The sequence below is a fragment of the Gymnogyps californianus genome, chromosome 5 (genome assembly GCF_018139145.2).
Source record: "Gymnogyps californianus isolate 813 chromosome 5, ASM1813914v2, whole genome shotgun sequence".
NCBI lineage: Eukaryota > Metazoa > Chordata > Aves > Accipitriformes > Cathartidae > Gymnogyps > Gymnogyps californianus.
The window spans coordinates 256,072-501,197 of record NC_059475.1 but is presented as its reverse complement, the minus strand read 5'-3'; the positions used below and the strand labels follow the sequence as shown (position 1 = coordinate 501,197).

Sequence of the window (245,126 nt, the reverse complement as noted above, 5' to 3'; positions counted from 1 at the left end):
GATTCATGGTAGATGCTCTCAGCACGGAGAAGGCATCTTTCAGCTCGGGGGTGACCTTACGCAACGTCCATCAAGCTCAAGAAACAGAGCCCGATCTTTTGTCCTTTGACCCTCACTGACCTCCTTCTCTAAACCTCTAAAGGCTCTTGCTGGAGAACACCACGGCACACCCAGACACGTGGCCGCGCACCCAAGGGCAGCTCTCGCCAAACCAGCCCTGCCACGTACAAGCGTTACTGAAACACAGAGCGCTGCTCTTGCAGCAGAGCCCACAGAGCAGGCGTGGGAGAGGTGGTATTTCCATTAAGATGATCTCCTACACTTCTTTAGCCTTCAGGACAGAATACAAGCATTCAGCAGAGTCCACCCAAAACTCTTTTTGGTGGTAAGTGTTTAAATCCCGCCAAGCATAGAGTGAGGATATGCTTAGATAGCCCACGGCAGAGCTTTGAAGGAGAAACATCTCTGGCCAGCTTGCATCCAACTTCCTTCGCTCCCTCCAAAACACCGTGTTGTTTCATGTGTCTCAAAAACAGAGATAGGAGTAGACTGACCCAGACCACAACTTGTGTTTCTTTTTCATCCTTGATTTAAGTCAACAAACCTCAGAGTGCCGCAATTCCCAGCGTTATGCTCACCTCCAGCCCGGTGAAGTGCTGGCCTTGGGGATCACTAGATAACCGCGTGCTGCTGCAGACCCTCCTGCCGAGATGAGGAGCTGAAAGCACCGCTCGGAGAGAAAACCCCTCTACACCCTTCAAAGCCATCTCCCGTGACCAGGCTGGATCAGACGGCTGTGACCCTCCAATCCAACACCAACCGCTTCAGAGACGACGCAGAAAAACATATCCTTGACTTCTTTAGGAAAAGGCTGGCTTGGGCCCCGGAGCTGGTGGGTTTATATCCCTGACAGCACATCTGGGGACTACCCGGAGAAACTCCTACTCACCTCACGCGCAGATCTCCTTGGCATGGTGGGAAGCCACGTGTGTCCTCCCCTACGTGCATTCAGCACCGGTGCCTACGTGGTCCCACGTTTGCTGGGGACCTTTCAGCTGGGCGACAATGGAAACACGACTTTATCATCTGCCATCGCTGAATAAGCCACCTCCAGCCCAACAAAGCACCTGTGGCGGAGCCAGATGAAAGTAGGTGGAGTGGATATTGTTTTCTGTTGAAATATTTGTGGTCAGGCTATTCCATACTTGCCGTTTTTTAAAGATGTGGAGTCTGCACTGGGAAAGAGGCCAAAGGCACCCATGAATCACGTCCCTGCAAACAAAAATCCAGCAGAAATAAAAAGCCATCCTAAAGCAGACAAAGAACCAAATCACCTCAGGCCGTAGCCTCCGATCATGGGAGTCCCATACCGTGGTCCAAACTAAATCCCTGCCGGATCATCGGCTACTTTGAGACCTCCCCAAAAAATTGAACTTTGCTGCTTCTGAAAGAAAGAGAAGTATGCTTGATTTTGTTTAGAAAAGGAAGATAACGTAAAAGCTGGTCCCTTTTCTCTCCATTAGGTGATCTGAAGGTGCGGGATGCCAGAAGATCTATGCAGAAACCAACTCAATTTCAAGCCGACTTTGGAGCCTGCACCCTGTTTTCAAAAATGACCAAGGTATTTCAAAGCTTTGGTCCCACAACGTTTAGCTCACCCCCTGAGCATCCACTCGAAGGGCTCAAACCCCATGTTTCCGACTCACGTATCACGTTTAATTGTCACTCGTTAATGACTGTACAAACATTGTTCCTACTGAGACGATACTGCGTGCGGCAAGCTTTGCTGCTAGCATGCCTCTTGAGAGTTAACGTGGGACGGGGCCGTCGGGGAATGCTCTCCAAGAACATAACTGAAGCCACGCCGCCCTGTCAATAAACATATTTTTGGTTGCCATAGCAAAGCCAGCATGCAATTAAAAAGTGCTCTCAGACTTCAGGGCCCTCTCCTTTCTCAGCGGCTTTGCAGAGTCGCTCCGTTCCTACCGAAATCAAAGCCTGACTTCGCTTCAGCCGCGCGAATGCTGCGTTAGCAGCCCGGCAGAGACGCGGCAGGAGCAGGGACCCAGATCCCAATCTTCTCCCATGTTCTATAAAGAGAGAGAGAGAAAATAGATGGAAGGCACCTAACCCCAGTGCTTGCTCATGCCCAGGCTTGCTGGCCGCTGTCTGACTTCTCCGTAAGGGCTTCGTATCAGCCTGGACCCGGTGGTGAAGCATTCCCTTTCTCTTCTTAATGAAGGGGCTATGTTTTTCATCACAAGAGACAAGAAAACCTCTAGTGCAAGAGGAATCAAACCAGCGCAGTTTCCTGGTGTTACATTCTGTCTGTTGCTGATTTCTAAAGTGTATTTCGACGTGCAGCCAAAACATGGCCAGATCTTGCTGAGAAAATAAATCTGGCTCCACGTAAGAGTTCAAAGATGCCTTCGCAAAGCTGACAGGGAAAAAAAACACACCAAAGGGGCATATTAACAGCATTTCCCTTCCACCCCGGGGGCCCGAACGACATGTCCTAAGAACTTTTCAAGCTGCTTTGCCACTTCAGCTGGATAAACGCCTGCAGCTCAGGACATGGTAGAGCGCGTGAACGTTAAGCGGATCCAAATATCATGACCGAGTTGCTAAATCCCTTTGCTGGCCCTTGGGTCCCGAAGAGAGAGTTTCACGCGCTTTTGTTTTTCCGCAGAAGCTGGCCGTCGGGAAGAAAGGACGCTGACGCTTACCACGTCTATCACACTTCATTAGGCTGCACAAATAATGGATCCTCACAACGGGAAGCCTTCACGCTGTGAGAAATGGCTTTGCTTGTGAAGCTTATTTTAGAACACAGAACAACTTGCCAAGGGAAGGACGAGGAACCCCATCATGTAGGTAATTTAAAACTCGTCCAGACAGAGCTCTGGAGATACGCCGCAGAAAGCTATCCTGTAGGATGACCAGCATGGGCCGTTTCCCCTTCTATCACGATGATGATCTTACTGTTGTCGGGATGCGAAACCCAAATCCAAGCACCTCGAAGCTGCAGACTTCACATCCGAGCAGCCGTGACCATTGCATCCCGTTGGAGGGTTTAGAGCAGCATTAGCCTTTTAAATGATTGAAACCTCGCTCCAAACCGACTCTTGAAAGCATCTGTATCTGAGGGGGGAGGGAAGAAAAACAAAACACGCAGCCACAAATGAATTAAGGTGCCACGGTCCATTGCTCTTAAAAAGGGCGAAGGATGAGGTCACGGCTGGGCTGACATTCAGCCAGGCCTGCAGTTCATTGATCTCCTGTGCAACAGCGCGTACCGGTTGCTGCCACGGCGCACACTTAATTAGGGCTCGGCTAAACATCTCCCATCGCTCCTCCAGAGAGGTAACAGAAAGGGGGAGCGAGGGGTGCCCTGGGGGGGACCGCACATCTGGGATGCGGAGAGCAGCACAGCCGGGAATCCCGTCCGCTGCACCCAGGCGTTCATGCTCAAAACGGGGGGGACGCGAGAGCGATGCGAGGCCAAAGCGGAGCTGGCAGAGAAGCAAAGGCACCTCCCGACAACTCTTTCCAAGCAAGTCCCTCGGCAGCCCGGCTGGCGAGAAAACAACGCTTCCTTATTGTGGAAAAATGTCAGCGTTGCAAATCCTGCTGTCCTTCTGCCGGGGAACGAAGCGGAGTCCTACCGACATTCTTCGAAAGCACGAGAGAGAAACCAGAACAGCCAGCGGCTTTGTGGCCAGCGGGCAGGGAGCACGCACTGGAATTCGGGTCTGACTCAGAGCAGACAGATGCCCTCTGCTCCGGCTCTCCAGCCTCCCTCCGGGCAGCGAATCCTTATTTACACGAAGTCAAACAGCACGGAGGGGAGGCTGCGGGGGACAAACGCCGCAGCTTTGCTTTAGAGGCGCTGGACGGCAGGAGCTCAGGCCTGCTTCTTGTCTAACCCGCGTGGATGCCTAATCTTTAGAGACTCTGGGCAAAGCATCTCTCAAATTCCACCCTGATCTGACGTGCTGCCCAACTAGATGTTTTGTCCTAACAGATAAATTTCCACTATGAATCAGTGCTTGGGGGGGGGGAAGCAGACTTTGTTGAGAAATTTCTGCTCTTAAGCTATTTAAGTGTAGCAAACCACATTCAGCAGCCAGAAAGAGGACCGCAAGCGGCCACCCCCCAACATGTGAAGCCAAATGGAGACTTGCAGCTTCACTCCAGAGAAGAACTGGGGATTTCTGCTTCCACTGGGAACGGCAAAAAGCTTTTTCTTTAAATTCCCCTGAAGAAAATGTCAAAAATAATCCCCTTTTGCCTCAGTCTGAATGCATAACTTCAATAAAACCTGAATGTTTTGCTCTAATTTTATAAATTTTCAAAACAAAAACCAGGACTTCCTGATACTGGTTGAGTTTTCCCTTCCTGCGTTTTTCTCCCCCCAAAACACCATGAAGCCACCCTAATTTCATATAGTATCTCATTTGGATGAGAATTACATTTCCCAAGGGCTTTTTTGGGGGGACCAGTTTTACAGATCATGTTAAGACATTTGCTTTTTCTTTTGAATCGACACTGGGCTCTTCCTATTTCTGAGCCTTGAAGCCGCTCTTGTTATTTTCAAGTGTTTCTCCATAACCAGGAAGGACAGAAAATTCCCCCTACATCCTCTTAAAGCCAAGACGTGCATGCTGTTCCTTAGCCCCAGCACTCGCATGCCTTAAGGAACACAGAAGGACTGTGAGGTTTCCAGTAAAATCGCTTCGGCTGGCAATGCTGCTTCCGCCGTGGACTGCGAGCAGCCTGTAACTGGAAGGCAGGCACCGCGATAGTCTTCGTGCCAGCCCGCAACGTAGCGCGACTCACTGCTGCTGCTGGGATCTGCGGTCCCGCCGCAGAACTGGAGCCACCTTTGGGAGAAGGGGGAAAGAGGCGGGAGATGATTTTTGGAGGAGAGGTCCCCCCACTGCCTTCCATTTGTAAGAGCTTGGAAACAAGCATGCAACAATCAAAGCTGGTCGCAGAAAAGGTCCCTGCTGTCATATTACCATTAGCTGTTTAAAATCTAGGTGCCAAACCTCCTGGTACAGTCAGTAGAGAAGGAACAGCATCTCCCAAGGGCTGATCGTGCCAGACGATCCTAAAGGGGAAGAGATGAGTCAGCCTCTGCAGATGACCATCTTTCTCCAGCAACTAGAGAACTAGCTTAACCCAAGCATGCCTGGAGCTTTCTCTAGCTGAAGTCAGGCGAGATGAAATGCAGCCTGAGCCATTAAGCTTGCCGTTTATGGCACCTAAAGTGATCTCCTGAAGGTTTATACAGACTTGGGAGATTTGAAAGACAGGACAAGACCCAGATATAGTTATGTTCCAAACTAGCATTTCCTTCAGTACAGGGTTGTGGGCAACCTCGGTCCTCTGAAGGAGTCACGGAGGGGGTCCATAAGGACACCCATATGTGGACTTTGCTCCCGACTCATTTGAAGCAAAAGTATTCCCTAGAGAAGTGACAAGGTGAGCAGGGCCCACTTATCGCTTCTTATGGTAGCTGCAGGGAGTCCGACAGCGACCCCGAGGGCCTGCTGAATGCTCTAGGAAACTCCTCCTGGTTGTTATTACAGCCCAGAAACACATGCAGACCTTGGCTGAATAAGCCTGCTGAATCTGGCCGCGCACATGCTGCTCAGTTAAGTGACACTGCTTGACTTGCAGACAAAGCACAGAGAAAATACTGAGATCTAGACACGAAAATATACTCAACAGGTCAAGCACCAAGTCTGTGAAACAGGCATGAAATCACTCCTGAGCCACTGGTATCTGTTATTTTGATGGTATTACACACACAGACAATTTATTGCTATGCAATAGACTCTTTGGCTCACCTTTAAGAGGGTAATTTCTCAGCTGCATCTCCTGTTGCCATTCTTTAAGAAGGATTTTCACCACTTGGCATGATCTGGGAGTAGATTTGGGATCCCGCAGTCATCTTGTTTCACTGCTCTCTTCAGTCCCACGTTTGCTGTGGGCCACACTGTACCCCGGGAATTGTACGAACAGAGCAGTGGGGCTTTTGTCAGGAGAGGAAAAGGGGCGGGGGGCAAAATTGCACCTAGCACTTTTAAAAGCACCTCACCTATTTACAGCGATGTAACTGGAGTCTGTGGGGAGCAATGAGCGTTTCCAGAGGGCAAACCGGCTCACCCAAACACGCCTGCCTCTCCGCTAGCCTTAAGTGCACTCACAGTCCCAGGGTAGGGAAGCTTGCAAGGACACGAATAACTACACACAGCAACAGGCTCTTTAAATTGGCTAATTATACACATAGATTCTGCCTTCCAGGCTCAGAGCCTCACCTCTGGGACGGGGGAGGCAGATGGCCCTTTTCTTCCACAACCAGTGAAGCCCAAGGTTTTTTTAAGACACAGCTGAGAGCCTGAATTCTTAAAGTACATAGAGAGGTGTGCAGGCAAACGTACACCCAGTTGGCATGAAACAGCTTGACAGCTAGCAATGGATCCTGGGTTGTTTAAAACTCCTGACAAATAAACACCATCAAGGCTGAAATAATAGTTTAAAAAAATATTTCATTTTGTTTTTTTTAAAAAGAAAGTACATATAGATTTCCATTTCTGACAACAGCAAGAAGTCCAGAACTTTCCAATGACAAGGCAGTTTTATTTCCATAATTGCCTAAAGCAATAATAAACCTAAGCCACACAAAACCCGATCAATCAATCATGACAAACAGGGGAAAATTTCTATGGTGTTTATCCGAAGGACAGTCTGTGGGTTCACGATGACTGAAAAAGAATGAAAAGAGAGGAAAAAAAAGATCAGATGACAGCACAAAACTTGCGTACCTTTTGGAAGGCTCCTTAGCTACATTAGTGTAAGGCATGCCAAGGCGTGACGGTTTGCAGGAGGGGGTGCGCTGGCAGATGCTGCCACGTTGGCAGGACAGCTGCATACCACTGGTACGGCATGAACAAGAGGTCTAGGCAGAGCTCCCATGGGACTGTGTCAGGCTGGTCAAGGTTTTAGCATCCGTTCCATAAAAAAAAGGGTCATAACTTTTCTCTCTCTGAGTCCTAATCTGAGAAGGGACAGTCATTTGGTAATCAAAAAGCCTGCCACAGGATACTGTTAAGACCTGCTAATATCTGTGATTACCTATCCAATATTTAAGGCTTTGGAAAGAGAACAAGATTGCCTTTCTGCCCAGGATATTTTTTTTCCAGCAAGGTCTTTTGCAAGGCTATCTAACAAAGGGTGCTGGACCAAGGGAACATTAAGTCCCCGTGCTCTGAATACAGTGGGCACACCTGGGGCAGCGGGCTGGGAAAGAGGTGCTGTGCCATGAGGGGTCCTGGGGATACGGTGAATGAGGCTCCTTCCCCAGGCACTGCTCTTGTGTCACGATACCTCCCCCTCCCGGATCCAGCAACAAAACAGCAGGGAAGGAAGCTCTGTATTCTTTTCATCTTACTTTTCTTCCTTTGATAGTTGTGTCTCTTCCAAAAGCGCATGTTAATTTTTGGCCACGACTCCGTCTTTTCAATCACGGTAGCCTCCACACGGACGACATCTTTCCTTAAAAATAAATATTAAAAGTATCACTTTTTAATTATTTACATTCCCCTCCTATCAGTGAGCAGGTTTCTGGGGAAAAGCAACACACAGATAACACATCCTGCCTTACAGAGCCCAGATCCACAGGAACTACAAAGTCACCGTGGAAGGAGGGAAATCTGTCAGGTTGTTGGCTTCACGGTGCAAACAAAAGCCTCAAGGTGCTGTATGTGGATCAGCCAGGCGGTGTGATAGTTTGCAGGGCAGCACCTCTCTGCCACGTGAGGGATAAGATCAGAAACAGCTACAGAAGCAGTAGTAAGACAAACCTGCAGGGACTTGTAGGATTACAGTAAGATAAATTCCCCTGGCACGTTCACATAATCTTATGTGTCCTCCTTCGCTTACGGTACAGGTTAAACCCACCCGTGGCCCCTTCTCCTGTGCTATGCTCGTCAACACAGAAGTCCTTCCTCCTTCTATAAAGCATCACAGACAGCTGGAAGAAAGTCTTCTCACCTTGCTCACCTGAATAAGTCCTGACAAAGGCTCAGCAAAAAGATTTGGCCCACTGTTTCTAGCAGGAAGCACAGCTAATTGGCTGCTGGAGCAAGTCACTTCTCCTCCCACGTGCCTCTCTTCTGCCTCCCACTCTTGGTCTGTCATGCTTGTTTACCCCATATGGGAAGAGAAGACAGGGACTCACTGAGGATTGCACGTACTGCTCCCCACCCTGCAGCTGGGGGAGTTCAGGTTGAGCGGTGAGAACACTCAAAGACTCAAATTATTTCTAGATCTCATTACTACACATGGAAACTCTCAGCAAGTAAACATCCTCCCTCCCTGAGGACGGAGATGAAGAGTATGGCCCGTACTTCCTTCACAGGTGAGTAAAATCACAGAGTAATTCGTCCCGCCGCGCTACCTTACCACCACACGCAAACACACCTCCTGCCCACCCAGGGATTCTGCACAGCTCCGAGAGAAGAAGTCCCGCTGAAGTTAGAAACGGAGTGCTGGGATTTCTAGCTGCTATCTGAAAAATGCCAGAGCTGGAAAACAAGGTGGTCTGAATTACGCGCTGGAGGACCAGCTACCTGTCTGCACCACAGCTCCTCTCTGGGAAGATAAGTGCCTCCAGACAAGAGCCAGACTGAAGCTTTGGAAAGCGTGGTTTTAATCAACAGCCACAACGGAGGAGGAAGAGACACTCTTTCATGCAGCATCACTGCAGAATACCATTAAAAACTCATTAGCATGCTCACTTCACTGCCAGAAGACATTTAAAGAACATTTTCCTGACAAACGACTCTTGTCTGCACTTAAGGGGGGTAGAGCGGGGAAGCCCATCTAGCCTAACTGTTCCAGCAAAGTCACTAGGAGGCTGAAGGCTTTGAGACATTTACCACCTCTCTTAACATTTTACCCTCTGGGGTGTAATATATATCAGAGTCTGAATCCTTGAGGGAGGAGGGAAGGACAGCCAGAGGAGAAAACAGATATATCTGCATTTAGTGACTAGCCCAGAAGAAAATAGACATAAGATAATCTAGATTTTAAGAGATCACTGGGTGACCCTGACATCCCAGCTAAAGGATGTTAGCCAGATTCAGCCCAGTGATAGGACCCAACAGCACTACTGAAATACACAGCAAGCTTTGCAACGCTAGGAAAGAAACCCAAAAATGAACTGCACTCCAGGGGCTGGCCATGTTTTACCACTATAATTAGGGAGCTAGACTTTCTGGGTCTAATTCCTGCCCACTGAAGGCAAAGGGAAAGCTAAACTCCCACTGACTTCTCACAGGCTTGGACTGTAAAGGCACATAAGAAACTCACTAACGGTGATCACATGGGAAAACTGGAAAGCGGCCAGGCCAGATAAAGTGACCCAGTCACTGAAATCTCTGTGCTGCTCTCAGGAGAGCACAGGGCTTGCAGTAGCACAGCCAAACTATCCCTGATACAGCTCTCACCACTGGACCGCACTAGCTGTCCTAGGCTTTGGGTAGTATCCAGCCAAAGGGAGAAACATTGACACAGATCTGTAGATAAGTGTACCCCCCACATTGCTCATAGATGTTGACATGCTTTCAAGCATGTCTTTAAGGGTATTGTTGAGACAGTTGAATATCCAAGCGTGGCTTCACTCTGCAAGTCAAAGTTCAAGGCCAACAGGCCCCGGTGAGTCCTTCTCTGTTGGACAAAGCACTAGGACCTGCTGGTTGAAAGGCTGAAGCACAGCAGAAAACAACTTGCTGGTGAAGTGCATATGAACAGAAAAGTTCTCAGCAAAATAGAGCCCAAGAAAAAAAAAAAATCTTTATCAAATGTTTTAGGTATGACTGGAATGTCCATAAAAATAAAAAGGGGGTCACACATTTCCCAGAGTCTGACACAGACAGTCAGGCCTGCTGCTTTCAGCAGCAAAATGTTTCATGACAAAGCACATCTATCAGATTTTTGCAGGAGGCAAGAAAAATTCACACTGAAATCCCATAGATCTAAGTTGGGCTGAAAGCTATTGTCATTAAGCAGTGAAAAAGATCCAGGCAACCTACAACCCCAAAGGATCATAACTCTTAGAGGTAATAATTTCAACTGACAAGCTCGCTTGCTCCCTGCAGAAGGTACCCGAATCCCAGCCTGGCTGGCTGGCATAAGAACAGGTCCAAGGCCCTTTGTCTTTTCCACTGAAGCCACTGCAAAAATGGGCAGGTAGCAGGAGAAGGAGCCAGGTTCATCAAGAGGAAAAAATTCCCACCAGCTGTACTTTGTCTAGAAATAAGCTAAAATTTCTCATAGAGGCACCATTCATTTCACTCGGGTCTACAACAGCTAAGGACACTCAGCTGACAGCCTGAAATGCAAACCTGCCCCAGGTTACGCTCACTTCTAATCACAGCTTTAGAAGTGCACAACAATTTCTGCATTACACAGCTAAACAAAGTACAGCTGCATACTGCTTGATGCCCTTGTGCCAATCGACCAGACAGCAAGTTACTTGAACAAACACAAACCCCAACAGATTCCAGAGCAGAAGCCAGCTAGAAGTTCCCAGAATAGCCTCTGCCACGCAGATATGTTTTGTTGCACTGTTGTTTTTTTAAGGCTTTAGAGGAGTGTCATCTTGGGAGGTATCTGACTGCTACAGAAAATTAAAACATGACTATCTGCCCAAAACAGGACAAGTTCCTACCCGCCTCCAAGTTTGAACAGGGAGTGCAGCTGTAATGAACTGTCTTACGCAGACACTGGTGCAAGCATTCACTGATGTGTTTATTTTTAAAACAACAACAAAACAAAACCGCCTTTGTTTGCATCCAACCTCTTATCTCCCCTCCAAAATGTCTGTGGTTTAGGCACAACTGGGACCTATGTGAAAGAACTGCAGCCCATGTTGCTCATGACACACTGGGTTCTGCTTTCCTTTCCTCAGCTCTTATCGGAGAGCTGGGAACTCGGGAGGTTTCCCTACAGCTCGGAGGGAGGATGGCACCTCCTCACCAGGCTTTCATTCTGCCTGGTCAGCCTCCTCCTCCTCCCACTGATCTTCCTCTGCCAAAGGTACTGGAGTTCAAGCTAACACTGGCAGACGTGCAGTTTGGTCTGCTTTAAGCAACGGACAATGCTTTCCACACACTTACAGCCCCTGCAGGAACCAAACCGCCGTTTTTCTTCCTGTCCCAGAGCTCCTGGGTCTGGGGCCACATGCCAAGTCCAGCACACAAACTGAGAGCTGCAAAGAACCACCCCAGGACCACTGGTTAAGAGAGCCAGGTGAAGGACGGTGCTCCTAAACTGCCTGACATGGCATATCCCTGTCTGCAGAACTTGGGCTCGTATTTGAATTCCTGCAAGATGACATTTCTTGTCCTAACAATGAGATTCTCCCTCACTAAAATCTTCCACAAGCGCAGTATCTGGCAATAATTCAAAGACTCCTGACAGTCTGCTATTCCAGATCTATTTGCAGTACTGTTAAAAGGACTGGCAGCCCTCAAAATCCTGCCTAACACAGGGAACCCGAGGCAGCTACCACCAGCACAACTGAAGTCACGTTATCAACTGTACAAACACGTTACAAGTACCTCTTAAATACCAACAGCCCCCTGGTACCCCAGAAAGCACTCAGAAGTGAAACCAATCTGAAACTATGTGGTATTTCTAACCTGAATCTACAAGTCACCAAGAAACAATTCTCAGATGTACAAGTTCCTCCTTATCTGACTATCCTCTGCCAAAGTTGCTGCAGTTCAAGCTAAGACTGAAATGCGCGGTTTAGCCTGCAACCAGACCACAGCCAGGGCTTCCAGATACTTTGAGCACTTGCAACCCACCTTATCTCGACTTGCGTTTTACCACTAAAACCTCTTGTCCTGGGGAAAACAACAGTTCATGGCTCTGCTTCTGGCTAGCGCTAAGAGCTGAGCAGTAACACCTGGTCCACACACCACGTCCTTTCGGTACAGAAAAGGCTGAAGAACCAGCCGTCCTGCCAGTTTGTATAGCACGGCCTACAGCACTGGGATGGAGATGGCGCCAAGGGGGTAAACTCCTCCTCCCCAGTTCTGCGATTGCTGGACTATGGGACTAGGAGGAATGGAAAATTAGGAACTCTAAAATTAAGATTAAGGCCTGCTGGGTTAAGACAAGAGCAAAAGGAAATGGGTTAAAAAACCCAAATCAAATTAAGGGATGGGAAAGGATTTCTAGGTTATTCCAAGATGACTATCACTGAAATTAGGGTAAGGGAGTAAAGATGTTGAAGAGCTAGTTTACTCCTAGTTTGTGCAAGGCTTATACCATGAGAAAAACATCCAACCCAACAGAGGTGAATATCCTACAGTTACCTTCGAAATGGGTACTGCTGCTCTATCCTGGCACTGTGGCAACGGTTAGAGTCAGCAGAGGCTGATGAGCTTGTTTTATTGGTGATCCTTTCAAAAGCCATGGGGCTGGGAAAAAAGCTAGCGCTGATAAATCCAGGTTTCTCTTCAGTTTCAGGGACTGTAGGAGCCCTGAAGCTACAATTAAGCACAAGAATTGTCTTGAAGATAATTCTCGTATGAGACATCTTACCCCAGGAGTGGCCTTCCAATAAGCGTGAAGTCATCAGCACCAACCAGCAAAACCTATGGAAAATAAATCAGGTATATATCACTGGTTCATTGTCCCAGTAGAAATGTAAACAGTATCTTCCAAATTCTACAGTCACCATAAAGGAGTCAAACTGCTTAAAAATAGGCCTTGACACATTTCAAACCTGACACCGTTACTAGAGAGGGACAGTGGGAAAAGGCAGCTAACAGGCAAGAAACAGATTAAACAGACAGTCTTCCAGGAGAGCTTATCCTACTAAAACATACTTTAGAAGTATCTTTCACGTTGATCAGAACACAGTGAACCCTTCTGTTCTGGCTCACCAACAGTTGTAAAAGATACGAAAAGCAATACAGGGACGCAGAATAATATGCCTTGCATGGGATCTGAATGAATGGCAGCTCTTAAAATCATTGGATTTTTATAGCAATTGCTACGTATCCCAGTAGAGAAATGCTTTCCTCATTCTCCTCCATAAGGCCTCAAGATGGGCAATAAAGAAATGAACACCTCGGGGGGATTCACCATCCCTGGGACTAGCCCTTTTGTTTCAGGGCATTTCAACCACCTGCCTACCTAAAGGACCCAGCAGGATAATAGAGAGGATATCATGAGAAGAGGCAGCATTTCTTACAGGCTGCCTCCTTCCCCACACTAATTGTATGGCAGCAGTTAAAAGCAACATATAAATGGTCATGAGATGTTCTGACTTTTGTTTTAGACAGATACTTGCCAGTAAAATCCCAAAAGGGTTATGGTGGTTAGGCAAGTTTTTCACCTTCTTCACTCCCATCTAGACCTCTGCATTTCTAGCTGGCTACTCCATGCAAATCACTCCTCTCTCTGTGGTATACAAGGACGCAGGACACAGCTGAAGGCATGCCTAAAAAGGTGCCACAAAACTGGACTTCAAAGCAATGGATGAGTAGCAAAACTGCCCAGCTCTCCTTAACTGCTTGCTTGGCTCTACCCACCAACGTTAAGATTAAGCCAAGAGAATCCCACTTCATAATCTTTCATTTAAGTGTTGGATTAATGAGCCTCTACAAGTTCCTGCTAGTTAACCAAGACTAAGGATAAAGATATTGAATTGCATCTTGGCAATTCTCCCCTAGACACGCCATCCCTCTCCCTCCACCCAACATACTCAGCGTGATAAGGATCTTGCAAATGACTGAGCAGTGACAGTCTCTCTGGGAGTACCGCAAGTATTTTGGGTGTTGGAGTCTTAAGGTAAACACAGTCTTTAGCTGCCGTCTCTAGAAACAACAACTGTAATTTTCTTTTTTTGGATGAAGTTAGTACAACAAAAATCTGTCTCCTAACAGAGTCTGGCACGACTCATTCCAACCCTGTTCAACAGAAATCACAATAATATTATCACTAACAGAGTAACTGAAATTGGAACAAAAAATAAGGCAAAGCAAATAGCTGGAGTAAGAACGGGAGATCCGACAGGAGCTCTTCAGGATGTATTTTTAAAAACTGGTTATGGGTTTTGCCTCAGGGAACATTTGCAGGCAATTTGCTCCGGCCCCATACACAGTATGGCATCACAGGCACTGTGGAAGCATGGCACATCACCTTTTCCATCCGGATTCGGTCTCCGCATTCAGCCTCCAGTACATTGTCCATCATAATTAAATCTTCACTGGTTATTTTCCACTGCTTGCTGGCAAAGTGGACCACAGCAAAAAGCCTTCCGTACTGCCCCGTTGCGATCATCTTGTTCACCTTTTGTACCACTTCTGTTGGCAAACAGCAGGGAAGGAATCAGTGTAGAAAACCCAGCAAGGTGTGAAGAGCTGTTCAAAACTAATTCAGCCGCACTGCTCTCCCACCAAAACTCTTATCTTCTGGGAATCCTTAAGCAAGGATCAACAGCAACGTTGTTCCCTACGACTTGTGAGCCTCCCTTTTGTAAACTTAATCACCTATTTGTATTTTAGTTGCTGGCAAACCCATGCATAAGTAAACACCTAGTATATATACTGTGCAGCTAATCTAGGACTGTTGAATTCTCAGCCTATTTCTTAGGCATCCTAAAATGCACTGTATTCAGATATAAAGCGTTCCAGAAAAGAGCGCTTGTCCATGCATCCTACATCTGGAGGGGAGCTCCTCTCAATTTCCAAGTCACGTGGAGAAGGCCCAGGACTCTGAATACTGCGTAAGGCATGCAGGAACATCAGGAAGGGTTTGGCAAAGTACACAGGAAAAAGGGCTCCAGCATACTAACAAAGCCTGGCCTGAGAACTTGAACCTGCAGCAAAGACAAGAGACCTTTCCCTCACACTTTTCCAGAAAATCTCTTCCCATATGCACATGCAGGCAGAGCAGGTGCCAGGAGCAGGACAAATCCCAGGGATGAGGTCCTGCACATGAACAAACTCCATTTTCTGTGATCACCTTCTTGAGCAGTGAAGCCAAAACCAATTTTTATGGGAACATCAAAAGGTATTGCTTAATGAGTGCCATTCCACTGCCAAATAGTAGATTTCCACCCTCTTGAGCTGTTCAGAAAAAGAGCAACTTTTCTGTAACTGGAAAAATAGATTTTCTTCATTGTCCTCAAAAGTGGCTGAATCATTTTTTCTTGGAATGTAAACGAAACAACTTCCATTTGGGACAGACAAGAATTTAGCAGCCAGTCAAACCAAACCCAGCCTTTACAGGAACAGTCTGAAAGTGTCCAAGTTTCAACCCAGCAGACGCAAACTATTAAAGGCAGAGGTAAGAACAGAAATTATTTGCAAGGCAGTAGTTGCTGCAGTTCCCACTATGATGAAGAGTTTAGCTTCTGTGTTGCTGTAATTGCTGTCCCAGAAGAAAAATCCACTGTGTGTTCTTTTCTCCAATTCACAGTGGTCCACTACAAAAAGTCCACAGAAAAAACACAACCCCCTTCTCTTTGTTATGCCCTCAGCTGCACAACGGGTACAATAAATTTCTTCCAGCTCTAAACTGCCCATCTAGGTATATCAGTAGTCCTGTGGTCAACATTTCAAACCCAAAATTTCAAAATGCTGGCCTACAATTTTCTCTTAGCAAAAACCATGTAGAGTCATGCTCTAACAAGGGTTATTTCCTTGTCAAAAATCAACTTTCTACCCACGGGGCTTTCTCATCTTTTTGTAACCAAAAAATGTACATTTTCTCCACTGTACTTGGGCTCTGAAGTTGTTGATAACTCTTCCAAACACCTCTAGTGACAGGAAACATCAAGTGATGTTACCATTTGATTGCTACTATGGCTTGTATCTCAGCACCATGTGGAGCGACCCCTCCTAAAATATCCATGGCTGTTTCCATAGCCAGCAGGAAAACAGAAGGCGGAACTCAAATGCTCTCGCTGTTGTTTGCTTTGGACAAGCACAGCCAGGAGATAATGATGCAAGCTCATAAACAGTAGGAGGTTACAAGGCATGGAAATCACAGCGGCCCTGAGGATCCCACGTGAATCAATCAGGGGAACGTGGGACCCTGTTCACCACAGGGCTTCAGCAAATCAAACCGAGCAGTTTATGGTTCACTACGGGGCCAAACCATGCTCAGGGACAGAACACTCATCTGTCACTTGAGCAATCCCAGGAGCACAAAGGATAAAAAGCAGGATGCAAAACAGCCAGAGAGGAGACCTGGAGCAGGAGGCTCTCTCCAGAGCACACCACTCACACAGTTACTAACACACTTCAGCCAGATGATAGGGGACTATCTGCAAAAAGGTGGACACAACTCAGCTTTTCTCCTCTCACTCTCTCCTTGTAAAAGAACTCCTCTCCTTTACTTCCCGGGTCTCTCCCATCTAAAGCAGAGAAGTCAGGTGCCTTTCAGAGATGTCCCAGAGGATAACGCAATGAGACAGTAAGACTACCTGTTAACAAACACAGGAGGTCACTGCCTGCATGAAGCACACAGCTGCTAATTGCCACCACCACAGCAACTGTAAAAGAAATTCACCTGCTGGGGCTTATTACTGCGTAGTTCTCAGAAACAGCCTGTACAAGCGTTGGCTTCCCCACTACCATCCCTAGCACGGTCTAGGATGACAACAGCCCCACCTGGGCAACATGAGATGACACATATGCCTTCTCCGTATTGGATTTTCACATCCCCACCTGCCAGGGAAACCCGTGTCTGGTTACAGGTGGAAGACTGACATGTTCTAGTAAGGCTTAGCAATGAGGATGGTTGCTAAACAGCTATGGGCACTTTACTCACTGACTTGTGAGGCTGACCGCTGTACGGTCCACGTGCTCCTTTCAGGAGGACCACTGGTTGCATTCAACGGTCCTGACTAGATGCGGGGACAAGAATGCGTTCACTAACATTACGTCACTTCCCAGCTGCTCATTGCCTTATGTCACACCTCTACAGCTCTGTCGTGTGCCCACCATCCAACTGCTTATGCCAGCTCTAGTGTTCTGTTTTATGCACTAAAATACACCAGCTCTCTGATGTGCCCACCATCCAACTGCTTATGCTGGCTTTAGCTTTTTGATTTATCCATTAAAAGAAAAATAATTGTTTTCTCCTGTCCAAAAGGCTTGTTTCATGCTTTAGAAAGCAACACATCACATCAGGTAAGATGCCTCTGGGAGTGTTACAAACTGTCATAAACTAAGGAGGCCTCATATTCTACCCAAATCTCCAATACCAGCAGCTGGAGCACAAGTCCAGTGACACTAACACATGCCAGAAATGAGACAAAAATGTGAAGAACAAAAACGAGCTCCCATCATTGAAGACATTTATGCTTAATCAGGCCACCAATGGCAATACTGGAGTGCTAGTCTTCACTTGGAGACTTGAGACGTTTACCTGCATGATACTTTGCTTCTTCTACTGGATCTGGAAGCTTCACTTCAGGCCATGGGGGTGAAGTCAGAGATGTTTTGGCAACATGTCTGTGAATGATAAGGTAAGATTCACTTGTAGCAAACAGGTATTGTCAAGAGATGTAAAACATGAAGAGAGGACAAAAGGTAAAAGAAGCTGGAGATGGAGTAGAAAGTAGTTTTCCACTGGGGGAGCAGAAGTTGTACAGGAGACTTAATGATTTGTCAGTGTGAAAGACTCGACCCAAGCCCACTAGGGCCAGAAGGCAATTTCCCACAGATCACATTTTGCTTTGTAGCGGCTCATGAGCAAGGAGAGGTTTTCTGTTCTGGTCTTAAGTGTTACAGACAGAGGGTGGCAGGCAAGGCAAAAGCCATGTTACCTCCCTAGGACTTAATCCAATGGAGGACACTGGATATGGCAAAGTCCCCAGACCTTCCTTCCAACACCTGGCAAAAGCACTCCAGTAGGACAAGAAATGCTGCAACAGTGCTGAAGCTGCAACCCATATCAGAAGGCTGTTCAAAACCATGCAGAAAACGCTTGGTCTCATTTCTGAGTTCAACCTGCAAATGCTCTACCAAACACAGCTGCTGCTCCCAGGGCTTAACGTCATTTAGGTCCACCATGAACTGCAGCAAGCTTTAAGAAAAAGGGAAAAATGCCTCAGTGGTTGGTTTGCTTAATTCCCATCCTAGCATAAAAGTCAGTATGGGGAAATGGATTTTTTTTTCCCCCCCTTTTTTTTTTTTTACTTCCCACTTCAGAATGTTGTTTGAAATAGTTTGAAACAAAGGAAAAGTGTAGAAAGAAACAGATTGAAAATTAACTGAAAATTCACCTAGGCTAGGTTATCACTTGTTCCTGACGTTGAGATCTGCAGCTGGATGTGCTAGTGGTGACCAAGCTCAGCGACCACCGGTGACTTTCCACCGCCTTCTTTTTGCAGACTGGAATTTTGTCACCAACTCCAATGGAAACAGACCTACCTTAAGCCTTGCTTACACCTGAGTTTTAGATAAAAGGCTCTTGTTAAGCTTTTCCAGGTATAGATACAAGTTACCTCCACCACAGCTGAGAGGCTGAACACATTAACGCTCCTGAACCCACTTCAGCACCAAGCAAATCCCTGAAGTTACCCGATAGTGGTGAGCATCCGGGAGGAAGCCACGCGCCTTTGATGAGGAAGAAGGGCTAATGAGCATTCCTAAACCAGCCCTGAGCGCTACACATGCTACGAATGACTCACAGGCATCCTTTTTTCCTCTATTCTTTGAAGCTCTTCTCTGTTAAATAGAGAGTTTAGAGAGGGCCTTAAGATCACAGCTGGGTTCTTTACAGGAGAGTTATGAGGCTGCTCTTCTTTTGTCACTTACAGCTGCATTCCCTGAATGGCGATAATAACGGCTTCTCCCACCCCCAGTGCGATTCAGCATTTAATACCACAAACATTTAGCCCAAAAGCCTCTTCTGTGCCATTACCATGTCTGTCTACAATCGACAACACCACACTGGGGAGGGACTAGCAGCGGCATCTAACAAGACTTCTCAGGCCCATGCCTATCTTGGTTCAGGTTGACCACAGAAGGGAGCGGGAGCGTGCACCGTCCCACATCCATCCAGCCAAGCACAAGCATTGCTCCTCACAATGACTTTCAGCACCAAGATATTTTGCTAAAAGGTGCAAATTAAATCCTTATTCTTCTTGACAGGGTAGCTTCCACTGTTGTGATAGAGAATCGCTTTCATAACCTCTCTTTTCAAACACTCTGCAACTGTACCGCTGAGACAAGAGCCTCTCCATTTCAAGACGTTGCATCAGTCCCTGAAGACCTTCCTGGTGACCAGCCCTGGGGGACTCCCGAGCATCACAGACGCGTCCCTTTAGGATCGTTCAGCACTGATACAATCACGGGAGCAACCACAGCTCAAACTGCACCAGCACCTGAATGACAAATTCTGTGCAGAAGACATCTTACCTGAAGCCTGCTCTACTTTTTACACTTAGATGTTGCTCTCTTACTTACTGAAAATGGTATATGGCTGTCACAACTGACACCTTCCATTTAGTGAATAAACTGGGGGCCTGAAGGCAAGCAGGCTACAGTATGGATACAGAACGAAAGACTGAGAACTGCCAGGGGCGTTTCAGCTAGCAGCCAGCAACATGTTCTCATTAGCTGTCATGGTGGATTCTTTCTGCTTTTCTCAAGATTATCACTGGGAGGGATCCTCTGCCTCAAAACTGAACTAATTCCTGACTGCCTCAAGCCCTGTAGTCAATACTGCAGGTACCTGCATGCACACACCGCCTTTCTTGACAGTGGCGCAGACAGCACTAAATCACGAGAACCCCGTTTAAAACATCAGAGCTGAACAACAATTAACGCTGCTCAAATGTGCCACAGGGTGTTAATTCAAAAATGAAACACTACGTGAAACTCACAGCGTGAGTTTGAGTGGAAAAAATGCAAATACCACTTACTTATAATTCGCTGTTTTTCAAGATCTCTAGGACAAGGAGCAACAACAAGGAGGACCAGAGGCAGCTGTTTTCATCCTGCATAAGAGCCGGTTACAAAAACTATTGATTTGTTCCCAAAGAACTGGAGAGAAAAGCACCACTCTAACCAGGGACAGTACTTTGCACATGCAGTGCTTTCATCAGAACTGTGGTACACGTTTCAGGGGGCAGGGAAAGGAGGCACAAGGCCCATCCTGCAGCACTCAGAGATTATCCTGAGAGGTGCCAAGTGCCTTTACTCAGAAAGAGACACGTGACCAAAAGGCATCACATTATAGTTCCTTATTAAGCAAGAATCTACGATACCACAAAGACAATCTCAGATTTAAAGAGGGGGGAGATTCACTCTGGATCTCAATGAGATGACCAGAAAGGTATTAGTTTCTGAAATCTGAAGAGAAAGGTGCTGCTCAGTAAATACCGTTTCCATCATGAATGGGAAATTCAGGATTTCCTCTCCGCCGAGACCCACACTTTCTATAAATAACACAGCATGTGCAAACGGCACAAAATACTCAGGAAAAAACATTAGATGCTAGTGAAAGAAGGCAAAATTAACACAGCAGCAGTTGCGTTTGATCGGTTTACTCTGTAATGCCCAGCAATGCCTCTCAAAGGGCTTTAATTTAACAGAAACTCGAAGCACTTGCAAGCAAGTATATAACCACAAGCACCAAGGCTTTGTGGGTCTGTTGCGGGGTTTAGTAATAACGTTGGGTGCTGTGTCACAGAGGCAGAGATCCAAACTGTGTTCCCATGCACTTGAGGACCAGCGGGAAGAGGCCACCCCCCTGCACCCTTCAGCAGCACAGAGGGAATGAGCAAATCCTGTCATTTTTCCCCGATTCTGCTCACAGGAGTTCTCTATTTCTGCAGTGTCCCCTTCTGGTTAAAGCAAGCAGCAGCACAGCCTGCAGCTCTGTCTTGCGTGAGATCCCAGCAGAGGAAACAAAATAAAGCCACAAACAAGCAGCTCTCAAAGTGCAGAAACAAATGAAGCCTGAAGTTTCCTGGCTTGGCATCCTGTAGTGCTTGAGCTGTTAATCACATTTTATGAAGACTGCAGTGCAAGTTCAGTATTTATCAGGAGGCTCCAGGCAGGAGATGAACCTTGCCTGAGGAGCAGACTACCTGTACCTAAAAAGATGAGTGGCAGCTGAAGCCCTTTCTGCAGCTGAGGAGTTTGCAATGTCCTGACTTGAGTGGCTTCTCTGCTGTCTACTATGGGCTGAGCCCACACCGCGGCCCTTTTCTCAGTGGAGGATCTAATTATCTGCCCCCAGGCTCAGCTGCTTAATTTCACAAAACCACAGAAGCATCCTTCTGGCAAAGGTGACTGAAGGCGGGCAGAGAGTCCAAAGCTTATTGGGAAGCGACAGCCTGACAAAAGGGTCAGACAAGCCTCCTTTCCAAAGGAAAAACAAACTGCCTTCCTCACCCCCACCAAGGAAGGTCAGCATTTCAAGGGGCAAAAAGCGAAGCAGAAAGTCATTTGACATTACCCTTGCTGCAGTGACGTGCTCTGGGAACTCTGGTGCCGAACCGCAGATGAAAGCAAGAAGGCTAAAAGGGAGAGAGGGAAAAAGAATTAAAAATAAGCAGCGACTGCTGGGTTGTTAGGCCCTGGTGAGGCAGCATTACAGCAATGCTGAAGCGTCACAGCGCTGGTCAGCTTCATGGTACCACTTTTCTGCCTGTAAAAGCTTCGTTCAGTTTTATCATGACAGGCAAAGACCAAGGGGGAAGCAAAACAAGATACGCAATAAGAGAAAGGACCCATCAGTTGTGTGCAGCATTGCAAGAGAGCACGAGAAAGGCCTCCCACCGCAAAAACACTTATTTCAAGTGATACTTCCAGCTAGACACAACAATTTAACATGGTTACACTCAGAGCACCCCACCTCTTTTGGAAAACAATGTGACCGAAAGGCAGAGGGGAGGAACAGGCGGTCTGAAGAACACTGTGGTGCGCTCTCTCAATTCTGAGCACTAACTGATGCTGCTAGAAGGATCCTTTCCAACCCTCCGGGCCCTCCAAAAAGGGGAGAGGAGCTATTACACAACGTTTACCAGGTGATTCTCAGCAACTTCTACTCAGCCTTACAAAGTTTCCACACTGAAAAGAGAGAGGGAAGACAAGGCGTATTGCCAGTAACTCACTGGCCCTGTAGCTCCCAAGCACACACCGCAATGCCAAGCGGAACACAGTGAACTGGAAGAGCGGGGCAGGTTCAGCAGATTTGGTTTTAACACTCCTGTGTCTGGGTTTTCACCATCCCAAACACGCCTTTTCCTTCTAGGCAAGGGGAATGGAGGAACTACGTAGCTAAACAAGTAACAACAACGGAAGATGGGAATTAGAAAAACGTATTCACGCTTTTCAGAGCTACATATACACGAGCTAACGTTCACCAAAACAGTGAAGCTGTGTTACCGTTCCAACACACAGATCTTCAAAGAACGAGTGGTTTACTACAACTTAAATTACACTTTGAGGGTAGCTTCAGCATTTTTTTTGGAAAGGAACTGGGCCCGCACACTCTGTTAATTAGCAGAAAGAGATGAAGGCCTAAAAACACATGCTCAAGAATTTATCCCTATGTTACCTCAGGGATAACAATTTCCTTTCTGGAACAATTTGCTTAATTAAAAGACAGATGGTGCACAGCTTCTTTGCAGGGACATTATCTTTCTCACCCACCAGCCAAAGCACGACCTATACAAGGGGCCGGAAAGACCTCTTAACACCAAATGTACTGAACCACCTCACCCCCAGAAGCTGCAGCTCACCAAGGTCACGCTCACCCGGCACAGAAACCAAACCCAGATGTGAAGCCAGGGCCCCCAAGCCCCCAGTCTGCTCCCACAACAAACACCCTGCCCGCTTCCCAGCCCAGTGAGGAAGGGAGGAGGTTGATGGAGTCCCTACCCTCCCCCCCCCCCCCCCCCCCCCCCCCCCCCCCCCCCCCCCCCCCCCCCCCCAATCCCTGGATTTTGCTGACACGTTCCTACCAGTCTAGGAAAAAAGTGTGCAAAGCTGATTCTCCTTTTTGTTAGCGCTTCTTCCTCCCCTGCCCCCAAACCTCCCGGCTGCTCCAAGGCTGATGCTGGTAAAGACCCGACTCGCTCCTCTTGCTCCCCTTGCACCTCTGCAGCTTCCCCTCACGGGGAGAGCTCCGGGGCTCACCCACCACGTACCTGGCGCGGATAAACCGGGGCCACGAGGCGGCCGGGGGCTGGAGCACCTACCCTGCGTGGGGAGGCCGCGGGGGCTCGCTGGGTGCGCGGAGGGGACGGGGCCCCCGCCCCACGGGGAGGCCGCGGAGGGGCCGGGCCGCGTCGTTCCAACTGCGGGCGGTGGAGACCCTGCCCCGCCACCTCCCTCCTTCCCTCCCTCCCTCCCTCCCCCGGCCGGAGCGGAGCTCGGAGCGTCGCGTCGCACCTCACCTGCAACCCGCCGCCGGGCCCCCGCCACCACCGCCGCCGCCATCGCGGTGACCCCTGACCCCCGCCCCGGAAGCGGAAGAAGTGCCCGGCGGGGCAAAGGGGAGGGGCCATGGCAGCGGGGCCATGGCGGCGGAGGCGGCGGAGCGGCACCTGGAGCTGCTGCGGGAGGAGCGGGAGGCCGAGCTCGCCGAGAGCAGGTACCGCCGGGCCGCCTTGCCCCCACAGAGCCTGCTGTGGCCTGTAGCACCCCTGACGCGCCGACCCCGGCGGGGCCCGCTGTCACCTATGGGAGACGCTGCCGGACTCACCCCTGTAGGGCCTGCTGTCACCTATAGGAAGCCCTGATGGACCCTCCCCCCGGGACCGGCTGTCACGTATGGGAAACGCTGACAGACATACCTCTAAGGGACTTACGGTCATCTATAAGAAACCCTGCTGACTCGCTGCTATAGGACCTCCTGTCACCTGTGGGAAACCTGCTGTCACCTGTAGGAAATGCTGCTGTACTCACTCCTATATAACCAGCGCATCCCAACAGGAAGCCCACCCTATAGGGCCTGCTCTAATCTATGGGAAACCCTGCTGGCCTCACCCCTGTAGGACCAGCTCATCCCTGTAGGAATCCTTCTTAGACTCAGCCTGTAGGGCTTGCTGTCACCTATAGGATCCAAGCTCATGTCAGCAACACCCTGGGGCTCCCCTTCTCCTCCCCCAGGCCCCGGAGGGGGGTGCTGGGACCCTGCAGCCCCAGCGCTCGAGCTGAAACCAAATCCCGCCTGATTCACGTGGATTCGTGGTGCCAGGGAGGGCGAGGGTAGCACCAGGTGCCCCCCCGGTTGCATGGGGCCATGTCGGGGGCGCAGACGCCCCCACTTCTGGTGCCAGTAATGCCTGGCCTTGCCCAGCCCCGAGGACAGAGGGTTCCAGGAGACAGGACAAGGTCATTCCACAGCTGCCTGAAGTTCCCCAACACTCCAGCTCCCTACAAACCAACCTGCAGGAAACAAGCCAAACTGGGGGACTGAAGAGAATAAACCTGGGGGATTGTCTTTTTTGTTTTGATTTATACAAAAATAAAGACACCCCCCCCACCCCACCCCGAGCGAGGCTGTGGGGCAAACGCAGCTCCTGCAGCACACTTTGGCCCCAAAGGACAGCAGTCCGCAAAGCTGCTGCCTGCATTTTGTGCCACAGTCACCTGTAGCCTGCACGTCTGTGCCAGTCACCCGCTCCTCTTCCCTGTGCAGCCGCCTGCGTGGTGTTTGTTGGAGGTTAGCGCAACTTCGTGTAAAAAATGGCAAATCTTCCATTTTAGCGCTTGGATGTGATAGGAGAAAATTCAGGTTACTCTCTCCTGAGTCGTGGGTAACTGGGCAGGTCCTTTCTTTTCACACCCGGACAGCAGAGAGGAAAATGCACATAAACAGATGTTACCTCTTCTCCAGGCTCTGTGAGCATCGCCCTGTTTCCCAAAATAAGCCTGTGGAAGCAAATCTAGTTACATCATTACAAAGTGATTGCATAAGCCAACACTTCAATAAGCTGATGTCCCTTTTGCCATCGTCCTTACCCTTCTTTTCCATCTCCTCCCCTGTCGTCTTCTGTTTTGTCTTCTGAAGCTTTGAATCTCAGCTTCAGTCCAGCAAATGGTTTTCACGCCTCTGTGTGGTTTCCAGGGCATGGCAGGAAAGCATCTCCCTGAAGGAATTACAGCGCAGAGGCGTCTGCTTGCTAAAGCTCCAAGCTGCCAGCCAGAGAACCGGCCTCTTCGGACGGCTGCTCGTGACATTTCAGCCTAGAAAATATGATTCAGATGCCGAGCTGCCCTATAACAGTTTCGGGCCTGGTAAGTGATATTCCAGTCGGTGCAAAGTGGGTAAAGTAAGAGATGACCAATGTCTTCTTCCTAACATCTTTCTAATGTGATATTTGTAAAGACTGAGCAATTCATGCCGCAAAGGAAGGGAGAAAATGTTGTGGCTACAGGATGAATCTAGAGAAAAATAGCCTCTTTTTCCCTTGGCTTGTTACGGACGTGTATGTTGCACCAGGAAATAGTGCTAGTGATTAAAGAGCTGGCTTTCCTCCTTCTGAATCCATAAAAACAAAGCCTTGGTCTCTTGTCATTAAAGATTTTGTGGAATTCTTTGTACAAGCCAAAGCGTTCATGCTTATGTCTTGCGGTAGGTAAGGAGCTTTTGTCGCTTACACTTTACTTGCAAAATGGAAAGTGGATTTTCCTTCCTGAGTTGCCATATTTCCTCCCTTCCCTGTACTGTTATTTTTGGCGAGGAAGAGGAAGTATGTACCGTTATTAGTTGACAGACCTGGATTTCTGTTGGAAATAAAGGTACTAGAGAAATACAGACTCACCAGCACACCAGCCAGTGCTCTTTTCGCTTGTGTCTCACCCTCTGCCATCACTTCCATGAAAACATGACCAGGAGTGTCAGAGCTGAGCTGTTGCCCCCGTTGCTGGTGTCAGAGGACGGCGAGGACGCTGTCTGCCGTGCTGTAACCGGCTGTGCAGCCTTAGCCCTCGGAAGCACTTGGGTTTGACTGTGAAGTAGTTCCAAGTGAGCCTGCAGTACACCCTCTATTTTTTCCCTGCAGAGACCCTTCTTCTCCTTTCCTTAGGCAACGAGGGGATTGCCTTGCACTCTCCAAAACTGGTCCAACAAGAGAGAAGCTGGCTGCACCAGATAATTTTCTGGTTTCGTATAGTAATTTTCTTGGTTTAGTTTGCTAGATCATTGAGCTTGCTAAGCAGGTGCATCGTGGGGAACCAGACTGTTTCTGACCCTGGTCGCACTCTGGTACTGTTTCCAAGTGTGTTGAAGTTCAGTTTGTTGATGCATTCTTTGTCACCCAGGCCTCCAAGCTGCTGACTTTTGAAATGACAATGACTCATTGCAGATTGGGGTCTCAGCCTTGAGAGCATCTGCCAGTGCTCTTCAAAGAGAAATAACATTGCCATAGCAGTAAATTATTCCCGGGACACAAGCATTTTAATGTAAGAGCTGATGGACCTTACGGAGGAAAGCTTCCCATAGTTTGTAAATTTGAAATTTAATCCTCAATGAATGTGAGTCCCAGCTAAGTTACAAACTTAGTCAAACATACTGCTCAAAATCTCCATTTCACCGTTACACTATGTAGTTCGACTCTTTCGTCGTCTCACAGTGACTGTGAAAAGCTGTAGCGAGCCCTTAAAAAGCTCTGGTCTATCTTAGTTCTACTGACTGGCATGTAGCAGTCATCTGGGAGGCACATATTGTCACACAGACTCCTTGGCTATTATTTAAAAATAAAATGAATGTAAAATGATTTGTCTGAGAGTTCAGAGAAATCAGGTTCTCCCAAGGTCTGTGTGAAAGCACGTTGGCTTTCTGAGCAGCTCTGGCTATGGCAAGCACTGCTGGCCTCCACCCCAAGACCTGTGGTGTGGGGGGGTCTGAAGGCAGCTGGTTAGTTGCTGTCTGGTGTCTTCTCACTGCTAATTGTCCTTTTGCTCCCTCTTGCTGTGTGCTCTCTGTCAGCTAAGAAAAGGATATTCTCCTTCGTTATGGGCTGGACACAAATTCTGACCTTGGCAGGAAACACAGTGCTAGAGCTGTGGTTGGTGTAGGTGATCCTGCTGCCTGCATTGGACCGTGCTTGGTTGCTGGTCTCCTCAAAAGAGCCTCTTTTCAAAATGTTTGCCCTGCTTCACGCTCTCTCTTCAAACTTGTCTTTGCAGGGGACATTGTGGGCCTTTACGATTCAGCTGGCCAGCGCGATCCACTCTCCACCGGCATCGTAACACGTGTCACCGCCAAAGCAGTGACTGTTGCCTTTGAGGAATCTCGAGATGGCATGCTGAGCTTGGAGCGAGAGAGCTCTTACCGCCTGCTGAAATTAGCCAACGACGTCACCTACAACAGGCTGAAAAAGTAAGGGCCATGGGGTTGCAGCTCACCTACGGTCACTCTGCTCAGGAGTGCAAAAGCCAACTGAAAATTGCCAAGTTTGTTCTGGAAAAGCTCTTCTGAGACAGTTCTCAGTTTACTTCACTAGGCTTGGTTTCTCTCCTTTCCTATCTTATTCCTCTTACTCCGGTAGCAGCTCCACTTAGGGGAGGTATCCACCTTTTGGATGTGCCTTTCTTTTTCTGCTAACTACTGAGGGAACCCACACTGAGATAACTCAATTGGTTATGTTATGCTACAGTGGCACAACAGCCTAAATTTATCTACCTGCTGGCTGGTATGGTCCTGCTCTTCCCTCTTCCTCCCCTCATCCCACACTCAGCTACGTATTTTGGTCCCGTGTTGTATCACCTCTGGTACTCACTGGATTCTGTGTAGAGCCTTTTCCATCCTGGCAGAAGTGAATAGCTCTTTGCTGAATTAATGTGCTGAAAAGGCTCAGCACAGCGTCTGACTGTATCAGGCTGGAGTAATAGTAGAAAGTGGAAGTCTGACCAGCATAAGGGATGTGTCTGTGAGGGCTGGGGGATGCAGCAATTAGATAGGATTAGTCTGTTGTGGAATAACATTTTTCAGCTTGGGAACGGTTGAATCTGTGCCCGCAGTCTTCTGTCACTGGGCCCTAAGGTGCAAAGGAATTCATGCTGTACGTGTAACCTGGCTATTTTCTTCTTTGACAGAGCTTTAAATGCACTAAAGCAGTATCACGGTGGTCCAGCTTCTGATCTGATCCACGTCCTCTTCTTTTCTTCTGATCCGAGCGCATTCAGTGAAACAAGTAAGGATGCTTCTTTATAAGATTTTATACCAGACTGATGGCAGGTGCTGGGCTGATCTTTCTAGGGAAATTTTCTGCACCCTTAGGGTCAGAGCCCCTGGAGCTTCACAGCCAAGCACATGCACTGAGACTGCTACTGGTTTTAGTCTGCCTTGGTTTGTGAAGCTGAGAGTTATGCAGGTGGAGAGCTCTTTTGGATGGACCAGTGAGAGCAGTGATGTTGCTGCTCTCATGCCAGTTTTAAGCAAAGATATGGAAAGTTATTGTGGGGAAAGGGGGGGGGGGAAATCATCACTCTCTAGAGCAATCAGTGAAGCCTGAAGTTCCCTGCCCAGAGGATAAGGGCTCTGCACTCTGTCCCTGCCCAGTTAGGAGGATGCTTCCCTCTGCAGATGTCACATCTGACGGAGGCAAAGAGCCAGAGCCCTAAGTGATGACTGTGCTGCCATTACTCCTCTTCCAGTCCTCCAAGTCCTGTCTCTGGGGCCGACCAGCTGAGAAGGGTGCTTGTGGTCTCTCAGTCCAAGACCCATTCTTTGAAATTGCCCATGGGAACACAAATAACGCTGAAGTTTTTATCCACACCAAACATGCAGCTTGCTTTGCTCCAGGAAAGACCTGATTATTGAATGTGAGTAGTAAGTGATGTAGCAACTAGCAGCATTGAACACTTACTTTTTGTACTGGTTTATGGGTCACTGGACACTTCACATGAGCACACACTGGCTCATGTAAAGACCCTTGTCATCACTGGGAGAGAGACTATTCAGCTAGCTAATGCTCACTTTTCTCAGTGTACCAAGTAAAGCTGAATTCTGGCATAAAACAGGCAGGATTTGTGATGGGGGAATTTGTTTGCACACATTCATGAGTCTGAAATTCAGTTTAGTTTGAGGCATTTCTTATTTGCTTCCGGCCCCAATCCCATCCATAAACTTCAAAGATCAGAAATTGCCAGCGCTGCTTCTATATCGCAAATCCAATAACTCTGCCTTCATGGGAATTAAGTGACTGTGGAACTACTGCAGTTTGAAACAGCATGGGAACACTTGTATTTTTACAGCCTTCTGATTGTGTTCAGTCAAGTTGGAGATGTGCAGGCTGCTTTGGTTTCATCAAATACTTAAAACCTCACAACTTGGTTTTACCAACAGCTGTCAAAAAAATTGCATATAAGTAGAATCTCCTTTTCCTCAGATCTTTTTTGATGTGAGTCTTTGGAAAAATGAAAGATGAAATTACACAGCTTACCCTTTCAGAGAAACCATGGGGAAACCGAAGCCTCTAATTAGCAGAATAGCCAAGTGCTCGGCAACTGCTAATGAATATTATCCCTTGACAGAAGGGAAATATCATCTGGGCTGCAGAAATCGGGGAATGAAGGCAGAGGGTGGATTAAGCTGCCTGGCAGGATCAGGCCAGCAGTCTGTATCTAAGCTGTGTAGAGAGCTCAGGTCTCTCGCCACTCAGCAGCATGCCACGGGTGACGCCATCCATCCCTGCCTGGTTCCTTGCTGGCCAGGGTTCTGCTTGGTTTCCTCCCCACCACAGCTCCTTGCGCTCTGTGCTTGCTGTTGCAGCTTTTCTCTTACTTTGATTGCTGTGTTTGGTTGTTCACCTCTTTCACATACACACTCCCATTCCCCTGCAGTATACCTTCAGGCTAGGCTTCTGATATGATATACTAAGGACAAAGAATTAATGTTAGTGTGAGTCATATCTCTGTAGTTCTAAGCGCTGAGCTTAGTCCGAGTCAAACCTCTTAGCCTTTTGGCTACCTAGGGACCTTGGTGCACTCAGGTTTTTAATATTAAATAAAAGAATTAAATTTTAATGAACTAACTTTCTTAGCAGCTTCAACTCCGCTTTTTCTCTTGTGGTAGCAGAACTGCCTCTCTAATGAAGAAAAATTCCTTTTCACCAAATTGTTCAGATGTGCCAAACTAAGCACAGAGATGAATTTTACATCTCCCCAGTACTGAGAATATTGATTGATAGAAACATTCAGCCACATTAGACAGACAGAGGAGATGCAATATGAGAAGGCAGCATATCACCTGAGAACAGCAAAATGCTCTGGCAGGGTGGAAAGGCCTTCCATTTACCTTCTCACTTTATAGTTCCTTTCTCCCCAACTAGAAGGATGTTATACTAGCCAAGAATTAAATAATGACTGTAACTTTAAATAGGTCCTGCAAGGTGCCTTGAACTGCCAGCCTCCACTGAGTTGAAGGGGAGGGCACTCAGCAGCTGGCTGGATAAATCCCGTCTCTCATGCTTATATGATGGCACATGCAGTTCCCCAGGTGTCCCGTACACCATAGGACACAGGGATGTGTCTCTGCAAATAGCACAGAAACTCGCAGATGCGTGGACTGTCTGCAAAAGGCAGCAAGTGTTTCCCAGGTGTGTGCTCTGACAGAGAAGGATAGAAAAGCCTCACAGCATTCAGGCTGCTTCTCCTCCATGACACGGTATTCCCTTTCATGACCGAGCATCTTTTAGCCTGGTTTCTTAGGGAGATGCTTCCCTGTATCTGTCTCATCCCATCCATTATCTGATTTCAAACAAACCCATCAGGAGTCTCAGAGTTAATAAGTTCTGTACATCTCATAAAACTGGCTGTCTGGACACACATCTATATTAACGCCATTCCAGGATGCAATATAAGCTCCACTTCAATCAGAAGCCTAGAAAGCCAGGGGTAGGAGTGAGACCATATAAACACCCACCCAGAGAAAAAGCTAGCACTGATGCTTGTGCAGGAAAAGAATAAGGCGGCCCAGAGTAGATGAGATCTATACCTAGAGGGGGAACATTTGTCACTGTCTTCTGTACAAACGGTGGGGAAGAACCAAATTACAAGGAGATCAAGTAGTAAAAGGGTCAGTGGAAATCATAAGCACCCAGCTTTATGCCTGGATGTTCAAGGGTGTTCTCCCAAAGGCAAAATATGCTCCAGCAGGTGGTATGTGCAGCAGCAGAATCCCAAATCTAATTTTTTTAAGTGTAGGGAAAAAGTTAGAAGCCTCATTTTTCAAGCACGGGATTCTCAGGGCTTTTAGGTGGGTTCTGATACCACTGCGCATTGTCATAAAGTGTGCAGGGACTTGATAGCAAATTAGTTAGAAACTGGTCAGCAGGTTCAAGTGTTACGGGGGTGTGAACTGAAAGGGCAACCGACAGACAGCAAGTCTGTGTGAGCGTCACGTCCTCAAGAAAGCAGGCCGTAGGCACCCAGGCTGCAGCACACAGTGCAGAGCTGAAACACAGAATGCTCACCAGTACCACTGAAAGATGCGAGATGCGGTGGTTCTTTCCAGCAGCAAAGCTAGTGGAGCCTCAATGCCGTCCTCTGCTCCGCTGGTGCTTTCTGCTGGTGGCTGTTTCCCAACATGGAGCCTTGTCACCTGGAGGGAAAAAGGAGAAGCATCTGGTTTTATTTTCCAAAAGGTTGGTTATACAGGCTCTCTTTAGGGCATAGCCAAATAGAGTTACATTAGCCTCGTGGCTTGTCTGGTAAATAGCTTTTAGTTGCTTATTTTTTGCTGTGCTGCTTTGTGATCTTCTCATGACTGGATTGCAGCTGCCTGGATTATCTTGGGAGAGCAGGCTGCCAAATGCTGTGCCTAGAGGATCTGCATTAAAGCCTGTGTCATCCGAGGAGGGTGCCTAAATCCAGTCGCTGACCGATTAGGTTGACAAGGAGTCTGATAAAGCCAACAGAAACATGGTTTTGAAGTAGTTAGCGGCTGCTGGCATCTGACCAACGCATGATATTGGCTTGCTAAAAAACCATCAGTATGCACAGAAGGGTAATAATGACAAAACCAGTTAGTGCCCTTTTACCCAGCTCCTGATGACTGGCAGAGTAGCTGCTGCTATGGTAATTTGCACACAGCTGTTTCCCACAGTGTCAGGAAAATCCTGTTCACTACTGGAGGGATGAATCCCTCCCAGTAGTAACGGGTACAGGCATGACTCCCGCTGGAACAACGTCCTGGGAACACGTTTTTGGGAGTGGGCTTGTGCAAGATGGTTATCAGTAATTTGGGAAAAAAAATGCCAGGCTTTTGACCCTAAGAAGCCTGAAATTAGTTTGTACCAGCCTTCTCATCCCATGGTCTTTACAGGAAACCTCACAGCTAGTGGGTTCTCACACCATTGCTACTGCAAGATGCTTGGGTTGCCCCTCTGGGTCGAGCCAGGAGTATGTTTGGGCTCAGGGTTGAGCAGGGCCAGGCCTGATAAATGTTTTGGGATCTGAACTGTGAGGGACAGCCAGGGGCTTCAGGTTTGATTCAGAAAGCTGGTGGCTCCCCATCAGTTGGGAAGCGACAGGGGTATGTCGGAGGCTGTCTCTCCTACACAAAGGGCATAGCTGAAATGCTGCTGGAGATCATGAAGAATGTCAGTGCACTCTCACAAGCCCACACCCCTTGCATGCCCAGGATTGTTTTTGCTGAAGTCATGCGCTGAATCTGTGCTTTTCATCTCTCCTCCTGAGCTGCTGGGATTGTGCATAGGTTGAGGCATTACCTATAGCACTGCACATCAAAGCCCAAGTCCTTTCAAAATGCTTAAAAATGCAACTCAGAATAAATATCCTTGGCATAACCCAAAAACACTAGACAGGCTGTGGGAAGAATAACCTATGGAGTAGTCAGAAGTATGAAGGTATCACCAGTGGGTAGATGGGATCTGCAGCTAAGAATGGGACTGATCCCCACCACGAAGCACTTCCACCCCTTACATTGCTGCCTCTAGAAAGGTACCAAATGGGAGAATAAGCTTTCTAAAAGGCAAACTCTGAACTGAACAGGATTTCTGCTCTTGTCACACTCTCTGGGAAGTAAAATCCAGAAGCCCATCCATAAGAAATACTCTGCTTGGCTCTCTTCCACTTTAACCTGCGCTCATGGCCCAGAAGCATTTAGAGCTTTTGCACCAGAAATCTCCTACAAGAAATCCTTCCCTGCTCACGGCTGCTGTCTCGCAGCATATATGCAGGGACCTCTGCACTGTGGTGGATGTATAGAGAGGCTTTGCTTGCCAGCAGAGGCCAGCATTGCTCTGCTTGCTATGCACCGCAAGGCCAGCCAAGCTGGATGGACACATTCCCTTTTCTTTCAGAAATAAGGTTATGCTTTATTGTAGGCAGATCACTAATAGCTACCAGCTCTCTTCTGTAGTCCTAGTCTAGAAAAAGCAAGGAGGTGTTTATATTTATGTCCAGAGACTGGCTGGCTCACGTGGAGTGCAAAAGGCATGGCTTATATCTGATTCTGCCCATTGCTCTAAAAAGACCTTTGAAAAGAGAAAGAAGGAAGAAAAAAAGCCTAGTTAAAAGGCAGGGGTATCCCCAGTAAAAGCCAACCCAGCAGGCAGAGCACTGGGGGAGCACCAGGGATTTTGAGCAAAACTTCCTTGGCTTCTTGGCACAAGTCCAGCGCATGTGACAAGTCACTTGCAAAAATCTTAAATGCTGCTTGTCCCTCTGCCATGTGATACCTCTTGTCATCACAGGGGGAAACTGTGATGGGGAAAACTATGGACTCCAGATAACTCAGCTGCCAAATACTTTCATAGGGAGAGCAGAGAAAGTTCCTTTTTTCAGACTTAATTTTGTCCAACAGTGTTTGGCTGCAGTTAGGTTGTACTGTAGAGGAGCTGGTCATGGGGTCTGGTTTGCTCTTGGTGCCCGTACACACTGATGGTGAGGAATATACTTTGGAGGGTACATTGAGAAGTAAGAGGCCTCCAGCTCTGGAGAACTTGAGCTCTTCCTCCCAGGAGGGACTGTTCCCATCCGTGTCTGGTGCAAAGACACCTTTCCTGGACTTCAGTATCACCCTCCAACCACTTCTTCACCTGAACTGTTGGTACTGTACAGAAAAGTGTCTTGGTTCCTCGAAATGTTGTTGGAGGACCAACCTTGATGGCCAAGGTGATTTTTTTTTTCCCAATGCTACCCTCCTAAATCAAGTTGTGCATCAAGGGCTGAATTACCTGACCACCAGCGAGACCCATCCCTGCCAGGCCCAAGGATGCAGATTTGCATTCATCCTCGCCATGGTCTGCAATGGACAGCCTCGGGCGAAGCAGGAGGCAGCAATGCAGAGTTGATGCCACAGGGCTAGAGCTGGATTGACGGGTGTCTTCTGGGAGCATCCGTGCAAATCCTAAACTGATTGATTATAAAGAGCTCTTGGGCCAGCCCTGCTGGAGTGGATAAACTGCATTTCTTCAGGTGACCCTACTTGGAGCCCAGCTAGTAGATGGAGAAGAGTTTAGAGGAGCCACAGCATCCCTTACAAGGGTGCTCTGCTCTCCTCCTCACCACTAATGTGCCCAGCCCAGAAAAGAGGCACATTTCCCAGCCTGCCCACACAGCAACTCTTGACAGCGTGTGATTAAAAGGGAAAAGGGTGTGCATGCGTGTGGAGAAGCCTGTTTCTGATCTCATTCCTCGAGCAAGGAAGTATCAATGACTCCTACGTCCCGGCTGTTCCTCATTGTGGGAAATGCCTTTCACTTTTTAAGCTAGTCTTTCTTTTTCCCCAGCCCATGGGATGCTTCCTAGTCTTCTCTTAGTCATTAGCAGACTAACTCAAAAATGAAGTATAAAGCAAGAGGCAGGTTAACAGGAAAAAGTACCATTAGTCCTGTTTCTCTCTTCCTCACCAAGCATCTTTTTAACACATGCTATTTGTTTAACCCAGACACCTCATTTAGTTGTGGTGCTTCAAAAGTCAGTGCCAGAGGTTACGTGGGAGTTGCACACAAGTTAACCTGCCTAAAACCAGAAGAAACTTTCATGCTTTTAATCAAGCCCTTAATGCAAAGATAGCGATAAAACACATGATACCCAGCAGGGAATGATGCCCAGAGAAATTGTCTTATATAAGCTTTTGTGAGAACATTATTTTCTGTAAACCTCAGTGTAATGAGTCATCTCTGCTGTAATTAACTTCCATAATCCTGCTGCTAATCTCCTGGTTCATTATGGGGGATGAGAATAAATATGGGTTTAAATTAGATAAATCTGGGAGGTAAAAAGCAGCTTGTGAGAATTCACTCTTCTGCAGTGAAACCAATTCTCTTGTAATGCAATTTGCATATTCTTTTCCCTTTTTTCCTTTCTGATCATTAAAGCCCAAACTAATTTTAGTTTTCATCATTTATATTGCCAGTTTGTATCTTTTTCCTGCCTTCCTTTTCAGTCATTGTTGAACAATACAGGACTGCTCTTTTCAGCTCACAGACACTGTAGTTTTTTCTGCTTTTTCACTAGTGCTGTGTTGGGTTTGTTAACTGGAATGGGAGCGATTTGTTTGCAAGATCAACTACTTCCTCCCCTCTTTTTATTGAACATTTACTAAATATGCTGGCTCACCTTTAAAATAGGCCCAGAGCACGCTCCACACCCAGGAGATCCTACATGTTTGATGTTATAGCAAGTGAAAGCCTCTTTAAATGCTGAAAAGTTCCAATACAGACTAGCTGTGTTCACAACTGAATGCTTGCTCCTTCTGCAAAATAGCAGGGTAGGAGAGAGAAGGGGGAAGACACAGGTACAGGGTGGGCAGCCTGTTTGTTTTGAAAGCGTAACAAGCCTTACTTTTACCAGTCTGCGCTCTTTTAGCCACCTAGGTGGTACACAGTATACCTTCCTCCCCAAGAAGGTTATTCTCATTATCAAATTGATTTGGGCCAACTACTGAGAGCTTCTTGTTTGTATTCATGGATTTGTGCTTCTCAGCAAGCACCCAAGTTAGGGCTGAGGTCCAAGTGAATCTCCTGCTGTCTCCCCAGAGCCTCTAAAGCTTTACAATGACTCGCTGGACGCATCGCAGAGGGAGGCTGTCTCCTTCTCGCTGGCCCAGAGGGAGCTTGCCATCGTCCATGGACCACCTGGCACAGGGAAGACCACAACACTAGTAGAAATCATCTTGCAAGCTGTACAGCAAGGCCTGAAAGTGAGTATCAGTGGCAGGACTGTAGTGACAGTGGTCACCTTGGTTTATTTTGCAAACTCATTGGGTTTCATGGCAGCTGGAGCAGATCCAAGAACAGCTGTGCTACACTGCAGAGTCTGGCTTGGCTTGCAAGAACCAGGGAGTTCCCCCTATCAGCTGAAATTAGGTGCAAATAGAGACTTCAAAGCTCAGGTTTGCTATTTATTGAAGACCCTGCACTAATGCTTCAAAGCAAGGTGAGAATTGCCTTTGGTGTCTGGAGGCTGTGGAGATGTCAGTGGTTTATTCCCAATAGATGTGTTGGTCTCCCTCTCTCTACTGAGTGTCTTCCTGCTTGGACACTGTTGCTCCAGCATTTTGCTGTCCTTGGCAGTAACAAGCACTTGGTTTCTCCCCTTGCAGGTCCTGTGTTGTGCCCCTTCCAACGTTGCTGTGGATAATCTGGTGGAAAGGCTGGCTGGCTACAAAGCCCGCATCCTGCGGCTCGGGCACCCTGCTCGCCTGCTGGAGCCCATCCAACAGCATTCCTTGGACGCAGTCTTGGCCCGTGGCGACAATGCCCAGATAGTGATGGATATCAGGAAGGACATCGACCAGGCCTTTGTACGTGTCCCTGCAACACGCCCCGGGTGGGTTACCTGAATGCCGCCTCTCTAGATTTGTAGTACCTGATCTGCTAGCCAGGCAAGCTACTTTGTCTCTAAAACTAAGGAACAACTCTGCCGCTTCTTGGATGTTCTTAGAAGATGAGCACTACAGCCAGGTGCTCTGGGTTGCCCCAAAATCAGTGGCTAGAGGCAAGTCACAGTGACTAGTCCTGATGCAAGCCATAGGCAGCGTGCAGCCAGCCTGCACCCTGGTTGAACCTGGTATTTGTGGGTTCAGGAGAGAGGAAAGAAAAGATAGCATAGTGCAGGGGAGTAAGTGACAGTTGGAGATGTGCGTGGCCTAGATTAATCCCATTTACTCTGATTGGGAGGCATTTAACCTGGCCTTGGAGGAAAGGAACTGGGGTGCAAGCCTGGCAGTTTTAGAAACAGGGAAGGCTTCCAGGCTGACAAGATTACCTCACGGAGAGCCTCTCTACCAGGGGCTGCCTGAGCCGCCTCGGTCACCTGCCACCAGTGCTCATCGTCATCTGCTGTAGAAGGAGCCGAGGGCAAAACTCCTCCTAGCTGAATTCCTCATTGAAGTGGCAAAATCATAGTCATGACTGCCGCGTGGGGAGATGCTGCAGTGCCCTGCTCTCCAGATTATCTCTCTGGCATTGTTCATGCAATCCTCTTCACCAGAGAGCAAGAGAAGCATTCACATCTTTGATTCCCTTCCTAACGAGATGTCTGGCTGTCCTGACACTCCCTCCCACTCTCAGCCACCTCAAGCAGAAAGCAGAGTGCACTATAAAAATGCATCCTTAATTTCTTCTTTCACAACCTAATTTTCCTAAATTTAATTTACAAAGTAGCTCTTTTGCTTGAGATGATAGATTTTGATACTAATTAGATTTTTTTTCCTCTCCTCCTTCTGGTGGCAGCATTGTCCAGAAGCCATTTTGCATATGTATCCAGCTCAAGAGAGATCCTGCCTTGATCAGAGATGCAGGAGGGCATCTTCATACCCCTGCACACATGTTGTGTCATACTTGCCCAAGTATATTACCCTGCCCTTCAGTAAGGCACTGCACATTGACTGTAAGTGATACAGACCAAACATGGCTTTCAGCTCCGTGAACGTTAACCTGCAGCCACCACTATGGCAGCAGCTTCAGTTTTCCCAAATGTGATTATGCATCATCCAGTGTTTCTGTTGCTGAGCAGTTGGGGAAGTCACTTGGCACACATGTTGTTCTTGCAAGTAATGTAAGGGAAGGAGAGGGCATCTGAGGGCTGGGTAAAGTTGTACTTGTAGCTGAGAGGCAAGTTCACAAAGGGGATGTACTTACCTGCCGGGATGGAGACCTGGTTGTAGTCACAGCTCTACACTGAGTCTTTTTTACTTCGTAATTTATTTTGTGTCTTTCTCACTAGTGGTTAATTTTCCCTTTCCTCTCCTTGGGAGGCACTTCAAAAGGTGGGAGGAGGTTTTTTTGCTGTTGATTTTCCATAGTAGAAGGAAAATTAGGGAGAAAGCAGAGCCTTCAGCACTAAGGTCTCCATCTGCTTCCTCCCTAGAACAAAGGGTTCATGGTGATGGGAGACAGGAACTGGCCACCAAGGCTTGTTCCACCCTGAAATACCAAACAAAAACCCAAGAGCTAACATACTGCTGCAATTCAGCTTGCATAGCAATGCTTTGAGCTGCCCATGATCAGGCCTTTCACAGAAGATGCACCTGACTCATTAGCATCTCTTTCTCTCTCTGGGCTGCAGAGAGCTCACCTCTGAGGTCCTGGCCTATCTTTCCCTCATCCTGCCTCAGTTTCTCCCCTGCAACATCCCCTACTTGCCCCCTAATAGTTTCTTCCTTTGTCCCCTCCACATTTTGACTCTTCTCACTCCTTTCCTTCACCGCCACCCCCAACCACAGGAGAACTAGTACTATAAATGAAAACCCATGCTCTCTTTGCACGTTTTCTACCCCTTTGTGTCTCCTTCCCTCACCTGTTCAGGCTTCAAGCTTTCCAGGACATCAGCTTCTGGATACTCTTCGCACCAACAAGGGTGCAGTCCCACAGTACCTGAGCAAGAAAGGCAGCACGGGTCCAGTGATGTTGAGCAGGGTCAGCCAGCAGTCCAGATCACCAGGCAGGCTCAGAGTGATGAGGCAGTCCACCCAGGAAGAGGTCCAGGCTCAGGACACAAGCCCTATAGCCCAGGCAGGGAACAAGGTCTGGCCTTAAATGCAGCTCCCAGACCAATGACTGTGTGGGTGGGGGCCCAAATGAGGCAGGTCAGGCTAATTAGAGCCTGCTGACACCCACAGAGCCCTAACGAGGAGTCAATGGGATCCAGGTTCACAGTGTGCCAAGCACTATCCCTGGGGCTGACTGACAGTGCTCCGTTACCTCTGGACTGGGCTCCCTGCTCCCTCAGCTGCTTTCGGAGCTGAGATTCAGTGGATGTTTGGATCTTAATGTCACCGGCCAACATCAGAGAACAATTGCTGTTGTTAATTTACTAACTAGATCTTTTTTGCAGAACAGCCATTAAACTTGGCCCTACTGGCACCATCAGTTTTGCTCTCTAATCTTCCTCTGTTTCCAGCAGAGAGGAAGTAGACGCTGATCTGCTTTGTCCCTTCAGCTCAATGAATATCAGGACTGGCGCCCACCCTGTCCTTTTAGATCAAGCTAAGGAAAAGATGCTGATGTGATCACGTTATCTGCGTATCTGTCTGCGATCCCTCCCCTGTAACTTCTGAGCCCGTCAGTCAATTTTGACTGCACTTGACAGACATGTAGAGGTTTGACAGGTATTAAATACCTACAAGTTTAACCAAAACAGGTGGCTGAGTAGAGGAACGAGACACATGAATGTCTTTCCTTGGGAAAAGACTGCAATATGAGCTGAACCATGTTAGACACTGGAGAATCCATCCATACAGAGGATGATTATAGGAACCATCAGGTCTTATTGGTTTGGCTGCTTATAAAAGCTTCTGTCTGCAACCTTTTCAGCTTTCTCAAGTCATCAGCCTTACCTCCAAGGAAATAATCCAAATTTGCATCTGAGAGTGCGGGTAGCTTTCTCAAGGTGACTTGTAGTGAACGATAGCTTGGCTGTTGTCTCATAGCTGCTGGTCTGTAGCCGGGGAAGCACAGCAACCAGTGGTGATGATTTGATGTGTTAGATGTATTTAATAGGTGTTGTTAAAAAAAGCCATGAGCCTGTCTAGATATTGCTCTGAATCATTTACAGCAACTCAGAGATGCCTTTTTTAAAAATGCAAAGCTGCTGCTTTGGCTGGACATGGCGCAGTCAACTTGGGGACCCCTCCTGTTTCAAGGTCACTTGGAGCCAGAGGGTCCCTTCTTCCCCTGAGCAACAGAGCAGAATGAGATAGGCAGTCCCGGTTCCTCATCCAGCAAAGGCACAAGACCCTTCTTCCCATTAAGCCTAATCACCATTATACATTACTCCCTGCTTTGCACCCAGATACTTTGACTGGTGCATAGACTCGGCCGTCGGACGGACTGAAACACCCGACTTTCTCCCTGCTGATCTTTGGGGCATTGGGAAAGCACAGGGCAGAGCAGGAAGGGCTGAGCAGAGGGTTTAAGGACAGGGAGTTACTCTTCAACACTTTATGCTCACAGTTCAAGACTATCAAAATGTGCAGCCAGAGGAGTTTAAGCATGGACCAACTAAGCCTGAGAAATCGCTGTCTGGACCCTGAGTGATGGTGTTACTCCTGATGCTCCCGGCTGGTCTGATGGGCAGCGATATTCTCATTTTGCTGCTTCATGCTCAGAGCCTGGGGTTGTATTGATATGGTTCATCTTTTGCATAGACAGAAATACTCTTTGTGCATCAAGCAACACTGATTGTGGAAGGGGCTTTCTGGCAGGGAGAGGGAAGAGAAACCAAGGTTTCATGGGGCTGATTATGATGAGCCAGTGTATCATGGTGGACATAGAGAAGCCATGCTGTATCCAGGTTCTTTGGTTATCTGAGAAGCTGAACATATCCCTAGGACTAGAAACAGTTTGTTCTAGCTTGATTTTTCTATTTTATAGGCAAAAAACAAAAAGGCTCAAGACAAGGGAGAGCGGAGCCATTTTCTGAGTGAGATTAAGGCACTGAGAAAGGAGCTGAAGGAACGAGAAGAAACTGCCATGGCTGCAGCTCTTACCCATGCCAGTGTTGTCCTTGCTACGAATACAGGTGTGAGATCTTCTTTTTCTTTGCAGTATTTTACCTCACTTGCCAGGACTCACGTAAACCATGTGCCCTGCAATGCAGCATCCCGCCAGGATCGGAGGGAGACTTCGTCTTCCTGCTCCAAGCTCCTGGAAGTTCAGTCAAGTTTGCTGCAAGCTCTCAAACTCCTCCACAGCGGGATTCTCCCTGCTTACACTCTGGCACGTGGTGTTGTTGTTTAGCAAAGAATATGGGTCTAGAAGGGCCTTTGGTGTAAGCCAGCGTGGCCCGTCTTTGTTAGTTCTGAGTAGGAGCTGAGCTTTCAGTGAGTAAACAAGTGCTATTGGAGGTGTGCAATCTGCTTATTGATTTCATAAGTCACATGGAATTGCTTTCCTGCTTGGATAATTTCCATGACTGATCAAATACAGCACATGTTACCATAGTCTGGTCTCAGTCTGCATGTATTTGGTTAGTTCTGTAACTACCCAAGTGGTGTAAACGACATGGGATTTAGGGAACAGTTCCAGGTATTGGTCAGGCAGCCCATGTAGGCACATCTGCATCTACAAGTAGGAAAGTAATACTCTTGCAATAGAAGGGGAACATAAGTGCTTGAAGTTTAACACGTGCTAAAGTGCTTTTCTAGATCAGATGTATAATATTCCAGGGCCCACGTATAATCTGCAGATTTGGTTGCTCAGGGATTATTTGCTGAAGGGAAACATTAATAATTTTAGGTCATAAAAAAGAACCTCACGGGGCATTCACAAGTTACTAGTGTGAAGGTTAAAGGAAAGATAAATCCTTCCAGTGCATTATTTGCTGGGAATTGGCCTCTCACTTCTTTTAACTTTGCCTGAAAAAACAGGGAGGTTTCCATTTTTCAGTAAAACTGCTATTTTGTGCTGACCATTGTGTTGATCAGATGTGATTTTCTCCTGGGACTCTGGGGCTTGCTAGCCAGTGTGGAGGTCTGAGCAATTCCGCTTCAGTGAAAGGTGGGGGACAAACAAGGGGTTTGGATTTTGGGTTTTCCTCAGTTAAGCAATCTTGGTATTTGTCTGAAACCACATAGTCTGATGGGAATTATTATTTATGCAAGCCAAACTGCGCTGTTGCTAGGTTCAGCAGAGAGAGAATTTAATCATGGCAACACACAGGGACACCAGTGACCTTTAGTTAATGGGAGTTCGATAAACTCAAGTCGAGCTGCAAGGCTGTAAGGGAAGAAAACCATCTGTGCAGCTGCATGCCACGTTGGTACAGTCTTTTTTAGATAGAGAGAACCTTTCTACTTGTTTATTTTCCTTTCACCTTCAGCGTGGCAAAATTGCAAAAGTCAAGTTCAAACTGTATGCCCTTTGTTACCAGAGTGAATTCATATAGGCTGGAAAAAAATTTTCTAAAGGAAAAGACGATGTCTCAGTTGACAGACTGTAACATCTGAACTGATGCAAAGCTGTAGAGGCAGCAGGATTTACGGTAGCAAAGCAAAATCACCCCTAATCAGAGCTACACTGCAATAGCACAGGAGCTTTTGAAAAAACATTTCTGTGAACGCAGTGAATAAAAATCTCCTTGTCTGGCATGCTGGCTACTTAATCCTGCTCTCCTCCTTTTGCATCCCTTTTTCTTATGAATTGCAGTGATATTTTTGAGGCTTCTGAAATTCACAGTTCTGATCAATGCGTGGATCAATATTGGTTCATATAGTAGGACGTGTGTAAGGGTTATTTGTTTGACATTACAAGTGGACGTCTGACGTAAAAAAATATCCCTTGCCATGGTTGTCTGATTACAGTCTCCTGTGCTTTCCCTTCTCCTGCTGCCGTGAGGAAGGACAGAGTAGCACAGCCGGGGTCAGCAGGGCAGAGGAGTCAGGGTCTCAACTGATCTTTCCCCCTTGGGGTGTCCCTCAGTGTATCAGGCAAGGCAAATCTCAACTCCATCATCCTTTCAGTTTTGGTCGGTGAGAAGTTTTATTTGCATTTGAGGGCAGAAGGAAAGTGGGTGTTCATTAGTGCTTTTGCTCTGCTCCTGCTCTGGGTGAAGTATTTGAGCATATTGTTCTGTTTGTCATCTGGGTTTCACTGTTGTTTTCGAAGATACTTGGAAGCTTTTGGGCCCAGATGCTAGGGCAAAAAAGGACAAACAGAAATTGGCAAAAACAGTTCTGACATATACATAAAAATGTGTATGTATTTGGCATGGACTACAGAGCTGAATTTCTAAAGCTCTGCAGAGAAACATTATTTTACCTGCCTCCCTCAATCACAATTAAAGCGTGTGTGGTTTGTTTTAAAAACAGGTTGCTTGCTCTTCTGTGCTTCCCTGCTAAGCTGTGCACCTTCTCCTTTAATTAGGTGCTTCCTCTGATGGCCCACTGAAGCTGCTTCCTGAAAATCACTTTGATCTGGTGGTGATAGATGAGTGTGCTCAGGCCCTGGAAGCCAGTTGCTGGATACCTCTGCTGAAGGCTCGAAAGTGCATCCTGGCCGGGGATCACAAACAGCTTCCCCCCACCATCATCTCTCACAAGTAAGGAGCGGTTCGCGGTCCCGGGTCCTCCTGTTATTTATGCAGCCAAATGCTTCTGAATGCCCCAAGTATCAAGACATTTCATTAATGTGGATTATTTATTGGTATCCCCCATGAGCTGGGTTTGGTCACACTGTCAGAATTACGTCAGACCTGTTTTACTGATAGCCACTGCTTAAAGTTTAATGCGGCTCCATCTGAGCAGGCTTTCTTATCGCATGAGGACGTGACAGTTGGTCGTTTCACCTGCTGCTGGCCGAGCCACATAATAGCAAAGCGTGTGTAGTCAGCATGGCGCTGGAGAGTCGCCTTTTGTGCCGATGAGTGCCTGCTGGGCAGCTGCTCCAGGGCTTGCAAGGGTTTTGAGTTTACAGACGGAGAGAGCAATCTGACAGGCAGCCTTTGGCCCTGCTCTGGAGTTGCCGGGAATTCGCAAAGGCGTGTGCACCTTGCCTGTGAGGCTCTCATCCGTGCAGGAGCAGAGATGTGGCCTGCAGGAGTCCGTGCATTGGATCGAGATTTGTAGGAAGAACCTTAGGTGGGTTACCTCGGTAGAGCTGCTAAAGCAAACCTCAGAAACAGAAGGTGATTCTGTACCAGATCCTGGCCATTCGCAGCGGGAATACTTGCTCAGACAGTGACAGGGAGCTGTCTGCCTTTGAAACACTGCTGTGCTCATTCTGCAGAGGTCCTTTAAGCTGCAGCAGGGACACGATCCAGCAGCTAGAGTCCCAGCCTTCTCCAAAATTGCCTTTTGCCCTTGTCCCACATTTACTTAGGACTTGTGTGCCCACAATGGAGAGGATCCTCTGCAGAAAAAGCAGGGCAGACAGGGAGGGTGAGTGCAGTGAGGCAGGAAGAATGGGCAGAAACTCATGCCAAACCGTGTTTCAGGGAGATCTGTCACACTGGGAATGTCAGAGGTAGCTCTGCAGCGTCATGGAAACAGCTCTGCTCAAAAAGCCTTTGTAACAGCGTGGGGACCTTCCCACTCTGCCATGGCCTCTGCGCAAGGGGCAGGTACTGCTGACATAAACAGCAGATAAACAGCGTGAAATCAGAGAGTGCTGACCTGGCTGGTACTGCTGTGGGATTGACAGTCGCTTTCTGTGTGCTTGTCTACATCCTTCCATCAGTCACCTGAAACGTGCCCCGGCTCCAAAGAATTCACTGCGTTGAACTTGCGTTGTTTGCTTTGGTTTTTCTCTTTAGTGAGAAGGAGTACTTATGCTATGCACTACTATTGGATTACTCAAAATTGTGTATATTTTGACAGCTGTTTTTCCTGAGAGACGTGTCATCAGCAGAGATATTTTTTCAATTCTGCTTGCTTAGCAGCACCGTGTTTGAATTCTTTGTTTTCTCTCTGTTATGCAAAGTAATTTTCAGAGCGGTTAGAAAAGTTGTTCAAAAAAGAGTTTAAAACAATCACATCAGCCATTCAAACTAGTAAAATGGTAAGCAAACAGAAGGTGAACAGAGACACAAATTCTGGTTTCACTGACCAGTATTTATATATAAACTTTAAAATGTTTTGTTTTAAGAAAGATGATCTGTTTTTCTACATGAGGTTTCCTTGCGCCTGGCAAGAAGGGTGGCCTGGTTTACCTCCTCTTTGGTGACTGCAGGCTCTGTAGAGTGAATTCAGGCTCATACTCAGTTTAATCCAAGTCTTCTCTTCCCTTTATTAAATTCTGCTTCTGTGGTTCCACATTTATTTATTTAACGTATTAATGTGGGAGTTGGCCCACCGAGATGCTGCGTTATCACACACACCACAGTGATTATAAAACCTCACAATACGTACAGCATGCGTATTAAGAACAATTAGCTTGTGGAAAAGATCTGTGGCTAGTGTAAATTGCCTGTGCTTCGAGGGGGATACTCCAAATAGTACTGGGGAGCCTTTGGGTAGTTTAAAATATAAATGTGTGCATGTTTATCTAGCTCTAGATCTGGAATTACTGAACTGTCATTGTGCAGAAGCGGAGAAATAGGGCTGACTTCATAAACTTTCTCTCCTGCTTCCAAAAAATAATGAGCAAGCTACATATCTATAATCTCCCTTGGGTTTTGAACAAGGGAAATGAAAACTCCAAGGGACGCAGCGGCTCCCAGCAGGCAGCTAAGAGATGGTGCAAATAATGTTAAGGTGCTGTATCATCTTCTCATTTTACCATTATCAGATGCACAAATGCTTGTTGTTCCGCAGATCTTGGCAGGTGATAAGCACACTCCTCCACTGTCTGGTGGAGGTATCTAGGCTGGTGAACTGCAGAAAGCCTATCCAGAACCCCCTACCCTTCTTGTCTTGCTGTTTATTTACTGTGAGTTTGCAGGCTGTGTCTCTGTGCCTAGGTTTCCCCCATCTGTAAATTGGGAATAAATAATTTTACCTGCACGCAGAAGCCAAGTGGCTAGCCAAGGCTGGGGAGCTGGAGAGAGGCTGCAATGTGTGCTGAGCTGACAGATGTTAGAAGGGATGGGAAGAAGCAGTCAGGGGCTAGTTGGGGGCTAGAGCCTCACTTGCTTACGTGAGCAGGGAATTGATTTAATCTGGAGTCAGATAACAAAACTAATCCCAGTAGAGAAGAGCTCCTTGCCTGATGTGCAAGGTGCTTTTTGGAGTAAGTATCTGGTTACTAGCAAGAAGAAATTCGCAGTTTGGTCCTTCTAATTTCAGGGTTATCAATTCTTTTCTTTAAGTGATGCGTAAGGCTCGTCTTCTCCACCAGAGAAACTGTGTCGTAGCTGCATAATGCCCCAGTCTTCGTGCTGTCCTCGGCCAGCAGGATTCATCTTGACTGCCGTTCTGAGCAGTGGCACTGGTTTGAGATTTTCACCCCTCTCTCTGCTTATGTAAGTTGTTCCAAATTACGAATAAACGGAGAAGAGGGAGTTGGAAGCCCTTCCGCTGCTTATGCTTCTGGTTGTGGAAGTGCACTTGCTCATATCTCAAGCTCCTGCCACAGCAATGCTGATTTACAAAATCAGAAGCTTTAGGTGGATGAAAATGCTCACCAGTCACTGTGGTCCCAAGAGAGCAGCTACGTGCTAGCGAGGCAGACGGGGCTGCCCAGCCCCAGGAACAGAGACTAGAGACTTACTTTTCCCCAGACTGTTAGATTAAGGGCAAAACATAGTAGAAATACCAACTCTGTTACTATGGGTGAACGGGTCTAATGCTCAACTGATGTCAGTTTTGGCCCCTCTTTGAAATGAAGCAGATTTTCTTCAGAAGAGCTCCACAAACATTATACCACCTGCCCAGCTGCTTTCTTCTGCTCTGTCATGACGGCTGATGCCAGGAGCCTTTGCTGGTGCTGCACCGTGGAGTCAACAGCAAAAAGCTCCTCATTGGCAGGACCCGTCTGCTGCAGATCTCCTGGATCTCCTCCTGGTCCTGCTTGAGGAGTTGTACTTTTCTCTCCCTCAGTTTTGAGTTCATTTGACTTTGCAGTGGAAAGCTGCCACTAGTTTGCATCTCTCCTGTGGTCACAGGTGATCATAATGTCCTCTTTCTCCATCAGAAACACTGTTTGCTCCTTAGATCCTATGGGTATGACTTGGACGAAGCTTTTTGTCCTTGCTCTTCCCGTTGTTTTCCTTCAAAAAGAGCTTGACAGTTTTGTTGTGCACTTTGCATATTTTCTTTGCATGTTTTTAAAATTCCAGCTGCACAAAGAACTGGTCTTTGTAAAATTAAGAGTGAGTGTGAGTAGAAGTCAGATCTTCTGGCTCTTCAACCTTGGCAGGGTTACCAACTGTGCAGGGAAGTCAGTTGTTAGGTCAGCTCCCATCTCTTGTGGGGTAATTGCTTTTGGACGAGAAACCTCAGGGATGTTTAAACACTGTGTCACTCTGTGCCCTTCCTAAAGTTCAACAGATTTAAAATAAAATAGAGCAGAGAGAATGTGTGTCTGAATCAATAGTGTTAACAGATTTATATCTCGGCCTGGCTTACCAGTAAATTATGATCCGAAAAACTTGCTACATTAAACAAAGTTATTGCTCAAGGCATCAGCAGGTCCACGACCCAGGTGCTGGTCAGACAAGACACCAGTCACCAGAGCTCAGCCTCGCAGACAGTTGCCTTTTGGAAGATAAAGTGCAAAAAGCCAAGCTGACTTCAGCTTACTTGGAAGAATTATGGGCTGTGGTCTCAAATGCTGCCGCTCTCCAGGCAAGTCTCTCTGTTTTAGCCTAAAAGGCAAAACTGCTACAATGCTGCTGCCTGTGCCAGCCGGTCTCCTTTCAGTTCCCCGAGTAGCTCTTGAAACCTGTTAGCTAACGTGAAGCAAATCCGTCAAAGTCTGGGAGATCTTCAACTCTCTAAAAACAGGTAACAAAGCCGAGACTTGAGTTTGTTCCTGCACTCAGGGGAAAGCCATCATATGAGCTCAACCAGAGTAGTGGCTACAAGAGAAGCCACACAGGCGGGAACCAGAGAAAACCCAGCTTTCTCTATTTATTATTGAAGTATGTTAGTTTAGCACTGGAAAACTCCAGCTAATATCCTGTTGTGTTAGGCATGGTGTCTATAATGAGAGATGGTCCCTGTTATGATCTGAATAAACAGCTTGAAGGGGGAAGAAGGATTACTCTCCCCATTTCATCCCACGTCACACAGGAAACCTGTGGTGGCTTCTAGGAGTGAGCAAGATGTCTTGAACCCCAGCCTGGTGTTTGTCTGCGAGTCCATCTTTCCTGTCTTTCCCCTCACTTCTAAAGGCTGACATCTTGTCGAGTAAAATTATTCAAAATTGGGTATTTTCAAGCTTTGTCCAATTGCTAAGGTGGCTGACTGTTGGAAGACTGAGAATGCAGGAAAACAAGTGGAAAATAAAGCTTTTGGAGCTATTTATGGCTTTGCCTTTCATCTCAGTGGGAGCCCTTGGTAGCAGCCCCACAGGTATTAATTGCAGATGGGTACAGTGGTCGGTATTAACTGTACATACAGAAATTAGAGTGAGTGCTCATCAGACAGGCGCTGATCTGGAGTCTTCCCCTCTAGTCCTAGCCTCTGCTTGGGAATAGCAAAATTTCCCTCTCCTCTTTCCACATTACCAACACGTCCCTCAACTCTGCTGGCTCAGTGGAGCAGGGGGCTCTTGGAGAGACCGTTTGAATCTGCAAAGGGTTTAACTAGCACAATGCAGAGTATTTGTCCTGTAGGAAATACCTGGGATGACACGTGTTATCCTGGTTGAAAGCAAAACTGCCTAATGCTGAAAGAAAAGAGTTTCTTTCTTTCAAGCTCTGTTGTTGTCTGGTGAAACCCCCCAGGCAGCCTGTGATGGAGAAGATGTGCAGGGAGGTCCGGCTGGAGCAGCTGACAGTTTGGCTCAAGAGCCTTCTAATTAATGCAAAAGCTAATAAGTGTTGATCAATTAGAACAACTTATTTTGAGAAATCCAATTACTTTTCAGATAAATGCCTTTAAAAATTATTAGCTCTTTTCCTTACAGATCTGACCTCTGGCCTTGTTTTTAATTGCTGCCCAAGTAAAAGCATTTGCTGTATCAAACGAGGCACATAACACAGCTTTCCTCTTTACAGCACCGTCCCCCTGCACGATGCAAATAAAGCAGACGCTGGAGAGCACCAATTTGCGCTTTTCACAGTCCCTGCAGGCTGCGAGATGCAACACAAAGGCAGATTCCTTCTGACTCCATCTTGTTAGGTATTTCCAGAGATCTAATTAAGGCACCGAATCACCTGCTGTCTCCTCTTTGGTTAATGGAAAACGATAAGCTATTTCCAGGGATGATTCAGGCAGAGGACTCAAACCCTTCCGCCTACCTTCCCCTTCTCCTCCATTGATGACAGCAGGCCTGAAGTGGGTGGACTCCTATTTTCGGGGCCTCAGTGAAGGCTCTAAAGTTAGCCGGGATGAATCTGGGCTGACAGAAGGATCGTCTGTTACTACGGTATGTGAAGTCAGTCCTGCTTAAGCAGGAAGCCTTAAACAGGAATACTTTGATAGTTTGTGGGAGCCATACTGCAAGTGCGATGGGACAACTAGGCTTCCACACAGCTTGTGCTCAGCTCGGGGAGCTGGATCCTGTCTAGTATAACTACCTTCTTGTTATCTGCTTTTTCCCCCATGGATTCAGCATTTATCAGTTATTATCATCAGGTTTTTCTCCACTTGAGGCTAAGGGAGCTTTGGTGGAGAAGGGTGCTCCTCTTCCTTGCTTTTTGACATACCTGGAGTTACCTCAGGATGCAGAGGGCATCCCCACACACACCTTACAGTACATTCACCTACATCTTGTCCGTGCTGGATGCGTTTCTTCTGAAAGACCTCCCAGCGATGGCAAATGCCAGTCCCCTGCTGTTCCCCCCTCGGCAGCCTGCTCCAAAGCTCACGGACATCAGCTTCAAGCCTCCTGCTGGGTTTTGGCCCGGTCGCAGGGGGCATCTCAATGCCAGGACACTTTCTGCTGTCTGACAGGAACATTTGTTTTCCTTGTTTTCATTTTACGCCTCATTCCATCCTTCTCTGACATCCTAATTAATTTGTCTCCACGTCAGGGCTTTGATTTATTAATTTGTTTTTACACTCTTCAGATATCTGCAGGTACTTATCAGACCTCTTGCTCTCAACTAGTTTCTTAGACAGGCACAGGAATATTTTGCCATCTTGTTTGTTAGCAGTGAGTCTGGATGTCTCGACCATCCCAAATCCATGCGCTAGCCCTCCATGCTCAGTAGTTTGCTGATTTGCATGTGAGGTCCAAATGAATTTGCTTTCGCTTTGTCACTGAAGAGCAAGTGTCAGGCCTTGGTTTTCTTTGGTAGCCTCCACAGCTGGAAAGAACAAGCTACCCTCCTCCATCATGTTTGCAAGGATTAAAAAAAAATCCACAATATGCAAAGAAAGCGGGAGTTCTGCACAGCCTCACTACTGCGTTACCTATTTGTGAAACCTTTTAAACCTATACCGGGATAGAAAAGCCCAGGGCACAAAGCAAAGGACAGCTAATACTTTGCATGTCCACAACAGCCTCAGCCTGTTTTTGCCATCCAAGAGCTTAATGCAGAGTTCTTGAGGTAGGAAAACACAGTGACGTCCTTCTCCAGACTTTGCTGTCCAAATTCGGTGGTGTACAGCGGAGATGAGAGTCACACCAACGTCTCCTGTCTCTTAGGGAGAAGACCAGCTATCCAGAGGATGAGTAAGAAAGGATATAACATGACCGAGGGCACAGCTCCATCCCTCCGTGGGAAACACTTCCCTTTTGTTCCCCCTAGTAATGATCATTCTTGACATCTACGTGGCAGGCTGACTCCTCACACCCAGCCCATAAAGGATATTTCACACCATGGTGGCACAAAAACCTTTGAAATATTTGGTTCCACTTGGCTACAGCTATCACTGTTAATGTGTAGCATTTCTTCCAAGAGCTGGAGGAGGAAGCCTTACCTGTGAAGAGCAGCAGGGCCTCATCCTCCCTCACTGGGATCTATCCTGGTACTCCCACCCTCCCTGGAAAGGTGCGTGCAAGTGAAGTACAGCCTTTTCCTGCGTGTGAAAACCAGGTGAAACCAGGTTAGCAGCAAATACTGACTGCTGTGGGCTTACTTTGGTAATTTTAGCTTTCCTAGCTTTACTTTAGGTACTCTAAAGTAGATACTCCTGAGCATCAGGTGTGTGATTCTGTCTGTCCAACCTCCTATCCCAATTTAATTTCTCTAGAGCAATTGATACTTAAAAAAAACTTCTGCTCAGTGCTCTTATGATTTTGTTGGCATAGAAATCAACCATTGTAGGAATTAATTGAGCAGTAAAATAATAGGAAATTTATTAACAGGTGAAATATTCGCAAGCAGTTTAATACCCTCATTATTAATTCAACATATAACCTCATGTAGATCCCTGCGGTGGAAATTGTGCTGTTAGTGTATAGAAGAGCACTATTTCTAAGGCTTGCTGTGAGCTTTAATGCCTCCCCCATACTTTATTGTATATCATTACAAGAAACACTTCAGAATATTTGTTGTTAAAGAACACCAGGGTTCTCCTGCTAATTCTGCATGAAAATCAGTTTTAGGCTTGCTCTTAGATTTACAAGAATTTGTGAGCCAAGGGAGGGGAGTAAAGGACAAAAGCAAATGGGAGGTTCCTTTGATCGATAAGGCTGCTAAGCCTGCTGCATCCCTTTAAGACTGAGAGCATCTTATTTTGGTGTCCCTCCCTTCTCACCTGAGTTGTCTGATGTGACTTACACAGCCAGCGTCTGGCAGCAGCAAAGGCCAGGAGCAGCAGCAGCAGCATCAACAGGACCCAGTCCCATGGGGTCTGAGCACAGTGGGCTGAGTCAAGGGCTGGTAATGGGGTTCATCAACAGCTCCAGCAAGCTTTGAACCAGGTCTGGGGTCCATCCAGGGGGTCCCATCAGGAGGTGGGCTAGAAACAAAGCCATGACATGGGTTCAGGATCCATCTAGAAGATGCAGCTAAAGACAGGATCAAAGTGACCTGCAACATAGATCCAAGGTCTGTAGAGCTCTCCATCCAGGAGCTAGGACATAACTCAGGCAGGGACTGAAGGGCCAGTGCTGAGCTTAAATGGGGCCCATGGGCAGAGGGTGTGGGTCCCACGTGAGGCTGGTCAGGGCAATTAAAGCCTCATGGTGCCCTCCTGGCCCTGAGAGCCAGATCAGCTGTGGGTGACTCAATGTGATCTGCTTTTTCATCAGCCTCTCAGGAGGAGATGGCTAGGGGAAGGAACCAGAAGCATTTTTATCTTGGTGATAGTGGTCACACTCTAGGCAGAGACCAAGGGAGAGGTGGACTCTGAATCCCCAGATTCCCTGGTCATGCAGGAGGAAGGGCCATTCCTAAGGGAACGGCTATTTCAGGTAGGTGCTTATGCCTGGGTGCAGACAGCTCTCCCTATTAAAACTGCTTCCTTTCCTCCTTGCCTAGGAGATTGAGGCTGCCTTTTAGCACGCCCCGTGGGGCAGAGCAGAGCTGGGAGGATCAGGCTGTCAGCGCCTTCTCATTCAGTTGTGAGCCTGGAAGGAGAAAAGCTAATTCCTAATAACAAAAATGAATTCCCTAGCCCCACATCCTGCTCTTTCCCCTCACCCCGCCTAATCCCCTTCCCCTCCCGAAAACTCAGCCCACCTCTGACAGACTGCTGTTTCACCCACCCCTTGCTTTTCTCCCATGCTCTCAGCTGAGAGCATAAGGACCTCTGTAAGTACATCTGTGCCATGCCAGTAGCTGCAAAGGCTTCATGGCCAACCTCAGTGCGGTTCAGCAGCAGCAGCAAAACGCACAGCACAGCTGGAAACCTCTGTTGCGTAAAGCACAATATCCTTACTGCAAACCTGCCAACGCTCCTCCTGGCTTCTGCGCCTGTATGTGTTGTTCAACGCTCGTTAACGTTACAACAGCCTTTGAAAAAGCAGTGCTGTCTCCAAAGTCCCGCAGTTGCGTCCATTCAGAGTTTATGACCCGTTTTTTCCCTGTGTGCTGCATTCTGTGATTTAGCAAGAAGGAGGGCTAATGAGACTCAACTTCTCGGAAAGATCTACCCTCAATTTTCTCTTCTGCAGTTTTAATGAATTTGCAGTCTCTTATTATATTTACCAAGTGCCCTGTTGTTAACGTGACAGGGCTGGCCAGTACAGCAAACAAGACGCTCGCTGTGGTGCCATGTAGTAATGTAATGCTTCCCACAGCAGTAATTGGGTGCGTGCTGTGCCCCTTAGCCTTGACGGAAATAATTTTCCCGAGCTGTTCTCTGTCATCATTTCAACATCTTTGTGCTTGTTCATTGTGTTCTGGTAGCAACCAGAACCCCTCACCATGAACCACAGTATTGTACAAGGTGCTGGATGCACTGTATGAAAAAACTCTTTATGCTCTGAAATGCTCAAAACACAAAATCAGAGCACAACGATTCTTGTCCTTCTTCCTCAGACAGTACCATTAGGCGATGCTTCTAACAAACCCTTTCTGTACGGCAAAGAGAAAGCTATTAGGCTCCTGAAAGGCTTATTTCATTACGAACTTTATTAATTTGTGTCACAGATATAAGTACAGGACCTTTGCCAGAAGTGATGGAGTGTTGGTTTTCTTAATGGGTAATAAAGCAATAAGCGCTGAAATGCATTAGTGCATTAGTCTGGGGTGAGTGGCCAAGGAGTAATGAGAATGCTTGAGTGGCAAGTGTCTTGATGAAACATTAGCAAGGTCTGGCTGTGTTGACATCAAGTGTTTCAAGATTTGGGGTCGAGCTCTGATACTAATGCATTAGGTGATTCTGAATGCCGTTGCTGAGCTTGCAGTAACGTGAGTGTAATGTTACACTGACAGATGCAGTATCTAGAGCTTGTTATGAGCAGTATGACTAAGGATGTTGACGGGATGAGCTTACAGGTTAAGAGGTTTTTGTTCTGGAGCTGTTGCCTCAAGTAGAGATCTTGGGCATCCTCACTCATCTTATTCCAACCACGCTGAGCGGGTCTGGGTGTGAGCAGTGACTGCTGCAGGCAGGGGCAGCCGATACCATTTGCATCTCTTGCATTACAGTGGCAACACCCGTAGGCATTTCCCCACGGGAAAGGGAAGCAGGCATCTCTCCACCCTGACGTGTTCAAGCTGATCTGATCTCCGTGCAAGGCAGAAGTCTATCCCTGAGGGTCTTCACCCTGTTGGGGAGCCTACGCTTAAAGATAACGCTTGGGACCCTGCAGCCTTCTGCTCCCTTTCCACCGCTTGTTGGTACCCAAGTGAAACAGAGTAGGAAGGCCAGGGAGGTAACGCCATCCCAGCAGAGCTGCACGAGGGTGCTCAGCAGGGTCCAGAGTAGGTATTGCAGGCGTTCCGACGGCATTGCAACTTAACGCCATTAGCAGTGATCAACACTGCATTCAATTCTAGCTGCAGCACCGCTGGGGCTGCATCTGTAGTGAGATGCTGATTGAGTCTTTAGTTCAGAGGAGGTTACATCTGTACCTTTGATCATCACTTCGGAACAGACATCCAGACTCCACCTCTGACTTGCTTTTCCCCTGCAGGGCTGCTGCCAAGGGCCTTTCACTCAGCTTGATGGAGCGTCTCATCGAGAGGTACGGGGAGAAGATTGTGAAGATGCTGACGGTGCAGTACCGAATGCACCAGGCCATCATGCAGTGGGCTTCCTCGGAGATGTACAGCGGCCGGCTCACTGCTCACCCGTCAGTAGCCCAGCATTTGCTCAAGTAAGTGACTTGCTCTTCACTGGTATATGAGCAGAGATGTCTTTTTCATCCCACCACATGCAGGGTTTGTCCCTTCCCTATGAGGAAATTTTCCATTCCTCCTGGCCCTGCGATAGCACTTTTGTTTCATCCTTTATTTCATCGAGGAAACATTAATTGTGGGGGGAGGTGTTGTCCTTTTCCCTATGTAACAAGAAGTCATGCAGAGTTATCTTCTGTTTCCTCCTTTGGTATGAGAAGCAACAAAATAAAATCCCCTTGCATCTGGTGAGAATATATGAAGGCCTGACCTGCAGTGGGCATACCCCAAGCAGTGTTTCTCTATCTCAGGCTCTCATTGAGGGTAGGACCAGACATCAGTCTTTTATTGTGTTTCCACATGTCCACGTGATTGGGAGGGCCAGTGTGTGTCCCATCATGGGTCCCAACATCGACATCAGAAAGATCAGAAAGCAAGATGCCCTTTCCGGCTTGGATAGCTTTACTGCCAGGACAGCACCTGAGGCAGGTTGATGGCATCGGATCCATTCCTTGTCTGCAGCATTTTTCTGTTTCTTTGGTAATTTAAAGGAAGTGACTAGCATTTCATTTCCATTGCATCCTGGGACAGGCAGTTGTTTGCCAACACACACTGTGACTGTCAATAATTGGTGCTTTTTAAAATTGCAGTCAGTGCAGTTCTGGGAGGCGGATGGGAAAACATTAATTCTCTCTGTTGGACTTGGAGAAGCGTAAAATATCACAGTGCTTGTTTGCACGGAGCTATTGTATTTTTAGCAATAGGGGTTTTTTAAATGCAAATATTTAGGAGTCGGAAAAATTGATATTCCCCTAGAATCTCTCAATTTCATAGTAGATCCAGTTTTGGACAGAGAGGCCATTTTATCATACTTGTTTCAAAATAATCTTACTTATGAACAGTGTGAATACTACCTGGATGGGAAGAGCAAGCTTTGTGTTCGAGACAGCCCCGGCACCCTCCTCTACATCCGCTGCAGTCAGCACGGGGATTTCTGCTTGTGTCAGCATGCTCTGTATTAAGGCTTCAGGGCTATCGAGGCTTCAGCTCAACTTACATCAGTGAAGCTATGCTGACTTCTGTCTTGCTTTATATACATTTGTGCATATATATGTAATTTTATGGGTGAGTGTGGTGGGTTCTCCAGGTAAGAGTAGGCAAGGCTGGTTCATCGGTGCCAGGAGGAGCTCAGCTGAGCTGGATGGGACTCATTCAACAATGTTTTAGCCATACAGATCTAATTCCAGGACCGGTACCGTACAAAACCCTCTTTTTGATTGTTCTTGTTCCTTGCCATGCTTATTTTTCCATTTAACTTTGGAAATTAAAAATAGCAACTAGTGAAGAACCCCAGGCAAAATGGCTTGAAACCATTAAAATAGGAAACCAATTGAAAAGCTGAAGTTAGGCGACTTTGTTATTCTGATGAGCTGGTTTATTTTCATAGCTGGTGAAGGCGTGAATGTTTTTCTTTCCAGTCCACAGTGCAGCTTAGTCCCCTGCTCAGGGCCTTTTCCTGCAGACACTGGTTTCTAAACTCATAATCAAACCTGCCAGTCCACAGCCCTCCTGACATATCGCACGAATACAGCAATCCTCGGTTCAGGCACTGGACCGTGTAAAGTTTCTGTGCTTCTGTAGAAGACCAGGTAATGCAGGGGCTTGACACTGGACCATGATCTTCTCATGTTTAGGCTGCTAGTACAAATTCTTTCATGATACTTGTGAGCATCTCACGTGTTTGGTTGGCTTAGGCTAAATGATTTGCTTAACCCCTTACCTGAGCAAGAAATAAGTAGGTTTTATTCTCTGATAGTTCTAGGAAAAGCTCTCTTATACGCGGAAGCGTCCTAGGGCAGTGGAAGGCTGGTGAGTGCTCACAGGAGTTACCTGCTCATACTGGAAAGCGGCCAAAGCCTGGGCTGCAGCTGCAATTGCAGCAGCAGCATTTGACAGGCTCTGGGTCTGTAGCTTTTTGTTACCTCCTTCCTAAGGGCTGGTGGGTGATGAGCGAGGAACCTGAAGAGTCCCAAAGCACAGTGCGAGGAGGGGGATCTCCATCTCTGCTGAAAGCATTTTGAGGTCTTCCTCTGAAGAAAGATCTGACTGGAGTGACCCAGACCGTAGCCCCCACCACACCTCTGGCATTGGCAAAGCCAGCCCGTACGATTGTATTCTAGCCTTGAATTCACAATGACCTCGGTGCCGTTTTGAGAGGTGAAGCTTGAAGAAGCGTGTCCCAGTCTTGAGACGCACGGCTGGGAGGAGGTGCAGGTGCAAACACCTTGTGCTACAAATTGTAGCAGGGAGTTTTTGGTCCAGCTGAACTTGTAAAGCCTGATACCTGTGGGCTTTCATTCAGAACGACTCTCCAGGGTATAATCCCCAATGTCTGATAATAAGGCTGCACTCCCAACACGACCTTTCCCTGAACGGCGTTGCTGATCCAAGTCTCATCTCCTTTACCTGAAGCACAAAGATTGGTCTTTGGAAACAGAAGCGCAGCTCTACTCTGAACAACTTCGTATTTCCTTACCAACTTCTGCTCCGACATTGGAGGCACATGGGAACGCTTGGTCTGTGATCTGTTAGAGATTTCTGCAGCACCATCTTTTCTCAAAAAAGGATACTTTGGTTTCCTGCAGTATCTTTTCAGGGGCAGAGTATTTCCAAGGGAGCAAAACCTTCTTCCCAAATCTCCCTTCCTTCTGAAATGGGTGATGAAGCACATCAGAAACCCCCACACATCTCCAGAATTAAGTCAGGGAGGCTGCAAGCAGTATTTTTCGCATTCAAAATTTGTGACTCAGTCTGTGAGAAGATGGTTTGAAAATCACCAGCTGTTTCTGCTGTCATTTCTTATCCAAGTACAGTGTCACGTGTCCCTTGCCTTAGCACTTTTTTTTGGGCTAACACCCCTCGCTGATGGGGAATATGGGGGAACCCCCCCAGTAGTGTGAGACCTGGAAGATGCTCAGAAGCCAGAATGCCCCTCGGTTGCGATGTGCGACTCACCCAGCTGGGATCACCTCCTCCCAGACAAAGTACAGGGTGCCTGGATGCCCTAGGGCAGTGCGTTGAGCTTGAATCCAGTGTCTGGCTGCAGGGATAACCTGGTTTGTCATTGCAGACCAAGAATCTCTCCAGGAACAAAAATCCATCTCTGCAGCTTGCGCTAGTTTGCAGCCAGTGGGAGAAGTGCCTTTCACCTTCATCCTGAAGGGATAGGAAAGCACTGGACAGCTTTTCTCCAAGGTAACAGCCAGTTCTGCTCCAATCTCACTACCTTACAAGAGCATGAATACTTCTCTCACTGGAAAGATTTATGTAGATAATTACTCCTCTGAAGCGACATTCGCAGGGTCGAGATTTTTCCTGGCATTGAGAGATGCTGCAAGGGCTTTCCGTGGCCACTGCAAGTAAGCAAAGAATCAGGATTATCTACATGGAGAACTTGGCTTTTGCTCAAAGTCTTTTGTCTACACAGACGTGGACAGTGGTAGGAGAGTAAGCAGGGCAGGTAAAAAGGAGATGGGAAGCCTGTTAGGTTTGATGTTACAGAGAGAGGGAGATAAACCTGTTGTACCCTCCACAGGAGAGGAAACACTCTAATGGGGAACTGGAGGTGGCCCCGTTCCGGAGGAGATCATGGAAAGTAAAGTTGGTTGCTGGTCCCTGCGGTCCTTGGAAATGGGGAAGGTACCTTGTGCCCCTCTTTGAATCCAGTCGCTGGGCTGAGGCAGCCAGTCCCCGAAGCCAGGGGAAGAACTCTTCCTTTGGGCTCTGGTTTGCCGTAGGACGGGGGAAGGTGCATCCTGGGCTCTTTTGCAGGGGCTTTGGCCCTCTGTCATAGCTGCACTGATCTCTGTACCTTCCCAGCCGTGCATTACAACAGCAATAGCTTCAGACAGGAGAAAAATCAGTTTCAGTCAAGAGAGAAGACTTTTGTTGTCAATGGAGTGAGTGATGTCCGGAGTCCACGGGAAGCGAGGGTAGTTGGTGGCATACAAATGCAGAGGAACAGACGTGCAGTGCTGGGAGTCCCGGGAAGGAGAGGCTGCAGCTGGGGGCTTGTCTTGAACTGGAAACTGCCTTTACCCTCACTTCCCTGCCTGTCATTTGGATGTAATCCTCCTTTTTGATAGCTTGCAATTTGCCTTGTTTATCTGCAGACTCTCCAGAGTCACAGCTCTCCGTGATTTGTACGTGATGTACAGTAACATGTCGTTGTTTCCGAGCTCTCCTGCCATCTCCAGGCTTTCCGTTCCTGCCCTCCATTGCCTGTCCTCTTCCTAGGCTGTGAATTCAGCTAGCAACTTCCTTGAGTATTAAAATATGGATTGTTAATTTTTTTTTTTTAATGCAGCAGCTTTAGGTGTAGAAGTGATGTGAAACCCCAGTTCCTCTGTGGTTCCTTGTACTGTGCTTTCTTCTCTTGCCCAACAGCACTGCTGTCAAATCTCTGGTAATACTTCAGGCACTCCTTCCTCTCAACACCGTAAAAAACAGAAAGCAGCTGCCACATCTCCCTAGGTCTGCATATCTTTCCTGTTCGAGACCGTTTAAGTGAGACACTAACACCCACACACTGTACCCTTGCCTTGCAATAACTGGGCTGTGTAGCATAGCCGGTGAGAAAGCTCTCAGCACTGCTGGCTGGCCCCTGTGAGACTCTCCGGGGCCCTCTGCTCTTCGTTTGCATTTTGGGAGAGCATTTAAGTGGCAATCCCGTGGCGCAGAGCAATAATGGCTTTTCAGCTATGGCTTTCTGGTGTTGCCAGACTCCCCTGGGCCTCTTGGGACTTGCTGTGCCGTTGGTTGTGGCTGCCGTCCTGGCACTGAACCCCAGAAGCCTGGAGCCGAAAGCCAGAGGACCCCACCAGAGCTAAAGGGCCCTGCTTAGTTATCGCTCTACATGACACGCTCTTCAGTAGCATCACTGCAGATGCAAAGGGGACCAAAGCTTGGTGGAGCAGAAAGGGGGGAACCTCAGTTCTCAGTTTCTGTCATTCTTCACCACCTCCAGAGCCAATCTTCCTGCGTTTTTACCCCACAGGACACCGCTCTGGGTCTGTAGCCTTGTCCCTCAGAAGCAATATCCAGCTATGTTTTCCCTCTGTCCTTGCAGTCTTGTTGGGAGGAGTAAGCAACAACACAACTGATCATCCCTTTGGCGTAATTTCAGAGTTGTTAACTGGCCCTTTCCCAAATACCTTGTGCAGGGACCTGCCGGGCGTCACCTCTACAGAAGAGACCACAATTCCCTTATTGCTTATAGACACTGCTGGCTGTGGCCTGTTTGAGCTGGAAGTGGAAGATGAACAGTCTAAGGGGAATCCAGGTACCGTCGTTCGGAAAATTTTGTTGGCCAGAATTGATTGTCTGAGGTCCTCAGCCTCCCGCGGGCTTGGCCACAGCACCGGCTGAGCCACGTCCCAGAGGTGTCCCCCTCCAGAGCCGGTAGCAGGGAGATGGTGGGGTCCCCAGGGAGCCTTCCTTATTTGAGAGATCATTTCCTCTGTAAATCCTCAAGCTCAAAGGACTCTGAGCCAGAGTGGAGTGGCCACAGGGCCGCGATGACAGCGTGCAGCTTGTAGGTGGCCACGCTGGCTGCCTTGTTTCCTTGCAGAGACATTTCTCCATGCTGTGGACTAGGATAGGGTGGAGGATCCCTGCGACAGATGCTTTGGACAAGTTGGCAGGGCAAATAATATCAGGCAGAGCGCAAGCCTGTTTTAGAGAGGCTGTAGACATGGCTCAGAATTGCCTCCCAGTCCTCTGCTCCTTTCATGAAGTCCTCTATGGCTCTTCTCCATGAATTTTCTTAAGACATTGAGTTTCCTGCTGGTTTTGGACTTAAAAAATAGGTTTCATTACGGAGATTGAGTGTGAAGTCAGGCTCCATAGCCATTCTAATAAAGCGGGAGAACTTTGAAAATGACGATGCTACCTGCTTTGTGTCCTCACTTCCACAGCAGGGCGGGTGGTTGTGATTTGCTGTTCAAGGGTGCTACTCATGCTCCTCTAGATTTAGTCTGGCATCCCCACACCTGCTAGCTGGCTCTTCAGAGGCTCACAAGGGCCTTTGCCAGGAGGTGTTGCACATGGGCTGTCCAAAATCTGGTGCTTCATCTGACAGGCCACACATCCCAACCTTGTTATGGAGACAGCTCTCCTAAAAGCATTAGGGAGAGCTTTTAGCCCAGAAAGCTGTCAGCAAAAGGATTGCTAGGAGGGCATAGTGAGCCTTGGCTTTGGGGAAGGTGGGATTCTTCTTTCAGGGGAACATCTTCCCCTCGATTGTAAATTCACTGCACAGACTGGCTCTGTGGTGCCCGGAGGGAACCGATCTCTGTGTGCGGTGCCTGTGCCTGCCACCTCACCCACGGCCACCCCTGCCTGCCTGGCTGCTGCCTGCGCTTTTCCTGAGGCACTTTTCCCCAGTGGCCGAGCCACAGGCTTTTCTAGCCATTGGCTCTCACGTGGCCAAAGAGCTTATTTGGCAACGTGGCTGCCTGCTTCAGGGATTCATTTGTTTTCCTCTCTGCTCACCAGTGCAGATCTCATGCCAGCAACAGATTTCTGAGGCTTCAAGTCCCTCTCTGGCAAGACGGGGAAAATGGACTGTAAAATACAAGGACAGTTTTTACCAGTTTAAATCTCTTTTGCCTTCTTTTGTTTGAAAACTCACCAGCGTTTAAGTGCCTCTCATTTTCCATACACCAGTCCCCGTGGCCCTGCTGAACAGAGGAAGGCACTTGTCCCCAAATGGAGAGCCAAAAAGCCTTGTCTAAGATAACTCAGGGATTTTGAGCAGGGGATTAAATGCACTTCTCCCAAAATATGGGAAGCAGCCTTTTGGAGCAGCAGACTGCAGATGCTTGATTTTTATACCTGTGTTTTGCTGCAAAACAGAGGGTAAAGTCAGTCCAGCCAGTAAACCAGGAAATAGTTCACATTTGTATTTAACTTGTCCTCATTAGATCTCTCTGAACCAGCCACCATCCTGTATAGCCACTTGTTTGTGGCAGGCTGCCTGCAGCCTCTGGAAGGTCTGAGCACACAGATCTGAGCGTGAAGCTTGTTTATTTGGTCATGGGGGTTTAGAAGTGCGGGGACTTGAAAAAGCAGAATAAAAAGGAAAGGTGGAGTTTTTTCAGTTGCAGCATAGAGAATTGAATTTTGAGTGAGGTCTAGGGTCTCGCTTCAGAGGGAGAATAATCTATTGCCTGGATTATCATGGATCGCTTGGATTAATACGGGAAGGCCAGAGAAAGCCAAGTGCTGTTCAGAAAGCTCTTTTTAAGCTTAAGCGAGCTGGTGACTTGGAAAGGCAAGAAGCAAGCACTGTGCAGTCCTGGGAATGAGGTTGCGCAGCACATCACCGTCTAGCCAAGCAAGCCAGGTTGGGAATCCTTACCCCCGTGCAACGCTGGGCTGCAGGCAGGACTTTCCTTAGCCTTTCCTTGCTGTTTTAGGGGAGGTGGGCAAATTTCTCCGAGCCGCAGCATGTCCAAGCTGGCGGCTTCGGCCTCTGCCTGCCAGCCTGTTCCCATCACCGCCCCTTCTGCTTTCTGCCCTAGGGGAGGTGCAGCTGGCCGGTTTGCACATCCAAGCCTTGGTGGAAGCTGGCGTGAAGGCAAAAGACATCGCTGTTGTAGCCCCCTACAACCTCCAGGTGAGATGACCTTCTCCTGGCATCTCCTCTCTCTTTCTGCATGCACACAGAGCGAATGCAGAGGTGGATTCAAACCTTGACGTCTTCAGCAGTGGCACCAGGACGTCCTCAGAGGGACGAAGGTGGAAGTCAGCAGAGCCAAACTGTATAATCAGCATTTGTGGCCGACTTCGCCACTGTTGTGGTTTAACCACAGCCAGCAACTAGCACCACGCAGCTGCTCACTCCTCCCCACCCTGGTGGGATGGGGAGGAGAATCGGAAACAAGTGAAACTCGTGGGTTGAGATAAGAACAATTTAATAATTGAAATAAAAAAATAAAAGATTATAATCATAATAATGAAAAGGCAGATAACAAAAAGAGAGTGAAATATAACCCAAGAAAAGACAAGTGATGCACAATGCAATTGCTCACCACTTGCCAACGGATGCCCAGTCAGTTCCCGAGCAGCGATCCACCCCTCCTGGCCAACTCCCCCCAGTTTATATATTGGGCATGACGTTCTATGGTATGGAATATCCCTTTGGCCAGTTGGGGTCAGCTTCCCAGGCCATGCTCCCTCCCAGCTTATTGTACCCCTGCTTGCTGGCAGAGCATGGGAACCTGAAAATCCTTAACTTGGGATAAGCGCTACTTAGCAACAACTAAAAACATCAGTGTGTTATCAACATTGTTCTCATACTAAATCCAAAACACAGCTCTGTACCAGCTACTAGGAAGAAAATTGACTCTATCCCAGCTGAAACCAGGACACCCACATTTTAAGCAGCTTGAGGCCGTGGAGGGAAGAGATGTGAGATGGGTATTTTCCACTGCCAGCCTCAGGAGTCAGCACTTGACTATCGGGAGATGTGAGCGCTCATCCTTGTGGGTTTGAGAGGAAGGGACTTTACCAAAAGAGTGCCATTTTAACCCTTTTCACCTTGCACTTTTCTTTAAAAGATATCTCTTGTGTGTTTTTCAGGTGGACATGCTAAGAGAGCACCTTTGCCACAGGTACCCAGAACTAGAAATTAAATCAGTTGATGGTTTCCAAGGAAGAGAGAAAGAGGCAGTGATCCTGTCATTTGTGAGATCCAACAGGAAAGGTGAGAGTTCAGTGCTGGAGAATTACTCCATGGGGAATGGGAAAGAAATGGGAACTGTGTGATTGCTCCAAGGTCGCTCGTCATGTCGCCAAGTGCTGTGGTTTAATTGCAGTTCTGACGGTCTCTAGCACTTTACTCTGAATGAATTTACTAGCAAGAACCTTCCTTTTCAGCCTTTTTTTTTTTTTTTCTTTTGCATGAACGAATATATTTGCTGTCACGGTTGCAGAGGAAGGCTCCCATGCTAGGCAGCAGGTAAAAAGGAAGCAGGACTGTTTAGTTTGAAGGTTTCCTGGCTATTGAGGCCTCAGAAATTATTTAAACCGGGGTCCTAAGAATGGCACATGTCACGTTATCACCACATTTACTGGAGCGCTGAGCACTTCCCGCCAAAGGTGAAAATTTAGGGGGCTTATTCCTTGGATTTGGAGCCTATTTTGGGTCACTTCCCTGAAGAAAGCAAGCAGGAGCTGGTATTACAAGTCATGCACAGAAAATGCTTCTTTTGGGAGCAAAATCTAGAGCGGAAAATCGAGTTCTTTCCTATCAGCAGCTGCAGCAAAAGTTAATAGCTGGAAAAAAAGCTGCTGCCCTGGAGCCATGAGGCTCCTTCGGCAGAGCCATCGGCCCGTGCTGAAGGGTTTTGTGGCAGCCAGCTCGAGCGGAGGGCATGAGCGGGACCGCTCCGTGAACCACCTCTCTCCCGTGCGTGGATCACTGCCCTTTTCAAACCCACAGTGAGACGCATCCCTTGCTGCACTACCTTTGCTGCTAACGCTGCTGAAGATGAAACACTGTGTATGTGCTGGGAGTGCTGTTGTCTAGAAGGTAAAAAAAAAAGGGGGGGAAACGATGCGTGGAAGAGGAGGCTTTTTTTTTTTTTTTTTTTTTTAAGAAAGCCTAGAGCAAGAAAAGCAGCACTGGGGGGAGAATGGAGGTGGGGGACAGGACTAAGAATAGTCCTTATTCATGAGTGACTCACCTCGCCTTTGCTCAGTGGCTCAGTGGGAGCTGGTGTCCTCCGTGAAGGCGTGCGTCCTTTCCCGTGCACACTTAGCAGCCAAAGCTCAGATGCAGTGCAGGAATCACTCGTTTTCCTGGGGACACAAGGCAGCTTCTCATGGTGTCTGGGCACGGCTCTGGTCTGCATGGGGCACAAGAGATGTTGTTAGCACCCTCTGAGACCCTTGGGAGAAAGCCATACCCTTTTTGCAGCTGCGTTTCTCAGTTCAGAGGAGGCCAGGGACCTTGACCAGCAGTGCCTGTCCCTCTGCAGCCATTCCTGATCCAGCAAGAAACCCTCTTGCTGGATCGAGAAGTTGGACTTGCCGCTGCAGTCGGGCGAAACCTCATCAGAGAAACTGGAAATTGTTCTCTAAGCTGCAGAACATGGAGAGGGGATCGCCTACACCCTGTTCCTCAAAGGCAGCACAAACTAGACTGCTCAGCCACGGCAAGGCAGGGCAGAAACAGAGCCAGCCTGGTCACTGCACTGGCGGAGACATTAATTTCTTCCCGACTGGCCTCCTCTTTATCCCCAGAAGCTGGAAACTCAAAAGCCGCCCACACTACCCTTCTTGCTAGCTGATCCTCACTGAGTCATCTTGGCATTTGCTAGCTCTTACTGCTTTCCTTTGAGAAAATAGTCAGAGAGCAGAAGCAAACCTTGCGGGGTTGCCTAAATGGCTGTTACTTTAAACCCGCCGAGAGTTTGGGGGCAAGTGGCGGGGAGTTGTATAGGACCGGGTGTATTTCTTTACCCGTGGTTCCTCTTCTGTCGCAAGGTGATCCTCTTCCACCTTGCTCCCTGTTGCATTTGCTCCCAGGTCCTGGCCTGATCTTGTGTGGTGGGCCACCCAGGAAAATGTTTCTCCTCTCCATGTGCCATCCATCCTCCTCCTGACCCCAGGAGCTAAGTGGGGAGCCCTTGCTCTGGCTTGCAGGTGGTGAAACAGAGGCAGAAAGATGAAGGTAACAGTGTGAGTCAGGGACCAGAGCCCAGTAAACGCTGACTCCCACCCTTCAGCCAAGCAACCCTTCAATTATTTGGGCCAAATCTAGACCTGGAGCCAACCCTGCACCCACTGCCGGTCCTACACCCCTTGGTTTCTTTCTCACAGGTGAGGTGGGCTTTCTTGCGGAAGACCGGCGGATAAACGTAGCGGTGACCCGCGCCCGGCGCCACGTGGCTGTCATCTGCGACACCCGCACCGTCAGCAACCAAGCCTTTCTGAAGCGGCTGGTGGATTATTTCAGCCGGCACGGGGAGGTACGCACAGCCTTCGAGTACCTCGACAACCTCGTGCCCGAAAACTACGCTCAGGAGGGCCGCAGCGAGCGGCAGCAAGGTGCAAAGCTTCCTGCAGCATCTGGCCCCAAACCGCAGCCGCCTCCGGGGAGGAAGCTCAAAGCAGCGGCAACCAAACCAGCGTGTCAGAAGCCAGAAGCACGTTTCTCCCCGAACGCAAGCAGACCTGGGAGCGAGAGCCCAGGGACAAAAGACAGATTCAAGGCCATGCTGGTGGACTTCCTAGAGAGCAGCGAGATGCAGTTGGATTTCCCCACGTCCCTCAATTCTCACGATCGGATGCTGGTTCACCTAATAGCGGAGGAGTACGGGCTGCAGCACGTGAGCACCGGGGAAGGGAGGGACCGGTACATCAGCGTTCGCAAGAAAGAGCCTGCCGAGCCTTCGCTACCCGCAGCCGCCCCCACCAGCAAGCAGCTCCCCCTTCCTCAGCCACAACATCCCAGCGGGGAAACTCCTGTCCCTGCTGAGCCAGGAGGAAGCAGCGAGGGCTCAGGGAAAGTGGACCTGAAAACGCTGCACCTGGAGAGAGTTCAGAGGGAGAAAGCCAGACGGGAGGAGGCAGCGAGGAAGGCTCAGGAGCCCAGTGCCAGCCTTCAGGGCGGCAGCAGGAAAAAAGACAAAAGCGAAGCCAAAGGTAGGTCGCTCTCTTCGTAACCAGCACAATTAATGGTCTTCCTTGAATGGATCGTGCTACTTAATCCCCATGTTTTTGCCTCCAGGCCTTGGGATTTGTCTGCGTGGGTGGAGCACGGGACGTGGCTCTTGGAAAGCTCTCTGATGCATGTCACTGCAGAGATGTGGGAACAGGCAGGAGTGTGCATCAGTTGGCTGCAGCATCTGGGGGAGAGGGGTTTTGGATGCCTGGAGGTGCATTTCTTAAGTCAAAAGAAAAATGTTGGGCACCCTTTCCCAGGAAGAGAGGCTCAGGAGTTCGATTGGAGGCTCCCAAATGCAGGGAGAGGAACTAAGAAGAGTACCTGGCCCACAGTGAAGGATGCGGCTGCCTCCTAAACACAGAGGCAGGGGAAAACAGAGCCAGGAGCTGCCATCCTCCCTGCCAGACATGGTCCCTTCCTCTTCCCCAGCCCCCTTTTAGCAGCGGGAGGCACCCAGGCACGCTGCGGGTGGAAGCCTTGAGCTCCTACTAGTGCCTTTGAACACAGGCCAGAGTTTACTGGCACGATGGGTGTCATGAGGGCTGAAATCCCAGTTGCAGCAAGCGGCGACTCCCCAGACCCGTGCTGCTTCTCACTAGCCCACGCTGTAGCTGCCGGTTGCTTGGGTTTGTTCTCAGCTTCTAAGCAGGTGGTTAAATGGCCAGGTCTCTTCCCCTGTCTCCTCCCCAGGCAAGCCAGCAGTTAAGAGCGGAGCAGACAGCGTGGCAGAAGATGATATCGACGCTCTGATTTCTGCTGCCATTAAAGCGGACAACACCTGCGGCTTCCCCCGCTGCAAAGCCAGCGTTACAACCCTGGGACAGCTTTGCCTCCACTGCAACAGGCGCTACTGCCTCAGCCATCACGTCCCGGAGGTACGCGTGGGGCCGGGCAGCCTGCCCAGGGGTTTGAGCACTGAAGGGGCTGGAAAGGAGTAGGATGTGCCAAGCAGCATGGGTTTAACGTGGGAATTTTCCCTGTCGAGCTCCCCAGGCAGGATTTCCTTGCAAGGAGTTTAAAGCAGAACCCGCTCTGTCAGAGCTTTTGCTGGAGCTGCAGGTAGAAAGGGCTGCCAGGCGTTAACACGTGGGCTGTGCTCGCCTCCTCCTGAGAGCTGCTGCTTTTTTCCCCTCTTGCTTTGTGCCCTTCTTTACCATTCTCTGGCATTTACACTCCAGGTCGTGCAGATAAAGCAAGGCAGAGAGGAGAGATGAAGAGGCATGAGCTTAAGGCAGTGACTTGAGGGAGCCTGGACACTCAATTCCCAGCTCTTTGCAGACTCCCTCTGCAACCTGGGGACAAGTCAAGGCTTGAGCCCTCACAGAGCAGTGCTGTGTGCCTGGTTAGCAATTAAGCATTTCCTTAAGTGCCTTACTGGCTTGGAGCTGAGTTGCTCCACACTGTGCAGCCTCAGCTAGCTCCCATCCATACCTGAGTGACAGCAGTCCCTCAGCCTCCTCTGCTCTGCTTTCTTGCAGTGGAGGACTCTCGAGCAGGCATCTCAGCAGCCCTGTAATGTCCTGCACTGCTGTGGGAGGGGTAGTGTGATGGCCACTGAACCAACAGCTTCTTCCTTCCTGTTCTTCCGTAGCTGCTTGACAGCCCTTTCCTCCCCAGATCTGGGAAGGAAGGAAACTAAGCTTAAACTGGTGTCAGGCTTCATCTTTCTGTTCGGGTGCAGAGGCAGGCAGGTAAGTTTAACCCCTCCAGGGTTGGCAGCGTGATGCTTGACGCTAAGCTGGCCTCGGGGTTTGAGTCCCACAGGCAGAGCTGACGTGGCTGGGTGGTGACTGTGACGAGTACGCGGGCTGAGAGGTGATGATTTTCCATTCAGCCGCAGCCTCCTGTGCCCATCGTCCCTCGTCCTGCATCACCCAGGCATAGCTCTTCGCTGTGTGGAGCCTCCCAGAGCTTAGCAACATTTAGCGAGCTGACCTATAAATCCTCAGCATAGATTTTCCCCTTGTCAAGTACTATCTGTTTCCATGGCAAAGAATAGTTGTATTTATGGTCATTCACAATCCAGTTGGGATATAAATTCATTTCCTGCAGAATCGCCTCTCCCTGCTGAATTGTAATGAGGACTCCAATGAGAAACAATTGGAAGGATAAAAGCCATGTCAACGAGTTTTTCTTGCTTTTTACATTTCAGCCCTTTTTCCAGCTGTTCTCAGGCTTCGATGTGAAATAGCCTGGGACCTCCTACCCATGCCTGGCCCTAAGAGGGGCTAGCACATACCTGGAGCCAGCTCAGAGGGGCTGGAGCCTCTGCGTATGGAGGGTCCCTGTTCAGAAGGAGCTCATGTTCCCCCTGTAGCAGCTCCCAGCTGCTGACTCCCTCCCCATCCAGTACAGCACAGCAGACCCCACTGAATGATGTTCAACCTGCGCTCCAGCACCTACTGACGTGGGAGTCGCTGCCCGTTTTAAAGTTGGTCTGGACGGTCTGTTGGCTACGGCTGGTTTAGATCGGGCAGCAGGCTCAGAAATCCCAGTCCTGGCTGGAGCCGTGTGCCAGGTGCCGTGCACAGCTATTCCTGGCCAGTGACAACCTGCTCCAGCAGCGCTAACAGGGACAGGAAGGTTTGTCACGGCACTGAAAGAACGGGCTGGGATCCTCAGATCAGCTTATGTTCATGAAAACATCAAGTGACTTTGGGGAGACCAAGCAGAAGGGGTAAACTTTTAGGATCTCTAACTTAGACCTGGTGGAGGTGCTTCAGGATGGTGTTGAACTTGACTTAACGCACCTTAAACATGGCCTGGGCTTCAGCACAGACAGGTTTTAGAAAAGGTTTGCCTGCACAAAATTAGCATTATGAAGCTTTTTTTATTCCAGTGCAGAAGACAGATCTAATTACATTAAAGAAGCAGATACATGGCTGAAAAGGTCTCTTATTTCCCAAGTCACCTTTCCTGTTTCACTCCTTTTTTCCCCCAAGTCATACTGTATTAGCAGAGAACATAATCAGGAGCTCAGTTTTATTTCTGGCTCTCATGCGAGAACCATAAAAGATCCAGCTGTTCACATGACGAGTGCGAGTTTTCCCCAGATGTTTAAAGTTTTGGAAGGAGGCACTTAAACCATCCAAAAGGATGATTTACCTGCTATGCAGATTCCAGAAGGAGAAAATTACCTTTATATTTTTTCTGTTAGAGGAGCTATAAATACATGGGAGATGGTTTTAGGGGGGTGTGAAGCAGGTGGAAGAAGAATTCCAGGCTCCGGGAATAAAAATCACCTGACTCCCACATACGTGATCACTGCCCCGTTTCCTGGCTGCCACCAGTGTCGGTTCTCTCTCCGCCAGGTTCACGGCTGCGGGGAGAAGGCCAAGGCCCACGCGCGGCAGAGGATCAGCAGAGAAGGGGTTCTCTATCCCGGGAGCGGCTCCAAAGACAAGTCCCTGGACCCAGCCAAGAGAGCCCATCTCCAGCGGCGCCTAGACAAGAAGCTCAGCGAACTGACCAGCCAGAGAAAGAGCAAAAAGAAAGACAAGGAGAAATGAAGGATCTGAATACTTCTTTTTTTATCCTTGAAGTCCCAGGTCAGACTACGTAAACCAAAGATGCTATTCAAGCTACAGGGCTGTGCTGAGCCCGAGAGGAAAATGGGAGCTCTCGTTTTTGGGTGGTAGACAGCTTGGAGCCATTGTGCCCGAATAAAGAGTCGCTGGGCCTCCCTAAACCGCAGAGCTGAGACAGAGGAAGGAGAGCAGCTTTATTTGTCCCGGTTATCCTTATTGACAAGGTAATGGATGTACACAGAGAGGCAGGAGAATGCCAGTAAAGACCAATATTAAAACACCTAAAGCAATCAGCTGTTGCTCTGACATTTTTCCCTGCTGCAGTAAAAAGATAAATGTGTGTGAGCAGGAACGGGGGGGGGAACTGAAAACCCCGGGTGACCCGCTCCTCCAGGGAGGATGACTAAGAAAATGGATGCCTCCAGCTCCGTTTTCCCGGTCCATCAATCCTCCCAGCACTGCTTGGAGTTAGAGTGGACTGGCGTGTCCACCCAGCAGCCAGCAAGACCCAAAGCCCCGGGGTTGCCCTTCGGGAGCAGGCAGAGCTGGGCTGCGTCCCCCCACCACCACACGAAGGGGCTCAGCCCCACTGCAGGATGTGGCCCATGCAGAGCTCAGCCCCGCTCTGGGGCTGCGTGGGGATGGAGAGGCCTCGAGTCCTTACCTTGCCGGCACCACGGCGAGCTGCTCCGAAACACCCAGCCCGCTGCTCTGGGAGAGCCGCCGTCCCCTGCCTTCGCCCACCATCCCTCTCAGTAGCACTGGTGAGGTTTCTCCCTCTTCACTGCGAGCCGTTCCCTTCCCCGACGCTTCCCAGGCCTGCTGAGGAGATGCGTTTCTTTTCCCTGTCCTGCCCTTCCTGCAAAGCTCCTTGGTGGCCGACGTCCGCTGGGAAAGTCCACAGCGGCGAAGGCAGGGTACGGCCGTGCGAGCTTTGTGCAGCCCTCCCAGGCAGGAGGGAGCCTCGCGTTCAGCGTCGCCTGTCCCTCCCGGACCTGTTCCCCCCCCAAAACGAATCCATCCCCCGTGTTGTTTTCTGCCTGCTGAGCCTCATCTCCAAAGCATGCCTCCATCCACCCGCAGCCCCCTGCCCTATCCCCTCTCCTTGATGGCTCCGAGCGGGTACCGATGCATCGCACAGGGTCCACCACCCCCTGAGGAACAGCTCGTGCAGCCACTTTTTGTCCCCAGGGCGGCACATGCAGGCCCCAGGATGAAGGAAAAGGTGCTGAGATGCCTCCACAGAGGAGTGGCTGGAGAGGCGCACAATAAAAAGCCCCAAACGACGCATGCCCCGTCATTTTGGGGCTGAACATCGCAAATCTCTCCCACCAGTGATTTCAGCACCAGGGGAAGGCACTCATCTCATCCTGACCAAAGGTTCAGCAGTTTGCAGGGGCTGCAACATAGCCAAGCGTTTCTATGTCTGTCTCTCTTCCCAACTACTAGATCAGGTAGCTAATAAGCAAATTTTCCCCCAAATCTCAGTGCCTGTTAGTACAGGCTGTGAACACCTTAAAAAAAAACCCTTCCTCATCCTTCAGTAAACCTCATCCTTCCAAAAAACCCTCCATTTGCAGCCCCAGTCCTGGGCAAACCCGGCCTGCCTGCACCTACCTCGGCTCCGAGCATCGCCTTGGCTCGTGCCTTGGTCCCCGGGGCCGGCTGTGCGTCAGCCCGCGGAGGGATGGCACCGGCTCACACGGCAGCAGATGGGACATCGGGGCTCCTGGAGGGAAAGGTGGGGAGGAGGAAGAGACGGAGCGCGGGAGAAGAAAATCTGCGCCTCGGCGAGCGGTGCTGGGCGTATACGGGGGAAAGAGGCAGAGCGGTGCCTGCGAGGGGCTGCGGAGGGGGAAGGCGCAACAGAGAAATCGCAGCCTCGTCCCAAAATGAAGGTCAGGCAGAGAAGACAGATGAGCAGAAGGGAAAATTGCTGCCAGCTCAGGGTACCACCACAGTGTTATCTTTAATCAGGGATAAGTGGCTCATTCACACTTTGTTTTCCTGCTCAAATCATTCAAGCAACCGCATCCCTGGCCGTGCTCACCCCATGGCACCGGCTTTCTGGCAAACAGCCCCAAACACCCCCAGATTTCCCTGCCTGGCTTTCCGCCAGCATTCTGCAGGCGGAGAAAAGCCGGGGCTCCGGTGCAAGCGAGGGATGCGTCCCCAGGGCATCCTCTGCCCACCAGCCCGTGCCATGGGGCAGCTCCGTCGGAGCCCTCCATCTGTCACCCTCCGCAAAACAGGGTGGGCATCAGCTCCCCCCAGAACCAAACCTTACCCAGGGGCTGGTCCTTGCTTGGGCCAGGAGCCCACGAGCAGACGGGATCCAGATTTTTCCCCCTCCCTTCCCCCTGAAACAGGAGTTGGGCTTAAAAATTACAACATTAGGGGTCTCTCCTGTCTGCCTTCGGTCACAGGGCCAAGACGTTCCTCTCTGCATCCAGATATCGGATAAAATGAGCAAACTTTGGGATGAGCAAGTCAAAGCATGACTCCAGGACTAGGGGCTGTAAGAAATAACCGCCCCCCTGCCCGCCGTTGAGAGATTTGCGTTAAAAGAGCAGGAATTTGCCGTGCTGTTACGCGCAGCCCTGAGGGTTAGTTTAGCTGGGAAAAGGGGCCGGGGTGGGAAAAGCTGACCCGGATCATGTGGGACCTTTGGGGGATGACTCTCAGCCTGGATCTGACCTCAAACCTAAGAGGCTGAAAAACCACTCGTCAAGTCCAGACACCCCTCTGCAGCCAGCGGAGAGATGGGCAGAGATTTACTCTGCTTGAAAAAAGATGGCAGGAAAAACCACATATAGTAACAATTGCTTTTTCTGCTGTTATTTCTCCCCTTTTCCATTCTCACTGGACACGTTTCAGCCCCGGTGCAGCGCACCAAAATCCCTCCGAAACCCAACAGAAAAACCACACGCACCAAGAGAAACCACGCCATGCCGGCACTTTATCAACCCCCTCTCCATTTCCCCCCGCCCCGTTCGACCAAAAACCGCCTTCCAAAGAAATCCCCCCCTCCCCGGCAGCCCTCGGAGCCCACGTTCGAGGGCACCACCGATTTCGGGGGGCCGCTGGGGAGCATGCGGGATGCTCGGGAGCCCGGCCGGTGGCCGGGCAGCGGTTTGGGGAGGTTTTTGCTGGTTTTGGTCCATTTGAAGGGAGCGCTCCTTTCTTGGCAGGTCTGTTCGCAGCCCCCAGCGCATGCGAGGCCGACCCGGATGGGGAGAGACGCAGCCAAGGAGTTGTTCCGTCCTCCGAATATTTCGGCAGCAAGATGCTCCGGCCAAGGTGTGCCGGCAGCTCTGCCTTTGCAGCGCTGCAAAGTCTCGCTCAGCCCCTGCCCGGCTGCAGACACCGTGTTGCGGGGGCTCTCAGCCGAGCCGCCGGCCAGGCAGAGCCCCCCCTCTGCCCGCTGATCCCCGGGGCAGAGCCGGTGTCGGGGTGCAGGACCCCGGGGGTGCGACGGGCTCCCCCCCCCGCCAGCAGCCTAGTTTCGCCGGAGCGGGTGCCACATGGAGACGGGCTTCCTCAGCGTGGCCAGCATCTGGTTCCAGTGCGTGATGCCCATCCCGCTGGCCGCCGGGCCGATGAGGACGTGGCCCGTGTTGTCGGCACGGCCGTCCTCGCCGCACTCGGCCACCGTCACCCGCAGGGACAGGTCCTGCGGGGGAGCACGAGGCCGTCACAGCGGTCACTGCATTGCTAGCACTGACGCCCCCCCATATATACATATCCCCACACCCTCCCCAACCAGATGTGCACACAAACGTAGCCCCCAATGCTAACCCATACATACACATCCCCTGTAACCCCCACCCCATAAATGCACACCCACCAAAACAGCTATACCCCATATATACACACCCCTCTACACCCCCACCCCATTCATACACATCCCCATACCCACCTCCCCATACTTGTAAACTATATATGCCTATCCCCATACACAACCGTACCCCGTATATACACATCCTCCTATACCCCGCTATACTTATACATCCTCCTACTTTCCCCACATCCCCTAAACCCATATATGCACCCGTCCACATACACAACCATACCCTATACATATACATCCTCCTATGTCCCCCAACCCGCACATACACATTCCCCCCCCAACAGCCACACCCCATACATCCATACCCCCATACATACACATCCCCCTACACCCCCTACCCCGTTCATACCTCCCCCCAAACCATATAGGCACATATACGGCCCCCACCCCACAGCTCCTACGACCCCCCCAGAACCCCTCACGCCCCAGAAGCCCTCACTAGCGCAGGGATCTGGGGACCTCGAGGAGCGGTGGGACGTGGCCCCTGAGCCGGGACGGACCTGGAGCACGATGGCCGGCACCGAGAAAATCATGGCCTCGTTGAACACGGGGTTAGTGTCGTCCCTCTTCACCGCCGTCTTCTTCTTGCTGATCTTCCTCCCGTCCTGCAGCAGGTACACCTTGACGAAGGGATCTGCTCGGGGTAGGGGGGAGAGAAAAACCCCGGGGTCAGTCACGCGTTTCCCCTGCGATACGGAGAAAGTGGGGGTCCACCATCTCTGGTGGACCTTCCTGGTAGGGTCTGTCCTCAACAGGAGCCACTCCAATAAATATCCGTGTAGCGTAGCAGGATAAGCCAGGATGAAAGCCCACCTCCAGCCCGCAGAAGACCAAGGGACGCCTGTGTCCACCCGGCATCCCCCGCTCACCTGCGGTCACTTTGCCGTTGGTCCACACGAGGTTCTTGGCTTTGACCACCACCACCGTCAGGCGCTCGGCCGTGGGCAGGTAGCTCAGCGAGAGCAGGATCTCCCCCACCGTGTCCACCGCCTGCGGGACACAACGTCCCATCACCCATCAACATCAGCCCAGCAGGGAGGAGAACCTCACCCCCCCAAAAAGCCCGGGTGGGAGATGTTCCGCACCCCCCCCCCCCGCCCCAGCTCACCTTGTTCATGTCCTGCAGGTAGAGCCAGGCGTTGAAGGGACGCGTGGCCAGGTCCAGGTCGGAGAGCTTGAGCTCGGCCACGCCGGTGCTGACGTTCCTCTCGTCCTCGTCGATGCCGAAGACAGAGAAGCGCAGGCTGTTCTCCTCCAGCGCCGCCGGGTCCAGCGGGATGGAGAAGCGCTCGTCAAAGGCCACGGCGTAGGCGCTCCGCTGAATCTGCCGTGGGGAAGCGGGGGGGGATTGCTTTGATACCCACCGGTTTGGGGCCGCATCAGAGATCTGCCCCGTTTCTCTCGTGGGAATTGCGAGGAGCGCGTGGCTTTGGGGCGGTAAGGGCAGGGCATCGCCCAGCCCAAAGGAGCTGGGGGGTCCCAGCCTCGATGGGGACAAAAAGTTATTTCCCACCTGACCACAGCAGCCGCTCAGCGACTGGGGTAGAAAATAGGGGCCGTGACCTGCCCTGTTACCCGTTGATTCTTTTAATTAAAAATTTAAGGTTGATCTGGTGCTCTCAGATGCAAGAGCCGGGCATCCCTGCGCCCTGGGAGCTTGGATGTGTGGTTGGCTTGGCCACTCCAGGCTACAGGATTTGGCCCAGGGGGTGTAACCCCCAGCCCCGCTCCGAGCCGGAGCCGACAGGCTTCGCAACCCCTAAACGTGCCAAATGGGAGCGATGCTTTTTGCCAGACATCGTCTCTACGTCATGTCATTCACTCAGAGCAAACACAGCAGCAACTCCCCGGAGCCCCATCCTGCAGGGTGCTGGTCACTACCTGGTCCCAAAGCACCGGGGGGGGAACTGCTCTGAAATCATGGCTTTGGAGACTGTTTTTCCCCTACTCCAGCCCTATTTCTTTCAGCATCCAAGGTACCACCCACAAATCAGGGTTCTGTCCTAAAAGGAGGCCCGGTGCTCCCACGGGATGGAAAGCCGCAGCCTTGGACGGCGCGGAGCAAAGCGGAGCCACCAGCTCCCCACTCCCCATCCAAAGCCGGGTGCTGCGGTGGAAAAGGGATCCTGCTGCGGGACTGGGGGGCTCAGCCCTGAACCCATCGGGCTTCATCGCCCCAAGAGGCACCCGGACTCCCCAGCAGCGGCGGGGAGATGGTTCATCTCATCCCCAGGACTTTCTCACGTCTGTCTGTCTTCTCCTAGACGTGCTCCATCCCTGGGATGGAGGACACGAAGCAGCTCACGAGGCCGTGCCGTCCATCAGCCCCTTCCTAGCGCAGCAGTCCCATGCTCTCCCATCGGATACCGCCGACCTCCAGAGTCCCCGGGGGATTAAAGTACCTCTATAGGAAGAGCAGATTTGCAGCGCTCTGCTTTACAGCACTGATGACTATCTGTCTGCAGCCAACATTATATTTTGGGATCTCTGGATGAAAGGTACAACAGAAATGTTAGCTGCTATTTTTAAAGAAAAAAACCCAAACCCGTAAGTACTGTAAAGCATTAAAGGAAAAGAACCGAATGTGTCTTTATGACTTGTCTCAGGACGGCAAAAGAGGGTAAATAGCACTGGTGAATTATAAATAATGATGCTAAATAATAAATATCTCCAGAGCATAAATAAAGAGCCTGATCTTTGGATGGAAAAATGATCTTAAAAGGGCGCTGTGGAAATATTTTAAAGGCAGTGGTTTTGTGCTTGCTGGAACGGTACCTCCACCCCCATGGAAAGGTTTCTTTAGTGAGATGAAGCTTTCTGCTCCTTTCTGGAATATCCTGATTAAATCAAACAGGCTGACCCTGAGCTTTGCAAAAAGCAGCTGCTGAAAGAAAACTGAGGCTCCTGCTTTCCGAGAGCAGCTTTTAAAAAAAGGGAGGTTTTGCCCCCAAACCATCCCTGGTTCTGGCCCTGCCGGTGCAGCCGCCCGGCTCTTCGGCCGCCGCATCCCGCGTGGGGAGGGGAAGCATCGCGGCTGCGGGGCACCGCGCTCGGGCTTCATTCGAGTGAATCGAGCGTACGGGGACAAGGCACGACGCTGGCAGCGCGTGTCCAAAACGCCGCCTCTCCCCAAATCCCGCCCCAGACCGCTTCCTCCACCTTCCGCAGCCATCCCCGGCCCCCGGCGCAGGGAAAGTCGAGCAGGAAAACTTGCCGCCAGCCACGCTCAGAGACAACGAAGTCATCACACATCCCAGTCAAGAGGGAGAAATTTCTGCCTCTGCCGGGTCTCTGATGCACGAACCCATCCGGGACCCCCTGACACTGCAGAACGCTGAAACCTCCCCGCCCTGAGCAGAGCTCCAAAAATCCTGCGCCAACCGCACCCAGCCCCAACGTGCCCGGACCTCCCAGCTCCCAAGGCCCCATCGCTGTCTCGGGGAGCTTGGCCAAGGGACGCTGCGACCCAAAAGCAAAGGCTGCAGCGGGCACGTGGCGAGCGATGCCACGTACACACGGGGGTTTCGTGCAGAGCGGGGCGAGCGGCTCACCCGGGAGATGCCGACGATCTGCTCGGCCGGGAGCAGGCTGATGCGCATGAAGCAGGACTCGAAGCGAGCGTCCTCCTTCTCCAGCAGGTCCTTGCCCTGCAGCAGCGTCACGTGCAAGGCGGCCGCCTTCCCGTCGTACTCCATGGAGACCTCCACCTGCCCCACCGTGAAATCCTGCCCGAAGTTGTTCCCGATGGAGGAGACGGAGCTGAGGGAGTCGGCCGAGATGGATTTCTTCAAGGGGCCGTAGGAGGCCAAGCCCAGGTCTTTGCTCATCAGCTCCAGGCTCCCCAGCTCGTTAATGCTCTCGAAGGTGTCGTCTGCCCGCAGGCTGGTCTTGCGGATGGGTGAGGTCTTATCCAGCGCCCTCTGCGAGCCCGGGGCCATCCCTCGCTGCGGACAGGGAAGGGAAAAACCAGGCGATGCAATCCCATCCCTTCGTACAAAGCCGGGGACAGCTGGGATTCACTGGCGCCTTTTTGGATGCCGTACGGCCCCTGCTTGGCCTCAAGCTGCCGCGCCAGCAAACCCCGCACCTCCTGCAGCTCCCAAGCCCTGCTTCCCAGCTCCGCGCCGACCCCCCCAAACTCTCCAGCAGCACCAGATCGCCGCCCGTGGCTTTTCCCCAGCCGCGAGAGGACGCGGGCGATATTTTTGCCCCTCCAGCAGCTCGCGTATTGCAAAGGGAAAGGAGGCGAGCCAAACCTTCTGCCCTTTTACCTTGTGTTTGATGTCCGAATACACCGCCCCGTACTTTTGTTCCAGGTATCGGTAGTCGTAGTTGGGGAAGGGGGAAGGCGCCGGGTAGCTGCCGGAGCGCCAGAGCTTCCAGAGGTTGACAGCGGCTATCCCCAGCAGCACCAAGGCGCCGGCGGCGTAGATGCCGATCTCCCACCGAGGCGGGCTCGTGGCGACTGCGAGGGGACGAGAGGCACCGTGAGCCAGCCGCAACCCCAGGGCAGAGGCTCCCTCCTCTGCTGCTTCCACACCAGAAACTCAGCTCTAAGCTATGAGGATGGGATCGGCCAAGGGGGAGGATAAACCCCAGCATCTCACTGGGGCCGGCTGCAAAATGGTGTCAGGCAGCAGCTTTGCAAGCCAAAAATAAACAAACGAAAAAAAAAAAAATCACAGTCCTCTCTTTGCTTTCCTGGGAGGGGAGGTGCACACGTGTTTCAGCCCTGTTCCCCAGCAAACAAGGAAAAATCAGGGAATTCCTGCATCACCCCAGGGGCGCGGGGGGGTCCTTTCACCGGCTACGGGTCCGTCCCGCTCACAGATGCGCTCAGTGCACGCCTGCATCGCCCTTTCCACCGCAGGGAAACCCTCACCCCTGCCTGGTTTCCCACGGGCCGGGGATGCCAAGAAAATCCAGAAATAGGAAAAAAAAAAAACCCCAAACCAACCCAAACAAAAAGCTTTTGGAAACAGGGGGGAAAACCCCACAACTGCTGCTGACGGGATCCAGGGAGGAGAAAGCCCAGGCTTGCGGCTGCAAAGCGGGGAGGACACAGCAGCCCTGCGACGGTACACTGAGCAGTTGTTGCTGCATTGCACCAGCCTCCATCACACCAGCGACTGAACCAACACCAATCACTCAGTGTAACACACAAAAAAAAGGGGGGGGGGGGGAAGATTCCCCGTTACAGAGCGCTGCCGGGGAGTCCTCCCGCGTCACGCCGCGGCGCTCCCTCCTTCAGCAGCAGCTTCAGAGCCGGAAAAAGCCCAAGCCAGGCTTTACTCCCACATCACATCCGAGCAGCGGGACTGCTTCCTCCACCCCAAGCCCTTAGGCTCTGCAAAGGGCTGCGATCTATCCCCCGCATCCCTGGCTAAGGATGCCGGGGGAAGCGCCGCAGCTTCCTAGGGCACTCCCGCGCACGGAGGTTTTCGGTGCCGTCCATCTCCAAGGAGTTCACACGCTCCTGCCACGGCAGGGGGGCAAAATTGGGGCAAAATAACCCTTTACTGGCTCCTACTTCAGAATAACTCCAGGTACAAATCCCAGCTGAGCTGGAAACCCACTTCCTGCTCGTACCTGCCCATTTTCTAGGGCTGAGCACCGAATGCTGGAAAGCTTGGGGGTTTTTAAGGGTTTTACCCTTGTGTTGGGAAACTAAAGCCTGTGTGCACGTGCCACAGAGGGGTGCTCCTGCAGAAAGCAGCGAGGATCAGCAATCCGTCCCGAGAGCAGCTCGGCTGCAAGCCCCGGCCAGCTCTGCCCCCAAAACCCTTCCCCGGGGCTCGCTCAGAGGTACTCACTGCTTAAGTGGTATCTGCTTACGTGACCGTTGTCCATGGCAAACGCTCCCCACTAGCGGGACAGCCTGCAACGCGTGAGACAATGAGTTAGGATAAAGGGAAAAAATTAAAACATAGCTGCCTTTTGATCTTTTCAGCAGGGATGCTAAATAGCTGCTCCCCCTCCATCGCTCCGGGCCTTGGCTCCTTTTCCAGGCACAGAGCAAAGGTGTGCTAAAGCATCTCAGCCACTAACAGAGGAGCTAAAGAAGGGACTAAAAAGAAGCTAAAAGAAGGGTTTCAAACCCCACGGGAACCAGGAGAGTGGCCACGCCGAGATGCAGAGACGCATGATTTACCTCGGGAGTATTTAACGGGTGACATTTTCAATCACTCTTTGCATGGACGTCTCCCCTCCAGGAGCCCTTTAAGCCCTTTGCTGCTTTTCTCATCTCTTTTCCAGCTTAAATCTCGCCTTTGCCCTCCGCGGCTTTCCTCTGCCTCACCCGAGGGGCTGCTCTGCGCCTGCGGCTCTGCCGTGGCCACGTGCAAGAGGAGCAGCCCCATTTCTGGGTCGCTGCAGGGTTTACATGATGCCATTCCCCAGGAATCAATTCCTGCAGCGGGAAAGCTCGATTGCTTTCCTCCCCAAAGGGGTTTTGCCCGGTGAGTCGTACGCGAGATCCATCCTAAATGCCAGGAAGCCGCTCATCTGAGAGATCCCAGCGACGGCATCGGGCGATGCCGAAGGGGATTTATCCAAGCCAGGTATTTCCCGCTATGCAGAGGGGGTTTGGGATCCCCTGCAAACACCCAACAAGCAAATCCAACAGGAACCGGGCCAGCACCCGCCTTGCTTCCCGGCATCTGTGCCACGAGATCACGGAGCACGGTGCGCTGGTGCGATCCCACGGACCGCAATCCCCGAACCCCAAGCCCAGGGACACAGCTTCAGCACCGCGCTTAAAATCTCCCCACCGTCCCCCTCGGAGCACCCCCAAACCCTCTGCAAAACTCACACAGCCCCAAAGCCCGCTCGTCACGTGGGAGGAAGAGCTGGATTTGCCTCGGATGGACGGTCGGCTCTATATTGGGGTACCACCTTCCAGCTCACCTCGCGTGCTCACACATTCAGGCACTGTGGGGGTGATCAGCCCCCTCAAAACCATCCAGGCTTGAATCTTAATAGTTAAAGAGGGAAAATGCAGTGTGTTATAGTGTAATATATCAGCCGCGCTGGCCTGATGTGGCTGGGGGACCCCCTCTGCAAGGGCCACACGGTCCACCCTTGAGGTAACAGCAGGAGGAAGGGTTTTTTCTAAATGTAATCGAGCCACTAACCCAAAACGACAGCAAGGCTGGGACAGGGCTGGGAGCTGCCCGTCTCATCCCCCAGCCTCCTTCTCAGGCATAAACCTCTGTGTGCAGCGGATAAACGCAGTAAAATCTTGGCTGAGAACGTGCTACACTCGTGTCACGTATGGACTGAGCTCAGCTTAAGGGACACTTTGCTGTTTAGCGCTGGAAATCCACACTGACATCTTAATAGTGCAACATTACGGAGATTTACCCAAAACAGCCTCTTTATATGTTCTGAAAAACTACCGTGCCTAAGTCAGAGGCTCCATTTCTTTTGATGTTTCCTGGTGGCTTTTTTTTAATACGAAAATACAGAGGTTTTCAGGACCAACTTTCTCTGCAGAAGGGCAAACATCCCTTTTAAAAGCCTTCCATTTCTTTCCAATTTCTTTTGGAGATTAGAAACAACTTCCAATTTTCCATTTCTTTCAAAGCTTTTTTCCCCCAAAACATCCTTTTCTAACGCGCTCTAAGCAGCAACTTAAGCAGATTTCCAAGGCATTACCCAGAGAAACACGAACTGACTGCAGTGTTTAGCACAGGAATTAAGTTAGGTGGTATTTTCCTATTAGCAAAACAACATCAGCCTTTCCTGAGTGAGCAAATGAAGGTGCAAGGCGCTCGGGGAAGGGATTTTTTGCATTTTATGTTAACTAAGCTCTTCCCTGCGAGTGTTTCACCGAGATGCTCTGTCGTCCCCCCCACCTGCCTTTCAAATCCCTTCCTGGGAAATCAAATCCAAGGGATTAGGAGGGGACAGGCACCGCTCTCCCACCGCCGGCAGCACAGGGACGGCTGGTTTTCCCTCCGTGGAGACCTCGAGGCTCGGCAGAGCCCCAGCTCGGAGGGTGCAGAGCCTCCTCCACCCGCTGCAGCATCCCTCTGCTGAGGGACGGGGCAGCTTCATTTTCCTTGCGAGCTGCTGCAGAGCTCGGGATACCTTTTCCTGCTTGGGGGCGATGATAAAATGGCTCAATGCAGGGAGAGAAACAGCAACAAAGCCACGTGTTCCCTCTGGAAGAGGGGGGCCTCCCCCCAGACTTAGGGGGGTTTGACACCTCGCTGCTGTTTTGGCATTGTGACCGTCTGGGGTCCGAAACAGCTCGCACAGAAACCCCAGTTGCTGCTCCCAGAGCAGCTGGACCAACATGGGTACGGCCCCGCGCCATGCAGACACCCTCCGGAGCATGCTGCCATCCCAAAATGTCACAATCCAAGTTCTAAAGCGCAGCAGCGATCTCCGTGTTCATCCTTCCCTTCTTGCCCTAACCCAGACACCAATGCCCGGTTTTGCTGGCTGCCTGAGACCGGGCTAAACTCTTCTCACTGGTGAGCTTGGCTCTCCAGCAACACCCCTCCTCTCTCCCCGCACCGACCCTGCTGCTCGCACGCACCCATCCCGGGCTCTGAGCAAGGCTTTTCCATCCTTCTCCATCCCTCTCCTGCCAGAGGGGGAAAGCCCTGTCTGGCCTCGATCCGCAAGGCAGAAAAGTAGGATCAAGTTTGCTGCTGGCAGGTTTGTCAAAAAAAATAAAGACACATCCAAAACTTGACAAAACACAAAGATTTGGGCTCTGCCCCCCATTCATGCACGACCCCAAACTCGCTCACCTCTTGCCCTCCCCATCCTACCGCTGGAGCCGCAGCAGACGAAGCAGCCACCTCCCCGGCAGACCTACACCTCGGGCAACAAGCGGTGCACCGATCCCACCTGATTTTCACCCAAAGATGACGGCCCCGTGCCACCCTGCACCTCCCACGGCCACGAGGCTCGGCACGGGAAACGCCGGCTTCGCAACCGGCAAGAGTCTGGATCCTTCCCAACGCCTATTGCTGTATTTTACCTGGGCAGGTAAAAAATCCTTGGGGCTCCGCGTAGAAGAGCGGGGACCCTCCTCGCAGCCTCCAGCATCAGCTGAGCGGCGGCAGCAGCGTGTTCGCTCCCCAGCCGTGCCCGAGAGGAGAGAGAAATGCAGCAATTTCTGAGCTAGCCCAGACGGGGAAGCAGCAGAGTGACGGTGCAGCGGCAAGTCTCGGGGAGCCGGCACTCGCGCTGCCCAGCTCCTCGCTTCCCAGAGCTCCCTATGGATTTTGAGTTCAGCGGGGATGGCTCCTGGATGTAAGCAGGCCCCCGCTTCGATGGGGGACAGGCTGGGATGCTTCACTGCAGGAGACTGGAGATTCGGGATCGGCTGCCAGGCTTTTCTTCCTTCCCCTTCGAGCACCGGCTGCAGGGCCGGCCGGCCAAGGGAGGCTGCGGGCTGCACCTCCTGCTCACTAGTGCAATGAGTTGGGCGGTCTCTGCACCCTCCAGGGAGAGGCACGCTCTCCGAGCTGGCCAGACCCTCCTGAAGGTTTTGCTCGAACCCAGCCCAAACCCCTCGGCAAAGCAGGGGAGGAGAAGCAACCCCCCCTGCCACCCGGCTCCCCGCAGGAGCAAGCGAGGTCGGTCTGGAAAGCGTTTCCCACCTGGTTTCTCCCACTCGGGGCTGACGGAGGGACACGACGGCCACTGCTCCTCTGCCCAGAGATGCTCCTAGGCGGCCATATGGATTGCCATAAGCAGGGGCGGCACAAGCAGAGGGAACCGCTGCTCCCCGGGGCTGGCGAGAAGATGGCTCTGCTCTCCCACCGCCGCGCCAGGGCAGCGGGGCGAGGGGCGCCTGGAGACTTGGGGGGGTCTGGGGGGGAGGCGCAGAGGGTCTCTCGCTCTGGTTTGCCTCCCAGGCTCTCAGCACCCAGCTCCGCAGGCTGGCAACTTTCCTTAGGAAGTTGCCGTAAAAAAAAAAAAAAAAAAACCAAAACAAAAACAAAACCCAAACCCAAAAATCCACCCCAAAACCCAGCAAGGAGGGAGCAGGGACGCTGCCAGCCCCCCCCCCCCCCGCACACCGGAGACCCTCCGCTGCGTGCGGGCAGCCCTGGGCGCACAAGGCAAACCCCGGCAGCGTGCACCTACCCCCCCCTCCGCACCCCTCCCCACGCTGTCACCCGTGTCGCATCCCCCCGGGGCTGGACCGCGACCCCCGCGTCCCCGTCCCCCCCGAGGGGCAGAAGCTGCCCACCCTGAGCGCTGGCAGGCAGGGAGCTCCGCGGGCTCCGACTCACCGCTCCTTTGGGGGAAAAAGGTGCATTTTCTGGCCGATGGCGGGGGGGGGGGGGGGGGGGGGGCGGCGGGGGGGGCGCGGCCGCCGGAGCGGGGACTGCGGGCGGTGCCGCCCCGGGCTCCACCGGGGCTTTGGGGGGGGTGGGGTGGGGTGGGTGGGGTGCCGCCCCGCCCCCCCGCCCGCCCCCCGGCACCCCCCCGACGCTGGGGTGAACCGGGGACGGCTTCTGCCTTCCTTCTCCCCCCCCTTCCCTTGAGTTTGGGGCTCCCCAGGCAGAGCATGGCCCCGCTCCGGCTTCACGGCCTCAGCATCCTCCAGCCCGCCCCGGTTGCTGCACCCAGCCCGGGCTGCCCCACACCCCACCTCCTGCTGCCCGGGGGGACCCCCCCTGCACCCATCCGACACCCTCCGCTGCCTCTTGCGGCACCTCTGCGCCTTCAGCTCTGCTTCCCTCACCCCACGGACCCTGCTTAGCATTGCTCTCCATCACGACCTGCGTCCCCTCCTCTTGCCCCCCCCCCGAAGGGTGCTGCTCTCTTCCATAAAGACAGTTGGGGTCTGTGGATCATCACCCGAGAGCCAAACCCTTGGATCCTCACCCGTCCCTAATGCAGGCTTCCAGGCTGCTCTTCTCTCCTGAGGGGATGGAGGAGAGCCTCCCTCCGCCATCCCACCTCTCAGCCGGGCGTGCAGCAACACTTGGGGTCCTGGGCATAACCGGGGTTGTCCAGGAGCAAGGTCTTGGCTCTGCCTGCTCATAAAGAAAATCCCTCCGTTCTCCTCTCCCTCAGCGCAGCCGAAGGTGAAGCCTCTCCTCAAAGCGCCGAGTGGCATTTGCACGGGGCTTGGCACAAAAAGCCCTCTCAGCAGTTTGGAGACCAGAAGCTGAGTGCCCGCCTGTGACAAAGGGATCGTCAGCCAAACTTCCCCTACACGTGCGCTCACGCGACAGGGATGGGGATCTTTCCTTTTCTTACCCTGGCTTCATAACCATGCCTTCAGCCACCTCACCTCAAATGCCAGACCACCGTTCCAGGGGAGCAAGAAGTAATTTCAAAACAGCAAGAGGTTCACTTTGCTTGAATTGGAGAAAAACGGAGTAATTGCAATTTTGTGGGGGGAAAAAACACCCACGCACCCCAAGCAACGACGGTCTCGGCTGGCCACAGAGCAGCGCGACACCCCAGAGGGACTTCAGTCCCCAGTAAAACCCAGCACAGCCAGCGGCAGGGCCAGTTCACCCATCCGCTGCCCAGCCGCAGGGCTCCCCAGCTCCTGCGCCGGGTCAATCCAGGGAGGGCCAGCACTGGGAGACAGTCCCACGATTTTCCTGGCAGGGAATTGATTTTCAGGGAGAAAACAGACCAAGTTTTGACCGTAACCCAAAAACGCTGCCTGCGTGGGAGAGGAGCCTCACCCTGCAGTCAAGGGTCCTTTCTGAGAGCATCGGCCTTCCCAGCCCAGCCAGGACTCAGGCTTCTCCAAAACGCAGCCCTTGCTCTAGGTGTACAAAAACCAGGTGGAAAAAAAGAGCAAGCCACGGCTTCCTTCCCCAATTCCCAAACCTCACCTTCAACAGCGATTAGAAACCCGCTTCCAAGGGACGCGGCAGGCTGTCCCTCTCTGCGGCGCAGCCGGGACACCAGCACCCTCTTGCGGGGCCACCTCAAGGCTCCCCATCGCCCCAGCCTCACGGCGAAGGCAGCCGCAGCGGGCCTACAGAGAGCTGCTTTAGATGGGATGGGGCTTGGCCGAGTTTTGGTAATCTCCAAAGGCCCCGCTTTGGCATCCGAAGACTTATCCCGCCTCGCACAGATGCCAACTAATGCATCAAACATCAGTGTCATCTTGCTAACAGATGGCATGCGTTTGTCATCACCCTCGTGCTTAGGTCAGGCCTCAGATAACTGTGAGGGTAATTAAATCACAGCAGCTCAGTGATGCAGACCGACAAACCAACCCCTCCAACAACCAACAGACAAGCAGTTCAGGTAGTGGCAAGGTGGCCCACGCACCCCTCAGGGGGTTTTTGCTCATTTTTTTCCCCACCACAGGGATGTACCCACAGGGGGACCTCAGCTGGCGTCTACTTCTGGTGGCACATCCAGCCAGGCCACTATGCGGTAAAGCTATTTATTCTTGCTCAAAATACTCCCGGAAAAGCTCCCCAACAATACTCGTGGCAGAAGCTGACGATTCCAAAAGCATCACACAGGCCCTGTAAGGCCAGCAATAGGACCGAAAATTCACAGGGCAAGGAAAAAAAAAAAAAAAAAAAGGCAGCAAAGAAACCCTTCTGCAGCCCTGGCTGCTCTTGCTGCCTCCTCCCAGCACGACAGGCAGCTGGAACAGCGACTGGGGGGGCGCAGGGGCGAGATGGACCCACAAACGGGTGACAATCAGAGCTTTAGAGACTGCAGGGTACAGGCTGCTTGCACTGAGCCGTCTTCTGACCGCCCAAGTTAGCAGACCTCCGCTGTGAGCCCATGCAGTGGGTACTTCGTCTGGAACCATTAAGTAAAGCCGGTTGCTGACTAACTTCAGATGCTCTGAAGCAGCTGTTTCCCCTTGAATCTTCGCCCACAGCGGCATGCCCGCCACCACGCAGGGCCAGCTCCTCCGCTGCGCAACACCAGGGAGGTTCAGGCAGCCCCTCTGCTATTGAACCCGACAGCTACGCTCACTAAAGCTGTGCGTGTTCAGCAAGGGGAAGGGAATAACTGGCTTTTAAGGGCTGTGGAGCACTACCGCATCATGTGCGAGCAGAGACAGAAACGAGGGTGCAGGCAGGTCGTCTCCTCAGAGGCAGTTATCAGATATTAACAACTCGGAACCACCACCTAAAATCTTAACAAATACAACAGTCCGCACAAGCGGGCTTGAGGGACATCAAAACTATGCACCCCAAAGCAGTGTCAAATCCCCTGCCAGCTTGCCTCCAAAACAAAGAGAAACCACTGGCAAGAAAAAAGTCACCCACAACAGCACTAGCGGAGCACATTCTCACCCACCCGACCATTCCCCTGCATTTTTCCTTTTTAAAGCCAACAACTTACCTTTGGTAAATCTCACTACAAATATTAGGGCATACCCACACAACAAAGATATCTTGTTCCAGTTTTCTGGCAAAGAAGGTAAGCTAAGAAAATGCGCAGCAAGATACAGATGTGTATAGAAGCGGGAGACTGCTGCCTCTTTCATCTCCATAGGGGCGGTCTCATTTGATGCCAGCCCAAATGTTACTGAAGTGAGGCTTATCAGCCATCCTTTCATCTTCTCCATATGAGGCTGCTTTTGAGTACTTCTCCGAGAGATGATCACAAAAGGATTCCTAAAACCAGGCAAGATTGCAATGATTAGAGCCCGCCTGCAACGCTAGACGCTGGTCTGTAAGGGAAGCACCGAGACTACAAAGTTACTCAACGCACTGTGCATAGCCCAAGTCCACTTTACAGTGGAAAGATCACCCTTGTAAATGTACTGCAAGAAGCATTTCCGAATTACAACAGCGGACCAAGGGCTTGTAACATCCGTTTCTCTGAAAATCTGGACAAGTTCGTTACCTTGAGGCCCAGCATCCATTACAGACAGCGCCAATGCATTCGACAGCCATTCTGCTGGAGGGGAATTCAGACCAAGCCCCCTTAGCCCCCCAGTTCCACTTGCGAGGCGACAAGAGAGAAACCACGAGTACGCACACATTGTACCAAAGAACACACCAGCAAACATCGCTTTATTACACCGGTTCAGTTATCCAGACTAACCATAAAAGCTGTTTAGATGGATGTAGACAAACAAGTCAGTGTTTTAGGTATTAGGTCAAAGCTCCAGAATCGTTACCAGGGAACATATGTAGAAGAATGCCTAGAATACCAGGTATTCTCCACCAGTTGTTTCAAACGTACCTAAGCGGGTCTTTGGCGGGGAGGAGGCGGCAGGTACAGTGACAGATCCTCCCGAGGTGTGCCTGCTACCACCCGAGCCGCGAGACAGACCCAGGAGCTTGTATTGCAAAGAGATCGGAGCAGGGGCCACAGTGTTCATCAGCACAAACAGAATGGAGATATACTGACCTGAGCCTTGCTCAGCTGGGACTACACAAGCACAACACACTGGTACGAGCTACCAAACAATCAGTTAACAGTTTGTAAGACTGGTCTAAAGCTGGAACTAGAACGACTCCGGGTGGAAAGGCATAGAAATAAATACTTGCTCAACTCAGCACTCTCTGCCCGTTTACAAACTTGTCAGCACCTAGCTACACAGCCATATATTCTTCACTACCTCACAGCAGCAAAATACTATCATTTAAGAGCAGCCGTTGAGCGACTATCCACAGTACATTGTACATACTCGAGAAAGAAGCCTGATGCTACCTCTCATATTGGTCACCCTCCTCTGTGTCTGCTAAGCAACTGGGGCAGCCCCCCCGGCCCATAAACTCCGCTCCATTTGTTGAGCTCTTCAGATGCAACCAAACTGCTCGATTAATTGAAGACTGCCCTACTGCTAAGTGCCCATTCTTTAGGGGTGGAAAGTATTTGGGTCACTCTGTAAACATGGGAGAAATGCAGATTTTGGTTGTCATTCACGTACAAGACCAAAACGGATCAAAAATGCGGATGTTTGCTAGGCAGCAGCTCTGCGAGTCTCCCGCCACTTAAAAAGTTTGGGGTTGCACTCCTGAAATTTTACCGGTGGTGTTTGTGTCGTTTTCTTCTGGATAGACACTTCTCTGAAAAATACCCTTTAACAGCCAGATTAGATCACAGTATTCAAAAAGTGATACGGTCACAGGTACATCAGTGCCTTAGACGCCAATGCAAACGCTTAGAGCAGAGGTTACAAAATTGATGCTTAGTGTAGCACTTGTATTTTGGAATAATGACCCGAAAAAAAAAAAATGCAGCCCAGGTCTCCAGTTTCTTTGCCTAGATGCTGAGTCACCAGCAAAAATGCCGTCTAGCTTAGCCTGCAGACCTCCACTGCTACACAGTGCTCGGGGAAGAACGACGCGCTTTGCCTCAGTTTGTTCTTTTGGCAGGGACGGCGGCACGTTAACAGCTATTTTGTGCGTGACTGCAGAGTACGCCTTTTCCAGCTGGACTCAGGACATTGCTCAGTCTGGAGTTACCTTGGGAGGAACGGGGCAGCTCTGACCTGACATGCCCCGTACAGCAGACACCAAGAATGAAACCCTCTTAGTAAGCAAACTGAAAACGCTGAGAATAAGGCAAATAACTTAAGACCAATGGAGTTACTCCCAGTTTTCGGCTTGTAATACGTTTTACTCCATGAAGCGAAGGAAAGGCAGGTTGACCCTTCTTATTTAACCTTCCCTTACATTTAAGAGATGACCAAGACTAAAAGAAAAATTAAAAAAAAAAAAAAAAAAAGAACTAAGGAGAAGTTGTCTGTCTCCCTAGAGCTGTGACAACATAAAACTATTGTAGGCTATTCCAGGATGTTGCAAGTCAGTTTAGAGAAAGGCAATAGCCCCTGTACTACAGGGGCTGTAACAGTAGTGTACTGTATTACATTCTGTGCAAGTTACGCAACTTGTTCACAAGTTTCAGTTTATCTATGTTTGTCTCGCTGCAGTTCTGTTAATTGGTGGCTGAACGCTTTACACAATCTTATTCCACAGCTCAAGGTAGTTTCAGCAGAAAAAAAATAATTCATTTCCTGTGTCTGGTATCTGTACACTCCAAAACAAGTGTTCCTAATGCCCAAACGTCAAAATTGAAATCTCACAGTTTACTGGAAATAGATCAGCTAGATTCCCTTTGCACTTTGTTTTAAAGCCCCTTGTCTCCAAACCTTGTTTTCAAGGAAGACATACAACACGCTTGAATGAAGATCCCATCTCGTTGCAACGGTGTTGGTTCTGACTTCCCTCTACACAGACTTTCTCCGACTCTGACTAGGTGTACACGAGGAGAAAGGGTGTGTATGTCAAAGTAACATCTTTTCCCCAAGAGGATTTTCACATGTTGGAAAGCTAACAATAAAAATTACAAGTTAGGTAGGATAAGGTTGAAACTGTCCACCAGGCCAGCTTGAGCACTACGAGTTCCGTTTAGCCCTTTGTCTGTTGCTCAAAGTTTCCTCTCCCTTAGTTTGTTCCCATTTTGTTCATCCAGTATTGATGAGTGTCCATCACCATTGCTCAAGCATTTGTCCTTTTCATATTTGTGCTCTTGCTTCTGTCGCCTTATCTCCTTATACCGCAAAGTGATGTCACTAAAAAGAAAAACAAACAGATGTGAACCAGTGATGTGAGTAAACAATTTCAATATACAATAAAAACAATGAGGCAAGTCTGTTCTGGATGCAAGTGCCCTTGGGATAACTTAACCCACTTGAGTCTTTTGGCTGTATATTTCCAAAATTGCTGACGGCATTGATTCACTTGAAATTTGAGTGTCTTGCTAGTCGTCTGGCTATTATCACCTCTCTCAGAAGCATAACACAACAGCGTGCTCAACAAGAGCAACCACTGCTGTTGCAGTGGGCCGCCTCCATAGATGAGGGTAATTCTTTCAGCCTTGTGCAGCTGCTTTTCATTTACTTGCACAGAGCAGCATCCAAACCAAAACACATTTAACTTGGCTCACTTGTTGCTGACACTGGGACAGCTCGGACAATTGCAACGCAGCAGACTGTTCTTGCAATGAAGGTGCAAAACACCTTAGTCTTGTCTAACTCAGAGCACAGGAAAAACAAAACACTGGTCTCATCTGCCATCTTCACTCATCCAGGAAGACCAGGCACAGTCAGGCACTTAACTGTTCACCGGCTTCTACAGCAACACTAACGCAAGCAGTCCCACAAAGACCACAGCTACCAGAGGCTTGATCCAGAAAGAACACTGCCAGGATCATGCACAGAAAACTCCCTGTTTATTTAATAATCCTTACACAAAAACGCTGCAGCTCTAGCCATCCAAGAGAGTTGTGGTCTATCTTCAGGAGGCACTGAAGGCTAATGACAGCATACATTTGAAGATCTGCTGTTGAATGGATGTCCGGAACAATGCACCCCATAAGACCCAGGCTAGACCTGAACGTAGCACATCAAACGCTGCTTACCGAATGAAGAAACGCCAGGCTGTCCAGGTGAGCACAAGTATAATCCCCAAGATCCAGCACTGGGTAATGTAGAAAGGAAGAGAAAGCGTGAGCGTATAGGGATCATACTTCACGACAATCAGAAACTCCGTGGCAGTAATAGCAGCGACCAGCCATGCCTGCTGACCCAATTTCTTGTGGAACTTCCTGCAAAATAAATGCACAGATAAAACAAAGCTATTGCTGTAAAATCAAGCATTCAGAGAAATAATCATAAAAAGACAGCTGGGGTAATCATTTCATTCAGCTTTGCACAACTCTAAAAGTCTAGTTTGGATTACACATGTACTAAGGCTATGCAGGCTGACAACTTTCATGTTGGTGTTACTCAAGTTTCCTCTCAGAGGTTCTGAAAACACATGAAAAGTTAAACTTCATCATATGATGCAAGGAAGTATCCCCATTTTCAGGGTATTGGTAAATGCACACAAAACAATTATCTGACCAGCCTGAGATCAGCTGAAGTTCAGGGTACGGTATGAAATAGGAGCTCTACTCCTAGATTTCCTCTGCAAACGTCAAGTCACACTGCCGTAACCATATTTAACCCCTACATAATTGCATTCTGAAGCTTACTCTCTTCCCAAAAAGGTATTCAATGAGCTGTCACTAGTGATCTCTGAACGGATTTTAAAAGAAGAAAGCTTAATAAAAAACAGGCAAGATATGGGAAGACACAAGGACAGCGTTTCACTTTTGGGGGGCAACCTTGGGGCAAATACATGACTAATATTTAATCCCAGGGTTTGTTTTTAAGCAGTACCAGACAAGTCAATGAGAAGCTGCAGTGCTATGTACAAGTCTAGTGAAGGACTCATCAATCAGTAGTGCTAGAAATTAAACTGCAGTAGAATCAAGACATCTATTCAGGAGAGATTGGAAATACACCATTTTCTGGGCCACCTATTCCTGCATGGGACGTACATAAACCCAAAATACCTACAGGCTGCCTTTCAGGAAACCTCGCTGCCCTCACAGGTAATACCCAGGTTTCTAGCAATAGGCTAAGTTGCTTGATCTAAACCAGGCAGATCCTCTGCTTCTTGACCTCGTCCGTTCATGTCCTTTCTAGAGTTGACACTTGTACAGCTCACTGACCTGGCAGACCAGATGATTCATATGTCAATAACCCAATGGGGCACTGTTTGGGCAACAGAACAAGCCCTTTTTTTATGCATTGGATTGCACTGGAATCCTGCGCGCTGCAGCACCACTGGTGCATGCAGATGTGCTATCCAACAGCACAGAGTCAAGTACATCACTTCCCGCTTGGTAGACTAAATTTTTGTTCTTCCATCACCCATCTCCTGAACCTAAAATGGGATTTTATTCCCATTAGAGGAAAGAACCAAGGGAAAGCTACTAGAAGTTGTATGTCTTTTTTCCTTTTTTTTTCCCCCCAAAGGCATGATTTAATTAAATGTTTCCTGAAATCCAACTGCATTGAATCAAGGAAGACTGAACTTGAGAAAAGCAATACCCTCAAATCCCATAATCACCAACTGTTTCACCAGCAAGCACACACAACTAACTTTTCTCAACAGCCTTTGGATTGGACCTTCTACTTAAAAACCACACGAAGAAACACTTTGGTGCACCTTCCTGTTAGCCCTAAACCTACTACCTTAACTGATTATTATGTCTCTGAAGATGCCTGAGATGAGCCATGCAAATAGAAGCACCACCAACTAAACTTAAAGGTGGCTGTTCTTTTCGCCTTCTATTATTCCTTATTCTGCCTTTGTTCTACATGTCTGCTGTAATTACAGGGAGCATCTATTCTGCAGAGGGCCTTGCCCTCTCACTTAACCATAGTGTATTCTGAAGTACGTTTTCCTACCAGGTCCTTTCTCTTTTGTCCAGCTGACTGTGTTATTCCATTCCTGCCACAGCATAAGATGTGAAGTGAAACACATCCAGGAAGAATTCAGTGTAAAGTGGCAGAACTACTGAGGCAGGACAGAGGAGATAGGGAGCAAAGCCATATAACAAACGTACAGAGGGCTGGGGAGAGAGGGATGGATGTGTTAAGATGACCTCTGCAGCACTTCTAGGGCATTGCAGCAATGGGAAATTCTAGTCTGGTCTATGACTGCTGTGAGGTACAGCCTCCTGTCTGGCTGAGGCACCGACTTAGTAAATGCCGTGATATTCAGCAGCCACGTAAGCTCTTTGGGCCATATTTTCTTGCCGGTTTCACCATGCAGTGGATGAAAGAGAAGCCACCTAACAAATCCTTGATTAGGATTTCCTTGGAGCGTGGCTGCTCTGCTAAGGCTTCGCTCTGCTAGGCAGAGCAAGAAGCCTGCCCGACACCCTGCTGCCTCCAGCTGGTACGCTGCCCAGTTCGCACACATTCGAACAGGCCCCAAGCATCTCCAACAGTGCTGGGGCAGAGGGAGCTGCAACTGCACATGTGCTCCCAGTTTCTCTTCCCCTCTTCTCATCAGATGCCAGCAGCTGCACTGGGGAGAGCATCCTTCCTTTAGCAGGCATCTTCCTGTTGCTCACACATATCTGCTCCACCGCATCCCCTTGGATTCTCAGTATTTGGGAAGGGATCTAAACATGGAGGGCAGACAGAGCTTCTCTTCCCCCTCCTGAATCCAGGGGAGTCATTGCAAGTCAAGCACACAAAACAGAAAGTTTCTTAAACCTGAGGCCTAAGAGTCATATTTGACACCACTGCATAAGTTCAAACTACACAAAATCGTCCAAATACACTGGAAAAAAAAATACGATGCAGTAAATCAAGTGTAGGTTATTGCTGATGCAGATGGGATGAGTGCATTCCTTTTTAAAAAGTATCCCGCCTAGACCAACTCAGATGAAAGGACTTCAGAAACTGCTCCAGGTTGTTCATCTGGTATGACAGATTAAATAGGCAGAAACTAGCCTTAACATGTGGATAGAGAGAAAAAACGAAACAGCAAATCTCTCACTGTGAACTCAAGCTGTTCAGATGACTAGGTCAGCTTTCTGCTTTGCTGATCTGCTTCCTCATTTGCCATTGTTTTCTTTCACTAGCTTATGACAGCACACTGACAAAAGAATTAAAGGTAACCCCAGCAGAAGAGCTGTGTGGAACCTAAAGCTGCTGAGGAAGAAAGCTGGTTTCCTGCCCTTCTACTCATGAAAGATTTTAAAGAAAAGTCCTTTTTTTATTTGATGAATGAGATTAAAATTCATGGCCTCACTGCAGACTCCCTGGAAGAGACTTGAAGACTAGAAACGAGGAAGATATGACAAGGTCAAATGCTACACAGACTTTTACATCAAGACATTTCTGGTCAGGGACATTTCACATAGCCAGTCCTCAAGAACTCAGAGGCAGTATGTCGATCAGAATAGTGGCGTGGTATGTAAGAGCTGGAGAACAGCTTCAAGAACCACCCCTCCTCTTGGACTATTTCAATTCTAAATACTTTTTGTCACCATGCTCAGACCAAGTTCCTGAAAGCAAAGCCCCAGAACTGTCTGCAGATACCAAGAATCCTGAATGAGAAAAAGAGAGTCTTCATATTTGAACTTCACTACCTTCTAGTCTAAATATTGCAAGGTTAGCTGAAGAGATCTAATCAGTTTATCTCAGACAATCCCGTCACTACCAGACGAGGCAATGAGCCACGCTTCTGACAAGGAAGGTCAATGGAATATTCCAACCTTTGTCCATTAAGAAGTTGAGTGAGTTTCCAAAAGGAAAAGGTCAGGAAGGTTTCTCATGTGCTGTTAGCTGGGAGCCTCTGGTACAGTGTGCTCTCGCCAAGCAGCTTCTCCCTACAACACAGCAGGAAGAATCCAAAACAGTTCCTTGGTTCAAAATGATGTGCAAGTGAAAATACACCCAGTTAAGTTGGTAAAACAGGGGTAGATTATCTCTGCTTGGATGACCTGAAATGCACGAAGGAATCGAAGTCCAGTTGCAAAAGCCTTCGCAGAGAAGATATTAGGTAAAAACCTAGGTTCTGCCATTTTGCATGAACAGTCTGATGAGGTCAGCTCTGTGGTGCATCAAGCAGAGCCATGAACCTCAGAAGTGAATGGGCTAGTCACCTTACCCACCAAGAGAAACAGAACAGTAGGTGGTGGTGGCAATGACGAAGACATGCAGTTCAGGATGAGAGTCTCTGTTTGCTGGATGAACTTCTCCAGCTCATTGAAAGAATGGCAACAAACTGAATCAGCAATGAGGCACCGGTGACTGATGATTCTCCTAAATTTCAGTGTTATGCCATGTGGTTGAACAGAGGACAAAGGAGTTTTTCCAACCCAAACACAAAGACCAGAAGATTGTGAATGGTGCTAAGGAGAGGAGCTCACCAGTGAGAGGCAGAGATCTCTTCTTACCTTTGAGTTGGAGGCACGTCCCAAACCAGTAGGTCCGACACCAAAGGCAGGGGCAGCCTGCCACTGCTGAATGTCCTGAAATCCGACTAAGCAATGTGGGTTGACCCTTCTTCCCAGTTCTAGGAGTCAAAGCCTTGCAAGGGAAACTGATCTTCATAGAATGTTGGAACCCTAAATTCTGAACACAGACACTTTTTGCGTTGGTCAGCGACAGACAATGAACATCCCTTGAAGCCAGACGTTGTCTTAGACTTAAGATGTGGGCTCAGGCAATTTGTGACATTACTACTAAAACTTAAAAGAAAACGTGATTTTGAGAACAAAGCTTTCTCAGGTCTTACATGGTCTGCAGAAACAAAAGCAGGAAGGACAAATACGATGCTTAAGTAGGAACAGTCTGAAAGTACATGCACTGTTGCGTACGGGTGCACTTCGCCTTCAATACACTTTGCTATAAAGGGTCCTCTGATCTGCAAGAGGATGCCACGAGAGCTCCAGAGGACCAGGGACCAGCTGGAAGATAGCTCAAGAAAAGAAGCGCCTTTAAGAAACACATTTTTTTTTTTAGTTTGGGCCCTGTTGTCCTTAGAAGGTACATCTAAGGACTGTAGTTCCTGGCTACCAATCTGAAAGTGGAGTTCAGTACTCCTCTGCCCACAAGCCAGTGGCACTCCAGCTAATTTACACATTACATTCTCAAAAGAGCGATCATTTATTAAAAACTGAGGTTAAAAACAGTGCACACAGAATGCCCTTAACAACAGCTGTTCTCTAACCAGATGCAGTCAGAATTTTACCTCCAAAACAAAAGAACACAAAAGCAGATGCTTTGGGATTAGGTCTTTTTGTCCCAACAAGCTGAACTCTTGCCCCGAGATGGATGCCAACAAGCTGGAGCAAATTCAAAATAAAGCAAGTGAAGCTTGACATGATATATACACAAGAGGACTGGCTTACGGGTCGTCCATGAAGTCGTAGATCTCCCTCATAGCCACACCTCCCACATTGACAAAAAAGACAAGTCGTAACAGGACCAAGTAGTGTTCTGGTGGCATCCAAAGGACAAACTTCAAGTAAAATGTGTTCAGCTCTGCCAATAAAAACTGAGAAAAAGGACATTTTAATTACATTCAGAAGACTTCACTGAATGAAGCCTGGAATCTCCCTCTCTCCCTGCATGAATCCCCCCACCATTTCTCTAACGCCACAAAGTCCTAGTCGGTATTACTGAGCGCACCATCATCAGTTGCAATAATGGCCAAGAACAGCTAGGTTTTTAAAAATTTTCTGTGTGTTGGAAGAGGTATTAAAAAAACACAACAGAAACCTGGACAAGCACTGCCTCTAATTTTGAACAAGTTTATTGGGAGTTTGAAGTACCTGCAGAACTACTGATAACAAATCCTAAAAGCAACCACTTGTCCTTTCACTATCATTTAAAATCTGACTGAGGGAACCCCAAAATAACAAGAGGCATAAGCAGTACATCCTGGGTTTGTTTGCTTCGTTTTTTCACACAGTTATGCAAATGTCACTGCCAAAGCCAACTTAGGAGAATTGGTTATACATTTATAGCAAAATGTTCTCAAGCGAGCTGCCCTGGCAATGTGATTAAGTGAGCAAGTAGACACAAGTTTCTCATTTCAAAAGAAATGATAACAAATGGCATTAAGCACTGTTTAATCCAAAAGAGTGAGCCAATACCTGAAGCTGCTTACAAACTGTCAGCTGAAGCTAGGCTTTGCTAAAAGAAACATTATTATACCAAAGACTAGTATAAATTCAATGGAGTCTCTCAGTTCCAAAATCTGCTCCAGCACCTAAAACCCGATTTCTTCAGGGTGCAGAGTTGGGAGTATGCACACAGTAACCATTTGGAGAAACATGTATTTTCTTTACACAGGCACATTTACTTTACTTCTCCCACAAACCATGGGAACCTCAGCAAGTCTGTTGTGCTATGTGAACTTGGCAAATGTTTTATGTAGCAGAAATCAGGTTATGTGAACTCGTATTCAACTGACTGAGTTTGCAAACTGCCTGGCACTCCTTGCTGGCACTGCTGTACGCTGCTTGCTTACTTACAGACAGCACATTGTTCCTGAAGCACGCTCAGGTCTGCAATTTGACATCAGCGTAACATGCAATGTTATTATGAGAGAGAGAGAGGTGGTGCTGGCTTGCCAAGCTGACTAATGTGTCCCACTCAGCAAACTGTAATTGGGAACTTCACTGGACAGACCCCAAAATAAACCACCACCAGATTTCGTATTCCACGTATTTCAAGATGCTTAAAGGTATGCTGTTCTAGCAACTGTTAAAAAGTACACAGACTTATATCCCGTACCATAGCAGTAATACAGAAACTGGTTAATGCCCATTGTCTCTGGAATCACTAGAAGTGTCACAAGGTTTTTTTTAGTTAAACTTCACAGTTGCTGAATTGAAATAAGTTTGAGTTGCTCAGAACAGAGCCAAGTAACATCCCATGGATAGCACAAAGGCCAAAGTCCCCCAGCTGAGAGGAGGCAGGAGTGGGGAAAAAGCACTTAAACTGCCAAGTTTATCCTCCATATCAGTGTCATGTGCGCGATACCTGTGACTGTGAAATGGAAGTTATGAATTCAAGATGATGCATTCCCGTAACACAAATTCAGCCACTCAGATGGCTAGATGAAGGAGGCAGACTGTCCATTTGTTGTGACTGCGGCAGAAGCCAACCTTCTCTTTCGTCTAAATGGGGGAGCTAGTTCACCTGAACTGGTCAAGCTGGATTCTGTTAATACCATCATGTGCTACATGTTCAGTGAAACATTAAAAAAAAAAATCTAGCATCATTGAATTATTGAAGTCTGTATAAAAATATTATCTGAGGCAAAACTATGCGCTTCAGGAGCCATGCTGCTCAGAGCTAACATATAGAAGCCTGAGGCTTTGGTTACAGTCCTCTCCAGCTGCCATGTGATATGTATCTGCTTAAGACTGAGAGAAACAAGCCACTTTCATCCAAAGTCAATGTTTTTGGTAGCAGCAGTTACTTGCTGAATTATGTGTAGATCACAGTTTATATTGCTCACATTGGCAATCAACATTATTCAGCAAGCAAGAACAAATATTTATGCAATCAATCTGTAAACTCTACCAGAGACATGGAAACAGACACCTTTTCCGCAGGATTCGGAAGCGATCTCTTGCAGCCTCAACTAAGGAAACATCACCATGTCAAGAGTTTCAGCCTAAGTTACCATTTGTACAGTTGCTTGAGTGTTACAAAACATTAAATCAAATGGTAGAGAAAAGAAAAGATAGAGAAGTTTCCTTACTACAAAGATTATGCCACAAACTGCTAGCCATCTGCGTAGGCTGGATGCTGGCTTCCACTCAAATTTGACCCAGCTATACGGGGTGAACTGGAAGACAATTCTCTTCATTTTTCCTCTGAAAAAAAAAACCAGAACACATTCTTGCAATTTTAAGAAACAGCACATGAGACATCTACTAATATTTCCATTTGAGACACCAATTCGCATATGTAAAATGCCTCCATTTACTCCATATAAATTACTACTTAATGAGATTAACATTCTGAGTTGGAGAAGCCTGTTATTTGGACTACCATTTTAAACTTTAGTATACTACACCCATCGTAGTAAGCAGTTCCTCAGTTCTGCTTTGCTCAGCAAAGACACACTACAGAAAAGGATAGTTCATTGCTGGTACAAGACTACAAGGGTTTTATTACATTTTAAGTTTCAGTGTCCCAATTACTATGAAGTTCTGATTACTAGGGAATGCATTATTTGCACAAGGACCAAACAGATCCTTGCTGTGAATGAAAGAGTATGATCCTGACTTGGATTCCTGCATCTCCTTTAACAATTTCATTAAAGAAGCTCATTTCCACAAGATGCCCTCATTCCTAGACATCAGGCAATGCTCATGACAGACAGGTATGTTTTCAACAATTTCATTCGCAAGTTAAATAAAACTCTCAAACAAGCTTCCACACAGTAATAAGTTACTAGATACTTGAGTCATCTAAACACGCATGAATTCTTTAATTCACATTAACCCTAACAGAACAACCCTTCAACAACCACGATCTTTAACATGGGCCCAAACTTTGCACCGTGCTACTGCCTGTGGAGTTACTTTCTACACCAACTTACTTGTATGTAGGAATGTTCCAAAGTCCTTGCCATTTGTATGTTTTCAAGGAAAGCCAAGACAGAGTCTTCATCCCACAGTAAATTCCTAATCCATTACACAAGATCACATCCATTATCCACTGAAAGGAGAAAAACACAGTGATGCTGGAGAAGAAACACTGAAGCTTGTAAAAGGGAAGATACTATAGGTACACATACATGCAGACACACTCTCAGTCACAAGGATTGAACATCCCCAGACAAGAGAGGTGCATGAACTGTCAGGAGAAAGAATCTCAGCCCACTCAAATAAAGCAAGTGTGTTCTACAGATGATGGCTGTAGATTGTCTTTTGCTGTATTCATTCTGCTACAGAACAGACCTCTTCCCACTTATTATCAGCTCAACTCCACTCTGTTAAGTGAGAACTTCAGAAACACACACACACACAAAAAAAATCTGAACATATTCCTACGGACTGGATTTTACTATGCCCAATTACTTAACATACTCTTTAAGCTTCAGGCTGCCTCCTAAACAAATGACTTATCTCCAGGCTCAAGATGTGAAATTAAACAAGTGATTTCTCCCCATGCTCTGTCTTACTGCCAAGCATTAATTCTGGAGATGGAGCTCTTGAGCTGAAAAAAAATTGGCTGGCCTCTGCATTCAAAGAAGTGGAGCACAGAGTGTTAATTTCATAAGAAGTTTTTTTGAAGGCAAAATAGCTTTGCTTGATGTCTTTATACATAATACATTTACTTTTATAAATACAACCATGTAGCAAATCATTACAAGCTTGGGAAAGAGCTTGTACTGCAAGAATAAAAGCAAGCTGAAATAACGTAAGAACCATAGCTGTGTGCCCTGAATGTAGATGATTTTGATCACTCTGGTAACCAATTTACATTTCACAGGAAAATAAAAAAATAAATTTTAAAAAGTGTATCACTAAGCTATAGAGCTTGTTTTTTCCACAGAGAAACTAGATCACAGTAGCCCCTCTGGCTTGAAAAAATACACACAAGAAGTATTTTAGGACAAGAATGGGTACAGACTATCATGTGCAAAGACCATACAGCTTTTCAGTAAGGCCAAACATTTATCTTTTGAAACATTTTTATAAACCACACCAGAAATTCTAAACACAGTAATATTTACTGTTTTCAGAAAACAGTGAAGATAGGTTTGCCCAGAAGGAAGAGCTGGACACAAATTGCACTCAGTCTGGTTTGGGTTTGTTTTTTTTTTAACAGGCAAGAAAAATCACCATCTGAAATTCTATACACAACGTTTTACCCTTCTCTTAATTTCAGATTTTATGGTTTGTTTCATCACCAAATATTTGAAAATGTTCAGGTAAAGCTTTAGATTATTTCTCTGGTGTGAAATGAACCAACACAAATATTTAACCACCTGCAATAGTTTGAAAACCTGCAAAATTATACAAACAGTGACAAACATATTACAAACTCAACACAGAGAAGCATCAATGCTCCTGAGCTGCAGTGGTCACACATACATCTTTGGCCACAGGCACATGATATAATTTAGTTCTCACCACTTCCTACCCCTCCCCTTAAAATATATACTTCCATTTAGACAAATATATCATGATCTATGCAGTACATACGTGATCCCACCAACATTCACTGAAGTTTGGAAGCTGGTGTTCCAGACTGTACTCCAGAAACTCAAACATTACACTGATGATCATACACATCCACCAGTCTCGAATCATCAATGTCTATATAAAGGGAGAAAAAAATCCTTTCAAATATCCACAACAGTTGCACAACATACTCAAAACCATTACAAAAATGAATACTTGCACACCAGACTGAGTAGAACCAGACACCACTTACACTAATGCCCTTTAGAAATCTAAATAAAGAACTCCATAAATACTGTAGAGACACTGCTCAGATTTACAGTTTTGCAACGCTGTATGGAAAAATTATTACCTTTTTTCCTAATTTCAAAATTGATCACTTAAGGAACACAAGATTAACCCTTCTGGACTCTGAACACAGAGGACACACATGGTGTGCTTTGTCTACCCATTATTTCTACAGTTGAATATCTTGTCTCCACTATCCAGAAAAGGATCGGGAAACTCATGACAATCGTATTTTTATCATGTGATAGTCTAGTAAAGCCAAATGCTCACAGGCCTCTCAACTTATCAAGCATGCAGCACAACAGACAAGACAGACGCTGAAGAGTATAGGTGATGACATTAACATCATTACATGAAAGAATAAAGGCAGGCAAGATGGGATTCAGAAGGAAGTAAGTTAGTTAAATGAATGGAATTACTGGGTGCTCAACCACCACAGGTAGCATCGTTCTAATGCTGCTCAAAAAAGGCTTTTCAGAGCCTGCTTAATGTGACCTTTAAAAAAGTCACGTGCACTAAATCTCAGCCCTGACTGTGCTGGGACACCTGAGTCTATACCAGCTAGCAGCTTGTCAGGGTGAGCACTGAAGAGCAGCATCTTCTTCCACATTCAGCATAAGGATTCAGCTGAGCTGCAGTCCTAGAACGTAGGTATCATCCCAGCCTACTGTCAAAACAAGGGAAGAGATTTGTGGTAACACTTTATTTCATATTTGTAAGTAGGTAAGAGCACATAGAGCCTGTACATCTGGTCTGCTGTATCCTCTGCAGGGTGCCTAGATGGAAGGTGGCAACCCCAAATGTGCTAGTACTGGTTCTGCAAAAGTAAATGTAGCTTGCTGTTGACCGCCTCAACCAGAAGATGGAAAAATATAAGATACGCATTATCACACATTAGTCTGACAACATGTGATCTAAATGATGCCAAAGTAAATGGGTAGGCCCACAATAATTTCTGATGAATGAGGCACATTCATTCTCAATATTGCCATTCTGGTGCTTTGAGATATAGCTTAAGAGACTGTTACTCAAACCAGACCAGAAAGAAAGAAAGAAAAAAAAAAAGAGAGAGAGAGAGAAGGAAAAACCCAAACACATGCTCATCGCTGTTTATGAAGACAACACACTCAACTTCCAGCTTTTTATAGAAAAATATGTTAACTGACAAATAAGAAATATAGCAGCCAGTTTCCTTCAAGCTTAGCAGCACAGAAACAAACACCTTGTGGAGTATGCTGGGCTCTTCAAATCAGACTGCAGGTTGACAAGATGACATATCATCTCAAGTATTTCTGCAGGAACAGTCTCTTTAATAAAAACTAGGCTTCTTCCAGACCAAGACAGATAATAGCTTGATTGAGTAGACTGGCATATTGAATTCTATCCCATTCTAGTTCCTCAGGAATGTGTTACTACTCCCCTTATGTCCTGTTACCAGGCTCTCACTACTTAGGCATTTTTTCCTCAGTATGACATTATTTGTAAAAATAAATACAGAATGTAACTGAAATGCTATTTTGATATTTAAGTTTCTAATGTAATTCTCTTGGATGAAGAAGATCCAAGTTTCTCCAAATTTATAATTCTGTGTACTAATACAGCAAGCCACTGACAAGTTGATCTGAAGTCAAAGTCTCCCCATGCCTAGCATACTCATCTTTTGGTTATGGGGGAAAAAAAAACCAGACCAAAATAAAACATTCATAGGAAGACATCTGCACTTTTGAAATGGAAAAACAAAACAACAGTTGTAGCTTATTTTTAAAATGGCCTGAGCTTTTTCAGTTTGTTATTTATGGTGGTCTTGTAGGCAAAAAACCCCAAACAAGGTCTGCAGGGCAAAATAAAGTTAGCTAGTAAGTTTGCTCAGGTGAAAAAGAAGCTAATATTTAGACCAAAGTAACCAGCAAAACACATGTTGAATGTGTTCTGCCAGAGACAAGCACAACCGGAATTCCTTCCACAGTTGGTTGATATTGACTAAAAAGTAACAAGAATTAAACCACTACCCAATTAATGATTTAAAATCCTGATTTGGATGCCACTGGGAAAAGCCTGCCTTAGAATAGTAGTAGTATATCATCACACATTTATGTTTGGGTAACAGTAGACTTTCACCGCCTTCTCTGAACACTGTCTTCCCCAAACTCTACATTCAAAGCTCATTCAAGCATTTATCTTGCTACAGGAGTAAAGGTTTTTACTTTTATTGATCTGACCTCAGAATGAATTATGGTGGAGGAGGGAGCTTGTCAATGTAATGTTACTTTGGAAAGAAATGAGGTGACCTAACATGGTCAGGGGGAACAAAAAAAAAAAAAGCCTTTCATATGTTACACACACTTAGTCTAGTTCACAGATGACTGCCTAATATAATTGATCACGAAGACTGGCATCACTAAAACAGAAGCAGTCAAGCTTTAAAAGCGAAATAGTACTGTAACAGAAATGTAACAGAAGACCCATTCTTACCTTCAGGTACCAGCCAAAAAAGTGAGCAGGAACAAATCCATCCAGTTTGTCCTATAAACCAAGAAGAGAGTGTAGGTCACTTTGCACTACAAACAATAACCCATTCTTAAGGCTTCCTTTCTTCCCAAGAAAAATGCAGCAATAAAACTTCAGTTGTTTCACATATAAATACTACATGCATTTTACGAGTTTCTTTGTTCTCAAGCACAGTGAACAAACAAGCTATCTTCAAAGTCACAATTTTAAGGGGCAGAAACTGGAATTAAGATCATATTGATACAGCAGAGACTTTTTAATGCTAAATATCATGTTCCTTGCCTTCCAAGGGGACAGAAGCAGAACACGTCCAAGCCAGAGCAAGAACATGCATTTCTTCATCACACCCCCATCTTGTATCTAGCAGAGCTTCTTAAATCTTATCAGTCCTGCCATCATAAATCCCTGGGCAAAGAGTGCCTTTCCTCCTCCTAGTTTTGGTGCAAAACTAGAAAAGGACAGCTGTAATTGCTCTCAGTTATTCCAGTTCCTGATGCACTGAAGACTTCCACGGTAGACCCAAAGGATTCAGTGCTCCTCACTACACAAGCACTAACAGCTCCATGCAATCAGGGAGTTGTAGATAATCAGAATTCCTTTGCCCTTGAATTTCAAGTCTTCTGTTTGCCAGCAAGAAACAATAACCTGACAGTTTCTGGTATTCAGAAAAAACCCAATTTATGGGTTGCTTGGCAACATGTAACTTTTGAACTTTGTGCCTCAAGGTGAGCGTAAGTAGAAGATTCTTCAAGCACACAAATAAACTCCTATGGGAAAAGGTTTACATCAATAATCTGAGAAACAAGAGCTGTTAAACAGTTTACCCTCTCTCCTGGGCAATGTAATTAGGATACAAAGAGACACATCTCTATCTGATCGACAGGAAAGGTCAAGAGAAGAGAAATAAGGAAGCTAAAAGAGTCAGCCATGACCTGTTCTCTCATTCAACACTCAGACTCATGACTGCACTTTGAAGAGTTCAATTAAGCAACCTTTTACCAAAAAATAGTCAGACTCATTAGCAAGAAACTGTATTTGTTTCTTACCCAGACATTGTGAAACGGATCAGTTTCATTGCCAGGATCATAAATAAGGCAGTTGCCACCGTAGTCTCTTTCTGGCAAAGGAACACCTAAATGCGGATCAATGTACTTCATAAACTGCCTGCCATCTTGTACAGTCTGCAAAAGGAACACAAAACCCATGTTTCAGTCTTAAGTATTAATGCACAGAAAAGTACAAAGATAATTAAGATCAACATTGTATCTTCAAACGGGTGCGGTTTTTTCAAATTTGTTGCACAACAATTCTTGAAATATATCCAGACCTCAAAGCATCACGCAGCATATATACCTGACTTTCTGGGCCTCTAATACTAAATATTAAGGAAAAAAATGACTACCAAATGAACTTAAGATTTCTTAAAGATGAAAAATCAGAGATCCTTAACTCTGTTTCCTAAGCCACTCCCCTATGCCCCCTCCCTCCCAAAAGCTTAGCACTCGAACTGGCACACAATTCGTCCTTCCCACTGACCCTTTTGCCCTTCTCCCCTCCTCAAGCTTGGCAAGGGTAAAGAAAAAGCAGCCAGTAACTCAGGAAAGGCTCATTTAATGGCTGCATCGCCTGCGTTAGTGACCTTCTGGTTTCCTAGAATGGGGAAGATCCAGCAGCACTTTAAACACGCAGCTTGAACGAAATACAGTACATGCAAACATCAGCAGATTGAGCACACCGATTAGGTACACCGTTAGCAGGATTAGTCGTGCATGTGTGCTCAGCTCACTTCAGCTACAGACAGTCGAGAACTACACTGTTTCATGGCAGAAAAAAATTAGTGCCGCTCGTTGAACAAACAGTCCTTTCAAATAAGGTCCCACTAGCAGCACGGGTAATAAATTTGAAGCAAAGAGCAATGAAGAAATTATCAAAGTATTAGTTATAAAGTGACCAAAACTTGAACTAATTTACTAGTAACTCAGACACACATTTGCTGAATAAGTATTTCCCAATGAAACTGCTCACTGTTGTGGTCAATGTTTTCCAACAGAAGCAATGTAACATCTATGACAGACTAGCAGACAGTAAAAGCAGGGCAAGGCCAAAATTAGTTAATAGCAATAATAATAAAATTATAGAATAAAACCACTAAAGTCACATTAACTGTAAGACAAGTTTCAACTATGAGTGAGCTTGTATTTGCTTTTAAGGAAGTTTAGTCACTTACAGACTCAGCATAATTGTAACCTTATTTAAACCCATGCAAAGTAATAATGTATTTTTAGTAAAGAGCTGAGCAACAGCTAGTGAGTATCCTTAACAACTAAATGGCTGGTAACATAACATACTGCCAGAGGAAAGCAAAGCAATTGCAGGCTTTTCTATTAGAATTCAGAACTACAACAGTACTATCAAGTAAAAATGAAACATATTATTCAGTCTGACTGCAGCTAGTCAGGAGTATCATTTACAAGGATGCCTGGAATAAAAAACAGGGTGACATGAAACAGTAAGAACATGAGAATAAATTGGAACTGAGTAAGTATTCCTCAGTGGTGAGGAATAACAACAAAAAAGGCAAGACAGACCTGTTCATGCCTGTGAAAGGGTCAGAACTCCACTCTCTCCAAGCAGGACAGGCAGCCTGAAAGAAACCCTAATGAGACATTAGGGCCCTGCGTAAGGGTTTACACTGAACCCCCAAGTTAAGTCAATGGGACAGAAACTCACATTGTTGTTTACTTAATCTAATGCAGACACAGTCCAGCTGCCAACTGAAACAACAGTCAGGGCGGGGGGGCAAGGACAGTTTTGTGTTCTTAAGAGAGCTTGGCACTGACTTTCGGGGTGGCTCCAGGAAAGCCAAGCAGAACAAGAAACGCTGGAGCCAAAGGAAATCTTTGATTAGCTGAAAGGGTTTGATCAATATTAAAAACTTGTTTGCAAAGCAAATGCCCTACTCCAACAGAAGACAGATCCTGACACCTCTGAACTCCAGCCCCACTTCAAGCTCACTTGGCCTCTAGAGGCAAAACATTTTTTTTTAAACATGTTCCTCATCCTTCTCTCATCTAAAATTATTTTTTAAAGCTACCTGATGAGTATACGATGATACTTGCACAACCCTTTTAAAATACAGAGCACCAAATGTTGCTAAGATGTCAACAAGAAGGACCTATCTGAAAACCAACAACTGGGGACTCTAATTGGAATCTAAATCTGAAAAGTAGCCAGCTGTCTGACAGACCAGGACAGTTACCTCTCACAGTTTAATATCTCTACATTTGCTTTTGGTTTCAAATCATGCCTGAAGAGATCACTACAATAATTGGATTGAGTACCGGAGGAAAGGATGAGTCTCCTTCAAAATCTCAAGCTCTTTCTTGGTGCTCAAACTTGATTTGCAGTGGTGTAAATATACATATAGGAAGACAATGGCTTTGTTAATGGCATCAGGTTTACTGCTCTTGCTTATCTCAAAGTACTTCAACTGCTGCATTTCTGAGAAGTCATAGAATTGTAAAAGCCAGGGGAAAATCCTCAGTTTACTAATGGGCAAGAATATAGTAAAAAATAACGTGCTTTATTTGGAAGTACCAATAGCATGTCTTTCTAGAAAAAAGATCATCCTCAGTTTGCTGCCACTACACAAAGTTGTGTATGAAGTTTCGGTTTATTGCAAAAAAAACCAAAACAAAACCAACCAAAACAAACCAACCCAATGTTCAAAGCACTTAAGGTAAAAAGTATTTCAAAAGATTAAACAAGATGAATTCACCCCACAAGCTGTAGGAGCCAAGAAACTAACAGCTGGTACGCGACTTCAGCAAGTCACACCAAGTCCAGCCAAGCAGAGACTAAACATGAGAAGCACCAACTCCTGATCGTTTGATCTAAACAAGAACTCAGACTTCTTATCAACTCATTTAAGAACACTTCACTGTGGTGTCTAACCTAGGCTGAGACTAACTGGAGGTTAGACAAAATATTTTTATAATACTATAATTTTTCCTTAACCTAGGAGTCTCATTAAATAGCACAATGATTCGATTTCACAAAAATGAAGAGCATCTCCTGTAGTCAGCGAGAATCGTAAAGAACACCACAAAAGGTTTTATATCCACATTAAACTGGCATTTAATAACTAGAGATCTAAGTTACTTACCTGAAAGAGTATAAAGATGAGGAAGAGCTCATACACAACGCTGACACACAGCCAAAACCTCCAGTAAGCTACAGAAACAAATGGGATGTTAGCAAGCTTTCAAGCAAAACAGCAGTCAGTTATTCATTTACTGTAATATAACTAAACATTTCAATAAGAGATGTTCCCACCAAGAAATTACAAAGCCCAGCATTCAACTAAAGTGTTCCCCATCCTTCCTGAAGAGTACAAGCAGAAAGGCTCTTTAACTACCAGACAGGCTGCTATGTAAATTTGCCAGAATTGCTCAGGCAATGACCTGGATGTGTGAGAATGGACCAGGATCCATAAGAATGCTCCAACCCAATGAACTAAATATTTAAGAATTAGAAGGAATGATACATGCCACTTGCGATGCTTTCTAGCAGTCCTTGGAAGAGAACTATATCCGTCCTGAACTAATCTAATTTCTTTCTCCACGATCTCACGTAACCTGACCTGTCCAACTTTGGATTTCCCAGCCCTATCACTGCTAACGCGCTTTGCCAACTTCTGCCTATGTACTGCTAAAACAGACAAGACTAAGACCGGCAGAAGGAACCACTGCTTTTACTTTTGTAAGCCCATCTCTTTCCCCTGAAGACAAGGTTGTTTCCTCAAGGGGCAGAAAGCATTTCAAAACACCAAAGATATTTTCACTTTTACTAGGAATGAAATTAAAAAAATGTACCAAAGGTTTAGCAGGTGCTAGATGCAAGACCTATGAGATCATCCGAAACTCTTCATAATAAGAGAAATATCATGCAAAACTCAGCTGCTTCCGAGTCTGCAGCCGTTTTTCACCCTCCCAAGATGTGCGATCACAGATCTTCTCACACTGAAGCAACACCTGAATCTAAAGGGTACACAAATTAAAGTATTTGTACACTTCCAGCTCCATCATCGTCACCTCAGTTCTTCTGAAAGACTCAGTCCTCAGGTAATGGGCTCTCTGACTGTCCTGGGTACAAGCTTTGTGGTCCATAGGCTGCATTCATGCCCCTAATTCATCCTACTCCACCCAGAGACTCGTTTGGCCTCCGTTCCATGAAGTGATTTCTGGGCTCTGAAATCTATTTCACAAAATTTAACAAAATTTAACAAAACCAATCGTTTTTGTTAACTCCTATACAAGAGGAAGCAGGTTAATACAGAGTACAGTATCTGTACAGACAGAGTGCTCCAGCATTTTTTCCTAACCACATCCAAAAATTTACACACGGTAATTCAGCAAAACTTGACTCATTCCAAGTGGATATTTAAATCTCTCAGAAACATCATACACTCATCACTCTGGAATGATTTGAATAGACTTTCCTTCAGGTGTTTCCTGTTTACACTTATAAAACAGAGCTCTCCTTCCATGGTTACATCTAGGTGATAGTTAGAATTGGACTGAGGCAAAGAGGAATCAAGATGGTCATTCATATGGTTGAGTGGAGACAGCAAGCTATTCCACCTGCATGAACATGGGTTTGCCATGAAATGAAAAAAACAAGAATCTTCAGGTCTGATTTGGGCATTTATCTCTATTAACTCCAAGGCAACTTAGGTATGTTAATGTTTAAAAGCAGGACCATGACATAAATAATGTAAGAACTAAACATAAACTCCAGGCTTGCAAACATACTTGTTTATCAGCTCAGAACCTGAAATCAACTAGCCATGGTGCAGCAGAGCTTTGTAGAGGCTTGTTTGCCCCCTGAAGCAAAAATAAATGTCATCTTTGCCCAATTCAGCCTCAAGTAGCAAAAAAAAAAAAAAAAAAATCCACATTTTTAAAAGAAGTCTCTAACAGCCTGCTACTGACACCATCATTAAAATAGACTGGAATGTGAGAAGGTGTGACCTTTTTTCAGCAAAACTGCTAAATTAATTTCATCAAAATGGCCTACTTTACACTTCTAGGAAAAGGCAGGTGTGGCCTGGATAACAGAAATTCAGAGCTCTGTAAGAGCTTTCACTGGAAATTTGGAACGTTTAAGACTTAAAGTCTGCAAACATAATTGTAATTTCTTAATTATGCAATACAATGAAGGGTCTTCTTATAGGTCAGTCATTAAAAAACCAAACAAACCTCTAAACACACATTATGAGGTGGTTTTGCCCCTTGGTCTCCTTGAGGGAAGGAAAAGCAGAGTTCAGCCTACCTTCTCCTCGGTAGGGCAATAACTAGTGCCTCTTGTGCAGCTGTCCTTACACAAAAATTGTAAAAACAGCTACTTGGGACTTCTGTCCTTCCTTCAGATTTGATCAACTTTCAAATCCACTGGCAAATTTCACTTGGAAGGGCTGACTGAGAGTGTGCATGCACCCTCTTGTCTTTCTAGAATGCAGCTTAGGAAGAACAAACAAGCAAAAAAACCCTCCATTGGTCAAAAGATTATCTGGAAGAGAGGAACCTCTCCCCAAACCGGCACCACTGCATTGCTGAAAAATGCTTCAGCCTTTTGAATGCGAGTCTGCAGGATAGAAATACAGTGGTGACTTTTTAAGTGATTAAAAAAATCAGTTTGTGCTTGATAAGGTGTTTTCTATCCTTTCCTATAATGACTGCATACCTTGAAGAGTAAACATTATGTTCAAGCCAGAAGGAAGAATTAACCTTTCATTAACACACTTCTCCCAGAAGAACTGAGCATTGTTTCCTTCAAACATCACCTTCAGACTAGGAGCCTTAAAAATGCTGAGTTTTTTCTGACCCATAAAGCCTTGTATGACAGATTTTGCACTACTCACAGACAGAAATGTGGCAGACTAGTTCTGAAACTGATATACCTACAATTCAGAAAGCAGAAAAATCCAAATCCTTATCTGAGCTTTTCTTCTTCTATATACATAGAGATCTGCAGCTGCTGAATACGCTCAGCAATACTTCATAATAAAAAAATACAATCTGGTTATAATTTAGTGTGCTTTCTCCCCAGCTGACATAAGTACCCAAGAGGTTTTGAAGACTACTTTATATCTGTACATGTACACCAGAAACAAGATGTTTTCAAAGCTGTACAAACATTGTGTTCTCTCTCTTCCTGGACTGGCCTCAGCTTTAGCTATAAAGTTATTTTTGGCATACCTCTAATATTTGTTTTCCTTAAACGCACTTGTCACCATGAACTTCCCTCAAATTAGGACTATCTTCCTGATTAAGTAGGCTTCAACTAATTGTTTACATACCTGATAGTTCAGCGATTACTATGGTCAAACACTAAACTGTTGCCATTGTAGAGAGACTTGAGAACAGAAGATGAACGCTTAACAAGAGAGTGCTGCCTGGCTGAGTGCACAACCAGCCACTTACCCCTATTTATCAACAGAGGTTTTGAGTTTGACCTATGCCACCTGAAAGGCTAAATGAGTAAAGAAAAAAAATTCTAAGGAAAGCAGACTTATATTGAGGGGGGAGACTAAAAGCAAAACTTGTTGCTTTAGCAAAATTTGTTTGCTTTAGCAAAACCAATGGTGAGTTGGCATACGCGAGCTGTGTATAAATAAATCAGGTGGATAAACACCGAGTAAGAAGAGCTATTTAAACAGAACAACAACATTAGGCACAAAAACCAGACAAAAATATAAAACATCTCTGAGCTGGTCATAAATAGGTACATGCATACCGAATAACAGGGCTCCAAAAGTCACCTGACAGAAGCAGGGCATGAAACCTAGCTACTTTTAAGACACAGTTTGAAGAGTTCATGTAACAGATCTGATGTGGCTGTATGTGATCGTAGTGACCTGACTGACCCAAACACTTCCTTCTGCCCTATAAATGGAAGCAGCGCACACCAGCGGCCTGCGCTGCCAGTTCCTTTGAGATGAGATCTTTCTCCCCGAACAGCACCACGCAGCTAAGGTCAGAGACTCGATTGCCTGATGGGAACTTCCTAATACACCCCCCTGTAACTGGAGAGCTGACGCCGAATCTCACGGGGCTGCAATGCCATGCCCTCTGCTGCCTGCAAGAGCCTTCCCACAGGAGAGGTACGGAGAAAGACTGCCATTCTCCTTTAAACAGGCACCCAGATGTCTTGCTGTGACTGTGGAAGTATCCGCTATCCTAGCAAACTGCTATAGCCCCTGAAAACCACTCTTCAGAAGATCATCCCATCAAACAAGCTAGAGGAAAGGCAAAGTTAAGACAAAAGACGACACGAACACACTCAGTATTTGAAGTGACTGAATACATGGGAGCTTCATCAATCACCCTGTTCATGGACAGTTTGATTCTGCTGAAAGATACTCAGCTTCAGTCCAGTAACTGCTGTTTCCAAGACAGGAGCATACAGAGGTGGTAGACATTGGCTCAGTCCACACTAGAAGTTTGCTGTAGAGACCTCTGACCTTTGGACTTTCCCCATCCAATCTGTACTACTTTGTTCTAGGGAATAAAAACGACTTCCATCCCAAACAAAACCACTGGATGCTCTAAAACTGAAAGCACCTAGATATCACTGGTGTCCTTAAAAGGAGTAATTTGTCATACAGAAGGAATCAGAATTAACTGTAACAGAAAGGGAAGACTAAGAACTGCTATTTAATAAGACCTCACAAATGCAAACTTCTGAATAAAACCTTAAGTTTGCAGAGGTGTGCTGTGGGCATTGCTCTAGAACATCTGCTTTGATCAAGGTTTTTAACGTGTCTGCTGTTTCTCATATAGAACAGCATTCCTAAACTGGAAGGTTTAATTTTTGGCATAAGAAATACTTATAGCTTTATTTAACTGTAGGAGAGCCTAATGCTTTCAGGAGTATTAAGTAAGTGTATATAAATTCCCTTAATTCTTTCTCAATGATGCACATCTAAAAATAGGCAAAAAAATCAAAGAAAACATTTTCATACTTTACCTGATGTAACACTACATGGAAGAGGTTTTGTGTTGAGCTTTCAAATGCTTTGAAGACTTACAGTCTTACTAGAAATCTTTAAAATCATAACCAAGGGCTTCTAATCTACCAGTTATTGTGGATAATGGACACAGAGCAAAGGAAGCGTACTGCTCTGGCAGCCAGATACACAGTCAGAAGTGCAGTCCCATTACAGAAAGGAGGAAACAAAAAAAAAAAAGGGATAAACAAGGGAAGTTAAGGTTTCAAGAATCTGGCAGTTCACACAAAGCTTTTTATTAACAACAGGAAGCCAAACCAGGGAGATCCAAGGAAAAAAAAAAAATCCTATGCTACATGGAGATTGAAAGCACAGAAGGATCACTATGCTGTTCGGAGGCTGGGTGGAAGCTGGGAGGCTACATGGTAAGTGTGCAGTGTTAATAAACCTATATTATTATTATTTAAATTACAACTTACCTTCTCTACAAGTAACACAAATATTTACATTCACCATAAACCATGCAATTTATCAGAAACATTTGAGTGGCTCAAGCAACTTCAGTTACCTGGATGAGGTCTTGAAAATGGTCCATCTTTAGCCTGTGTAACTCCAAAACATAAGAAAACCAAAATACTGGCAACAATACCTCTGAAAGTGAAAAACAGAACAAACTGTTTGTATTGCTTCATCTTCCTAATGAAATTGTAAATTAAATTCTTTGATCTAAAAAATGTCTGGTTTTTGTTTCTTAACTACTAAACATGTCAATCATACATAGATGCCTTTTGGAGATTTTATTTCAGGGAAACGGGTATAAATTCCTATACTTTCAAGCGTGGTTTCATGACAGACTGTCTCAAACCCCAAAGTTTACCCATCCATCCTTCTCCATTCCTCCCCACTAACTGCATGCTTCCATTCCTTCCATTTTGCTGTCATTTACTAGTATCCGGCCAGCCAGGCAAGGAGCCTCATCTGGCTGAGAACTCACCCAGCAAAAACAAAACAAAAAGAGCAGTTCCTTGATCCACATGACGAGCCTTAGCCTGCAGATGATCATGAGATGCACACTAAGTCAAACACTCCCCTATGTCTTTGAGAAGCTTTTATGCCCACTTTGTCTGAAAGATACTTAAAATTTAGCAGCGAGAAAGCTCTCAAGTTAGAGAGCTTCTCATTGCTCCAGTAAAATTTCAATGAAATCTAAAAAAGAACTGTTGAACTTGTCACCACTCCCAAACATTTTCTTAGTCAACTAAAGACAAGGAGGAGCTTGTAAGACCAAACTGGCAGGGGTGCTGTTTCAAAAGCTGGAACTATAATATAGAGCCTAACAGAACATAACAGAGACATTAAAGAAAAGTAATAATTATCAAACCATGAGCCCAAGTATACCAAAGACCCACAACCTCTTCCCAATACCCTAAGCCCAGACCTGCACAGTTTTCTCATCCTCAACAAGGTAAGACCTAAATAAGGACCACCACAGCCCTGCCGTCTGCCTCCTTCCAGGAGGCAGCATTTCTACACGTTACCAGAATGAGATGGTGCAAGGACTGATCCGGCTGAAAACTAACCTAGAAAAAAACAACTCATATTCAGTTGGCTCAGCTCACCACTCTCACAAGGAAGGACCACGGCAGCCCCCAGCTAAGGCTAAACCGTCAGCTTAAGCCAATGTGGAACTGAACCCGTAAAGGCAGCCAGAAGGCTCGAGGAAGAGATCCTTACTGATCAAACAGCAAACTAAGCAAGCAACATTCAAGATCCAGGATTTGAAACCCACTAATTACATGCAGTATGTTTTTCAATAAAGTTTTGTTTTGCAAGTAAAAGACAAATGAGAAAATGCAAATACTCATGTCTGAATGCCTGACCCTTACCGTCAGGAACACCACTCCTTCAGCATGCAGAACAGACCTCAAGAGACTGAGATGTGAGTTAGGTGGGTGAGCTCTGGCATTTAATTTCAAAGTACCTAACATCAACTTAAAATCCTCCTGAGATTTTAAACATCCCACATGCACAGAACAGCATTTCTTTTTCAGGGGGCACCACTTGTTTTCCATGAAGACAAGACCCCATGGTCTATACTTGGGCATGTTCATTTAGTCTTAATGAATGAAAAGGTGTAACGCAATCCAAAAATGCTCTTTTTTTCTACATCTGAACTCCCAATAGAACTTTCATGCTTTCTCATATTACCTGCTTAAGAGCTGGCTGAAGAGATAGATAATTGAGGAATACCTCACTACACTGCAGGGTAAGTGTAGGCCATGTTTGCAGTAAATGATGCAACCCTTGACTGTAAATGAAACGGCTGTTTGCAGGAGCCAGAGAAAATACCCAATAATTTTGCTTTTATTGAGAAAATGTTACATACCAGAAGCAATAGTAGACTATTCATGCTTTAAACATTTTGAAATCGTCTTTCAAAATAGAAAACAGAAGGATTTATGAAAACTATTTTGTGACATTCGCCTCTGAGTATAAAAGGCTTGTGCTTCCTGAAAATAAAAATGGGTTTTACTTAACAGATGTAACTCAGTTATTTTGCTTGCTTTATGACACTGGGAAGCACAACACAATTAGCTGCTGAATGAAACAGCAAACAGATAGTTCCATCATGACTTTCAAAGATGAAGATGCTAAAAAAGTTTTCAGCTTATCTCCAATAATGAGAATATTCTGCATTTTGAGTCACTAGTCTGTATTTGGAAATACCAGGACTACAAATTTACATTTACACAGAATCGTCTGCATTCTGTATCACATAACATACACATCTCTTCGTTCACTATCATTATGCTCAGCCATGAACCAAGATGTCCAAGATCATTGTTTTAGGCCTTGTGAAGGTAATTTTCCCAAAGCTGGAGATGACCTGAATCTAAATGACCACAGGAACTTACAGTTACGTTCCTTTTTCTAAAACCCACTCTCAGCCAAACAGCAGATGCAGCAGCTGCGCTGAAATAAGCTGGAGCTTCAGCTATATTATTTTACTTCAACTTCACCATGGGAAGCTTTGAAGAAAATCACAAATTTGCATAATAACCATGCCAGCTGCATTATCTTTTTTTTCCTGTGGTAACTAAATTTCTCCCCTTAACATCATCATACTGCCACCTCACAAAGCTTTCAAAGCCTAAGCAGCAGCCTGGCCTGCTGGCTTACCATGGCTTGAGGCAAGAACTTCTCTAGGATTTGAGGGGGGTGTTCTTCAAACTACCCCTGCAGGCAGCCTGGATGGACAAGGCTAATGTATTTTCTTGAGCTAATGTATCTTCTTGAGCAGCAGATCAGGAAGACACTAAATAGTAAAGCGTGCCTACAAAAATAATTTTAGCACTTAACCAAATACTAAAGGGAGAACACGGCAACAGTTTCATTAGTACAAACAAGCTCTTGTTTGTGTTATTTTAAGAGTCGATTCAGAGGCACAAGACAATGAAGCTTGTCTATGAGTATCTGTATATCGCCCTTTGTTCTAGGCTTTTAACAAGACAGCTTCCCCTCCCTGTCCCCTCCCTGGCTGTATCTACAGTAGCATGACTGGTACAATCCCCTCAGCGGCATCAGAAGCTGAAGAACTGGTAGCCTGGCAGATGGAGGTCTAGCCTCCTTGTTACCTTGTGTTCTCTGTGGGTGTTCAGTGACAGGAGTTGGAGATCATCAACTTGCAAATACACATACACCTAGATTTGTTACCATGGCTGAGCAGTGATCAGTTATTGCCAAAAACTAGTGTAGAAAGGCATCTTAGAAGAGCGACTGTTTCATGGCTTGAAATTCAATGTACAACCCTGATGCATACAGGATTTTTTTAAACTTGAATGTGTTTTTTATATGGAAAAAATATTAACTTTTTTTCCCCAAGAACCCTTGCTCAGCATTCAAAGTATTTGGGAGATGTGGATTTCTTCCACAGCCATTGTATGCAAAGGAGGTTGCTGAATATTTATTTCGCTACCCTCAGGAGCTGGAGCTCAGTCCTCTCAGCTCCGCCTGGGTGCTTAACGGAAGAGGGGAAGTTGACAGTTGTCAGACGGGATGGACTATTATTTCAACGCTGCTTTGAATGCTGTAGGAACTGTGTGAATAAAAAGTCTCATCGATCAGACAGGCTTTGCAGAGCAACATCTCTTCGGCTAACGAAGTAAATTTTCAACTGTCTTTACAACAGAGGCAATCTCATCACATATACCACATGATCACATCAACATCTGTGTGTATGATCCTAATGAACTTTGACTAGATTTACATATAAAACATTTCTACAAATCTTATCTTAAAAAAAATTCCTCCTTTAATTGCCCTAACATGTTGCAGGAAGGAAAACGGCATTCAAATGTCAGCATATAAACAGATGCAAATATAAATCTTGGCTATAGATGCCACACCCCATGATCTCATAGGTTCATGCTCTAATTTGTTTTTTGTCCATCACGTCTCCTGATGACTTGCATGAATCCAGCCACTCACCCTGCCCTCAGCTGCTTCTGTAAATCACTGCACGAAGCACTTTTACAGGGGAGAAGACGGGACCCTCAGATGACTTCCTATTGCTTTAGCTAGTGCAGGAAACACAGCAACAGCAGCTAGCACAGCAATTTGTATACTTTGCTTCAATTTAATGTTCTGCTCTAAGCACCTAAAGCAGTTCACAGGCACTCTGGCACCTCTCAGCAAGAGCTTGAAAACAAAGGAGGTTTAAGAGTTTGCAAGCATGTATTTAAACTTTGCACCTAAGCACCGAAACACTGCTCCACTGTCATTGTGCAGTAGATGGAAATAAAAAAGCATGACAGCTAGAGACACTGCTCATTGGTAATAAAACTACTTCTGTTCGTTAAGCAGGCAAGTGTTCCCATGAAATATCTGCACACAGTGACAGCCTCGTGCAGGCCAAAATTTCAGATCAAAACACACAACAGCTCTACATTAAGACTGAAAAAGATCTCAGGGCAGGATAAGGTGTTTTAAATTAGGGGAAAAAAAAAAAAAATCGGTGAAAATCAGGGATATGGATATACTTATGCATGTTGTGACCATCTTACTCCTGCTCCGAAATGCCTCTTTTTGTTCAAATACACACTTAAAGAGGCACATAAAATTGGCCAGGAACAATGAGACATAAGAGAGCGGCAGGCACGCAGATGCTAAAGAAGGTAAGAACAATGGCTGGGACATGAATTGAGCTGGAGTCTTTCATGCTTAATGGTGCTAAACTTGGCATAGCACTTACCTTAAGGACCTTAGAAAAGAGATTTAAGTGAGACCAGATAGGAGTTCACTGAAAATTCACTCAGCATAAGGAGTGTGCTGAACAACACAGACACTTCCACCCATTCTGTAAATCAGGGCCAAGGCAACAGAGGTGAAGCTTAGGAAGGGCCCACAGGACTCGTGTGTTATGTCTGTATTGATCCTTAGCTTGGAAAAAGTAATGATTTGGCAGAGTTAACTACTATCTCAGAATTCGGCATGTAGCTTGAATGACTATGGCAATAGCGTAAGGGTGCAGCGTGAGTGGAAACAGAGATGTATCCTTCAAAACCAATAACAAAAAACAATATTTGGCAGACAGCGTACAATTCTCAGGATGCTGCTTTTCAAGTATTTTTGCATCTAGATATTGCAGTCAGTATTCCACAAGCAGAGATGCAGAAGTGATCAAAGAACGTTAGCTACTCATTGCCTGGTATGATGCTGTTAAACTGATTTTAACAACTGGGCACGTTATTCCCTGCACTGAATATGCAGAAAGCAATTTCTGTTTCATGAAAGAAAGGTTAATCTGCTGATTAATCTTCTCTGTTTTTGTTTTTATTAAAGCAGTAAAGGCTTTAATCTCAATAATAAGATATTCCACTGAGTCACCTTAGATCTGTATTACTCCCTAACAATGTGTCATCACTTCTCTTTCAGCTCTTCCCCTTCTTTATTTTGAACTGCCATTCCAGAGAATGTCATGCCTCCATCCGTTCCCTAGACTCACTCATAACTGGGAATAAAATGGCATTTGTTCACACCAAAACCTCGCAGACATTTTCCCAGCTCCAGACAGGGCACTGTGTTCCAACTTGTTCCATTTCACCCCCACGCATAAAAATACGAACCCTCCACTGGGCACACGTGTGAGTGTGAATTACATTAGCTACATCTATTGTGTAACTGACAGAATAACAACCAAGATTATCTCAGGAAATATCCCGGTTCCTGCATCTCCATGACAATGAATACTATATCCTGAGTCACTGTAAAAACTGTAAAAAAATAGGAAGAAACCCTTTAATAACAAGGGGGAAAAAAGGAGCATTATATTTAAGAAACCAGACTGGTAGGAAACAATTATTTTCATGCTTATAGCGAGGATGCTTTGCAGTCTGTAAGCACCCCCTTAATTTTTAAAATATACTTTGATTTTTAAAAGACCACTTTTCTTCCCCCTTTTTGTTCCCTACTGTATTTCTTTAAAAAGAGGAGAAATTAAACTACATTTAATCAGTTCAAATTATGGTAGAAATGGACCACACATGTAAGACTCATCTCATTCTTATTTTCCAAGAGTTTCCCTTTGGGCTACAAGTTCTCATGTTAATTTTCAACAACAAATAATGATCTGTATTGAACTCTTGAACGTAATTCTACAAAAAGTACTTAAGTCAGAAAAATTTAGTCACAGCTCACATAATTTAGAAAGTCAGGTTATTTTAAGAAAGAGAGGCAGAATCATTGCCAAAGAAACACAGCCAGTACTTTGAGGGTTTAGAAAGAGTTTTGTATTTTGTTTTAAATCACACATGCACGGCAGCCACCAGGTATGACAGTGAGTGACACTAAACTGATTAGAAATTAAATTCAACGACCAGCATCAAAGGAGCTTATAGACTTATGCTGGGTTTTGTCACTTTCTAAGGGTTCAGGCATTTAAACAAGTTAATACAAAGGTCATTTGAGGTAGCTTATCCACAAGGTAAAAGCATGTACGGTAACTTGTTCATACAGCTACCCTTTTCTAATATACACCTTATAGAAACGCTTTCTCAAATATTTACCTCTTTGTATTGTAGGCTGTATCTTGTGGTGTTTCTTCAAGCAAGGTTACGTAGCCCAGTGCACACGTGAGGATGAACAAGACTGTTAAGGTATGAGCTCTCCTAAAATTTAGAGGAGAGAAAATTGACATCAGAAAGCAGAAAAACTTAGATCTTCACCTGTCAGCAAAGCCTCAGTAAGTCCAATATACAGACAGCGGTTGATAATACTAAAGAAGTTTTATGTATTGCAAGTCACAGAAAACAGAATTCACAATGGCACTAAATTTAGTTATCAGTCCGTCGTGCACTAGCATGCAACAGAAGCCTACCGCAAGAACAGGTCTTGCTCATTTTCCCCCCAGTGCTTTGAGTGAAGGACGATTTGGACAAACACTTGCCAAATGAACAACAGCAACTTGAAAAAAGTTAGCACCAACTGTGCTAACACTTAGATCTAAAAACCTCCAGATTTCTCTCCTGGTTTGTCAGGTATATACTTGATGGTGCTGCTACACAGCTCTATTTCAAAACCTATTAATAAAAACTGCACCCGACTGAACAGACTCTTAAGACTAAACAGAAGGGAATTCACTCCAGACATGGGAATTACACATTACAAGAAAAACTAGTCATTTAAAAAAAATCTCTGAATGAGACCAGTTGCAATTGTAAGAATTACGATGCTGCCTCTAGATGCCTTATTTCCAGTAATTCTTACAGTTTCATTTCATCTTAGATCTGAAGAGCAGGTACAGACTGACGGCTAGAGGTTTGTGCCCGCAGAACTACATGCGGCCATCTCCACACAAGGGGTTTCTGCTGGAACAACCATGTCAGCAAAGCTCCGCGCTAAAGCTTGGTGGTTGTTCTTCCATGCTGCTAAAATGCGCAGCCTTGCTGGTGTACTATACTAGTACAGGCAGAACATTGCTAGTGTACATGGAGTCACAAGTTGTCACTTTCCCATCCAGAGTCCATTTGCTTGCACTGATTTTGGTAAAGCACTTACGTGTGAAAGAAAAAAGAGCTAAGTACACACAGCCAGACCCGGGAGTTAAGAAGAGAACTTACTGCAGCTAGCTGATATGCATACATGTATACCTACTGATTATGACATATATAATATTCTTACATTGCGCTGTCTGCATTTTTTTTTATTTAAAGTTGAAAATTCCTTTCCTAATGAGAAGCCATTTATTGTTTTCAGTAGAAAACTTATCTGACCTCAGCTCGGAAGCATGGGAAGTCTGGCCATTTAAGATCATAAAGACACGAGTTGTGTTTTAGAGGACTACACAACATCTCTTAATACAAACGATTAAAATAACACAGGTATAAAGCATCAAGCTCAGAGAACAGAAAAACTGTGAATGAAAATGACTGTTTGTGACAAGTATTTGTACATACTGGCTCTTTTTATATTTTCTTTTTGTATTATATTGTAATAGAAGCTAGCATTACATTTCCATTTTATGCCAAAAGAACCAAAGTTTGTATATATTCAAGTTTCACAGTGCATGATAAACCGGAGATCACCAAGGATTTCTAAGAAGTCCACTGACTTACCTTTAAACATCAAACCCAGTAATCTACCTAAAATTGCTCTGAAAATTAAGGTAAGCATTATTTTGAACTACATTTTCATCCTAATCCGAAACACAGCCACTTCTCACAGCATCCTTTTAATCCCACTGGAAAACACATGCAATACCTCATAAGCAGATGCAATCCTCTTCTGCCACTGCTAAAAAGGTGTTCGGCATTTAACACTATCCTTCCTTGCAGTCCAGAGGACACAGACTAACCAGCTCCGGGGGAGGAGAGAGAAGGACACACGAGTATTTTCAAAACTAGCAAGGAATCAACATGTTAAAAAAAAAAATAGGCAAAGGCTTCGCAGCAGCAAGCTTCCTGCTTAACAGATGCATCTTCCCTTTGACTTGCCGCCCAGGATGCCACACGACAGGTGATTCAGACATCACATACTGAACATTCATTTAACACTCACGTGACTCGGTGCCTGTTTTGTAACCTACAGTAGTTTAAAAAACTACCTACAGTCCTCTCAAAGGAGGCAGTACAGCAGGGGACTGAATTAAATGCTCTAATTCACTTAAATCAGACCACGGTCTTGTTCACTGCATTTATAGATGTATATAATACAAATTGATCATAGAAAAAGGTTACGTTAACTGCAAGGCTATGCATTATATTTTATGCCTTGTTTTATTATTTACTTTTTTGAAACTAATATCTAAGGGGCTACTAAAATATATCTAGAAATGCTGTCTTCCATCTTACCATTTCACCATCTGAACACCTGTGTGAAGTCAATTACTTTTTCAATGCGTTGAGTGTCGTGTAAATTGCAAAAAAATCAGTTATTAGCATGTGCTCATTTAGATGAAAACACAGCTAGAAACTTGTCTACTCGAACAACAATGGTCTAGTTTCATTCAGCCCTGTGGGGAGTTCGTAGCAAAGCAAACGGTCAGTGTTTGAGAGCTTCATGCGCCCTGCTTTCCATTTATTTTTGGTGCCGCAACCACCAACTTGAAAGTCAACAAGGTCCCCTGTTTAATGAGAAACAAGAGGCTACGTATCTCATCATTTCCCTTGTAGCTCAGTTTTCTTTTCCAACTGAAGCCAGATTCTCTTGTAGCAAGTTTTCAAGATGGTCAGTCCTGTAAACTTATTTTCGGTCTAGCATGAAATCCAGAAGCCAGGATGAAAGACTTTGTAGATTGATTTGTCTTCTGGAAAGAGCAAGTTGGCAGCTCTAACCAGAAACCTGCAAGTAGTGACAAAGCAATGGCAGCTGCTAGAGGTAGCAGAGCATCATGCAAACCTACCTGTCGGGGGGGACACAACACCAAAAGGCAAGCAAACATAGATACACACTGTATCTTTCCACAGCTTGAGAGTTAAAAAAATAAAATAGAAATCCACAGTCATATGGAACAAGACAAAATGTGAAGCATTTACAGTAGCCAGAAGAACGAACAGCATACAGAAGTACTTGTATGAGTGAAGTCAGTCTGGATGAATTAAACTGCATAAAGAGGGATTATTTTCGTCTCCACATACACTTTACAATAATACAGCAAGAGGAAGACAACACAGCCAAGAACATCCCCAGCAAGGTAAGCATTACAGGAATTATGCAGAAAGGCTTATGTTCTCCTAGCCTGGAGACTGAAAAGAGCTAAGCTAAGCACACCGGGTATCTTCCCCTTGGAATTATACAGGAGTTTGGGCAATACACCAGAAGCAAGGGGGGTACAGACTACAGCCAGTTCTAGGAGATTTTATGTTAAAAAATCTGAGAAAGCAGTGCCTAAAAGTATATGCATACAAAAATATGTAAGGCCAGGAACGTCAAAGAGAATTCAAAACAAATCCCAAACTACTAAAAAGCTGGAACATTAAGTAGCTTATTTTTCTGCACTAATGTTTTTCTGTCTTTATCTTAGATGTAGCTCTTTCCCCATTTAAACACTGGGGCATTTAAGTGAAATAATTCCAGTTTTGTTTTTATAAAAATACTTGCCCTGCTAATTTAGTTAAACACCAAATGAGAGCAATTTAGGCAGTCCAACAGGCAGCATCAGTCCCTACACCTCTCCTGCACTGCAGCTACAGAGAAGTGGGGGCTTTTTCAGTGAATGGCATTGAGTTAGATTCTAACTTCTCTCTTTCATGGTAATTAATTCTTCTCTCACATTTAGAAACTGTAGGTTTTTCAAGGAAATTACTATCAGAGCTTCTATTTTCCAAATAAAGTACATGACAAAAAAAGACCTAAGGAAATTTTTAAAGTATCTCCTTTTTGGGGAGATTCGGACAGATCAGCTCCCTGGACGGAAAGGAGGGAGCAATACCCGCGCAGAGTGGGCGATTGATGACCTCATTCAATCTCCAGCACAAACTAAAATCAGCTTAAGTGAATGGGACCACACCCTTATTATCCATTGCTTTGCATTAGTGTTCTTTGTTGTAAATGATGCAATAATTACATTGAAAACGGTAACAATCATTGAGAACACCATGCAAAGGATTTATTTATTAATTTTTTTTGTCAGTTCTCTAAGTGAAACAAAATTGCAAAGAGCAGCCAATACGGTTTGCCTCTTTGGTTTAAAAAGTTACATTAATAGCTACTGCTAGAGCAAGAATCTGCCAACAAAAACAACTAGTCCCACCTTAGCCTATCATCAACTTTTTCACAAAGAAATAATTTTTTTCTTTATTCCAAATAAGGGCAAAGTCATAAAAGCATTTCTGAAAGAGATTTTAAAAGATGAACGAATGTCAAAGCCCTCTACCCTCCATATACCAACACATCATCTGACACATGCTGGGAATTCTAAGAAAATATGACAAATAGACAGTACAACAAATCTATTACTTCAACAGCAGTACAGTGTTTAAGTTATTGTGACAAATAAGATACAGGAAAATACAACAAAAATTAATAACAATTTAAAATTGACCAGTTTTTTTGACATTCAAAATCAAAATCGTAATTAACAAGTAAACAATCCTGTTTGGATATAGAGAAGTTTTTGAAACCTTCAACAAAAATTCAACCTTTGTCATAATCTTGATAATACACCCAAAATTAGAGACCTGAAACAGAGATGTTCATGTTGCACAGGGCCAAAGCAAGCAGTCAGGCCTCAGTATTTCAAAAATAAGAGGTTAACTGCCGGTTTGTGACATGAGATCTCTCTCATCCACCTAGATCACAAAAAAATAATCAGTGGCAACCAAACCAAAGTATGTACTTTGTACATGACGCTGTCTGAAAGCTCCAAGCATCTACATCTGTAATGCAACAGAAATGTGGCTGTTGGTTTTAAGCTGTAGGTTGCGTTTTAAAATCTGTTTAAACTCTCAGAGAGAATAAAAAAGTACCTATTCTTAGAGCAGTAACAAGTCTTCAGCACATCTATAAAGGTACACAACGCTGATTAAATTTCTGTACATACTTGTGACACTCCAAAATAGCAACGTTCATTTTCCTTGCCATAAGTTGGCGCCTCTCATAAAACAATCACTCAGTAAGAGAAGCGCAGTAACACGTACCTCCACAGAGAAACCACAACAATGGATTAAAAAGCAAAGCTTCAGCAAATTAGCCATTTTTCTTTGAATGAGAAGAGAGAAAAGACAGTTTCCATTCATCAGTTCTACAGAGTTCACAAGTTAATCAGAGTTCCCAAAATGAACTATTTTTAAATACTAAACATCTTTATATGTTTAAACCTATTGAAATATTTGTTTCAGGTTTTAGTTTAAAACAGTTCCCCTGAGACAGCATGACTTTGCATTACAAATAACACACCTTAAGCAGGTCTTTTAAAAAAATGGCCATAAACAGGAATGGGAGGAAGGTGCCCTTATGCCAGATTTAACTGTGTAAAAGCACGGAGCTAATTTTTCAGGCTGATGATTTGTTTTGTAAACTGCTGTAGAATTCAAGTCATATGACAGCAGTCTGATCAGCCAGAGTTCAAATACCAGCATGGAAGAAGCTGTCTGTAGAGAGCTCCTACCATCCCAGCGCACACTCACAAACACAAACCCTTTCTGTGCACAGGATACACCACTACAAGGCAAGTGATTTCCCCAGGGTGAAACTAATCCTGAGCGCTCCTGGCATGCTGAGCCTTTATTTCACCAGATACTGAAAACTCACTTGTATTGCTTGTGGTAGCAGGGGCCTGCCTTTGCTCTCCCCCCTGGAAAGCACCCCTAGGAACCCCAGGCTGACTCCCACCACGTTTGTCCCCATTCTCCTTAAAACTTCTGCAGCGTGTTTACAAAAAAGAAACCGATACAGAGAACTAATACTAAGCCTAAAGCCCAGGTCAGGCATTAAACTCTCATAGGGTCTCTGCATAAAGATATTTCTTCTACGCTTCTAGCTTACTTGAAGGAACTATGCAATCCCTTCCTTTCAGGAAAGGGTAACGACATTCTAATAACGCAATTCTCAGGAGACAGCTACCCTCATCTGTGACAAGAGTTAATACACCCAGCTGACTAACGTGGCTTAGGCGGATTGCACAACTGCCTCCTGGGTGTTCTAGCAACCGGACACTGCCAGGGCATACCTAAACACTAAAAAAGCACGGGCTGGGTGACACATCAGTAGCCCAATGCAAGATTTCTCTGCTCAAGTTAAGCAACATGCTTAAACTTGGTCAATTCTGACCAGGTAGAGAATCAGAAGAGCAGATCAGCAAATACAGAACCTCACCATGGCTTGCCTTAAAGTGGCAAGCTTTTATAGTATGAAAAAAAAAATCCAGCAAATGTTAAGTTTCCAACAAGCTTGAGGAATGTTGCCTTGGCAGCGCTGCAGCCAACCCTCACGAGAGGGTACAGAAAAGAGTTTCTGCCAATTTGCAGATCTCCTGTCTCCCTAATCTCTCTTTCAGATAAATCACCTCTTCCTCCAGACAGCCTTTTAGAAAATCTCATGCTGCTGTAAGGTTAGGTTTTTTTACAGATAAGAACAATATGCAAGGAGTGGCTAAGTAATACTTTGTTTTGAATACCAACCCTGTCTTTCCAAAACGGGCTGGTTTGCACACACGTATCCTCATTTCCAAAGAAATGTCCCTGTGCTGGCCATTAGGAAAGATTTCTCACAGTACAGAACAAAATGAGAGAAACATCCAGGTACAGGCATCTACAGGCTGCCTTTTCCTTAGCTGCAATTTCTATGCTTTTTGCACCAAACAGGCAGAATTAATTCCTACAAAAGCTGTATTAGCCCACAGAGTCTTCTACCTACCATTTCCCTCTTTTTTCTTCTTTTGCTTTTTTTTTCTTTTTTGAACTTCCTCAGCTCCATAGATACCTGCTGCCACACTATGACCTTAATAACTAACACTGTATCCACATGATGGCAATATAGAATTATTTAGTGAGAGAGACAAAAACCCATCAATAGCCAACAGAGGACATTAAAGCTAATTAAATTCAAATTAAAGTAAGGCTTAGTAAAAGCATTTAACCCATAAAGTCACAACGTAAGGTGGTGGCAAAGATGCATCTGGCATCTCCCAACATCTTCAAATCAAGACTGGATGCCTTCCTGGAAGATATGTTTTGGTTAAATACAAGCTACGAAATATATACAGAAATCAGGGCTAACACAGCAATTTTAGGAGAAAATCATACACGATATCTAACTAGATGATCCCAAACTGGTAATCCAAGACCGGGCTGGGCTGGCATGAAAACACTCAACACCACACCACCTTCTGCTGCCTTTCACTGGCTGCTAGGAGGGGTAGGAACGTTTTCTCTTCTCTTCAAAAAAGTTGCTGCACACCTCTACATTTATCATTTATTTATTATTTATTTTATATAGTGGAGATAAATCAATTTACTATTTCACTAAGCTTTTTTGCTCCCCCACAGAAAGACACCCAGCTCCTCTTTTTCCAGCTTCAAGTACCTTTAGGCATCTGTCACGGTTACTGCTCACAGGTAACAAAACCTCAGCTTCTACTGGATTCACCTTTTCCCACACAGAACAAAGTCCCAGTAGCAAAAACCTGTAAGACACATCAGCACTCTTCTGCAGGTTACAGAAACAAAGCCAGAGATGTTGTAGAAAGCTCTATGTGGGGATATTTAGAAAAACAAACCAACCCGGTGGTTTTTCCATGCCAGCTCAGTAAAAATATCAGATCTACTGTGCTTCACACCGTACAAAAAATAAAAGTCAAAATCTCAGCCACAAAGAGGTCCTTTGTTTGTATTCAGAAAGCTAATTCTGTAAGCAGACGGGCAAGAAACAATCAAAGGTACTGGAAACAACAGTGAACATGTTTGCCTAGAACAGCGGCTTGCCAGGCAGGCCTGATATTTCCAGCTCTCTGCTAGCAGTAATAGACATTTTGAAATTAGTTCAGAGGTAAAAGATACAGAGACCGCCAATCTGTTTCATAAAGCTTCTTCCCGTTTCCCTTCCTTAACATTTCCCAATGACAAAAAGAGCTGTCAAGGTATACTGACCAAGCAGGTTCCCACAACGTAATTAAATATTTTCCAGTTTCAAGTTATTAAGATTGAATAAGAATAGAAGTATTATACAGCATGTAACTTGTTTTTCAAAGTTTTAAAAAGATTTAAAAAGAGCAGGCAGACAGCTAGAAAGTACCACGTTTCCCAAGGATCACATTTATAGCAGTAAAATTACCTTTGCAAATTGAACTACTTCTAGGATGATTTCTGACTGTGTCTACAAGTCCCAAATGCTTGAATTTTTCCAAACCGAGCAGGCCATGTGGGTAACCTTATCCCCTAGCTTCTGAACTTCAAAGAGAAAAGGTACTTTCCATACTTTCCCACACGGGCAAAGACAGAGGGCACCTACTCTCTTAAATTTCCATTTCCTGTGACCACCGCCATAACACACAGCACAAGAAGAGTACCAGGGATCATAGGAAGAAAATCGTTCCTCTGTATATCTTTGTTCTCGGCCACTGTAAGAACTGAGTCGTTACCAAAGGATACGCTAAAACACTCAATGCTGTCATGCACAGTAACAGTAGGAAAAACTTTGAAACTTTTACAAGCATTTAAACTCCTGGCTGCCAGCACAAGCGACATACACTACTAGGGAAAATAAAATAAAATAAATAGGTAAGTTAAGGAATAATTCGACAACACACTTGTCCGCACTGCCCTCCTGGAAGGGACTAGCCAACAGAGGGGAAGCTCCTTGAAGAACGGTGGCACATTCGGACTTTGAAAAGAACAATTCACATGGACAAATTAACTACAGTTACAGCCTTTAGTTTAGGATGACAACCCTGTACGAGTGGCAGACTGCATGCTGGCCCTACACCCCCACAACAGGAAAAAGGTGTGACAAGGTAAGATTATACAATAAAAGCAGCAATAGGTGTTTTTAAGGCATCACAACACCTGGCAAGAGCCACCTTAGCTAGATAGTAAGAAAATGTCAGTTTTACCCATTTTCCATTTATAAGATGGCACTACTTCGCAGAATGCAGTTACTCAATCGCTCACTCAGCCTACATGTGGCAACGCTAATGCGCTCTCCAAGAAAGGTCCTCTTGCCCTCAAGACGACGATGTCCCTCGGCCACACTCACGTACGTCAAACTTCTGCAGAGGCCACCCTGCGATCCAGCAGCATCTAAGTGTTTCTTTGCAGCTTGTACTGGCAGAAATATCACCTAGAATCAGCGGCTTCATCAAGATCAACACCCTCTGCTCCACTGCCGCCCAGATTGGCAGGGTGAGAGCCAAGCGCCCTCCCCCTTCTACCCCTTAATGTCAAACTCGAGCCAAACCGTATCGCCCTCAGCTCATATTCCAAACAAGGGACTTCAATGTCAGCTTGGTTTCCTTAATCAAAAAGGGCGTACATTTAATACACAGAGAAAAACTACGGACGTACACACGTGTGCGCTGAAGTGGATTTCTGGAACAACTCCAGCAAAGACGGGATTTAGAAGCACTTTTCTAGGTACGAACACGTCTCTTCCTGCAAGTATTGAATTTAACAAAAACTGATTTGCCTCACTGGCCTAACACAGACAGTCATGGTTCTCTGCACCGATTTTCTGGACCGAGCATGCCACAAAACCATACGAAATACCTGACCAGCAGAACTTAGGCATAATAACTTTAGCCTTCTAGCAGGATTACAGAAAACAACATGGACAGAAAAGGCCTCTTCCAAGACTGAGGGAGGGAGAAGAAGTAGGTGGAGTTCATATAAATGATGCTGATAAAACAACCAGAATCCAGCATGAAAGTCTGCCCACAGATGGCGGGGTGCCGAAGTGCCAGAGAGCACCTCCAAAGCGCTCACCTGGCGAGACAAGCCGCCTCGGTTAGCTGTAAGGGTACTGCTCGCCAGAGGGTTTATGACCAGGATTGAGAAAGGAGGTGCCACTGCCAAAAGTCAGTCCCACATCACTGTTAAATTGCCAGGAAACAATAATTAATAGTACCACAATACCAGGAAAGACATCTTGAAGATGCAGCCTACGGTTTGTCAATTTTAGCACCGGTATCTGTTGCGGTGAGGTAAGAGCAACGTAAATTACCGCTAAGGCGCAGTAACTTTTCATTTCTCCTCCTGGAGCCCCCAGCCCGGTAACCCATCTCCTCAGCAACTCCACACAGCCCTGCGGGGCTGCGCTACCGGTACTGACAACCGGCGCATCTCCCCAAAGGCGACGGAGGAATTAAAGGCTACCGTCCGCCGCCGGCAGACCCCGGCGGAGCGAGGAGCGGAGGGCTTCGCCACGCGGGGAGCGGCGGCGGGCAGCAAGCGGGGGAAGCTGAGGGGAACCGGGAACCACAGCTCGGTGCGGAGGCCTGCTCGCCACGGAGCGCCGGTGGGGCCAGGCAGGCGAGGGGGCGGGTGGGAAGGAGCCCGGCCGGGCCTCGGCGTGAGGGGGGCGGCTCTCACCAGAAGAAGGTGTTGGTGCCGTCGTCGTAGACCTCGGACTCGGTGCTGCGGCGCAGGCCGGGGCTGTCCCTCTCGGCGCCGGGCGGCGGGGGCCGCTCTGCCGCCGCGGCGGGGGCGCCGCCGTTGGGTTGGGGGGGCTGCTCCTCCAGGGCGGCCTTGCCCAGGGCGCCGCCGTGGCCCCGCCGCTCGCCGCGCCTCATGGCGGTAACGGCCGCGTAACGGCCGCGCACGCGGAGGAGGCGCGGGGTGAGGGGGGGGGGGGCGGCCCCGCGCTCCCGCCGCTGCACCGGGCTTCGGGGTGGGTGAGGAGGGCGGGGCGGGGCACGCCCCGGACGCGACCCCACGTAGGCGTGGAGCGCGCGGGCGCCCCGCCCCGCGGGCCCGGCGCAAGCGCAGAGCGCTCCCACGGGAAGGGCGGGGGGGGGGAAGCAGGGCGTCTCCCGTTGCCGTGGCAACCGCGGCCGTTAGTGGGGGCGCGCGAGGTGCCGCCCCGCCGCCGCCTCTCCCTCACGGGAGGGAGCCCCTCGCCGCCCTCGTGTTCCCCCTCGATGGCGGCAGTCCCGTCGCCTGGCATAGCTCCCTCACTGAGGAGACGCGGCCTCCTCCCTCAGGGGTCTCTGCCCCACCATGACAGAGTCATGTCTTCCTCTGGCCTCGCCAGGCGCTAGGCTCTCCGCCGCCGCCACAAAGGAATGGCTCCCGGGGCTGCGACAGGTAAAAGCCGAGGCTGAAGCGCAAGGCCCCAGCCCGGAGGAAGAGGACCCACAGCATTGCTGCTCCCCACAGGGCTGCGGCGTCACCCCCTTCATTAGCGCCCACAGTGGGGGGAAGCCGCTGGGCAGGACCCAGGCCAGGGCGCTGAGCGAGGAGATACATTAACACGCTTCAAGACTTGTTCTGTCAATATCCTCACAGCCGAAAGGCCAGCAGTGCCTGAGCTGGAGGTTCGTGTAGTGTTTTGATGACATAAAACAACACTGCAGGGTGGGAGAAGGGAAGCATGGCTAACTGAAAGCGCACCAGGAATTTAGGCGTGTTGACTCTGACATTTAAGGCGACTGTTTCGCCCAGGAAGCATGCCCAACGCTGTCCAGAGCTCCCACGTGACCTTTGGTGAATGTGCCTTGAGCTTGTGAAACCTTCAAATATCTTTGTTGGAGGTGGCAGGCATTTGCTTTGTCTGGGGGGGACGGGGGGGAAGAAAAGAATGCTGTTTTCTCTTTCTGAGAAAATATGAAGGAGGGCAAAAGAAATTAATAAAGAAAACGGTCCTTTCAGCTGTGACAGGACAGTGTTACGCTATGAGTACATAAACTTGGCATTTGCAAGCTGTAGCAGTATTGTAGCAATATTTGATGCTAGAATTCTGTCTCTTTTGGCAAAAGTAACCAAATAATGCTAATTAAAGCAAACTGCTTAATTCTATATGGACTCGCTGGAATTATTCAGGGACAAGTGCTCTTTGCCAGACTGTTGTGTGGCTTTCAAGTACCCCAGATCGTGCTTTCCAGTTCGTCCCATCCCTGTTACCGTGGCTGTCCCAACTCCCGCTTCCTTGTCCGAGGAAACATTAACCAGCTGACCGCTTTCACGTTTTTGCAAAAATGTGAGAGTGTTTTGCTGGCAGAGGGGTTTTTTTTCCCCACGCAGAGGGTCCGGCCAGGGCTGGAGCTGCCTGCTCGCTTCTTCAAGTGCACGCTGAAGGTATCCGGAGAGACAAGTACAAACGCAGGGTGCTGCGTGCTCCTGCGCCCTCAAGCTTGCTGTATTCTTATAATTCCTCAGCCTGCCTCGTGGGACCTCTTACCTGCAGCAGAGCTTTCCAAATTATTCTTTGAAATCAACACCAGGTCAGGCTCTTCAACCAGAACAAATCCAAACGCGACACACGGCTCCCGGCGTGCAGGCAGGGAGACCTTTCTTTCTGGCAAGATGCTGGAGCCATGCTGACAAGGCAGAAAGCACCAGGGGATGCTGTACGGAGGAAAGAGAAAGCCCTGCAGGAGCAGAGAAACGAAACCGAGGAAGAAACGAGAGGAAACTTTTACGTGACTGCAAAGAAATGAGCTGGCCACCTGATGGCAGCAACCAGCCGGGCTAGGAACGGGGTTTCGGGGCCGCCGTGGCTCTGGCAGCAGCAGTTACCCTCAACCACCAGCCCCGAACTATTAGAGCTATTTGTATATGAAAGGAGCTTTGCTGGGTTGGCAAAGCCACGCTTCTGCTTGTTTTCTCTCTCTGTTAGTAAAGACAGCTTAAGTTGTGTAGTTGCCACGTCTGAGCGAGAAGGATTTAACCAAAGATTCCCTGAGAAGGTGGAATACTCCTCCCCTTCGAGAAAAAAAAAACAACCACAGTTCTGCAGATATATAAGGACACTTCTGGCTGCTGCACAATCCCCTACCAACCTGAAACACTCTCTCCTGGCCACCCCGCTGTGTTTTATGAGACCTGAAGGCACTTAGCTTGTTCCAAGAGATGCCACCTCCCACTGCAAAAGCAAAGGCTGAGGTCGCACAGTGGGGAGCATCCACCACATCTCACGAAGGAAATGTGAATAAACTCTTTCAGGTGTCCCTTTCCCCCCACCCTATAGCCATGACATGTGCAAAACATCAAAGAAGAAACACAATATTCACGGGGCAGCTGAGGAGTCAGCTTTCTGCAGTCACGGCAAGCGCCGAGTCAGGTCCAGGCCTCCTGGTCACTCACGGCCTCTCATCTCCCTGTGTCTGTTGACATGGGCCCATCGCTGTTGCTTTGGGCCTGCAGGACAGCTAGGAATTCTCCAAGGGAGGGAAATGCTCATGCCTTGTGAATGATGTGTGAGTCCAGTGGAGCTTCTTCAGTGGGCTGAACGGTGTCAGCACATGAAAGCAGTCCCTGAGGTCTCAGAGCCTCCCGCACTAGCAGGTGGCAGCACAAAAAGCCTTTCCTTGTGCTTGGAAAGGAGGTCGACTCTCCTAAGCACCCAGTACTTTTTAATTACAAGCAGGGCTTCACCCCAAACCACATCCTCTGCTGTAATGTATCAATTGTAGCTCCAGGGATACCGATAGACCTAAACAGACTAGGGTTTGGGTGAAAATGCCCTGGTTTTACAAGAGAACTGTCGTGTTTTAACCCCAGCCGGCAACTAAGCCCCACACATCCCAAGTGGGATGGGGGAGAGAATCGGAAAAGTGAGGAAACCCGTGGGTTGAGGTCAAGACAGTTTAATAGGTAAAGCAGAAGCCGTGTGTGCAAGCAAAGCAAAACCAGGAATTCATTCACCACTTCCCATCGGCAGGCAGGCGTTCAGCCATCTCCGGGACAGCAGGGCTCCATCACGCGTAACTGTCACTTGGGAAGACAAACGCCATCGCTCCGAGCGTCCCCCCCTTCCTTCTTCTTCCCCCAGCTTTCTATGCTGAGCATGGTGTCCTGTGGTCTGGAATATCCCTTTGGGCAGTCGGGGTCAGCTGTCCCGGCTGTGTCCCCTCCCAGCTCCTTGTGCACCCCCAGCCTGCTCGCTGGTGGGGTGTGGAGCAGAAAAGGCCCTGACTCTGTGTAAGCCCTGCTCAGCAATAACGAAAACATCCCTGAATTATCAACCCTGTTTCCAGCACCAATCCAAAACATAGCCCCATACTAGCTACTGTGAAGAAAATTAACTCTATCCCAGCCAAAGCCAGCACAAGAACGCAGGCAATTGTACTGCCACTCAACCCCACAGAAAAGTGCCCTTTGGCATCACAGGACCCGGCTTTTCAGAGGCGCTCACTGGCCTGGCACAGCCAGAAGAAGTGCACAAGATGCCAAAAATGTACAGCCAGAGCAGACTTTGCAGCAGAGGCCATAAACTGCAGTTGGAAAGCGCAGTTTGGACTTTGGGAGAAGCTTTTTCCTGAGAAGGGTTGTGCAGGGCTGCAACAGGTCACCCAAGGAAGGGGGGAGGAATCTCTCTCAGTGGAGGCTTTTAAGACTCAGCTAGACAGAGCCCTGATGAGCTAACGCTGGCAATTCACCCACTTCGAGCGGGAGGTTGGACTAGAGACCTCCAGGGGCCCCTTCAAACAGCACGTCTACGTTTCCGTGACTTACAGGGTGAAGTGAAGCCTCCCAGTACTTTTACCCAGAGCAGCACCACGTCGCACAGCCAGAGAAAGTCTACGCCACTCTGCTGTCACCTCCAGAGCCAGCTGTGGGCTAGCCTCTCTGCAGCACGCTGGCTGTTCCTCTGCCTGCCTTAGTCTCAAATTTCAAAACAACTTTTGGCCAAGAAAGTGGAAATTTTCCCAACCAGAACCATTCCTGCTGAACTATCCCCAAAGCACAGTTGGTGGTGCTGGACGACAGCAGCTTGAGTGTTCAGAGCCAACATATTCTTCTTGCCAGGCTCTCGGTTTCTGGCCAGCTTGCTCATTAGCGCTGTTTTCTAATAGGATCTTTACTAGCTGCTGAGAAACATAGACACTACAATCAATCCTAAAGCCTAACAGGTTCAACAAGTATGAGTCAGGCTTCATACGCTGGTTCAGCATCACTGGCTTCTGTTTGAAGCTTGTCTTCCCTCTCCTTTTCCAATAGCAGGTAGGATTCAAGCCTTACATTAATTTTCTCCAGCCCATTTCATTTAGCAGTTTTTCCCAGACACTTCTATCTGCTTTTGACAGATGTCTTAAAAATTAAGACAGAAAGAAAAAGTCCTAAATTCTTTTCTTATTTATTTTCCCCACCCGTTTTGTGCCACTCATTACACAAACTGAATTGCAGTTTCTCGTAGTAGCTAAGGATATCTCTGGTGCTGGGCTCTCATATGAAGCTGAGCGGCCAGCTCCTATCTTTGTTGGAGCAACAACATACCTGGGCAGGATGAAGAACCTCTGCTTCAGTTCAGTTCATGAGTGGCATAAAGATGGTTCAGGGAAACACAGCCCCGCTAACCAGAAAGTTGCAGTTTGGTACAGAAAAACATCTAAACAACCTCTTCTGGAGGATCTTTCTTCTTTCATGTCCTTCTAACCAGATACACAGGAAGGCAATACCCTTTAAGCTCTTCTCCGGGGGGGAAGCCAAGACCCTGGGAACTGAAAAGAGCAAATAAATATTTTAGCACCATCCTAAATTAGGAATGCTTGCATGCGGGATAGCCTTTGCACACTCAGAAGAGGAGCTCCCTGTCAGAAAGCATCATTGTCCGGGGGGGTGCAGACAGGCGTCCTCTATCTAGCTGAAGTGGTTTCATACATGAAAGCCTTCAGTGGTTTGCTACCACTTCTCAGCTGGAAATCACCACCTCTGCATCCAGCCAGGATTAACAGCTCAAGGGAGTGCTCCTAGAGAGCTTCGATGCCAACTCGCTCAGCGCGGGTCAAACCACTGCCCAAAGTGGTCGGAGTCTACCGGGCTGATGCGACCCTACGGTGGATTAGCATGGGAACATGTAACTGGCCCCAGCAGCAATAAACAGTGGAGGGTGATAATATCTTAAATATTTCTAGCCGCTTACAAAGGGTTCATGCGGTTACAATACCTCAGCACATGTATGAACCAGAGCTCCACAACACTTCATGTCTTAAGCAGATTTTTCACCAACAGGCTGGAAGGTACATCATCTCCCTCCCTGATTTTAGTTTTTCATGCTGCTGTCCTCAGCACCAGTCCCCCAAGAGCAATAAGTGCTGAGACTGTGCGCTGCAGGAGGGTTGCCTGGGAAGGAAAGCGCCGAAAGAGGAGCACCATCAATTTGGTCACCTGCCTTGCTGCAAAAGGAGCTAAATCTTGCCTAGGCAAAGCCAAATCCCTCCTAAACAGCAGAAGAAAAAGCGCACTGTCTCCTCTGAGTGCCATGAGAGATGCTGCGGGGGTCAGATACCTTGGACAAAGCCAATCTGCAGGCACAGACTCACCTTCCCCACTGGCTAGTAAAGCCCATGAGTTTTCGGGACTGCTGCTGGATGCCCACATTCAATTAGCTGGCCTATCTGGAGAGCAAAGTCCTCCCAGGCCTCCTCGGCACGTTTGCAGGAGGAAGAAACAGATGTGCAGGTGGAGCGACGGGGCTGTCCCACCTACACGTAACCCCGTTTCCGTTTAACCCAGCAGCGCTCACGTTGCAAAGGTCTTCGGTCTTCTGTCAGGAGATGTGGAAAGCACCATCGATCCTATCTTACAAGGCTTCACTCTTTCTCCAGGTAAACACACACACACGTTCTCCCACACCCACGGAGAGCTGCTGGTGATAAAGACAGTTTTCCCCTCCTGGCCAGCCCTGCAGATTGCCTCTGGGAGGCTAAAGGTCTGCCCGCTCCCTCCCCGGCTCTGCTCTTGATTTCACACACAGCAGGAAATTCGGAAGACAACTTTTTTCCCCCCACACTTTTCTTTTTTTTTTCCCCCCTCTTTTTTAAAATTCGTAGGTCTGATTCGGAGTCTGTTCAAGGCACTTGGCAAAGCCGCAGAGTGATGTTGGCTTGACTGGGAACAACACTCTGGAAATGCTGGCTGCCTTTTCTGCCAGGACGCAGCTGGATTACCCCCCTAGGGCTTACTTTATTTAAGAGCAACCCACAGCAATGTTGTTGGAGAGCACAAGGGAATCCAGACCAGTTATTGGCCCTGCTGCTGTACCCAGGAAAGGCAGCTCTTCTTACCTTGGAAACTAAAGCAACAAAAAACCCCAGAAAACAGATATAAGGAGAGCTGTCAGACCTGGCTTACACATAACAACCTTTTCACTCACTCTTTTTGTAAAAAGACAGTTATACGCTGCTCCAAGCCGTAGCTCCAGATGGATCAAGCCTTTATGAACAAAAAAAGCGCTCAGTGATTTGGTTACGATTTCCAGTGGGCCACAGCCCAGCATCCCGGCACAAATGCCGTCAGGAAAGCAGAGGCTGAAGCAATCGTACTCGAGTAAATCATATCTACTCAGAAGTGACAAGCTTTTAAGGAGCAGGGAGGCAGGAGGGCTCTGTGGTTTGGAGGAACATTCAGAGCACACTTTGATGCTTTTCTCTTCAGCCAGGAGGGAGGGGATACTTGTTCTTAAGGACCGTAAAATACTTACAGATGTTCCCGTAATCGTTGATGCCAAACCCTGATGCCCCTCATGCAACAGCACTATTACACATGGGGAAAAAAGCACACGACTTCCAGAGCTGTTTTTGCCAGCCAGCGAGGCACGAAGAAAGGATTTCTTGGTCTCTGTTCAGTCCTTCCAGGAAACCAGATTTTCTCTGAGGTTCACAGAAGGGTTTCTGGAGGCCACATAGGGAAATGAAAGTGGTGGAGAGCAAACCAGGCCACTGTCCAAGGCAGGGAGGAAGAGGGCTGCATTCAAGCGGAAAAACTGCGGAGCAGTCTCCTCACTTACCTGGAAGCTCATGCTTTGCCTCTTTTCCTTGTCCTGGCCCCATCCCATCCGCTCTCAAAGCCTGTGCTGCTCCCATCCCCTACCTCTTACACCCAATCTCTTCTGCAGAGCCCAGACTTCACCCTGAGAATCAGGCAGGTTATGCACAGCTCAGCTTTATTTTCTCTTTTTAGGTTTAATGGGTTGTTTCCCCATCTTGTAAGAAATAGTTTAACGCCTTCTAGAGCTTCTGCTAATACCTCCTTCCTCCTTTTGGCCCCTGTTTGTGACACCTCTTTGGGGATGTTCACAGGATACAGCAAGCAGCACTGGCACCGAGAGGGGCAGAGGAGGAAGACGGGGGTGGCAGAGCACTGGAGTTGGCAAGAAGAACTCGGCAGGGTTACCCGCTTGCTCTGCTGGGCGGTACTGGGCTTGCCACTCCTTTGAGCAAGGGTGAAGGGCAGCTTTCTCGCCTCCTCCTTGATATCTGCCCTCTGCCAGCCAGAGGCAGCTCCCTCCCAAGGCAGGCGAGAGTCCCACACGGAAGTCGAGTCACTGCTCGGTTCACATGAAACCTCAGGCGAAGGAGCTGGGCAAGGAAACCACACTCTGCGAGAAACCCCAGGAGCCTCGCAGCTTGTCCTGCCTGTGGCCTCAGCTTCACCATCCGCCCGACAGACAGCTCCTCACAGATCTGCCCGGAGGAGCAAAAAGAGAGCAGGGGAAAGAGGAAGGCTCTCCACCATGCAGGTAGGAAACAGAAACTGCTCAGCTATTTCCAAGAAGTTAGTTTTCAGCACCTCTGAGCCACCTGTAGCTTGGAAACATGGGACACACTAAGCTCCGATCTCTACCACTCATGTGCTTTCAGCCTTTGAAGTACTCAAAAAGTACTACAAAACTCCCATTCCTCTTTCCAGCGAGCAATCTCGTTCCTACCATGAACGTGCGGCGGGGAAAGCGGTGTGTGCTGCTGGCTCTGCAGTTTCCTGCAGCCGGGGAGCGAGGCAGAGCTGAGCCCCATGCACCAGCCCAAGGTGCAGCGGGGCCACGTATGGCCCCAGATGTTGGTACCGGAGTTCAGAGGTACTGGACCACAGATCAGAGAAGGACGGTTTGGACTGAGACCAGCCCTTTAGCGTATATAAACCCAGGAAAAGGCACTGCGTATAGCAGCGGAGGTGACAGCCCCAGATGTTTCAGGAGTACCTGAAATAAAGCAAGGGGAGAGGGGGAGCTGTGAAGTTTTGTTTCTCTAGCTTGAAAGAAAAGACGCGGTTTTCTTTTATTCAAAAAGCCAGGCAAACTCTCTAAGATTGGGGCGGCTAGTAAATGTACAGGTGTACCACCTGCCTGTTCAGTTAAAGGTTGTCACATTTCTTAGGAAACTAGGAGGTAAGTGGAAGTGCTCTAAGGGAAGCATTTGCAAGAAACATCCCCGAGATAAGAGCAATTTGACCATCTCAGTGTGGGTGATGGGAACCACCCAAACCCTCACCAATCCACGATTAGAAGGGAAAACAAGGATGCCAGATCCTATCCAGGTCCTTTGCCTGAGTTACTCACACAGGTGACTACACCCCCAGCCCAAGGGTGCCTGTTACCATTCCTCTCAAGGATCCAGTAACCTCGCGCAGGGCAGCAGGTTACCTGGCCTGCGACAAGGGGACAAGGACCCACTGATGCAGCTGGAGAGAAACCAGGCACACTTCAGGGCACGCAAACCCTTTTAAACTTTGAAATTCCTGCTTCTCGTCGTGCCGGTTACTTCTCCTACACCTTTGCGCAGAGTGCCTCCAACCCTGTTCCAACCACGGGGCAGGAAAGAGCGAAACAGGCACCGTCCTCCTTGATAGCAGGGATTAGAGTCCAGGGTTTATACAACCGCTTCAGAGCCGAGGTGGCCTTGCCTGCACGTGGGGCCGATCTGACTGCCTTCTGCTGCCAGAGCAAAGCAGCCGTAATCAGAGAGTGTCGCTAGTCCCTCAGGACAGAAAAAAAATAGGTGTGGGAGTAGTAGTGATCCGAAGTCCCTGCCTTCTGCAGCTGTCCCTGCGTACAAGCCACATCTGGCCCCAAAAGCAGGCTGGGCTTTTGTACAACAGTCCGAGCAGCCAAGGCTTAAAGCAGCCTTTGCCTCGCAGGGATGCCAGCAGCCACCGTAATGAATTAAATCTGCTGAAACACCATGCTTCCATCATCACAGGTTTGCGAATCCCCCTCTGCAGCTGAATGCAATTTTTATCTGTTACCGCTCCGGAGGTGGGTACTGGAAATTGCCTGTGCTAATCTGCAAATAATTCGCAAATTCTTCCCCATTTTTCAGTCCTACACAGAGGCGCTCGCAGTGCCTGCAGAGCGGGTACGGGTGGTAAATCACATTGCTATGGGAACACAGAGAAAAGCCAGACCCCGCTACCACGACATCCTCATTCCCTAGAGAGCCATACCGATTCTTAGGGCTTGACTGGAAAATTAGAAAGCAACAAGTCCCTCCTGGGATTAAAATCAGTGCTTGCTATTTCAGGAACATGGAGAAGCAGGGGCAGGATCTGGCTGCATCAGGGCTGAGAGACCAGCAACGTTATGACTGGGAGTGCTGGTGGAGGAAGGATGCTCTGCTGAAGCTCTGCAGGCTCAGCCCCAACGCTCTCCCCGTGGGGAAGGCCCTGAGGCACAGGCAGGGATCTGGGGGTAACGCTTCCGATACTCCAGCTGCCCAGCCTGGCTACACAGACCAAGCCCCATGGCTGGATACGTCCCATTTGTGAGCCCACCTTGGTAATCCCATCAGCCTCTTCCCCAGGAAACGGACGTGCTGGTCAGGATGCTTTGACTCCCGAGCAGGGCACCGTGCCTGCAGACGGTGGAGCTGGGAGCCACCTGGAAACAGAAGCTGCGATGCTAGCAGGTCCATTCACCTCGTCCCGAGCTCTGCTGGGCTCAACACCAGCAGGACGGCTGTGTCGAGGTGCTGACCCCAGTGGCATCTAGGAACACCTCGAAACCCCCCTGTCCCCAAAGGGTGGCTTCCCCTCCGCGTCGTCAGGGATCACTGGTAGAGCTGGGAGCCCCAGCAGGCAATCTTTGCAGGATGAGGCTGGTGCACACGCAGGCTGAGAGAAACCAGCCAGGCAGGAATGAGACAACGCGACCTGCGGAGAGGTGGTGCCAGACTAGATCTGTGCCAGCACCAGAGCATCAGCAGATGGGGCAGAGCCCCGAGGGGACTCCTACTCCCTCCCCTGTGCCCAGAGAGGGGCTCTCGGCCAGGGACAGGGAGAGCTGCCTGCCGCACCAGCTAGGCGCTTACCCACCTGGGGAGGCCAGCCCGAGCCGAAACCCAATTCTCCCACCCCAGAGCCTGCTTAGAGCTTTGGCAGAGGAGGTGACAGCATCATAACCCCCCCTGCGTCTTGACCTAAATTGGGGTGCCTTTTAGCAGTGAGAAGTCCTGGTTCTTATTGCAACAGCACCTCCGGGGGAGAATATCCCTCTTCTCAAGCCTTCTCACTTTGGCTTTCTGTTGGTCAGTCTCCTCACGGCTCTTTTGCTTTGGGTGAAGCCAGGGCCCTAGCTCCACGTGAGAGAGGATTTGGCAGAGCATTTCAGCCCTTTCCTCATCCCGGTCTCTCCTGCTCCCATGGCCTCATTCTCCAGTGAAAGCTTGGGATCCAGATCTTGCATCAGGGCATGGTTGCACCACCACCGCTCTGCTCCCGAGATTACAGCTGGATGAACTTGTCTGGCTGGCCGCTGTTTCAGGACACAATGTCTTTGGTGGCAATACTGACTGACGAGATCCCCATCCCCTGGCAGCTCCTTCCCACTTCTGCGCTGCGTCACCATGCCCTCGGGAACAGCAGCATAACCGTTTGTGGGGCTGCACCATGAGTCACATCAGAGAACTGCAAAAAAACCCCAAAATGCTGTTTTTAAGACGGGATCCATTCCCTGCCCCTGGCACAGCGTGGCCTGCAGAGCGTGTCTTTATTAAACTCCTTGCATCCACTGGGATCTGAAGCCTGGCATGCTCCTGCCAATCCATTGAAAGGCTGGTCGGACGGATCCCCTCTTGCCCAAGAGGGAACTATGACAGCAAACCCAGGCTGAGATCACATCAGGGAAGCCAGGCGTAGAGGACAGGGACAAAGTGGTTTGAAGCTGATGTGCTCCAGTTCTGGGCGCCCGCCAGGTCCAGGCCAGCCGAGGGTGCTCGCTGCAGCATCCTTCGGCAGAAGGGCACCGTGGGCTGGGGAATCACACTGGGCAGAGGGCAGCTGCTGCCACAGGGCTGCCTTATTTGCTTCGTGCACCGCCAGAGCTGCACCCTTGGGTGTCTGAGCATAATTAGACTTAAATAGTGAAGGTGAGCAGCTGCGTTCGCCGCTGCGCAGCCTCTCTCTTCAGAGCCGGTAGCACACGGGAGGGAACCAGGCAGAAGCCAAGCACCAGCAGTTCATCTTCCCCTCTCTGTCCCTTGGCCGCAGACTGAGGCATCCGAGGTGTTTTTCCAAGAACTCGCTTTTCACCTGCTTTGCTGCCGTCCGCAGGGTTGTGCAAGCCTCCGTTGTCCGTGCCCCACTCTCCTTTCACCGGAATTTAAAACTACCTTCCCCACCCTTGCCAAAAAGCTAACAGTGCCCTTTCTGAAAGGAACAACTAAAGAAGGGAAAAGGTTGTTTAAAGATTGTAAAAACCACCGTAGCATGGAGAGAGAGTTGAGTGTTGACACTCATGCAGTACAAATGTCAGGGCACCAGGTGAAACAAGAAGGAGCAAAGTCCAGAACAGAGGGAGGGTTTTTTTTTTCCTCCTGTCCGGCTCCCTTGCGACCCCAGGGTGCCATAAATGTTGGGCATTACAGGAGTTCAAGAGGAGGCTGCGCACACTCACAGAGCAGCAGTCCCTCCAGGATCCCTAAACACGAAGCCGTATTTGGCTCAGGAAGACCCCAGACTGGAGAGCAGGAGCGTATGGCAGGTTTCAGACAAGCCTGCTCCTACTCTCCTCCCTGGGCATCCCTTCGTGGCTGCTGGGAGAGGAAAACTGGGCCAGGTGGATCTTGATCTTATGTTGCAATGCAATTTTATCTACATGGGCTCTGTCTTTTTTGATGTACTGCAAGTACGACCGATGACACTCCCTAGAGCATCTAAACGCCAAGCGGGCTTTGCTGACAGGCCGGTTTCTGTGTACCACAAGCAGAGCACTGCTCACCTGCACTCACCACCCGGAGCGGGGCAGCTTGATCCCGAAGCCCCCAGGAGGATCTGATCCAGGGCATCGCGATGCCATCCCAACGTTTGCAGGGAGAGGTTTGCTCCGTGCCCAGACGCGGGATCTCCCAGGGAGCCTGCTGAAGCCTTCGCTGGTTTTCTCTTCCGCAGAACGAAATTCTGTTGACTCCCTGGAGGGATTTTCCTGTCGAAGACACGGGCCCGTTTGCCCCCCCGGTAAGCTTTGCTCCCTCTGCACTCACAGCGAGTTCAGCACAGCTCAAAGAGGGGAGCGGGGCAGTGTCAAGGCAGCAGGTGCCTCAGTTTCCCCATCCCCATTCTCCTGCTCACTCCCAGTTCCCAGGGGCCCTCTATGCAGTCATGATGAAGGTCCAAACCCCTGAGAGGCTGGAGCTGAGAGGGAGAGCTCTCGGCTTGCCACCCCCATTAATTCCCTGGTGTTTTCTGTGGGCAGGATGAAGAGAAGTGGGATTTCGTCCTGGTAAGCGACATCCACGAAGTGGGCAGCGAGAAGGAGATCAAGAGGAAGAAGTTCCTGGACGAACTGAGCAAGAAGGGGTTCACCATCAAGGTGAGGGGCTGTAGGAGGAAAAGGCAGTGCATACTTGGCTATGTTGCGGTACCCAGGATCCAAGCCTGGTTTGGGCTCCTGCATCCCAGGAGATGGGAGAGACCTGAACCATTGAGCTGATCACCATATCAGTGCTGGAAAATAAACCACTTGCTCAACCAGGGGAGACCCCAGCCCCAGGACTCACACAGCCCCTGGCCCTTGCAGCTCTGCCCCTTTCCCTGCCCCTCTGGCTCTGCCAGCATCGTTCTAACTGCCCTTCTCTTCCACCCACTAGAAAATTGAGGACAAGAAGCTATTTTATGGAGTCCGTGCCCCAAAACAGATCTTCCGGAAATACCAGTGGCTCCTGAGGAACCCCGACAGCAGGCTGCAAAACTCCGACGTCCAGCATGACATACCAGTGACCACCAGGTGGGTGCTGAGCCGGGGTACTGACTTCCAGCGTCTTGCACTCCCCTTTCTCCGCACCAGCATCCATTTTCCAGCTCAGCTTACAGTCGTGCCAGGCTTTTCATTTTCCACAGAAGGCCACCTCCACCTAGCATGTGCAAAGTTGCCAGCTTCTCACTGTCCACAGCCAGCTGCCCATTTCTTCCCCTCTTCCTTCCCTGGATTTTGGTGCACACCTTCTCCCTTCCCTCCCTTGTTTTCCAGGGCCACACAACACAAGTCTGTATCCCCAGAGCAGCCTTTAACCACACTTTCTCCTTGCTCAGGATACGGATCGTGAACTTCATCCTGCAGAACACGGTGACGCCCGACCTCGGTAAGGGAACGGGGCCAGCAGAGGTGATGCTCAGCCTGGATCTGCAGCAAGGCTCCTGCCCTGCGGCGGGCACGGGCATCCCCAGCTGCCTCGCCACCCCCGGGGAGGATGCAGGAGGGGGGAGAAAGGCAGGGTGCAGCTCAGACAAGTAAATTTGCTGCTGCATCCAGAGGCTGGGAGATTTGGACTGCAGGAACCTGCAACAGCCCTCTACTCCCTCTCCCCAAACCCCTGACCTCACCTGCCCACCGTCGCTCTCCTGTGTCCCCAGAAGAGCTCATCCCTCTCCGACACGCCAGGACGAGCAGGGCAGCACAGGGTGCTGGCTTTCGAGCTGTCTCTAAGGACCTGCCTACCTGGCTTGCTCCCAGAGCCAGCCACAACGCAGCCTGCGGCGGCCTGGCAGAGTAGCACAACCGCAAGGATTAGTGCTGATCCCTTTCGAATAGCTCAGCCTCTCCCAGGCGCCTTTTTTTGCCCCCCGCTCAAAGGCTCCAGAAAAGGTTTGGGGTGATTCTGCCTGGCAGGGAGTACACAGGGGCAAGAGCAAAGCTTTATCTCACTAATCCTCCCCGTTCTGCTCTGCTACCAGAGAAGCTGCATGACCTGATGAAGAAGAAGGTCTTTGAGGCAACGTTTCCCCTGCACGAGGTGAGGCTGAGCACACAGGTGCCTGGGAGGAAAAGCCACGAGAAGTGGAGGAGCAAGACCGGGTGGGGGAAGATCTTTGGGTAACTGGGGCTGCCTCGAGACCTCTCTGGGTGAAGGGCATGACCAGGCTCCCGGCAGCAGCCTGGGAGCTGGGCTGGGGATTAGGGTTGCCCTAATATTCCTGTGTCTGACCAACCTCTCTGCTCTCCAGAACGAAGAGGTAAGCGAATTGCTAAAGGAGAAATGGGCTCGCTGGAGAGATATATTTTGCCGCCAGCCGATTGAGAAGATCAGGTAACGCAGGCAGAAGAGGCATGGCAGATCCTTCTAACCAAGAGGTCCCACCTGAAACCCAGAGAGCTTTATGCCCTTTGCCAGGCTCCTGTGTTTTCTTTTAAATCATTAGTTTGAACCTGGCTCTACTCGCACATATTGGGCTTCTTCTGAAGCCTGCAAAGTTCTTAGCCTAAGGCGTATCCCTGTGGCACCGAGCTCCATCTGCTATTTTTGCAGTATGAAACAACCCCCGCATCTGCACGGTTTTTAATTAGCCCGTTTCGTTTTCAACCACATACTCCCACGTTCCAAAGGAAGGCGAGATGGGAACGGAGCATCCGTGCAGCACATCCAGCCTGCGGCGGAACTTGGGGCATTAAAGGCAACAAGGGGCTCCGACAACCGCATTAAAACTCAGGGAAGAGCACAGCTCTTCTTTTAAAAGGGGAAGAAAACTAACTCTCCATGGTCAGGGGAAGGAAGGCAAAAAGAACATGCTACTTCACAAAGCTGTCAGTGGGCTCTGTTAGGGAGAAGAAATGTTAAATTGGAGATGTGCTTTCCTTCCTTAAATGTTTATTACAGTTTACAAGTCTAGCAGAGGCACTAGGGACTCTTGATGCCTCCATGGTGCACAAGGTCAGACAACTCATCATTTCTAAGGTCAATGCATCATGACTTGTCGCTATCACGGAAGGATTAAGGGGCTGAGTATGATACTGGGGGGGCGGGGAGGAGTGTTGAGGGTTTTGTTTGTTTTAAACAAAGGCCAGGGAGCACATCACCACCTTTGACTGCTGGTAGAAAGTTAATTCCTCTGGAATATAGGAGGGGAGGCAGGTCCATCAGTCAATAGTTACCATCATTTCTCACCCATGCCTCCAACGCTCTTCCCCACACCAGAAAAACTGAGATACTGCCGCCATAAGAATGAGACATGAAAGCACAGCAGGGAGATAGCTGAGCCCAGGAGGAGGAATTGCTCTGGTTTGAGAAACATTGCACCCTGCAGCCCCCTCATCTTCTTCAAGCGCGGTGTTTCTAAAATTGTTCTGTAGGCACTGATTGCGACTTGGTCTCTCAACCGTTCCCACCCCTCTTACCTGGGATACGGTCAGTCTGACCACATGCAGGCATCTCCCCTTGAGTTAGACCCTCTGCGCTCCCTTCACGGAAAGGCAGAAGCAGCGCTCGTGGGACCATGCCCACTTCATATGGAAGCGGGCATCAGCGAGAGCAGCTCTCCCTGTGGCATATTGACCAAGGGGGGAAGAGGGGGGAAAAAAAAAAAAAAGAAATAAAATCTCACTCCTTAGTTTGCATCAGTCACCAGGTTGACCGAGAACAGGAGAAGCCTTCTCACAGGCTTCTCCAAACCCCGGCAGGACAGTGTGCCCTACACCACGCTGTGCAGACCAAGCCAGCCCCCACAATGGCCTCGCGTTGCTCTCCATCCCGCGTTCGCCTCTCAGCCGGACCTGCACTCTCAGCACGTCTTTGCTGTGCAGCCCCACAGTGACGTCCACAACATGCTTCACTGCATTCCCGTGCAGTCAGAGCGCAAGGAGACCCAGCTATCTTTGCACATGCTGCTGCTGAAATCCCCTGGGAAATGCTGCACGCTTGTGGGTCCTCCAGCTCCTCTACTCGGTTGGGCTGACTCTCCCAATCCCACCAAAATCCCCAAACGTGCAGACAGCACTGCCCCTCCCGGACCCGATATCCCTTTGGGGGTGGAAGAGCATTTCCTAGTGACCCCTAACAACGTGGTCTCTTCCACTGGCCGCAAACCACATCTCACCTTTCCTTCTAGGTGCTATTTTGGTGAGAAGGTGGCCTTGTACTTTGCCTGGCTGGGCTGGTACACCTACCTGCTGGGAATCGCTGCAGTGGTCGGACTGGTGGTCTTCGTGGCTGGGATTACTGTTTTCAATTCCAGCCAGGTGAGGTACGACAGTTGGGAATGCCAAACGCGCATCCCGTTCATGAGCCTTTGCTATGCACGTGGCTTTGAGCCACTGTTATCCCCCTTTGCTTCCCTCCATGCCTTTCTCTCTAGCAAGGAGATCTGTGAAGCCAGTAACACCATCATGTGCCCGCTCTGCGACCAGAAGTGCCCGTTCTGGCTCCTCTCTGACACCTGCACCTATGCCAAGGTTGGTAGCCCCCTTCCCAAGACAGGCTCAAGGCAAAGGATGGGGAACCGCTCCCAGCCTGTGCTGTTCCCACACCACTAGAAAGAAAAGCCACCCCAGCAAACTGGCTACAGCATGCAGGAAACCTCCACTAACCTCTGTAATAAGGAGGAGGTATAGCCAGATCACGGTCTCCATCACCACCAAGGAAGAGTTTACCACTAACAAGTCCCAGTGTCCATCCCTTTCCTGCATTTTGCCCTCCTGCAGCATCTTTACCTGTCTCGGGGGGACCAGGGTGGCAAGAGGACCGCTGAGCGCAGAGGTCTCTCCCCAGACCCCGAGGTGCCACAGCCCCTGCACCTCGCTACCCCCATCACGCTCTTCCTTGATCTTCTCCAGGTCACTCACATGATTGACAACGAGGGGACGGTTTTGTTTGCCATGTTCATGGCGATCTGGGGTAGGTGTCAATGTCTTGGTGCCAAGCACACGCAGCCTGGAAGAGGGATCAGCCCACTGTGGCTTAGAGGGAGAGTAGGTGGAGGAAAATGGGACACCAACACAGCTTCACCATCCAGGGGCTTTTTGGTCCTTATCTTCTCTTCTTCCAGGGCCATCAGCTCCCCTTCCAGACAAGGCAAGGAACAAAATCACCCCAGCAATTTCCTTCAGCTCCCCAACCACTCCTTACCTGTCCTGCTGGAAAGCTTTTACTCCTTCACCCGCCACAACCTCCTGCAAAGCACCCGACAGCCTCTCTAGCCGGGCTTTTCTAGCAGCTGCCTGTAAGCGGTGACAGCCGCAGGAAGGAGGGACCGCCAGATCCCTCATTAACCTTCCCACATTGCTGCATGATCTCTTAGCTGCTGTGGAATAAGCACGGCAGACCACTGGGCTCTGAGCTGATGTGATCCCATCACCACATTAGCTACACATCTCATTTGGCTTTACTACAGCCCCTTCAGTTACAAAACACCACGGCCGGTGTGGGCTGGGCGTTTCACCCGCGAGGCCGTGGCCTGAGCAGGTCACGGACATGGTCTTACGTGTCGCTGTGGGCTGGTTTACACGGGGACAAGCTCAGGAAGGTCAATCCAGATTAACAGAAGGGGTGGTTGTAAATGGATTTGCAGAGGTGTAGCCATGCTGGGGTGCAGTGCAGGATACCTGTTCCACTTGAAAGCTGTATTTTTCATTAATCCAGAATAACGTGTCTGGCTGGCGCCATGTAAACATGCCCACCATAGCAGAGCAGCCCTGGTGCTTACTCTGGTTTATGCCAAAACTCCTACAGACTCTAGAGCTGGCCTGACCCCCAGCGAAAACTCACCCGCACACCTCCATCCCCATCCCACCGTGGGGCCCAGCACCCATGGCTGCATGTCCAGGGTCCTTCCTGGTCGCTGAGGTGCAGAGGTGGCTGCCTGTCCTTCTTGGGCCAAGGGCAGTCCAGGCTGATTTGCCATCAGGTTGGATGGTTACAGGACTATCCATCCCGCTCTGTGGGACGGAGGGGTGACTTCGTCTCCAGAGCCATCCCCGAGTGTCACAGCGCTCTCTCCTTCCCCCCACAGCCACTGTGTTCCTGGAGCTGTGGAAGAGGCAGAGAGCCACCGTGGTCACCGACTGGGACCTGTACAGGTGGGATGAGGAAGAGGTGAGGATGTCATCTTTCCTGCTTAGTGCTTCCCTTTTCAGGGCAGTAGTCAGCTGGACCTACAGAAAAGACACGTCACAGGGCCCCCCTTGCCCAGCTTGATTCTCTGTAGATGTAAACACCGAATGGAGACACTTAAAAAAACAGCAAAGCCAACATCTGACAGTCCCGGGAGAGTCCTGGGAGAGACGGAGCCCTCCAGAGAGTTAAGCAGATGCTAGCCACTTCTCTGCAGTGCTAGTCACCTCTCCACCTGCATAAGGGCTTGAACTCAATCAGGATTGGCCATGCTGTTGTGGGTTGGGTTGGGTTGGGTGTTCATCCCTGTCCTTCTCTGGTGCTCCTCATCCCATATGTCCATTAACACAACGACCCCCAGATTTTCCACTACCTGGGCACAGCTCTGCTGGATCCTTTCTTTCCCACTTTTTGATTTTTATTTTTTTTTTCTTTTTAAGGAGGAACTGGCTATGGAGCTGATCAATAATTTGCAGCATGAACCCCGGCAGTACCAGCACTCCTACTTCCGCAGCACCATCATACTCCTCTTGGTTCTGCTGATGGTACGTGCCAGGGTGACCATAGGAAGAGCTGGTTTAAGGGCACATGGGCTTTCCTCCTTCCCTCCCTGCTCTGCTGCAAGAACAGCACCTCAGAGTGTCCTATTGCTGGAGCAAAGGCAGAAACCAGGTTGTCAGGGCAGGTCCGTGCCCATCACAAGGATCCAGGGGCCTCCCTACGCTCACACCTCGCTGTGCTGATGGGAGAGGCCAACCACCCTTTGGGGATCTGGGCTGAAGGCTCTGCTCTTGCAGCGGAAGGCAGTGAGGATCAAGGCAGTAACACAGAGGGTAGGAAGAGGCAAACCCTTGATGCCCTCGTTTCTCCCCGTGGGCCAATGGAGAGAGTCTAGATGAGTAGTTCAGGTGGAGACATCCACCTTATGAACCTCTCTCTCATCCTTAACTGAAGAGCACTGGCTTGCATTTGAGGCCACGTCCAGATGAGCTCTGGTGAAGGGAGCCAGGGTTTGAAGGGCTGGTGGTCCTCAGGTGGGATGGAGCACGTGCCCTCCATGCATGGCTTCTCACCACCCCGCTGCCCTCCTCCGCAGATTGCCGTGCTGATCGGCATCGCCCACGCGCTCGTCATTTACCGGGTGGTGGCAACAGCTCTCTTCACCCAGAGCACCTTTGAGTTCCTCCGCGAGCAGGCCAACACAATGGCGGTGATGACAGGGGCCGTGCTGCACTACATCACCATTGTCATCATGACCAAGGTGCGGAGTGAGACACGGGGCGGGCAGCGGGTCTTCTCCTTGCTTTTCCACCACCAGCTCTCCCCTCTCATTTTATACCTCTTTCCTGCAGGTCAACAGGCGTGTGGCCCTCTATCTCTGTGACCTGGGTAAGGGAAACTGGGGGCTGTCTCCCACCTGCACCCACACCCCGCAGCGCCGAGCTGCCCAGCAGTACCCGGGGACCGCAGCGCAGCACCCCCTTGGTCCCCGAACGCAGCCAGGCTCCCGGCCCCTGCCCTTCCTCCACCATCACAAAGCATCTACGGGGCAGCTCTTGCCATGCAGGTCCCCATGGGAGGCCAGCAGCCCTCCAACACACGAGCTCATCTGTGGCCCACATGCTGCCAGCTGGCCGTCCCACAGCCACATCACGCTTTGGAGGGGCAGTCACCCTACGGGGCTGAGAGCCGGCGTGAGCAGGAAGCCACCACAGCTGCAGGAATGCTCACAACACGGTTTTCCTCCCAGCTGAAGGGTCCCTTCTCCCCCAGCTCATGGCCCTGAGGGACCTCCCTGCTTAGCTGGGCTCAGCTCCATCAAAGGGCTCAGGTGAAGGGCAGGGAAGGCTGCATGAGAAGCAGAGACACCCTTCCAACCTTCAAAGAGCTGCTGTGGCACCTGAGGGGGAGCAGGGCAAGGTCCCACCGCTCTGTGACCAAGCCCCTGGGCCTTGCTCCCTTCCCCAGAGAAACCACGGACCTTCTCCCAGCGTGAGAACAACTTCACCGTGAAGATCTTCACCTTCCAGTTCTTCACAAACTTCTCTTCGCTCATCTACATCGCCTTTTTCCTGGGACGGTGAGTGGTGGCTGGGGACCTGGGGGGGAGCAGAGGGGAGCCTGGGTTTGGGGCATACATCCCCAACTCTCCCCAGGGTCTAGGGACAGCCCAGTCCCTCTACCCTACCCTACCCTGTTTGGGATCTCAGGGGGGCCATGACTTTTCCCCGTGGGCATGGTGGGTGGGGGAAGCCCCTTGCCTCTCCGCCAGTACTTGGAGGATGATGTCCTCCATCCTGCACCTGGATGTTCACCCAACGGGTGTCAGCAGTGGGGCTCAACAGATATCACTGTTGTTGCTTCCTCGCTCAGGATCAACGGCCACCCAGGGAACTACGTGCGCATTGCTGGCAAGTGGAGGCTGGAGGAGGTGAGGGACTTGCCGTGAAGCTCTCTGACCCCACACCACAACTCCTACTCTTCCTTTCCCCACTGCCCAGCAAGGCTCTGGGAATCTCAGCTTCCTCCCATACTACCTGCCTTGGCCAAAAAGCCCCTTAGGCCAGGCCGCCCTGCTTACAGGGCACAACTCCTCTCCTCTCGTCCCTTCGCAGTGCCACCCCAGCGGCTGCATCACTGACCTCTTCATCCAGATGGCCATCATTATGCTGCTCAAGCAGACCATCAGCAACGTGATGGAGTATCTCATCCCGTAAGCTTTCCTCCAGCCCACGGAGTGCTCACTGGTGCTCCTCCCCGTTCAGGACAGCTTCCCAGCTCTCACAGAGAGTAACCCTGGTCTTTGGGCCAAGATTTCCTCCTTTTCCTTCCTCAGGTCTCCAGGGCTGTCACTGGCAGCAGTTCAGCCCTGCTGTCCTCTGCAGGCAGCCATACAAATCACTCCCTCCCCTTGCAGCTGGATAACCTACAAGCTACGCAAGAAGCAGCAGCGCCCCAAAAAGAGAAGCATGATGTTAGGAGAGGAGGAGGAGGCCGAGGACCCCTGCAAAACGCAGTGGCTGAGCAACTATCAACTCAACGAGGTCAACATCTTCAGCTTGTTTGACGAGTTCTTGGAGATGGGTATGTAGGGCAGCGGGTCGAGTGAGGAGGGATGCTGGGTGCAGAGCCACGTGCCCTCCTTGGCTGGAGAGAGCCTGACGCTGGGGAGCCCATACGTAGGCAAGGGAGAGCTCTGAGACCCAGCTCCATGCCCAGCCCCGCTCCAAGAGCTCCGGCACACCAAGGAGATCATTCCCAAAACAGGAGAGAGCAGGCAACTGTGCTGGCCTTGGGCCCCTGCCTGGGACCTTCCTCTCCTCGCAGGAGTGTCAAGGTGGTGGCTGTAACCCCAGGGCGGTCCCTCTGCCTGGCTGCCTCAACCAGTGCCCTATGGGGCTCCCACAGATCCCTCTCTCTGACAGCCCTGTGAGAGGTGGGTGTCCCCTGTGGGGGTGTGGGGTCCCCAAGACAGGTCTATCTCCCCCTTTCACCCCTGCAAAGCCCCTCTGACATAAGCCACAAAGCAGGGAAAACCCAGACAGCGGTCAGGACCCTGTGGAATGTCCCCTCTGCAGTGGCTTCACACCAGCACCTGGCATTTTCCCCCTCCACAGTGATCCAGTACAGCTTCACCACCATTTTCGTCGCTGCTTTTCCCCTTGCCCCGTTGCTGGCATTCTGCAACAACCTCTTCGAGATCCACCTGGATGCCATCAAGATGATGCGGCTGCATCGGCGCATGGTGCCCAGGAAGGCCAAGGACATCGGTGAGATGGGGCCCAAGGAGCACCCTCCTTCCCGTGCTGCTGCTTGTGCGAACGGTGCCGGCGTTAAGCCCTTTCCCCGGTGTGAAACCCTTGAGCATCCCTTTGCCAGGGACTGGTATCACTTCACCACGGAGGTAGGAGAGCACAGGGAGAGCTGTGGGTTGGAGAAGGAGAAGCAATTTCAGACCCTGCAGAGGCTGAGGGGCAGCTTGGAGGCCTCCTTCCTTGACCTCTTCTGGCCGTGCCAAACCTGTCCCTGAGCTGGGGCTTCGTCTGCAACCCTTGAACAGCGGCAGCGAGCTGTCAGAGAGCCTCACTGGCCGCTCCTCTCCCGCAGGAATCTGGCTGCAGGTCCTGGAGGCCATCGGCATCCTGGCTGTCATCGGGAACGGACTGGTGATCGCCATCACGTCCGACTTCATTCCCGTGCAGGTCTACAAGTACACGTACAGCCCCTGCATGACGGAAAACAGCACTGGCGTGGAGTGAGTGCTGCCAGTCGGCTGCTCGCAGCCCTGCCTGCCTCAGTGCCATCGGCGCAGGAGCGCAAGGCAGCTGAGCGGTCCCCCACGGTGGGGTGGGGGGAAAGGGGAGCAGGGGAGGGTTTTCCAGATGGCACCGTCTTCAGCATCCCAGCCGGCCTCCCACTCACATCATCCCCGTGGTGGGTAAATGGGTACCCCTGAATGGAAAGAGCACCGTGTAAAGTTGGAGAGCTGCAGGACTGCCTGGGTGCCTGCGCATGCTCTCTCCTGCCCTCCCCGTCTTCCTCCAAGCCTTGGCTCACCGGCCAAGTTCAGTCAAACTGGACAGAAGTCTCAGAGACATTCACTTCCCCCAGGCTTTGTGAAAATGGGTAGCTAGGGAGGGGAGGGAGAGCCCCAGATGGGTGCTGGCTTCCCCCAAATGGGAGGCTACAGTCTGTGCTCAACCATACTACTAGTCACCTGAGAATCCACACAGCAGGGAAGTCATAGAAATGAAAGCTGCAGACAGAGAGGCTTTGTAGCAGTCAGAGGCCTTTGAGTCCCCTAGAAGACACAAGAGCTGCAGCTTTCGGTTAGGGCACGCCACAACCCCTCAGCGTGGCCATGAACCAGGAGCAGCCCCTTCGCCGCCGGGCCAATGTGCGCAGACATGATCTTTCCCCCCCCGCAGCTGCTCGACCGGCTACATCAACCACAGCCTCTCCGTCTTCCGCATTCAGGACTTCGAGCCGTACACAAAGGTGCCCGAAATGCTGCCGGACTTTGTCAGGCACGAGATCAAGGAGTGCAGGTAACAGCAGCCCGTGGCCATTGCTCAGTGGCATTCCCCCCCTGCCCTGCCCCTCACCCCTCACCGTGACATCCAGCCTGCGGCCGGGGAACGGAGAGGTGATGGAGCAGGGCTTGGAGGCAGCCATGCGGAGGAAGCTGCCGGGGCTCCTCTCGGACCCCCATGGAGGGAGCCGAGGCAGGGCGCAACGCCTGGCACGGGGGGAGCCTGGGCTGGCACCGATGGGGCTGTGCTGCAGGTACCGGGATTACAGGAACGCCGACGACTACAGCTACACGGTCCAGTTCTGGCACATCTTCGCGGCCCGGCTTGCCTTCCTCATCCTCTTTGAGGTGAGCGGCCAGGGAGGCAGGAGGAGGCTGGGGCAATCGGGGGGGGACGGCGGCAGGGGGAAACGGGCTGGGTCCGTGCCACTCGCACGGGCCACGTTAACCAGCCCGGGGAGCTCCTCACTGCCCGTGGTGGCTCCCTTTGCTTTCTGCAGCACGTGGCTCTGTGCGTCAAACTGATTGCAGCCTGGTACATCCCTGATGTCCCCCAGTCGGTTAAGAATCAATTTCTGGACAGAAAACACAGCAACCTTCGTAAAGAACTGAGGTGGGTGATGCCCCCGAAGGTGCCAGGGGCTGCTGTGCTCAGAGACGGCACAGCCTCCAGCAGGAGACCTGCCTGGCCGCGGGATCCATCCGCCCCAGAGCCCCACGGCCAGGCTAACACTCACCACCACAGGCATGGAGAAGGTGGGGCTGTGAGCTCCTGCCCTCAGGGCAGCTCCTCCGTCACCCTTTTCAGAGTCGCTTCTCCCCCTGCTTTCAGCCCGGCCTCTACTACCTGGCACCTACAGCAGAAAATGTTCTTTTTAAGATGAGCTGCCTTACCCACAAACAAGGATCCATCTCCCTCCGTGCCTGTGGCCTCACTCACTGCCCAGGTGCCTGGCTTTTAGGCACTCAAGGCCAGTGAGATGAGTCCCACCTGAGGAAAAAAAAAAAGGAAAAAGAAAAGCTCCGAGTTAAAACAAGGAGCAATTTTGCCCAAATTTTCCATTTAAAGTTTGTTTAAAAAAAAATATTAAGTATTTCAGCTGGAAACAGAACCAATGTGGCTGAGAGCCACAGGCTGGGCCACCCTGGTGCTGCTGTCCTTTATGGACTGAGCCCCGCTTTGGAGGAGGGCTCAGCCTGCCCCTCTCCACGGTCCCCTTGTCCCAGCTGCCACCCCAAAATCCAGGCGAGAGCAGAGGCGCGGGGCTCAGGAAGCACCTCGCTGCCACAGTTGGACAGCTTTCAGGCTCTGGCTTCCCGTTGACGGAAGGATTTCCCACAAACAGGGATTTTCCACAAACAGGGATCTTCCACAAACAGCGTGTCATTCTTTCTCCATTTATTTTTGACAAAAGGCCCTGTTCCCACTCTGAATATTTTTTCACACCTCCCCATTGTTTCCCGATTCGGACAGTTCCCTTCCACAATGCCCCTCTCTTTCCTCCCCCAGCATGATGGAGTACTCCACCGAGGTGTAGCCACTGCTCACCAAGCAGAATGAGAAACACGGACTTGAGCCCCCTTCCCCAGCCTGGCAGTGCCGTGGCCACGGGAGGAACCACCGCGGCACCGCCCGCGGAGACGGGCCACGTGTCCCGGCCGTGACCGAGCTTGGACTTGAGCTGGGAGGCGACGACGTGACGGCGGCTTTGCAGGAGCAGGACACTTTCCGACTCGCATGGAGGAAGGAAGTTGCAGCAGAGCTGCGGGGATGGTGCCTTCCCAGCACGCCGAGGAGCTGGGGAAGAGCTTTGGCACTGGGGACAAACCACGGTGCAGCATCCAGCCGCCGTCAGGCGAGCGCAACGCTGGAGACGACCCGGCTTCCTCGTCAGTCATCGCCTTAACGTGCAACTCGGCATCGCAGGAAAAGCCAGTTACCTCGTGCCAGCTTCCCTCCCCAGCTCTGTTTTTGCACTTTGGCCCCGTTTTCCTCTGCCTTCAGTGACCTCCCTGCTCTTGCACTGCCGAGAAACTTGAGTCCTTCCTCTTTCACCACAGCCAGCACAATCCTCTTCTCAGCACGATTACCGCGTGGCTGCAGGTCCAACCCACTGCTTTCACGGACACTGGAAAAAATGCAGTTGTTTGTTAGCCTGACTGGGTTTTGGTCCGGGCTCAGCCGAGCCTCTGCACCTGCCCTAAGCACCCCGACAGTTGTGCTCGGCTCAACTACCACGAGCAAAATGGTAAATAAACGTTAACACCCGTGCGGACACAGGCGGCCAGATCTTCAGCTGCCGTCGAGTCACTGTATTGACACTGGTATCATTCCCGCCTCCCTCCTTTGCCATCCACGTCACCCAAAGGAATCGTCCCCCCAGACCTCTTTTTGTCTGAACGTGGGTAATGAAAAAAGGCTGGAGCTGACGCGTCTGTGCGTGGCCCGGAGCTAGGGCTGCGTGTGGGTGCTGGCTGGGCAGACACTTAAAAGAAGTTGGCACTTTGGCCACGCACGCTGGGAAAACAACCTGTTAAATATGCTGGGGTAACAGAAATACTGAGCGACACAGAAAATCCAGAGTGACAGGGCTAGCAAGGGTTCCTTGGGGGAAACAGTTTTTTCCCCCTTTCACGGGGGAAAACGTTTTTCTCTTAATTTTTCCTAATTTCAGTTAATGAGGAAGGCAGTAGCACGGGACAGGTGACCGCAGCCCAGTTTCCAGCTTTCTTATGGTCCTTGTGAACTCCAGGGCAAACCCACTAGAGCGTTCCAAAGCTTTAGAGTCTTTTTTCTTTGTAAGAACTGGAAATTTTTAACCGGTTTGTAAGTTTAACCTCAAGCTCCACCCTTTCATCCCCTCCTCTCTAAAACGGCAATAGGTGCCTCCCTGTGTTGGAGGTGAATTGTGGGGATAAACTGAATGAAACGTGGGAGCTACGAGGGTGCCAGAGCGTGAACGTGTGTGTGTGTGTGCACGTGTAACAGCTGTGATAGCCACGCCGCGAACTCAGAAAGACGCAGATAAGCACACACAAGCACCACAGGTCGGGAACAACTATTTCATTAGGGCTGATTTATCTTGTTCTGCAATTAAAAGTCAGGCTGGTCCAAGCCCCTGCTGTGGCTAGAGCCATACCGCTGTACAGAAGTCTGCGTGGTGGTGCTTCTTCCCGTAATTAAACCGGTTCTGGCTGTATAAAGCGCCGTGAGCGCTGTCGCGAGAAGCCACGCTGCTTTCAGCTCGCCTGAAGGGTCGGAGCAGCCCTGCACCTCGAGAGTCCTCAGCCCCGGTTTAAGAGCAAAAAGGCAGCGCCCGCTGTGCCTCCCCGGAGAGGAGCAGCGATTGCAATTAAAGGTCGGTTACTAGGTGGCACCTCATCCTGTAGCAATACTCTTATTTCCGGGACTTGGAAGTGAACCCTGGTTTCATATCGTATCGATGGCCTTGGAACACAGTCGCCTGGCAGCTCTAAGTAGCCTACATTTAATTAGCCTCAAGCTGTTAAATGCATCAAGAACTGGCCATTAGCGAGCTCACACTACACAGTAATTTTCATTCACCTGCTTCATTCGCAGGGAGCCATTCGTGCCCCAGCAGGGCACGCTCGCCTCGGGCTGGGCTGCGGCAGCAGGCAGGACGGGGTCGCAAACCCCGGCGTGGCACGGGGTCTGAAGGCGACAGCCTCAGCTCAAGAGGATTCTGACGGGGGATTCGGATGCAGAGCTGGAGGACAGCCACCTCCTTCCCCAGGCACGCCGACCCCAGCCGCTGCCTGCCTGGCAGGACACAGCTCTGCTGAAGCACAAGGGCCACGGCCGTTCCGCTGCTGAACCCCTAACGCCGCCGGGGTCCCCCCAGGCTCCCACCACAGGCACTTCCAGGAGGCGGTGGGGCCGCAGGGGCTGTGCCCGTGGCCGAGGCCAGCCGCAGACAGCAGGCGACTCTCCCGGAGGTGACGTGCCTCAGCCAGAACTGCAGAGAAAGGCACCAGGGTTAACTCAGCCTCAAAACTTCACTCCCAAGAGCGTGGAAAGCTGCTAACTATCTCGCAGGGAACTGAGACAAGCTGAGCTCTCAGCCCTCCGGCTTGCTTTGTCCTTTCATCCCTGCGACCAAAACCACCTCTGCTCCTTCTCGCTTTTAACTCACCTACCCACAGGAATAACTCTGATGGACAAGAAAGGTCTTATCAGCTCCCAGTTTGCTACCAAGCCTCCTCACACCCTTGCCACCCCCAGGACTTGGGCTTGTTCCTTGTGATCCTTTATCATCCCACGAAGCCAACTGGTTTACGCTGGCTTTCGCAGCCCGTGACATCAAAGCGACCGTGGTATTGTGGACAACAGAGAAGCCCTCCCCGTAAGAGCCGCTTAAATAGCTGCTACCCTGAACGGGCACACCGCTGCCTCGCTGGAGGGCACAGGGCACGGGGCCGTTCCCAGAGCACCAGCCCTCCGACGGGGCTCCTGCTATCCCTTCCCCCCCCCAACAGGTCCACAGCACCAATATTTTACATAATAACCCATAAGGTTTTGGAGTCAGGGGCTGTTTCTCCTTGTGAACAGGCCCACAGACCTACCTGTAACCTGTACCTCTCTGTGTGTGTATATATATGTACATATATAAAAAAATACATATGTACGCTTCACCCAGGGACAACAGGCCCTCCCGGGACGAGGACCGGCTGTACGCAAGCCCCAGCGCACTTTGCCAGCGCTTCTCTCCCTCGCCCCCGAGCTTTTCCCTCAGGGGGCGGGGGAGGCCCCGGCGCCGCGCTGACCCCACGACCCCCGTTATTCAGCCCCCGGCGCCCCCCGTTTCCACACCCGGGGAGAAGCCTGGCAGCTGCCCGGCACGGGCGATGCGGCGACCCAGCGGCACGGCCACGGCCCCGCTTCGCCGCCGGCAGCAGGGAACGACGGCTCGCTGTGGGAAGCGCCGCCATCTTCGCGCCGCGCGGAGCATGCTGGGAGCGGTAGTGCCGCGACCCCAGCCACAGGGAGGAGCCCGGCGGCGACGAGACTACAGTACCCGGCGTGCACCGCGCGGGGGCGACGGCCGCTTCCGGCCCGGCGGCGTGTAGTTGCCATGGAAACAGCGGGGCGCCGTCCCGCAGGGGGCGGGCGGGAGCACAGCGGGAGCCCAGGCCCGGGCTCTTCGACGGGGCTGCGAGAGGGGTCTGCTAAAAAAAACAAAAAGTAAAAATAAATGAATAATTAGAAGCGAAAACACGCCGGGCAGGGCAGGGAGGAGGAGGGGGAAGGCCGGTCGTTCAGGCTGGCGAGCGCCATGGCCGCTGTCCTGCCCCGTCCCAGCGGCGAGGTTGGGGTGTTCGGCCCCCGCGCGTCGCCCCACGCCCGACAGCACCGCGCCTCGGGAGGGGGTTTGTTCTTTTTCGTTTGCAAAGGGGGGGTCAGCACCATTTTTTTTTTCCAAGTCGGGGACTGTGGAAAGCTGAAGGAGCCCTTCCCGGCCGGCTGTTCACCCCCGCCAGCCCCAGCGGGGAGGCGTGAAAGCCGACGAGGCCAGCGAAGGCGCCAGGGCCCCGACGCCATCCCCGAGCCTCTAATCCTGCTTCAGCCGGGCCCTCGCAGGAGGAAAACAGCCTCTTTTCTTCCCTTTTTGGCCCCAAAGCGCGTGCTGGCTGATGTTTTCACTGCTGGGCGGCTGTGGGTCAGGCCGGTGTTTCTTTTACGCCGGCTGAGGCTGGCTGCGGTGCCAGGCAGTGCCGCCGCTGTGAACGCAGCCGGTGCCTGGGACGTGCTAGGGCTCTAATCGCCTCCTCCGCAATTCCTACGAGCAATCACCTGCCGTTTGTGAGCGGCCGCGGCTGGGCCCGGTTCCCCGCAGCCAGCACCAGCCGGAGCAGCCACCGGTTTCAACTTGCAAAGAGGCTTCTAAAGTCAGGGAGGAGAAAGAAACAGACGGGAGACCCCAAGACACCCGCGGGCACAGCTGCCGGCTGCCCGGCCTCCCCCCGCCTCCCTCCATCAGTAACTCACCTTAACGAAGCCTGAGAGTATCAAGTTTGCCGGTGCTCAGCAAACCATGGCCCCAAAATGCAGGCTCTGCCCTGGGCTCTCCCCACAATGCCGCACTGAGCAGACACCTCCAGCCCCCCCAGGCACACTCCAGTGCAAGCCCCCGGCTGCCCCCGTGGCCCGGGGCAGCTGGTATTACCAGTGGCGGCGGGCGCTGGGTGCGGGTTTCATCTTGCCCCGACACCTCCGTGGGCTTTTCCAGCCGTGGAGAGCCGGGGGGTTCCCTCCTCGGCCCCGGGAGCCTCATGCAACCTGCGTGCGCCCGGCTCCCCGGGGCTGCTGGGCAGGCTGAGTGGGTTGCCTTCCCCCTCCTTTTTCCTCTTTTTTTTTTTCTTTTCCCCTCCCCAGAAGCCAGAGGTTTTTGTTTGGTTTTTTTTTTTTTTCTTTCTTTTTCCCCCACAGGTTCAGGTGGAGACGGAGGTGGAGCAGCGGGAGGGAGGGACGGCCAACTCCTCCTGCAGGCCTGGCGCCCGGCGATTGGGGCGGCGGGAGAGCCTGGCAAAGGGCAGGGGCTGAACCGGGGAGGGGGAAAAATAAATAGATTATTTAAAAAAAAAAAAAAAAGAGAAAAAACAAGCGCTGATCTGGCAGGTCCAGTCGGCTTGAGCGGCGCACAAGGGAGGCGACTGGCAGGACGCCTGCGGCCAGGGCATCGGGGGAAGCTCCGAAGGTAAATGCAGCTCTCCTCTGCTTCCCTTTCCGCGTCGATGCCGTCTCGGCCGGGGTCGGCAGGGTTTCGCCCTCTCCCCGCAAGCCCTGCTGCTCTCCTCCGGCTTTCTGTCCCCGCTTGCTCCCTCGGCGTACGCAGCCCTGCGGCTGCCCTGCCGCCCCGTGCCTCCCTGCCTGCCTCACTTTCCCCGTGGCCATGCTCCGGGGGGATGCCGCAGCCCAACCATCACCTGCCACCGCACGGCATCCGCACGGTCCTCTGCCGCGCTTGGAGTGCTACAAAACCGGGGTGTCCCCAACCCCAAGATGTAGGAATTGGGAGCGTGCTGCTGCCCGTTAACCTGTGCTCCTCCCTCCCTCGCGGTCAGCAGCCCTGACACCCCGCTACCCTCTGGGCATCCATTGCCATTTGATGCCCCAGAGCAAAGGGGCCCCGGCTGGCTGTGCCCCTCCATGGGGCCGGGGAGGTGCCTCCGTAAGCTCTCTGGCCAGTCTGCATCTTGCTGGGGCTTCCTTATTTCCAACCATCAGAGTGAAACGATTTACGAGCAACCCATCCGGGCAGCACCAAGCAGAGCCGGAGCATCCCTGCCAGGCAGAGAAAGCCCCGCGCCACCCTGCTGCAGCGTCTCCCATCCCCTTCCCCACGCAAAAACTGGGTGGGCTGGCTCATCTCCATCCCTTGCTCTTCAATCCCCGGCCACGGAGAAACCCAGTTAAAACTTTAGGTATAAATCGCTTTCCAGCTGCTCAAGCCGAACACGTTGTAAGCGTCCCTCGCGTACCTTGACCCGCAGTTTCACCCCACGCCTGGCACCAGGGCTGCTGTGCCAAAGGGAAGCGACGTGCCTCCGTCCCTGTTCACAGCAGAGCAGCGCTGCAGACCTCCCCCCTTCCCATTGCACACCAGCAGCAGAGAGCCGCGGTTTCTCCAGGGATGAGCCCAGCCTCAGCAGGCCTGCTGTTACCCAAAACCAGTTTGCAACCGAGAGCAATGAAGCTGTGGGGCAAAGAGGCAGCCGAGAGAGATCTTTATCCCTCCTGGCCCCAGCCGTTACGCTGGATGTGTTTACGGTCCTGCTGCCTTGCAGAAACACCGGCAACGTCACGTCCTTGTTATTCCCACATCAGCCCCAGCGGACACGCCGCCCGCACCAGGGGCTCTGCGGGTGCTTGGGGACGGAGGAGCCCGACCCCGCCACCGGGCTCTGCTTCACCGTTTGCTCCCAGTTTGCTCCCAGTCTGTTTGCTCCCAATGCCCCTTTGCACCGCTGCGATTTATCAGCGGGGCGCGGGGTGTCCTCTCTGGTCCCCCTCTTCCCGCAGGGCTATTGCAGCGGCACTGCCGCCGATAGCACGATGCCAGCCGGGGGCCGGTCCCCCCGGTCGCCGTGCACCGTCCTCGCCGCTCCCCAGGCACGGCCTTGGGGTAGCAACGCGCCGAGCCTCCTAACGCGAGGGGAGCGCTGCACCCGCTTGGCTTAGCTCAACGCGACGAGATAGGAAGCCCGTGTTGCTATAAATAAACCGCCCCGCTGTTTAATTAGCAATTTCAATGGGCACGGCAGGCTGGAAGAAACACTGCAGCCAAGACAGGGTGTTGGTAGCATGAAGGGGGTCCCGCCGAGCCCCCCCGAACACAGCCGCAGGGGCAGCTCGCCGTGGTTTCACGGGGAGGTCTTGCACGCCCTGCGGTTGAGCTACGACTGCGGCTCCGTTTCCCCTCGCTGGCCTCTGGTTTGAGCTGAAGCCGCGTTTTTAACGTCCTGCAGCCCCCGGTTCGTTGTTAATCACCTCCCGCCCGTAAATTCACGGTCGGGAAAGCCAGGCTGCGAGTTGGCGCTGCGCAGGGAGGGCAGGTGACACGGTGGCCACCAAGCCGTGACCGGGACGTGGCTTTGGCTTTACCCTGCAGCAGCACCCGCCGCCCCCGATCCGAATTGCTGCGGGGAGCGATGGGGACTGCCGGGGTGCTCCCTGTGCCAGCCCGGCCCGGAGCAGCCAGCACTCACGGAGCCGTTTCTGATCTATTCCAGGCCCAGCCCGCCCTGCGGCGGTGGCAAGTGGACTTTGCCCCCCTGGAAGCCGCCGCGCCGCGGGGGCCCTCCTGTCGCAGATAGCCCGCTGGTGATGCCGGCAGCTCCCCTGCACATCGCCTGAGCACGCCATGGCAGGTAGGCTGCAAAATCGACATTTTCACCTGTTTTCAGCTGGGAAGGACCCCTCGCTGGCAGGCACGGCAGGGGGTCCGGCTCGCTGCTCCAGCTTTGCCTCGTAGGGCAGGCGAGGGTCCGTCCCAGCCCCGAAAACCAGCTCAGCCTGTTGCAAAACAGCCGCAAGCATCACTCGCTGCCAGACCCCCGTGGCAGAGCTTGTTTTTCCGGGGAAGCCGGGATGGCTGCAACAGTTGCCCGCCCAGCCGGGAACTGGATCAGCTTTCCCATCCGAAACCCCCTTCCCGCTGTGCCCCCAGACCTTTGCAGCGTGACCCCCGAATTCCTCGTCCCGGCTGCCAACGAGACGCTGGAGCTGGCGCTGGGGACCCAGGTAGCGCTGAACTGCACCGTGCGCTGGGCAGCTGCCGAGCGCTGCGAGCCCGTCCCTGCCTGGACCAAAGACGGGCAGTGGCTGGGCAACGAGAGCAGCCAGGACACCGCCTGGTAAGGAGCCCGCCCTGGGGTATGTCCGTCCGTCTGTCTGTCTGTCGGGGTGGGTCGCTGCATGGCCCAACCCACGGCGGCCCCATCTGCCCCTAGGTTTGCCCAAAATGCCTCGGAGCGGCTCCTCGCCAGTGTCCTGCAGCTGAACCTCACACACGATGCCGACTTCGGGGTGTTTGCCTGCTGGGTCAGCAACGCCACGGCCACCTTCACCCTGCGGCGAGTGGGTAGGGACACGCTGGGGACAGAGAAGGGACAGCTCCAAGGAGGGCCTGCTTGCCTAGGGCAGGAACAGCAGCCCCATGGGTATCATCAAGGCGGGTGCTAGGGGCATCGCTGCCTCTCCCAGGGCAGTGCATCGTGGTGCAAACCTACACCAAACCTAGAAAGCCTGGGCCAGGGGCCACCAGGAACGCTCACCGTGCCCTTCCCTGTCCTTGCAGAGGCGGCAGGGCACGTGCCTGCGGTGCTGGCAGCCCTCCTGGTCCTGGCGCTCCTGGTGCTTCTGGCCGGGCTCTATGTCCGATGCCGCCTGAGCGTGCTCCTCTGGTACCGGAACCGCTACGGCGAGCTGGAGATCAACGGTGAGCCACCGGGGAAAGGCACAGAGGTGGTGGCCCCCTGGGGAAAAGCCTCCCCTGTGCCAGGGGCTCGCCCACGCGCAGAGCCTTCCCTGGCGTTACAGCCCCCCCCTTTCCCCGTGGGTCTCCCCAGATGGGAAGCTGTATGACGCCTACGTCTCCCACGCCACCACCCCGGATGACCGAAAGTTCGTCCACTTCATCGTGAAGCCACAGCTGGAGAACCGCTACGGCTACAAGCTCTTCCTGGACGAGCAAACCATCCTGCCCAACTCAGGTAGGCACCAGACCGGCGCGGGGCCGGGCAGAGGGGCGACACCAGCACCTGGGGGCTTGAAATCCCTTTGCCTGCAGAGCCGTCGGCCGACCTGATCATGAACGTGAGCCGGTGCCGGCGTCTCATCGTGGTCCTCTCCGTCGCGTACCTGGAGCAAGACTGGTGCAACAGCGGCTTCAGGTAGGAGCGGCTCCTGCCTGCTCCCGGGGGAGAGGAGCCGGCGAGTCCTTCGCCCTCCTGCCACGCGCCTGTCTCGCAGGGAAGGGCTTTGGAGGCTGCTGGAGCTTTCCAAGAAACCCATCTTCATCGTCTTTGAGAGCCAGTACCGGGAGATCACCCACCCAGCTATCAGCCTGCTGAAGCAGCACCGGAGCGCAGTGACGTTGCTGGTGTGGCGAGCCGGCTCCATGGTGAGAGCAGAGCAGGACCCCATCCCCATTTCTATCCGGCACCCCCATTTCCATCCCCAGTGCTCCATTTTGTGTCAGCCTCCCCGCAATGCCCTGGGGCTGCTCCCTGTGCTTCAGTGCTCCTAAAAAGCAGGTTGGGGCACTCGTCTTTTAGAGGCAATTTTAAAAAAACTCCACCAAAACAGCCCTAGATCTGGGTGCTCGCTCCCCAAACTCGTGCGATCAGGAGCCCCGTGCCACTCCAGGGTCTCCCCCAGCCGAGGCACCAGCGTGAAGCCTCAGCTCTCGGAGCGAAGCTTTGGCCCGTGGCTGCTCCAGCCATTTCAGGGCCAGGCTGGGAGCTGCAGCCCTCGGGAGCGTTTCAGCAGGTCGGGCCGGTTTCTCCACTGGTGCGCGGGCACGCTGCCACGCCGGGAGCACAGCCCTCGCCTTGGCTGAGCTCCCAGCGCTGGGAAGAGCGAGCTGAGCCCCACAAAGCCTTCCCCAGCCCTGTGCGGGGCCGGGCTTGGCTTTGTGATGGTCTCGACGCAGCTCATCTCCTCCCTGCCCGACACAGACCCCGTCATCGGACTTCTGGAAGGAGCTGCGCCTGGCCCTGCCCCGCAAGCTGTCCTTCCAGGGGACTATGGGGGACCCGCAGACCCAGCTGCAGGAGGACAAGGACCCCATGCTGATCCTCCACAGCAGCTACCTGGACAGCGGTGGAGACCTCCACCCAGATGGGGACCTCGGTACAGGTCCTTGTCCCCTGCTTCTTCTCCTGGGGGGGACAGATTTGCACTGGAGGTCACCTTTGGGCTTTGCTTCACCCTCCCGTGGCAGGCGGGCTGGGTTTAGCCCCTTCCCCAGCGCCTAAAACCCATCTCCCCGCTCCTTCCAGGCCTCCGAGGGTGCGTTTTCAGAAGCCGCCCACCTCCCCGCATTGGCGGCCCCGGCGCTCCCATGACTTCAGCTGCCGGCGTGATGGAGGACACGCAGCTGAGGGACGGCCAGAGACCCGAGCTCGATGTCTCGGATCTGGGATCGCGCAACTACGGCGCCCGCACGGACTTCTACTGCCTGGTGACGGAGGATGACATCTGAGCGAGGCTGCGGGCTGGCAAAGGCGGCGTCCCCCTTCCCCGCCGGGCCGCACAGACCCAGATCACGGCCAGAGGAGCCCGGGCTGTACGATGGGACCAAAGCCAAGGTCTCGGTGGGAAAGACAGGAGCTGACTCCTTCTGGTAGCACGCTCCGTGGTGGAAAACCATCACCAGGGGACACCCCTGCCCGTAGTGACTGGGCACCCTTGGGTGCTGGGCCCCCCTCCCTCGCCATGGGCAGCAGGAACATTTTTCCTACGTGATGGACAAGCGTTGGGATGGGTGATGCTCTCCGAGAAGCAACGTGCCCCGGTGGCCCAGGGGCTGGGAAATGCCCGATGGGAGCGGCTGCAGCACCCTCTCTCCCACGGAAGCTCCCGTGGCAATAAAATACTGCTGCTCCAAGTGGGTCTCGTCCACCTGCGGGGACGTGGGTGCCACCGGCGGGTCTCTCCCCACCGTGGGCACCAGGGCAGGCAGCGCTGTGCTGTGTCCTGTCCCCGTGCCACATCACGTCCCCGTGCCGGCGTCCCCGCCACACTGACTCAGAGCAACGCCCAGACGCGGCGAGCGAGGTGGCACCGCAGGGCGAGCTCACCCGCACGCCGGCGTCCCACGGGGTGCTCTCCTCCCCTCCTGCGTGCCGGCCAAGCATGGGGGCAAGCGGGCATCGTTCAAGGCCTTTATTTCAGGGATACACAGGGCTCGGGCAGTTTGTACACGGAGAGCTGGGGAGATAAACGCACCGTGACACGCCAGCCTGGACCGCGCTGGGTGCCGGCTCGCCGAGGGGGCCACACCAGCCCTGGATGCGGCCCCTCCTGGCAGCGCCGCCCAGTCTCCCCCGCCCTCCCACCCCTGTACCTACTCTACCTCGTTTCCCAAACGGGGCGCGCGATGCCCCCCAAGCGCAGGGTCTCCCCACCCAGCCCCAAACTCGCCGGCAGACCAAAGCCACCCCGCAGACCCCACCCGCGTGCCCCGGCCCGGCCGCCGCCTCGGCAGGGAGAGCTTTGGACCCGCTGCCCCACCTGCGCCGGCCGCGCCGGGCACCGAGGGCATCTCCCCACCCCGCGGGGAGACGCCGCCCAGCAAACACAAGCTGGCTGGCCCTGCCCGAATCCTGCTAACGCAGCACCGGCCAGGCCCAGCCCTGAGCAGAGCGGCCGGCGCGGAGCGGCAGCAGCGGCTCTGCCTGCACAGGGATGGTCCCCGTGGGGTGTACGGATGGGGACGGCGTGGCTCGGAGGTCCCCCAGGTTCTTGCAGCCAGGGCATGGGCAGCTCCAATCACAACCCCCCCCTCCTCCCCATCCCTGGCAAAGGGGGGTACTCAGCACCGCGTGGCCGACACCGCTTCCCAGCTCCTTACAGCCGCGGTGCCACCCCATAAAAATTTGGGAAGCCGCCTCAGACCTCCTGCACAACCCCCGAGCTATGCGAAGCCCCGTCCCCACCCAGCCAGGGCAGAGCCTGTGTCACCCACGGCGCGCCCCGCACCGGCGTGGCGGCACCGGCACCCTCCCAGCTCCCGGTGCACCGCGATTCGGGGAGCTGGGATGGGGTGCCCCCAGAAGCCCCCCTCCCCACCAGCGTTGCTTTGCGGGAGCCTCCCCAAAGCCCTGCAGCTCCTGCCCCTCCGCCAAGCCACAAGACAAGCTGAGCTTTGCAGCCGGCTCCCCAGGAGCGGGCAGGGTCCCCAGGGGCTGAGGACCCTGGGGTGCCGTGGGGCAGTCCCTCACTAACCAGGGTCCCAGCGGGGCCCCGCAGCAGAGCCAAAAGCAGTCGCTGGGTTTAAGGCTGCAGCAAGAGGGAGGACAAGTGTCCCCCCGCCCAGGGAAGGGGGACCCGGCGGAGGGGGGAGGCGTGAGGGAGGCGGCGGGGACTACGCTACGGAGCGGGGATCCGGTGGCGAGCAGCCTCCCCAGGGCACGGCCGGCAGCCAGGAGCATCCCGGGTGGGGAGAGTCAGTGCTGGGCAGTCCGGCTCCCGGGGTTTGTCCTCACAGGCCGAGGAAGTCCTCCTTCCGGTACCCCTTCTGCAAGGAGACAGGCCACCCGTCACACGGGGCGGACGCCAGTGCCGTCACCGTTCCTGCCCGAGGACACCCCTGCCCACGCCTCGCCGGGCTCTGGGAACGCGAACACAAACCCGCTCCGCTCCGGCACCGACAGGGCCACGCTGTCCCCACGCTGGGCACGCGGCTGTCCCCACCCCGCCGGTGCAGGTGCCACCACAGGTACGGTGCTCTGGGGACGTCCCCACCCCTTCAGGAGGGGGAGGCGTGGAGCTGGGGCCCGTCGTACGCCTGGAAGCATTTGGGTGGTGTGGCTTTCCAGGACGAAGCCCCTGGCCTCGACTCCCTTGGGATCCACCCTCGGGATCCATCCCAGGATCCCACCGGCTGGAGGGGACACCGGGGGTGGTACATACCATCTTGAAGTCCCGGTGGAGCTTGGTGTATTGCCACATGTTGCCCAGGAGGCTGGCTGCTGCTCTGGAGGACTTCTCGTTGTCCGAGCTGGGACAGGGACAGGATGCAATGAGCTTTGGGTACCGCTGGGCACGGGACGGTGCCCACCAGCCCGAGGATACCACCCCAGAAGGGCCCAGAGCGGCTGAGGACTTAGCACTGGTGGGAAGAGGCAGAAGCCTAAAGGCTGGAGCCCACTGCAACGGGCAGGGTGTAAAGCACTTCTGGCAGGAGAGGTGAGAAGCACCCAGATGGGAAGAAGGTGGCTGCAGCGATGGGCAACCCTGTGGTGAGGTGTCCCGAGGAGGTGGCAAAGGGCTGGAAGGTGGCCATGAGGCCACTCTGAGCTGGTCTGGGGACACCCAACACCAAGCCTTGGGAAGGGAGACTGGTTGTGACCCTCTTCCACCTCGCTGGACCAGGGGAGGAAGGGGAGAGCGGGACTGGACCCCAGGTCTGAGCTGGGACAGCAGAGCAGACTGGGAGCTCCCACCTGTCCCTTCTCTTCTTGATGTAGAAGAGCTTCCTGAGGCCATCAAAGTAGACGATGTCGCGGGCGGCCATGGGGCTCTCCACCACCAGGTTGTTGAGGACCGCGATGATGTTCACGATGACGTCGGCGGGCGGCGCCTTGTCCCCGATGCTCCCCGGCAGCTTCTCGATCAAGTGGCTGACCACCTTGGTCGCTGGCGGGCAAAGGCATCACGTCAGGGCTGGTGGCCAGACCCAGGGGACACGCAGCAGCCTGGGGATGAACCTTGCAGCCTCCTGGGGGCAATGAGGGAACAGAGGGTCCAGCCAAGGACCTGCGGGGCGGCACCAGGGACATCTTCAAGCCCTTTGCTCTCTGGAGTCTCTGCTGAGACTCCTTGGCACCTGGGAGAGGAGCTGGGGGACGAGGACAAGGCCAAGGCCAAGTGAGATGGTGGGGTTGGAGGCAGAGCACAACGTGCAGGGGGTGTTCGGTTACTGGGGATGGACGGGCCACCGCACGCTCAGCTGTGCGCAGGGATGCAGCAGGCAGGAAGGTGCTGAGACGTGGCTGGAGGTAACTGGAGGCCAGACCAAGGAGGAAAAGGGTGGAGGGCGTCCGTCGGGCTCCTCCCCACAGCCCCAGCCCTGCCCGTCCCTCCCTGGCACTCACACATCTCGTCCTTGTTGCGGGCATGGCGGGACAGGTTGCGGATGAGCCCCGTCAGGGAGCGCAGCTGGTGGTGGTCGGCGGTGCGGACGCGGTCCAGCACGGGGTTCAGGATGCGCTCCTGCTCCAGGGCCAGCCGGCTCAGCACGCCCGCCCACTGCCGAGGCAAACACCCGCTTGGAGACTCCCACCGGGGACCTGCCGGCTGCCTCCTCCTCCTCCCACCCCCATCCTCCTCCTCCTCCTCCTCTTGCTCAACGGGGCCAGGTCGGGGTGACCCATGCCCAGGTGGTGAGTAGCGTGATGGCCACGTCCCCCAGCCAGGAAAGGCTGGTACCAACCCGCAGGGAAGTGCATCCCCTCCCCGGGCACGGCTGTGACTGGCCGGGTGGTGGGGACAACCAGACAAGATGGGGCAAGCCCCATCCCGTGCCCTCACCCTGCGGTCCCCGGCAGTGATGTTCTGCAGGGCGCCCGAGGCCGCCTCCGTTGTGTGCTTGTTGAGCTCGCAGCGCTGCAGCAGCCGGTTGTAGATGCCCACGATCTGCGGGTTCCAGAGCCACTCCATGCCCTTGGGGTCCTTGGAGACCTCCGTGAAGGTGACGATGTCCGCATTCAGGTAGTGCTGCGGGGATGGGGGCGGCACTGTTAGACTCGTAGGGGATGTCCCCTCTGCAGCACCCCTCGCTGCTGGTGTCCCCTTTTTCCCGTGTGCCTGGCCTCAGCCCTTGTGCAGCTCCAGGCTGGCAGGGACCCGGCAGGTCACCCCGGCTGCGTCACGCCCCGTGGCATGGCAAAGTGGGGGTTCGGCACCCTGATTCACCCCACACACCTGATTCACCTTCCGCTGAGCTCACCCGCGTGTCCCACCCATCAGCCGAGGCCGGCGTCCACCTCCGCCCCGGCGTCACCTCCACTGCCAGCAGCTTCCCAGTGCCAACCCCGCCCCAGGTGACACGGCCGTCACGGTGCCCACCGCTTCCCAGCCGCTGACCTCTCGTGCTTTCTTGCTCTGGGGGCTGAAGCAGCCCACCAGCTCTCCCGTCACCATGCTGCTGTTGTTCCTCCTGTGGCCTTCCAGGTGCTGGAGGGAGGACGGGGGCATTTCGTCGTACAGGCGGTAGGAGAGGTTGCGCAGGACGCAGACGGCGTTCTCCACGCTCTGGGTGGTGGGGGAGACGGGACATGAGGGTGTCAGTCCTTTTAACAGCCTGCCAGGGCATCTCCAGCTGGCACGTCCCCTGGGGCGCGATCCCATGGGGCTTCGTGGCCAGAGTCACCCCAATGACACCAGCGGTGCCCCGCTGCACCCAGTAAGCCCAGATGGAGCCAGGCTGGTTTTCCCACCCTCACATCAAGACATGCCTTTGCACTATGATGGCCAGGCTGCTGCAGGGAGGGAGGGAGGGAGCAGCACCCTGTCTGAAGGCACCCAAACCCTCCCAGCACCCAGCTCCCGGGGCTCACCTTGTCCTCTGACTTGCCCACTTCCAGGGAGCTGTTCACGTAGTGGATCATGGAGTCCACCAGCCCATGACACTCACGCATCTTCTGCCGAGTCTGCTGGCTGGCAGAGCTGAGATTCCTGCACGGGGAACGCGGGTCGATCAGGGCGAGAAGGGGCTTCCCCACAGCCACCCCGCTCCTGCCCCTGGGCACCACTGCAGGGAGGGCAGCTAATGGGGCTGACCAGGCTTTGCCTTGATGCACAAGTGCTGCAGGGGATGGGAACCCCAGAAACGAGCCCTAGAGACCTTGCTCCCGATGTATACAGCACGGATGGTGTCTCTCCCTCCATCCAAATCTTTACCCACAGTGGGAGGACCGGAGCCAGCCCAGAGCAGGTACCTGAGGAAGCCCGTGGAGTTGTAGAAGATCTCCGCCTCCGAGGGGTTCTGCTGGATGACACCCGAACCCCCCAGCCCAGAGAGGGGGACCAGGACCAGGTCCGTGAGCTGCTCCAGCGTGTCCCGAGCCAGGCGATCCTTCAGGTTGTCACTGGAGGAGAGATTCCACAGGATCCCTGCACAGAGGGGGATCCTCAGTCCCGGGAATGGCTGGAGAGCACGTCCACCCTGACTTACCTCCCCAGGGGGGCTCACACCGACCACCCGTGGCCAGGAGCAGCCATGGGACAGGGTGGGTAACAATGACAGAAAGAGGTCATCCCCATGAAGTGTCATCCCAGCTTTGCTCATGGGGTGGGAGCACCACGTGCCACCCCCAGGAGAGGAGGACCCCTGCCCGCCCCCCGCCATCGTCTCCAACCTGTGACGTTCTTGCGGAGCTCGTCGTCGGGCTCCCGCAGCGTCCGCATGAGCTCGTAGATGCCGTTCTCCTCCACCAGCGCCAGCTTGTTCTCGGCGTTGTCGTAGATGAGGTTGCGCATGGCACCCGTGGCATGGCGCTGCACCTCCTGGTTGGGGCTGTTGAACAGCTTCACCAGCTTGGGCATAGCCTGGAGGCTGCGGGCCTGGGAGGGGAGAGCCCGGCCGGGTTGAGACGCCCAGCCGCTCTCCCGTTCGGCTGGGGCCTGGGGCTCCCTCTATCTCCTCCACCCTCCCTGGGGTGCCCCAGCATGGCAGAGGGGCTGGGGACAGCCCCCTTCTCCTTCGCCTCCTGGGTGCTCACCTGCTTCTTGGCGTTGCTGTCGCTGTAGCATTTGTGCTGGAGGTAGGCAGCGCCCAGGACCTGCAGGTTGGGGTCGCTGGCTATCAGGTATTTCACTGCGGAGGGCAGGTCGATGTCGTCAAACCTGGAAGCCACAGGCAGGTGAGGAAGAGCCCGAGCACAGCATCCCACAGGGGTCCTCCACCTCTGCACCCCAGCACGTCCCGCCTCTCGGAGGAGACCCGTCAACCCATCTCCCTCCCCACCGCACTCCTGGGGCACGGGACTCCAGACCCAGCTGAATGAGCATCTTCCTACCCTCGTGCCTCAGGCTGTGTCCATGAGAGGAGCTAAGGCCACATGCAGGACACGCTTGGAGGTCAACCCATGCCACGGTCCATCACTATGGGGCCAAATTGTGCCCACCATCTCACCCCCTCCTCCTGCATCCCTTGCAGCAAGGTAACGCCAGGCAAGAGATGGAGGGTTTTGCCCTCAACCGGCCAAGTGACTAAGGTGGGGACAAGGACTAAGCCGGTGCCAGACCAGCCCCGTTGGTGCTCACCCCCCCGACTGGTGGCTGAGCAGCGTGCTGTGCCCGTTGTACATCTCCATGGCGCGCTGGTCCTGGAGGTGGTGGCTGGACTCGGCCAGGCTGCGCACGGAGGGCGCGCGGGAGCTGTGCTCCACCATCCCCATGTACGAGCTCCCGACGCCCGCCTGCGAGGCCGCCTGGATGCTGCCGAAGGAGCCGGTGCTCAGCCGCGACCGGTTGTTGCTCTGGAAGCGCTGGAGCGTGCGCATGGCGGGCGCCCGGATGGTGCGGCTCTGGGTCACCTCGCCGCCCTCCAGCCAGTCGGAGGCGGCCTTGGCGGCAGAGCCGGCGCTCATCTGCCTCTCGAAGGTGTAGGAGCGGGCGAAGCCGCCGTTGCCTTGACTTTTGTAGAGGGGACGGTGACCCACGGGGTCCAGCTGCTCTGAGATGACGCTGTAGCGGTCATCTGCGATGGCGGCGGGCTGGAGCGGCCCGTCAGCCAGCCGCAGGGAGCGCAGCGAGAGGGTGTCGAAGTTCTGCCGGAGCCGGTAGTTGCGCTCGTGGAAGGAGCTGGGTCGCGGCGAGGTGCTGGCAGCCTGCGACATGGTGTAGCCGGTGCCGTAGCCCCGGCACTTCGCCAGGCCCCCGTTGCCGATGGTCGCCATCCGCTTGTGCGGGGTGAGGTCCACCGCCGAGCGCGAGGACCAGCCGCTGCCCTTCAGCGTGCCGAAATCCTTCTTGGCCAGCGGCTGATACAGCTGCGGGGGGGAAAAGCATGGGGTTAGGGGGTGCCCGCGAGCCTGTCCCTCCATCCCCACCGTGGGGAGAGGAAAGGACAGAGCCAAGAGCCTCTCTTGGCACAACCAAAGCTACAGCCAGCAGCTGGGTCCCTGCCAGCATCCCCAGCTGCCACGGTGATGGGCGCTGGCACAGGATGGGGGACAAACCCCCCCTAGGACGTACCGGGGCTTTGGGGTCCAAGCCATTGGTCTGGGAGCGGGAGCTGAAGGAGGAGCGCAGGGTCGTGCCATACTGACCACCTGCGGGACGGAGACGGAGGGATCAACGTGAGCACCGGGGAGCCAAAGGGGTGGTCTTGGGGACCGAAGATCCCCCCCAACTCATCCCAGGGGGACCTGCTTCGGGAGCCGCGGCAGTGCCGGCCGTGCTGAGGGGGACGAGGGAGCAGGAGGATGCTGCCTTCGCCTGCTTGCCGGCAACCGGGAGCAGGAGAGGCGGCGGCAGTGCCGAGCGGCGGCCTCCCCGCCTTTCATCGTGCCCCGACGGCGAGGGGAGTAATTGCCGCCTCGGCGGGGACGCGGCAGCTCAGCCCAGTCCCCTCCACCATAGCTGGATCGGCAGCTCAGGCATCCCCCCCCAAAAGCCAGTCCCAGCTCCGCCACCCTGGGGACGGGAGCCCGGCAGGGACCCGGCCGCCCCACTGCACCCCACGCCGCCCTCCCGCCTTGCCACCGCCCTGGGGCTGCCGGCGGGGACGGCGAGGACGCCGCCAGCCCCGGTGGTGATGGCAGCGTGACTCACGCCCGCGCCCAGGGCAGCCCTCGGGGTGCCAGGGCAGGGAGGGGGGGGTGGGTGTCTCTCCCCACCGCCGAGGTCCCCCAGCACCTTGGACCAGGGGGCTCGGCGAAACCCCGCGCCGGTGCCGGGCGAAGCAGCAGGGCGGAGGCTGCGAGCGCAGACGTTAAATGGAGGAGCTTGGAGCCCGGCCAGCGGCGCCGCTCAAAGGCTGGGGTGGATGGGGAGAGATCTGCCAGGGCGAGACAAAACCTCCCTCCCCAGCCCAAAGCGGGGCGTGGGACCCCCCCAGTGCAAATCCCCCCCCACCCAGGGGGGCAGGTGGGGAAACTGAGGCATGACCCCTGAGCGGGGTGAAATGAGCCCACGCTGGGGCCGTGCCGCCCCCATTCCCGGTGCTGGGGGTGCGGCAGCGGGCTCGGCCAGGGTGGGGGGCAACCCCCGAGCCCCAAGCCGGGGTGCGAGCCAAAGCCCGATGCCGGCCGAGGGGCTCCCACCGCCTGTTTTCGACGCGTGCGCCCGGGGGGGTCCGAGGGTTCTCCCACCTCTGCCGCCGTCGATGTGGTCGGGGGCCTCGGGGCGGGCGGCCGCTTGCCCCCTCAGCATCATGCGGATGCGGACCTGCTCCTGGACGCGGGCGCTGCGCAGCCGCTGGGCCTCGGCCGCCTCCCGGCTCCTGCCGTCCAGCTGCCGGTCCGAGGGCAAGGCCAGGGAGCAGACGCCGGCCTCGGGCTGCAGGGCCGACAGCAAGAAGGTGTTAGTCTCCTGCATGGTGGCGGTGGTGGCGGCGGCGGTGCGGAGGCCGAGGCGAGCGAGGCCGCCCTGCGCAGGTGAGCGCGGCGGTGGCGGCGGCGGCAGCTTCCCTGAGCCGTAGGGAGGCACCCGACCCGCCCCGTCGCCGCCACGCCTCGGCCGCTGGCGGGAAGGAGGGGGCCACACCGGGCCCCCGCCGCCACCGCCACCGCCGCAGGTGGAAGGCACCCAGGGGCGACCTCGTAGGGACGAGGGCGCGAGGCAGGCGGGCGCCCCGGGGGGGTCCGGGGTGGTCGTACCTGCGGCCCCAGCAGTGAGAGCCGGACCCCCCCCAGGCAGCCTCCCCATTGACCCCCGGGGCCCCTGGGCAGCCCCACCAGTGAGCCCCAGACCTTACACATGGCCACTATGGAGAGCCCCGGACCCTGGGGAAGCCTCCCCATTGACCCCCAGAGACCCCCATGGCCCTGCCATTGAGCCCCAGACCCCCGCATTGTCCCTCCAATGAGCCCAAGACCCCCAGGGAACGTCCCTGGAGAGCCCCGGACCCCCAGGCAAGCTCCTCAGCCAGCCCCGGACCCCCACACGGCCCCACCAGCAAGCCCCAGGCAGCCTCCCCACAGAGCCCCAGACCCCCAAGGAGAACCCCAGACCCCCAGGCAGCCCCACCACTGACCACAGACCGCCGGGCTGCCCACCACCACGGCCAGCAAACCCCTCCAGCGCGGGGGGCTGGCCCGCCAAAGGGCCGGAGCGGGGGCTAATTGGCAGTAATTACTGGCCGGGCCCTCCCTGCTTTGCTTTTCAAATCAGCCAGGGAATTAAAAAACAACAATAATAATAAAAAAAAAAAAAAAAAGAAAAGGGGGGGGCAGCTCAGTGCCGGCAGGCCCGGCAGTAATGAACGCGGGGTGACTCAGCCGCTGCCACCACACAGGTACTAATTAGGCTCGCCCCACCCGCCGAGCCACCCCGGCCGACCCCGGCATGGCCAGGGTGCAGGACGCCACATACTCCCACCCAGCCCGGCGCGCTCGGGAACGGCTCCCGAAATCCCCACGGTGTTGTTTCACACCGCTCTCCCTTAGCCCCCAGCTTGCTGAGCTGCTCACTCCTGAACAGAGTTGTGCCTGTTCTCGGCCAGGCGCCAAGGCTCTGCCCCGGCTCGTGGGCACGGGGCATTTGCCTGTCGGCTCCGGCACAGCGCATCGCCCAGAGAAGCTGGCGCTGGCTTTGGCGGTTTGAAGGCGAGCGTGGCAACGCGGCCTCGGCTCCGCAGCGAGCCATGGCTCAGCACTTGGCGTCACCGCTCCGAACCTGCCTGGCAGAAGCGTTACGGGCTTTGCCAGACGGGGCTTACGACACCCGGCGATGACAACGCCGGGACGTCGATGACAACACCGGGACGTTGATGACAACACTGGGATAGCTTTTGTGCTTCGTTAAGAGGGTGAAAAGGGCGGCTGTCCCCGAGGAATGTGCCGCCGTCAGCAGGAGCAGCCGCTGATGCCGGGGTGGGGTGGCAAGAGCTGCGGGCGAGTGTTTTGGGGTGACGGTCCCTATTTTGATGGCCTCCCCAAACCCCAGCGGGCTGCAGACCCTGGTGCCACCATCACATTGTGCCCAGGGACCGATGCGGGGGGGGACCCACCTCCCCAGCTCGGGGGGGGTATCCAGGGACTTCATGGGTTTACTGGGAGTCCCCCTTTTGCTTAGGGGTCACACCTGACCCGTTCGGGGTACAGCACCCAGGGGTAACCCCAAGGACCCCCCCCTCTTCTCCCGCCTCGGTACCACCCACGCGGGGAGCGTCGGCGGGTGCACTGAGTTTGGCAGAGCTCAGCGGGGCGCTCCCAACCCTCCAAGCCCGGATGAATCACGGGTTCCCCCCCCCGGGAGCAGGCGGGGAGGGCGTTTCGCTCCCTGTGCAAGCCGATGCTTGCCCGCCGTCCCCGTGCCAGGCACCGAGGGGCTCGGGGCCATCCCCGGGAGCCCCTTCGTCCCCAGGGGACGAAGGGGCTCCCGGGGATGGCCCCAAGCCCGCTGGCAGCCCCATTCCCCCGGGCTCTGCCTCCCTTCCAAGCCCCCGTCCCCGCAGCGTGACACTGCCCTGCAGCTTAAAGATGGAAACTGGGGGGTCATGGGGGGGGAGCTGGGGGGGTTTGAGGCAGGTTTGAAGCCGAAACCGGCAGCGTTCGCCTCGTAAAATGGCTTGTTAATAGGGGAAGCGTCGGATGGGAGCGGGGATGCGCTGGGATGCTTAAAAAGCAGCAAATTGGCACAAAAAAACCCCACATTTGGAGCAAAATTGGGGGATTCTCGAGGGGATCCGGCCACGGTCAGGGTGACGCAGGGTTAAATTAACTCGGTCTGGGGGTCCCTAAAGCAGTCACTGACCCCCCAGCCTGGAGGCACCCATATCCCATCCTCTGTGAGGTGACAGAGCCACGTCCCCACGGAGACCCCAGCTCCTGGGTGCGCGTTGTCCTCTCCCACCCCGAGCACCACTGAGCGCCTGTCCGCAAAACTGGGTCCCCAGGGAAGCCTGTGGCTGCCGGTGGCATCGGCGTTTCAAGCAGGGAGTGGCTGACGTGGCACCACGCAGCCTGGCCACGACACGCACGTGCCGAGAGCCACCACGCTGGGGAAACTGAGGCACGAGGAGAGGAGAAAAAAAAGCCTCTTGGCCAAAGTTGGCCGGGAGCAGGCAGCTGCTGGATCCAGCATCCGCGCTGTCCCTTTCCACCCGGCGCATGGGGACTGGTGGCAAGGCGGGTGCCACCGGCTTTCCCAGGGGACCCGCACTGGGGACAGCCACGCCGATGGGTGCGGGACCGGCCGGCACGTACCTTGTCGGGTGGCCCCGGAGGGCCGTTGCCCTGCAGCATCCTCCCGGGCAGGCGGGTGCACCCCTGGGTGCTACACGGGTGCCGGGCGCCCCGGCACGGGGTGGGTGATGCCGTCTGTGGCGGGGCCGGTGCGGCGGGCGTGGGGCTGCGGCGCGGGCCCGCCCCGGGAGCTTACCCAACCAGTCTCTTCGCCGTTGTTTTGCATGTGCGCTCGAAACCCGCTCGCCTCGCAGCCAAGTTTGCACTTTTGGGGCTTGTGGCGGCTCCGCAAAAAGCCTCGGCACGGCCGAGATGCCGGCGGGGTGCCCAGGGGTCCCGGCTGCCCCATTCCGGGCAGCGGAGCCGCATCTCAGCTGCCTTCGTGATGCTCCAAAAAAATCACCGTTGGTCCCCACCACCACCACGGCCATGGTCCAACATGTCCCTTCCACTGCATCCCCTCGAACCCCCCCAGCACAGGGCACCCATGGGTGCAACAAGGAAGGTTTTGGGGCTGCTGAAAGGAGAAGATGGAGGGGAGGCAGAGCTGGCGGGGACACGGCTTTTAGGGTGCAGGGGGCTCCCCCGGGCCCCGGGGGTTCACAGGGAGCGTGTTTGTATGTGTGGGATGGAGCAGGAGCCCTTTGAAGCCAGATAAGCTGAGAGGGAGCGTTTGAAACAGGCCAAACCAGTTTGGGGGCCATCGCTTCCACCAGCACCACATCCCAGGCTCCACGCCGCACCCGGCGCTCGCTGGGGGCTGCCGAGAGGTGACCCCCCGGCAAAGCCCGGCATAGGGCAGCAGGCTGCCCAGGACCCTACACTCGGCCACTGCTGTCACGCTTGGCCCGTTCTCAGCCTGGAGGTGTCGGGGAGGCTGCCGTGCTTCCCCTCGCCCTCCACCGACGCCTCGCTCGGCCCCACGGCCGGGGCAGCCCTATAGCGAGGCCGCTCCAGGCTGGTGTTTGCCTCCACTGCCCCGAACAAGCCCCAACACCTTTGCAGCATCCCCTCGGGGCAGGGCAAGCCGCCCGGCCAACACCTCGCCCCAGCACCGGGGCTGCTCCTCTAAAAGCGGGGATCTGCCCGCACCCCGCCATCACTTGGGGCTCCAATATCTGGCCCGGGAGAGGCTCCCCGTGGTCCCTGCGTGGTCCCCGTGACCACAGCTCAGCCAGTGCCAGAGAAACAAACCCCTCCAGTGTTTTGCTGCTGTCCCTACCCCAAGCAGACACCATCGGCTGGCTCCAAATTGTCCCCAGACAATTTGCAAGTAAAACCCGCCCAGCGGGGCCGGACCAGTGTCCCCAGTGGGGACGGTGCTGGTGGCACCAGTCCCTTCCAGCATCAGCGGCAGCTCTGGATTTGGCTAAGCCCAGTGCCCGCTCCAATGCTGGTGGCTTTGTGAGCTCTCCCGGCTGGGAAGCTGCTGGAAAAGTTGTGCCTAAGGAAAGGCGGCTTTAGGGATCCTGCTGCTGGCCCCGAGGGACCGCGGGGCCGCCCGCCCAGCCTGGCACTTCTCAGCCCACAGGCCAAGTCCCGGCGCAGCGGGCAGAGCCCTCGCCCACAACAAAGCGCTCTTCCAAAGCGCTGGAAAAAACAGGCAGCGGGGCGAGGAGAGGAGCCCGCGAGTGCCAGCATGGAGAGAAAAAACCCGCTGCCTGCCGAGACTGTCCCCTCCTGGCAAATCCTGGGGCCAGAAGTATCAAATTTGGGATAAAAAGCCCCCAGAGCCCCAGATTGTGGCTGTTTTCTGATGGCAAGCAGGTTGCTGAGCCCACCACCTCCATCCTCACCCCAAAACTCAGCGGATGCTCAGACAGAGCTCGCGGGATGCGGATGGGGAATAAAACGCTTGGGAGGGGAAACTCCGGGGCTATTTCAGCTCTCCCAGGGGTGCTCACGGTTGTTGCAAGCTCACGGTGGAGGGGAGCAAGGACGCGGTGGTCGCAGCCCAGGGGATTTGCAGGGACAGGGTGACCCGGCTGAGGAGCAGAAGGAGCTCGCGGCAGCCGGGCCCGAGGCAAAGCGGGTTTGCCGGAGCCCACGAGGCGCTGCGTGCAGCCGAGCACGTCCACGCGCAAGGGGAAAAGGCGAGCAAAGAGCTCAGGCACGGGCGGACACGGCCGTCCTGTGAACAAGCGCGCAAGGGCGGTGCGGGAGCGAGCGGAACCACTCGTGGCTCTCCCCAGGGCTCACCAGGCCCCAGGGGCACCAGGGTGAGCCCCCCGTGCAGCGTGTGGGGTGCAGGCAGCTGCGCGGGTGGAGCCCAGGTGTGGGGCGGAGGCTCAGCAACCTCCCTGCAAGCCCGGGCGTGCGTCCGGGCATCAAAAACACGGCTGCCGCCTCCTCCTCCTCCTCCTCCTCGCTGCACGAAACAGCAAAGGGGCCCCGCTCGCGATGCCGCTGCTGCCCACTCCCACCGAAGAGAGCGGAGCCTTGCCTTGTCCCCCTCCTCCTGCTCGGTCCCACCGGGAGTTTCCGACCTTTCCTCCCAGCGCCAGCCGGGCTCAGCCCAATGCTTCCACCAGCGTGCTCCCCGCAAGCATAGGGCAAGGTTCCTCTCTCCTCGGGGGCACGCCGGCAGGTTGGGGCTTCCTGAGCCCTCCCGGGTGTTACGAACGGCAGCGGTGATCTCGAGCGGGCAAAAGCGTCCTCCCAGCCCGCGCGGTGAGGGACAGAGGCCAACCTGGCTTTTCGTGCCCTACGCCCGGCTGGAGGGGTCGCATCCCTGCCAAGGGACGAGGGTGATGGAGGGGAAGGAAATCCCAGCCAAGACATTGATTTTATTTTTTAAGAATAAAAAAAAAACCCAAAACAGACAAAACTTCCTGAAAACAGCTTCCTACCTCATAATTTCACAGAAATTAGCTTGGAAACATCATTTGCTCTCCCCCTGCTCCAGGCTCTGCCCTTTCCCATCCCAACCCAGCCCCCCCGGGCGCAGGCAATGCCAGCCCATCGTGCCAAGGGGCTCTGCCCCCCATCCCATACGGCCGCAGCGGCGTGTCCGCGTGCGGCAGGGCAGAGCCAAACCCCTTTTCCCCTCCACGGTGGCTCCACGGGTCCCGGGGAGGGGAGCAAGAGGGTTTGGGCAGCCCCAGCGGGCTCGTACCCCCTGCTCACTCCTGTGGGTAGCTGTAGCCCCCCCCAAAAAAGCTCAGTTCTCCAGCCTGGCACAGGGACAAGGTGCTGGGCATTTTGGGGGGTGACCCAGCAAAGGGGCTGCAGAGCGAGCACCGGCTGCAAGCCTGGGTACCGCTTTTCCACCTCCGGCATCACTGGCCCGGCACAGCCCCCAGGGACCCACCGGCTCTGGGGATCAGCCCAGGGGCTTTACCCCTCCCGACAGCAGGATGCCCATTGTCCCGGCACTAATGAGTTAATAAATTCATTTCTGACTAAGAAATTAGACCCTTAAGAAAAAAATCACCACCCACTTTCGCCCTCCCCGCTCCCTCCCCTCCCCAAAATAACCGTGGTTCGTTTACGGGTGCCCTCCGTGCCGGCACCGAGGCGCGTCGGCAGAGGCTGGGGACAACCGGGCGCCGGCGGTGGCCTGCCTCCGGCGGGCGCAGGGCGGGGGTCAGTGGCTTCGGGCCGGGCTCGGAGCGCTAGTCCTTGGGTGGCTTCTTGCTGCGGGCGTTCCACATGCCGCGCTTGGAGTGGTAGTAATGGTAAAAGTTCCTGAGACGCAAGCGCTCCACCTCCAGCCCGCTCTGAAGGACCCTGCAGCCGGACAGAGGGACAGCCGCTCAGGGAAGGGAGGGGACGGATGCGGCCCTCCTAAAGGGAGGTTTTGCCCCTTCGCCGCGCCGCCCCAGCCTTTAGCCAGCTCGGTGGAGAGGAGAGCGGGTTTCCCAGGGGATGCGCCCAAATCCGCGTGGCCAGCCCTGCCCCGGGGGGGTTAGGGGGCTGCCGGGACCCCCAGCCTCACCTGTCCAGGAGCTCCCAGTCCTCCCCGCCCCAGCGGTCTCTGAACTCCTCCGTGTTCATCCCTCCCACGCGGTCAAAGTCCGACTTGTAGATGCCGAAGAGGCCGAAACCGTTCACCTCCCAGTAGCCTGGAGGGGGGAAAGCAATGAGGTGAGGGGTGCGGGGGGGACCCCAAATCCCCAGACCATCACCTCTGCGCTCTCACCGCTACCTGGGAACCACGGGAACACCCTGTCCCAGCCCTTCTTCCCACCACGGGTCTGTCCCCATCGCTGCCACCTCCTGCTGGGGTGCACTGGGTGACAGCCCGGTTTTGGGGGGCATCACACCCTGTGTGCCTCGAGCACCCTTGGGCTTGAATCCCATCTCGCCGGAGCGAAACGAACCCATCCTCCCTGCGCATCCGAGCCCGGCTGTAACCCAAACCCAGCGCCGCAGCTCTCCTCAGGCAGGCGGGGGACGTTTTCCAGCTGGAAAGGCGTCATGGCAGAGGGGACCCCGCTCACCGTTGGGCTCCCGCGGGGAGCTGCCGCAGCTCAGCCTCATGACGATGGGCGCGTAGGCCAGCTTCCCCTCCACGCAGTGCTTCCGGATGCTGTCCAGGATATTGGGGGGGAAATGGATGTGCAGGTCGCAGAGGAACACGATGCTGTGCCCGTCCTATGGGAGGGGACAGACACAAGCAGGAGGATCAGGGCGAAACAGCTCCAGGATTGCAGCCAAGGTGAGAGCTGGTTCCTCTCCCCCGGCTCACCTCGACCATGTCCACGCCAGCCTGCAGCCCGGCCGAGCGCTCAAAGTTCCCCGTGCGCCGCAGATACTGGTAGCTGAGGAGAGAGGACAGGGCGGTTAGTGCTGGTGACCGAAAGGGACACGGCCAAGAAGGGGACAGGGACCACCAGCGAGGAGAGGAGACCTTCTCAGGAAGGGGGTCAGCTGCCTACAACTCATGCTGAGGGTCCCCCTGCGGAGGCAGAGGAGGTTTCTGCGTCCCTGACTCCTCCGCATGGAAAACAAGTGTAAACCCCCAAAAAGGAGGAGGGCAGTGAGGCAGAGACCCATGCCAGGCTGGGGAAGGAGCGGCGGGTTGTGTGAGCACCACCAGGATGGCCTCTCCCACCACGAGGAGCCCTGCAGACCCCCCTCAGCAGCCTCGGGGGGAGCAGGGTGGGACCCGGAGCTCATGCAGGGTGGGTTACCGGGGCAGTCGGGCATCCCGTAGGGCTTTCTCGACGTCCATGTCGTCGCTGTCGAAGTCCACCAGGATGACATTGAAGTTGGCGTCCTTCGTAGCCCCGTACAGGCGGGCCATGTCCGAGATGAACTGCTGGACCCAGCGGGCTTGGTTCTTCACTGCCAGACACAGCCACAAACATCCCTCAGGCTCACCACGGGGGTCCCAAGAGCACCCCCTTCCCCAACCAAACCAACACCCCTTCCGATGAGAAGCGATAACCTCAGCATCTCATGAGAAGTGATAACCTCATCCCCCTTGGGCCAGCCTGGAGGATGTAACCAGGCAGCAAAGGGGTTGCCTTCCTCCCGCCGGGAGATGCTGAGGGCAGAGGGAGCAGCAGAGACCCTGGAGAGACGCGTCCTGTTGTCACCTACCGGGTACCACGAAGTGCACCATGACGTCCTGCTTCCAGCTGAGCCGCAGGGGCCGGCACAGGACGGGTTTTCCGTAGAGGATGCTCCAGGTGCTCGGCTGGGGCTCGGTGGCCCCCAGGGCCAGCCCTTCAGGGTTGGCCTCGGCGCTGTCGTCCTGCTTGCCCTGGTGCAAGAGGACGTAGACGTACTCGGAGAGCCGCACCGTCCGCTGGCCCCGCTCTGCCAGCTCCAGCTCCAGCAGGTAGCGGTTCCCCCGGGCCGTGTCCCGACGCTTCTCCACGTTGACGATCCTCAGGAGGGTGTAGATGCTGTGGGGAAAGAAACACTTGAAAGCACCATCACCATGAGCTCTGCTCCCCGCAGCTCCCTTGCTCGAGGGGTTGGCCTGAACCCACCATCCAGCTCACCTGGCCCCACGGAGCCAAGCGGGGCGAAGGCACATCCCCCCAACCTCCCGCCTGCCCCCCGCTCCCTCCCTACCCTCCATTCTTCTCGTTGAGCTTCTCCATGTACTGCGCCACCACATCGACGACCTCGCTCTCGCTCAGCTGCAGGTTGCCTGACACATTGCAGCGCAGGTCGTTCCAGTCGGAGCGCAGGAGCTCGAAGTCCACCGAGCTGACGCTGAACGTCCTCTGCCAGTTGATGGAGTCCTCCAGCCAGCTCTGCTGCAGCTCCCCGGTCTCGTAGCTGTAGTCCGACACCTCTTCTTCCTCCTCCTCCTCTTTCTCCTGGCCCTTTCCCTCCTCCTGCTGGGACGCCGTCGTTTCTGACATCTTCAGAAAGGATGTCACCCGTGTCCCCTCTGAGCGGGTCGCCTCAGAGGAGTTGTAGTCGGTGGTGGCTGCTGTCCTGCCCGGGGCAGGGGTCGTGTCCTCATGGGTCTCCCTACTGAAGAGCCCTTCGGTCCCCAGGGCGAGGAGGCTGGGCAGCACCCGCCGCTCGGTCCCCGGCTTGGATGGCCGTTCCCACCTCCTGCCACCCGTACGGGCACTCTTCCGCCTGGCAGGGTCCCTCTCCTTGGAGATGTTGCTCAGGAGCCAGGGGGTCCGGCGGCCAGGGATGGCACGGAGCTTGCTGGAGGCGATGGGATGCTTCTGAGGGGTCCTGGAGTGAAGATGAACTTTCTTCAGAGGCTTTGGGTAAAGGAAGATGCCGGGGAAGGCCGGCTCCTGGGCTGGGGCTTTGCGCTTCCCCGGCTGCAGCCTGGTCACGTAGACCTTCTCCTGGGCTTTCCGGGGCTTTTTGTCCTCCCTGGGTGCTGCAGGCTTGCTGGGACCCAGCGTTTTGGCTTTGCCACCAAAGATGGGAACAGAGAGGTGGGGTTGGAGGCTCAGGGCCCCAGCGTGCTTCGAAGATGCCAGCAGCCCCAGTTCATCATCCTCGCCGGGATCCTGGGGTAACCAACTGAGCATCCGCCCATGGACCTGCTCCAGCGCAGGGCCCACGTCCTCCTCGCCGTGGAGGTCCTCGAGGACGGCCGCTGGGCTGGCACTGGCCTGGCGGGACGTGCTCCATCTTCCCGGCTGCCCTGGCGTGCCCACCTCGTCCCGGGCCTGACCCCGCTTGCGATGAAAGCTGTAATAGTCCAGGTCGTCTCCATAATCCCCGGTGACCGGCGGGGTCTCTTTCCCTTTGGCTTCAGGTACTGGCCCAAAGCTCCTCTCCTTGGCTTCGGGAGGTGGGTCTGTGGGCTCAGGGCTGTCCACTCCTTCCTCCTCCTCCTCCTCCTCATCCTCGAGGAAATCTAGGCATAAAGGCAGAGATAAATACCCCGAGGGTCCCAGCCACTCGGCACACCCCCCTACAGCGTGCTGGCCCAAGACAAGGAGGCAAAGCTTGTCTCCAGCAAGAGATTAACCTGCGAACGGCTGCTGGGCGAGGGAGACTGAGAGCTGGCGGGCACTGACGGATGCTCACCAGGGCTGGCAGCTCCAGGCTCTGCCCGTTAACCCCTCCAAACCTTGGCCGCATCTTGGCACCACTCATTTCATCCGGGAGCAAACCGAGCCTGCCAGGGCTTTGCCGGGCTGCAAACCGACAGCGAGGCAGGCTCTGAACAAACGGGCTCCTGCAGGTCCCCCTGAGCATCCCCAGACTCCACGGACATCCCCAGACTCCACACCAGGTCCGGTCGTATCCTGCTGCCCACTGGCCAGGCCAACCCAGGAGATGCGGGTACACGGCTTCAAGAAGCAGGGAGGGTGAATCCCAACCCTAGCATCCCGCTTCCTATACCCCGCAGCGCTTTGTGGCTGAACCAAGCAGGATGCATGACCACGGAGTGCACGGGACCGCTCGGAGGCAAGTTGCTCCGTGCAGGCCTGCCCTCCTCGAGCCCCCCAGCATCGCTGGAGGCATCCCGATGAGCCACATCTCCAAGCGGATGGGCTAGTGGGTGAGGATGCCGGGTGCTCAGCCCCATGCCAAGCTGATGAGAGATGCCCAAAAAGCTGCCAGCGGGGAGCGGTGACTCACTGTCTGGGTTGAGGAAGAGAAACGCTCGCTGGCGTGGATCCTCCTCCTCTTCATCCATCTTCATGTACTTATAAAAACCAAACCTGGGAGACAGAGAGGAAAGATGAGGTCCTGGAGGTAAGGGAGGGGTGTACGCGCGAAGGGACGTGCTCACACACATGCGAGCCCACGCAGGGAGGAACATCCCCGGCTGCAGCGCAGGCGCCCGGGCACAGCCCAGCTCCGAAGGGAGCTGGGATTCCCAAAATCCAGGAGCACTGCCAGGTCTCAAGCTGCTACGTGCCCGAGAGATGGGAAAAGAGCCAGCCTGGAGGTGGCCCTTCCATGGGGGACGGAGCTTGGGGACACGCGGCTCAGGATGCATCACCTCAGCGCCGTTTCTCCAGCAACTTGAGCGCCCTGTTGACATCAGCCCCTTCCTCCCCCTCCATGTACCACCCCCAAATACCGGCTCCCCAACGCTTACTTCTCCAGGTAGAGGGGGGACTCCCTGTAGAAGCACTTGTTCTCCGTCTCCATGTGAGTGAGGCGCGTGAAGTCGTTGGGGTACACGAACGAGAGGTAGACCTGGGGAGATGACCATGCCGCTGTCACTCTGACACAGAGCGGGCTCGCTCCAAGGAAGCCGGGGCCAGCAGGGCTAGGAGCCGGGGACCCGAGGCCACCGGCGCAGCCCCTCAACACCGAGGTGACCCCCAGCATCCCAAACACCCCGCAAGGCTTTTAGCCCAAACCCTTTTGGGTCAAGATGGGGAAGCTCAGCCTGATCCTCCAGCGAGGGACATTTTCTCCTGGAGTTTAACCAGGTGGAAACATCCCTGCCCTGGGGTAGGGGCAAAGCGCTCTGCTTCACCACGTCTCCCATGGGAGCGTGACCCCGTCCCCGTCGTGGGGAGACACTTACAAATTGCAGGCCCTGGTAGCGGGCGATGGGGAAGTCCTTCACCACGTAGGTGGGGCTGTAGGCACAGGGCACCAGCACGTTCTCCACTCGGGAGGCCTCGATCGCAGGGGCTGAGGAGAAACAGCCACGGCTCAGCCCCAAGCCATGCCCTACCACCCCCGTAGCCCAACCCACCTTAGAGTTCGTAGCCCAAACCATCCCAACTTGCCCCCCTATAGACCCCAGGAGAGATGCCCTCCACCCAAGAGATGGGCAGAAGGTAGGAGGGATGCTCTGGGTGTCTGTGGCAGCCAGGTCCTGCCTTTTTCCTCCCTCAAAACCCCACGGAGGTGTGCGAGGGTCCGGTCCCAGCCGCTTACTGAGGAAGAAGGTGTCCCTGGGGTCAGACTTCAGCATGTCAGCCCCGTGCTCGTCTTGCTGTGCCTCCCAGAGGTAGCTCCCGCTGTGGCTGGCCAAGGTCTGCGGGATGTGCTCCACGTGGTTCATCTTCAGGGACGATTCATCTGAAGAAGGTGAGGACAAGGGCTGAACCCCACGGGCACAAGCATACAGAGCACTGTCACAGGAGCATCCTCCAAGGTGGCGCTTCCCAACCTCTCCGTCCCTCCCACCAAGAGGGCTCAGAGGATTGTGGATTCCTCCTGCTCCCAGGGGAACAAGGGGAGCCGATGTGTTCGCAGGAGGGCAAACCCTCCAGCCCTCTCACACTGCTCACAGACCCCGTGACTAATCAGCCTAATGATTATTGCCACCAACTAATGAGCACCGAGAGGAGGACAGTACGGCTGATCTCAGCCAGGCAGCCCCAGCTCCGATTACAGCATCGCTCACCACGCTCACAGCATCGCTCACCACGCTCAAAGACAAGGGGTGGGAATGCTCTGGGGCTTTAACTCCCAAGGACACAGGAATTAAACCATGAACGTTCTTCCCCGTAGAGGTGCAGGTAAATGCAACATGAGCTGGTTTCGCCTCCTATTCAGGGATGAGGGTGGCATGTCGTCCTTGGCTATCAACCAGCCCCCAGACCTCCCCGAGGGAGGTCACCTTGCTCCGGTCACCTTGGCCACGCTCAGAGCTGCCTGCTCCGAGCACCCAAGGGTGCTCCCTTTCCAAGCAGCCCTGCCTGCTGTGGAGCTGCGGGGAAGCAGGCAGGTCCTGAAGCAAGCAGGAACCCCCTTCCCGAGCCCCAAATTCTTCTGCTTGCAGCAGGGAAAGGCTTCCCCAAACGCCTCCGTGCAGCTGGCTGAGGTTGGGCTGCAACCCCTGGAAAAGCCCGGAGAAAGGGAAGGAAGGAGGATGCTCTGCACGCTGCTGGCATCCCCCACGCCACAGGGATGGGCTCCCCACAAGTGACGTGGCTTCACCCCAGGATGCTGCTGGGGTCCGAGGGAGCCGGGAACCGGGAAAGAGAAGCGGAAAGAGCCAGCACTGACGGATAGCCGGTGGGGGGGGTGGAATTTGTCTGCATGTCATCCATCTCATGGGCACCTGCATCAATACCAGCAATACCCCTCCATCCCTCTTCTCCCCATTGATCCCCGCCTGTTGCCTGTCCCCTCCTGCCTTATTGACACCTTCCAGGGCATGTTTGATGACCAGTCCTCCAGCATATTGAGCACCGGGGCAGGACCCATCTATCAAGTCCTTTCTTGCTGCCAGGGAAGGGGCAGGAAGCAGAAGATCTATAGATTTAATTAAACCTTGCGCCATCCATCCCTGCTTACACGACAGCTCCTCATAACTCAGGGCCAGGCCAAGGAGCCAGCCCTCCGTGGTCTCATTAGCAGGGACGAGGCTGGAGCACCAGGAGAGCTGTGTTTCCGTGGCGTGTCACCTCCGCATCCCATTTTCAGGAGGGTCGCAGCACCCTCCCAGCATCACCCCTACCCGCTGCAGCCCCTTGCCTCCTTCCTTACACCCAGCAGAAGCTCAGGGGGGGTTGAGAGGCTGAGATCTTCCCCCGGGATCTGATTTCCCAGGACCCGGTTTCCTTCCCAGGCTCTGGTGCCGTCTCTGCCCAGCTGCACCAACACGTACAGCCCCCTCGAGAGCTTGCTTGCCGTGGCCGCAGGCGGAGACGCGTGGCCCTTACCTGTGTACAGAGAGATGTAGGAGGAGTCGATCACTTCAAACTTCAAGCTGGGGAGGAAAACTCGCCACTAGGAAAAAATAAAAGGAGATGGAGAATGAGTGGGAGAGTGGCAGGGGTTCAGGATGCAGCTGCCCAACCCCAGGCACCCTAGGATGGGTCCTCCCCTGTCCTCAGCTCCCAGAAACTTGCCTGCACTGATCCCAGCCCCGACCCTGCAGGAGAGAAACAAGGGAGAGGACTGATCCTGCCCCAGCACAGACCCAGGCCCATCTCCTGCCTTTCCCCAAGGTGATTTGGGATTAGCAGGCATCCCCTGCATGGTCAGAGAGGGGAAGGCTCCCGGAGACGGGGCACAGGCTCATGCCGCTCCCCTCTCGGGACTGCCACACGGCCACCCATCGTCCTTCTGGGCCAGGCAGGCCAGCTCCAGCCCCGCATCAGCAGCGGCATCAATAACATCATGGGAGGCAGCACAGCCACGTGTCCTGCCTCACAGGGGAGGGACGATGCCGGGGCACGGGGCAGCTTCTCTGCACGCTCCCCTTCAACCCTGGGGAACGGAGCAGGGAGGCCATGGCACCCATCAAGGACCTGAGCCAAAGCCAACAGGCGCCGAGCCCTACACCACCTCCTCTCCTTCCCATGCCTCGCTCCGGTGCTGCGTGAGTGCACATTAGCAGCAGACGAGTTTGCATTGACTTAAGAGGGTCTTCATAGCTGCCTGCACTGATTTAACTACGTGCATTTTCAAAGCATGTCTTGAGCCTTTGTCCAGACAAGCCCTTAAATACCCACAGGGAGAGATGCATTAGGGTCCTGCTTTTTTGTTGTTGTTGTTTCTTTCTGAACATCTGAAAGGCTTCCCTCCCTCCAGCAAAAAACTGTCTCCCCCATCTATTTGTTTTTCACAGCAGAAATGCAGATCTTATCGGGACGGACCGAGATGGAGCCCTGGGAGGGCGAGGTTGAGCGATGGGGAGGAGAGAGCCAGCGAGGAAAGGGTGTTGTCAGCCTCCCTGATGCTTTGCTGGCACAAGTTTGACTCCAGTGATTAATGACTGCTGGGGAGAAAGGAAACCTTTGCTAACGAGCCAACATCTTCCCCACCCAAAGACAGCCCGAGCTCCTGACACACACGCTCCAGGCTTTGCCAGGGTTGTGCAGCCAAGGCAGACAAGTTCAGATTTGAAACTCATGGTATCTGTAAGGGGGAAAAGAAAAAAGGGACCCACTCCATCACCTTGGCCATCTCTCCCATCACTGACCCTGGGATGCAAGCTGGCAAGGTGGGCTCCCACTCGCACATGGTGTCCTGGGACCCGCCTGCTCTGATCTTACATGGTCTGGGCTCTCCTTGCCCATGGCAATGGGCTCCTCCGAGAAGAAGCCCACAGGGGACCTCTCCCCCCTCTGCCAGCCCTTCTGCAGAAGGCCAAGGAGAAAGGAGAAGGGATGGGACCGGCCACGTGGAGCTGGGTGTCCCATCACTGCTGGAGCCTGGAGCGGAGGGGCTGCTCCGTTAGCATCCATTACGGGAGCACATCGGCAAGGCAGGAGCACAAGTGAGGGACAGCGGGGTCTTTAGCTCCCAAAAGGCCATTGGCACAAAAGGATCGGATGAGCACAGAGAAAAGCAGCCCGTGCCAGGCATCCTGCGCAGGAATAGCCCAGGGAATGGGGAGATGAGCCCCAGCTCCGTCGGAGCGACGCTGACTTGTCCCCTCTGCGGACTGAGCCGCTGGCAGCCACGGGAGGGGGAAAATCGTGGCTTCGCTCCAGCAGAAAGCATTTTAACGCGCATCGGGAAAAGCCCTGGCGCCGGCTCTTGACAGGACAAGCCTGGAAAGGAGCACGGGGTGGGGGCCTTTACTCACGCCAACTTCCACGTGGTCTGAACCTCGGTCGTCTTGTTTGTGGAGCAGCTCGAAGTAGTAGCGTCTGGAGGACATGAGGCTGCGCAAGAGGGGAAGAAGCTGGTTAGATATCATTGCTGAGCCGACTGCTACCGCTGACAGGGCGATGGGAGCTCCCCTGCTAGAGAAGCCATCTCGGGAAACCCTCTCTGTCTTGCTCACATGTGGCTACACCTTCCCGGGGCAAGGAGAGAGGCAGCGGGATGTGGGTATCTGCTCCCCCATCCCACTGCTGAGAGGCTTCATGAGATCAGGGGGGGATCCCCCGTCCCCACCTCATCATCTGCAGAGGTGGCTGTGGCCCCCAACACCTTCAAGCCATGGACCTGGGGGCATGGCTGGTTGAGCTCCTGTCCAGCCCAGACCCCGTATGCCTTTTGGGAAGAGACCATGGCCGGGGTCTCCTCCCAGGGAGGAGGAACTGGGCAGAGTCAGCGTGGAGCCAGCAGCTCCATCTGCCCGACTCCATCCATCCGGGATGGGCAGCGGGAGCAAGGACACACTTACCGTAGAGGCTTGGAGACTTGTGAGCTGAATTTGGTGAACTCTCCCGGCGCCGTCCACTCGGTGCCCAGCTGGGGGAAGGAAGGAGGAGCGTGTGAGAGCACCGGGGACACCACAGGCCAAGCGGGCACGAGGCCCAAACCCCACCAGGCTGTGAGAATCTCTCCTCCACCTCCATCAGGCACTATGCCATGCTGCCGACAGGCTCTTCAGGCAGGAGGATATCCCAGGAGCTCTATCCCAGGGCCTGCTTGTCCCCAGTTGGTGGCACTCCTGCCACAAGAACTTGTCACCAGCCAACAACACCAAGATCCCAAAAATGCAGGGGTGCGATGACAGACCACGGGGTCTCCAGTTATAGGAGTTAACGCCAAGAAAATCCAGGAGCAAGTATTAAATTCTCCTATTCTGGGACATACGCTGGTCTTTGGTAGCTACAACTAGGATGGGACCAAGGGGCAGACGGTCCTTCAGAAGCCAAACCAGGCCTGGCCAGGGGCAGAGATGGGACCAGGCTGAAACAGCCCGGCATTTCCCAAGGGGGCAAAGAAGCAGGAGAGCTGCCTCTGGCAAAGTCACACACGGACCCTGCACACTCCCTTTAAGAGCTGCTGCAACAGAGGGACTTGTAGAAGGGAGAATTTGCGGTGGCTAAAGAGCGCCCATGGGTTTGAAACATCGTTAATTGAGTGCTAGGGATCCCCAGAAGGCACCCGGGATGGTTACCAGCATGCTGGGAGTGAGGAGTGAGGCACCCCGAGGGAGGAGACGCTCTCAGTGGGAGCTCGAGCATCCCTGGTGCGGGGAAAGGCAGAGGGTTGAGGACGACGGCACGTACCTTGCCCACAAACGCAGCCAGCCGGGAGTTGGATGGACTCTCGTCGGAGCTGAGCCAGAACTCCGAATTGTCATCCGATGCCACAGAAAACTGGAAATCCCCTGCAGAGAGCAAAGGAGAAGGTGACCACAGAGGGATACAGCAGCCCTGCTGGCATGGGCTCAGCCTCAGTGCCTCGTTGTGAGATGGGGAAACAGGGATGGATGGATGGATGGATGGACGGACAGACAGAGGTGATGGGGCTACCCCGGACCCCACGTCCTGGGTGGGATCGGGGCTTCGCCTCCCTTCGAAGCAACCTGGGAAAAGGGTCTTTCCTCCAGAAGGACCGTCCTGCCTGGGAGCCAGGGGTTTGGGGTCTGTCTCTGTCCTCGTGTGGCCCAAGAAGGGGGGAGGAGGCAGCTTCTCCACGTTGCTGCAGGGGGAGAAGAGGCCAAGCTCCATCACTCACCATCCTTGAAGGGGTGGATGTAGCCAAAAACCCTCAGCCCGTAGTTCTTCCACTTGGGCGACACAGCCAGCTTCTTCACTGTGGTGCGGGTCTGCAGAGGAGAGACAGAGACATGAAAGCATGAACAGTTCATGCCCAGGCTCATGCCTTGCACCAACATCACCCAGCCCACCTCCTCCTTGTTATGCTGGGGTCCCGTGCCCCTGGCACCAGAGGGGTTGTGGAGGTCCCATCACCACCCACCTCTCCCTCCATCCCTGCTCTGCTGGCAATTACCTGCCCCAAGCCAAACCAAAAAGCCTGCAGGCAAAGGTCTTGAGGACCAAGCCCACAGCCAGGGGAGATCCAGCAGCACCCGGAGAGGGACAAGTGGACCCTCCCTCCGACCCACCGCCATCAGGCCCGGGACTCACGTGGGGAAAGAGCGGAAAATGGAGGTTCTTCCTCAGGTGCCTCACGGCCCCTCCGCACCAGTCTTCGAAGACGTGCAAGTTTGCTTTCCCTTTGTACTGCAGGACAAGAGAGGGAGATGAGCGGGGTGTCCTCCTCACGTCCCCCCTCGCCCCCCAAGGACAGCATTAGGACCGGCTGAAACGTGGATATCAAGCCCTAGGGATGTCACCTGCTCGGCCTCAGCTCTTCTGCAGTGACACTGAGGAAGGGCTGAGCCCCCATCCCTGTGCCAGCCCCAGGGTCACAACGCCAGCCCCCAGGAGATAACCCTCCTGCTGCTGCTCCTTTGGGTCCCAAGCGCACTCGGACAAGGGATGTCGTCTGGATACGGCACCGAAAGCCCGACGCCATCCTTCACCCACCCCCAGCATCCATCCCACCAGCACACAGCCAGCACCAGGCGACGGGCGCAGCGTGGACCCATCCGGAGAAGACAGGCAGCAAGAGGTCCCCTTGCACACCCGCACAGACTGATGAGGGGGGGCTGACGCACACCCACGGCTCCCCCGAGGAGCTCATCCTCACGGGCACCATGTTGACCCCAGGACGGGTGATGGAGGGCAGGGAGGAGGATGGCTGGAGATGGCTTTGGAGCCTGGCATGCTGGGGGGGGACATGGGCTGCGGGCTCCCCAACGAGGGGCTGGGTGGACCTCCTCCTGGGACCTCCACCATCACCCCCTTTGCTGCTCCCTGCCCACCTACCTGCTCGTTCCAGGGCAAAGCCTGCTTGGTCAGGTTGAGTTTGGGGTGCGTGGTGGCTCGGTCAGACCGTTGGCCTCTGGAAAACCAGCCGTCCAAGTCCTGCCCGTCGTTCTGCCGAGGAAGCGGGAGGGAGAGATGAGAGATGGGGGGGATCGGGGCCAGCCTGGCCGTGCTTGCAGGACGTCTCCCTAGATCTAAACATCTCCTTTTGGATGTCAGGCATTGCCAAACCAAGGCAAAAGCTTTCAAGGCTAGCAGCAAAGGAAAGCAGGGGCAGGAGGAGGCAGAAAAATATTGGCAAGGTGTCCCAGGGAGCAGAGTTTCAAAATGTTCCAGCTAAACTCGTTTCCCTTCCTCTGCTGAGGAGAGAAACTTCTCCAGAACAGTGAGTTTTCTGTTCATTCGGAATGTTCGGCCGGTCTGATGGGCTACTGGAAATGGAGTATTTTGGGCTCCATCTCCAAAAGCGCAGAAGCAATCTCTATGTCCACTCATGGACAGAGGAAGCGGGATGCTTCTCCGCTCCCCCTCTCCCTTTAAAGGGGATTAGGTTAATCCGATCGCTTGGGTCTCGTAATTTAGAGGGATTAGGTGAGCATTCACCTGCCCCCAGCTTGCTGAAAAGGTGACGGGTGGCAAGGAAGAGCCAGGCACTTCTGGAGCCCACCTAGAGCATCCTCCTCTGTCACCACGTTGGCAGCTGTGGGCAGAGCCAGAGCGAGCCCGTGCCATCCCCGTGGGCATTGCCCCCACTCTCTGCCATTGCATCCCAGGGAGCGTGGGTGGAGGAGGGACGAGGGACCAGCTAGCACGTGGGGAAGGAAGAGCCACCGACCCTCTCCAAAGCGACCGCCGACCTGCCACTCTGCCCCTTGCTCGGGGCGATGGGAAGCTGTGCCTGTCACGCGGGGAGCTGGCTGGTGTCACAGCCCATCGTCACGCTGGTGACGCCTGCACTCAGCATCAGCCCCCTGCGGGGATGGGACCGAGGGGGGCATGGATGTCCCTGCCAGCTGTCCCAGGAGGATTCAGAGTCATCGTCCCCCATGGCCTCAGCCGGGCAAGGAAGGACCATGCCACCCCCCGAAGAGCGGAGCTGACCCTCTCTGAAAGCAGAGCCCGGCTCCGAGCCCAGGTGAGAACCGCAGCATCGACAAAGTGCAGCCCGTTAGGATGCACAGTGCCAAAGAAATAATTAGCAAACTTTGCCTAAACGAACTCATTAGCATCCCAGAGGAGGGGAGCGGTGCCCTTGGAAGACGTTATTAGGGAGGTGGCGTAATTGTGCTGCGCTTGTTGGAAGGATTCACCCTTCTCCCAGGGAAAGCCGAGATGCAATTCCCACTGTCCCCCCCTGTCCTCACCCAGCACCAGCCCGTGTTTTCTCTGGGCACCTCATTTTTCTCCTTTGTCTGTCTGTCCCTGATTTATGAGGAGCTGGGAGAGATCAGAGCAGGGGTCGTCCTTTCTCCCCCTTCCCCTGCCAGCCAGCCAGGCGCAATCAGCCTCCTCCCCATCCTTATTTCTCACCGCTTAATTGCTGCCTAGCCTGAAGCCGTCTCTCCTTACCAGCATGCGGCTCTCCACCCCCAGCGCCTGGAAAAACCTCTCTGTCGCTCTATGGAGAGGGATGGGGATGGGTCTCCATCCCATGGGTGAGACGGGTGGAGAGGACAAGCCACTGGCACCCCTGCCCTGCCCCAAAGATCAAGGACCGGCTGTGCAACAGTGAGATCCGCGGTTGGGAGCTCACCAGGAGGAAAGTTTTCCATCTCCTTTTTTGAAGCAGCATTTTTTTTGCTCCGGTTTGCGGAGTCCTTTCGAGCCGGACTGTTTGCTTTCAAACTGGAGTGAACTTTTCCCCCGCCTGCCCCAACAGAGGGGACTATTCACAGCCCAGCTCCCCGCAGCTGGAAACGGGGGGGTGGGTTATTTGCTGAACGTGGGGACAAACTGGCCTTTTAATTGCAGAGCCAGTGATGCTGTAGATGTCCAGCGGCTGCAAAAGACACCTGGCAGAGCTAGGCATAAAGAGATGGGCACCGAGAGGGCTCCGAGCGCAGGGACTCGATGCTTTCCCCTCCCTCCAGACACAAAACACTCACCCGTGCTCAAAATACCGCGGCTTGGGAATAGCCCAAGCAATGCCCACCCCGATGGCAATTCGCTGTCACGGGGACTTGCAGCAGTGACCTGCTGTTGGGACGGGGCAGGGGACACCATATGGCTTCCCTCTCCCAGCATCCCACCCGCCTGCCCTGCTCCGAAGCCCCTTGGTGACCACGGGTTGAAGAGGGGACAGCAGGGTGCCCTCGTGGCCACGATGCCAAGTGCCTCCTGGGCTGTTGGCACGGAGAGATCCTCTCTCCAGCTTCTGCTTGGAGACCCCACCTGGGGCATACTGGGTCCAGTTTGGGGCTCTCCGGTCCAGGACAGACAAGTGGAGGTTAGCAAGGTGGAGCAGAGGACACAGGAGAAGGTGGCTTTGCCCAGCAAAGCAGGACCTTATTGCCGTTGACAGCTACGCAAGAGGGAGGTGCAGAGAAGATGATGCCAGACTCTTCTCGGAGGAGCACAGCGACAGGGCAAGAGGCCCAAGGCGCAACACTAAAAGTTTCAATGGGATATTGGGGATTTTTTTGATCCACTGTGAGGGCAGCTGAGCAGAACCAGAGAGGTGGTGCCCTCTCCATCCTTGGATCTACTCAGCTGGACAAGGCTTGGAGCACCCCGCTCTAGTTGGCCATGTGTTGGGTAGGGGACTTGGACCAGCGACCTCCACAGGTCCCTTCCCACCCGACCGTGCTCCGGCTCTCCGATTACCATCGGCTCCTCCTCGCGGCTCTCGCTGGAGTCCTCGGCTTTCCTCCGCCGTGCCGATGCCTGGGCTGCTGCTGGCCGCCTGACGGGATCAGTCACCTCCCCCAGCCTCTCGCCATCTGCGAGGGGAGCAGGAGAAGGAGTGAGACCACAGCCACCTCCCACGTCCTCCCCATCCCAACACCACTCCTCTTTTGGGGACACCCCCTCGCTGCCATCGCCGCTGCTCCCAGCGGGGAGGGACACGGGGGTCTGGCTGCCATTCCCCTCATTACATTCATACGAAGCAGCTTGCAGCAGCTCATCAGCGTCAGGTTTAATCACACCCCCCGCAGCCCAGCTCACGGCCCTTTATGTAAGAGACGGCCAGGATAAGCTCCTGTGGGATCTCGCTCCCCGTCCAGCCTCGGGGATGCATCCCTGCTCCCCTGTCCCTCCGGTCCCTGGCTCTCCCGGATCATCGCAGAGCACACTGGCTCTGAACCCCCGCCCCGGCTCAGACATATTCTCCCCAAACCCATCTTCCCACCCCCCAACACCACACTAAAGGTGCCATCGCGAAGACCTCGCTAACAGCCCCATCACGGACGGCTTCGTTACCATGTGCTGCATTAATTATTCCCGACCTACGGACTCCCCTCTGCAGCTCACACCCATCTTCCTTGGGCTGCCAAGGGAGGGTTTATTTTAAACCACCCTCACTTCCCAGCATTAAAATAACTGACTTCCCCCAAAATAACGGCACAGACTTGGAAAATGTATTAGTTATTTTGGGGGGGCACATCCCCATTCTCTGCCACTGCAGATGGGTGCCTCTGAACTTCTTAGACAGGCACCCCAAAACCTGGTGGGATGGAGGGAGTTCGCGGTTCAACCGTCGCTTCTGGTGCCGTCACACAGCTCGGCTCTGCGTTTCAAACCGGCGTCAAGGGAAGCTCAACACGACGCTCGGAGAGGCGGGTGTCTAAGAGCCACCACCGCGAACACCCATGGGTCCCCCCAAAAACCAGCCGCCCCCATATCGCAATAAGGGGGAGCCCCAGACGTCGCGAGCAGCGGCGCAGTCCTGTCCCCCCGGCCGTGGGCATCGCGGCAAGGGGGTCACCGACACCCTCCCAAGGGTATGGCAAGATACCCCCCTGTCCCTCCTTCCCCCCCAACAGCAAATCCTGGGGGGCTCCTACCCCCCCCAAAGTGAAACAGCCTCGGCGGCTGCCACGGTGGGAGCTGCTGGGGCGGCTTCAGACCCCGCAGCCCGGCCGAGGAGGGGCTTGGTGTGGCCCCGGAGCCCCCCGCCACACGCCTCCCATGCCATTAGTATTCCAGCGGCCGCGCAGCCGGCGTCTCCTTGGAGATGGCAGCACAAATCCCATCCCCACCGCGGGGACAGGAAATTAAGCTCTAAAGCCCCTTCTTCTGCTCTCAGCCATTCTTCAGCCCCTGGCAGCTCCGACTCTCTCCTGGCAGCTCCCTCCAGCCGCCCTCCTCCCCTCGCCCATCTTCATCCCCGCATCGTTCCTCCCACGGCCCCAAGGAGGGTGATGGGGAGCATCGCAGGGAGGAGCAGGACCGGATCCAGCACTCTCATCTCCTCCGCTCTCAAGACCCCCCCATCACTCCTAGGGGTGCTCCTGCCAGCACAGGCAGTGGAAATAAAGCCGACCCTCGCTGTGCCGAGGCTGCAGATGCCGCTGCTCCGGCACGGAGTGCCAGGGACAGCATTATTTCCCCCCCCCACTGGACACGAGGAAGAGTTCAGCACTCCCCAGGGACCTGCCAAGGGATGGGATGCAGTGGCCGGTTCTGCGGTACCCACACAGGGTATTTCTCCCAGCCTTGGAGGAGATCAACCTGTCTGCCATGGGATTTGCCGGCTCGGCATCTGTTTGCGATGCAGGCTGGGGGTGCCACGCCACAAGTCCTGTCCCCGGGACAGGCTAACCGCCCCATACGGGCCTCTGCTGCCAAGCCCCAGGTCCTGGCGAGCAAACCTGAGCCAGCAGCATCCCAGGCTGCATCCACAGGGGATGGCTGGACGTCGTCACCCCCCTTCGCTCAGCCCTTCTCCCTCACCTCTGGGTACCGCACCCGGGTTTGGGCCCCTGTTACAAGGCACTGGGTAAATTGAAGAGAGATTATTTGATAGAAATTGGAGCAAAGGGGGGGAAAAACATGCGTTCCCCCCAGCAAGGCTGCGCAGGCTCCGTCCTTGGAGGCTCTCAAGACCCAAAGCCATGAGCCCCCTGCTCGCTCTCCATCCCCACCACCCAGCTCCATCCTCATCAGGGACCCTCTCAAGCTCAAGCAACTCCTCTCAGCCACCGTAAAGGAGCAGGAGAGGGCTTGTGCTCCCTACTTTGGTTTGCACCTAAATTAAATGCCACCGCTGCTCTGACGGGGTTTAAGTAACACTGAGGCTCAAAACCTGTGTGCCTTCAGCAAAATCCTCTCTCTGCTTGGCAGGGAGGCTAGTGCTCGCTCCGAGAGGTGCCTGCATCCCGGGAGGAGCAAAAGTGCCAGCAAAGCCCCAGAAAAAGGCTTCCAGGCTTCTGCGCCGATGTTTATTCCCCTGCAATTTAAATATTGGATAGGAAAGTCAAGGGCAGCCTTAGCCAAACACCCAAATGCTAATCAGTCTGTGTGGGAATGGGAAATAAATGCCGCCCTTGATAGGGGGAGGGAAAGGCCAGCACCTTGTACCAACGAGCATCATCTTGCTCCCTCCCAAAAAATCGAGCCCCTTTGGCCTGAACCTCACCCCTGTGAGAGAGGAGTGGGCGAGGGGGTACGAGACGAGGAGGAGGGAGAAAGCAGCGCTGGGAGGAAGGAGGGTTTCGGTTTCCCCTGGCTTGGTTTCCTCCTACGCATCCTCCCAGCGCCCTCCGGGACCGCCGGTGAGCCGTGCCCGGCCCGGCTGCTCGCCCAGCATCCCCTCCGGGATGCACAGCCAGCACCGCCGCACTGATTAATTCTGCTAACCTGCCTCTTTCTCTTTTTCAAGGACCAGAAAGAGCCGCACAAAGGCAGGGAGCAGGGGGTGAGAGGACGGGGGAAGGTCTGGAGGACGAGCAAGGGACCTGCTCGCTCGGGGGACGGCATTACCCGAGGGGATGCTCGGCAGGAATGCATTAAGAGCTCTTCCCCCAGCGAGCGGGAGCGATGCTAATGCTTTCAAAGCAGCCCAAGGAGGGGGCAGGAGATGCACACGCCATCGCACGAACCATCTCTGAGTCACAGCAGCCTCCAGACAACGAGCCAGGGCCAGGAGCTGTCCTCAGGATGAGACCATGGGTGCAAAGGACCAAGTACCGACCCCATGGCACGGCGCAGAGACCAGGGCAATGCATCCCTGGGAGAGAAGAGTTTCCTCGTTATCACAGCCATATAAACCCCCTTCATGCCGCCTCCCCGCTCCGCCGGGAAGCACAGAGGGCCTTTCACGCAGCAAACTCCTGCCTCCCCACCTCCCTTCTCCTCCCCTCCTGCTCGGCTGACGGCATGCAGCTCGCTCGCCCCGAACACAGCCCCTTTCTTCGGTTGGGTTTCGGAGCCGGGATTTCTCCTGCAGCTTTCTGGACCCTTTCCAAACCCTCCAGTGTGGTTCGAGATGCCCCTCACTTGCGCTTCTTCCCGCATCGCCTAATTGCTTCTAACGAGTCTCCCCTCCACAGTCGCTTGCTGCAAGCTCGCTCCGCTCTCACCCACCACGTACCCAGACCAGTCACCCAGGAATAAACCCAGACACGGCCCAGCAAGCTGAGCTGCCTCGGCATGGATAGGGGGAAGCCCACAGGAGCGTCCACAGAAGGATCAGGGCTGGGATTCCCAAAATCCCTAGCTCCTGCCCTCCAGCTGGATGCTCAGCCCCGACGAGCTCCAGCTGCTCGACGGGAAGGGTCCCACAGGGAGACGCCGGGTGGGACAGGCTGGTCCCGGCCACAGGCAGCCGCTCATGGAACGGATGGAGCCACCGGAGAGAAACTGCCGGGATGGGACGGTGGTCGGGCAACGCCTTGGCGTGCTCTGCCCGGCTCCAGCTACGGCCGCGGCTCTGCTCCCCGCCCCAGAGGTGCCCATGCGAGGATGAAAACCCCTGAGCAGCAGACGAGGACTCTTCGGGGACGAAGAGCATCAGCTCGGCAGCAGGCACGGCGCTGGAGGAGGAGGCAGCACTGCCCAGGACCTCACAGCATCCTCCCGTCCGACACGGGTGCGTGGTCAGAGTTTGACCCTGCTTTGCTCCAGGCTGTGTGTCCTGGTGAGCGATGCTGAGCCCTTGGGGCTTCAGGGGTGAGACCTCTTCCTTTGGGAGAAGCCTCCAGCAGCAGCACCAGCTGCAGACCCTCGGGACCCTTCTTCTCTCTCTTTTCCCCCCAAAACAAACCCCAAAGAGCACCAAGTGCCTGGGCTCAGCCCGCGAGAGGAGAAACGACGCACCCCAGCCCCGAGTTCCCAAGCACATCGGCTGGGTGGGATTCGGGGCACGGTCCCTGTACTATTTCCAACCCCTTTCCCACCAAGCTGATGCTCCAGAGCAGACGTGTGGAGCGATTCATCCATCGCCAGGAGCCACGTCCTGCTGAAACACAGCCCTCTGCGGCGCTGCCCGGCCCCTGCCTGCCCTGCACCTCCCTGTCCCAGCCCAGCCGCCTGCAAAGCTCCCAGTCCCTGCAGGGCCCCGATAAAGATGCAGATGAGCTGGCCGGGACTGGAGAGGACTGGAACAATGATGATATCCAAGCAAAAAATCATGTCTGAGCTGAAACCCCCAAAATCTTGTGCTAAAAAAAGAAAAAGAAAAAAAAAAAAGGCATTTAAGCTGCGATTTGGAAGCGCCCCGTGGGGCCTGCCGGGAGCTGTGGTTTGGCTTCCCAGGCCCAGCGTCGCCTGCAAGGGTCTGATGCCTTGGCCAGCCTCCCCCTCGGTGGGGCATGGCACCCGGGCCTGCGAGGAAGCCCCAGCGCCGCTGCACGCAGGAGCCTACGGTTCCCCACCAGCTACCCCGACAAGCAAGCCATGACCAGCGTGATGGAAAAGGAGATGGATGGATTTAGCTCGGTGCTCCAAGAAATCCCGCCCGGGGTGACCATCTGCTCTCCTGTCCTCCCATTCCTGCAGCAAAATCCGTGCTGGGTGGGAGACGCCAAAGCAAGCCGGAGCTGCCTCCGGCCCAGCTGCGAGCAGCCTCACCACCCTCCATCCCTGAAATGCCGGTGGACTGGGCTGCAACGGGTTGCCAAAACCATCTCGATGCATTCAGAGCTGCATCTTAACCTGGATCCCTACCTCCCGGCAAAAAGATGAGCTGGGAAGCAACACCACCATCCATGCACAGAAGATGGGGAAAGGCAAGGAGAAACCCAACCAGAGACGGAGCTCGGAGCATCCCCACCAACGCCAAGCCCTGTGGTCTAAACCAGAGCTGGAGGTGGGTTTTACTACTCACAGAAACACGAGCCTGGGATTTGCTGCTCTCCTCAGCATGCCAAAGCGGCTCCCCAGCACATCCCGAAGCCGAGGAATGGGTGACAGGGGTGAGATGTGGGATGAGCACCGGTCCCAGGCTGCCCACCCCGAGGGATAACTTCATCCCACGTTGCACTTCCCAGCGACGCGGGGCTGCTCCCCCTTTCCGGCTCAGGGAAGGAGCCTGCCAGAGCAGCCAGCTCTGATGCTCAAAAATCAGACAAAGCCTTTAGAGGCTGGAAAACACCAGGGCTTGGGTTAATTCCCTTAATTCCCGCTGCCAGCTGCTGCAGGAGACCTTGGGACCAATACAGGAGATTGCCGAGGGACCTTCACAGGCACGTGCCGCTACCTCGCCTTCCTCAGAGGATACAAATGAGGAAAGGCCAGGGAGGAGCTGGGATGGGATGGATGCCCTGCAGCTCTGTGCCGAGGAAGAGCTGCTCAGGAATGTGCTGGAAACACCCCAGGACAACACCGTGAAGGTCAGGATGCTGAGGACCAGGTTTTGGGCATGCTGAGCACCCCAAGTCTGAGCTGACATCTTTTGAGGTCCACCACGCAAGTGAGCTCTGCGCGTCCTGGCTGCTCCTGATCTCTGAACTTCTGCGGGATGCTTTTGAGCTCTCCGAATCCAGGGGGACGGGAGAGGGACAAAGCTTCTCCAGCATCCAGTCCGGCTACTCTGAGTCCGTCTGCATGGCTGGGAAACACTGCAAGGCTTCCGTAAAGAAACCCTTGCCCATCCAGACCATCGCATCCATCCCCTCTCTCCCCATGGAAAAACAGAACTCAAACCCTACCAAACCAATGAGCCCGCAAAGAAAGTGGGGGAAAAAAACCCAGCCCTGCTCTTGGGAAAAGCGTGGTGGTGGAAAGAGAGGGGACAGGGCCTCACTCACGGTGGCACATGGAGCTACGATCGTGCCGAAGGGGATCGCCACCCCCCAGCGAGATGCGGTACCTGTGTTGGGAAGATGCCAGCGAAAGAGGGATGAAGGCAGCGACTCGAGCCAGAAGACGCGCCAGGGATGCAGCAAGCAGGCGAGCAGCTCAGGGAGGACCATCCCGAGCGCCTGCCGTGGGTTCAGGGAATACAAAAGGAGGGCAGCCCAACTCTGACGCCTTCCCAGGGCGAGGAACAGGGCAGCTCGAGGGAGCGGGGCTCTGCCCAACAAGTCCTCACCAGCAAGAAGAGACCCCAGATCCACAGCTGCAAAAGCGATGGGGTTAAACTGGGTTTATACCCCCAGGGAATTCGGGCTGATCTCTCCCCGCCTTCAGGTGGGGACACAAGCTCCGTGGCCAGTAACAAATTAGTCCCAAACCACATCAGGGTCCATGGCAGAGCAATGCCCGGCGGGTGCCCACCTCCACAGGAGCCAGCAGAAAGGAGAATTGCCCTCCCCAGGGCTCTGGTGCCCATCCTCAGACCCTGGAGAGCTGCAGATGCTCCTGTTATCCCCTGGAACACGAACGGTGGCATCCCTCCAGCCGCGCAGGACCGCTCCACGCCCCGGCACATCCTCCCAGGATGCTGCCACGGGGCAGAAAACCGAGCCCATCCCTCGGGGCTCAACCTCCAAGGGCTGAACGGGGGCACCCTGCCGTGACGGGGCTCGGGGGGGAGCAGAAGGAGCAGCAACGTGAAGCGAGGTGACATTTAAACCCAGACACAGCTGCAGCAAAGGTGGCAGTGCCGGCGTTTTTATTAAACCCACCGGTTTAATTACCAACAGCCCGGTGCTCTCCAGCACAGACACAGCCTCGGAGTCAGCTGCCAGAGAAGAGAAGCATGAGCATCCCTCCGCCGATCCTCCTAACGGGCTGTTAAGCAATTATAATTAGCCAGCAAGGAGTCACTATTGCAAATCCCCTTTCACCGCCGCAAAAACGCCGCGCTGCCCGCAGCACTGCCTGCTCCACGGCACCCGGGGGGAAACCCAGGCGGCGGGTGCTCACACGGGCCGAGTGACAGCTGAGTGACAGCCAAGTGACAGCAGATGACGTTGATGGGGCCGGGGGGAACGGGGCTTGTGACCGCCATGGGGATGCAGGCAGGGGTGCAGGATCAGTCCCCCAGACAGCCCTTCCCTGCCTCCCTCACTCTTGTCTCCTTAGAAGCCGATTTTACCTGCCGCTGGCTGAGAAAAGGGTTTTGTTTTGGTCCCTGGGTCACCACCTCAAGGAACAGATGCCTCACCGAGGGAACGAGAGGAGCGAGGGGATTTTTTTCCTGCCTCCCCCAAACCCATTCGTTTCATGCTGTTTACCCACTCCGTGACATCCCTCTCGGCTGGAGCAATGGAAATCGATGCTGAATCGCTCAGGGCTGGCAACGGAGCTGCCACGAGACCACTCAAGCTGACAAACACCCACCAGGAGAGGCAGCCCCGACACTTCCACGCTCAACTCAGGGTCCCAAATCCCTCCTGTGCATCGACAGCATCCAGATCTCCCCCATTTTCCCCCAGCTCACACCTCACCGTGCATCCGTTGGCCTCCGGTCCCCATCTGCTCCAGCATCGTTTCATTTCGCACCAGCTCCAAAGGGAGCCAGGGCAGCTCCAGCCGGAGCGTGCACCCATCCCTCCACCCTGCCCCTTTGAACAGGGATGATGCTCGCTCACAGCCCTCGGCACAAAGATTTCGCTTCCCGGGACACAGCCTCCAGAGAAGGTTACTCGTAGCCTGTGATGTGCCGGGAATTGGGCAGAATTCATTTCACCCTAAAAATATTTCAGCCTCCGACCTCCACGCTGCCCTGCAGACAGCCCGTGGGGTTCACCATTTCACCTGCCAGCTTTCCAACCTGTTTCAGCCAGCGTCTGGTTTATCTCCACCAGCCCCGGGTGCTTTTAACCTTTCCCTGCCCTTTAATTTGGGAGCGAATTCGGCTGAGCTCTACCTCTTTGCAGAGACCATCCGCTCCCATCTAGCCTCCCCCCCGAAATCCTCCTCCGCATCGCACTCGTGCGGTCCCCGCCGGTCAGCAGCCGGCTCCCGCCCGTCTCCTCGCCCAGCCGAAATCCATCGCTCCTGCCATTGCCAAGGCAACCAGCCACCAATACCTCGGGGCGGCTGCTCATCCCTTCCCAAAGGGCAGCTCCGTAGAGGCCCGGCCACGGCGCGGCGCGGGGAAGGGATGGAGGGGAGACGCACGGCGGTGCTGGGAAGGATAAAGCTCCCCAAACACCAATGCAAAGAGCTCCTGGTGCTTGGGAAAAGCCCGTACCGTGGGGTGTGGAAAGCATTTCGCCCTCCCCGAGCATCTCCAGATGTACGGTGGCGACGCCTTCAGAGCAGAGCGTTTTCCTAATAAAAAGTCAATATCCCTGTCCCGGCCCTCATAGCCGTCACCTCCGGGTCAGGGGAAGCCGAACACGATGGCAGCGGCCGAGACACGTGTCACCCACCAAGACGCCCTTTCGGGGAACCCCCGCGGCACCTCCCAGCACAGCCACGGCCACCCAAGCGCCCGCTGCCGGAGCGGCGCCGTGCCCAGCGCCGTCACGGGCTCGGAGGGCATCGAGGCAGCTGGCTGCGGGACGGGGCTCCTCTGCATCGTGCCGCCGCGGCCGATCCCGGCACACCAGGACCCACCTGCTCCTCGCCCCCTCCCTCCACCGCCGCGCTCCCTCAATCGCCTCTTTGATGCCGGCAACGGCGGCACAGAGAGGGCCGTGACCGCAGCCATGCAGCTGGCGCCCGGCTGGGGATGCGCTCGCCTCCCCGCATCCCTCCGAGCCCGGCGGACACGGGCAGCGAGCAAAGGTCCCCGCCACGCCAAATCCCCCGGGGACGCCGTGCTGGATGAGCAGAGCTATGGGTCCTTCGATGCCCTCCCTGCGATGCTCCGAAAGCTGCTCAGCTCCGTCACGGCACAGCGAGGCCGGAGGAGAAATGCCATGGAGCTGAGGGACCTGCCGCCCCAGCGTTTGGCCAGCCGGGCTTTCCAGAGGCCCCTTCCATATGGATCCGCCTTTCTCCCAGACACAGAGGAGGCAACCGGTGACCTCGGCTCACTGCAGAGCATCAACAGCTCTGCAGTTAAAGGAGACTTCAAAAGAAGCCCCGAGAGGAGGGAAACAGCGCAGGAAATAAATTGACAGCAAATGCTCACATTAAAGGGGATGGAGAATATTTTTTATCAGGTTGTTTTATGTCTTTTTTTAGTGTTTTTAAAAGGACTTAAGCTGCCAGGTCTTGGAATAGCCTCCATGGCTGAGGAGCGGTGAAGGGACAGAGCGCTTTGCTCTCTTCTCCTTCTGCCATCACCGAGGTCCAGCGGGACCCGCTGACCCATCCCTGCACGGACACACGTGCCGAAACCATCCCCTCTGCCCGGGGTCTGCGGTTTCTGCAGAGACCAGAGCGACAAACGCGCCCACAACATCCTTGCCCTGGGGAGGGAGCGTGCAGCTCCCAGGAGGGCAAAGCAAAGGGCGAAGCATCCCCAGAAATAAAGCCGCATCCCTGCTCCTGCAGTCACACGCTCAGTGCCGGAAATCCTGGGGCGGGCAGGGTGAATCCCCAGGGATCTGCTCCCACCCTCACCCATCCCACACACGAATATTTCAGGCAGAGGGAGCAGGACCCAGGGCCAGGGTTATAAAGCCCTTTTCCCTGGGTACAGGGTCAGATCCAGGCTCCCCCCACACCCTGCCTTACTGGTCACGGCTGCGGGCAAGAGGACCGGCTCCGGCACCGAGCTCTCCGCGGCCGAGCACAGCTCGGGGTCCCCATGCGGTCACTCCAGCCTGCCGCGACCCCGGGGACAGATGGCCGGAGCAGAGACAGGATCAGGCCCAGGCACCCTGCCCCATCCCACCGCTGGGGTGCATCACAGCCAGCCCTTAGCCCCCCCAAACCAGCAGCGAGCGGAGCTGCGGCGACGAGCAGCAGGAGGACAGAGTTAAGGATAAATTACCCTGGCGTAAGCCGTTTGTTTTCGCTTCACTATCAAGCCCTGCAATTCCCCGCAGGTCTTTTCTGGGGACCCCCACGGATGCCAAGGGGACCAGGTCACGGCCAGGCTGGGGAAAGGTGCCGCCGCGGGGTGGTTCAAAGCCTGTCATGCCTATGAATAGCCAATTTTTTGCCTTTGAATAACCCAAAATAGGCACGTACCAAATTTTTCCCATACTTCTCCCCCATCACCTGCCAAAAAGCCCTGAGATGCCCACAGCCCCTCCCAACCAAAGGACAGGGCTCGCTTGTCTGTCCGTCCATCCACCTCCTTTTCCATCCGGCTCGCTCTTGGCAGGTCCGGCGCGGTGACAAAGAGCTGATTCAGGGCAGCGGGGCACCTGAGAGGAGCAGGGCAAGGAGCCCAGGGCAAACCAGGCCACAGCCCAGCAAGGAAGACGAGGGCTGCGGGGCTTCCTGGCCAGAAAAACAGTCCCAACGACACCAAAACCAGCCTGTTCCCCTGCTCCAAACCTCCCTTTTCAGCAGCAGGGATGGGACCAGCTTTCCCCTGCACCAGGATCCCGTGCCAAGGGGGTGTCCATCTGGGGAAAGCAGCCTTTTCTAGCAGGGATAGGAGAGCGGGGTGATGCCAAAAGAAAAGCAGCACCCAGCCTCCTCGCAAATCGCACTGCTCTTCATCTTCAAAGGGCTCTTTCTCATCCTCTTCCCTACCTGCTCCCAGCATCCCTGAGAAAAGGAACAAAACCCACAGCGGTTTGCAGCAGTTCAGCATCCCAATTAAAATCAAAGCGCCTATTGCAACCACTCTGTCCAAAAGAGATGCGTTATCCCCTGCAGCTCGGGGGAAACGCTGCTGCCCGTCATCCCAAACCTTCTCCCTCCTGCTCTCCCTGCGTGCAAGGCCCCGAAGGACAGGTCCCCGGGGAGGGACAGGCAAGGAGAAGGCCCTGCAGGCAGCGACGGGCTGAGCCGAACAAAGAGCATCCAACCCGTCGCTGCCCCTGGCTCAGAGCGTTTTGGGGAGCCCTCTGGACCACGGCGGAGGGGTGTCCCCTGCTCCCGCACGCCAGCGGCTCTGCTTCCAGACAAAGCTCACGAGGACGCACGCAGCCAGACCCAGGCAGTGCCGTGTCCTGCGGGTATCAAGAAGCCCGGCTGGGTTTTCCTGCCCAGACTTTAGCTGTGAATTGGCTTTAGCATCCTCCAGCACGCATCCTGCGCTCCCCCCAGTCGCAAAACCCTCCCGAAACCTGGCTCCCAGCACCGCCGCTCGTTCGGCACCGGCAATACCCCCACGTGCTAAATCACTGCCCTGGCGAGATGGCTGCCGGGGGAGCAGGAGCAGCCCCGCGCCCCTGCTAAGAGCCATTTTAGATTTTTACTGTCATTTTTTTTCCCCCTTCTTCTTTTTCTTTCTTCTTTTTTTTCCTTTCCACCTGGCACGCCAGCATTTCCACCCCATTGACTCGGAGTGGTTTCCAGCCGGGAGAACACCGTAATGGCCTCATTATTTCAGATGAGGAATCTGTGTGTTCAATTACGCAGAGAAGGGTAATTATCTACTTGTAGAAGATAAGAAAAGGGGGGTTATTTTATCAGGGACATAGCACCAGCACAGTTCCCAGCCAAGTCCCCAGATGCTCCAGCCCCACGTGTGACCACCGGCTGGGCTGAGGGGACATGGGTACCCCCCGAATAATCCCCCCACACCTTCGCTGTGCTCCCCGACACACGCAGACCCCACTGCCGCCATTTGGCCTGGTCCTCCCCACCTTACACCCCTCCAAGCTGCCTAAAGCCTCGTGCCCTGCACCTTCAGCCTCCAGAAAGTACCTCTGCTGGGTGACACTTCATTTAATGAGTAATTAACCCTCTTTTTCATACATCCTCTGCCAGCTGATGCAAGCCGGGCAGCATCCTTGGCAGCAGGCAGACAGGTTCTAGCTCACGGTGGCCAAAAAAAAAAATGTCATCTCCAAATCTCAGACACCTTTTGGTGCACAGACCCTTGCGGTGATGCTGAAGAGCCCTGCATCCCCCCCAGCCACCTCTCCCTCTCCAGGGAGAAGTGTTCCCCCCCATCCCCAAGCGATCTGGGACCAGGACACACCAGAGCTCCCTGCAGATCCCACGGCCCCGCAGATCAGGGAGGAGAAAGGAGACACGCGAGCCGGGAGGGCACAGTGACCCCCGCCTCCCACTTGCTCGCCCCAGCCCAGGGACACCCGTTAAGCCCCGGGGAATATCGGGTACCGGCTGTTTTCCGTCGGGAACGCAATGCACACCGACGGCTGCGCTCCACCACCGGCTTGGGGGACGCGTCCTGCAAAAGCTGGGAGACGGAGAAGAGCAAACCCCTTCCCCACCACGGCGGGACCCCTGTGGCCACGGGAAGCAAGCTCTTTCCCCCAGCATGGCACGAAGGCGGCTTCAACGCGAGCGAGGTGAAGGGGGAAAACATCTCCGGGTAGAGGGGGCTGCCCCGGAGCCCTCCTCCAGCACAGCTTCGCCTTTCAGCTCTCCCCACGGCTCAGCCCCAAACCCTTCCCTCTCACCCCAAAACTCTTGCACCAAGCTTTTCTTGAATATTTTTTTTTTCCCTCGGATATATTTTTTATTCCTTTTTTGTTTTTTTTTTTTTTTAATCCATTCAATACTTTTCCAACTAAAACAGCTCCCTGGCTCTCCCACTCCAGCTCTCTGCTGGGTTGCAGCAGCAGGACTAGGGTCCATCTACGTGTGACCGAATCCCTTCCCCAGCTTCCACCCCAACCCCTCTCCATCACCACGCTTCCAAAAAGGCTCAGCGGGACCTAAACTCCGGCTTTGCCATGCGTTCACCCAGGCTTTAGGCACCGATTGGAAAATCCCAGTGCAAGGAGCAGCATCTCCCTGGAGTCCAGTCCCAGTGGAGAGGGGCATGATCCAGCCCAGGCGAGGTCCAGCTTCCCTTGGGGAAGCACCCACCTCACCGCATCCCAGCCAGAGAAGGTGCCCACGCTCCCCATAGCACGGGGCAAATCCAAACCAGCGGAAAACACCACTGGAGCGCGGTCCTCGCCCAGCACCTCCGAAGCCACGAGCCCCCCGCGCTGTCCCCATCCACTGCATGTCCCCATCTCTTTCCCCACCTCCCGCGGACCATCTCCTCCCCCAAAGCCGTGCACCGATCCCCCCCCGGCTCACAGCCGTTCAGCTGCGCTGCAGCCATTGGGTTTCCCCTCTCCGAGCCGGAGCGGGGCTGTGCATCTCCTCACTGCTACAGCAAATCCTACGGCCCACGCTCGGAGCATCCTGAGGGGCAGGCTGGGATGCAGGGCACGTAGGGAGGAGGTGGGAGAGAGCAGGAATAGGCACCCACCGGGTTCAGCACCCAAAAACACACCCAAGGAAGGCACCAGCACACAGGCATCGCTCTGTGCGTCCTCCGCGGACGAAGCCACGGAGGAAAACCTCGTCTCACCCTCGTGCCGCTGCATCCCAACACCCGGGGGGGACCCCAATCCGCAGTTTTCACAGCCAGCCATCCGCAGGGCCGGCGATCCCGCGCCATCTCCCCCCCCGCCCGAGGCTGCCGGTCCCGAAAGAGGAAGGACTCGACCCTCCTTAGCACCAGAATAATTGCAGAGACATGGGGCAGCCACTTGTGGTTAGACTTCTGTAACTTGTGGCTTTTCCATTAAGCACGACCCTGCAGCGGAGAAAAGAAAACAAGCGGCACAGCCTCCCCAGAACCCCTCCTTTGAGGCGATGCACAAGCAGCCTCATTTCCTGCTTCTCTTATTAGCATTATCCCGATTTCACCGTAAGGCCCAAAAATTTGCAGGATCATGCTGCTGCTACGGTCGGAAACTTTGGGTTTGCCAGCTGAGAGGCTTCACCGGCCTCCAGAACTGCTCCGACCCGCTCAGGAAAGCCATTTCTTGCCTAAATAAGCAGTAACTCTCATTTCTTTCTAATTTTTTTAGGACAAAAACCGTTAGGTGAGTTCAGTCCGACCAGAAACGTTACAGCTCAAGTTTCACCTGCCAATATTTCGTGTAGTTTTATGCCAGCCAAGCAGCCCGACGAGGTCTGCACGGGTAAAGCCAGGAGCAATTAACCACGAAGCTGAACCGTTGGGCGAGCGCTGGCACCTGCCCCTCTGGATTAGCCCTGCCGGAGCATCCCGGATTGCATCCCTGGGCGTTAGCCGAGGGTTGGAGGAGGAAGGATTTTCTTCCGACAGAGAAGCACAGGCTGAGAAAGTGTTGGGAAAGGATGAGAGGCTTGGGTTTGCCCCTTCCAGGCAGCGACGAGTGCCTATAAATGGCCTTCTTTGTCATCGCAGCCAAAGCGGCGGGCGGAAAAATACGAGGACGGAGCCGCTCGAGGCGGGGGAATGAAAAACCCCCAACCGGTTTGGGGGTCCCTCCTGGGTCTCCTCCGGTCACCCCGGTCCCTGAAGGTGCAACACCGGGGCACGGTGCCGAGGTGCCCGTGGTGGGGCCCCGCTCTCCCCAAACCCGCCTGGGCGATGCAGGATGGAAAGCCGCCATTGGGACGGGGGGGGGGGGGGTGCTCCCACCCCCGCGGGTGCTGGGTGACAGCGGAGCCGGGGGGGATGCTCTGGAAGCCCAGCGTGGTGGGGGGCACCCACCACCCTTTGGGGGGGAACCCCAAACCCCACCGAGGCCTCGCACCGAGGGGTGATGGGGATCGGGGGGGGGGGGCCCCCCCCGGTGCTGCTCCCGGTTGGAGGGGGGGTGTCGCCCGCCTGCCCCCCCCCCCGGTTACCTCTGCCGTAGGCGAAGGGGAGGCGGAGGGCGCGGCCCTGGCGCACCAGGCTGATGTGGAGGTAGGTGAACCAGACGGCGAAGGTGAGCAGCACCAGCAGCAGCAGCAGCTTCAGCTGCTTCCGGAGCTTCTTCACCGGGAGCCGCGGCATCCTGCCGCCCGCATCGCCCCCCGCCGACCGCCGCCGCCGCCGGCCTAGCCCCGGCCCATCGGGCCCCCCGCACCGCCCAGCCCGCTCGTTACAGGGCCGGCTGCGAGGGCAGCGGGGCGGCGGCGCGGCTCGGCGCGGAGACCCCCGGCCGCCCGGTGCATCGCCGCCGCCCCGTCGCGCCGGCACCCGCGGGTGGGGGAATGAATGAGCGGGGCCGCGGCGGGACCGGGCTGGGGGGTGCTGCCGCCACGCCCCCTCAGCCCGAGCGACGGCACCGCCGGCCAATCGCGGGACGCCCAGCGCGGGCCCGCCGCCAATGGGCGCCCCGCGGGGGAGGAGGCGGCGGAGGCGCCGCGCGTCTCCACGCCAACGGGCCGGCATCCCCGCGAGGCGCCGCGGGCGAGGCCATGCGGGGAGCGGGGGGGGGGCGAGCGACCATGTCCCCGTTCCCGTCCCTGTCCCTGCGCGGCGGGAAGGCGGAGCGGCGGCGGAGCGGGAGAGAAAGGGGCCTCCGTGCCGCGGGGCCGGCGAGACGGGTGACGTGGGCCTCGGCGTGGCCGCCCCCCGACACCCCCCCCCCCCCCCCGCGGCGGGGATGGTACGTTCCGGCGCGGCTGGAGCTGGGTCTGCGGGGCCCGGCCCGGTCCGCGGGCGGGGGAGGGGGCCGGGATCCCCCCCTCACCGGTGCGAGGATCCCCCCGATCACCCCTCGGTGGGTGCAGGGATCCCATGGGCTCGGATGCAGGGATCCCTGGGATCTCCCCTCGCTGGGTGCAGGGATCCCATAGGGGCGGGTGCTGGGATCCCCCTGCTCCCCACTTGCTGGGTGCAGGGATCCCATGGGGGCTGGGACCCCCGGGATCCCCCTCGCTGGGTGCAGGGATCCCATGGGGGCTGGGACCCCCGGGATCCCCCTCGCTGGGTGCAAGGACCCCCAGGGCCAAGGCTGCTTCTGCTGGCGGGGCCATCTGGAAGCGCAAGGGCTGTAGCTCGCCCTGTGCAAAGCAGGCAGTAATTAACAATAAGACTTAATTATGCCGACGGCGACCAAGGCCTTGCCGCCAGAGGGTTACGGACCACGCTGCCTTGAAGGAGCCGCTCGCCAGGGCTGCTCCTCGGGGCCACGGCCCTGGGCCCTGCGGCCACGGGTGCTCAGCCAGGCTGAGACCAGCCACAACTCACTTCACCGACGCACAGACTGGTTTTTCCCTCTGCAGCGCAGTGGCGAAAACATCGGATGTTTTTTTTTTCTCCTTTCCCGCTCCACAAGTTGAGGCAGCAGCTCCTCCTCGCTGCAGCTCGGGGCTGGGACAGAAACACACAAGAAATCAGTTATTAGAGAAAAAAAAAACGTTCACAGCTGGGAAAACTAGAGGGCACCAGTGCTCTGGTTTGCGTTTCCCTGCGCTTAGCTCCCTTAAGGATGGGGAAGGTTAATTAGCTCGTAATTAAGCCCAATTTAGACAAACAGGCAGGGAAAGCAGCAGAGTGGGAAGCTCGGTCCCTGTTAGGAAGTGAACCTGCACTGAGCCCTGCAGCGGGCTGGGGCGGCCAGGGGCTTGGAAGGCTGCCCCAGCCAGGAGGAGGAGGAGGAGGAGGAGGAGATGAAGGGGATCCCGCACAAGGCTCTCCCAAGGGATGCGGAAGATGCACATCTGGGGAAATCAAGCCATTATTTCCCCCATTTTTTGCACCTCTCCAGCAAAGGGAGCGGGAGACTGGGGGTCGGGGCATGGCTGTTTGCACAGCCTTCGGCCAGGGGACTGAAGTTCAGTCTCTTCCCACCCCGCCAGCGGCCCTGCGGGGGCCCGGGACATTTGGGAACGCTGAAAAATTCGTGACTGGCCCGTGCCGACTGAAGGGACAAGCTGGGACACAAAGTACAGAATTACAAGAGCAAATGTTCATGCGTGTGAGCAGTCCCAGCCCAATCGGGGCACCCCGCACGTGGCTGCACAGAGGGTTCCTGTACCCTTCAATCAATCGTTCAGGCACAAGACGACCTGACTAATCACTAGCACCCACACCACCGATTGCTAATCGCAGTAAAACTTTGCAAACTCTAGTTTTGCAGCATTCTTGCTGCTCGTCTGTTGCTCCAGATGTCCCCGCAGTCAGTCTTGCTCAAGTTGCTGATCGATAACGCCAGACGATGCTGGCAGGGTTTCAACGACGTGTCAGAGGGCTTTAGGATGCTGGCATTACCGTGGTTGTCCCCGGGGTATCCTTTATCCTTCAAGGACAGCTTGAAGCTTGTGGGAAGCAAAGTCCATATTTCGAGGGCCAGGCTGTCCTTTAGTTTGTTTTATTTAAGCATGAACAATCCCAGGGTTGCCAGTAAAATTTTATTACCTCCTTATATGACAGAGTATAATGTGAATTAAGGTGTATTAACAAAGTTAATACACTGTCATACTATAAAGACTGGTTGGTATAATAGTTAGGGAGGGGAATTTTCATAAGGGGGATGGTGCCCTCGGGGACCACAGGGAGCCGGCACAGGGCTTTTCACCGCTCCCAAACGATGTCCCCAACGAGCGGCACATTCTGGCCTCACCCCGTGTTTGTGGGGGACGGAGTCGGAGCCAGGCTTGGGTCCCTCCGCAAGAGTGGGGTTTGTTCCTACTGCTTGGACCCTGTAAAGGGCTGCCTTAGAGGTGACAGAGCCGGAGGGGACGAGCTCGCAGCCCATCCCGGTGCTGCCCCAAGCCGCTCTCCACCCCCCCCCCCAGCAGCGGGATTTCGGGGATTTCACAGGCAAGCACAATCACAGGCAAGCCCAAGCCCGAGCCCTTCGCACGACATCCTGCCTCCCCGTGCCAGCGATGTGCTCAGCCCTGCCTTGATGAGGTTTCTGGGAAGAACCCCCCCCCCAAAAAATAAGGGAGCGGTGATCCGTGCCGTGCCGAAGGGATGATAATCCCGGCCAGGGCTTCTTCTGCCAAAAGCCTTTCTCCTCGATGGAGCTAGAAACTTTAGGGGCCGTGAAGTTGCATCCCGTCGGCCTCAACTACTGGCGCTGAAAATCCAAACTGCTGGCAGCGGGGAGCTGGGCTTTGGGGCTGAAAGCGGGGAGGGAAGGGGGGTTCCCAGTGCCGTCTGGCAGGGACCTTATTGAGGGTTTCTTTGCCAAGCGCCCCGAAACACTCACGGTTGACCCCAGACAGCCACCCCGTGAGGGGACAAAGATGGGGACAAAGAAAGGGAGAAGGAAAGAAGAGGGCAAAGAAAGAAGGGGGAAAGAATGGGGGAAAGAAAGAAGGGGGGAAAAGGGGGCAAAGAAGGAAACAAAGAAAAAGAAGGCAAAGAAGGGGCCAAAGAAATGGACAAGGAAAGGAAAAAGGGGACAAAGAAGGGGGCAAAGAAAGAAGGGGGCAAAGATGGGTGAGGAAGGGGTCAAAGAAAGAAGGGGGCAAAGAAAGGGGTAAAGAAAGAAGGGGGCACAGGACGGGATAAAGGAGGGGGCAAAGAAAGAAGGGGGCAAAGAAAGAAGGGGGCAAAGAAAGAAGGGGGCAAAGAAAGGGGTAAAGAAAGAAGGGGGCACAGGAAGGGGTAAAGAAAGAAGGGGCAAAGAAAGGAGGGGCAAAGCTGGGTAAAGGAGGGGGCAAAGAAAGGGGTAAAGAAGGGGGCAAAGATGGGGATAGAAGGGGCAAAGATGGGGAAAGAAGGGGGCAAAGAAAGAAGGGGGCAAAGCTGGGAAAGAAGGGGGCAAAGAAAGGGGTAAAGAAGGGGGCAAAGAAAGGGGTAAAGAAGGGGGCAAAGAAAGGAGGGGGCAAAGAAAGGAGGGGGCAAAGAAAGGAGGGGGCAAAGCTGGGTAAAGAAGGGGGCAAAGAAAGGAGGGGGCAAAGAAAGGGGTAAAGAAGGGGGCAAAGCTGGGTAAAGAAGGGGGCAAAGAAAGGAGGGGGCAAAGAAAGGGGTAAAGAAGGGGGCAAAGCTGGGTAAAGAAGGGGGCAAAGAAAGGAGGGGGCAAAGAAAGGGGTAAAGAAGGGGGCAAAGCTGGGTAAAGAAGGGGGCAAAGAAAGGAGGGGGCAAAGAAAGGGGTAAAGAAGGGGGCAAAGCTGGGTAAAGAAGGGGGCAAAGAAAGGAGGGAGCAAAGATGGGTAAAGAAGGGGGCAGAGAAAGAAAGGGGCAAAAAAAGAAGGGAGCAAAGAAAGAAGGGGGCAAAGCTGGGGAAAGAAGGGGGCAAAGAAAGGAGGGGGCAAAGAAAGGAGGGGGCAAAGAAGGGGACAAGGGAAGAGGGGAGCACAGAAGGAGGCGGGGAGGAAGGCGACAGGCGGGGGATCCCCCTGGCCGTGCAGGGGGCGGGTGGGGAGCTTCCCCTCCGCAGGAAGGGGTGCCCGGACGGGGCCGCCCCGCCCCGCCCCGTCTTCGCTCTCAGGGAAACGAAACCGCGGCCGGCGGGCAGCCCCCCCCCCGCCCGGTGCCGCCCCCGCCGCAGCCCCGAGCCCGCCGGGATGGAGCGGTCGCGGTCGCTGGGGCCGGCGCTGCCGCCCTACGAGCAGCTGGCGGAGGGGCTGGACATGGAGGGGCTGCCGCGGAGCACCGTGGTGTCGCTGGAGCCGCCGCCGCCGCCCCCCCCCGCGACCACCTGGCCTGGTCCCTCTGCACGGCGCTGTACGCCAACGTCTGCTGCCTGGGCTTCATGGCGCTCGTCTTCTCCGTGAAGGTGGGGGGGTGTGGGGGGTCGGGGGGGGGGGTCAGAGGGCGGGGGGAGCCCGGGCGTCGCCTGCGCGGTGGGGTGGGGGGCGGCCCCGGGGACCCCACTGAGCCCCCGACCCCAGGGAGACCCATGGAGCCCACAGAGCCCCCAAAGTCGGGGAGTCCTGCGGCGCCCACAGAGCCCCCACCCCGGGGTGCCCCGTGGACCCCGCGGAGTCCCCAGAGCCCCCAAGCCGAGGGAGACCCATGGACCCCCCAGAGCCCCCATGGAGCCCACAGAACCCCCACCCCGGGGTGCCCCGTGGACCCTACGGAGTCCCAAGAGCCCCCAAGCCCAGGGAGACCCATGGACCCCACAGAGCCCCCACCCCAGGGTGCCCCATGGACCCCACAGAGCCCCCATGGAGCCCACAGAGCCCCCAAGCCCAGGGAGACCCATGGGCCCCACAGAGCCCCCACCCCAGGGTGCCCCATGGACCCCACAGAGCCCCAACCCTGGGGTATCCAAAACACCCCACAGAGCCCCAAAGCCAGGAGTCCCATGGACCCCACAGAGCCCCCAATGCCAGGTAGCACCATGGACCTCACAGAGCCCCAAATCCACGGGTGCCCAGCAGACCCCACAAAGGCCCCACTCCATGGACCCCTGGCCCCACAGAGCCCTGGCCCTGGCTGGAAGCTCTGGAGAAGGCGGGGGTTTGGGGCCGTGGGGGCACTTGGCACCCCAGGGTACTGCTGGTGCTTCGGGGGGGAGCTCAGCCCAGCATGGCAGCTCAGGCTTGCACGGCCCCTCCAGCACCTCTCCCACCCAGCTGCAGCCTGGAGCCCCCCGGGGCGTCCCCTCTGCTGGCTCCCCCCAACCCCACTGACTCTCCCCTCCGCCTCCCCCCCCCAGTCCAGGGACCGCAAAGTCCTCGGCGACTACAGCGGAGCGCTCAGCTACGGCTCCACCGCCAAGTACCTGAACATCACCGCCCTGCTGCTCAACGTCTTCCTCGTCGCCCTTGTCATCGCCCTGATCGCTACCGGCACCATCGCCGTGGTGAACATCTTCAACCAGGAGCATCATTCCTTCGTCGGCCCCACTTAGCCCTTCCTTTGCTCCGCAGGCAGAGCATCCTCCCCTACGTCTGCTAGGAGCCCCCGTCACCCCTCGGAGCGGGGGGGGATGTCCTCCCTGCGGCCCCCCGGAGCCCGCTGGCGTCCTGTCCCGCTTTCCTCGCTGCTTAAAGCCCCTACGGAGCCCTCTCTGATGGCCGCCCTCGTTGGCCTCCCTGAAGTGCCTCGAGACACCTCTCCTCTGGCAGCAGCTGAGCACTCAAAAACTGGCTGTAGCAAAGGGAAAGAGCGTGCTTTTCTGCTTGCCGCTTCGCTCTGATTTTGTAGCCCCAGGTGCCTCTAAGAATAATCCTGAGAAGTGCCTCATTCAGAGAAAACCTGGTTCAAATAAAGGTTTCTTTCACTTTTGCCCCTGGCTTGGCTTCATTTTGGCAGGGGGTGGTTTGGGGTCCCCCCGCCCCAGCTTGGCTGGCTGAGAAATGGCACCCGCCCTCGGGACGCGCCTGGAGAGGGAAATTGTCCCTTGGCACGGCGCATGACAGAGATGATGCTCAAGGATGCGCCAGGCTCGGTGAACCCGGGTACTGGTGGGGAAGAGGCATCCATATGGGATGCAAAGCGCTTGTAAGGCTCACCCCAAGGGTGCGGGTAGCACCTCATCTTTACCGGGAGCACCCCCATCCTCACCGACCCTCAGGAGGCAGGTAGGAGCAAGCGGAGCTGAGAGCAAGCTTCATTTTTGGGTGGGGGGCTGTGCAAAGGGCTTGAGCAAGATAAGCTCAAACGTGACTCCGTGCAGCCATGCGCGGGGCAGCGGGTGCCGGGAGAGGCTTCCAGAGGGAAGGGGAAGCTGTGGGTGGTGTGGCTCCATCCCAAATTGCCTCGCTGCAGGAGAGAGCCGTACAGCTCAGCCCTGAGAGATGGGGCGGCGCTGGGACTGCCGGGTGATGGGGACGCCAGCCAGGCAGGGCTGCTTTTGGGGTGAAGTGAGATGATGACCCCCCCTCTCCTCCCAAAGCTTTTTCAGCATTGTGCTAGCTTTGGCTGGGATAGAGTTAATTTTCTTCGCAGTAGCTAGTATGGGGCCATGTTTTGGATTTGTGCTGAAAACAGGGCTGATAATTCAGGGATGTTTTCGTTATTGCTGAGCAGGGCTTACACAGAGTCAGGGCCTTTTCTGCTCCACACCCCACCAGCGAGCAGGCTGGGGGTGCACAAGGAGCTGGGAGGGGACACAGCGGGGACAGCTGACCCCGACTGCCCAAAGGGGTATTCCAGACCACAGGACACCATGCTCAGCATAGAAAGCTGGGGGAAGAAGAAGGAAGGGGGGGACGCTCGGAGCGATGGCGTTTGTCTTCCCAAGTGACAGTTACGCGTGATGGAGCCCTGCTTTCCTGGAGATGGCTGAACGCCTGCCTGCCGATGGGAAGTGGGGAATGAATTCCTGGTTTTGCTTTGCTTGCACACACGGCTTCTGCTTTACCTATTAAACTGTCTTGATCTCAACCCACGGGTTTCCTCACTTTTCCGATTCTCTCCCCCATCCCACTTGGGGGGAGTGAGCGAGCGGCTGTGTGGGGCTTAGTTGCCGGCTGGGGTTAAACCACGACAAGCATCAAGCCTTCACGCCAGCCGTCCCCACCGCCTCAGTGTAAGGGCTGGCTGGGAAGCGGGCAGTAATCCTCGTGCCTCCGGAGCTGCCGGCACATGGCACTCGGCTGCCCAGCTTCGGCGGTGTCTGAAGTGACCCGGGCAGGACCCCACAAAAAATCCTGGCTGAAGCCCCTCTGGCAGAGCTTCAAGTATGCGGTTGGCCTGGCTTCCCCTTTCCCTAGCTCGCTGGAAGCCTTCGCGCTCCTCGCCCTCGGCAGGCTCAGGTCCTCGGGGCTGGGGCCCCGTGAGGATGGGAAAAAAAGCCTTTTTCTTTTTCCTCTCCCCAAGAACATCAGGCTCCTGCCAAGAAGCCGCGCTCATGAGTAAGATGTCAGAAATCCCGCCCGCAAAACACAGCGGTTATTTGTTGCAGGATCCCTGGCACCGACCTCCTGGTGAATCATTTATTCCTCCGCTTCTTCTTGTAAGAGCAAACAAGCATGTGCTCCCGGTTGCAAACAGGGCTGCTCGCTGCCCGCCCGGCTCGCAGGCCACCGACATGCCCACCGGCAGGATATTGGATCAAACGTCCCCCTCCAGCTGCAGGGGTCGAGAAGTTTTCTAAAAGGGCAGCAAACCCCTGCTCGAAAACATCGCCCTGACCTTTCAGGCTCTTGGCTGCTTCGTTACAGCGCTGGCAGCAGCCGCATCCCATTATACAAGGGGTTGGCGGGGTGCCGGCGGGCTGTGCTGGATCGTTCCCGCTCCTGCACGCTCCTTCCTCTTCCTGCTTTCTCCCCGACCCCGGCAGGAGCGGGATCCAGCCTTGTTCTGCCCAAATCCCTCGCGGCACATCGCTGCCCCGGGGGGTTTTCGTGCCCATCTGGGCCGGCACGGGGGTGTGGGCTCACCATGCACCCCCGGGAGCTCTTCCTCCCCTCCTCAATCAGCCAACACATGCAAAAAATCCCGGGGCATGTCTTTCTAGGGATGGTCTGCAGCCAAAAACGCACCAGGGCGGTCCCAGTCTGATATCCCTGTTGGGAGCAGGATGGAGTTGGAAGGGGAAAAGCAGCCCCTCGCTCTCTGCACTGCCCCAAAACCCGCCCGTGTCTCCCCAAAGGGCAGTTGGGGCTTTTTGGCGTGGGGATGCCGCTCGGCAACGGGTCTTGGCAGATGCTGGGAGAGAGCCGGGTGGGACAGCGGGAACAGGGTGGGCTTTGAAAGCAGGGAGAGCAAAGCCCTTTTTCTGGGGTAAATCCACCCAATTCGGGGGCTGCCGCCCCGCAGCAGGGAGCGGCAGAGCAGCCATGCGCCGAGGACGCGAACAGCCTGTTCGTGCTCTTACGGCAATTGCTTCGGGCTGTTGGCAAGCAGCCACCGTGCCCTTGAACTCCCGGCCGCGCTGCCAGAAGCGAGCGCCGAGCGAGCAGCGGCACCCGTGCCGACCCTCGGCAAGCCGTGTAACCCGGCGAGCTGCTCTCAACCCCGCCGAACAAGCCTCCCGCAAACCTAGTGGTCCCCCACTTGCCTTGCGGACCCTTTCCTCCAGGCGTGCAAAAGCCACCCGCCACCCCGGCGTTTTGCTTTCCTGCACCCTCCCTCCGGTGCTTGCCCCAAAAGCCGTCACCCACCACATCCCCTTAACTCTGCCCGGCCCCGCTCACGAGCACCCCTAGGAACTGAGCCCACTCCCCAAGGGCTGGGGGTGCGGGTGGGAGCGGGGCCGGGCGGAGGGACCCAGCCGGCAGCGGCAATGTGGGTTGAACTTTGTCTCTCTCTCGGCTTTCTAGCGTCTCGTTTGTTCAGGTGCAAGGGCAAATAAATGAAAAAGCTGGAACCGCAGGCGGGGAGGTGGGAATTTCAGCGGGCGGTTGGCGCCGAGCTCGGGTGGGTGAGACACCAGCTGTAATCCCGCTTGTGCCGGGGGGGGTCGCGGGAAATGGGATCCCTAAACGGACGCTCGGAAACAATGGACAAGGAACAAACCGGCTGCCCTCGGTCCTTGCGGCTGCTGGTTGCCACCGGCTGGCATCCTGACGCCGTGGGTCCCTTCGCCTCCGCACGAGCCAGAGAAGCAGGTGGTGCCCCATGGAGGGACCCCGGCACCCCAAAATGGGGAACCCCCTCACTGGGCTCCTACAAGCAGCTTTTTCGGAAGCGCCGTACATCAGGCGTTGGGGCTGGAGTGCAAACACCCCCTCGAAATCCCCACTGAGCCCTCGCCCTCCTCCATCCATCCCCTTGCCCATCCCCACCGGCCTCCCCACTTCCTGCAGCAATTTCTTAATTATCACCACACCTAACGAACCTTGTTAACCTCAACAAGCAGCCCTGTACCGCCAGGGAAGTAGCTGAGAAAAAAAAAAAAAAGTCTTTAATTTCCTGTGCGTGTGGGACAAGTGATGTCAGGGGCCAGGACTTTCAGATCTGGGACTTTCAGATCTGCACCCAAATTACCACGATGGCCAGAAAACCCACACAGCAGTGAGTGCAGGTGACGAATGCCTTTGCCCTCCTCCTGACACAAACTCTCCGCTCTTCCTGAGCAGGATAAAACCCATTTGTCAGAAAAATATCAGGGCTGGGTTTCCCTTTATCAGCCTCACTCAGCTTCCAGGAGCCGGCCAGCGAGCAGGAAGGATACTGATGTTTTCAAAACCCACATACTTTGTAGCTCCGTGCCTTGGTGTTTTTTTGATTCAGATGAGTTTTTCCTCCCTGGGACTTTCTTGACGCTTTCTTCTTTCTTTTTCCGCCCCTCAACCTTCTTTTGGCAGCCACAAGACGTCATCACGGCTGCAAGACCTCATCATGGATGCCGAACCTGAAGGGAGGACAAAACCCTCAAAACTCAACGTGCAAACCCAGCAGTTGGGTGACCCCTTCCGCTGCTGCGGGCTTTAGCCTCCATGGATGGGGACCAAGCCCTCGGCAGTGGTTTGCAGCCGGGGAGGGGGTTTCGGGGGGCTGGTGGCTGCTCCCCCACCGGTGGCATGTCCCCACTGTCCTCCCGTGCCACATGTCCCCGCTGCGACCGAGTAACCCCAGCAGCGCAGCTCTGCCCTGACCTGCCCAGGGCAGAAATTGTTTCACAGCCCGAGAGGGCAAAAAGCAGAGAGGAACAGGCGAGCCGCCCACCCTGCGGCACGGCCTGACCCATGGGCATCCCCCTCCGCCTGCCCCCCAGGCCATGCCCGCAGCTGTGGCTCTCCCCCCTGCCTGGCCCTAAGCCGCCAACCCACCCGGGGAGCCCACCTTGCCCCACAGCCCGTCCCCCGAGGGACCCGGTGTGCCCGCCCCGGTGCCCTGCGTGGTGTCACGGAGGGTGGCCCCACCCTGGCAAACCCTGCGTCACACCTATAACTAGCCTGGGCACCTGTGTCTCTGCTCCTTGCCGGTGCCGGGCTGCCATGGAGAACTTCCCCCAGTCCGTCAGCATCAACATGCAGCCCTACGGCAGGAACGGGGCACGTTCCCCAGCCACCGCCTTCGGCCCCACCATCACCTCTTCTGTTCAGCCAGAGCCTGTCCCTAACCCCCAGGACTTTGTGCTCTGGTCCTTCTTCAACACCATGGTCTGCAACCTCTTCTGCCTGGGCTTCATCGCGCTCGTCTTCTCCATTAAGGTGAGGGGAAAGTCACCCCCATCCCACCACTCCCCTGCCCGGCTCGGGGGTCCCGCCTGCTGCCTGCCCCATGCCAGGGCTCCCAAATCCCATCCCTTCCTCTCCCATCTTGTCCCACCCCATCTCACCCTGTCCCATCTTGTCCCACCCTGCCCCAGCTTGCCCCAAACTGCCCCGTCCCCACCTCGGTCCCCATCCTTCCCCCACGAGACGCCCCCCCCCCCACTCCCTCCTGCAACGTCCAGCCCCACCACACCGCTCCGCACCCAACGTCCCCGGCAAAGCCACCATTCGAGGGCCACCCGTCCTCCTCCAGTGCTTTGGGAAAGGGGGACCCGCTCTCCTCCCGGGGACTCAAGTGAGCCCCGAACCATCTCCCGCCGGAGGGATAATGTGGGCAGCCAGCTACCGGCTCTCTCCCGCAGCGTTCCCAAAACCACCACGAGGCTTTGCCCATACCTGAGATAAGAAACAGCTGCTCCCAGCGCACTTTTCCTTCATTACCTTGAAAGCAAATCATTTTTAACGGGCACCCTGATAACCCCTCCATCCTGCTCATCCGAAGCCCACCCACCTCGCTCGTCGGGGAGATGGGCGGCTCCTGTGGGACCTTTCTCCCCGCTCCCACTGGACAAGGGGGTGTCTGCAGACACCCTCCTGGTGCACCCTGACTGAGACAACCCTCTTCAGCATGAACCCATGGGGCGAGCTCACAGCAAATACAGCTTCTTCCCCACACTTCTCCTTGGAAACGTCATGCTTGAGGGTTTTGGGAGGCGTTATTCCTCCCAGGCATCCCCACCTCGGGGGGCTGGGGCTACCCCATAACTCAGATGAGCGGGGAGGCATGGCTGAGCGAGGAAACGCAGCGGGAAAGGGGCTTGGAAAGGGAGTGCCATGTTGGTGCTGTTAGTTAAATATAAACACACACCCCCTCCCCGGGCTTCTGGGGCGTTTAGAGACACCCCGCACCCCTCCCAGCCCGCGAGAGGGGTGCCCATGGCTTATCTACCATCCCAGGCAGAGAGAGCCACCGTGGAGAGGGGAACCGCCAGGCTCTGCAGCCGCTGCCGAGGAACCCGGGGCTCAGCGGGGGAGCTGGGGGGTCCCACCTTTCCTTGCTCCCCCCTGCCCCTCATTTCAGCACCCCAAAACCGTCTGCCAAGCCCACACCCGTCCCTGCCCCACCTCGGTGCCGTCTCCCCACCCTTCGCTGCCAAGGGAACGGCTCTCCAAAGGGGAAATTTGGCTTTTGAGTCCCCAAAGTCCCCTTGAGTCCCCTCTGAGTCCCCAAGGGCCCCTGGGGTCCCCAAAGTCCCCTTAAGACCCCTCTGAATCCCCAAAGCTGCCCCACACCCGCCAGCTTACACTGGGTGGGGGTACAGGGACACGGGTGACCGTGCCCCTGGGTGGCAGTGCCACCCACCGAGGAGGGGGCTGAGCCGCAGGGTGGCCCCCGGGGCGGGGGGGGGGGCTGTCTGGCCGCTCTGCCCACGCTGGGGGGGCCCAGGCCCGCGGTGGAGGCGGTGCGAAGCCAGTCCCCCTCCCCGGGCGGGCTCGGTTTCGTTTCCCCAGTGCTCCCTGCCCTCGGCTGCCGGCTCGACCCGGCCATGAAGCCCCGGCAGGCGGAGGTGTCCATCCCGCTGCAGCCCCCCGGGCGGGGGGTGACCCCCGCCGCCGGCCCCGACGGGCAGCCCCGAGACTACATGGTCTGGTCCTTCTTCAACGTCCTGCTGGGCTACGGGCTCACCTACCTGGGCTGCCTCTGCTTCCCCGCACTCGTCTTCTCCATCAAGGTGAGAGGAGGTGCGGCCCAGGGACCCCCACCCGCCACCCCTGCTCCAGCCCGGCTCGGTCCTCTCGAACCGGCCAAGCCATCCCGGGACCACCGGACCCGGCCCGGCCCCCCAGCCAGCTCCTCCCGGGACCCGCCGAGCCAGCCCAGCCCGGTCCCCAGAGCCAACGCGGCCCGGGACCCCCGACACGTGCCGACCGCCTCCCCGACCCAGGACTCCCCGCCTAAGACCCCCCGACGAACCCCCCTCCGACACCCCCCCCCCCCCGCCCCGATCCGGTCCCCCCCGACCCAGCCCCCTCCCCGGCCAGAGAGCCCCGTTCCCCGGGACCCCCCGATCCAGTCCCCCCGACCCAGCCCGACTCGGACCCTTCCCCGGCCAGGGAGGCCCCCCCACTCCCCCCCACTCCCCCCCACTCCCCCCCACCCAGGACCCCCGACCCAGTCCGACCCGGACCTTTCCCTCGCCTCGGGACCCCCCGATCCGCTCCCCCCCGACCCAGCCCTCTCCGACACCGCCCCAGCCCCCCCCGGAACCCCCCCCCGGCCCTAGCCTGCCCCAGACCCCTCTCCTGTCCCAGCACCCCCAGATCCAGTCTCCCATCCTAGACTCCCCTGATGCCACCCTGCCCTGGGACCCCCGATCCGGTCCTCCCCCGATGCAATCCCCCCCCCCCCCCCCGAGCCTGCCCACCCCGAGAGCCGGGGCTGCGGGCGGGGGGAGCGGGCAGTGCCCGGTGGCTTCACCCCCTGCCCCGGGGCGATGCGTCCCTGAGGTCCCAGCACCACCTCGCGGCCACCCCCGGGCCAGGCTGGGCCCCCAACCAGGTGTGTGTGTGTCCCCCCGCTGAGCCCCCCATTTGTCCCCACAGGCCCGTGACTGCAAGGTACTGGGAGACCTGGAGGGTGCCCGGCGGCATGGGGCCCGCGCCAAGATCTTGAACATCATCTGCTCCCTCCTACTGGTCCTCGCCGTGGTGGTCATCGTCATCATGGTCATCATCGTGACCACCACCACCTCCTCCTGACCGCCGCGGCCACCGACCTGCTTGCTGCCACTGCGTGGGGTGCTTCTCCTCCTCCCGCCGCCTCCTCCTCCTCCCAAAATGTCCCCGCTTTAGGCGCGTGGTGCAGGGGGAAAGGGAGCGAAGCCCTGTCCCCTCGCTGCCCGCACCCCTGGGTGTCCCAGCACAGCCACCGCGTGGAAGGGGACGGGGTGGGCCAGGTTGGGACGCGGGGGGCAGCCCCCCTCTTTTCTCTGCTTGTGCGCCTTGGCAGGGAGCTGCTGGGCTTCCTGGGAGCTGTGACATGTATAGGTCAGTGTTGCCACAAATAAAGCTCGTCCTGCCAAACCCCCTCGCCTCTCGCCTTATTCGCAGCGGGGAAGGAGAACAGGGTCCTTGCGCATCTTCGGGGCAGCCTCCTCCTCCTCCCGCTGCCAGCTCCACAGCTCTCTGCCTCCATCCCTGCCGTGGTGCAGAGCACTTCCAGCCCAGATCCCAGATAAGTTTCTTCCTAAAAGCTTAGGCATGGAAGAAGAAGGAAAGAAAAAAAAAAAATCTCAGTGTTTTTCTGGCTGTACACACCCCATCCCGCCACACAGCCCCATCTCCTCCTGCTTCCAGGGAACCCCGTAGAAGTAGCTCTTCCACATTTTGGTATTAAGTTCCCATTTAATGCACCCAGCGGCCCAAACACACTGCGAACAAGGGGTCTTCCCAGCCAAGACCACCTGGAGGGACTGGGCTGAAGGTATTGATGCGAGCCAGCGCAGCGAGAGATCCTGGCACCGAGGGTCCGTCTCGTATCAGCCCCTTGGGGTGACAGTCCCTTGGTTTCAAAGTCATCCCATGGCTCCATCCCGACGGTCCTCCTCGAGCGCTCGGCCTCTCCCTCGGTCACGCTGGAGCCGTCTGTGCTCCTCGTCGCGGGAGGAAGGCTGGATATAAAAAGCCTGTAGGCTCGCAAAACCAAGTTCGCTTCTCCTAGCTCCCAGCCAAGCATGTCTGATAACCACAGCCCGGGAAGGGCTGTAATTTCTCGGGTTTATATATAGAGGAGACGAGGCCGTGCCACAGACAGGGACTATATAAAGGGGCCGCCCTGCCCGGCTCCCCCAGCCAGGCTGGTGGAGCAGGAGAGCCGCGGGGTGCCCCTCTCCGTGGCCATGGACACCTCTTACCCACGGGAGGACTACCTGCCCGCGCCGTCCCACAAGCGGGACCCGTCTCCCACCACCCTCGTTGCCCCACCGCCCCGCGACCACCTCGTCTGGTCCATCTTCAACACCATCTACATGAACTTCTGCTGTCTCGGCTTCGTGGCGCTCGCCTTCTCTGTCAAGGTAGGGGCGCCGAGCGGGGATGGGAGATCAAATGTTTGGGGTCACCCGGGAGCCCTCCCCGTGCTGATGCCGAGGGATGGACTTCCCAAGGAGACACACAGCATCTGAAATAACGACCTGGGAGGGCTGGGGTGGGGGACGAGAGCCCGACACCCTCAAGAGGCTGGTTGCAGGTGACACCATCGCCTGGTAAAGCCCCCACACTTTTTCTGCCACCTATTAACGAGGCTGTGAGACCCCCCAGGTAACCACAGCCTCCTGCCGCTGCCGGAGGACCAACTGCTGCTTCTTCGAAGGTGCTGGGGGACCGTGATGCCCCCGGCCCCTCCACCTGCCCTCTGGCAGGAGCTGGACTGGACCAGGGTGGAAAGATGGGGGCAAGCAAGGGCTGGAGCCAGCGAGGCTCTGAAAGAAGCAGGAGGGAAAATCCCAGTGGCAAAGAAAGCGGGGCCAGAGGGGAGCCGGAGCACGGGGAGCCGGCGGGCAGCCTGGGATGGACGGACAGCCACTCTCTTGGCACCGCCCGGGGGACTAAATTGCAGGCTGCAAGGGGGCCAAAGCCACGTAGCAAGGCTGGGAGGAGGCACGGGGAGGGAGCTGTGGGCAGCCCGGGCGCTGCTGCCCCGTCTCTCGGCTGTTGCAGGCGCGGGACCGGAAAGTGGCCGGGGACGTGGAAGCCGCTCGGCGCTTCAGCTCCAAGGCCAGGTGCTACAACGCCCTGGCCACGGCGGGGAGCGTGGTGCTGCCGCTGCTGCTCGCCGCCCTGGTCATCACGGGCATCATCCACCTCTCCAAGCTCGCCCAGGAGTCCGTCAGCTTCTTCACCTACCAGTTCAGCGGGAGCGACGACGAGGACAAGTGACCGGTGGGCGAAGGGCTTGCAGAAACTTCTTCGCGTCGCTGGTGGCCCCCCTAAAAAGACCACTGGTCCAGCATAACCCAGCCACCACCCGTCTCTGCCACCCAGGGCCACGTCCGCAAGCTTTCATGCCCACCGGGCAGCGCGTGGCCAGGGGGGAGGCCGCCCCACAAGCTTCTCCCACACCGCTGCATCTCCCCTCACCCTCCCCTGCCTGGTCCAGCACCCCCAGCCCCACAGTGCCCGACCCCAGCTCCCGGCCACGCTTCTTGGGGCAGCTCGATTATTTTTGTTTACCCTGGTTTTTTTACCTCCCTTTATCCTGTGTGGAGCACAGCATCCCTCCAGCCTCGGTGATTACTATTTAAATCATTAAACCATTTCACACATTGCGACTCTTTTGTGTGCAGGGGGGTGCTAAAGGGACAATATAAATACAGCTTTTTCGCTCTGATCGTGCTCTTCGCAGCCAGGAGAAGTAATAACCTCCATGACGCTTAGAGCCACCCAGCAACTGAAGAGGGGAAAGAAGCAGGGAAGTTTCTTGGCCCCATGGGGACACGCTCAAGCAGATGAGATGTCATCCCCTCCAAGGGGAGCTGAGACTTGCAAACTCATTGCAGTAAAGCAGACGTCCCCCAGCAGGTCCCTGGGCAAAGACAGAGGGGATGAGCGCAGGATGCAACCTCACTGCTCTGTGCTATCCCTCCCTATTGCCCTCCCCGGGCCAGAGCCGGCTCATTTTGGCAACTGGACTAAAAGGATCCCTTTTTCGGGGTGGGGGAGACCCCTTTTAGTGCCACCTGAGACCTGGCTCAGAGCTGGGCTTTATCCCCAGCCCCATCAAAATCCAAATCCAGATGCAGCCCACAAGGCTTTTACCGGGGGCGAGGGGACAGAGGGGTCTGCTTGTCCTGCCCTGCTGCCGAGAACTGCTGCTAATTAGGGGTTGGGTGACTTTTGAGCCAGCGTAATTATAAGGCAGGGCCGTTGCTTCGCCTCCTTCCCTAAGCGTTCCCACATGCTGCCTGCCGCAGGGAGCAGCCGCAGGGTTTTTCTTATAAACTCCGCGGGATTCAGCTGAGATTCCTGGGGTTTGTTTAGAGAGGACAGACACCAGCGGGGCAGGGAATGCCTTCAACATCCTCTCGGCTTTGACCCATGTCTGCTCTAGCAAAGGCACGGGGCTGGGAAACGAGGCACCAAACCCACCCCCAGGAAAGGGGATGCAGGAGGGGAGGATGCTGCAAGGTGCAGAGCTGGGTTTTGGGGGGTATCATGCCCCCCGTTTGCAGGTGTACACAGGCACAGCCCTTCCCCTTCTCTCCCTCAGGGCTTTCTAGCTCACCAAAAATGCCTTAAGCAAAGACACACCAGGTCTTTGCTCGCCCTGAGGCTACTTAGCTGGAGGACGACTCTGCTCAGACCCCAGAAAAACGCTGCACTTATCATCATCTGACATATTAATGATAACTGATGCCTGGGCTTCCTGTAGCCCTTCAAACATCAAGTTAGAAGGACTTTAACTCCAAAACTGCTTGAAAAGAGAGATGATAATGTAGATAAGGGCTTAAAAACGTGATAGGGATGCTATATGCCGAATAACTCAAAAGAAAAGGAGATGTGTGCTGCCCAAACGGGGCTAAAATGCTTTTGGCTGCGTATTTTGTGACTAACATTCGTGCCAAAATACGGCTCAGCTCCAGCCTTACTTCCGTCCACCCTGCCACGCTGCCTTTGCAGAGATTCCCATTACGGGGGTCAGCAGGATGCGGGGGGTCCCAGCTGCTCGGCGTATTGAAACCCCAGAGGCTGCTGTGCGCTGCGGCCGAGGGATCCTCCTCTTTTTGCTGGCTGGCAGGCGGGAATGACGTGAGGAAGCAGCGGTGGCTGAGCCTCCACAGCCCTTTGAGGCCCCGGAGCGACGCGGGCGGCTGGGAAAAGGCGAGGACCAAGCCAGGACGTGCTGGAGCAGCTGGGAGCCAGCGCACGTAAGGGCTGGACTGAATACAGATCCACTCAGCTAGGGGCATCCTTATACATGCAGATGTTGAAAGCATAAACAAGTCATGGGTGTTTAGAAAACTCATTTAAAACAGCCGCTTTCAGGCTTGATTTCATCTCCTCTGCTAAGTGAGAGATGTTGAAGGCATGTGAATGGGAGTCAGGGGGCTCAGTGCCCCCCTGGCACAGGCAAGGATGCTCAGCATCACTCAGGGAGCTGCTGCCACCGCAGCCATGGCGAGAGCTCCGAGTCCAACCCCCCCTCCCTGGGGCCACAAAGAAAGACAGCGTGCACAGTCCATGGGGGCAAAGGGTTTATGGCACAGCCGGGGACCCCCACCTTCCACCCCACCTTTACCTTCCCCCTCCGCCAACATCCGCTCTTCAACTTGTTTCTGCGGCTTCGGTGCGTAAAACCCGGATCAGCCAAGGTTTAAAATGTCTCGGTGGGCGACCTCTGAATCCAGCCAGCCACTGTGGGGATAGAGACGCTCTGCCCTGCAACAAAAACCAACCGCGTGAGACACGGGAACGGTTTCTCCCCAAATTGTCCTTACTTTAGGAAGCAGACCCAGGCGATGACACTGTACCTTCACACAGGGGAAACCTCTGCCCCGACTCCTCCAGCACAGCTTCCAGGGGAGATGCCAGAGCATCCCGCGGAGACTCGATCACTTTGATCCTGATCTCTTCTTTGGTGATGGTGAACTTCATTTTGTTGCCGAAGTAGGAGACGCCGGTGACTTTCAACTCGTTGATGTCATCGGGAAAGGCAGGGTTGAAGCGGAGGCTGGACCTCGTGATCCTGGAAAGGCAGGAGCACGTCAGCGGTGGGAACAAAGGGTGGCCACAAAGGAAAGCAGCTTTGTGGGGTTGGCCACCTCCCCAGACAGCACAGCCTCGTACATCCCAGAGGCCCCTCCTGTTACTCCGTGCATCTGTGGGCAGAAAGAGTCCTTGGTGTATCCCAAGGACCTCCAGGCAAATCCAGAACACGCCGATGAAGCATCTGGTGAAGAGCTACTTGGGCCGTGGTTTCACAGCCCAGCACCCTAAGGCATTCCTGTCCCCCTTCCAGTTCCTCAGTTGGGGTCTGCGGTTTCCATTAGGTTGGGTTTGGTTTTTTTAAATAAGACACACCAAAAAAAAAAAAAAAAAAAAGATTTTTTTTCTTCCAAGGCAGCTTAGTTCCCCACTCCAGTTCAGAGATTGGCTTCAGCAGCAGCTGTGCTGGCAAAACTTCAGGAATGCCCTGCTCCAAGATGGGATGGGGAACAGGGCACACGAACGAGCAGAGGTGGCCATGGACCCCAAGCAGGAATTGCCACTGAATTCTGGTCACACGAACCTACAGGTGCAGGCTCTGGAACTAAACTCCAGCCACGTGAGGAGCTCAGGAGATGGCTGGAGCTCGGATTTTTAGGATGCAAGTTCAGCTTCAGCCAAAATACCTAGCAGCCAGTACCTGTTCTCACCTGCCGTTGCTCTGAAAGCCACACGACGCTGGTGAGGAGGTGGTGGTGGGAGCTCACCTCACACCTGGTGGAGATGCTCCTGGAAGTGCTGCTCAATTAAATCACGAGACACGCCTGACCGCTACCACTGCCCCTCTCCTCTGTAATTCGCCATCTCAACAAAGATGCACCCGCAGAGCTAGGTTTTCACATCCCCTCCGGGCTGTGACCGAAGCGGGTCGGCAAGGTGACCTTCAGAAACCTACATCAGCTCCCACTCCTGCTGGTTTGAAGGGCTTTAAACTCAGCACTGCTATATGTGCTCCTTCACCGAAAGAGAAAAATCAAGCAAACAGCTTGAATCCTTTTTCCAAGCTCTTACCCGAAGTCAAACAGGGCCCATTTGTGTGTTTTGGCTTTGGATAAGAAAAGACAATGGTCGTTGTTATTGCCTACTCAAATCTTGACACGTGAGAGCTCTTGACCATCATCTCCATGCTGTTGAGAGGGCTCAACAGACTGGAGAGGACTCAAGAGAGGCTCAAGAGACTGGAGAGCCTCAGCGGCAGGCCAACGTGCCAGCCAGGGTCCATGGCTTACAACGGGCAAGGCAAGAGCGCGGCCTTGAGGGCTGCATAAATGTCATCTCAACATCTGTGGAAATTTGGCTGGAGCCCCAAAGCCTGTGGCTTGAGCCTGTGCCGAGAGGGGCCCAACCTGACACACACAGAGCATCTCAAGACCTTCGAGCTTCACAAAAGCTGAGATTAAGGTTTTCAGCTGGGAATACGGTAGCTCACACCCAGCTCCACCAAGAAACTGGCGGGTTTCTCAGCAGCTTCTGGCCACACACACAGAGTAAAAACACATAGTTAGTGCTAGAAGGTTTCGCTGGAAATCAAAAGGCTTGTCAGTTTGGTCCATCCTCAATTAAACTAAGAATACACTCAAGAGACTGTTGCTTCAGGTTTGAAACCACCGGGCTGCTTTGGATACAAGACACAGCTTTGAAATTATATGGACAGCTTAACGTTTTTTCTAAGATATTTTAATGCTGTGGCGATGCCAGCTGAGCACTTTCCTCCACAGAGGCTTGCAGAGCCACTTGTGTGCAGATGGCAGATTGCTTCAGAGGGGCTGCAGAAGGTCTTTCCACACCACATCCAAAGGAGATAGGATGATGTTATAGCTAAGCCAGAGGACAGACTTAGGGAATGACTTTTAGCTTCCCAAATGTGTGGCTAACTCATCGAGTGACCCAGAGAGAGTCTCTTACCTGTTCCGAATCTGTTTCCAGTCTTTAAAGTGGGAATAGGCCTACAGCAGCTCAGTGTGGTGGTAGAGGACTGAGGTCTCCTTTTACAAAGGTCCCCGTAGAAAGACCACAGTGTATAAGGTATAAGAAGCGGCAGCCTTGTATTTGCCTGCAAGGTGATTGTATGGACTTTCTCTTCAATTCGTTAACCAAAAGGCCAACGTAATTGGTGGATCGTAGTCTTTAAGCTTCTTCCACACTTAGTGAAGAAACCACAGTGACAACCGCCTATGGAATGGGCAGGTCTGGATGTGTTTCTGATACGCAGACGTCAAAATGATACAGGCTAGCCACAATCCTGAGATCATACAGAGATGTCCCTCTTCACTGAGAGTGTCAACTAGTGTTGAAGGGCTCAGTGTCGGCCCAGCTGTGACTCCTTTTGAAGCCAATGGCTTTCAACACTGATGTAGCTGGAGGAGAAATGGACCAAAGCTTATCATTTCTGATAACTCCACCCTGTTCTCCACCAGTGACTAACTGTCCCCAGTATCCACAGTTCATCCGGGCTCATTAACGTTCCTGTTTGTTCGTTACCTGCTGGGAGCTTTGGAGGATATTCTGGATGCTGCAAGTTCCTTTCTTTTTCATGAGTAAAAACACATTGCTCCAGCTAAACAGTAAGGTTAAGTAACATGTAGTTGCTTCGAAATTAAATGCGACATAACATAGGTCTCACCTGAAACCTGTGTAGCCAAAGAGGACAGCTTGCAAGAATCCACCCATCCCTGTCAAGAAGTTCACAGCTCCTGACCCATCTGAGTTCTCCACCCAGATCTGCTCCAGCAAGAGAAAGAACTGAGTCAACGGTTGCATTGGGACTCTTCATACAGTTTCGTGGGTTTGAATACGCTTATGATCATCACTGTCACATATCTGGGGCGTTGCAATGACCATGCCCTGCTGCCCATCCTGGCATGAGGTGGTGGGTGGGCTCTGATGCATCTCTAAATACCACCACCTCCATTCCCTTTCCCATCCCAGGCAGGCAGAAGGAAGCCTGGGGTGAGCATGATACCGACCCGTGGCTTTGTATTGCCTGGTAGGAAGCAGATGCCTCCTTACTGCTCTTCAGAAGCGTGCAGAGAAGAGACAGAGCGTGCAACCACCTAGCTCAATGTGACAATAACCTAGCGACCACAAGTGCAGCCAGCATTGGCTCCAGCCCAAGTGATGTCTCTCAGTGTGATGTGACCTACTTGGGAACAGGCAAGATAGAAACAAGAGGCGTTTGTCACAGGGAAGCACCCACGCCACGCCACGCAGCTAACCTTGAAGGGCTCCGTGATGTTGCTGAAACACTTGTTCAGTTGGCTCTGGGCTCTCTGCACCTCCTTTAGCTCCAGCCAGCCCACTGCAAACATGCTCTGCAGGAGAGAAAAATGGCCTTTCACCAGCTGCTGTCTCCCCCAGGGGTGACAAACACAGCAAAAGCTTCAGAGTGACACCACCACTGGCATCCTTCTGACCCAGAGTAGACATCTTCAGCGCACATCTCCAGCTCTGCACTGTCCACACTCCCTTAGGGTTGAAAGCAGGCCTGACAAATCGTGCCCGCTGATGGGGCTGGCAGTGACTAACTCTTGGCTGGAAACAACCACCTCCTGCCTGAACCCCCCCTTAGGCTTTGCCCCTCTCCTTACCCAGGTCATGGCTGGCCCATTCAGCTCAGTGACAGGTTCGTACATCTCCAGGTCATTTCTGCGGATGTCAGAGCTCATGGGGTGCATCAGCGGGAATCCAAGCAAGACAACGTCAGCTTGTTTCACAGGCTCACCTGGGGAAAGGAGTCGCTCAGACCACGTATGCCAGCTGGGAATGACTGGCAGACCGATCATCTGTTTACTCATACGGGGAACAGACCTGACTCACACAGAATCATAAACTTAGAACAACAAACGCCACATCAACAGGGGGAAGGCGGTGGAACTGCAGGGAGGACAACTCACTGCTGCCTTGCTAAAGGCAGACCAGAACAGCAGCTTATCTGTTTGCTGGAAGCTGCGTCGAGGCAGGACACCGGCACAGCCCTAACATGATGGCACCCAGACTGGTGTCACCTAAACTTCAGGCGCAAAGGAATAGCTCCCACGATCCCGTGGGCCCAGATTACCCTGCCCTTAACTGTGAGACAAGGGGCACTAAACTGGGCATGCATTTCCACGGGAGCCAGCCCCTTCACTTCCAGAGGGCCAGCGGTTGCTGGAAGGGCAACACATGGCACTTGACCTTGGGAAGATAGACCTAACTGTCAGCAATGGGTTCATAGCAACCATGTCATCTGCAGCCCAGTACTAAAAGTCTCCTCCCACCCTCTGTGTTCCCAAATTTCCTAATTTTATGAGCCCGCTAATGAGAAATGATCTGCCGAGAGGCAGAAAAACCATTTACAAGCCAGGCTCTCCAGACTGGCAACCCAAATGCCACACTTGGAGAGCAACACTAGAGATTTTTTTTACTTCAGCCAACCATTCAGCCGCTGTTCCCATGTTTGAACCAGTCAGCGGCCCCACTCCTTGCAGGCTTACAAAGAAAGAGCAGTGGCCAACTCAAAGGTCTGCCGCTGCCTCTCTGCTCACCTGGGCTGTAACCGTCATACTCGGGATGATATTTCTTCTCCGCATCAAAGGGCACTTTGACATTCTTGGCACAGTCCACCCACTCCTCTGGCACAGGGATCAAGAAGTCCCGAGCAACATCAGCTGCAAAATTTAAGCTGAAAAGAAGCAAGGGGCAATGCTTTATGTCAGGCATGGGTACCTGTGACGCCCTCACAGAGGGGGAGAGAAGAAAGGGAACAGAAAGAACTAATTGAGCCATAACTGCAAAGAAACAGCTACTCTGAAAGAACATGGGTCAAAGTTTAAGCTTGGGGTAACAGCTGGAGTTGGGAGTCTGTTCCTCTAGCTTTAGATGTCTCCAGCTGGCTAATTGTATAGACATCTCATAAAACGCAGGGAGAGAAACCCTCCTGTGAAGGGAAATCCCTCTCAGTCTCGTGTGGACACCTGAAACGGGTCAGACGAACCACCATGGGACCACCTACTTCTTCCCGCTGACTGTAAATGCAGGCAAAGGAGACCAGCTCAGGTAGAGGTACGCGAAGAGAGGAGAGGCGTCCCCCACGCAGCAGCCCTGCTGCCTCCTACCCCTGCCAGATCGCTAGGCAGCAAAGAAGAGAGATGGGCCAGTGCTTCAACAAGGCATGCGCGTTACCTCCGCTGGGCCACGGCGTTGGTGTAAACAGAGTTATCAACCCGGTAATGATACTCATCTGGGGGCATGACACCTGGAGGAAGAGGAAGGGGACACTTCACACCGCAGCACACCCGAGGCTTGGCATGGCTTTGTGCCCCTCCTCAGGGAAGCGGCACGAGAAAGGGAACCCCTCCGCTTGCAGTGATGCCTGCCCATGCAGCGAGGTGTCGCCTCTCTGCTTCTGGCAGGATCCCACAGCGACCTCGGTGCAACGCTCAACAGAGGAGAACGTAAGTGGTGCTTGTGGTGTGAAGGAGAAACAACTTGGCTTACAGCTTTGGCTGATGGGCAGCAGATACCTCAACCTGAGGGCATCTCCCTCACTTCACAGGCAAGGTGACCTTCAAGTCATTAATTCTTTCAAGTCACTCAATCAAGTCATTAATTCTTTCAAGTCATTCAATCAAGTCGATGAAGTCATTAAATCTTTCCCTAGCTACAAGCTCAGCTCCTTCCTTTGCTGCTTTCGTGCAGGTTGTCCCCAGGAGGAGGGATGGCCACTTCCCAAGAGAAACGTGAAAATAGGCATTTAAATGCGTGACTCCTTTGGGGACACTGGGGCTGTCTCCAAGGATCTTCGCACCCAGAGCCAGCCCGCAGCAACCCCCGGGGCTCTTCTAGCTCTGATCACCCCAGTTTCATCGAGACCCCTTCGCTCTAACCCAGCCTTCTCCTCCAGACCCTCCTCCCACAAACACCTCTCCTTCACTTCTCGTTTTCTTCCTCAGTGTCCCCTTTCAGAAGCAGCCCATCAGCGGTAACTTGCACTCGTTAACATACCGTGCTTCAGCAGGATCGCTGCCTGTGGAGGGACCCTTTGCCCTGCCAGGCACATCAGCGGTTGTACTTGTTCGGCACCAACAGCACCAGATTTCCTTCAAGGGATTAAACTCCTGCAGGCTCCTGGGGGATTTTAACTCAGGTCTCTTAGAAAAGTCCTTCCTCTCTAAAGACCCTTGCACTCTGTTTTCTCTAAGTGCCACCAGTCACAACGGCAGATCTGAAGGCACCCATGCGTGTGGCATTAGCTTGTACCACCATGGAAGGAGACATTTAGAGGTGTCCTATGAGTGGCACGGGGCTGAGGGAAAAAACCACCAATACTGTGGCATTGGAAGAGAGCTGAGCATCTCGTCCCGTGTTTCCACGGACACAAACATTATCTGTGAGATATGCCAGAGGGCAGGAATCTGAGGAGCCCATGCACTCCCATCCAGGTCTGGGTGGAGGGGCCCCGAGCCTCTGCTCACAAACCCCTTCCCTACAAACAGGTCTGGCAGTTGCAGAAGTACCTTTGATGTGGTAGCATTGCTCCTCCTCGCTCCACACCATCCTGCTGCACCAGTACTGAGCCACAGCACCCACCAGGTTCCAGCCTCCATCCTCCCTGAACAGCTTCTGGTCCTGGAGGGAGCCAAAGCCAGAGAAAAACAGGGACATGAGGGAGACTCAACCAGACCCAAACTCAGCAGGAGGACAGGAGCTCTAAGAGATGGGCGTAGCAGGAGAAAAGGTCAGAAAACTGGCCTGGATTGAGCCAACAGGATGCTGAGCCGCCCACGAGGAGCAAGGACAGAAGAGGCAGGGCTGAAGAAGGCACCCTGGGGTGCTACCGGCAATTCTGACAGGAGCAAACAGCAGAGTTTCTCTGGAAAGGGACAGTGACAGTCACCAGATGCCCTGCAAGCCTTGCCACCAGGCCATCCAGGTGGCACACGCTCCCTTTACCTGCGTGGTGCAATAATACTGCTCAAAGGCCATCAAAACGTCCCCAGTGACATGGATTTCTTGGGCTCCATAGATCTCCTCAGGGCAGACTTCCCGGCCAGTGGCTGCGCTCTCCCACGGGAACTTAGCACCCTGCCAGGAGAAGACATCCATGAGGCAGCCGAGCACACCACCTTGAGATGCTCTCCCCAGTCCCCCGCCTGCGGGCAATGCCCTGCTCCCAGCCCCTGGCTAAAACTAGAGCCAGAAGGGAAAAGCAAAGCCCAGCTGTCCTGGGTGGCAGCGGCTGGGTTGCATCGCCCTCAGCCCAACATCTCTGTCCCCACCTTGTAGCCTTGCTCCTGCGCGTTGCGTAAGGCTCCTTCCAGCGTGCGAATCCGGTACTCCAGGATGGCTCGGGCAGCTTCAGGATAAAACAGCAGAATGTTCGGGAACATCCAGGTGTCCTGGAAACATTCCGGCAAGGCAAGATGGTGGGATTGGCTGGTGGGGCACCCAAATGCTCCCACCAGTTTCACCCTTCGAGTCCGCCCCCATCCCAAATGCTCTGACCATGATTTTGCTACTACTTAAAGGTGCTGCCCCATGGGCTCATTAGAAGGGATAAATCCACAAGGGTCTGTTTCTGCCCATGCCTGCTACTCCCTGGTATCTCACTAGGATGATCTCAGCAGGACCCCCGTCATGCAAGAGAAGGGAGGCAGGAGCCCAGAGGCTCTGGAGGGGGTCAAAACCACACGCATCACCAGGAAAAAAAGCACACAAGGTCCGCAGGACCAAAAAGCCCTTGCCCACTGAAAGACCAGGCTAGGTTTAGTACAGGAGCCTCAACAGCACCCAGCAGCGTCTCCTCCTCACGCCATGCAATCGTGATTCAGCTGCAGAGCTGTGCACCCATTCGGCACGGCTGCTCCAAGAGCAGATCTAAGCCTCTGGCTGGGGCAAAGCCACCCAGCCCAGCCGGCTTATTGAGCATGCACCAAACCGACGTTTAAAAGCTGAATGTGCCCATCACAGAAAACACTGCTGCTTTTTCAGCGGCTCAGGCACAACAGGGCTCGCCGATGCCACCAAAGCTGGCAGGAGAAGGGCAACTTGCTTTCAACTTCCTTCGTTTTAAACAGCTAAAAGTTGGTGGCCGTGCTCTGAGCTGGTCACTGAAGCTCTCTTGGATGAGCAACCTGAACTATCTTAGCCCCAGACCTCAGCTGGGTAAAGGGGGCTGCCCTGCAGTGGGGTCTTTCCCAGCCCCTCGCCCCCACCGGCTACGCGGCAGCCCCAGGCATCTAGCTTCGATTCGGGCAATTTGCTTTTGAGTTAGAGGACAACCCAGACGAGTAACTCCAGGGATCGCGCTGGGTCTGGGTAGCTGTTACGAAAGGAGCAGGAGGATGCTCTCCAACAAGAGGCTGGTGCCAAGGTGCCCCTACTTGGGGGTAAGGAGGAGGCCTCCCAGCAGCCTCCTGCTGAGTCTTCTCCATCCCAGTCGCTGTGCAAAGCCCCCAGGTTACTAGCTAGCACGGCCCCCACCCACCTGGTCCCAGAAGACGTGCCCCCAGTAGTCCTCGCCCTGAGTGCCGTTGGACAAGCCACCAGGGCTGATGCCGTGGAAGAGGAAGCCCGGGTTCCCCTGGGGTGGGATGGCACTCAGCAGGTAGTAGAGACACCCGTAGAGGGCCTGCCTCAAAAGCAGAGGTCCATCCAGGTCTACGCAGCAGCCTTGCCACAGCGTGGCCCACGCGTGGGCATGGGAGGAGTGCAGGGAGCCAGCAGCGATGAGGGCCAGCCCTTCGCCGTAGCTCCTCTTCGCCTCCTCTTCGCTCTCGGCCACGGCCGTCAGGAACTCCCAGGATCGCTCCCGCTCCTCCCCATGCAATGTCAAGGCTTGCGGCACGGGAGTCCAGAGCATGTGAACCGTGGGACGGGGTCCCCCCTCCACCTCGGGAACCAGTGTCTTCCCGTAGACGTAGCTGTGGGAGACAGCAAGCAACAGGGAAAGGGAGAGCGGAGCAGGTGGGACTCCGCGCACGTCCGCCCACGCAGAGGGGACCTCCCCCCAGCAGCTGAGTATCAGGCTCCCGTTCCCACCTAGGATGGGGGCTCCCTTGTCCCCAACGCTTCAGCTCAGCTGCTGTCCCACCCCCAAGGCGCAGGAGACCGAAATTCATTACGACTGGTCCCCGATGCCAACAAGCCGTTTCTAGAGCTCATCTCCTCCAAACTCACTGTCTTCCCCAAACTCATTTCTGTGTAATCACCTCTGGTCCCTGTGGCCTTCGTTGCTCTTTTACATGTCAGTGTAAGTAATAATTCTGGAGTTGCAACTAATAAAAATGTTTCTATACTTAATTTTGGGATTTTTTTATATACCCGCCAGGAAGAAGCAGATTTGCACAAGCCTCCACGCTACTTACCATTTCAGCCTAGTTCTAGCCTTTGTTTTGCAATTTATTTCCTAACGGCGAGCAGGGCAGCGCCTGACAGCCCATGAAGGATGTATTCAGGGCAAGGTCCCCCCGTGATCCAAACTCACTGTGCTCCCTGGAAGTCTGGTCCTTGGTTCAGGTCCAAGTCCTGGCTCTCTGGCACGAAAGGAGTCTGGAGCTGGACCGTGATGGGTTGGGTGGCGCGAGCTGATCGCCTGACAGTGATGCTGAAGGCCATCAAGTGGACAAGGGAATGGTGAGCGTAGATCTGATGGGTGGCTGCATAATCAGTTGCCTGAAGCACGTGGCTGAAGGTTCCTGTAAGCACAACGAGAGCCATCAGCCTTTTGAACCGTCAGGTCCTGATGTTCTGCCCCAGACTCCCATTTCTGCCCTACCTACTGGTTCCTACTGGCAAAAGGAACCACCTTTCCCAGGTCCTAATACAAACACAGCTTTTGACTGGACAACACTGTTAACACACTGAATCTGGCCAACCCACTGAGGAATGATTTGTGCTATAAAACATTTTATCAGGCTTCACGATTAAACAGTGTTTACTGAGCCTGGCTCCAGCAGGGATTGAGATACAGTCTGAAAATCACTCTTATTCTCACAAGAACGGGGAATTTTCCACTTGCTCCAACGTGACTTCAGAAGAACAACACCCAGCAGGTGAACGGAGAATGGGGAGAAGAAAGATGTGACCTTGTGGAAGAGGCAACAGAGGCAAAGAGACTTCTGACTTCTAGAAGAGGTCACCAGCAGTTAGAGGGAAAGAGCGATGGGTCCCCAAGATGAAGATCTGAAAGGAGGCAGCGGGACAAGGAGATTCCTGCCCGTGCTCTGCTGTTTACCTGTCTGGGTGTTCAAGGTGAAGGTCTCAGCCAGGCCGTCCACACCGGGCACCGTCATCCTAACGTTGACGGGGCTGGGGATGTCGGCACGGTGCGTGTCTCCCACCGCCCCGTTGTACACGCCATTGACGTGGAGGATGTCCCGGTACACACGGGTGCCCAGGTAAGCGTTAGTCACTGTGGCCAGCAGCCGTGGGTCTGAGGGCAGAGACGTGCAGGTGAACACGGCGGGGTCCTCTTTGCCATCAGCCATTTTTACCAACCCAAGCTGCAGAACAACAACAACAACAGAGTCAGGTACAAGGGCTGAACGGACAAAGTCGGGGCAGGCTGAGCGTGGCCGTGTTGGACGCCAGCCGAAAGCAAGGGCTGCAAGCTGCTTCTCTCTCTGTAACCTTCCTGTAACGCCCCGGCCATGGGCAAAGCTGGCTGCTCGCCTGCCTCCAGCCTCGTTACGTCCCTAGGGTCTCCGTTTCTTTTAGTCTCACTTCCGATCACCACCAGCGCCTCCACCAGCAGTTTTCCTCCATCCCAGCTTTCCTCCCAGCGCCCAGGGCGGGTATCCTCCGCCCGGGCTCGTTTCCTCCTTTACAGCTTCCCTTGTTCCCTCCTCGCTCCAGCCGTCTCCCAGCCAAGCAAGGCGGCTCCTCCAGCTCACCCAAACCTCACCGGCTCGTTGGCTTTGTCACTTCTCCAGTTCCCCCCCCTCTTCCTCTTCTGCTGCCCTCTCCGTAACAGGATCTCACCAGTTTCTCCCTATACAACACAGCCACCTTCCTCTTCTTTCCTCCTCTTCCTCCCAACGCTATTCCGTGACACTATTAAATACTATTCTGTGGTCTCAGCGGCTCCCCAACTCACTGTGCCTCTGTGCTCCCCCTCATTCCTGCATCTCTAGCTCAGCTTCAATTACTGGCTTGCTGGGGTAGGAGCTTTTTATTTCATTGATACATATCAATATATAAAAAGATATATTTATATAATATATAAACATATATATGAATATTAAAGATCTATACACATACAGACACATAAACAGCACCTTACGAAAGGGAGCTGTAGCTGGTGCCTGGCAATGCTAAGCACTAGAATAACATAGAAACAATGAAGTGAGGCCCTGAGAGACGCGCCAAGCAGAGCTGGAAAGCCAGCCGGGGCGGCACGAGAGCAGCGAGAGCAGGCTCAGCCCAGGCTGGTAGTCCCCAAAATCCCTCCCCGATAGCAGCCGGCTGCTGGCCGCTCTTGGGGTCAGCTCAGCTTCCTCTCACCAGGCAGTGCCCAAGATTGAATTGTGAGAAAAATCCTCCTCCTGCCTTCAGGAAACTTAAAAAAAACCAAAAACCAGAAGGGCTGCAGAAAGTGAGGCGGTTAGCTCTTGCCTTTGGTCTGGGGCTGAGCGTGAACTCTGGCCGTGCGCTCCCATGCGGGGAGAAGGGCGGAAGTTCCTCAGCTGAGAAAGAAGGAAGGAAACGATTTTTTTCCCCCTCCTTAAAAAAAAGACAATGCTAATAAAAAAATAAATCTCGACATGCAGGCGTTTGCCCAGATGAGCTCATTGCTCACGGCGGGAAGCGCAGAGGTCCCGGGGCTGCCCTGCGCTCCGGGGAAGGAGGAGCTGAGAGAGAAAAAAAAACAGTCTCTGATGATTTACTATCTAAAATCTGCCCGAGAAATGCGGCAACGGCCCCGGTGCAGAGCTGCGGCTGCTCTCCAGCCAGAGCGCGGGGGGAGCAGCAGCACACACACCTCCGCAGCAAGGAGCCACGCGTGACGACCACCCTTTGTCCCCAGCCGCGCTCGAACCCCTTTTCCTCACCTGCTTTCGGAGGGAACGGATCCGGATTTCAGCTTTGGCACGCTTTTTCCGGCTTCCTTCCCGTGACCCCTCTTCTGCCCCCACCGCAGCACGCTTTTCCAGGCACAGCACCCGGTGCCAGCGAGCACCCTGCCCCGGCTTCCCGCACCGCAGGGGCACCACTGGCAGCCAGCCCCACTTCTCCCAGCCCCTAACGTCTCCTATCACTTCTACAGCCCAGTTTCAGACGGAGCAGCCTTTTTGGTGCCCAAAGCGGGCCAGCTCACCTGCCATTACACAAGAAAAAGCCCATCCTTCCCCGGGCTGAGCTCCCCCACGCACCAGGGCCACACCGTCTTGTCCCCAAGCAGGCTCTTTGCCCTGGCGTGACCGTGCCCTGGCTCTCGCCTTGCTGCCGTGTGGTTCTCCGAAGAGATCCATGACCGAGTTTGACCGGTGTGAGTCCTCGAGACAGCCGGGAGCCACAGTGCTGCACGCATGTCCTCTGACCGTGGCAAAGGCTCAAGCTATCTGTTTCCCTGCAGACCGTTTTGGAGCTGGCAACGCTCCTGCTGCCTTGCGTCGCAGGCGAGCCAAAAAGCAGATCCCGTAACTGCTGAATGCAATGGCCAAAACTCACCCCACGTCGTGCCCTTCAGCAAAGGGAGATGACAGCCCCTCCGCAGGCACGTTCACTCCCCGTCAAACACGGCGAGTCTAGGACAGCACAGAAGCATGGCATTACAAACCCAAGCTCGGTTGGGCGGGGGGGAAGAGCAAATTACTGTGGATCTAAATGGATATTTCCCCCTGGATCCCAGACATGCCTCCAGCTCACTTGTCAACGCTCACTAGAAGGTGGAGGCTCCCAGATCCACCTGTTACTGGGTCCTGTGTCTCTTCTATCTCAAAGCCTTTCCTGCTCCCTTCCCCACGCTATGAGCCACCTCCGAGCTCAGCCCAAGCGTGGGGCAGCCCCAGGTTTTACTCGGCAGCCTTCACACTCCTGCAGCGGGAGCATCTTCAAGGTTCCCTACTCAGCCCCCATCAAGCACTGCCCGTGTCCCTAACGTGTCAGAGGGGCACCCCACCAGCGGTTTCTCCGTCCTGCCCCGTGCAGCATGTTTCCTTGTAGAAACAAACCTCTCTCAGCAGGAAGACCTACGGTCCTGTCCTCGTGGATCAGGGGAGACATGGAGAGCACTGCAGCCAGATGCTGTGCCTCTCTGACCGACCTACTGCCTCTGCCCTGGTGCTCAGAGAGGGGGATTATCTTATTGAACAATCCAGCATTTACAGGATAGATATTACACATCTGTTCTCCTCTCCGTAAACCCACAGAAAAGCCAATGTCCGACCCGAGCACAGCTGCCATCTGCGTTAAGGAAACGAAAGTGTGTTTCCTTGCTCCAGAAGCAGTTGGGGAAGTTGCTGCTCCCCAGCAGTTGCTGCTTGGGGAAGGCGAAAGCTCCTCACCGCTTCCTCTGAGCGAGGCGGGACGAGCCCCTCCAGATTCAGCCTCAAGCCCACCCCTGCCAGCCCCAAAGAGAACAGATACAGCCATCGACCGAGTCGGGAGGAACACAAGGTCAGAGACCGCACCGGAAACATGGCGTGAGCTTGTAGGGAAGAGACTGGGGGGCACAGATAAAGACAATGTTGTTTGTCCTGCCTCCGGCTCCAGCCACACTAAACAGGACTACAGGGAGGGTTTTCCATGGGCACATGTGGTAATGTGTCCTGGAGCGGCCTTCCTGCCAGAAAATATCCAGGGAGGAAGCAGAGGAAAAGGAGGAGCAGCAGCAATGGTGTCCGGGTTAAGAAAAAGAGCTGCTGTACGCCTTCCTTACCAAAACAAAGGGTGGAAAGGGTCAGAGAGCTCTCCTGCGTCAACTGCTCCTGGTCTTCTGCTCACCGGCCTCCCAGATTCACCAGGAAAGCAGCTGAAGAGGCAGATGCTCTCTGCACCACAGAGCCTTGCTGGATCAGTCCTATTGCTGCAGACGCCCGAGAGGTGCCTCAGAGAAATCCTGACGAGCGGCGAAGGGCAGAGCCCAACCACTAATATTTGCTCCCAGCTCTACTCCTTTTGTGTTCAAGGATCTAAACTCATACCTTGCCACAGCAGGTTTAAGTCAGTCTTTTCTTTAATCTTCGTGCCGGCCAGCTGGTCCAGGCAAGGGCCGAGTCTACGGCAGAGGCAGGTACATCCACCCTGCCAGAGAGCAGGCGGGCTCCCCCCGCGCTCCGGAGCGGAGACCCCACCACGGCTCTGGGGTGCGAGTACCACCAGCACACAGGCCAAGAGCATTTCACTCCCCCAGCTGACCCGACA

At 53.1% G+C, this 245,126-nt stretch overlaps 12 protein-coding genes and 2 long non-coding RNA genes across 14 annotated transcripts; 6 read left to right on the top strand and 8 right to left on the bottom strand.

Moving 5' to 3' along the window:
- Positions 1–6,543: 6,543 nt before the first annotated feature.
- MRPL21 (mitochondrial ribosomal protein L21) lies at positions 6,544–18,349 on the bottom strand. Its single transcript, XM_050897567.1, has 6 exons — positions 18,326–18,349; positions 17,467–17,552; positions 14,230–14,393; positions 12,625–12,677; positions 7,460–7,563; positions 6,544–6,773 (listed from the first exon to the last, which is right to left on the bottom strand). The coding sequence occupies exons 3-6, from the start codon at positions 14,368–14,370 to the stop codon at positions 6,709–6,711; spliced, it is 363 nt and encodes a 120-aa protein (XP_050753524.1). The 5' UTR covers positions 14,371–14,393; positions 17,467–17,552; positions 18,326–18,349; the 3' UTR covers positions 6,544–6,708.
- Positions 18,350–23,578: 5,229 nt separating this feature from the next.
- On the top strand, positions 23,579–70,292 carry IGHMBP2 (immunoglobulin mu DNA binding protein 2). The gene is made up of 15 exons (XM_050897556.1): positions 23,579–23,652; positions 25,132–25,301; positions 27,195–27,387; positions 28,104–28,201; positions 36,017–36,180; positions 36,583–36,783; positions 40,856–41,003; positions 43,346–43,520; positions 54,557–54,739; positions 59,981–60,099; positions 62,342–62,436; positions 63,402–63,525; positions 65,646–66,470; positions 67,183–67,367; positions 69,804–70,292. Exons 1-15 carry the CDS (start codon positions 23,579–23,581, stop codon positions 69,999–70,001), a joined length of 2,952 nt encoding a protein of 983 aa, XP_050753513.1. The 3' UTR covers positions 70,002–70,292.
- Positions 27,682–38,918, bottom strand: LOC127016824 (uncharacterized). The gene is made up of 3 exons (XR_007766519.1): positions 38,781–38,918; positions 31,484–31,611; positions 27,682–29,885 (listed from the first exon to the last, which is right to left on the bottom strand). It is a non-coding gene; the product is annotated as an uncharacterized LOC127016824 (long non-coding RNA).
- A 3,226-nt stretch (positions 70,293–73,518) lies between the features above and the next one.
- On the bottom strand, positions 73,519–79,719 carry SYT12 (synaptotagmin 12). Its single transcript, XM_050897559.1, has 7 exons — positions 79,683–79,719; positions 78,141–78,334; positions 77,421–77,813; positions 74,978–75,193; positions 74,739–74,859; positions 74,370–74,503; positions 73,519–73,692 (listed from the first exon to the last, which is right to left on the bottom strand). Exons 1-7 carry the CDS (start codon positions 79,717–79,719, stop codon positions 73,519–73,521), a joined length of 1,269 nt encoding a protein of 422 aa, XP_050753516.1.
- Positions 79,720–89,547: 9,828 nt separating this feature from the next.
- PTDSS2 (phosphatidylserine synthase 2) lies at positions 89,548–130,889 on the bottom strand. Its single transcript, XM_050897558.1, has 12 exons — positions 130,690–130,889; positions 120,235–120,336; positions 113,739–113,821; positions 108,326–108,393; positions 105,207–105,341; positions 104,125–104,175; positions 101,386–101,499; positions 99,774–99,892; positions 98,928–99,042; positions 96,562–96,707; positions 91,219–91,404; positions 89,548–90,370 (listed from the first exon to the last, which is right to left on the bottom strand). Exons 1-12 carry the CDS (start codon positions 130,887–130,889, stop codon positions 90,226–90,228), a joined length of 1,464 nt encoding a protein of 487 aa, XP_050753515.1. The 3' UTR covers positions 89,548–90,225.
- Positions 130,890–142,737: 11,848 nt separating this feature from the next.
- On the top strand, positions 142,738–155,918 carry ANO9 (anoctamin 9). Its single transcript, XM_050896959.1, is given in 24 exon segments — positions 142,738–142,791; positions 143,419–143,484; positions 143,723–143,839; positions 144,117–144,253; positions 144,559–144,608; positions 145,201–145,259; positions 145,471–145,553; positions 147,349–147,483; positions 147,595–147,691; positions 148,073–148,133; positions 149,248–149,330; positions 149,789–149,893; positions 150,445–150,651; positions 150,653–150,737; positions 151,317–151,428; positions 151,722–151,779; positions 151,964–152,061; positions 152,266–152,432; positions 152,966–153,118; positions 153,456–153,603; positions 154,277–154,396; positions 154,635–154,728; positions 154,881–154,993; positions 155,891–155,918. Coding segments are annotated over 24 exon segments (2,430 nt in total).
- A 7,344-nt stretch (positions 155,919–163,262) lies between these two features.
- On the top strand, positions 163,263–166,106 carry SIGIRR (single Ig and TIR domain containing). Its single transcript, XM_050896958.1, has 9 exons — positions 163,263–163,269; positions 163,569–163,755; positions 163,852–163,982; positions 164,199–164,339; positions 164,470–164,613; positions 164,691–164,793; positions 164,873–165,023; positions 165,580–165,754; positions 165,904–166,106. The coding sequence occupies exons 1-9, from the start codon at positions 163,263–163,265 to the stop codon at positions 166,104–166,106; spliced, it is 1,242 nt and encodes a 413-aa protein (XP_050752915.1).
- Positions 166,107–168,107: 2,001 nt separating this feature from the next.
- PKP3 (plakophilin 3) lies at positions 168,108–178,041 on the bottom strand. Its single transcript, XM_050898123.1, has 14 exons — positions 178,003–178,041; positions 174,946–175,132; positions 173,828–173,904; positions 172,895–173,622; positions 172,351–172,474; positions 171,988–172,192; positions 171,568–171,742; positions 171,187–171,304; positions 170,714–170,881; positions 170,159–170,344; positions 169,723–169,876; positions 169,072–169,264; positions 168,539–168,626; positions 168,108–168,143 (listed from the first exon to the last, which is right to left on the bottom strand). Exons 1-14 carry the CDS (start codon positions 178,039–178,041, stop codon positions 168,108–168,110), a joined length of 2,478 nt encoding a protein of 825 aa, XP_050754080.1.
- A 3,412-nt stretch (positions 178,042–181,453) lies between these two features.
- B4GALNT4 (beta-1,4-N-acetyl-galactosaminyltransferase 4) lies at positions 181,454–212,013 on the bottom strand. Its single transcript, XM_050897579.1, has 20 exons — positions 211,863–212,013; positions 196,692–196,807; positions 193,869–193,979; positions 193,125–193,220; positions 192,712–192,802; positions 192,261–192,361; positions 191,426–191,493; positions 190,880–190,958; positions 189,006–189,072; positions 187,270–187,413; positions 186,911–187,020; positions 186,473–186,573; positions 186,007–186,089; positions 184,009–185,275; positions 183,529–183,836; positions 183,117–183,270; positions 182,672–182,744; positions 182,424–182,577; positions 181,919–182,045; positions 181,454–181,710 (listed from the first exon to the last, which is right to left on the bottom strand). The coding sequence occupies exons 1-20, from the start codon at positions 212,011–212,013 to the stop codon at positions 181,596–181,598; spliced, it is 3,516 nt and encodes a 1,171-aa protein (XP_050753536.1). The 3' UTR covers positions 181,454–181,595.
- A 4,425-nt stretch (positions 212,014–216,438) lies between these two features.
- LOC127016898 (dispanin subfamily A member 2b-like) lies at positions 216,439–218,140 on the top strand. Its single transcript, XM_050897707.1, is given in 3 exon segments — positions 216,439–216,576; positions 216,579–216,679; positions 217,568–218,140. Coding segments are annotated over 3 exon segments (405 nt in total). The 5' UTR covers positions 216,439–216,467; the 3' UTR covers positions 217,763–218,140.
- Positions 218,141–221,693: 3,553 nt separating this feature from the next.
- LOC127017110 (uncharacterized) lies at positions 221,694–224,068 on the bottom strand. Its single transcript, XR_007766541.1, has 3 exons — positions 223,416–224,068; positions 222,707–222,943; positions 221,694–222,154 (listed from the first exon to the last, which is right to left on the bottom strand). It is a non-coding gene; the product is annotated as an uncharacterized LOC127017110 (long non-coding RNA).
- A 460-nt stretch (positions 224,069–224,528) lies between these two features.
- Positions 224,529–226,103, top strand: LOC127017113 (dispanin subfamily A member 2b-like). Its single transcript, XM_050898025.1, has 2 exons — positions 224,529–224,752; positions 225,624–226,103. The coding sequence occupies exons 1-2, from the start codon at positions 224,567–224,569 to the stop codon at positions 225,777–225,779; spliced, it is 342 nt and encodes a 113-aa protein (XP_050753982.1). The 5' UTR covers positions 224,529–224,566; the 3' UTR covers positions 225,780–226,103.
- Positions 226,104–226,918: 815 nt separating this feature from the next.
- LOC127016728 (interferon-induced transmembrane protein 5-like) lies at positions 226,919–227,957 on the top strand. Its single transcript, XM_050897408.1, has 2 exons — positions 226,919–227,095; positions 227,739–227,957. Exons 1-2 carry the CDS (start codon positions 226,919–226,921, stop codon positions 227,955–227,957), a joined length of 396 nt encoding a protein of 131 aa, XP_050753365.1.
- PGGHG (protein-glucosylgalactosylhydroxylysine glucosidase) lies at positions 227,884–241,249 on the bottom strand. Its single transcript, XM_050897407.1, has 14 exons — positions 240,997–241,249; positions 240,247–240,457; positions 239,248–239,683; positions 238,040–238,159; positions 237,714–237,845; positions 237,278–237,389; positions 235,944–236,016; positions 235,307–235,443; positions 234,371–234,504; positions 233,999–234,094; positions 233,407–233,504; positions 230,549–230,763; positions 230,317–230,456; positions 227,884–228,007 (listed from the first exon to the last, which is right to left on the bottom strand). The coding sequence occupies exons 1-13, from the start codon at positions 241,247–241,249 to the stop codon at positions 230,392–230,394; spliced, it is 2,082 nt and encodes a 693-aa protein (XP_050753364.1). The 3' UTR covers positions 227,884–228,007; positions 230,317–230,391.
- Between the last annotated feature and the right edge of the window lie 3,877 nt (positions 241,250–245,126).

What these genes read in the sequence shown, in the direction of transcription:
- SIGIRR (XM_050896958.1), top strand. An exon ending in AGCAGCCAGGACACCGCCTG is followed by an intron (nt 163,756 to 163,851) that starts GTAAGGAGCCCG and finishes ATCTGCCCCTAG; the next exon opens with GTTTGCCCAAAATGCCTCGG. An exon ending in AACCATCCTGCCCAACTCAG is followed by an intron (nt 164,614 to 164,690) that starts GTAGGCACCAGA and finishes CTTTGCCTGCAG; the next exon opens with AGCCGTCGGCCGACCTGATC.
- B4GALNT4 (XM_050897579.1), bottom strand. Translation starts at nt 212,013, where the DNA reads ATGCCGCGGCTCCCGGTGAAGAAGCTCCGGAAGCAGCTGAAGCTGCTG. An exon ending in CAGGGACACCTTCTTCCTCA is followed by an intron (nt 187,021 to 187,269) that starts GTAAGCGGCTGG and finishes GTTTCTCCTCAG; the next exon opens with CCCCTGCGATCGAGGCCTCC. An exon ending in GCTACCAGGGCCTGCAATTT is followed by an intron (nt 186,574 to 186,910) that starts GTAAGTGTCTCC and finishes TCATCTCCCCAG; the next exon opens with GTCTACCTCTCGTTCGTGTA.
- PTDSS2 (XM_050897558.1), bottom strand. Translation starts at nt 130,889, where the DNA reads ATGAGGCGCGGCGAGCGGCGGGGCCACGGCGGCGCCCTGGGCAAGGCC. An exon ending in GTGAATGTTGGTGGGATCAC is followed by an intron (nt 99,893 to 101,385) that starts GTATGTACTGCA and finishes TTCTCCTTTCAG; the next exon opens with TGGATAATGGATGTGATCTT. An exon ending in TTTGTGGCATAATCTTTGTA is followed by an intron (nt 96,708 to 98,927) that starts GTAAGGAAACTT and finishes CCTTTTTCTCAG; the next exon opens with TTTTTATTGGCAGAGCTGAA.
- PGGHG (XM_050897407.1), bottom strand. Translation starts at nt 241,249, where the DNA reads ATGGCTGATGGCAAAGAGGACCCCGCCGTGTTCACCTGCACGTCTCTG. An exon ending in CGCAGGAGCAAGGCTACAAG is followed by an intron (nt 237,846 to 238,039) that starts GTGGGGACAGAG and finishes TTCTCCTGGCAG; the next exon opens with GGTGCTAAGTTCCCGTGGGA. An exon ending in ATGGGCCAGCCATGACCTGG is followed by an intron (nt 234,095 to 234,370) that starts GTAAGGAGAGGG and finishes TCTCTCCTGCAG; the next exon opens with AGCATGTTTGCAGTGGGCTG.
- LOC127016728 (XM_050897408.1), top strand. Translation starts at nt 226,919, where the DNA reads ATGGACACCTCTTACCCACGGGAGGACTACCTGCCCGCGCCGTCCCAC. An exon ending in CGCTCGCCTTCTCTGTCAAG is followed by an intron (nt 227,096 to 227,738) that starts GTAGGGGCGCCG and finishes CGGCTGTTGCAG; the next exon opens with GCGCGGGACCGGAAAGTGGC.
- SYT12 (XM_050897559.1), bottom strand. Translation starts at nt 79,719, where the DNA reads ATGGACAACGGTCACGTAAGCAGATACCACTTAAGCA. An exon ending in ATTCGGACATCAAACACAAG is followed by an intron (nt 77,814 to 78,140) that starts GTAAAAGGGCAG and finishes CCCTGTCCGCAG; the next exon opens with CGAGGGATGGCCCCGGGCTC. An exon ending in TGCCGGCCATCGTGCTCCAG is followed by an intron (nt 73,693 to 74,369) that starts GTCCGTCCCGGC and finishes GCTCCCCCGCAG; the next exon opens with GACCTGTCCCTGCGGGTGAC.
- IGHMBP2 (XM_050897556.1), top strand. Translation starts at nt 23,579, where the DNA reads ATGGCGGCGGAGGCGGCGGAGCGGCACCTGGAGCTGCTGCGGGAGGAG. An exon ending in GAGCGCATTCAGTGAAACAA is followed by an intron (nt 28,202 to 36,016) that starts GTAAGGATGCTT and finishes CTGTCTCCCCAG; the next exon opens with AGCCTCTAAAGCTTTACAAT. An exon ending in TGTCCTTGCTACGAATACAG is followed by an intron (nt 41,004 to 43,345) that starts GTGTGAGATCTT and finishes TCCTTTAATTAG; the next exon opens with GTGCTTCCTCTGATGGCCCA.
- PKP3 (XM_050898123.1), bottom strand. Translation starts at nt 178,041, where the DNA reads ATGCTGCAGGGCAACGGCCCTCCGGGGCCACCCGACAAG. An exon ending in GCTTGGACCCCAAAGCCCCG is followed by an intron (nt 173,623 to 173,827) that starts GTACGTCCTAGG and finishes TCCCCCCCGCAG; the next exon opens with CTGTATCAGCCGCTGGCCAA. An exon ending in AACTCCACGGGCTTCCTCAG is followed by an intron (nt 171,305 to 171,567) that starts GTACCTGCTCTG and finishes TTCCCCGTGCAG; the next exon opens with GAATCTCAGCTCTGCCAGCC.
- LOC127017113 (XM_050898025.1), top strand. Translation starts at nt 224,567, where the DNA reads ATGAAGCCCCGGCAGGCGGAGGTGTCCATCCCGCTGCAGCCCCCCGGG. An exon ending in CACTCGTCTTCTCCATCAAG is followed by an intron (nt 224,753 to 225,623) that starts GTGAGAGGAGGT and finishes TTGTCCCCACAG; the next exon opens with GCCCGTGACTGCAAGGTACT.
- MRPL21 (XM_050897567.1), bottom strand. Translation starts at nt 14,370, where the DNA reads ATGATCGCAACGGGGCAGTACGGAAGGCTTTTTGCTGTGGTCCACTTT. An exon ending in ACCGAATCCGGATGGAAAAG is followed by an intron (nt 12,678 to 14,229) that starts GTGATGTGCCAT and finishes TATTTTCCATAG; the next exon opens with GTTTTGCTGGTTGGTGCTGA. An exon ending in ATTGGAAGGCCACTCCTGGG is followed by an intron (nt 7,564 to 12,624) that starts GTAAGATGTCTC and finishes TTTATTTTTAAG; the next exon opens with GAAAGATGTCGTCCGTGTGG.